Below are 254,946 nucleotides of genomic sequence, written 5' to 3'. Positions count from 1 at the left end.
TTTACATTATCAGAATATAATGAGAAAGTACAGTGGATGCATGTGTGTCAGTGTTATGATATACTAGATATTCCAATGTGGTCCAAAACTATTGGAAGGAGTGATTAAGTTAAGATATGAGGAATAATAGGTGCTAAGTATCATGCCAGACAAAGTTGAAACTGTATGATAAAATAAGTTAAATACATGGTACTGTGAATGGCTGCACATCGAAGGGCCGTGCAAGAAGGCCCTATCTGCAATAGCTGCCTTATAGACATTTGACCATTTCTGTATTCTATATTGTGTAGATCTCGGTGGTCTATACATCATTAAAATTGCAGATGTGGCCTTCTTGCACTAACTCCTCAGCATGTTATGGTAGTGAAATCTTTGAACACTAATGCTGGTTTCATTTCGCTTTGCCGCTCAGACAATGATTTTGCTTCACTGCGCAGTCGCACCAGAAACGCTAATGGTGACCAGCAGCAAGCCGGTATATCGATCACTCCACCATTTTGCCTAAGCGGCAGCATCGCTAGAAGTTAAATTCAAGTCAACTCGGAATGGTGCCGCTCTAACAAAATACGATTTTGGAGCGGTGCAGAGTGGCAACATTGGCTTTCAGAGTCATGCCGCTACCACTCCAGTGTGCCGCTCCACTTGCAGAAAAGTACAAGCAGCAGAAAGTATGAAACCAGCATTAGGCTAAATTAGCATCAAGTGAATTTGGTACTGTGAGGCAACTTAGAAAACACATTATGTCAGATTCGGTACAAAATGTTTATTTACAATCAATTTATTGTAACATACATTCCATTTATTCAAGAAAATCGGGGAACAAAATCACCTGATGTGTTGACTAAGCACATTGGTACTACTCAAGAAAGTATTGTGAGCCTTGCATGACATTCCCATTAGAGAAAGTAGTAAGTGGATAATAGGCTTCGTTAAGCTTATAATTTTTGCAACATTATTTGTTATATTTATATGTTTTTGGGTTTATGTTTTAACTACATTTAGTTATTATAATATTTTGTAGTAAACCTTTGAAAATAGCATATTTTAAGCGTACATTGCATATTTACTGTGTTGAAACGCACTTGTCTCCGATTGGCTGCTAAGGCGATCTGCTGTTGCCAAGTGGAAATTTATGAATGAACTTTGCGCAGTATGTGTTGTTAGCTCAGTAGTAGTACAGTAATACGCGCTTATCAAAGGTTTACTGCAAAATATGTTAGTGGAGTGGTACAATACTAACAGGCAGTAACTAGTAGTAACACAAGACAAATGCCAAGATGAACATTTGGTACTTTCGTCTTAGGACAAATATGTAAATAAAGTTTGAATCTGATCAACTACATATGAGCTGTTTTTTTATTCCAAATTGTTCGAAATGAATTCCTGACCATTGACAGCCCAAATTGATTATTACCCCATTGTAGATACAAAAACATTCCACCATAGCAATAACACTCAGGCCAATTTGATGTCTTCCAACATAGTAAACAGCCAACTTGAATCTTCCATTTGTGGTATTGTTATCATGTGTTCTTGATCTGAGTGCAAGATTCTTAAGTTCAACACAAAGCTTACAGTTAACTCTTGCTTGCAGAAATCTTCATGTGTCTTTCAAATCTAAAATGTCCTGAAATCTAAAGGTCTTTCAAAGTGTTCCAGAAAATTATAAGGCTATGTAAAGCTTGGTGTAACAGCATAATGGATACCGCTGAACTCTATGTATGAAAGTAGGAACTGCTTGTGCTTGCTGTAAAGTGAATTGTATCTGGGATTTACCATTGAACTTTGATTTTGAAATATCTTCCACAGGGGAGTATGAATTTATTTCTAATGGAATTAGCACATAAGCTAATTCTGTTTGAAACTCACCCTTGTATGAAATTCAAATTGAGCTGCGTAATGTGTTCATTTCAGTTGAAATTCATACTCGGTGGAAAATGATTCCAAAATTTTCACAGGGGTAGTGTGGATTTTAAATGGAATAGCCTAATTCAGTTTCATCATAAATCTGTTTACTTGAATGAAATACATTTTTTGCTCTGAAAGGGTTGTAAGTTTGATCTTCATTTTGGCTTTGTATTTATACTCGGAATCTTTTCATCATGGACCAACCAAAAGGTTTACTAATACTCCTGGTCAAAAAAAATCCCCACCCTGCCACTCAATGCATAGTGACTTGAAGGCAATTGTGGTTCCCTTTAATGTATTTATACTCGGAATCTTTTCATCATGCACCGACCAAAAGGTTTACTTATACTTCTGGTCAAAAAAAATCCCCACCCTGCCACTCAATGCATAGTGACTTGAAGGCAATTGTGGTTCCCTTTATCAGGTAAGGTTGATAATCAATGTCAATAATTTTTAGTGGATTTTACAATGTCTTGTTTTCTTGGTACACATAAGCACGGATGCTCAAACGGATGCTCAACCATCTGCGGTGCGAGTTGCAAAGATGAACTGGATTCCGTAACACAAAACAGTGTTGACTTTTCTAATAACAAGACAAGAAGGGGAATTTTTTTTTACCATGAGTATAATTATTATTGTCATGGTATATGAAAATGATTTGCCAATCCTATGTATCTTAAACAACATCTAACAACATATCTCAAATTATACCTAGGAGGAGTGAACAGTGGCGGCACCATGGGGGGGCATGAGGGCCCCCAGTCAGAAATCTCCCCCCCGTTTCCCCCCAGTAAAAACCGAAATTACAAAAATTTCCACTTTTTATGGCTATTTTAGCATAAAATTTGTTGATTTTGCCCCCTGAAATTCACTTTGCCCCTCAATGCCCCCCCAAAAAAAATTTCCTGGCGCCGCCACTAGGAGTGAACAAGGCAATATCCTTTAAGATTTATTACAAAGTTTCTGAAAATCTTTGTCTGACTATTTGTATGTACGTACATTGCATAGCTTATTTAATATAGCATTATAAATATAACCCTGATGTCTTTTGTAAATAGTCCATATTTTGTGTGCAAAACGTTTAGGTAAAATAATATTTTATAATTTCAACTAATACCGGTAATATTAGTTATTATTTTGTAGAAATCTGTTTTTGCTTGAGTCATTGAATTGATTATTCCATGATTAATAAATAAACATACAAAATGTAAGTTTACCTTTTATTTGTGATTGAGGTTGTTGATTTTACATTGTGTGGGTATAAGGTTAAGACTGCTGCTGATGATGATAACAATGGTGATGATGTTGATGAAGATGGTTATGATTTAAAGAAGTATTTTGTGATTCTAGCATCCTCCTTTTATGACGTCTGTCAGTAGATATCCACAAAAAAAAGCTTATTCCCAACATTTCAGTTGATTCCAAATTTGTGTTTGTGAGTTAAGCACGATATTAGACTACTCCATTGACCACTGTGTTGTAATTCCGTTCTTATAAATACAAATTTGATGGTATTTTTGCCCAGCTAATGAATTTGCAAGAATTTTTTGGACATAAACCTTATGTAGCCAGAGCTTTCCTGTGGTATAAAAATCTCAACTTTTTTGAGAAAAGTGGGAAAAAGACGAAAAAAAAAACTTTTTCTCACTGATGAGTAAAAAAAAAAAAATTTCCGCCACCCAACTTTGTATACAAATTTACATTAAAATTGGAAAAAAAATAACTTCGCCGACGAAGGCGGCGAAAAAAAAAAATTTGGTACTCTTGGAGGCGAAAAAAATGCCCCCCTGAGAATCTAATGGTGCGTCCCTTAATATCTCGTATATCGCATACCAGATCGAGAAAACATTAGACCAGGCGGCATAGGACACGCAACACGGACGTACGAGGCTGGCGAAGATACAGGGCTGACAGCCCCATTCACAATACACGGTTAGCGATTATAAATGGACAATTAACATACTTGCAGTGGGGTACTTTGCAGAACCCCAACGGTTTTAGAGTAAGATAATTTTGCTTTGACACCACATAACAAATTTAGAATTGTTTGTGAAGATTTCATGATTATGTGTTAATCCAATGGCGACGTCAAAAATAGCGATATCGCATCCACCATCATCTGCATTAGACAATATGTACAATACCGCCATCATCGATGGAAAGGAATAAAGCAAAACTTGGGGGCACTATGCAGTGTTACTGCATTGGTGGCTTTGATATTTTTTAAAAGATAAGTAGATCAAGGCATAGGCTACTTACTTTATACAAGAAATTCCACACAATTTTATTGAACTGAAAATAATTTTGTATTTAAAAACCTCCGACGTAGGTGAAATTTTCGGTGTATGCCCCTATGCTCGATGACACAAAACCCATTCAATTCCCTATTCCATCCAGCCCGGGCTTGAGTTTATAAAGACAGGCATAGGATATTCTTCAGACTGTCCAAGGCCCAAGCCTTCCGAGTAAAGATGTACCGATATTGAACAGATTTCAGTTCGTGATGAACTGACGCTGTATCGAATTTAAGTAGGCCTAGGCTGTTTGCCGCAAAACTATTTCTAAAGTGAAGGACTGAAGTCGTGTTCTTATGAGCACTTCAGTCATAATTTCCTCATATTCGTCACCTACTACAGCATGGGTGTCATGTCGATCCAAAACAAACTCTTAGATGGTTGCCTTTCTCAAGTTCGTAGATTGTGATCAGCCGCTTCTAAGTTAAAACCAAAATGTAGACATTTCAACAATGGGCAATTTTCTTATTGTAAATATTCCCTAAATATAGAAAGTTACTAAATATGACAGGCTTTATACTAGCGCATTTGTGAAATATGTCTTATCTTATTTAATATAGCAGCATAAATATAACCCCATTGTCTGTTGTCAATAATCCATATTTTGTGTGCAAAACTTATCTGTAAAATCATGGGTTTTTTTAATTCAACTAATAAAATCTGTTTTTTGTTGATTAATTCCATGATTAATAAATAATGAAAAGTGTAAGTCTGCCTTTTATTTTTGATTGAAGTCATGGATTTTACATTGTGTGTAGGCCTATGGTTGATGCGTCAGCTGCTGATGAAGATGAAAGTGGTGATGATAGTGGTGATAACAATGTTGATATGATGATGGTGGCGGCGGTGATGGTGGTGGTGATGATGATGGCGGTGATGATGATGGTGGTAGAGATGATGGTGGTAGTGGTGGTGGGGAATGGGGATGATGGTGGTGGTTGAGATATTGGGGGTGATGGTGGATGATGATGGTGGTTGAGACGATAGTGGTGGTGATGATGGTAATGGTGGTGATGGCGCCGGGGGTGATGGTAATGTTGATGAAGATGATAATGATTATAATCTCACATATCGTATCCAGATTGATAAAAATATATACAATACTGCCATCATCGATAGAAAGGAAATGAAGTAAAACTTGGGGACACTTTGATAAAAGATGTGTCGATGTCGAACCATAGGCATAGGATAGGGCCCTATTCCTTTTACTTTTAGACAAGCAATTTCACAAAAAGCTGCATGCGGGAATTTGATCGAAATTAAAATGATTTTGTATTTAAGGAATGTAGGCCTCCGACGTAGGCGAAATGTTTGGTGTATGGCGTGCCCCTATGCTCAATGACACAAAACCCACGCAATTCCCTTACCGTCCGGGCTTGAGTATAAAAACAGAGGCATGGCATATTTAAGTTCTTCAGAATTGTGAGCTTCCAAGTAAAACTGTACCGATATCCCCATTTCGGCTCATAATCAACTGATGAACTGACGCTGTGTCGAATTTAAGTAGGCCTGGTTGTGCATTTTAACATATGGCTTCAGCTGTATAGAAATAAGTTTCGCCGCAAATCTTAAACTATTTGTAAAGTGAAGGGCCAAAGTCGTGTTCAGGGTGTCCACGTCATGATTTCCTCATATTCTTCACCTACAGTTATGCCTAGTACTGTCGTTCCATTTGTGGACAAAACAAATTCTTAGTTGCCTGTCAAAAGTTCGTAAATTTTGACCGGCAACTTTTAAGTTAAAACTGCTACAAAATGTAAAATTTTAACAATTTTCTTAGTGTAAACATTTCCTAATTATTGAAGTGTTCAAAAAGTTACTAAATATGACAGTACGTGCATTTGTGAAATATGGGAGTGTATTAAAAACTGTCAAATTCACAACATTTTGACAGACAACTTTTGATAATTACAAGTTGAAGCAGACGGTCAGCGGAGAACGAAATTAATCTGTGAAAACAGCAATTGATATTACAGATAATATTTTATTTATTTGTCTTTCACGGTCTAATCTTTTATTATAATGGTAACAATAGATTGCATTAAAAGTTCATTAACTATGCAATGATTCGATACACTCAATGAAAACATACTTTGGCGACACCCTTTCCATGTATAATACAAATCTTATACAAATCTATCAGTGCAGCAACATTATCTGAATGTTCATCATGGTCCATGTGTGAGAATGATAAAACCTGCTAGTCGTGATGGATCCACAGGGCAGTTGTACTTTTTAGTGAACTTTAAGTGTTTGAATTGACTTTGGAGTTTCATATAGGCCTACTTCGTCGTCTTTAAATATATGTTTAGGCCAAGTTTGACACAAAGCAAAGACACATCCAAAATATCGGGATTTTATTTGGCAAAGCATCCCAGAGAGGATATTCCATAGGAAGATTGACAGTTGGCTAGTAGGCTCCCACGTATATATACCCTCATGACATGAATTCGAAAAAGCATCATTTAAACAATGCCATACATTCGGCACTGCCATAATTTCGTCGAAACAGGCCATAAATTCAGTAAACAATTTTGAGTCTAATCATGCTAATAATTCGGTAAACCATTATTCGGCAGTGCCATCAATTCGACAGTCCCGTCATTTTGTCAGACCATGCCATAAATTCGGCAAACATCGTGAGGCCATTTATTATTCGGCAAACCATCAAAATGGAAATGGACATGGAACTGCTAAACCTGGTAAAAGGGGCATTGACATAATCACCAAAGTACATCATTCAAGTACGGTCGTGCCATCAATTCGATAAACCATTATTTTGGCTATGCTATAAATTTGTGAGTCCAACCATGCTATTCATTCGGCAAACCATCATTCGGCAAACCATCATTCGGCAAACCATCATTCGGCAAACCATCATTCGGCAGTGCCGGTGACAAACCACAATCTCGGCCAAGCCATCAATTCGGCAAACCCGATCGTCAGCAGTGACATCAATTCAACTAACCATCATTTCGTCGGACCACGAATTCAACAAAAATCATTTAAACCATCCATCAATTTGGCAGAGCCGTAATTTCGTCGAACTATATGCTATATAAGTTCGGTAAACCATCGTAAATCCAACCATGTCATTGATTTGGCGAACCATCACAGTGCCTGGGACCAACCATGATTTTGAATGAGCGTTTATGGCGTTTCGACAGTATTTTTTGTGGGACATGGGAGCACCTCAGACGTATCGAATGGCATTCTGAATACGAAGCATGTCTTTCTGATATCAAATAATTTTCATTTTTTGAAATTCACGATATAATACATATTTTATGACAAATTATTAAAATTTGATATTTTTCAAATTTTTGATATAACAGTCCTCGAAATCAATTTTATAAATCTAATGATATATTCTTAAAGTGTATGTAGCTGGGAGGAAAAGCCGACGATCAATTGAAAATTTTGACCTTTTATATTGAAGATATGGATTTTTTCCCCAAAAGACCTATTTTTTTTGGTGTTTTGGGAAAAAAATCCATATCTTCAATACAAAAGGTCAAAATTTTCAATTGATCGTCGGCTTTTCATCCCATCTACATACACTTTAAGTATAAATCATCAGATTTATAAAGTTTACTTCAAGTACTGTTAAATATCAAAATATCAATTTTAATGATTTGCCATAAAATGTGTATTACATTGCGAATTTCAAAAATCAAAATTATTTGATATCAGAAGGACATTCTTCGTATTCAGAATGCAATTCGATATGTCTGATGCTCTAATGTCCCACAATAAATACTGTCCAAACGTTCATACCCCTTCCTTAATTCGGCAAACCCGATCGTTTAAAAAAATACCTTGAATTTGGCAGCGCCATCAGTTCGTCGGACGTCATCATCACGTCATAAATTCGACAAACCATCACTTCGATTGTGCCATCAATTCGGCAAACCATCATTTCAGCAGTGGCACTCGAATTCAACAAAAATCATTTAAACCATGCCATCACTATGATTTGGCAGACCCGTATAAATTTCGTCGAACTATATGCTGTATAAATTCGGTAAACCACTGTGAGTCCAATCATGCCATTAATTCGGCAAACCATCATTCGGCAATGCCATGTGCCGTCATTTTGTCGGACCATGCCATAAATTCGGCAAACAACGTGAGTCCAACCGTCATGTGCCATTAATTCGGCAAACCATTATTCGACAGTACCTGTGACAAACCATGATTTAGGCCATGCCATAAATTCGGCAAATCCGATAGTTTCAAAAAATGCCATCATTTCGGCAGCGCCATCAGCTCGTCAGACTTGCCATCGACAAATCATCACTTCGATCGTGCCATGAATTCGGCAAACCACCATTTCAGCAGTATCAATTGAACCAACCATGATTTCGCCGGATCATGTCATGAATTCGACAAACCATCATTAAACAACTTAAACAACGCCATATACACATTCGGCAGTGTCGTAATTTCGTCGAAACAGGCCATAAATTCAGTAACCCCTTGTGAGTCCAACCATGCCATTAATTCGGCAAACTATCATTCGGCAGTGCCATGAATTCGGCAGTACCGTCATTTTGTCAGACCATGCCATAAATTCGGCAAATCAGCTCGTCAGACTTGCCATCGACAAACCATCACTTCGATCGTGCCATGAATTCGGCAAACCATCATTTCAACAGTGGCATCAATTCAACCAACCATGATTTCGCCGGATCATGTCATGAATTCTACAAACCATCATTAAACAACTTAAACATGTTAAACAACGCCATATACATTCGGCAGTGTCGTAATTTCGTCGAAACATGCCATATTTAAACTATGATTTACTTGTTGAACAAGTCTGTCAAATGAAAGGTCCAGTGGTGGTGGTGGGGAAATGAGGCAGTGCCCCCACCCCATGACAAAAAATCCAAGAAAAAGAGCCATTCAGACAAAAATAAAAATGAAAATCAGGAGGGCAACGGAAAGAAAAGAAGAGAGGAGCCCGTTTCCTAACAAAATTCACCCGATCGTGGACAAAAAAACTAATGCACAATATCAATTTTTGCGCGCACATTGTTCTAATAAAGCCCTTTTTTGGAAACTCGAATACTTTATGTATACACGTCTCTCTAAAAAACGGTATGTATATCTCACCGACAATACCGGGTCGTTTTTTTTACTCCCCCCCCCAAAAAAAAAGCTGACTTTATATATACCATGTATACGCGCGCTTCAAATTACCAACAAATATGTATTTAGAGAACGGCAAGAATAATTAAAAAAAGTAAAGCGATAAACGAACATGACGAAAGATAAAAAAGTGCAAATTGAGGTAAATCATATAAATAATACATGAAAAAAAGTTCTGCCTTTGATGAGAAACGAACTTATTTTGAACTCTTTTAAAGAATGTAAAATGCAAGCTGAAATTTGTTTGTTTATGGACAAAAAATATGGAATGTCGTTTACATCTTAATTAACTTAACTTGGACTTTGTAACTTTTTCTGAATGAACCGGAATAAAGCGAGGCATCAATGATAAGTGTGATTATATACCATAACGATATCTTATTTCACAATTCTATTCATTGCTTTAATATCACTAAACTATTGTGGCTCTTCTCCAAGATTGACAAACATCAAGGTCCAGTGACGACAAAAGTACAGTGCCCTGTCGTTGTACTTTATGGTGCACCGGGTGAAGACTATAGGGACCAACATGTGGAAGCGTCACAGAGGGCCATCGATTTTTAACATGTTAAACCATTTTATTTTTATTTTTATTATAATTATATTAATTTATAATAATAATTAATATTATTGCTATCATTATGTTTGTTATTATTACTTTATTATTATTGTTATTGTTATTGTTCACATGATCACATCAAAGTATTAATTACTTTGGTTTTCAACATTGCAAAGCTTATACTTGCTCATTTAATTTTAAATAATTACATTACAGTAGCAATCTCATCTTCAAATTGCCGACATTTGCCATATTTTTGTTTTCAATGTAAAATTAGCATTTTAATTTTTTTCAAATGTAAGATTTTGTAAAGAATTGAGGCGAGATAGGGAGGCCGGGGGGCACTCAACACAAATGACCATACGGGTATGTTCCCCGGCCCTCTATATTTGGCCAAAATAGAGCTCCGAAAGACCCTTGATTTTGATAATTTCAGCTCTAAAAGACCCAAAAATGCTCATTCCTCATATTTCTGTTTTTTTCAGGTGATTTTCAACCAAAAAGCCAAGAAAACTTGATTTTGGCTGTTCGTAGCTCCAAAAGTCCATTTTACTTGTTCGCAGCCCGGTTCGCAGCTCCCCTTTTATCGGTACGCAGTCAGCTCCCAAAGACCCACCACCTCAAAATTCCGAGGGAACATACCCACCAAATGTTTTGATGTGCCCCCCCCCCCCTCCCGGGTAGGGAGGGGACGAGAATCAAAGATCATTTTGTACATGTACGGTCATAAATTCACATTTTTATTCTTCGGGTGAATCCTAACTATTCTTTTCACTCATAATTCCGCCGTGTGATTGTACTATTTGTAGCGGTTCTGAAAACTGTTTTGACACTCAAGAACTCATTACATTTCAGCATTTATTAATTTCGACATTAAATTATTATAATATTCTTATAATTATCAGTAGCTATCAGTCAAACCTACCCGGATTATGCCCATATCTCACTGCAAGGGATCAAATCGATGGCCAGCTTTTTGTCCGGCCGCAGATTTGAATTGAAATATATGCGATTGTTATAACAAAAGAAAAGATAAAACATATAAAAGAAGTATGGTTATTATGATTTCCTATAAGTCTCTTCTTTTAAGTGAGAACAGATCAATGACCTCTCTCTCCCCTTAATGATAAAATGAGACATATCTTCAAGACGGTAAATGTACTTTTTTTACTATTTTGTGGGTCATCACACTATTTAAAACATTGGAAAGAAAATGTTTGGTAAATAAAATTATTGAAGAGCTCAGAATACGCGCGAAATATAGGGTAGCTGCAGGTAATATGGGACAGCAGGTAATATGGGACACCTGTTTTCATTTTAACAAAAAGTAGCTTAGAGAAGGTACACACTTTAAGTTGATTTGTTAAGTGTTTAGAGACATCAATTGTGCTTCTAGAAATGCAGTTTTGGAGTCTGTGTATCAAACTCTTGGAAACCACTACCAAAAAGAGTGAAATTGCCCAAAAATTTACGTCGTTTTTTTGGCCTGATATAAAATCAATGACGCCACATTTTATGATTGTGTATCCAAATACTCTGGTACTGAGGGTGCATTTGTCACTTTTTATGATCTTTTTGTGATGGGTTAAGCTTATCAGCAGGTAAAATTCCACTGAAAAGTGGCACTTTCCTTTTATAAATGATTATTTTCTCTGCTTTTCAACTGAATGGGTGCAGGTAATATGGGACACATAGGAAATTGTGTGCATTGTCAATGCGAAAAGCAAAACTATTTAGAAAATTGAATTTTCTTGTTGAAATTTGCATTTAACATTCAAAATCATGTAACAAAAATGTTTTTAGAACAAAAGAGTGATTTTCTGAACATTTTGATTTTCACCATAGAGATAACACAGTGTCCCATATTACCTGCACATGCAGGTAATATGGGACATTTGACGATGACGTCATTTTGACGTCATAGCGTCAAACAAACATAAAAACAAGATAACATTGCCTGTTTTATTAATCTTAAAGGACAGGTTGTTCATCATAACAATCTCTTTTGGGCATATCTTCTATAGTTTTTATGCACATAAGCTAAACGTCCTTAATGGTCCCATATTACCTGCAGGTACCCTATGTGATTTTTTTTTCTGTTTCTTTTCTTTTCTTTTTATTTTATTTTGCTTTTATCATCCACATCGAAATGAAAATTGATGTTTAAAAAAGTAGAAAATAACCTTAGTTATTATTAATCTGCAGGTCATGAAAAATCATCAAATGAAAATGTACAAATTCGTGAAAGAGTGAAAACGAATAAAATGGAAACATTAGAAAGTAGCAGCATTTCACGGGCGGAAAATTTGAAAATAACCCGCGGGCTGCTAATAATTTTTCCAGCTTCACGCAATGAGTTGCATAAATGTTGATGAAATGTTGTTGGTTTTTGCTGTTGCTGTTAAATAGCCTAAATGTTAACATTTATATAGCGCCTTTCACATGTATCAAAGCGCTTTACATTTATTCCGCCGTCGTTAGAATATGTCAGCTGCCATACAATGCCCAAGGCATGCTCATACCTTTGGGCGGCGCTCAATGGACAATATCCCTAACAGCTCCCTATTTCACCCCTGGGTAGAGAGAGGCAAGTGAGGTAAAGTGCCTTGCCCAAGTGCACAACACGATGGCACCGCCGGGGCTCGAACTCGCAACCCTCCGATTGCGAGGTAGAGCCCGTACCGCTGCGCCACCGTGCCCCCTCAAAGCCCCCTGTTGCTTTTTTTGTTGTTTTTTTTTGTTGTTTTTTTGGGTTGTTGTTGTTTTTGTTTTTGTTTTTGTTTTTGGTTTTTTTCTTCACTTTTTCACCAGCATGGTTTGGAGTGACGTTTTCTTGGTCTGTGGTTGTTGTCGGAAAAAGTCATCGGAAACACGCGTCATCTTGCCCCACCACCCAGACAATTTTCGTCAAATCTTTGAAAGTTGCTTCCGCCCGCCCCTCCCTCTCTGATAAAGTCCTGGCTACGCCACATGATCTTCCCTGTTAACAATTTAGTTAACGCCGGGTCGCAGCAGATCATTTTTGATTGGGGATCCCGTTACCGGAAAGACAACGCTACTATCGCCGCTATGGATTCAACAAATCAAAACCAAGCTCGTTCTTATCATTTTAGATGTTTTTCTTACATTCAGCTCTTACGTTCATTCACGGTAAATATGACAAGATCAAAAATCCCTTTCCGTTTTCTTATAATTTACCTTGAACCTCTCTTGCATTTTTCATTTAGGCCTATAATGTTGATGCGGATTGTAGGCCTACCTAGAAGATACCAAATGAGCATCTGGGTCGAAAGTTAATGTTCTTGTATAATTAAATATTGTTACCTAATGTTTCATATCATTTGCTATGTTCAACAGCATATCTAATGCATGAAATTGACTGGAAACCTACATCGGGTCGGTTCCACACGAGCACCGTGTGAAACCGAGTCTATAATCAGACATATAGCATGAAGTGACACACGGAACATTATCCGAACATCGACATTTAGGCCTTGGCCTATTATGTTCCTTGTAGTTATAACATATAAATATAGCAATCATTTTTCTACCTGTCACTCAGGATGATACGCAATGGTTACCATCAAATTGCCAGAAAACTATACAATAGAATTTATTTTATTGTTGGTTTTTCTGCCTGTCCAGAACTTAAGAAAATACATAAAGATTTACAATCGATATATCTATATTTTATAAGTGGATTATATTATTGTATTTAATATCATACACATCGAATTTTTAAGTCACTACAGAACATGTACTCAATGATTCAAATTTAAATATAGGCCCTATTATTGATGGGGGATATGCATGAGGGTGCAAAGTGCGATGACAGGTGAGTTCATTCCATTGCCCCCCAAAAAAGTTCAGGGGATGGCTGACTGTTGCATGGAGTAGGCCTTTCACCTAAGCTACAGGTGGTATCACCGTTTGAGATACTCATACGTGTATCTCGGAAGTTCAACGAGCAACGTGAGCTGATCAACCCCTTGTAACATAGTCGAAAGAATTCCCGATAAAAATTTGATGTGCCACCGGGGCACGGTGGCGCAGCGGTACGGGCTCTACCTTGCAATCGGAGGGTTGCGAGTTCGAGCCCCGGCGGTGCCATCGTGTTGTGCACTTGGGCAAGGCACTTTACCTCACTTGCCTCTCTCTACCCAGGGGTGAAATGGGGAGCTGTTAGGGATATTGTCCATTGAGCGCCGCCCAAAGGTATGAGCATGCCTTGGGCATTGTATGGCAGCTGACATATTCTAACGACGGCGGAATAAATGAAATGTAAAGCGCTTTGATACATGTGAAAGGTGCTATATAAATGTCAACATTTATTTTATTTTTATTTATAAGTAAACATTTTCGGGAATGTTGTAGAATAAATTGCTTTAAGATATATATATATATATAATTTTTCAATAATTATAAACTTTTCTGATAATATTCATTGGCCGCAGTCGCATTGGTTTTCTCAGAGGTCATTATATTTTGCGCACGGAATACATTTTCAATCTTTTTTTCAACTGGAAAGGACTTGTCCCTAATTTGGGACGGCAAAAGATTGAAAAACAATGAAAATCAATCCTTTCTACTGCTAATTCAATCGAAAAAGATTTGCCCCTAACTTTAATCACTAAAAGATTGTAAAAGATTGAGAATCACTCATTTAGATTTTTTTTTTAATTGAAAAATTCAAATCACCCGACTGAATATACAGTCGAAAACGATTTGTCCTTAATTCGGGACGGCGAGCTTGAAAATTCAATCTTTTTGATTGAATATTCAATCGGGCGAAGAGAGTGGAACTTGAAAAAATAATGTTCTTTCGGAGCTCTGTTTTGGTCACATTTAGGGGATATTTCGGAGCTGCGAAATCCAAAAAGGCTGGTCTTTCAGCATGATGGGGAACACACCCGTATGGCCATTTGTGTTAAGTGTCACTCCCCCGGAGTAGTCTTATACATCTGTACATTGTTTAAACCGATAGAAAACATCAAATCAAAATTGGGGACCAAATCAAGGTGTAACTGTAAAGCGGGAAATTCTCTAGTAAAACTATGCGAAGAATTATTGTCTAGCCTATATTAAGGGGGTACTACACCCCTGTGGTAAATTTGTGACTATTTTTGCATTTTTCTCCAAAAATAATAACACACTGGTAATCAAAATTATGTATATTATTGGGGCAAGGAATCCAATTACTACACTGAAATTTCAGTGACTCAAGACAAGCGGTTTAGTATATATGATAGGAAACGAGGTACATGCTAGCTGTAACTTATTTCTTATCATAAATAACAAACCACTTGTCTTGGGTCACTGAAATTTCAGTGTAGTAATAGAATTCCTTGCCCCTATAATATACATATTTTTTGTTACCACTGTGTTATTAGTTTTGAAAAACGCAAAAATAAACACAAATTTATCAAGGATGTAATACCCCCTTAAAGGATGGGGAATGAACGTTTGGACAGTATTTATTGTGGGACATTACATTAGCACATCATACATATCGAATTGCATTCTGAATACGAAGAATGTCCTTCTGATATCAAAGAATTTGGCTAATTAGATTTTTTGAAATTCGTAATGTAATATACATTTTATAGCAAATGATTAAAAATTGATATTTTTGATATTTAACAGTAGGCCCTACTCGAAGTAAACTTTACAAATCTGATGATTTATACTTAAAGTGTAATGTAGGTGGGATGAAAAGCCGACGATCAATTGAAAATTTTGACCTTTCGTATTGAAGATATGGATTTTTCCCCAAAAACTCCAAACAAAAAATAGGTCTTTTGGGGGAAAGAATCCATATCTTCAATATGAAAGGTCAAAATTTTCAATCGATCGTCGGCTTTTCCTCCCAGCTACATACACTTTAAGAATATATCATTAGATTTATAAAATGTGAAAAATATCAAATTTTAATAATTTGTCATAAAATTTGTATTTATATCGTGAATTTCAAAAAATTCTTCGTATTCAGAATGCAATTCGATATGTCCGATGTGCTCTCATGTTCCACAACAAATACTGTCGAAACGCTCAAAACGCTCATTCCAGATCCCTTAAATGTGTAAAACAAATATATATTTGGACATTTCCCTTTGATGAAAAATGTACAAAATACCGATTTTTCACTAACTTGCCCAGCTCTCAGATCTTACCATATAATTATAAAAATCAATCTGATTTCGCACTTCTCATTCATGTCACTTAATTCAAGTGATCCCTGTATTTTGAAGTTGATTCGAATTTGACTCTTTTGCAATTGAAAATAATCTTGTCTCAGAATGGATATAAAAGAAAATCAATGGGTAATAGGTTGTAGCGATCAAAATGAACTTAAGTTATTAGTATTTTTCTGTGCATTATGGAAATGATGAGGAAGACAATACATTGTATAATCAAAGAATATCCCCAGAGGATGAGGAATTCAGCATCGAAGTGGTTACGTAATTCTCTTGGTTACCGGATCACGCTACTTTGGTATGCCTTCGAGTGCCATATACTTTATGTGGTGATCATTTCGATCGTGGTTCATTACTCTAGCGCGTGATCCCGTTGACATAGTAACATTACGTAACTTCGATACTGAATTGGACCAAAACCGCCGATCGGATTCGGATTGATTCTCGATCTATTTTTCATTGAATCGGAAGTGATGAAGTAACGGTTGGCTGGAGTTATGATTATGAGGTGGGTGGGGACAGTAGCAGAGCAGTCAATCTTCAGTTTCGGAAATCGTTGAGAGAAGTCGATCTTTTGACTTGACAATGCTTGTACATTTTATTTGAATGTCATACTTGTTAAAAAGACTTTATCATGACCTTTTCAATTTCTCACTTTCTCTTTACTTCATCAATTTCTCTTCACTTTTCTCCCCCGGGGAGGGGGGTACTCAAGTTTGGTTTTGGTAGGGACGTGCCGCTGAGAATTTGAAAGTGGACCCATAAATATACCAATTTTTCAAGAAATTTGGACCCATTGATATACCAAAAGTCAAAATTTTCGGCCGAATTTTGAAAATTTTGGCTAGATTAAGGGAAAATTGGGCTATTTTCCGAAAAAATTGAGAAAATTTTGAAAAAGGACCCATTCATATACCAAAATAGGCTTTGAAAAAGGGGTCATTGATATACCAAAAGGCTGAAAATGCTACCGGTAGGCCTATACCCATATTTGCGGCACGTCCCCGTATAGTCATTTGTATACTGAGTACCCCCCCCTCTAGATTTTCTCGATCTTCCTTATCTTCCTTCTTGTATAGTCTCCTTGCGTTTGAACTCGGTATACCATGTCTATTTTGCTATAGCTTTTTACTCGTCCATCACTTGTTTTCCCCTCCCCCTTGCTGTATCTACTTTCTGTTATTTGCTTTATTTGAATTGTTTGTTATCATTTGTACATGATATAGTTCCATGTTTTCATGAAGCTGTCATGCGCGTATTTGGGGGGCGGCTTTGGGGGCGCCAGCCCACCGGGGTAAAAGTAGGGGGCGGCCAAAACGAAGAGCGGCGGAAGAAGAAGGGGCGGCAAAAAAAAGGGCGGTGGAAGTAGGGGCGGCAAAAAGAATTAGTAAAGAAAAAAGGGCGGAAAAATTTGAAAAGTATAAAAAATTTTGGGGAAAAATTGTACTCATTTTTTTTTTTTTTTTTTTTGCTCTTCACTTTTTCAAACCACCAACAAATTTTTGGGTCAACCATGGAAATAAGAGAATAATTATTCTCTTATTTCCATGGGTCAACCTTTTCGGGTTGTTGAGGAAGGGGCGGCAACATTGAATTTTCTTAAGCCCCCCGTGGTAGGGGCGGCCACGGTACGCCACTGGCTGTAGCCTAGGAGACGTTGTATCCATTTGTTTTGGTGAATTGTATGTTGTTTCCCGGGGTTGTTTCAGTACTTAATATCTTTGAGCACTTTAATTTGAAGTTTTATGGCCGGCATGACGTCTCCCTCCCACTCGAGTGTCTTTACAAGAAGTGATGTCCATACTCTAATTCAATTACCAAAGAAAAGAAGGACAGCAAGCTTACCACAACTTAAATTATCTTCAGAGGCTTTCCATTCAAAACGCATCAATAAGAAAATTGACCGGTCACTTTAATGCCTAATTTCGCGTTTAGTTAGGCGGTATATTTCAAAGGAAAATATAATTGAACTGAGTCAATCACATTAAGATAAGCCAATCGGTCGCCAAGAAACCGATTATTGAGATGTATCATGTCCTCTCTTCTTCCTTCACGTCTTCAAATGTTTAAATAGGCCTAGGAGGAAGATAATAGGCCTATGTCATGTATATTATAGCCGGCCTCTATGCGCCTCTTCAGGATATGGCGCTGATAGTGCCGCAGCTAATCGAACGCGTCTGGTCGCAAAGAGGATTGGTCATTCTTAGTTATTCTAATATTTCTTAAGATGCAATAACAATCAAAGATATCTATAGAAAAAGGAAATTCGGCTAACTTCACTGAAATTTTTCAAAACAATATGCGACATTATTCTCATATAGTTTTTATATATCAATCGGAGCCTCTCTTCCGTTTGCCGGGGTGTCCGCCGGTTATTTTGTAGGATGTAGACGTAGACATGACTTCGAAATCTTCCAAGGCTTCGTCAATTAAATTTGTGAAAATTATTAAAATCAGTTTAAAAATTGTTTAAATACTTAAAATATTTGTTTAAATATTTTTGCCCCTATTGGCATGCGTTTGAAATATCAAATATGCATACGCTGGCAGTTAAGTACGGAAGCATATTACTTATTAGTGCCAAAAAGTAACAAAAATATATATATATATATAAATAGAAATATTATTGCAAATATTCGCAATGTTATTGCGAATATTCACAATAATTATTGAGTATAAAACTATCGACAGTAGATAGCTGGTGCAAAGTGTGAACATAAAATTACAGTATATAGCAGTGTGTAAGTATAAACCTTTCTAAAGTAGATAGCAAAGTGTGAATAAAACTATCAACAGTAGATATCAGGTTATGAGTATGACAGTATAGGCCTATATGTAGCAGATATCAGTGTGTGGGAATACAAGTATCTTCAGTATATAGATAGGAGGGTGTGATTCATAAAACTATCTGGAGTAGATACTCGAATGTAAGTTCATACGTGCTGGTGATAAACAATTTCTAAAAAGTTTAAACTGACATTCAACACAAAAATCCAACTAACCTTGAATTTTCGATGTGTGACACACATCTTCATCAGAAGATAGCAAAGTGTGAGTATAAAAGTATATTCAGAAGATAGCAGGGTATGAGTGTAAAATATCTATGAAAATTATTTTTTAAACAATCCTATCGTTATATTTTGAGCTCAAGTAGTGACTTTATAAACTATTTTCATGTCTCAAACTGCAAAATCGTTTTCATTTCTCATTTTTGTGAAGATATCTTCTCAACTTTAATATATTCATTTACTTTTATCGCTTGTTTTTTTAAATTGATCAGGAGGACAGTTTAGGACATGTATGCTCATCCGTATTATCGTTTCTATTGTTGTATAATTATCTTATACTACTCTCGGTGGGGTGAAAAATGTTTTGTACTAAAGTTCTCCTGGAACCAGAAAGTCTCAAATTACATATACAATAGGAGATAACGATTGACCAAAATTCCTCCCAAATTATCCACTTGTGATATCAATGGAGCCGAAATTTTCATAATAAAAGGATGAAATTGAACAGCAACCTCAAGCTCTTTATGATAATACAATAAGTACATGTAGATGTTCATTTTGTGGTCTGTAAAATCTTTTTATGATAATGAGGTTATTTTTGTGGTTATGAAAAGGAAGATAGCATGGTCAACCGTCTTCATATCATATCAAATAAAGAAAGAACAGTCTAACAACCCAATGGGATCGACTCCCATGCCGGCACATTCCCTTAGACTACTCTTTTTTCAAGTTGGATTGAAAATCTAGTCGTATAAATGGTTTCAAATGGCTCAAAATAAGTAAAACCAGTCATAAAATAAAAGTTGCTGTTCAATTTTCAAAGGTGGAATGGAAAAGTAAGGGGTCTTTGGGTGACAGAGCATGTTTTCGATTTAGAAAAAAAATGGTGTCTTTGGGTGACAGCGATGCTAAAAGGGGGGGTCTTAACAAGTTAACAGCCCTCCAAAGTGGTAGTGCCACCCAATCCCAGAATTTTCCCGGTATTTTGAGCTAGGGGAACGGGCTTTTTTGGGTTTTTTTGCATTTTGTGAAGAAATGAGAAAAACATTGGACAAAGTGGTATGCAAAATGAAGGGGAAAATCTTCTCGTTCTGTTGGTGGCATCGGTATCAATGTAGCTTACATCAGGCATGTACCACTTTTTGGTTTCTACCTTTAAAAGCATGTAAGCTACATTGATACCAATGCCACCAATAGAACGAGAAGATTTGCCCCTTCATTTTGCATACCAATTTGTCCATTTTTTCTCTTATCTTCACAAAATGAAAAAAAAAAATGCAACTAAAATTTTCGGGGGAGGAACGAAAAAATTCGCAGTTGCATCATTTTGACCCGGCTGTAGGATTATTCTTTTTGAGAGAGAGAAGGAATGTACATGTAAAGTCACGGTGCTCGAATTCGCTACTTGCACGGTTCCGCCATTATGCACTATGTGCGGGAGAGCCTCGAACTGGCAGCATACATGAATGGGAATTGAACTAGTCATAACGTTCTGTGTAAGGTTACATAATTCTTCCTTTCATGTATGCTGCCAGTTCACGGCTCTCCCCGCACATGGTGCATAATGGCGGAACCGTGCAAGTAGCGAATAGCGCGCAAAAAATTGTATATTTTACACTAGTTGGCTCATGATCTGGGCGAAAAGGGCCTAATTAGGACAATGTGCGCGCGTATGAATGTTCAAAGTTAATGACCTGTTCGAGTAATGAACCCTGTTATGACAGATCGGTAGGCCTCTTTAAGTTCTTTAGCTTTGGGGATTGATCACTGATTGGGATAATTTGGAACATGAACTTCGGGTTACAAAACTAACTGAACTGAAGAATCTTACTCTGTGGCTTGACTGAACAACACGATCTAGATCGGAAGATCCTGTCGCACGTCAAACATTTGTATTGAATAGATAATTTGGGTGTATCTTTGCTGTCAAACTGCTGTAATATATCCTTTACGGCTGGTTAATTTTCTATAGGAGCGCGTGGGATTATTACAACGTAAAGAATAGCCAACGAGACGCTTGGTCGCCGATAATCACTATTCTATTTATGTTATATTTGTACTGATTTTTTTATGATCTCCAATAACACAGCTGAATTTCATTACACGAGTATATCGAAATTGAAAAATATATATCACCTGTTGTATATACAAGCTTTCTTTACATGCATAATAGTAAACACATAATATACACCACATAAACGTTCGACCAATTGAGCTGATATCAACTGCAGATTTTCATAACTTAAAATTTCAACTTTGCTGCAGAGCCCCCCGCTGAGCCCGCGAGTCAGGCCTACATGGATCAGCAACAGCACCAGGTGCTACAGCAGCAGCAACCTTCAGGTGCTGTAAACTACTCACTAACAGGTAAGTTATCTTACAAGTGTTATACCAGTTTTGTTGGTCCCTGTCGGGTTGAAGTTGTCTTGTAAGGGCTTACCCCGTGTCCGGCATTACCCCCATCATTTTCTACCATTTTGTTTTTTAATTATAACTTATTAGCTAGATGTTGAGTTATTAAAAACTGGTTACTAGTTAGAACATTACTCCTACTTTGCATTGATATGATTTTCACTGATGAACTTTATTTAATCTTGTTCCTATGTATCCTTAACGAAAGGTGCCTGGGATTACCCCACTTTCCCCTACATGTTTTCAGCACCTTGAGCTTGGCCATGCACCCTCCAACTGCAACTCTAGCAAATAGACTAGCATTTGGCGCATAAACTTCAAGTTCGAGCCCGCAGTATCATATTTCATCACTGAGTCAACTTGAAATTTCCCTGTGGGTTGTCTCGGTCTACCCATACGAAACTCGGGCAGCTGATCCTGGCTGCGATATAGGCCTATAAAAAGCTAATTAGGGTTCTGCGCGTAGAACTGCGTCCCTGAATGATACTAAATCGTTTATAAGATGTGTCTTGTCGTTTACGAATTCAGAAATTTTTCTTATTCTATTGACATGTATGTTTTTGCAGATAGTGCTAACTATATTTCCTGGAACTTGTTAAGCTGAAGAAATAACTCACCTAAACTGTTATGAAATTCATTATGTTATTATTAATTATTTTTATGTGAGGGTCTAGTTAGACACAAAATAATAATAAGTTTTAACTTTTTAGTTATATCTGAGCTTGCCGTCGTATGTAATTATTTACGAGGAGAACCATTTCCTCGTTTGACATCATGTGAACCTTCAGTGCTACTTTCAAGTTGAACTATTAGGCCTATATCTTCTAAGATAACGTTGTCATGCTTGTGACCAAACCGAACTATTATTGACATCAGTAAGAAAGCGTGCATGACCAATATACCAATTTTAACAAAAGATTTTGTTCCGCTTAAATATAAGTAGACCGAATCTTTCACTCCCATAATGAAGACTAATTCTATCGCAATTTATCGCTTCTTAACTTTGCATGAATTCCAAGCATGTCAAGTTGATGTTTAAACAGACAAATCTGTTCGTTTTTACCCGTACAATGAAATTAACATGCGTTTTTCTAAAAATTATCTTTCTAATAATTTTGTTTTAATGACAATAAATTCGTGTTTTATCCTTGTCACGTGTAAATTTATTGACTCCAGTTGGTGTTGCGTTTTGGTGATACCTTAAGTCATGCATGCTTTGTTTTTATATTTATGATGCAAACAAAATGCGTAGACCCGTAAATGAATATATAATAAACTGCAACTCGACCTATAAACTCTTTTTTATCCGGTGATTGACCGTCACCTGATGATTTATTTTTTCAATATTTCCAATTATTATACATATTTTAATGATTATTATTTTAGATAGAAACGGTTGTTATTGGCATTATATTCTCAACAATAATATAAAATAGACATAATAATATAAAAGACGCGTCGCAGTCTTGATGCTTTAAAAATTATGATCATATTTTATGATGAGGGTTCAGATTTATTCAAGCATAATATGGAATAGGCTTATATCTACCATTTGTTTTTGCGTGTTTTTCATTATATTGTTTAAACTTCTTACTGAATTTATGAGATTATACGTCTTTCTTTGTTTATTCTATTATATCCAGTCTTTTTCTGTTGTAAAAATAAGGATACGTCATCTAATCAGTGCCAAAAGTGGGTAGTTTATCGTGCTATCAGCAGTAGATAGCTTATCATGCTATCAGCAGTAGATAACTTACCATGCTATCAGCAGTAGATAGCTTACCATGCCATCAGCAGTAGATAGCTTACCATGCTATCAGCAGTAGATAGCTTACCATGCTATCAGCAGTAGATAGCTTACCATGCTATCAGCAGTAGATAACTTACCATGCTATCAGCAGTAGATAGCTTACCATGCTATCAGCAGTATAACTTACCATACTATCAGCAGTAGATATCTTATCATGCTATCAGCAATAGATAGCTTACCATGCTATCAGCAGTAGATAACTTACCATGCTATCAGCAGTAGATAACTTACCATGCTATCAGCAGTAGATAGCTTATCATGCCATCAGCAGTAGATAGCTTACCATGCTATCAGCAGTAGATAGCTTACCATGCTATCAGCAGTAGATAACTTACCATGCTATCAGCAGTAGATAGCTTACCATGCCATCAGCAGTAGATAGCTTACCATGCTATCAGCAGTATATAGCTTACCATGCTATCAGCAGTAGATAGCTTACCATGCTATCAGCAGTAGATAACTTACCATGCTATTAGCAGTAGATAGCTTACCATGCCATCAGCAGTAGATAGCTTACCATGGTATCAGCAGTAGATAGCTTACCATGCTATCAGCAGTAGATAGCTTACCATGCTATCAGCAGTAGATAGCTTACCATGCTATCAGCAGTTGATAGCTTACCATGCTATCAGCAGTAGATAGCTTACCATGCCATCAGCAGTAGATAGTTTATCATGCTATCAGCAGTAGATAACTTACCATGCTATCAGCAGTAGATAGCTTACCATGCTATCAGCAATAGATAGCTTACCATGCTATCAGCAGCAGATAGCTTACCATGCTATCAGCAGTAGATAGCTTACCATGCCATCAGCAGTAGATAGTTTATCATGCTATCAGCAGTAGATAACTTACCATGCTATCAGCAGTAGATAGCTTACCATGCTATCAGCAATAGATAGCTTACCGTGCTATCAGCAGTAGATAGCTTACCATGCTATCAGCAGTAGATAGCTTACCATGCTATCAGCAGTAGATAACCCACCATGCCATCAGCAGTAGATAATTTACCATGCTATCAGCAGTAGATAACTTATCATGCTATCAGCAGTAGATAACCTACCATGCTATCAGCAGTAGATAACTTACCATGCTATCAGCAGTAGATAGCTTACCATGCTATCAGCAGTAGATAGTTTACCATGCCATCAGCAGTAGATAGCTTACCATGGTATCAGCAGTAGATAGCGTACCATGCTATCATCAGTAGATAGCTTACCATGCTATCAGCAGTAGATAGCTTATCATGCTATCAGCAGTAAATAGCTTACCATGTTATCAGCAGTAGATAGCTTACCATGCCATCAGCAGTAGATAGCTTACCATGGTATCAGCAGTAGATAGCTTACCATGCTATCAGCAGTAGATAGCTTACCATGCTATCAGCAGTAGATAGCTTATCATGCTATCAGCAGTAAATAACTTACCATGTTATCAGCAGTAGATAGCTTACCATGCTATCAGTAGTATATAGTTTATCATGCTATTAGCTGTATAGCTTACCATGCTATCGGTAGTAGATAGTTTATCATGCTATCAGCAGTAGATAACATGCCATTCTATCAGCAGTAGATAACTTTTAGCAAAATATAGTTTACCATTCTATCAGCAATAGTTTACCATGCTATCAGCAGTAGATAGCTTACATCAGCAGTAGATAGCTCATCATGCTATCAGCAGTAGATAGCTTACCATGCTATCAGCAGTAGATAGCTTACCATGCCATCAGCAGTAGATAGTTTATCATGCTATCAGCAGTAGATAGCTTACCATGCTATCAGCAGTAGATAGCTTATCATGCTATCAGCAGTAGATAGCTTACTATGCTATCAGCAGTAGGTAGCTTACTATGCTATCAGCAGTAGATAGCTTACCATGCTATCAGCAGTAGATAGCTTACCATGCTATCAGCAGTAGATAGCTTATCATGCTATCAGCAGTAGATAGCTTACCATGTTATCAGCAGTAGATAGCTTACCATGCTATCAGTAGTATATATAGTTTACCATTCTATCAGCAATAGTTTACCATGCTATCAGCAGTAGATAGCTTACTATGCTATCAGTAGTGGATAGTTTACATGCTATTAGCAGTAGATAGCTGTTCACAGTAGATAGTGTACCATGCTACCAGCAATAGATTACCATGCTATCAGCAGTAGATAACCCACCATGCCATCAGCAGTAGATAACTCACCATGCTATCAGCAGTAGATAACTTACCATGCTATCAGCAGTAGATAACCTACCATGCTATCAGCAGTAGATAACTTACCATGCTATCAGCAGTAGATAGCTTACCATGGTATCAGCAGTAGATAGCTTACCATGGTATCAGCAGTAGATAGCTTACCATGGTATCAGCAGTAGATAGCTTACCATGCTATCAGCAGTAGATAACTTACCATGCTATCAGCAGTAGATAGCTTACTATGCTTTCAGTAGTGGATAGCTTACCATGCTATTAGCAGTAGATAGCTTACCATGCTATCAGCAGTAGATAGCTTACCATGCTATCAGCAGTAGATAACCTACCATGCTATCAGCAGTAGATAGCTTACCATGCTATCAGCAGTAGATAACATACCATGCTATCAGCAGTAGATAACTTACCATGCTATCAGCAATAGATAACTTACCATGCTATCAGCAGTAGATAACCTACCATGCCATCAGCAGTAGATAACTTACCATGCTATCAGCAGTAGATAACTTACCATGCTATCAGCAGTAGATAACCTACCATGCTATCAGCAGTAGATAACTTACCATGCTATCAGCAATAGATAGCTTACCATGCTATCAGCAGTAGATAGCTTATCATGCTATCAGCAGTAGATAGCTTACCATGCCACCAGCAGTAGATAGTTTATCATGCTATCAGCAGTAGATAGCTTACCATGCTATCAGCAGTAGATAGCTTACCATGAGCAATAGATAGCTTACCATGCTATCAGCAGTAGATAACTTACCATGCTATCAGCAGTAGATAGCTTACCATGCTATCAGCAGTAGATAGCTTACCATGCTATCAGCAGTAGATAGCTTACTATGATATCAGCAGTAGATAGCTTACCATGCTATCAGCAGTAGATAGCTTACCATGCTATCAGCAGTAGATAGCTTACCATGAGCAATAGATAGCTTACCATGCTATCAGCAGTAGATAGGTTACCATGCTATCAGCAGTAGATAGGTTACCATGCTATCAGCAGTAGATAGCTTACCATGCTATCAGCAGTAGATAGCTTACCATGCTATCAGCAGTAGATAGCTTACCATGCTATCACAGTAGATAACTTACCATGCTATCAGCAGTAGATAGCTTACCATGCCATCAGCAGTAGATGGTTTATCATGCTATCAGCAGTAGATAACTTACCATGCTATCAGCAGTAGATAGCTTACCATGAGCAATAGATAGCTTACCATGCTATCAGCAGTAGATAGCTTACCATGCTATCCGCAGTAGATAGCTTACCATGCTATCAGCAATAGATAGCTTACCATGCTATCAGCAGTAGATAGCTTACCATGCCATCAGCAGTAGATAGTTTATCATGCTATCAGCAGTAGATAGCTTACCATGCTATCAGCAGTAGATAGCTTATCATGCTATCAGCAGTAGATAGCTTACTATGCTATCAGCAGTAGGTAGCTTACTATGCTATCAGCAGTAGATAGCTTACCATGCTATCAGCAGTAGATAGCTTACCATGCTATCAGCAGTAGATAGCTTATCATGCTATCAGCAGTAGATAGCTTACCATGTTATCAGCAGTAGATAGCTTACCATGCTATCAGTAGTATATATAGTTTACCATTCTATCAGCAATAGTTTACCATGCTATCAGCAGTAGATAGCTTACTATGCTATCAGTAGTGGATAGTTTACATGCTATTAGCAGTAGATAGCTGTTCACAGTAGATAGTGTACCATGCTACCAGCAATAGATTACCATGCTATCAGCAGTAGATAACCCACCATGCCATCAGCAGTAGATAACTCACCATGCTATCAGCAGTAGATAACTTACCATGCTATCAGCAGTAGATAACCTACCATGCTATCAGCAGTAGATAACTTACCATGCTATCAGCAGTAGATAGCTTACCATGGTATCAGCAGTAGATAGCTTACCATGGTATCAGCAGTAGATAGCTTACCATGGTATCAGCAGTAGATAGCTTACCATGCTATCAGCAGTAGATAACTTACCATGCTATCAGCAGTAGATAGCTTACTATGCTTTCAGTAGTGGATAGCTTACCATGCTATTAGCAGTAGATAGCTTACCATGCTATCAGCAGTAGATAGCTTACCATGCTATCAGCAGTAGATAACCTACCATGCTATCAGCAGTAGATAGCTTACCATGCTATCAGCAGTAGATAACATACCATGCTATCAGCAGTAGATAACTTACCATGCTATCAGCAGTAGATAACTTACCATGCTATCAGCAGTAGATAACCTACCATGCCATCAGCAGTAGATAACTTACCATGCTATCAGCAGTAGATAACTTACCATGCTATCAGCAGTAGATAACCTACCATGCTATCAGCAGTAGATAACTTACCATGCTATCAGCAATAGATAGCTTACCATGCTATCAGCAGTAGATAGCTTATCATGCTATCAGCAGTAGATAGCTTACCATGCCACCAGCAGTAGATAGTTTATCATGCTATCAGCAGTAGATAGCTTACCATGCTATCAGCAGTAGATACATACCATGAGCAATAGATAGCTTACCATGCTATCAGCAGTAGATAACTTACCATGCTATCAGCAGTAGATAGCTTACCATGCTATCAGCAGTAGATAGCTTACCATGCTATCAGCAGTAGATAGCTTACTATGATATCAGCAGTAGATAGCTTACCATGCTATCAGCAGTAGATAGCTTACCATGCTATCAGCAGTAGATAGCTTACCATGAGCAATAGATAGCTTACCATGCTATCAGCAGTAGATAGGTTACCATGCTATCAGCAGTAGATAGCTTACCATGCTATCAGCAGTAGATAGCTTACCATGCTATCAGCAGTAGATAGCTTACCATGCTATCAGCAGTAGATAGCTTACCATGCTATCACAGTAGATAACTTACCATGCTATCAGCAGTAGATAGCTTACCATGCCATCAGCAGTAGATGGTTTATCATGCTATCAGCAGTAGATAACTTACCATGCTATCAGCAGTAGATAGCTTACCATGAGCAATAGATAGCTTACCATGCTATCAGCAGTAGATAGCTTACCATGCTATCCGCAGTAGATAGCTTACCATGCTATCAGCAATAGATAGCTTACCATGCTATCAGCAGTAGATAGCTTACCATGAGCACTAGATAGCTACCATGCTATCAGCAATAGATAGCTTACCGGGCTATCAGCAGTAGATAGCAGAGACACATGTGAGTAAAGCTGAAATATGAAACGGAATCAAAAATAATATTAATCATGTTAATGGGAAGTTCTGACATGGTTGATTCAAGTTGATTTATACTTATAGTACCCATAACATTGACTATTTATCATAATAAATACTATTTATCATAATAAATACTATTTTGCTAGTTTGTTCCGATATTTGTAAATGTAGAAATGTTTGCTGCTACCTTGAAAGTCCTAATCTGAACCCTAACACTAAGACGTTATTCTCAAATTGTTTTCTACTGTAACCCAATCATATGCCTTGTGTAAAAATTGTGTGATATTTAACGAGAATATCTGGCAGCAAAGTTGTTGGACTGTACTGAGTCAAATTATTGCAGTCACATATAGGATAGTGCAAGAGGTCCCGAGCTCAAGCCCCGATAAGGTTGAAACAGGGTAATCGTGGAGAGGAGTCACACCTTTTGGTGACAGTGTCTTGATGCTTCTGACTCTTCCTGGCTAGCCCATTGGGTCTATTTTTACTTTTGTTTCCTTTTGTATGTATTGCGAAATTTTACTTTGCTTTTTGATGTATTTTTAGCCGAATTTGTAAAATAAAAAATAAAAATAAAGATAATTGCGCTACCTTGAAAAGAACTAGCTGCCTAATTGTCTCGTTTTTCTGATTTTCTGGTTGTGATGGTTGTTTGTAGGTAGAATAGGAGGCTGCGCCCATGTGTCCCTGACGTTTGGAAATTGTTTGTGTATTGGGCCACAGAGGACAATGAAAATCATTATAAGGTGCCCCGTGGCATCATTCCTTATTTTATTTATTTATTTATTTATTATTACTGACTGTTCCGTAAAACAATCTTCAGCATTACTGTAATAACACTGAATAATGCGAAAAAATCCGCATATTAATTTTAGAAATTTAGCATTTTAGTTTTCAGAAATTTCTCACAGCATCCCACCTGAAATTGGATTATTGCCATTCCATGTTTGTATTGAAGTTACTGTAAAATGAAGGTCAAAAATAGGCCTATGATACATCCACGTCTGCTCGATAAGCCCACGTCGTTAGTATCATGTCAGAAACGTCAAAGAAAAAAGTTTAGCAAATTATTTTGATTACAGATCATAATAGGGCCTATACTTATTCTGTTCATACCGTTTGCACAACCACTTTTCATAGCACTCTGCATTTGATATATCGATCCATCTTTCATGACAAATTTATTGTGAAATTACATGATATATAAATGTATCCCTTTTGTCTTCAAATTACTAACTACATGTTTTGCGCTATAAATGTATAGTTGTTACATCTGCGCATCAACTTTTAAGATCAAGGGCACCGACGCATTTATGTGATAACAGACCAACAAAGGTTTAAGTGAATTTTAATGGATTCGTGTCAATTAAGCATTAGATATAGCGAATAACACTTAGAGAAAAAGAATTGTGGGGCGATCATTTACACGTTGGGAGATTCAATGGCAGAAAATATTGTTATCAAGTCCATGAAGTCACTGTAAACAATTTGATGTCTTAATTTATATTTCAAGTATTCCATATATGTATAGATAAATCCACAATTAGCTCTATTGTCATGATTGTGTCAAACCGTACCAGTGGCACGCGAAAAAGCGATTTTTCTCTTTGCAAAAGTAGAACCAAATGAACATAATGAATATTGATAATATTTAGTTTTTGATCTATTACATTATATCTTATATTACATGTCTATAATTCTTACCCATAAAAGTATCGAGTATAAGATAAAGATATGGGCAACATTCTCCCAACAAACTATATATATATCAAAAAATGATAGCAAATGGGCATATATAAATGGACTTAGGCCTATATATACATTAGTATGTTACTTCTGCAAATCCAGATATTGAAGATCCCTATTAGATATAGTCTGTATACCTTTCTCGAGTCAGTAATTTAGATATTGTTTCTCATTGTATCTCTAAATGTAATAATGAGAAGTATATAAAAGTATTTTCAGAAAGGAAATGATGCAAGAATCCAACCAGCATAACAGATTTGTGTCAAAATTAACAGTGTTTGAGGAAAGCTTAAAATTTGAGCTTACTTTACTGACTCAGGAAGGTATACTGACTATAGCCATACTAGTACTATTATTTGAGTCGCCAAAACAAGGTTGGTCCCTTTGTCAATTTTTCTTCCAAGGTACAAGCAAAATTACTGTTGATTCTGGTAGTAGGCCAATATACGGCATGCTACTTCATTCAATCTTACTAATGTGAGGCCAGATTGAGCGTCACTTTTTTAAGTTAAAAAAAATAGGGTAATCATTGATAATTGATTAATAAATTATCAAAATGGCGGACAACACCTTTGCTTTTGAAAGTAGTGTAGACGACCGTGGCCTGTTCTTTGTAGAGATCCGAACTCTTTATAATGTATGAAGGTTTTTTTAAACTTATTGAAGCAATTATATGTAATTGCCCACGAAAGATGGTGGACATTTTTCTCAATAGATAATTGGAATAATTATTATGATTACGGAGAAAGACAAAGAGATGATTTTCTTTTAATCAAAGGTAATTTAGCACATGATTTCCGGGATTGATTCTTCATGTATAATACAGATATATTTATTTATTAAAACCATATTTATACGGGGCTACCCTTCAGATAAATCCGCTATTACAGGGGCCATGTGTCATAAAATACAAAGTACATAATAATTGGTAGAATTATACATATTAGAATAATAGTGCTAACATCCAAATAGAAGCATACATCAAAATACATCAAATATCAAAAGTCATGAAGTAATATATATCGGCCCCGGGGATATCGGCCCGGGATATCGGCAAACTCGAAATCGCTTATATTAAATACAGTCAGACAGTCGGTCAGTCAGTCGGTCTTCGTGTCTGCCTGTCTGTCTGTCTGTCCTCTTCTGTCTCTCTTCTCCTTCGCTCGCTCTCTTTCTTTCTCTCCATGTTGTGCACATCGACCCTGTTAATCAACATAATACTAATTCTAGGCTAATATTATACAGCACGCAGATTCAGGTGTCAGGTTTTAACGATATTCATGGGGTCAACCATATTCCAAATGATTCGTTACCATGGCTATCAAACTTAACAGGAGAGAAAAATGCTGAAAATAGTCAAAAGGGACAGGTCTGAAAGGGAAGATAAATGAGTGGTAAACTGCAGACGACAGGGTGTGCTGAGCGGGAAAATTGCTGGCTATTCAATCACAAAAGTTACAATACAAACAATATCATTGCCAGAGAATTAATATATGCAACCCATCATATCAATGCTCTCATTTTTATGCCAAAAGGATGCAGCTTCTAATAATACAGTTTCACAATCATATACCAAAGTGATTGGGTCATATATAGGCCATACATGTAGGAAAAGAAAATAATCCCGAAAATAATCTATTAAATTAACAGATTTACAGATTTTACAATTGGTTTTACGCAGTCTTCGCAATTGGTTTTTGCACACTTTTCATAATTGTTTTTGCAGTTTCCACGTATGGTTTTTGCACACTTTTCGCAATTTTTTGGCAATTGTTTTTGCACGGTTTTCGCAATTGTTTTTTGCAGTTGGTTTTTGCACAGTTTTTCCCAACTGGTTTTTGAACAGGTTTCGCAATTTGTTTTTGTACTGTTTTCACAATTGGTTTTTGCACAGTTTTCGAAATTAGTTTTCCACAGGTTTCGCAATTGATTATTGCAAAGTTTCCACAATAGTTTTTGCACAGTTTTTGCAATTGGTTAAAAGTTTCACAGTTTTCGCAATTGCATTTATTTTTCAGTTTTCGCATGTTAATCCAAGAATGATCACAATCATAAACCTTTATTTTCTAATGACTATTAGAAATTGTTCTTATTGCCCATTTTTGGAGTTTGGTCAATTTATCCAAGTAAATTTTACATGTATCCCCCAGATTAGAATTCCATATTGAAGTACGGCAAAATAAAAGTACAATAAAGAGTATGTAATATATACGATCCGGAAATGTTTCAATTTGTTTATGATACTAATGTTTCTCGACGAAGTTTTGGAAACGCAGTCAATGTCACATTTCCAGGTAGGGTCCAAAAGTGTGTTGTCTAGGACGACGTTTATATCATGCTGCACTTTGACTGAAGTCATTATGAGGTGTACCTATATAGCATGTAATTTACTCTAAACTTATTTGCTCTAAACCAATTGCTTACTTATTACAATTCAGCATTCACGACATTTACTTGACTTACAATGTTTTTATGCGAGTATAAAGGATAGTGGTATCATCAGCACAGCAAATAGTATAAAATCCAGAATGTTAGAGGTACTAGTTATAACATTAACATTATAGTATAAAAATAGTGGACCTAATATCGATCCTTGAGGGACACCATATACAATATCTTTAAGCTGTGAGTCACGCGAGTTATAGGATACATATTGCTTTCTATTAATTAGATAATTTTGAACCATTCTAATACCACACCACGAAATCCATAATGCTCTAATTTATGGTCAAGTGTATCAAACGCTTTTGATAAGTCTAAGAAAATTCCAACAGTTGTTATTTTTTCCACTGCTGTAATTTTATCCACCAGCTGTAATATAGCCATACAAGTAGAGTGAGGAGTGACGGCTATACGCCGTAGAAGTGACGTCATAATCGGTTTAACTACCATAGCAATAGATGAATACAATTTTTTAATATACCGCGCTGCACTGCAGCAGGTTGCACTCATCACCTGTCTTCAATCATATAATAGATTGAATACAATACCGCTCTTTTCAAAGAGACTAATCTTACAGGTACTAGGTGCAAGTGATTAGCATTTCTTTGATATCTATGTTTCAATGCATGGGTACCGCATGAACGTTGTAGTGCGGGGCGATATAGCCAAAATTGTATTCATCTATTGCTATGGTATAGTTAATCCGATTAACTACGTCACTTCTACGGCGTATATGCAAATCAAGAAATGGATGTTTATATCATTCTGTGATCCGGGTGAGCTTATGGCAACACCTGGTATTACCAGGATGATAATAGTTGACAAATTATGGCCTACTATTTAGTCAGAATTTTTTTATATAGTATTATGCGTTTTTATAATAATGGGTGCACCCTGCCATGTCCTTCCCTACATAAGCATGTTCTATTATGATATTGAACTAATACTTGTTACGCATCTTGTTACTGCGAACTATTTTCTGCGAACTATATGATGATTATTTTTTGGTATGGACCCTTCAACAGAGCATCAGTCATCGAAGGGGTGCGCCTGAAACAAGAGGCGGGAAGTCCTACCTACTACTACTACTACTACTACTACTACTACTACTACTACTACTATGGCACATTTCTATTATGCTACTTTAGAACAAGGCAGTAAAGCTAGTGGCCCGTGTCATTACCACTCCGGTTTTATATCGCCAAACCACACGAACCTTCGCGGCCGGCCGGTGGCAAGAATTTTCGCACCACGTACGTCGAAGTTCATTTTTCAAAGGGCGAACTGTAGTTAGGTTAACAAAAACGACTGGTAAGAAAGTCTGATAGATGACCTCCAAAGGTCACGTCGTCTGTGAAAATAACAAATGACAAATTGTTACAAGAATGGTCACCATTTCAAACGAAAATATAGCTTATTTAGCCAATGTCATCATATGGTCACCAGCAAAAATGTTTTCCTAGCATATAAGCACACATGATAGAATCAACACTCATGCGCAGATCACATGAATCCTGCACAGTGTCATCGCCCCGATATCTTCATGGCAGAAATCGCCATGGTAGGTTGAATCCACAGCCACGCATGGCCATTTTGTTCCGACCTGTTTAATAGTTTTGAGACGCATAATGAGCCGAGGGACATCCGACTAAGGCTACTGACAATAGCCTGGTAATTGACCTCTCTGTGTGTGAGTGAGCATATATACGCCATGAGTTCAGGTTGCTTCCACTGGCCTCCACGAGTGAGTGCAGCTAGCCTACGCTGCGCTATAGTTCGGCACATATAAAATCAGAATTTTTGTAAGTTTTTGAGTTCAAGACGCACGGTTCTTTCTCAAGACGCAAGCTAACGACTATCATATCCGTTCAGCACACATATTCAAGTGCAAGGATCTAAATATGTCTTCTTTAGAATAAAAAAATTACGGGAGATATTCATCATTTTCTACCCCGGTATCCAAAGATTTATCGTCTGAATATCAAATCGTACATAGCACATTCATGTGTATCGATCCCGGGTATTCATTTTAGTATCTCTGCTGTACCAAGTAATTATTAGCCAGGCGATGTCAGTGTGTCCTCACTGTCCTGTGACCTAATATTATTTCTTGTGATGACTCTTGAACCAATATTTTGGACTGATGGTGAATCTTTGCCTAAAATAATGATTGAAGAGTGAACCAAGGTAAAAGAGTAAAGAAGAAGTGTATAGGTTCAAGACTCCATTTGACTCTTGCATTAGTACAAGTGAAAGCCGTTTCTAGCACTGAAACTATTATTATATTAAAAAAAACACACACACGCCAAAATGGCGGACTTAGCCCACAAAAACGTATAGTCAAGTTGTTTTTAACCTCCATATCTTCTTCATCAGTATTCTTGGCCAGAATCTGACCCTTACCAATGTGATAATTAATCAAGTAAAAAACATGGCAATGGAAACAAAATGGCGACACATAGAACCATTCATCCAACCACGGAAAATCTATTAAAGTATGAACAAGAAATCACTTCGGAAGTTTCCCATTCCCATTCCGTAATCACTGGAACCTGAAGACAGTTCAATGCATGAGGACACAGTTCGGTAACCCTAATAGACTTTTGCACTCATATAATTACATGTGAGTACACTGGGTACAAAAACTCATTCTTCCCAACTTGAAGTCAACATTTGAACTATTGTTAAATAGAAGTTATCGAACTCTGCAATTGGATATGAGAATGTTTTGGGTCATGTGAATCTGATACCAGAAAACCTCAATTGTTACAAACCGTTAATTTGTTTCTAATCACAGTTACCTAACAATTAATCAATTGACTCTTTAACAGGTAGAAACTTGACAGATATTGATGAGTTTTCAAGATGTAATTAAAGTCTTATAGTTTTACTATTGACCTTTATTTGGTTCAACAGGAAATCACTAATAAAATGAACTTGACATTAATCGAGATAATATTTTTAATGAATCTTCTGTATATAATATATCCGCTGTAGCTTTATAATCTAAATCATGTTGTAAACCAAGATATTCAAAAGTGCGACGATGATGCTTATCTTAAAATATGCATGGACAAAGTTTTCTCACTTAGGGACTCTTTAATATTTACACTGTTCGGGGATGACAAAAATTAAACACCATAATTGATACAACATTTCGCATCCTTCTCCCTCGTGTCCGCTCCAAAAGTTTCGGATCGTTCCCACATTGTTTTCCTGATTCTCTCCATTTCAAACTTATTATTTTCCCCTCGGGGTTCAAAAAACTTGAAAAATGGAGATGCCATGACCCCAAAGATATTTGGAATTCCCCTCAAATCCACTGGACGTAAATATTGAACGGTCCCTTAGCCCCACGTTTGCTAGGTGGATGCCATGTTAATGCATGGGTTCGGTTTCGCCGTGATCACATATTCATTTGTCAATGTCTACAGGAAAGTAAACTTTCCAGTCGCTGGATCGTCTTGTCATAATAATCGTCTTCGCTGAGTCTTCCATGCAGATGTCAACAACATATTAACATTCTTCATGTTGGGAAGATACTCTGACATAACAGTGTTATTATTATTAATGTAATAGAAATATAGTGGCTTAGAGAAACCAATCAAGATTCTTCCGATATGTTGGTTTAGCGCCGGCAATCTAGATGAAGAATATAGCGTAACTTTTGATGGCTCAACAGCTTTGATCTGTTTGCTTCTACTTTGTGGTGTCAATTCATCTTGAAAAGGAGGGGCGGTCGGCATTTGGCCTGGATTTTCAAAAAGTGGCTGAAAAGAACAAACAAACGGGTAATTTTGCAAAAAGTTTAGGGGGAGGGACACATCCCCGTGCCCCGTCCAAGGATTGACGCCCATGCTTCTACCATGCATAGAAATATCATGGGATAAAACATATTAAGACTTATAATAGAAACATGTTAAATCAAGGCAGTATACCTCCAACCCCTAAAAAAGAAAGAGGCCTTTCAGTGTCGGGGAACCAATCAAGAATTTCATTTTCACTTTTGAATTGAACTCGATATCCCATAATGCCCTGGTAACTGGATCAACTCACAAGAAAGAACTTAGAGAAGCGAAAACTACACTGATAAATCCATGAAAAGAGCTTCTTGAAATATACCAAAATGACACAATTACAAATTACACAATTACATAGGTTCAACTTTGTGGTCTCCACTTTATAGCAATATTGAGATGACAAAAAGCTTCCACAATACATACGGGAAATAACTAGGAAGTTGTATCAATTTACTTCCAAATCGGAAACTAAAATGATCATTATTCTGGCACAACACAGAAATCTTGGCGAAGTCCTTTCATTATGTCCTTTGTTCTAAAGACAACGCCAAGGTTCTTTCAAGAATGACTGATATGACGGGTTTTTCATTAAATCTGTACCTGACACATATTAACCCCTTACCTGCTAATGTTTTCAACAGGTGAAAGAACATCATGAATAAAAATGTATTTTGAAATATAAACTTCTAATTTTTATTTTTATTTTTGGACTTTTGTAATGATAAGAATGTGAAATAAATACCAACAATTATTATAGTTTTAACTTATCTACTTGGTTCTAACCATCCTTTCTTTATTACTAAAAATAACACAAATCCATCGTCGTGTGTCATCAGTACCTGCATATTATGATCATGTCTACGTGGAATTGCAACAGGTATAAGGGGTATTGCCAAAGGCCTGTGTGGTTCTGAGCGCCCGAGGGGTGGTAATAATCATGGGAAAATCTTTTAAATGACCTAATAGGGAAATCGGGAAAATCAGGTCAAAAGGACACATATTCATTTGAATCATTAAGAGTTATTAATCTTCTTTATGGTTGTAGGTGTTCTTTTCTGTGGTGAAATAAGATGGGTTTCTGATGCAAACCGGACAGATTTAGTGTGTGGGGGATTCATTATACATGTTATAAATATAGATATTACCGGATTTCGGTCAGTTACTCCTTCATGTAATTTTACACGAGGTTGGGGTTAGATTAGGATTAGGGTTATGGTTAGGTTAGGATTAGCAGCGTTTGGATTAGGATTAGGGTTAGGATTAGGATTAGCTTGTACAAACTTTACACAAAGGATCGACCCGGATTTCGGTGATATAATAGCCCGTATAATAGTAATGGTAAAACCAAGTTCCAACAAAATAAGTTGACTCGTTATCAACGTAAACATGGTTATTTGGCTGCCATCCACCCCACCTCTCCACCCTCTCCTCCTGTCTACCTCTCCGGGGGCACTCACCCCTTTTGGCGACTTTCTCACTGAAAGACCCCCCCCCCCCACTTTTTTCGGTGTCTAGGCTCTCACCGAAAGACATAGTTTCGAACTGCTGTTCGCACATCCCCGTCACCTCCAAAGTCGAGTGCCCCCTTGTTCTTCCTCTTCGCCTGCTTCTTCTGCTGCAACGCTTTAGATTATTTTCATGGCAAAAATAAGAACAATGTATCACAAATAAATGTCAAGTATAGGCCTAATTGGTCTGAGGTTTCAATAATTGCATCCTACAATCATGGGAAAATACGGTTTTGGTAAGTCAATTTGACTTATCATAGAGGATTAATTACTCTGTTTTTTGCACCCACGGAAGTCAATTGGAAGTCAATGTTTTCAAGGTATAGAACTACTCAACCGTTTCAAATATAAAACTGGTATTGACTAAAATATTTACGTCCATGTTCAAAGTCAAAGAGCGCCATCTCTGCGATCCACTCCAAAGGGCTTTTTTCTGCATTTATAGCTTGGAATATAACCATGACCATATTTATATACAGTCATCTTGACATTGATAATTATACCAAAGAAAAAGAAACACTATGCACGTTGTATAAAATAATTACGCAACACCGCGGTGTTGCATAATTAACAAAAAATTAACAACAAAAATTAACAACAACAAAAAACACCTAAAAAAACACGATTTCTCACGGTGCACCGTGAGAAATCTGCCCTTTCGCATCCTTTTTAGGGGCGCACCATTAGATTTCCAGGGGGGCATGGGAGTTTTTGAAAAAAAAAACTTTGCCCACTAGTGAGAAAAAAAAAAAACTTTGCCCACTAGTGAGAAAAAAAAAAAAATTTTGCCTCACTGATAAGTAAAAAAAAAAAATTTTCCCCACCCAACTTTGTATAAAAATGTACATTAAAATTGAAAAAAAGTAACTTCGCCGCCGAAGGCGGCTAAAAAAAAAAAAATTTGGTGCTCTTGGAGGCGAAAAAAAAAAATTCGCCGCCTTCGGCGGCGAAAAAAAAAATTCTGCCTGACCCAAACTCCCATGCCCCCCCCCCCCTGAGAATCTAATGGTGCGTCCCTTATGTTCAAATAAAGTCTCTAGCATCTCTCACAACCTTCATACGTACCCACACAAATCCAAGTTCAGGTTCTCTACCAAGCCGGGACCCAAGCCAAACTAACAGGTGTTACGAGCCGTACTTGACTCAAGGCCAAAATCACCTTTTACCCGAACTCACACGAATGCACAACACAAATACACTGTTTGATTAAGCTAACATAATCTAAGTCTTTAATTGAAAACAAAGTATGCTCGGTACATAACAACAATTACAATAAAATCACACAATCAGTTTTATTCTATAGGTACTTAACCAGCGGTCTTCTTGTTGGTGATTCTAGAGTTCTTGCAATATTCTGGACGACTGATGTAATATATCCTTATTCACTTGTTCTGCGAAAATCAGCGAAGTCCATCGTACTCTTGCATTTATAAATCCTTACACATAAAATCCTCATACGAAAATGATGATGCTTCCTCCAATCTCCTTTGCGCTGCTATCTCCACAATATCTCCTTGCGCTGCTTTCTCCACAAATATATCTCCTTGCGCTGCTTTCTCCAAAAATGGTGTTTCTTTCACCAACCACTCTTTTTCCAGGGAACAGGTTTCTTTAACACAGCTCCACTGTTTTTTGACAGATGCGTTGCCTTCACAAACCCAGCAAACTCCAGCAATTTGACAGAAGAACTTTTAATCCTTTGATGAGGAAGAGCACTTTTGTGTGCTCGCTGTCTTCTTCGTTGCTGTATTAAAATTAGCTCAATTATTGGCTATATAAACTGGTTAAAATGTACTTCTTTTTTGAAGCACGAAGACCATCACACACATGTGGAGTTTTCAATCTCACATGACATTCTGTAAAGTCCCAACAAAAGCCTTCAGCTTTTTATATCAGTACTCATGCAAAAAACCCATCATCTATTATTAAACCATTACTTCAATCACATTTTCACAACATTGCTGCAATCTTGGGATTTCCCAAGATTAATTATACACATTCACCTTTCACATTACATCACTTCCTGGGGGGTTTTCCTGACTATGGTGCAATATACTGAACAGGGGCTTTCCAAGTTCTAAACATAGCTCTGACTTTGTTTACAATAATTTGGGGAATTCCAAAATACAAGGGGTTTCCCATCTCATGAAATACTTTCAGCTTGTAAACAAAGTTAAATAATTAAATTAAATCAAATTACTCAGGGCACATCACACCCTCCCCCTTAAAAGAAGAAAGTTCGAATGCAATGAAAACTTTCTTAAATGTTTTCTTCTTTTACATCAACTTCAACATTTATCAACTTTGAGTATTTAACTCATCATACACAGTGACTACTTGTCACATACAACTTCCCTTTTAAAGGAAATTTTTGTTTGTCAGGTTTTATGCAATTCTGGACAGGGCATCAGCCATTACATTGTCTTTTCCCTTAATATGTTTGATGTCCAGATTGTACTCTTGCAAGGTCAAACTCCACCTCACCAGTCTTTGGTTTTTGTTCTTCATCCTGTTGATGAAGGTGAGGGGATTGTGATCTGTGAAAACAAGCACAGGGTATACTGTGGTACCCAAATACACATCAAAATGTAGCAATGCTAATAGCAATGCTAGACACTCCTTCTCAATTGTGGAGTAATTTCTCTGGTGCTTGTTGAACTTCCTTGAAAAGTAACAAATGGGATGATCTATTTGATCTTCACCCTCTTGCATCACAACACCTCCACAGCCTATGTCACTGGCATCAACAGTCAACTTGAACTGCTTCTGAAAATCAGGTGCAGTAAGTACTTGTGAACTCATGAGTATTGATTTGACTTTGTGAAAAGCATTTTCACACTGTTCTGACCAAATGAATTTTGCATCTTTCTTCAACAAATCAGTCAAAGGACTTGCTATCTCTGAAAAGTTTGGACAGAACTTTCTATAATAGCCAACCATTCCTAGAAATCTCATGAGTGCCTTCTTGTTTACAGGTGTGGGGTATTGCTCAATTGCTTCAACTTTGGCTTTGATAGGTTTCACCTGACCTTGACCTACAACATATCCTAAGTATGTGACTGTGGCATGGCAAAACTCACTTTTTTACCAGATTGACTGTCAACTGTACTTCAGACAGCTTCTCAAACAATTGATGGAGTTGTTCCATGTGTTGTTCCCAAGTTTGACTATACACAATCAAATCATCTACATACGCTTCACATCCCTCTATGTCTGCCACAATTTGATTCACCATTCTCTGAAATGTTGCTGGGGCGTTTTTCAAACCGAATGGCATGACTTTGTATTGGTAAAGACCAAATGGTGTACAAAAAGCAGAAATCTCTTTGGCACGGTCTGTGAGTGGAACCTGCCAGTACCCTTTCAAAAGATCAAATTTGCTAACAAATTTTGCATTCCCAATTTTGTCTATGCAATCATCAATTCTTGGAATTGGGTACGAGTCTGTCTTTGAATGAACATTTGCAGCTCTCATGTCTGCGACTAATCGGTATGAACCATCAGGCTTGGGAACAAGAATGCATGGTGAACTCCATTCACTACTACTTGGTTCTATGATATCATTGTCTAGCATATAATTGATCTCATTTTTGAGATGTTCCATTTTCAATGGATTGACTCTGTAAGGATGCTGCTTAATTGGTTTAGTATCACCAACATCTACATCATGAAATGCAGCATTTGTTCTACTTGGCGTATCAGGAAATATATTGTCAAATTTGTGAATCAAATTTGCAATTTGACTTTGTTGATCTTGAGAAAGATGACCTAACTTTGAGTCCAAATTAGTGAGCACATCAGAATTGTTCAATTTTACATTATACTCTTTGTGCTCCAGCTCTCTATCCTGGTCAAATGTGACATCAGAATTGTCATCTTTACTCTTGTCTACATTGGCGATTTTGTCTACATCGGCATGTTTGTCTACATTAATATCAGCATGTTTTACTGTACACACAGGTTTTGGAATGCCACTGTCACTTCTTTCAACATACTCTTTGAGCATATTTATGTGGCATAACTGCCTGCTCTTGCGTCTACCAGGAGTCTTGATAATATAATCTACTTCACCCACTTTTGACTCTACTTCACATGGGCCATGATATCTGGCTTGTAATGGGTGTCCTGGAATTGGAAACAGCACTAGAACTTTGTCACCTGGTTTGAACACTCTCTCTTTGGCATGTTTATCATACCATTGTTTCATTTTGGCCTGACCCTGTTTCAAGTTTTCTTTGGCAATATCAGTTACTCTGTTAAGCCTATGCTTAAAATTGGAGACATAATCCAACAAATTGATATCTGATTTCTCATTGAGCCACTTTTCTTTCAACAACTTTAAGGGTCCGCGTACTGTGTGTCCAAACACTAACTCAAAAGGACTAAATCCCAAAGTTTCCTGAACAGCTTCCCTAGCAGCAAACAACAACAAGTGTACTCCCTCATCCCAGTCCCTCTGAAATTCCAAACAGTATGTCCTGATCATGTTTTTCAATGTTTGGTGGAACCTTTCTAGTGCACCTTGTGATTCTGGATGGTAAGCACTTGAGGTATACTGTTCTATACCTAATTGATACATGACCTGCTGAAATACTCCAGAAGTAAAGTTTGATCCTTGGTCTGACTGTATGGACTTGGGAAGCCCCACAAATGTGAAGAACTTGGTTAAAGCTTTCACTATTGTCACTGCTTTAATATTTCTCAAAGGTATGGCTTCAGGAAAACGTGTTGACGCGCACATAATTGTCAGAAGGTATTGATTACCTGACTTAGTCTTTGGTAGGGGGCCTACACAATCAATAATAACCCTACTAAATGGTTCATCAAAGGCTGGAATTGGCTTTAATGGAGCAGGAGGTATTTTCTGATTTGGCTTCCCTACTACTTGGCATATGTGACATGTTTTGCAATATTCAGAAACATCTTTTCTGAGAGTGGGCCACCAGAAATGTCTCAGAATTCTTTCATGAGTTTTCTTAACACCCAAATGCCCTGCCATGGGACTATCATGTGCTATGTTAATAACTTCAGTGTGGTAGACTTTTGGTACAACAATTTGGTGCACTACCTTCCACTCTTCATCGGCAGGCACATCAGGTGGGCGCCATTTTCTCATTAGCACTCCATCTTGTTTGTAAAAACAGACAGAATTTTGTTCTGCTTCCTCTAGGGTCAATGCCCTTTGATTGATTTCTTTGAGTTCCGGGTCATTTTGTTGCTCCAGAATTAGCTTGTCATGACTTAATGGGTCTTTCATGGTTTCCCCAATTTGTTCATGCTCAGAGGCTGTGTCATCTTTAGGGTATTTTTATCCCCAGGAGAAGGAAGTTTATCTTCTTTCTCATTCAACTGTGACACAATGTGCCTTCCAAATTGTAGCCTAAGTCATCAATTTGGTTGTCCTCAATTGTTTCTAATGAGGCCTTCTTACTCATTGCCCGTGTCACTGCACATGCAGGAAATATCTCCTCTTCCTCACTATTATCATCCTGTAAACAGGGCTTATCTGTAACTATTGGGTCAGGAAAAACCTTCCCCCCTGCCAAATCATTTCCTAGCAACATGGACACTCCTTTGACTGGCAATTCATGTCTAACTCCTATGGTTACAGGACCAGAAACCAAGTCAGATGTCAAGTTAATTTTATGGAGAGGTACACTAATTATTTCCATCCCAATACCCTGGATCAAAGCATTACCTGCTGAACTATCCTCATTAAAGGGCAAAGTTCCTTCCAGAATCATAGACCGTGCACAACATGTATCTCGCACAATCTTAATGGGCTTTGGACTACCATTCTCACCAAGTGATACTACTCCCTCTAACACAAATGGTTCAAATTCTTCACACACCTTGTCTGTCTCACCTCCCTTTTGTGGGAATTCTTGTTTCTTGATTTGACTGACTTTTTTCTTTGACTCAAGTGACACTGCACATCCTACAGTATTACCAGCAGTTTGCTGCTGTTTTTGTGCATCTTGTCTGCCTTTTAAGAAATAACACTGGGTCATCGTATGCCCTGGTCTCTTACAATGAGTACAAGTTACTTTGGCTTTAAATTCAGTCCCAAATTTTGCTCTGTTACCTGAACTCCCTGGGGTCCCTCTACCACCAGCACTATGCTGTGAATTAGACTGAGGTTTCACTTCTTGTGTACCACCCTGATTTGCTCTAGGTTGATTATGGCTGAACCTGTTTGAATAACTTCTGTTATGACCAAATCTACTCCCATTCAATTTGTGAGTTAAGCCATAGTCGTCCGCCATTGTCGCCGCCTCATTTAGCGTCTTAATTTTGCTAGCGCTTTCATCCAAATGGGTTTTAATGTCAACATGGACACATTTCTTGAACTCTTCTATAAGAACTAATTGTTTAAGTTGGCCGAAATCATCTTTGACTTCTTTTGACCCAAGCCACCTGTCAAACATTTGTTCTTTCACTCTAGCAAATTCTACATGGGTTTGATCTGCTTGCTTTCTTGAATCTCTGAACTTTTGTCTGTATGCTTCAGGCACCAGCTCATAGGCCTTAAGGACTGCCTGTTTGACTTCTTCATAATTATTACACTTCTCTATTGGTAGAGCTGAGTAAAATTCCCTAACCTTACCCACAAAACTACTTTGTAACAGTAGGGTCCAATGCTCTGGAGGCCATTTCAAATTTGTAGCTACCTTTTCAAAATGTTGAAAGTACTCGTCAACTTCTTTTCTTTGAATTTAGGCACAAGCTTTACATACTTTGTAACATCAAAGCCTGACTTTGACTTTGAGGAGAAACTTGATGAGTATTTGTCACCTAGCTTAGCCAACTTCTCTTGTTCAAACTCAATTTCTTTTTCTTTCAAATGTGCTTCCAGCGCCATCTTTTCATGGCGCGCTTTGTCTTCCATTGCCATTTTCTGTTTCTCAAGTTCCAATTTTGCCACCTTTTCCTTTTCTTCTATAAACATTTTCTGTTTTTCCATATCTAGCCTTTCTTGTTTTTCTTTATTTTCATTCTCTAACTTGATCATTTCCAGTTTTTCTTTTTGGTCCATTTCTATTTTCCTCAGTTCTAATTGAATTTCCAACTCTTTCAATTTAACTGCAGAGTCCCCACCGATTTCAGTTTCGACCTCTTTTCTCTTGCCCAAAATGGATTCATCAAAATACTCTTCATCAACTAAAACCTCAATCAAGACATTTTTGATTATTTGTCTTCTTGTAGTTTGCTTTACTTTCAAGTCATAATGTTTGGCAAGTGCTAATAAATCAGGCTTCTTCAACTTATCAAATTTCTCCCAATCTATAGTTTCAAGAAACTCTTCAGCTTTGAACTCTGCCATACTGTACTTTCACTTTCAAGACTCAGTAAATTAATGTTAACTTTTTTACAGTGTATTTTCCCGGACGCGAGCCCCCAATTTTGTTACGAGTCGTACTTGACTCAAGGCCAAAATCACCTTTTACCCGAACTCACACGAATGCACAACACAAATACACTGTTTGATTAAGCTAACATAATCTAAGTCTTTAATTGAAAACAAAGTATGCTCGGTACATAACAACAATTACAATAAAATCACACAATCAGTTTTATTCTATAGGTACTTAACCAGCGGTCTTCTTGTTGGTGATTCTAGAGTTCTTGCAATATTCTGGACGACTGATGTAATATATCCTTATTCACTTGTTCTGCGAAAATCAGCGAAGTCCATCGTACTCTTGCATTTATAAATCCTTACACATAAAATCCTCATACGAAAATGATGATGCTTCCTCCAATCTCCTTTGCGCTGCTATCTCCACAATATCTCCTTGCGCTGCTTTCTCCACAAATATATCTCCTTGCGCTGCTTTCTCCAAAAATGGTGTTTCTTTCACCAACCACTCTTTTCCAGGGAACAGGTTTCTTTAACACAGCTCCACTGTTTTTGACAGATGCGTTGCCTTCACAAACCCAGCAAACTCCAGCAATTTGACAGAAGAACTTTTAATCCTTTGATGAGGAAGAGCACTTTTGTGTGCTCGCTGTCTTCTTCGTTGCTGTATTAAAATTAGCTCAATTATTGGCTATATAAACTGGTTAAAATGTACTTCTTTTTGAAGCACGAAGACCATCACACACATGTGGAGTTTTCAATCTCACATGACATTCTGTAAAGTCCCAACAAAAGCCTTCAGCTTTTTATATCAGTACTCATGCAAAAAACCCATCATCTATTATTAAACCATTACTTCAATCACATTTTCACAACATTGCTGCAATCTTGGGATTTCCCAAGATTAATTATACACATTCACCTTTCACATTACATCACTTCCTGGGGGGTTTTCCTGACTATGGTGCAATATACTGAACAGGGCTTTCCAAGTTCTAAACATAGCTCTGACTTTGTTTACAATAATTTGGGGAATTCAAAATACAAGGGGTTTCCCATCTCATGAAATACTTTCAGCTTGTAAACAAAGTTAAATAATTAAATTAAATCAAATTACTCAGGGCACATCACACAGGGCACTGCGATGTTCTGTATTTTGAATGAAGGAGTACTTATTTTAGGTCTTTTGTGGAAAAAATGTATATCTTCAATACGGAATCAAGGTCAAATTTTTCAAATGATGGAAGATGTTTCCTCCCAGCTAGCTGCATACACTTTAAGTACATATCATTACATTTGTAAATATTACTTCGAGGACTGATAAATATCAAAATATATAAAATATCAGGCAATCTTTAATAATTTGCCATAACATTTGTATTATATCGCGAATTTCAAAAAGTCAAAATTATTTGATATATATCAGAAGGACATTTCCCCCAAAACACCAAAAAATGTAGATATTTAAAAAAATATTTGATATCAGAAAGACATTTCTCGTATTCAAGATACAATTCGATATACAAAAATACGTGATAACGATGCTATCCGAGCCCTTAAGACGTCAATTATTTGTTTCAGACTTGTAATAGTCGCATTCATTGTATGAATTATATATGATTTGCATTCTTTCTTCCATGTAGCTTATTATTTCAATGAATAGAGTCTTTAGAGAGGATTTGAAATAAAGCATACATCTGAACAAAAAATAATGAGGCATCTAAATTATTCCCAGAGTTAGGAGCGACAGTCAAATATGTTCCCACAAGTGAAGTAAGTTTGTTGTTTAGATGAAACTTGGGAAAAAGTTTGTGCATCTCATCTCATGAATTGGCTCTATAAGATTATCAGATGGACGGTTAAAATTACATTTCAGTTGAAATACAGTGAAATACTTATTTGCAAGAATGTTGACAGAGCAGTGCTGATTGCGTCATAATGAAAGGAAACAAATATTATATGGACTTTCAGTGTCTCGTCTTCAGTTAAATGATAAGGAACACTGTGTACCAGTGCCTCGTCTTCAGTTAAAATGATAAGGAACACGGTGTACCAGTGTCTCGTCTTCAGTTAAATGATAAGGAACACTGTGTACCAGTGCCTCGTCTTCAGTTAAAATGATAATGAACACTGTGTACCAGTGTCTCGTCTTCGGTTAAAATAATAAGGAACACGGTGTACCAATGTCTTGTCTTCAGTTAAAATGATAATGAACACTGTGTACCAGTGTCTCGTCTTCGGTTAAAATAATAAGGAACACGGTGTACCAATGTCTCGTCTTCAGTTAAATGATAAGGAACACTGTGTACCAGTGTCTCGTCTTCAGTTAAATGATAAGGAACACTGTGTACCAGTGTCTCGTCTTCGGTTAAAATAATAAGGAACACGGTGTACCAATGCCTCGTCTTCAGTTAAATGATAAGGAACACTGTGTACCAGTGTCTCGTCTTCAGTTAAATGATAAGGAACACTGTGTACCAGTGTCTCGTCTTCGGTTAACGTTAGATGGAACACTGTGTAAATGCAGTAACCAATTTGAAAAAGTATACAAAAAGTCCCAAAATTTCAGAATTTGCGAGCGTAGGTTTTTTACGCTTTTTTGGACAAAAAAGGTCACAATTTTGGGAAGAAAGTCCACTTTTCACAAAATCGACCCCCCCCTTGGAAAAAAATCCACTTTTTCAAAATCAGCACCCCCCAAATGAAATCCTGCGTACGGGCCTGAACCATCCACTCAATTATTCACTCTACATTGTTGACTCAGTAGAATTTTACTCGTCAATCTGCGAGCACCACAATATTTACTCAATATTGACACAACCATTATTGTTCATTATACAGTTGAGTCACATTCGTGAATTGATTTACTCATTTAAGTTGAGTTATGAGTTACTCGTGTGTGACGAGCACCGTTAAAAGTAATAAGGTTTTGCTCTGAGTTGATCAACCATTTACTCAATTTTTTACTCAACCTGTTTGACTCGGTACATTTTACTTTTTAAAATTAAGAGTGCACCTGGTGTGCTACCAGTGGTGTTGGTATTCATTCAATGAACAAAATTCAGAATACCAGTTCCACTGCAAAAATATAAAAAATTACTCAACACTGAGTAAAAAGGTCACAGCTCAACAGTTGAGTAAAAAAAACCTCAACATTGAGAACATTTAGGTCGCAACTCAACAAATGAGTAAAAAATTACTCAATGTTGAGTAATTTTTTACTCATTTGTTGAGTTGTGACCTAATATGAGCTCAATGTTGAGTAATATTTTACTCATCTGTTGAGCTGTGACCTTTTTACTCAGTGTTGAGTAAAATATTTTTAGAGTGTCGATACATGTTCATGAACTGATGAAAGTATATACCATTGCGCATTATCTTATCTAAAATCAGATCAGACCTACTGCAATTGGTAACGTCCCATTGCTTTCACATTGAGCCACTTGTAAATTTCAATACCTGTTTCCTCTTGTTAAATAACCACTTTTTAATCATTTTTCACTTTTTTCCCGGACTGTAAAAAAGTCGAAACATTATAGACATAATAAGCATGATTATGCCAAACAATAAATGCCTATAGAGAGACTTACGGTTCGTTCATACTACCACCGCATTTGCGATGCGTTGCTTTGCGATGCGGTGCGTTGTCGCACTGCAAAATACTGCATTGCGATATCGCAATGAAGTTAAATACATTTTAACTTGGAAATGCGACGAGTTGCGTTGAGTTGCGGCAAAAAGTAATCGATATATCGGCATCGCAAAGCAACGCATCGCAAATGCGGTGGTAGTATGAACGAACCTTTATTTTGGTAAATTTTGGTCACGTGGTCACAAGACAGACAAGCTTAGACTCGACTATACAAAAAGTACTTTGACTCGTCTTTCTGTCTTATTCATTCTGTTACTATAATTTGGATGCCAATTGTACTGCCGGCCGGTTATTCATAGTATTACTATTTCAACAATTAAAGGATATAATATTTGATAGGATTTGCAGACTATAGGCACTAGAATAGTGAACATATCTTTCTTTCCTTTCTTCTTTCGTTCTTCTAGAAAATGCATAATTATTTACTATATAATACCATGATTACATATCTTGCCAAATATTTTCTGTTAAGAGTATGATCTCCAATGACCATGATGACTAAAAGGTCAAACTATCATAATCAAAAACTCATCAGTCAAATGCTCAGAAAACTGAAAAAACTGAACTGCAGACGAGACACAGGTACACAGTGTTCCTTGTAACGTTAGCTGAAGACGAGACACTGGTATACAGCGTTCCTTCAACGTTAACTGAAGAGAGACGCTGGTATAATGTTCCTTCTGATGTTAACTGAAGACGAGACACTGGTATACAGTGTTCCTTCTAACGGTAACCGAAGATGAGACACCGGTACACACAACGATCCTTCTAACGTTAAATGAAGACAAGATACTATAGTTAGTGCGCAGTGTTCCTTTTAATGTTAACTAAAGACGCCTTCTGACGTTAACTGGGGACGAGACACTGGAACACCGTGTTCCTTCTAAAGTTAACTGAAGACGAGACACCGTATTGCTTCTAACGTTAACCGAAGACGAGACTGTGGTACACAGTGTTCCTTCTGATTTTAACTGTAGACGAGACACTGGTACACAGTGTTCCTTCTACCTTTAACTGAAAACGAGACACTGGTATACAGTGTTCCTTCTACCTTTAACTGAAAACGAGACACTGGTATACAGTGTTCCTTCTACCTTTAACTGAAAACGAGACACTGGTATACAGTGTTCATCTAACGTTAACTGAATGTACACCAGGGAGCCCAGTGGCACTTCCCTGTTCTAACGTTTATAACTGAACGAGATACTGCATTTACACAGTGTTCCATCTAACGTTAACTAAAGACGAGACACTGGTACACGGTGTTCCTTATCATTGTAACTGAAGACGAGACACTGGTACACAGTGTTCCTTATCATTTAACTGAAGACGAAACACTGGTACACTGTGTTCCTTATCATTTTAACTGAAGACGAGACAATGGTACACAGTGTTTCTTCTTATTTTAACTGAAGACGAGACACTGGTACACAGTGTTCCTTATCACTTTAACTGAAGACGAGACAATGGTACACAGTGTTCCTTCTAACGTTAACCGAAGACAAGACATTGGTATCAGTGTTCCATCTCATTGTAACTGAAGACGAGACACTGGTACAAAATGTTCCTTCTTATTTCAACTGAAGACGAGACACTGGTGCACAGTGTTCCTTTTTTATGAACTAATGACGAGACACTGGTACACAGTGTACCTTCTAACGTTAACTGAAGACGAGATAGTGGTACACAGTGTTCCTTCTGATGTTAAGACATTGGTACACAGTGTTCCTTCTCATCTTAACTGAAGCAGAGACACTGGTACATAGTGTTCCCTCTTATGAACTGAAGACGAGACACTGGTACACAGTGTTCCTTCTTATGAACTTAAGACGAGACATTGGTACACAGTGTTCCTTCTTATGAACTGAAGACGAGACACTGGTACACAGTGTTCCTTCTTATGAACTGAAGACGAGACACTGGTACACAGTGTTCCTTCTAACGTTAACCGAAGACGATATAGTGGTACACAGTGTTCCTTCTAATTTTAACTTAAGACGAGACACTGGTGCACTGTGTTCCTATTAACTTTAACTAAAAACGAGACACTGATACACAGTGTTCCTTCTAACGTTAACCGAAGACGAGATAGTGGTACACAGTGTTCCTTATAATATTAAATGAAGATGAGACACTGGTACACAGTGTTCCTTTTAACGTTAACCGAAGACGAGATACTGGTACGCAGTGTTCCTTCTAACGTTAACTAAAGATGAGACACTGGTACACAGTGTCCCTTTAACGTTAATCGAAGACGAGACACTGGTACACAGTGTTTCTTCTAATTTTAACTGTAGACGACGAGACACTGGTACACAGTGATCCTTCTAATTTTAAATGAAGACGAGACACTGGTACACAGTGTTCTATCTAACGTTAATTGAAGATGAGACACTAGTACACAGTGTTTCTTCTCATTTTAACTGTAGACGAGACACTGGTACACAGTGATCCATCTAACGTTAACTGCATGAAGATGAGACACTAGTACGCAGTGTTCCTTCTAACGTAACCGTAGACGAGATAGTGGTACACGGTGTTCCTTCTGACGTTAACTGAAAATGAGACCTTCTATATAGTACCAGGGTGGAGCCTAGTGGCATTTGCATGTTCTAACGTTTACTCAACGGGATACTGCATTACACACACATGTTCTTTATAACGTTAACTGAAGACAAGACACACACAAAAACTGAAGAAATGACACTGGTACATAGTGTTCCTTCAAAGGATATAGCCCAAAATTGGCCTAGCAAGATAGGAAATTGACCGAATTGTTAAATACGCTATAAGATTAGGGTTATCAAGGGCTAGGGGTAGGGTTAGGATCACTGGATCAGGGTTAGATTCGACTTAATGTTGAACCTTATGTTGAACCAAATTCGGCGTATTGTGCTATAGCAGACCTTATTTTCGACATACATTGACATATAGCGAACCTTGTAACCCACAAATTAGTTTCGCCTGTATTATATAAATATGAAGGGCTATTAATTCTTTAAGTGTTGAACATCAGTCACGAAAGGAATAGCTATACATGTAGTCTTGTAGGCGATGTTTCAAAATTTTCTTGCCAGATTTGAATCAAAGGCGCTGTATAATTTTTGTAGTAACTTTAATACTATGTAATACATAATTTTTCGTAGTATTTGGAAATAAATGTCGTAATTCTGGAAATAGTTAACATTTTTGTCATTTTAAAACTCTTACATTGTACAAAATGAGAATTAACGATATGAGTAGAAATCAGTGTTGTATGTCTAAATTATAACACGCGTATATGCGTCACTCACTGACTTGGTTAACCAGCCTTTTAATTTTATACAAATAAACGCATGTTTTTCTATTATTCACCGTGTGTAATATGCGAAAATAATCTTGAATAATCGGATATAAATAAACCACAATAATTTGGTCAATTGATTCTGGAAATAAAACAACTAACTGGTCGTGGCTAATTTGGGGAAACTCACGTTCAAACTCCGCTAGGTATTCCCATACCGCCTCCTAAGCTGACTGATCTATTGTCCGCATCTCACGCAAAAATATCGTTACAATTTGGCTATAATATCTAATTTCACTTTTTACGTGAGTTGGAATAACAAGGCTGAAAAACAAATAGCAAAAATTGTACCTTTATTTTTGGGAAGAAACTTGAAGTTATAAAAACAAGTTGGGCTCTCTCCGTAATGGTTCTGGCCGGGGGTACTCCATCAGGCGTGGGTCAAAAGATGCTAATAATGAAGTTATGAAAAATGCATGACTCCGATGTATCTGGCGTAACACATGAGGAGGTAGGCATGGTATACTGTATACACCGAGGATTTCTGTCATGACCCTTTCCCCTTCATGTTCCCACTCAGGTCCGGATTTTATACATTATTATGTTTTTAATCCAAGTGTGTAAATATAATGGATCCAACACATAATAATGATCAAAATTGGATGCTTTACGCCCGGGGGGTGGGGGTACTTGACTTTGGAAGTGACGGGGACGTGCGGACAGCAGTTCGAAACTATATTAAGAAAACCCGATTGGTACCCTAAATGTATATAGGAAACTGTGTTCTTGCAAAGGTTAAGGTATATGCATGTAATCTTTCGAAGCCATTTGGACCTGGCCAGATAAGTCTCCTCAGTTCTTGCATGGATTTCAGATGTATATGTTTGTAAGAGCAGCACTTATGAAACCTGTTGATTGTTTTGAAGAGTTTACAACTTGAATAATGTTTGTATATTTGATTTCTAACCGTTTTGAGAGGCATATGTCGGTTTAAAATACAAATACAATAACAATTAATGTATCCCAATAAATGTATATCCGTCTTTTGTTTTTAATTGCCCTAGATGTATAGATGAGTTGACTTCTGACGTCAATGCCTGACAGTATGCGCACGCATCATCACAATTTCCATTGTTGTTTGCCTGGCAATATGCGCACGCATCATATTTTGTTCAGGGCTCGTGTTTTTAAAACTCCCGCCACATCACAATAAGGCTATTGAACAGTGTAGTGCTTGCATGGGGTTCACTCAAGCATATCGATATACCAGTCCCTTGCCTTTGTTGATAAACATGGAGGTCAACTCATCTATATATTACATACTGTACTTTTTCATTCATAAAATATTCTATAGTAGGCCTATATCACCTGCAGAGCTCTGAACCATCAGTACTTTGTGGTTGTTTTCTATAGTTCTATACGTGAAATACAAAAAGAAATATCTAATTCTAAAATGAAGTCAAGAATAATTTGATTCAAAGAAGCTTCGAAGTATACAGCATTTATGATTGATTGTATATAATTGATGAACACAAATTTAATGATCAAGGATTGAATAGAGAGAATTCAATTAAACAGATTACATATCGGACTACTTGTAGTTAATTAAATCGAACACAAAAAAAAACTATATAAGGGCTCATTGCCATTTTTCAAATTTGTAATTTGCCATTTTCCAAATGATTAATTTATAATTATAATCAGTTAATGTAGGCCTTACTTCTAGGGTTTTTTTTAAATTAAAACATTCAATACATTAGACGTGTAGCACTATTTACGCGTATTTGGGTTTTGTTTTTTTGACATCATGATAAATACACACGAGAAATTAGCTTTGCCCAACGTTGGGTCAATTGTCAACAGACTAAATTAGACTTGGGGTAAATTTGACCAATTTTGGTAAATATTTGCCCAACATTGGGTAAAGTTACACCAAATAATTTTCCAACGTTTTTGTAGTGAATAATGGGCTATTCCAGTTGAAATCCGTACTCCCAATGATAAACATGAGTGCCCACCCTGTCAAAAATGAAAGAAAAAGTGCCCCTCTGACAAAAAATGAAATAGAAAATGTGAAGGGCAAAGGAAAGGAAAAGGGACAAGGAGCCCCTTTCCATCAAAATTCACCCCGATCATGGGCAAAAATAGTGTAAAATACAAAACCCTTTTCATCCTGATCATGGGCGATAATAGTGTAAAATACAAAATTTAGTACACATAGTCCCAATTTAGTCTTTTTGGAAGCTCGTACAGTCTCTCTAAAAAAAAAACTGGTATTTTTAATATGATGCAATTACTGCATTTTTTTTTAGTATGTGCCCCCGAAATTTTATTCCCCCCCCCCCCCCCCGACCAAGAAAGCTGGCTACGCCCTTGCAGGTGTATGGATTTCAACTGGAATATCCCAATGGTTTGATTTGCTGTGTCACAAAGAAGACGTGAGTCAGTCTTATCCACTGACGATGAAATGGTTCTTCCAAATGCATGGGAAAAGGGTGCGGATTCCTTTCTCATGAAATTATTTCATTCTTCTTTGCCGTCATGATGATTCCATCCTTTCCCAAATTTGCCTCAATGATGAAGACGACGAAAGTTGTCAATCTAATTATTTCCTTCTTCATTTTCGTGAAAATTGCAAGAACACAAAAATGGTGTTCTGGCCTTAATAGAACCCTTTTCGTGTGTTTCTTTTCAGAATCATTTTGAGTTCATTGTAGAACCAGTTAAGGTTCTACATACAAAACAACTCAAGAACCTTTTTAGGAACAACTCAAGAACTGTTCTACTTAGAACTTTTTGTCTATACGAGTGAATGTTTATAAGTTTTGCCCCCTCCTTGGACGCATGCTCCCTCGGTTGCAGAAGACTCGTTATTTCCCATCCTTCATAATCCAAGGAATCTTTAATTATGATTCCCGTATATTGTATCATGACCTACATGTGAAATGATATGCATTGAGAATCTTAACTAACCAACCGCGTCCGGCAAAGATGACCTATAATACTCGTCTGAGCTAACGAGAGATGATCCAAGCCAAGCGAATCCGTCAAAAGCTAACCTTAACTGTTGATAATAAGGTCATATCATTATTAAAAGGCATTAATTCAGCTTATTTAACAGTACATTGACTTAATAAGTATAAGCTTAATTTTTGCCAATAGTATTAATTGATCAGAAAAAATCGCCAATAATATTTGTTTATTGACAAAAGAAGCTTTTCATAATACTAAATTTAGCGGCAAAAATTTGAGCAATGATATTTATTGATATAATTACCTAACGTGTTTATGAATGCAAATCGACCACGTCTGATATCGAATTGACTTTATGAATCAATTATTAAATATGTATCTGTCATGATGATATTTGTATAATGATATACAAGTGTTGAAGCAGAGGATAGGCCTATATACGCAGATCAATTTGGCCTTCAAGTTACATACATTTTGTAAAAGGGTCAGCAACCCAAGGTGTTCACGCAATGACTTTCTCGAAAATTCGTCTGGAGATGAAATCACATGTAGCTGTACGCTGTTAATGATTTTATTTGTTTGTTGGGTTCCTTTTACACATGTTGCACTAAAATGTTGAATTTCGAATATCAAAAGGAAATTGTAAGCATTTTGGTATATGTTAAGGGTATACGAGGTATTGTTGGTCGAAGCAGCCAAAAAAAAAATCGATTTTCATTATCTGAATCAATATATTCATTGAAAAATAACGCTTTGGTGTTTTGCAAAAGTTCATTCTACAATCATATACTTTGAAAACTTGCTTAATTTATTGTTGTTAATGAGTTATGTACGTTTTACAAAAGTGTTGTTGTTTCAGCACTCTTTACAACGTAACTCGAGAACCACCGTAACTCGAGAACCACCGGACCTACAAAAGTATATCTGTGATATTTGAATTCTTCTACACGCTCGCTATGAATTGAGCAATGCATTTTTTGCTAAAGCTCACTACCATTCGCAAGATGCTGTGAACTACTTTTTTTCTGCTGCTTCGACCAACAATACATCGTATACCACAGTATTAAACTGAAGTAGAAGACACTTCTTCCATGCCTAGACACATGAACTTCATTGAGTATCCGCAAAGATATCCGTTATAGGTCATCCGATTCTATAACGTAGCCACACAGCCCGCTACCTTACATACTACCAGACTTGTAATGTGTCATGGCTTTTCACAAATGAAATATCTTGAAATGACTCTACTCAGATCGAGTCATTTGACTCGACTCGACTCAAGCCATTGCTAGAAATGACTCGACTCAAGCCATTGCTAGAAATGATTCGACTCGACCATGAAATGACTCAACTCGACTCGTTAGCCATTCAAACGAATTGTCTCTGTTTGTTAAAACTTATTCAGAAAGTCAAATTATACCCAAGAATTGTGAACAGAGTCAACACACCACAAACAATATGAAATATATTTAAGGCCTGAGCCAGAGGTTACCTGTACTCTTGCTCTATTGTTCTTCACCTTCTGACGGCTCAAACAAACCCCATTAGAGTCAATAACACAGACAGGTTGAAATAAAGGCACATAATAAATGAGGATGAATCCTACATACTTAAGGCTTCTTCCATTGTTAAGTTTGAAAAGAAGTATAAATTATTGTTGTTGTTTAATATTTCAATAATGTCTATAAAATGTTGTCTCATGATAAAGATATGTGTCACATGTTTGATAGATATCGTGTCGATTGTAATCATTGACTTCAGACTGAGTCGCTAAGTTGCGACAAAGCAGTGACTAGATAAAAGAATATATTGCAGATATGCTTATATAAATACACCTGTTGCGAGATTCAAACGTTAAATCCTACGAACACATTTTTCTTTATAAAAAAAACCCTATATTGCTATAATTATAACTTGCTTATTCGTTCTTTATAAAGCTTCTTTAACTTTAAAACCCTAACTCTATTTTTCTTAATGATAAGTCAAAATAAACTTAAAAGTCAATGAAGATTATAAAGAAAAACACCTGTTGTCGTAAGATTTGATTTTTGACGTGCAATATATTTTTTCTTTTAAGTCTTAGAAAGTCGGGAAATTATGCAAAATTAGGTCTTAAACATCCATTCTTGATGTTAATACATTTGTATGTCTATTTCTTTGTCAGATAGCTTGTTTATTATCAATCGCGTTTGTATATTTATTCATTTATTTATTTATTTACTCTCTTGAATGGAAAGATTGGGTTGAGGGAAAAGTCCAAATTAAGATTGAGTAATCAGTCTTAAAGATTGAAAATTCAAACTAAATTCCATTGCATTTTCAATCTAATTTTAGACTTTTCCCTCAACACAATCTTTAAGATTGATTTTTCAATCGTTGGTTTTAAGAGAGGTATTTCTTTCTTTCTTTCTTTCTTTCTTTCTTTCTTTCTTTCTTTCTTTCTTTCTTTCTTTCTTTCTTTCTTTCTTTTTTCTTTCTTTCTTTCTTTCTTTCTTTCTTTCTTTCTTTCTTTCTTTCTTTCTTTCTTTCTTTCTTTCTTTCTTTCTTTCTTTCTTTCTTTCTTTATTTAATTTACATTTATTTTGTTTATTTACATTTATTTATTTGTTTATATTTATTCTTTTATTTATTTGTTTATTTACATTTATTTATTTGTTTATATTTATTCATTTATTTATTTGTTTATTTATCTGTTTACTTCAATTGATTAAATGCTTATTATCGATCGCGTTTTGTATAATTTATTTATTTTCTATCAATTTAATAACTATTTTTGCATTTATTTATTTACATATTTATTTGTTCTATGCCTATATATTCTACTTCAAGTCAATTGTATACTCACAGTATTTCTTTAATTTATTTTTCACGAATTCAATCAATTATAAATGCTATTTTTACCAGTTCGTATTTTAATTCCATTAAACATGTTAAAATGCGACCTTATTGTCGTCAAGGTTATTAAGGCGTACCTGTTTTCATTTTCTTAATTATTCCGGTTCAGTTTCTTAACAATGTTCTTATAAGTGCAATGTGCACGCTTTTAGCAGCATCGATGATATATTCTTTTTTAAATGTTAATTGTTAAAGAGTGAAACGATTGGAATGGGGTGATGTTGAGGGAGGGGGAGTACTTGATCAAAAACTTGGAATAAGTGTGCGCCATGTGACCCATTATTTATAGTAGCAAAGTGTACAAAACATATGACCCATTCTAATAGTAACTTCAAAAAAGTCCTTGCCAACAAAAAAAAAGCACATAGGGATATCATGGATATAGTAACGACAACGACCCACTTTCAAATCAAATATACTTCTTTTCAGGCTTTTGCCTATATCATATATGTATATTATTTTGATTTGTTAGTAAATAAAACAGAAACTGAAACTGAGACAACAAGCCAAACACGACCCAAAGATATTTGAATAGTCAACTAACTACACAAGCATTGAAACCCCATCATGACAAAATCATGAAAATGAAAATAATTATAACTAATCATGAACTCATGTTATTATTATTATTTTTTTGGTCTTTTAAACTTTACATAATTTATTACCTCGTTGTGAAATTGTGATCTCAATAAGCTGTTCATCTATTAAGTCGTTGGTGTTTAACTTCTGCTGTTGTGTCGTTCTGCGTGTTTTAATGTAAAGTTATCTTGTTTAATAATTTCATAAGGACCCCTTTGGAAAAAAGCTTTGAAAAAAAAGAAGAAAAAAAGGATGAGACTTTCCTTAAAGCATCATTTCTCTGTGTTAACTTTTGATATTTTCAGGTTGCTTTTCATGTGCTTATATTCTTAATTATTATATTTATAGAAGATTATTGCATTTTGCAATTAAGGTTTTAAAAAAATTGAGTTGGCATATACCTCGATGATTCTCCTGTGTTCTCTGCGATGAAAGTTATGCTTCTATATACATCTTGAAAGCTACCCGCACAACAATGACACAGGTTCAGGTAAAAGTTTGAAATGAAACGTCTGAAGGCCAAAATAGTTGTCTTATAATAAATAAGGCGTTCATGACTTGAAAATTAAATACCACCTTTGCTAAGTAACTAGAACACCGAAAAGGGTAATTTATTACATGTCAGTTCTTACAAAGAAGACTATTTTATAATCAATAAAAAAATCACATGAAAGAATGACCTAAATTATTTACTACAATTGAAAAAGACTAAATCAAACCTTCAATACATACTTTTTTTTTAATCTATAGGCCGTTGGCTTTCATACAGGTGACTGCTCTTATAAGCAACAATAAAACATGTATGAGATATAATAATTAAAACAAAGACAATTCATATACGTTTGATGTTCCTGGCACCACCGCACGAGAGTTTTACAAAGCCGACCTGCACTACTGCCTTCCGGGCTTAAAAATTTGTTCTTTTAAATATAATAAAACTAATGAATTCAAAATAAATACAAGAAGTAATGAATTTTTCTTTATAAAATGTTAATCTGCTATGATTTATTGTCTCGATTTCGGTTTGAACTATATTATGAACATGTATGAAATATTCGGGACTATTGAGAATTGGTCAAAAAGAGAAATTCGAAACAATGCGTGGATTAACATAGTTTTGATTTTGTCTTTTATCATGTTTATTGTTTTATGCTATTCCGATTGAAATCCATACACCCCCTGTGGAAGATATGACCCACAAAGGGGGTGTGGAGTTCAAATGGAGTCACCCATTCAGATCACCCTATTTGAAATTTATACTCCGTGTGTGGAAGATTTAAGTCGTGTCTTTCATTGGGGTGTATGGATTTTAACTAGAACAGCTTATTGAAGTAAAATGTGACAAAAAGTTGGACAGGTAAAGAAATTACACGCTTCGTATCACGAGTTGTTTCAATGAAAAAGGGCGTACAGTTTCTATACTTCAGAATATTCATACGTCTTTTTAACATGACTCATATTCTTTGATATTCCTTTGTCTATAAAATACAAGAAGGTCGTATCAAGTAGATATAGAATAGAGTCAAATACTTTCTTTGTATCTTGTATAATGCATATTATGGTATTTTCAATTAATAAAAGCTGCGTCGTTCTTTATCTCTGCCGGTCACACTTTCTTCCAGGTTCAGACTTCATAATCGTAGATCTTAACCAAACAGCCAATACATCACAAACGGTATTGTTATTAGCTACCTTTCTGAAAATGAATCTAAGATACGCCTTTCTGGTATATAAAGATAATTATATTAATCGGGCTCCCAGATGTCTCCGAACTGATTTTGACACTTTCTAATATCATGCTCGTATCTTTAATTAAACTACGGTAGGTTAAAAGAACATTGTCTTTGGAACTTTAATTAACAGAGAGTGTTTGTGATGAGCAAGTGTGGGGAGAGAAAAAAACAACGTTTTTGTGATACTAACAATAAGGCCTATTTGTATTAGCCTATACAGACCCTGCAAATATGTAATAAAATGCAGTTTAGTGTATAGTTGGGAGAGACTTTAGTCAAATGTGTTTTAAGTGGAAAAGCTAGACCTGTTAAAATACTAGTCGGGTGGGGCATCAGGTGTGGCCTGAATCCTTTCCTATTGGAAAAAATATAATTGGTCCTTCTCAAATAAAACTATCGGCAACATTTAAGTGCAAGTATAAAATTTGCCTATTATGTAAAATTATTGCTTCATGAATCTGTATTTAAAATGTATCCGCCATCGCCATCGTGATAATATTCGGCAGCTTCCAAACAACCCGCCTGCAGCCATCTAGCTAGCCACCCAGCCACCCAGCCGAACGGTCAGCCAGACCGTGTCCATATTCCGCCTTCTATTCCGCCCAGTTCCTTTTCATGCTTATTAAAACATACCTACCTATACCTACCATATACCAGCTGTCACCCAGCTCCTGAACCATTATCTCTCGTAATACACTGTGATGTTATCACCCGTAAAATATTTGTTTGATCGAAATTTCTTTAATATATCCAAATTTTCTAATAAAATGCCCATCAGACCCTTTGGCAGTGAAAGTGTTTTCTTTTCTTTTATATTAATCATGTTTAATCCCTACATAATACGTGTACGCGAGTAAAAGTCAGCGGTAGATAGTTATCGGTACGTTATGAACCTGTGTTCTGATTACAAAGTAACCGCAGCATTACAAGGTGGATTAAACTAATATACCATAGATTAATTTAAACAAAAAGCTTTAAAACGAAAAGAATTTGAATTTCTTCTGTTTTTCTGCGCTCGCCAATTTTTGTTTTCTTTTAAGCAACAAATATGGCAACATGTTTTTACACAAAGGAATTGATTCCTTTCTTAGAAAAATGCAAACCTGTAAAAATACCCACAAAACATGTAGATTCTATGATCGTAACCTGCTTCTAAAGGCCTATTAAGATAGCATATACTTTGCAAAATATCATGGTTCTACAACTTTCTCGTTGATATTTAGCTCAATTGACTTCATGTAACAAATGTTAGAAGAAAATCAACAATTAAATTAACAAACAAATATAAGATGTCTTGTTTATATAGAGCAGTGTATTGAGTAGTTTATCTGGAGTAGAATTTTTTTTTTTATAGTTGTATTAATTGGTGGGATTTTTTAGCGGGCTCGCCGTCGGACAGATTTCTAAACTTGTCCGACGGCGAACCCGCTAAAAAACCCTCTAATTGTGATGAACTCCCGTCGTAAAAGCCTATCCCACAACTTATAGTTTTAAAAAAACACCTTACCTATAATCTTAACAAAGCGGGCAACAAAGATCTATACATATTTATAATCATGACAAACATTTAAAAACGTTACAATTTTAAATGTAGCTTCTTAAACATCCATGTTATCTTCATTAGATAGCAGGATAATATTTAACTCAATGCATACTATCGTCTGTAGATAGCAGCATGCATTGAACTCAAATTATACATGCTATCTTCAGTAGATACATTGAACTCAATGCACGTGCACGGTATCTTCAGTAGATAACACGATACATGGAACTCAATGCATGCCATGATAACAGGATATATTGAAATCCATGCATATTATCTTCAGTAGATAGCATGATACGTTGGATTCAATGCATGCTATCTTCAGTAGATAGCAGGATATATTTAACTCTATGTTATCTTCAGTAGATAGCAGGATAAGTTACACTCAATGCATGTCATCTTCAGTAGATAGCAGGATACATTGAACTCAATGCATGCCATCTTCGGCAGATAGCAGGATATATTTAACTCAATGCATGCCATCTTCATTAGATAGCAGGATACATCGAACTAGTGCGTGCTATCTTCAGTAGATAGCAGGATCAGTGCATGTTATCCTCAGTCGATAGCAGCACTGTAAATTGGCCAGAACATGTGGAACGCGTTCATTAATGTAACGGTTTTTAACACATGACACGTGTTCAACTTATTTAGAGAACACTAGTGTGAACACCTGAGACGTGTTCATAAGATACAGTTGAACACATGACACATATGTAATAATTGTTCTCAAATATTTCAGAACATCAGTGTTCAAACTACAAGAACAGCAGAGTTCAAATGAAACAAAGAAAGACATAAGGAAACAAGAACACGTGTCAAGTATTCAAAAGGTGATACATAAGTTTTGAAAATGTTGTCTTATTTTTCAAAATCAAATATTAATGTAACAATGTTTCCTTTTTGTGATAGTGCTAGGTAAGGAGACACTATTTAAGGCAAATTTTAGCATGGATATGTAGACATCTTTTCATAACTAATCTTGGAAACAGAGACAGAACACTAGTGTCAAGTGATCTATGACTTTTACAGTGAGGGTATATTGAAATCCATGCATGTCATCTTCAGTAGATAGCGGGATATATTGAACTCAATGCGTTATCTTCAGTAGATAGCAGGATACGTTTAACTTTGTTTTTATGTGTGTCATCAACTTCAAATGCAATATTATAATTTTGATTGTTGTATGTCATAAAATGTTTGATATGTTTTATTTTTCATGTAATTCAGCCTTAGGGCTGCGATTTGAAATAAATATACATTACTACTACAACTCAATGCACATTATCTTCAGCAGATATCAGGATATTTTGGTTTCAATGCATGCTATCTTCAGTAGATAGCAGGATATATTTAACTCAATATATGCATGCTATCTTCAGTATATAGCAGAATATATTGAACTCAATGCATGCTATCTTCAGTAGATATCAGGATACATTGAACTCAATTCATGCTATCTTCAGTAGATACATTGAATTCAATGCATGCTATAATTGCTATATTCAATAGATAGCAGGATATATTTAAATCAATATGCCATCTTCAGAAGATAACATTAAACTTAATGCATGCTATCTTCATAATTCAGTAGATAGCAGGATACATTGAACCCAATTCATGCTATCTTCAGTAGATAGCATGATATGTTTAACTCTGGCAGTGCATATTATCTTCAATTCAGTAGATATCAAGATACGTTGAATTCAATGCATGCTATCTTCAGTAGATACATTTAACTTTTGCATGCTATCTTCAGTAGATAGCAAGATACATTGAACTCAATGCATGCCATCTTCAGTAGATACTTAAATTAAACGCTTGCTATAGTCAGTAGATATCAGGATACATTGAACTCAATGCATGCTATCTTCAGTAGATACATTGAATTCAATTCATGCTATCTTCAGTAGATAAGAGGATGCATTGAACTCAATGCACGGTATCTTCAGTAGATAGAGGGATATATTGAACTTAATGCATGCTATCTTCAGTAGATCCATTTAAATTAATGCATGCTATCTTCAGTAGATGGCAGGATACATTGAACTCAATGCATGCCATCTTCAGTAGATGGCAGGATACCTTGAACTCAATGCATGCTATCTTCAGTAGATGGCAGGATACCTTGAACTCAATGCATGCTATATTCAGCAGATAGCAAAATACATTGAATCAAATTGATGCTATCTTCAGTAGATAGCGGGATATATTTAACACAGTGTATGCTATCTTCAGTAGATAACAGGATATATTCATATCCATGCGTATTATTATCTTCAGTAGATATCAGGATATGTTGGATTCAATACATGCAGGATATATTTAACTAACATACTAATATGTTATAATCTTACGTATATTACAAATATTAAGACCAGGATTGTTGTTTTAACATGATTAATAATTCAAACTGCGTCATGCATGAATTGTTTTCATTGCTATCACATAATGTTTTGTTTATTTTTTTGTTTGTTGCTTGGTTTTTTTTACGAATACTGAGGCCGACCCCCCCCCCCCCTAACGACAAGAAAAATCATCAAAACATTTTTTTTTAAAGGAATATATATGCGTTAAAATGCGAACCTAAAAACCTATGCGCGGGAAGTTGATGCCAACCTTTTTTCTTTTTTTTTTTTTTCTTTTTTGATCGATCATCATGAATTTGACACTTTATGTTTATGTTTAAGATCTAGATTCAAAAATATTCAAATATAAATAAATTCGTGTCATTATTATCGTAAATCAAAATCAAAAGCAGTTAAGAACCAAAAAAGCAAAATGTTACGGTACAATGAAATAACTAGAAGTACCCCAGATAAATGATCATCACGATCATGAAACCATTAAAGAGGGTATTTAACATTATTTCAAATCCCACTTCCGAAAGCGATTTGAAAGCTTATCTCCTTATTATTTTATATTTAAAAATAGTACGTATTATCTTTAAGACGTTTTCGGTCGCATAAATGTGTCCATAAAATATCTTATACCTTGGACAATGTTGCTAATCTTAAGAAGTTGGTCAATATATCCGGTAATTATATGACATGCACCAGGACACGAACTATAAATGATTTTAACTGGAAAATTAGACGAGTGTTCTTTCTGCTTCAAATCGCTACACAGATAATGATTTCAGATTTCATGATTACTTGAGTTTATAAGAGGTACATTTTCCACAGTCTGTGATTTTTCCTGTAGAGTTTCGACCGTTGTAGTTGCAAGTGTAGAAATCGTGTACATTTTGCATACTACACTGTAAAAGTCATAGACCACTTGACACTAGTGTTCTGTCTCTGTTTCCAAGATTAGTTATGAAAAGATGTCTGCATATCCATACTAAAATTTGCCTTAAATAGTGTCTCCTTACCTAGCACTATCACAAAAAGGAAACATTGTTACATTAATATTTGATTTTGAAAAATAAGACAACATTTTCAAAACTTAGAACACATTTGTAACACCTTTTAAACACTTGACACGTGTTCTTATTTCCTTATGTCTTTCTTTGTTCATTTGAACACTGGTGTTCTTGTAGTTTGAACACTGATGTTCTGAAATATTTTAGAACTCTTATTACACATGTGTCATGTGTTCAACTGTATCTTATGAACACGTCTCAGGTGTTCACACTAGTGTTCTCTAAATAAGTTGAACACGTGTCATGTGTTAAAAAACCGTTACATTAATGAACGCGTTCCATGTGTTCTGGACAATTTACAGTGTACATTTTTGATTTGATTTGTTTGGGTTAGACAATCCTGCCTGGCTAAACCAAAGAAAGTCTCTTGTGAAGCTTCCGTTAGTGGCCATAAGAACACCAGGACGGTTTAGGACGGTCAGGATTAACACCCTACTCTTCTCGAAACTGACTGCGAGTATGTATAGCTCTTCTTTCCATATACGGGATCGACGGCTAACGTTCTATCCGAAGGACGGAACTCTTTCATGGTTCTGTACCCAAATCAAAATACTCCGTGGGGAGAATGGGAGTCTGAATTTAAGCCACAGATGTTGCCAATTGAATTCAGACTTTATTTTTCCAAGTCAATAACCCCAAACCTGTAAAAAAGATTTCCACCGCCGCGCTCTCCCCTTAAAAGTATAGGTAATGAAATATGTCTATACAACACAAAATAATTTTAAAAAAATACAAAACCAAACCAAAATACGACAAATTAATTTATTCTTAAATCAAAGCAATTCTCCAAAAATGTCGAGACCTTTACTGTCTTCAATCTAAAATTGCCAAATAGTCAGTGTATTACCATATCCTGATAAAGTGACATGTCCATAAACCAAGGCTCGTGAAAGGCCTTTAGTTTTGTTTTTTCTTTCGTTTTTGTTTTTCGCTCCTTTGACAAGTATGGTTGCCAGTGGTTTCAACAGAAAAAGTAAATTTGAGCTAGACTCATAGAAAAACTGCCGCCTCCCAATTCCAAGAGATTAGGATTAAGTTTAGGTTTTATAGGGTTAGGATTAGTCTCAGTATTCGGGTAAGGATTAAGAGATCAGAGTTAGGATTATGGTTGGGGCGGTTTCTAAGTTGCTCCAACAATGTGTGCTATCTTCAGTATAGACAGCAATACCAGCTAACCGCATACGACCAAGGAGTTCTCTATAATAAGGCCATCTTAATGAGACAATTTCCAGTCAATTTTCCAGTGGTTACTAGAGAAAGAGTAAAATTTCAGCTGTAGGCTTCTCTTGCCTCCACACCAAAAGATTATGGTTAGGTTTCAGGGTTATGATTAAAATTAGTTTCGATATTCGAGTAATTATTCAGATTATGTATGATTGCAGGTGACGACCAATACTGCTGCAATAATTTGTGCTATCTTCAGTAGACAACAATATTTTGTGTTATCTTCGGTAGACAGCAATATATTCACATCTTCGGTAGAAAGCACTGGACTTGTTCATGTATTACTGTACAATGTAATGCATGTAACGTGCTCGAGCGAGGACTTCGTGAGCACAATATATTATATGAACTTGTGTTATGGTGTGCCTTGAAGTAATAGATTGGATTAACAACTTCTTTGTTTTTTGATAAATGTATTGGACCCACTGGAGCTCACCCCGTAATGCCCACAGCATTTGCTCGTGACTTTTGATCTTAATATTCTCTTAAGCCACTTAAGACATGTTAAGACGCAATCAGACCAGCAAAACAGATTAACAATCTAAATTGAGAACAAAAAGCAAAAGCAACTGTAACACAATTTTACGTGAATATTAACACAATGACGACTTGTGTACGTAACTGTAAATCGGAAACAGCGATTATAATCAAGCCCGCGGGACGTAACGCATAATTGATTATATGTCGTGTTTGCCCCAACCACGCAAAAGAAAAGATTTCAATTCTGCGGTATTTTCCAACTTTCCTACCAAGTATAAGGGTTGTAGCATAAATGAAGAAATAGATTCTTTGTGGTTTGAATTTAATGAAAATATGGATGTTTTAAAAGTTTGATGAAAGGCTGTGAAGTCATTTAGGATGTCCTAATACAAACCTAAATGATTGTAGAAAAGTAAAATGAACTAATTACCAGAATTAATAATATTTTGGATTGGAAATATATACCTCATTTTAAAAATAAATGAAAGGATATTATAGCTTCGTTTAAGCTTCTGTCATTAAATTCTGTCTTATTTAATAATGAAAGTTGGTCTACATACAGGAAATGTCTTGTTTTTTCTTTCTTACAGAGTGCATAAAAAGTTCATTAATTTATAATCGATTTTTGTAACTGATTGGATATATGAATGCTTTTTTCGTCGTCTTGTTTTTCTGTAATTAAGGTTCAACTTCAAAAGTACAAATCTACAACGATGTTTAAAAAAATGTCCCTTTTCATTGATGTAGAATTTTTACTTGCAGGCGTGAACCCGTTACAAATAAGGGGAACCCCTGTTTTAGTACACGAGTACATGCCATAGATATAGATACAATACTAATGCCATGCAGATGTGTTGCTTATTGCCAAAGTATTACCGATTTAAAAATGCATGTAAGTTTTGAAAGTTCTGAGCATCTTAAGATTATTTTGGATGAGTTTGACACGGGGGCCGCATTCCGCATTGGATTCTAAAATCTTCGCCACTGAGACACATGATTTTGCCTTATAACAGGGGGAATCTGAATTATCTATGGTTACATTTAAAATGAATAATATTTGCATCACTGCACTTAAGGGCTCTTAGCGTTTGGGCAGTATTTTTGTGGGACATAAGAGCACATACATATCGAATTGCATTCTGAATACGAAAAATGTCCTTCTGATATCAAATAATTTTGATTTTTTTTTTATTCGCGATACACATTTTATGGCAAATGATTAAAAATTGATATTTTTGATATTTGATATTTAGTCCTCGATCGAAGTAAACTTTATAAATCTAATGATATGTACTAAAAGTGTAAGTATCTGGGATGAAAAGCCGACGATCAATTGAATATTTTCATATTGAAGATATGATAGATTTTCCCCAAAAAAACACGAAACAAAATTGGGTCTTTTTTGGGGGGAAAATAAAGTTTACTTCGAGAATCGCTATATTATCAAAAATATAAAAGATATCAAATTTTAATAATTTGACATAAAAGTTGTATTATCTTGAATTTAAAAAAAATCAAAATTATTTGATATCAGAAGGACATTCTTCGTATTCAGAATGTAATTCGATATGTCTGATGTGCTCTCATGTCCCCCAAAAGTACTGTCCAAATGCTCATACCAGAGCCCTTAACATAACCTGAGTAGGTCACCGAAATCAAATAATTTGTAGAGTGCGTACCTCACTTTCTCCTCTGCGACATGCAGAAGCGTATTCACTCTTCGCCAGGGTACATCTTATTTTTAATCACGTTTGTTCCAAATAATTATGTATATTTATGAAATATGGAAATGGAAAACCAAACCTGTAACTTTTCTGCTTATTTATTTACGGCTCTTGTCCTGACTGACTGAGCAACCCCTCTAAAGGAGCAGGCGGCGGATGACATGATCGAGCCGGCAACTTGTGAAACCGCCCGGCCGTATGGCATTTTCCAATATAGTCGGTTAGTTTTGTGGGGTTCATTATCGAACCCCAACGGTTTTAGCTTGTATTTATATTATTTATCAACATAGGCCTATTTGTTTGTGATATTTGAAGCGTTTTAAAATTTCAAAATAATCCCATTCAATTACACGGTTGACGATAAAAAATTTACTGAATTTAGAGAATGCAATGCGGCCACCACCTGGTAGAAACCCTCGAAAGGAGTCTGAACTCTGACAATTATTATTCTTCTTGCAAAATGATTATATACAGTTGCAAAATTTGCCGGAAATGAAATATTTCAGTGACAATAAGTTTGTATTTAACTTTGAAGTACTTGTGGGTTGAAATGAGAATAGTTCAAATTGCAAAAACAGAATAATTAGTCGGCATAATACATGTTTTTCGTCTCATAGGTCAAGGGCAAAAAAGTGTAAACCTGAATTCTATTTTTAATCATCGGTGCTGTATCAATAACGTTGGTGATAATGACGGTAGTGGTATATGGCGTCGTCGTGGATGATGACGATGATCATGATGTTGATGATGACAATGACGATGATCATGATCATGATGCTGACGATGATGATGATGACGAGTGGCTTATGATGGCTCCGTCGTGAGTAGATGATGATGATGATGATAGTGATAATAATAATGATAATAATGATAATATGGCGATGGTAGTGACGGCGCGGCGTCGCGGAAAGATTATGATGATGATGATGATGATGATGATGATGATGATTATGATGATGATGATGATGATGATGATGATGATGATGATGATGATGATGATGATGATGATGATGATGATGATGATGATGATGATGATGATGATGATGATGATGATGATGATGATGATGATAAGTTTGTCTACACTCACATTTGATATGTTTCGTAATATTTCAAATTTAAGATGAAAAAAAAGCGCGTTTCCTTTTGGGCTAAAGACGTATCCATAATGACTATAAATTATAGTAGTGATCTGTTCTTTTACTGACCTTTTATGCTTTCATATTTCCCACACGTGCATATATGATGGTGCATAATAAATATATATATCTTAGGTTGGAAATTTTCTATAATATGATTTCTCAGTAATACCTACCAATCATAGGGCGTCACCGTAAAATCCTGAAAGCAATTACATTTGATACGGAGTCATTTTCTAAATCCGACAAGTTGTGCCTCTGTAATAGTTTCACTAATCCGTTCCCTTGATTCACGCCGGTGTACTTCCCTGCCCCGAGACCCCTCTGTCGCTGTCACTTGCAGAAGTCACCGTAATTTATCATCTAATTACTTGCATTATATTTTATTTGACAGCAGTTTTGCTCCTTTAAAATGGCCCTATTCTCTTGCCGCAAAGGTTTTGTCCAAGCGCTTTTTGAACATCGTCTTACGGGACGCCTTAGGGGAACCATTACAAATCCGCGGGGTAAAAAGCCCACGGAGATGTGTTTCAAAATGCAAATTGCTTTCTCCACACACTTATAACCAAGTAGAATACATATCTAAACTGTTACTACGAAAAAAGGGTCTTTTTGAATAGCAAAATTCTTTTCGCGGCTTTCTTGAACCTTACAAGCCCGCAGTCTGCTGGGTTGATTTGACATCAAGTCTGCGCCGGTCAGAATGATGCATTGTGCGGCATATTGTTGCGCGCCTCCATCAAGTCCACTGAACAGATGTGCCGGCATTATACTTTCAAGCTGGCCTTGGGAAGAACTGACGGAAAATTGACATTTTTTTTTAATACAATGTAGACTTCAGATGAAAGAAAAAAGTTCATCTGACCTTGGCCATCAAATCATAATACAGTTAATGATATCCTTTTGAGTGTTTGGTGTTCAACAACTGAAATTGAAATGGAGTTGTTTACTTTTTGAATGGGACCAAAAGTTGTGTGTACTTTAAGGTACAGCAAAATAGGCCATTTTATAGTTCCTACCACGTGTACAGGAAATGAACAAAAAATCGGTAACATTTCGTTACTAATAACAAAATTGAATAGTTTGGTTGCAAAGGTTTAATTAATTTCCTTCTTCAAATTTCACAATCAGCTGACTTACTCGAACAGAATTATTGCACATAGAGCTATCTTCAGTAGATAGTCAAAACAATATCTCTTCTCTGTTGGTTGACGATTCACAACAACGCCGTTGTTAATATCCATTTCGACACATGCTTTGAAAAACATGATCAATTACATGATAAATCATTTTGTTTACCTAACAACATACCCGAGGCAAATAAATAAGTGAATAAGTAGAACACCTATTATTTCAATATATACACTCTAAAATATTTGGACGCCTGATGCTAAAAGAATGAACACCATTTACACACATTTAAACATTTTTTGTAACAGTTCTTGAACAACATATGTTTCACTATTGAACACCGGTGTTCCATCCAAATATGAACGGCAGTGTTCAAGGTGGTGTTCTAGGTTTATTCCACTATTAAACTGGATGTTTTGACTATCTACCAAAAACTTTAGAGTGCATTTTTCAATCTATTTAGATTGATTCTATCATCAATCGTTAAAAGATTGAAACATTTCAATCGGTCATTTTAAGAGAGTAGTTGTCATCACCATCGTGGTTCTCATGCCTGTCGTCATTGTCGTCATCGTTGTCGTGTGCTTCGTCATCGTCATCCACATCATCATCATCGTCATCGTCATCGTCGTCGTCACCATTGTCATATTGTTATCACCATAATGTCTTCATCATCGATGTTACCATTATCATCATCGTCATCGTCTGCTTCGTACACTGCAAAAAATATTGAGTAAAAAGGTCACAACTCAACAGTTGAGTAAATCATTTGAGTAAAAAAATACTCAACATTGAGTTCATATAGGTCGCAACTCAACAAATGAGTAAAAAATTACTCAACATTGAGCTCATATAGGTCGCAACTCAACAAATGAGTAAAAAATTACTCAACATGAGTTCAATGTTGAGTAATTTTTTACTCATTTGCTGAGTTGTGACCTATATGAGCTCAATGTTGAGTAATTTTTTACTCAACTGTTGAGCTGTGACCTTTTTACTCAGTGTTGAGTAAACTATTTTTTACAGTGTAATCATCATAATCACCACCACTAACTATCAACATGCAGGAAAGGAAATAATATGTTCATAAGCCTGGCAGGAAAGGGGAAAAAACAAAACCCAAAAGAATGTAATTTGCGTTTCTTGTCATATACTATAGATTTACCCATCTGTGCACTTTTTCCACAGTTTTATTTCATGTTTCATCGACACTATATCAATTTGTAAAAACAAAACATGAAAATGGTTTGTGCGCTCTTTAGATTTATAGATCAAGCTATGGAACATTTCATTCACATAATAGCACATATTAAATGTTTGATCAGTGTTGCGCTCTATTTATGTTTTTACATGTGCTATAGACTAATTGTATTTTATAATTGATATGACAAAACAAATTCATTTTGATCAAAATATGAGACTCGCAAATTCCTCATTATCACCAAGCACACTGTAAAAGTCATAGAACACTTGACACTAGTGTTCTGTCTCTGTTTCCAAGATTTAGTTATGAAAAGATTTAGTTATGAAAAGATGTCTGCATCATACTTAAATAGTGTCTCCTTACCTAGCACTATCACAAAAAGGTTACATTAATATTTGATTTTGAAAAATAAGACAACATTTTCAAAACTTAGAACACATATGTAACACCTTTTGAACACTTGACACGTGTTCTTATTTCCTTATGTCTTTCTTTGTTTCATTTGAACACTTATGTTCTGAAATATTTTAGAACACCTATTACAAATGTGTCACGTGTTCAACTCTATCTTATGAACACGTCTCAGGTATTCAAACTAGTGTTCTCTAAATAAGTTGAACACGTGTCATGTGTTAAAAAACCGTCACATTAATGAACGCGTTCCATGTGTTCTGGCCAATTAATTTACAGTGCAGAGAAGCAATCCTGGCATCCAGGGCGTATGAATCTGGGCAGCTCGAAATCAACACTTTTGTGACATTTCTCTCATCTTTTGGTCGAAGGTCTCACACTTGAATACACAATGGTATCATTAAATGAACTTCTCTTTTGCTTTCTTTACTTTTTTGTAGTCATGAGCATTATTTTTTCTCTCTGTGCAAGAATGTACCAAATGTTATTCAAGAATACTCAGCCACAGCCAATATTCTGTTTGCCACAAGTCCCATTCAATTCTATAGCCCCAGGGCCTTCGCACCGGAGGGAAGGTCCTATTTATTACGGTGTTTTGTTGTGGGCAAATGACAGTTGAACTTTTGATGATTTTCTCGCACTGTTAAAAAATAGCTTCTTTTCTGTGGGCTAATATTTCGGTGACTGGCAATACCATGGCTCATTAAATTCACAAACACCGTTTGTCGTTAACTTGAAACACTAACTGATCGAGTTGTGCTAAATCAATCGCACGGAGAGATTCTTTTTCTGTATATGTAGCTATAGAGTTTTACACAAGATTTAAACATGGTGAACTTGTATTTATATGTGTTAATGAGGTTTATGGTCTCCTTAAGGTATCCCATTCCAGTTAATTATTGAAACATTGAAAGAACATTAAGGTAACAATAATAAACGAGTTGTGTCAAATTACATGACTAAAGGAACATGTGAGGTAGATTGAAAATACATGAGAGAGAGAGAGAGAGAGAGAGAGAGAGAGAGAGAGAGAGAGAGAGAGAGAGAGAGAGAGAGAGAGAGAGCAATATGTAGATATTGCAGGAGGGAGAAAGAGAGCGACAGACAAACAAACAAACAGACACACCTACATACATGGGAATCAATCCATGGGTGGGCATGGGGACGTGTCCTCCTCCCTCTTGGGGGATGGGATGAGCCTTTCGTTAGCTTTTGTTGTTCTTTTCAGTCGCTTTTTAACAATTTGGGTCAAATACCCCCCACACACTTTTCGAGACGGATTGACGCCGCTACACCAATCCACCCCCACATATGCACCCCGACAGGCAGACAGACACCCAGACAGACATAGGAGGGATGCAATGTGGACACTAATATAGAGACATGATAAGACAGACAGAGAGAGAGATGGCTGAGAGATGGTGTTATACATGCAAGTGATGTGGCGACTTAAATCCAGTGTGCTTTCATGTACATGCTGAATACGTCGCGGGGATGATTATGTGAGGAGGTCCAGGGACGGGAAAGTTGACTTATTTCTTATTTTGCAATTTTATGGCACTCATCATGATTGTGTGTTAATACTTGATATTGTTTTTTCCATGTTTGTTTCGTTTATCGGAGGAAAGACAATAAAGTGAAAACAAACTCAGATAATATGATAATGAGATAAAGTTTCAAATTATGAGCAATTATACCCTATAATATACACTCCAAACGTACCTATTATTTACCAATGTAATAGTCACTGATTAACATGATTAATTGGTACAATACATTTGCATGATTTCTAGCTACTCTCATGCATCGATCCGGAAGAACGCCTAATTTTACTATATTGCAGCAAATAGCCTCGTTCGCTTCAGAACCGTCAACGTTGGTCAATTGCTTTAACCCTCTCCCGCGGGAGTCGTCGAGTGAGGTTATCAAACGGATGACCGGTCCAAATTTGAACAAATCGTCAAAAAATTTTAATGTCCAAGCATTAAACAAGTATATGTTAAGTGCGTCTTTATTAATGTTTTCGAATAATACGAACAGTTTAGAACTATATATAGATGATTTTGAATAATAAAACATAGATATGTATTCTAGTCGCGCAGTCTTACATGAAAGTAGTTCTCAGATCACTGAGTTTTATACACAGTATTAGCGAAAAGGAAAGTGACAGTTCAATTGTGGGAATTTGTTGAGTCGTGGTAACACGCACCCATGATCTTATCGAGTAATCATCAATCTCAACTTCACGCAACATCTGTGAGGTAAAGCTACGAGTATGTCTGTAACTCTGTATGCAAAATATATATTGAAAATATTTCATTCCAAATATGGCATGTTTTTCAAATCATACTGCGACAAAATATTGTGAAATAGGGACTTTATTTTGCAAACGCCGATTTTATTGCGTCTCACGCGCGGCTCTCGATCTTACTTATATCCCTATTCGCAAAATTTCGTATAGATTTGTAGATAAATTTCTCAAATGAATAGCAGAACGGTTTTATCTCACCGAACAATACCGTAGTCACTTATCTGTTTAGAAACCTGTTCCGAAAGAAAATCGGGTTGGAAAAGTCTCTGGTTTAAACCGGCCTGGCAAAAGAGGCCACTTACAAACAGCAGGCAAGGAGCGTTATACAGGTTCGTTTACAAGTATGAGACAATCAGAAAAAGCAACATTAATTTTGTTTATACCTGAACCGGGCGAAATGCCGAAATGTTTGAAAATGTTGCCGCCATGACATCCGCTTTTCAATTGAATTGCAAAATGCAAACTTAATTTTTATTCAAGTATAGGGCCAATCAAATTTAAAGTGATTCAATTCGCATAATTGTTCCAATATCTGTGTCTTGGCGTCCCCACCAACTTAAATTGATACAATTTCTCAGTATAATACAGGCAATTGAGTGGGTGAAATGTTGAGGTTGACACCACTTTGAGACAAGACATTCGATTCCCTGTCTATCATTCAATGTAGTCTGCAGCCGTCCTTGGGTGGCGAGGAAAAAAGCCTACATGTACTTACCTGAAGTGACGAGGACATAAGAATGTTTGAAGACATTATGCACTGCCGACGAGTCATTGTTGACTGCGATTATGCATTTAAATCTAAAATAGTCCAACAATCATGTTGAAAGAAAATCTCAGACGATTCGGAGGATTTTTCAAGACTTTAATTGTTTTTACCAGATAGTTAAAGTAATTTAACATGAGAAATTAAAGAGATAATGGCGGATTTAAACGTCCCTATGTAAGATGTGGTTATTATAGGAACACGTTTTGGCATTGTATCGGATGCGATAGAGCCGGTTAAGGTAAAAACAATTTCATGATTATTGATTATGATGTCTGAATATCTTGCCTTGCATGGAAACAGGTCTATAATCAGCGCGACAAGTCGAGCTTTTGTGACGGAGGGTTGTGACTGTTATGAGGGGGGATGTACACCCCTAAGAAGTTGAATTTCTTTTTCAAGAGTAAGCCTCAGTTGAAGCCATTTTATGCACATATTTATCTAATGTAGACGGTATAATTTTGATATGTGCTTGTTTTAAATATGTTAATTCAAACATGTTCTTGTGACTTTATGATTAAAAATGCCAAAATGGGAGGAGGGCATGGCATTTAATTCTCTTTGATAAAGGGGAGGAGACATGTCTCATGTACCTCAGGATTGACGCCCATGGGTAATATGGTATACTTAGTAGTGAAATCTATGGAAGTATTATAGACTGACACACATGCCTGTGACCTGTTTGAAGTACAGGAAGGAAATAAACATAATAGTTGACGGCGTCAACAACATGTATATTTTATTCATATTCATAACATTATCACATAAATGGAAGGAAGATATATAGGCCTACGAACAGATTTAATTTTTGAGTTTTGTGGCGTTTCTTGGACAGCATCAAAAACACATATCATCGCAATGATTGAATATAGCATAGTCAACTTTAGAACAAGCTCACAGATCCATCAATGGCATAGCAGTGGTCTTTTTTCCTAACCGTACCCGTCACTGACTGGCTGTCAGCTTTCTGGGGTGACAATAATTACCCAAACCATCAATTCATCAAGTCACTTTAACGTATAGAAATTTCAATAAAAAACTATCAACTTACGGGTCATTCACACTGTTACAGAAACAAAGCCACAAACCTCCCTAAAGATGACAGAAAAGTTCATCAATAAAACACATTGCCCTCTTAACAATACATAGAATCACACGTGAACTCATGTGTTATCATGGTCAAAATGACAAATCACGTGAAAAAATTGTATTATTAGGATTCTTTACAAAAAGTTTAAATGTGGACTGGTTTAGGTTTAAATCGATCAATTCCCATCAATTTGACTCAGTATGTACAATTGTTTCAATTGCAGTGAAAAAATATGCATGTTGGAGATAGTTTTATTGTGATTAAAAATAATAGAATGAATCATTTCAATCATTTCGTATCGCGCCATGAACTATCATTGGCATTGCATATTGGAATAATTAGATTGATTATCATGGATCTGTATGTCAGCAAAAACAGATTTATTTGATATCAAAAGGCATGGCATAAGAAATGGTTAGGCTGCTTTCTTTTATTTAGAGGACCGGTATATATGAAATGAAAATACTTTTTTTTCAGAGTTGATCAATAAATTGTGCCCCAAAATGCGTGGTCAAAATGACCCTTTTAATACCGTAAACACTCGATAGTTACCGTAAAATGGGGTAACTTTGGGCACTTTTCAGAGTTTTTAAACCACTGCTTCCAAACAAAACCAATCATATTTCTATTTATCTCTTTTTTATGACATTAGGACAACTTTGGTCAGAGTCAGGGTCCGCTGACCGAAGTTACCCCATTTTACGGTAGCATATGTGCTTACTATCGAGCGCTTTTAAAACATTCAAACATAAAGTGTTCCATCCACATAATTGTTAAGGGTTTTGAGCACATCATCGATAAACATAGTTATATACGAACAAGTTAACCTACAAATTTGTGTCTCAACCCCATTGGCTCAGTTGGTAAAGCGCCGGACTTAGGTACAATTTCATGTTTTCAAAAGCTCTCGATATGCTTACTATCGAGTTTTTACGGTAGTTGCATACTTTTAGTATTAGCTTGTTCTTGTGGTCAAAACATAAACCGTTAAAGTTTTTTATTTTAATTTTAACTCTTCACACCACCACACATTGAAGACAGTCTCGGAAAGACGGAATATTATAGGTTCCTATATCAAGGAAAACCCATCATTTTTATGCAGTATTGGCCTGTCATAGTCATTTCTCATATACACGTGGTCAATAATGTTAATCTTGAAAATCCGTTTCTGAGAGGTACACGATGGAGGCAGACGTTAAATTGTGTTTTGCTAAAAAGAAAATCAAATGATGTAAAATTAATAGAGAATTGCCCATTATATTCAAACGCATATGTATTCCAAAATGTGATTGTTTTCGTCATTGTCGTCGTTGTTTTCGTTTAAGTTCTAACGGCTGCTACTGTTGTTATGTATTTATCCCTTTGAATACCATTTCATATAATTAAACAAAGAAAACATGAAAATATTTATGTTTACAAAGCACATTTTCTAAACTATGGCAGCACAACCCGGAGCACGACCAAGTCTTAGCGGTAGAGTCCCGCAAAAGGTAATAATGTAAGGTGGTAGTATCTGTCAAAACACTAAGAACCGCGCAATCAATACTGGACACATTAAACTCATTTCAGTGTATCTATGTGCGTTTCAAAAATATATTTACAATTTTGCAATTTAGGACAATTTTAAAAACATATCGTACACAGCTATATAGAGCACTATAAATTCGGCAGATCGGGCCCCTTACTTTGTTAAGTGATGGTCATTCGTCTGCGAGTCATATACTGTCATTAACAGCATGACTTGACTGATTGGCTCAGTATGTCTGATAGACGCATACGAGTCTTTGGACAATTACAAACATTCAAATTCAATCCATATTCTACATTACCCAATTGGCTATAGTAGTATTTTATTAATTCAGTTTAAAGCCTGGACCGTAGTCTAATTTCCTTGATGTTTTTCAGTCCCTTCAAATTATAAAAAAACGCACGGCAGAAACAAAAAACAATAAATATGATTATCTTAAGTGCAGCTAGCAATTTACGCGCCAAAATAATAATGTTTATAGTCTGCGAGTACACAATGTGTAATTTTGTCTTGGACATTAAGGCGAGCGAACGCGGGTAGTTATTAGTGTTTTTTTCTAGACAAGATTTCTCTCTTATTGCACGCGATGGCAACAGTTTACAGACGAGGGTGGTTTCCACGGCTTTTATTTGTAATCATTGTATTAGTGATTAAATTAATCATTTTGTGTTCTCCCGCGAGAACACCTATTTTCACCCCGAGGATAGTAACATTTTCTTCACCAAAACACCTCGCTTCCGTATATCATGCTAATATATAGGTTAATACAATCATTGGCTATTAAGCTTTATCAATATGACTTGTGATTAGAAAGATTGAATATGAGATTGAAGTTCGTTTAGAGTTTTATTGTAACTGATTTTGCTTAAGACTGCCAGCTACTGATCTTAGCACTATACTCGATGTATTGTAACCAATTGCTAGGATTTTGAATAGATAAATTCATTCATTTTCATCAATTTGGACCAAATCTGTCTAATCACGCTAATGGTGTATTCAAGAGAATCTTGTCAACAACACTGAGGATACTTTGTCTATATAGTTTCTTAATGTAATCAGTTACCACTCCAAATCTCTTGAGTCGTTATAAAATTCTATGATATTTGACATTAAGATAAATACTTCAACATATGTAAGTTCTAACACCAACGTAAGTTGATTTACACGTAAAAATTGATTTTGGAGACCATTGCTGTCACTGCATGTAGGCCTATACAGAACATATTTGTTAAATATCTGCAGTAGGCATTAGTCTAAAATAGAAATTAACATGGGGGTATTCTACCAACTATAATAGTTAAACAACAATCAAATCAAACTTTGCAAATATTTCAGAGGTGATTTTGTTAAGATTCAATACAAAAGTGAAGAAAGTTTTATACTATGAATAATATGCCTTGCAGCCAGTTGTATACCAGAGACGCAACACTGTTATTTTCCGTTGTCGGGATTTCCTATAATGATAATAACATTAAAACTTCTTATTTGACTATAGTTGCGAATCTATTATACAACTATTGTTACCGAAGATGCAACACACGCAACTAATGTTATCTTTCCGTTACGCGGAATCTCCTTCCCACGATGCAACACACGCAACTAATGTTATCTTTCCGTTACCGGGATCTCCTTCCCAAGATGCAACATACGCAACTATATCTTTCCGTTACCGGGATATCCTTCCCAAGATGCAACACACGTAACTAATGTTATCTTTCCGTTACCGGGATCTCCTTACCAAGGTGCAACACACGCAACTAATGTCATCTTTCCGTTACCGGGATCTCCTTACCAAGATGCAACACACGCAACTAATGTTATCTTTCCGTTACCGGGATCTCCTTCCCAAGATGCAACACACGCAACTAATGTTATCTTTTCGTTACCGGGATCCCCTTCCCAAGATGCAACACACGCAACTAATGTTATCTTTCCTTTACCGGGATCTCATTCCCAATATGCAACACACGCAACTAATGTTATCTTTTCGTTACCGGGATCCCCTTCCCAAGATGCAACATACGAATCTAATGTTTAACTTTTTTTATTTCTCACAAACTTGAAATTGCTTACCGAGAGGAAGCTTTCATCCAATATTCTCTTGGACGTCTTCAGCCTCAGTATTTGGCACGTGCAACACACGCAACTAATGTTATCTTTCCATTACCGGGATCTCCTTCCCAAGATGCAACACACGCAACTAATGTTATCTTTCCGTTACCGGGATCTCCTTACCAAGGTTCAACACACGCAACTAATGTTATCTTTCCGTTATCGGGATTTCCTTACCAAGGTGCAACACACGCAACTAATGGTATCTTTCCGTTACCGGGATCTCCCTCCCAAGATGCAACACACGCAACTAATGTTATCTTTCCGTTACCGGGGTCTCCTTCCCAAGATGCAACACACGCAACTAATGTTATTTTTTCGTTACTTTACGTTACCGGGATCTTCTTACCAATATGCAACATACGCAACTAATGTTATCTTTCCGTTACCGAGATTTCCTTACCAAAATGCAACACACGCAACTAATGTTATTTTTCCGTTCCCGGGGTCTCCTTCCCAAGATGCAACACACGCAACTAATGGTATCTTTCCGTTACTGGGATTTCCTTCCCAAGATGCAATACACGCAACTAATGGTATCTTTCCGTTACTGGGATTTCCTTCCCAAAATGCAACACACGCAACTAATGGTATCTTTCCGTTACTGGGATTTCCTTCCCAATATGCAACACACGCAACTAATGTTATCTTTCCGTTACCGGGATCTACTTACCAATATGCAACACACGCAACTAATGTTATCTTTCCGTTACTGGGATTTCCTTCCCAATATGCAACACACGCAACTAATGTTATCTTTCCGTTACCGGGATCTCCTTCCCAAGATGCAACACACGCAACTAATGTTATCTTTCCGTTACCGGGGTCTCTTTCCCAAGATGCAACATACGCAACTAATGTTATCTTTTTGTAACCGGGATCTCCTTCCCAAGATGCAACACACGCAACTAATGTAATCTTTCCGTTACCGGGATTTCCTTCCCAATATGCAACACACGCAACTAATGTAATCTTTCCGTTACCGGGATTTCCTTCCCAAGATGCAACACACGCAACTAATGTTATCTTTCCGTTACCGGGATCTCCTTCCCAAGATGCAACACACGCAAGTAATGTTATCTTTCCGTTATCGGGATCTCCTTACCAATATGCAAGTACGCAACTAATACATCCGTTACCGGGATTTCCTTCCCAAGATGCAACACACGCAACTAATGTTACCTTACCAAGGTGCAACACACGCAACTAATGGTATCTTTCCGTTACCGGGATCTCCCTCCCAAGATGCAACACACGCAACTAATGTTATCTTTCCGTTACCGGGGTCTCCTTCCCAAGATGCAGCACACGCAACTAATGTTATCTTTTCGTTACTTTACGTTACCGGGATCTCCTTACCAATATGCTACCTTTCCGTTACCGGAACCTCCTTTCCAAGATGCAACACACGCAACTAATGTTATCTTTCCGTTACCGGGATCTACTTACCAAGGTGCAATACACGCAACTAATGTTATCTTTCCGTTACCGGGATCTCCTATCCAATATGCAACACACGTAACTAATGCCATCTTTCCGTTATAGGGATCTCCTTCCCAAGATGCAACACACGCAACTAATGTCATGTTTCTGTTACCGGGATCTCCTTCCCAAGATGCAACAGACGCAACTAATGCTATCTTTCCGTTACCGGGATCTCCTTCCCAAGATGCAACACACGCAACTAATGTTAGCTTTCCGTTACCGGGATCTCCTTACCAAGATGCAACACACGCAACTAATGTTATCTTTCCGTTACCGGGATCTCTTTCCCAAGATGCAACATATACGCAACTAATGTTGTCTTTCCGTTACCGGGATCTCCTTACCAAGATGCAACACACGCAACTAATGTTATCTTTCCGTTACCGGGATCTCTTTCCCAAGATGCAACATATACGCAACTAATGTTGTCTTTCCGTTACCGGGATCTCATTCCCAAGATGCAACACACGCAACTAATGTTATCTTTCCGTTATCGGGGTCTCTTTCCCAAGATGCAACACACGCAACTAATGTTATCTTTCCGTTACCGGGATCTCATTCCCAAGATGCAACACACGCAACTAATGTTATCTTTCCGTTATCGGGGCCTCTTTCCCAAGATGCAACACACGCAACTAATGTTATCTTTCCGTTACCGGGGTCTCTTTCCCAAGATGCAACATACGCAACTAATGTTATCTTTCCGTTACCGGGATCTCCTGCAACACACGCAACTAATGTTAGCTTTCCGTTACCGGGATCTCCTTCCCAATATGCAACACACGCAACTAATGTTATCTTTCCGTTACCGGGATCTCCATACCAATATGCAACACACGCAACTAATGTTATTTTTCCGTTCCCGGGGTCTCCTTCCCAAGATGCAATACACGCAACTAATGCTAGCTTCCCGTTACTGGGGGTCTCTTTCCCAAGATGCAACACACGCAACTAATGTTATCTTTCCGTTATCGGGATCCCTTCCCAAGATGCAACACACGCAACTAATGTTATCTTTCCGTTACCGGGATCTCCTTCCTAAGATGCAACACACGCAACTAATGTTAGCTTCCCGTTACCGGGATCTACTTACCAAGACACGGTCCCAGACCAACCCCAATTTTAAAACCTTTGACCTTGGCTATACATCAGCATGTGGTGATCTAACAGTAAACTTTATAGTTCTTTGAATCCTTCAAGATCTAGAAAAAGGCGCTATAATTATAATGCCGAAATTTATGCAATACCCATGTTATTTATTTGGAACTCACCTGGACTGATACAAATAAAAATCCCTTTAAAAGGGACGTACTGGGACACGTTGCTCACAATGAGTAAGTAATATCATATTTCTTCAATAAAATTGTCAAACTTATTTTGAAGTGCATAGATTGGGGTAATTTAAAACAAATTGGTTGAAAGTTAATTCAGAATTCCTTACGTCAGTTCCAATCCAATTCTTATACTTATGTACCGGTACTCTTTACAGATCATTTAGATCCATACATCGACGTTCAGGCCCCCATTTACATTTCGAGTATCACACGAGTACTTTGTAGTTTTCAAATCTTAATAGAATACTATAGGCTTAATAGAAAATAGGCCAGTGATTTACAAATAATAAAACAAATGACATTAATTTTGGAGATAAAAAACGCGTCTCCTATATAAAAAGGTCGTCTGCTTATACGACTTGCTCGGTCACGCATGTCCTTTATACAATCGATATATCATCCAATAAATGCATCAGATGTAGTTATAGTATGATACTATAAAACAATGTAGCAATCAACAAATCTTTTTGTCAATAAGAATCGTGTACTCACATGTCTCTGGCTGCAATTGTATATACAATCCTATAGACAAAAGGAAAATTTGAAACTTGGTATCTAATACTAGATGGACACGTGTCTATAGGAATTAAGAAAGCCATGGATAATAGCGGGGTTTCATTTGAACAAAAGATACCGGTAACATAGTTACTTTCACTGATTAACATGATTAAGAACTTGTAGCTTCACGTAACAGCTGAGGAATAGCACACCATTACAGTTCATTGCCTCATGTTAGCTCACTACTTGCTCAATTTGAAAAGAGAGAAAGAAAAGAATCAACATCTATTGTCTTCGCATTTAATGGTTATTATTAAGTACTACGATAATTATGAACAGGACTTTCATGTGTGTCCCTTTTGTTTATGAATGTTAATAGCAAAAACCACAAATTTAAAATATAGCTTTGTGATAAAGACAACTTATGATTAAGCAAATTGGGACGTTTCTAGACATTCTGGAGAAGTCCATGATTGAAGTGCTAAGAATATTCGGATAGGGTTCTGATGTTCTATTGAAGACAGGTGAATAAATGCAACGTACGCAACTAATGTTATCTTTCCGTTACCGGGGTCTCCTTCCCAAGATGCAACACACGCAACTAATGTTATATTTTGGTTATGTTGGTAATGCGATTTTGTCGTTGGAAGGGTAGAGAAGACCCACATCAAAATGAGTTTGATGTGGGTCTTCTCTACCATTCCAATCACAACATTAGTTGAAATGATGTGGGAAAAGAAGGGACAAGAGGAAGGGTTGTGCCCAATATTGCAGAAATTATGGGTCAAATATCAAATATCAACTTATTGGGCAAACAAGAACCTTTTGAGTGGGACGTCAGTTGGATTTCTGAAAGGTCAAGTACAATTTTTTTTCATGATTGTTCCACCCGGTTGTTCCATTGTAGTTAATACGTGCAGGTGTTATTTTGGAGCAAATTTTGACATCAGTCTCTCTTGCAAAGAGTGTCAGTCAAGGTTGTCCATTATTACCTCAACTTAAAATATATACTGCGATTTATACACTAATTGGATTAAAATGATAAAGGTTGAACATGGTGAAATACGTTAAATAACTTGGTACATTGAAGTTACTTATTAAAGTTGCTTCCCTTTTTCAAGTTTTCATAACTATTCGATATATGGATTGAACGCAAAATAGGGCTATTGTATTTTCGCTCTTACTAAGGAATAAATAAAAAAAAAGGTCGATGAACGAAATATTAACTTTATCATTTTTGGGCTTCATCAATCTTTTTCAGCTGTTTTCCATAATATTATCGTAGTGTAACCATGGACGGATCATTCTAGGCTAAATTGACTGCTTTTACTCCCCCTCCCTCCCCCATTCCCATCACCAAGTGGCTCCGCCGGCAACCGAATCGCGCTCGTGTCAGAGACTATAGCACTCTTCTACCTTTGCGCTACACTTGCAAAATAGAACATGTACGATGTGCTTCAGAAGTCAAAAAACCAACTTGTTCACCGAAATGTTGCAATAAATTGGTTAAATATGTAATATCAGATTCAAATACAGACGCAAAACACGCATTAGTCACATATTGGTGGTGTCAGCGAAATCGGAACTTCATTAGTAATGCTACTTGATTATTGAATCAGTGCGAAGTGTTTTACCTTGAAACAATGTCATGCATAATCATTGCAATAGGTGATATAAACTGTGTCATCAGCAATTTGAGAAAATTTCAATTTTCTTTTATTGAATATTTTGTAGAAGTATTTTAATTCAAAAATGTGCTATTAAAAGTGAAGAAAATAAACTATACGATGGCAATTTGAGACAATTGCATTTCGTTTTATGGAAATTCGCTCAGTATTTTGATTTCATATTTTTTTATTAAATTATGAAAGATGAAACGATAAATGGTATGCATTTCATTTTATATTTAGAAATGTACTTAGGAATTTAACATTGATGTTGAATGTTATTATTTTAAATGGCATAGTTTAATGCTAGTATAATATCTCGTTGAGAATGTTCCGAGGTACATTTAATTAAGACTAAATGGGGTATACAGCTCATTTCACATCTTTTAATGTTATATATGGGAGTTAAGGTGGCACTGAAACGGCATTGTCTTTACTATATAATTTTATCATAGTATATCATTGAAATATGATACACCCATCTTTAGCAAATATGTAGATGATATATAATAACATCTATAAAAAATAATGCAAAACAAAACATAAAAAGTACATTTTCTTTAACTAAAACTAACAATGATTTTTTTCTGGGATAGGCTATTTCAAAAAAGATACTACAAGCGTCATTTTCAGACCTTGTATTATGATAGAAACATTCTAAAGTTTGAAAACTTCACCATCACACTGAAATTTTTCATTTGTACCGGTATTTTACCAAACATTTTTTTCTTATTCATTTCTTTATCATTCTTCAATCTGCATTCTGTAGGCCTATGTGGTGGTATCAAAAAGTGCAACAGTCGTGTGCACTTTTGCTAAGATTTTGATAATAATTGTAGGCTCATTAGTATTATCATAATTATTGTCGAACTTTTAAAAAAAATCGTAAATGATGGGAAAATATCAATTCTGAGTGAAGTCGAGCAAATCATCCTACATCTTCATACTTGACTTGCTTACCATACCATAGTTATTTCTATCAAATTCCTTGTTTGTCCTGGGCAATCATTTCGGTTTGCATGCCGTAGGCAGAAGTGATACCTATTTTGTCACATATATTTGTACTGTACCACCCTTATTTATCTAGACTTGAACTAAAACTTACACAATATTGTTGCTATATGTTACCATTTACTATGGAGTACTTTGTTTATGTAATTCTTTATGGAAATCTTGACTAAAGCCTATGAAGCTGACCTTGGCTTTGAGATAAACAAGTTCATAATAGGTATTATTAAGTTGAACTAAAGCAAAGTCACTCGATATGTAGATCGGATCGTTATATTTAGAACCAGTGAATCAGTGACGGCAATAGTTTTTTTCTACCACCATATCAGTTTCAATTTTGCAGGAAATCATGACTTTCTGCAATGACCACCACCTTATTTTAACGACATTTCTATCGATCTTACTAGCTTTGTACCCAAATTATTATACTAGTTTACCCCGTCTAATAGGACGTACCTATTACTGATGAAACCAATGTAGCAGAAAATATACAATTTCTGCCATTTTTGCAAGAAGGACATGTTGACGAATTCTGCATTTGTGCATTACAATCACACATAATAGTGAGCAAATTTTGCATGCATTTTTAATTCGAACGCAAAATATAGAATGTAAAAATACCCCCCAACATGGTATCGGCATGAGATAGCCTCCATATCTGTATGTTGTCGGCAGAATTTCCGAAACTCTAACGGGATATCCAACAAACCCCACAATATCATTCCGTATGTGTTACTGTGTGTTTAGACTGTTTACGTCCATAAAAATCCCGCTTTTGTGTATCAGCAGACGACTTTTGAAAAAGTGGCTTTATTCTTGTGGCATGGTTGCGTGACTAGCAACACTTACCGAATACTTTACGAGAACAAAAGGCAAAAAATGACGAGTCAAGATCAGACCCGCCACCGATTCAGGCAAACCAAGGTTACTGTACTTTGCTTGCTTTAGTGCTCTAACAAAAATGACTGAAAATAGTTTGTCACAAAAAATATAACACAAGACCTGGCAAATAAACAGGTAATACTTATATACCACGCATATTTTTCTATTCAATTTGGTAAACTTGACATTGACCATATTCGGGAGTTTTTCTTTTGAATTATAAAATGAGGGTGGTACTAATACGAAGAAAAGGCAAAGATTTCTTATCGAATCAGGTAACAAATGGAGCTTTATAAGATTACATAATTGATAATAAATTCAAGCGATAAAATGAACAATTCATAGCACAGGTGTTGATAAAAGGTTTTGTACGTAAGAGAACGCGTATAGTTATCACATCCTACCAATTTCAACATTGTTCATTTTGTTCACAGTAACTTTGCCTAAGGCATAAATTTATGCTGATTGATGCTCGGATTGCATCACTTGAACGACTTGTACAATAATCTACGGAAATTACCAATTAACAATACAGAGCTTTTTAGCTCATTTTACAGGTTTTTTGTGCATAAAACGAGTCATTTGTAAGTATTTTGTAGTAGGGTATTTTGTATGCATGTGTTTATATGACACACAGATTGGCAAATGCAATTCTTGAATATTTGCTACGCTATGTCATATAGACACCATGATATAGGAGTTTGTGGTGTAACCCTGTTGAATAAAGGGATGAACGAGATATTCTCCGTGGTGTACCACAACCCACAACCTTTTATTTACTGTCAATACTCGAAAAAAAGATCATCAAATATCTACTAAGTATCAATACTTTCAATTGTATCTTTTTAAAATATAACATACTTCAATCACTTAATTAATCAATAAGGCGGCATAACTCTTTACAATGTGTTTGCCATCAACTGGAATATCTACGGCATGCTAGGTAAGATGCATGTGTCATTTTGGGCACATATTACATATTTTGTATAAAAGAAAAGTAACACAACTATTCACAAGTTCTGTTGCTACTTCGTCAACAGGAATATCTACGGTAGATAAGATACACGTATCATCTCACAAACATATTACATTTATACAATAAGCAACACAGCTCTTTGCAAGTTTGTTTGCTACTTCATCAACTAGAATATCTACGGTAGATGAGATACATTTATACAATAAGCAACATAGCTCTTTGCAAGTTTGTTTGCTACTTCAACAACTGGCATATCTACCGTAGATAAGATACATGAATCAATTTGCACACATGTTACATTTGAAAATATTCAATTTCAAATATATGCTAACTTCAACAACAGGAATATCTACGGTAGATAAGATACACGTATTATTTTGCACACATTACATTTGTATACAAGAATGCATCATAACTCTTTACAAGTTTTTTGCCATTTCATCAATTGAATATCTACGGTAGATCAGATATAAGCATCATTTTACAAACATATTACATACAAGAAAGCAACATAACTCTAGTTTTTTGGCTATTTCATCAATTGGAATATCTACGGTAGATAAGATAATTATACGTATCATTTTACAAACATATTACATTTGTATAAAAGAAAGCAACATAACTCTTTACAAGTTTTTGGCTATTTCGTCAATAGGAATATATAAGATATATCATCTAACGCATCACATTAAGACTTTTATTCAAGGAAGCAACATAACTCTTTGCTAATTCAACAACTGGAATATCTACGGTAGATAAGATACACGTATTATTTTACACACATTACATTAGTATACTTACATAATGTTTTGTAAATATTTCTCTGTGTGAAGAAAGCAACGCAACTCTTTACAAATTTGTTTGCTACTTCATCAACTGTCATATCTACGGTAGATAAGATAACGTATCATTTTACACACATTTGTACCCAATAGAAACAACATTTCTCTTTTTATACAAGTTTATTTGCTATATAACTGGAATATCTACGGTATAAAATGTCCTTTTGACTATTATATACTAAAGCTGCTGGTGCCCGGATATCATCACAAGCAATGTCATTGCAGTGCATATTCAAATTACAGGTAAAAGGTAATTTGTATTATAAAAGAACCCTATATGCTAACATTGTTTTAGCAAACAAACAAGTGGTGACACGAACAAAATAACAAACTGGACTTCAGGCAATAGGTTTAGAAGATATAGACGAATGTCCATCGATCACTTACAGCTCATAGTATGTTTAAGAGCGGAATAATGGCTATTCATGAATCATTTTGCACATGTATTTACAGGCAGGTTTAGAACGAGTTGGTAATTGTGTAGGTTTGGAATTTCAGATACACCACCATCAAGAGTTTTTCAAAGCTATTTGAATGTGGTACATTTCCACCAAAGTAAGGTTATATTTTGTCAAAAATTAGAAATCCCGAATTTTACTTAAAATTTTCAAAAAGAACGACGTGTTGTTTGATTTTCAAGTTTGAGCGCTGGTGATTAGAATCCAGCTGTTTGCAGAAAGTAAGTTTAGAATTCCCATGGGAAGGGAATTCCAAGGGGAATTCCGTTTATTTCTTTCCATGATAAAGGGGTGTACACATATTTACTAGTTGTCGTGACCTATATATCAACAAAAAAATTAAAGTCGTCCTTGGCACACTTAATATTAAATTTGTCATTTTTTGAAATCATGATCGATGCCTTGGATTTTATGGTTTATGTATTCAACTATTTCCTACACATATCGAACTCGTACAGTTTGTGATATGTGTCCTACACCCATGGTTTGTATACACCCACACGCCATCCATTAAATGCGAAGCAAATAAAACTAGTGGCAAATGGTGGTCATAGACCACAAACCTAGCTGGGGCGTGTTGGTGTTGTGGAGGTATCTGACCCCTGCAAAATGTTTCAAAAATGTTCCTAGCTGGTCATGAGGTTTGTTGTCACCGAGTTTGAGTCCTGTATTCCTTACAGATGTCCAGAAAATGCAATTTTGATATTTGACCCCAGATGACCTTTGACCTGACCCCTGCAAAATGTTCCAAATATGTTCCCCTGGTCATCAAGTTTGTTGTCACCAAGTTTGAGCCCTGTACCCCTTACAGATGTCCAGAAAATACATTTATAAGATTTGACTTCTGCATGACCTTTGACCTGACCCCTGCAAAATGTTCCCCTGATCATGAGATATGTTGTCACAGAGTTTGGGCCCCATAACCCTTACAGATATCCAGAAAATGAAATTATAAAATTTGACCCCAGATAACCTTTGACCTGACTCCTGCAAAGTGTTCCAAAATGTCCCCTGATCATTAAGTTTGTTGTCACCAAGTCTGAGCCCCATACCCCTTACAGATGTCCAGGAAATGCATTTCTAAAATTTGACCCCTGCATGACCTTTGACCTGACCCATGCAAATTGTTCCCCTGGTCATGAGATTTGTTGTCACCGAGTTTGAACCCCATACCCCTTACAGATGTCCAGATAATGCAATTGTAAGATTTTGCCCCTTTAATGACCTTTGACCCCAATTCTGTATGCAAGTTCTAGGCGTGGGGTATAGTCGATTCATATATGCAAATGACATCATTGTACTTTATAATATGTGGCAGAAGAAGCATTTTGAAGATATTTGGTTAAATACCGGAAATGCCCCTTTAATGACCTTTGCCCCCAATTCTGTTTAGACACTATGGGCACTGGATATAGCCAATACATATGTGCAAGTTACGTAATTGTAGGGTGTAACATGTAGGAGTAGAAGCATTTTGAAATTTATTGCCAGAAAGAAGAAGAAAGAAAGAACGGATAGCAAAACAGTACCTAGCTCGGGGGGTTGAAAACCCCCAGCTAGGTAAGTACCATAAAATGAGCACAAAAGGTTGTCAGAAGTTCATAAACCATGCTTGATATGATCGAGGTATCTCCAATAGTCGGATGTATTTTATTAACTCCATTAACATGTTATGTGTTTTTGCAACATTCTGATTTGCATGATCTGTGCTCATTCGTTCATAATGTTTTTGACCATGATAATGACATTTGAACTTAAAATAACCTGTCTAGAGCAGTGCACTTTAGAATCAAAATAACGTTGTATCACATAGTGCAAAAATTCCCGGGGAAATTGTCTCAATTCTTCATGATGATAGCAATTAGGAAGCCACTTTTCGTCCTCGGTAATATAACGGGAGATCCAACCGTCACTGCCTGCCAAATCACACTTTCCACCACTCTTGCATGTTTACAATGATAATTACCCATGCAATGGAGTGGCGTAGCGTCATAGGGGCACGGGGGGCACATGCCCCCAATCGATCTGAAAATTTAGAAACCTTTTAGGAAAACTGAAAATTTTAGGAAAACTGCCGAAAATGGCTTGTGCTCCCCCCCTCAGCCCCGGTGCTGCCCCCCCCCGGTCGGTCCCCCCCCCCCCCCCATCGGATGACCCACGCTACGCCACTGATGCAATGAATGAGATTGAAACTATCCGAGCAACGCCAAGTACGGAAGTTTTGACCTTGGCAGTACATCAGCATTTGGCGATCTAATGGGAAACTGTACACAAACAAGAAATCACATCAGAATTGTAACGGTCAAGATATAAATTTAGATCCTTATAAATTACTATAGAATTGGTTCTCCTCTAGGATTTGGTCAAAGCTTTAAAATTCTGACCGTATCCATTTGAAATTAAATCAACCAGAAAGTTACCTGCCGCAGTAAAGGATATGGCGCATGTACTGGATACATGTACTAGTCCAGCCAAACTGACCACAAGAGGAGAAGATTAATGCAGTGTAACAATTGGCCTGTTAATATCCTACACACATATTCCAAATTTGGCACCCTCATACTCATGAGCTGCCAAGAAAGACATATCTCAGAACATGAAATTTCGTATGGGTGTGCCGATGGAATGTTATCCATGTGCAATGGGTGCAACATCAGTGTGGTAGCTACACATTTCGAACGTTTGAGGACTTAGTCGTAGCTCTGGCGTTTCAATTAGTGGAACTGTGGGTGCAACAGGTGAAAATATTGTATTTCTGATAATGTATTAGTTGTATACAAGATGTGCTGTAAAAATATATACTGTAATTTTACGGTAGCTAAGTTTTTTGAACTATTTTCTAAAATTGTTCTGCAGAAACACTTAACTTGCAAAGAAAATATGAAAATTCTTCATATTCTGACGGTAATTTACGCAGATTTGCAGAAGAATTTTACGAATCAGTTGCTTTTCATCGTGATCGTCCTGTGACAGTACGCTGGCAACTTCAGTTATATATTCCTGGTATATTAGGCCTTGATCATAAGTCAAATCATTTTATGCTAAATACTATCGAACCTTTGTCTATAGGTCTGTGTTTTGATGTACCGTTTTAACCATCACTTTTCCTTTGTATCAAGTATACGGCTACGCTGCAATAATACCTCCCATATACCATATCTATACCAGTGTATTTTTGATTAATCCCAAAACAAAAGTAGTAATAAAATATGAAAGAGTCATATAAAAGATTAAAGATTCCAAGATTCAAAAACAAAGGAACATTAAAACAAATCTCATACACCACCATCTATGTCTGCTTTTATACAAAAAGAACCATGCAAATAAAAAAAGCATTAAAATTTACAAGTGTATATAGCTTTCATTGATTAATTGATACTTATGCTATTCAACGGGTTAAATATAGCAAATGAATTACGATTGGTATACCGTATGTTTGATTTGTCTTAATTGCCGTTCTAATCAGAAAAAGATCTCTTTTATCAAGTACATTAATCATGGAAAACATACACTCATAAAAATGGCTTCTGTCACCTAGATCAAGCTTGCTTGATGCTTTGTATGTTTATTTTATTTTGTTTGTTTGTTTATTCTGAGCCTTCCAAATGGGAAATTCGGCAGGTTAAGCATGTCAAAGTCTTACATTGGGCTAATGCACTTAAAATCCCATATATGTAAGACATAGCCTTAACCCTACAACGCCCAATTGCTTTTTGGCGACCGGAAGGGAAAGAATGAAGGAATAAAGAGAGAAAAGAAACATAGAAGTTGTTTGTTTCGGGACTCGAACCCGAGACCCCTCGCGTGCCAAGCACTAGGTCGGCGACCGGTATAGCGACGGATGTTTTGCTGGCCCGGCCAACGAAACCGTGCGAAGGCCTATCAATTGTACGAAATGCAATGTTTAAGACCAGTGTCTTGACAAAGCTCGGGAAATAAGAAATTTGAAATTCTTATTCCATCTCCCGATACAAAGGCTTATATATAGCATACGAGTGGTGAACGATTGTTCGTTTTGGTTTCTGGCCTGGGTTGACTCAAAATAACATTACATCACAATCGAAGTTAAGATAATCTGTAAACTTTCTAAATTTCGTAAAATAAAAGGTCGTTCTGCTGTATATTGATTCACCGTGTCTTGTTGTTGCTTGTTCAATGAGATCCCGGCGACGGAAAGATAACATTAATTGCGCTTGTTGCCTCTTGTGTTACAAAACCCATATAGGGTAAAACTTTCTTTCTTCACTTTTGTATTACATCATTATCATCATCGTCGTCATCGTCATCGCCGTCATCATCATCATCACCATCATCATCATCATCATCATCGTCGTCGTCGTCAGTGAACAAGAATGATATTACATGTCAAATAGTGCCTAGGAGATGTCAAACGTTGAGTGCAATACTATTTACTATACCTTAAGTGTGCTGTAAATCAATCAAGCTTAAATGTTTCCTCGATATCCTATACTCATTAAAAATCATTTTTTTTATAAAAAGGCGGAAAGCCAACGAATTATATGTTTCATTAAAGTTGTATAGTCAAAGTCAAGGTCTGGCCACAATATTGTTATCGCCTGCTGCTTGATGGCTTTTTCTGCTAAGCCAATTTGGCACGTGCAATTATCTTGCTCTGTTTTTTTTCCTTCCAAGTTTGTTGATACGTACATGACTATAGTTAGAGTAGGCATAGTGCTAAAGAGGTGACTATGTGATGAAAGGATTCAGTGGAGCGATGCAGACCTTGGTCACAGCCAGCTGATTACCAATAAGTGAGCAGGACCCAGAACCTGTCTGATAGCTCTCCCCTATAGATTCGATTGCCAAGTTGGATCTAATCCTGCTCGTTTGATAGAGTAAACAACTCCATCGGGGCGTTGCACACGAGCTAGCAAACTGAATACACCCAATGAAATATCATATTTGGAAGAAAAGACTTTCTTTTTGAAAAGATCACGTCAAAACAGTGATATACAAATAATAGAGAAAAACAAAGATCGAAGTAAGTACAAGTTCATTCTGTTTGTGGTTTTCAATTGAACGAGATATCTCGTTAAAGACCGAGATTTGACATATTGATTTGCACTTTTTTGAAGTCATCGAAGTATCATCTGTAATTTTTAAAGTGTTGCTATCCCCAATTTCGCAGTCTGTTACTTTTACGACGGTTGTCTATGGACACGCGCCTGCGACCTTCTCTCAGACGTGACTAGCAAAACGGTTTCAGCCTCGCCGCAGCTGAATTGCCTGCTAACATTGCGATAAATTCTCGCATTACTACTATATACTATATACCTGACTACTTCAAGATACACTTGGTTATTGTTATCATTATTATATACTGTGTGTGGCTATTACCGGACTATTGAAATGATGATGATGGCTGATTTCCGAGGTCCATTTCTCCAACCTCATCCTGGCATGCCTGGGATACCCACAAAAATGCGGAGAGGTAAGCTAATTGATAAGAATAATTCATCATAATGATAATACTTCATCGCCGCAACTTCATTACCACATAGTTTTATGCAGCCTTTTACACATTGACGTTTGTGATTTCATCGGTACATTCATGACTCGTGCGCGTATTGCACCTGTGAAATTGTTTGAGGTCAACGCGTAAAAGTTTCGAAAGTTTTAGGAAACTTTAGTTCCCTTCAGATCCGGGATTATGCCATACCGAAACCGGAATTGCAGGGATGGGTATATCAGTGCTTTGGACATTTTAGAAGGCACATATTATATTTTTACCAACTGAAATTAGTTATTCCTTAAACAACCTGGGCATTATTTCTAGTTATTAAGCTCTGGGCGATATAGGCTGGGTGCTCTTACATGATCATTGTCATTGTTATATGTACAGGCGCGCAACTATATGAGCAGCTGCGTAAGATCATAGATCTTCTAAAAAGCCAACAACGTGGCCTTGGTCAAGTTGGTTTGAATCTGGGAACTTGCCTAATTCTCTAGCACGCCTTCATCCTCTTATGCATCTCTTTATAAATTGTCTATAGATCTTCAGTTTTGATCCGATATTTGACATAATCTTAAGAGCATCCTGGTATGTCATTTTATGCCAAATATTAGTTTATATCCTAACTACGGGTTTGTCGTTAATCAGATAGAAATGATTGACACTTCTTATTGCTATTCTACTAAAATTAGATTAATTTTGTATAAATATACTGCTCATATCCCGCTTAATTAAGGATGTGTGACCAATAAATACTTCGTTACATTTTAGTAAATAGGCCTATATTGTATATTATGTAGGATTTTGAATCTGAAGGAAATAGTTATAAACATGTCTTTGGTATATTCGTACTTGTTTCAAAAGCAAAATTGTACGACGAGCGTTCCACAAATAACAATTCCAACACTTCACGTAACATTGCTACTTTTAAATGATATTTAATTGATTTTCCTGCCAAAGGGTATATATACCGCTTCATGCCACCATACAACCCTTTATATTTAGTGAATAATTAAGCAAGCTGCCTATGGATTAGACAACGATGTGTGCCAGTTTGGAACATACTGAATAGAGTTTAACGTGTCAGAACCTCATGCATTACTCACTATGTCTCACACTTATTACATACTAACATCCACGCATGGACACCTAGGCTAAGAGGAACCGTACTTTATATCTACCATATGTTACAAATGGAATCACTTGAAGTCTTATACCACTATAATGACAGCTTCTTTAAATTTAACGCGGGATTTTAAAGTAAATTTCATGTTGTAATGAAATCCGTACGGTACTTTCATCTTTCAAGTTACCGAAACAAAAGTGCTCCTAATTTTTTGGAGGAATATCATAAGTATAATAACGAATATTATTTTGTAAGGAAGAAGATGCATTTTTATGATAATATTTGGTTCAATTTCGTTGTATTACTTAAATTAATCATGTTGGAGCACCACACCAGCGAGTTGACATCTTTCAACATAGCTCAGAGTATATTTTTAAAAATGTTATCAGTTTTTGTCACTTGGGTCCTCAAAATTAAGATGCACAGCCGTGCGAAATATTAACATAAGAAGACGAATGAGAACCAGCAGTAAAAATGAGCAATGTACACAGCAGAGTTAATGAAAGACGAAAAGCAATACATCAACGAAGCACAAATGCTGTCACTTAAAGCTTACCTTAACTATTAGTTAGATCTACTGGAGTGTATCTTAATACAATCAATAGATTGCATATATGACATTATGTATATGCCATGCAACCACGACTTAAGGTACAAATATCATAGAGTGACATATTGGTATTGGCAATAAGTTATCATGTGGGGAACCTATCCAAAAACGTATGGTAGGTACGTATCCTCTCCTTGCAATGTCCATGATCCCGAAATATAGTTATGAACCTGTCCTTAAAAACATTTCAGAATTCAGGATAGTACAACTTGAGACAAATGGATTCTACATGTATATTGTAAATAGCATTGTGTAGAAACAGGCATAAGATTTATTCAGTGGTTGTTAGAATTGATATTGTAAGACAATGTGTAGTTATCATGATTGTGTGCATAATTTACAGGCATTTGAATGAAATACTATACCTTAAAGACTTATTCAGAGATTGGTTGCATTGTGATTATAACAGCTTCTGATTTGCCCCTGGTTCGATACAGCGAACCACAAAATAAATATATGCTAAAAATTCCAGTTGATTCTGACATAGTCATGCATCTTCGAGTGTCGTCAACAGAAAATAATAATAATAAATAAATACATTTCGGATTTATATAGCGCCTTTTTCCAGCTAGATCTTGAAGGATTCAAAGCGCTGTAATTTCGCTGCCATTAAAAATGTGACGTTAAGCTGTTAAGTGTCACTTTGCGCGCAAATTAAACAGTTAGTAAAATAGACAAAAGGAAATTGCTATAAAAAAAGAGAAGGTAAAAATTTAACTTTGAACATGTACTCCGTCTTTCTCATGCAATTAACAAGATGATCCAATAAAAATATTGTATTTTCTTATTTTATAACTATAATGTATTTCTAAAACAATCAGCACTCTATACTTAGTAACTTTTCGTTTTCTCACGGTGCTAGAATCGCGGCCAAGGTTATCAAATATACCTGCCAAATTATTTTAAAACTAATTTCGCGTCTATTATATGCAAGAAACTGGCCTTTTTCAGAGCAGGCATTGAAGCATCACCTTCAATTTCCTTTAAATTTAAATATGTAATTAGATATTAAAAAATAGCCAATCATTTAAAATTACTATAGACTTTTAATAAGTACCCTACAAGTTGAAATAAAAAAAATATTTCCAAAACTTTTAAACGAGCAAACTTGTCATAACCAATAAGGGTTATAGCCTATACTCGTACAAATTTCCCCTGATCAGTTATATAATGGTGTTTCGACAAATAATTTCACGCGTCATTTTCTGAAGTAGACAAAGCTACTGTTCCATGCATGGTTCCGTATATTTTGCTAATTCATCCATATAAATGGTTATTTTGATGTTTATATTTATCTATTTACATATTCACTTAAGTTTGCAAACAAGTTCCCAACTGATGACATTGTTATCAAAATTGTGCGACCAGTTAGAAATACGCAGAAATGTCACACTTGTTCTCAAAAGTTATGAAGATTATTATAGCGAGCAGGAAATCGATTTGTTGTGTCTGGTGCGGATAACCACGCTGTGAATTGGTCCGAAGTTACCTGTGCAAAGAAACTGTGCATGCAATTTTTCATGCAATGTAGACTTTCCATATTACGGTACCCCGAGCAAAATAAATTTGGTTGTTTCTTACGGCGCTATACGGCTCAGTTGCAATCACTCATCCCTTCATAAAGAATCATTATAACACCAGATTCATTACATTTAATATAATAATTTCAAATCAGTGTTAGTGTAGAAATCAACTCATATTACAACCCGCTATGAAAGGCAACTTGGAATCAGTTCCTAACCATAAAATAATTGAATTACAGAGAAAGAAAAACGAGCTGTAACGTTACTATTATAGGCGAAAAATGAGATGTAATTCATTTCAATGCCTTGTAATTTGGAGCTAATTCGTCACAATATGATGCTCCTTTGGGGTGCTTCACGGTGTCACACTCCGTGTATTATATCCATATCGATATGCTGTGTTTCATTTGCCGGTTCTTGGTCTTCACGCTCAGTTAAAGATGTACTTTTGCCTTTCCTCGCGTAACTTGTTAGTTTAACTCTTGATAGAACTACATTTCTTATAACATTTAAATTTGCCAAAATTGTGCAAAATAAATCTTAAAAAAAGGTAATTGGTGAAATTAATTTACTAAAAGTAGTATTTATAATAAAGGGGAACAAGGGATTCTTAAAAATTTCAACGCTAAATATACCGTTCATTTTATGGTATACTTACTTCAATATTCATCCAGCAATAGCATATTCCACAGTTAACCATATTCTGTGTGCTTATTTCACATAAAAATATGTGAGCAGGAAGCTTCTTAAGATTTGTTGATACTTTTTTTAAATGTTGAAACTGTTGTTGTTACGATTTGAAATTTCTTTGTACTCTAGGTCGGTAAATAGATAGATCTTTCCCTAGAGAAGTCCTTTTCAGAGGGCTGGGCTGAGCTTTCGGAACTCTAGCGAGTGCCATCTTCAGACGTACCTCTGAAAAGGACTTCTCTAGGGAAAGATTAAATCTTACTGTTGTTGTTGTTGTTCTACACGGGGTGATTGAGATATACCTAAACTTTCCTATCTATTCTGCTGCAATCTACTGGGTGATCAATGGCATTGTATCATATATTGAAGTAGGACGTCGAAGTTTATTGTCATATCACGATTCTCGAAACGCCAAGGATAGACAGTGACACAAAATTTGTATTCACTTTCGTTAACTATGTCAAAGTTGCGTTTTTTTGTTTGTTTTTATTTTTTGGCTAACAAGTCAAACTGTCTTGATTGGCAGACAGGTTGAAAAATATAAATTTAGTTGACATAAACATCCTAGAAACACAAAAATGATTTAAAACGTTATCAACATGCTATAAATGCGTTTTGGTCAAAACGTTTTAAATGTCGGGTTTATATAAGGTAATATTTAAAACGTTGTGTTTGAAAACACACTACAGCAACATTTAGAACAAATGTTATTGCAAAATATTTTTGGCAAATATTTTGCACTTTGTACTTAATAACATTATGTTGGAATGTTTTGTATCAAGTTTTTAAAAATGTATTCTAAATTATATTAAAATGTTATATACCCGTCATAACCCGACATTTATACGTTTTCTGTAAAACGTTTTGAGATGAGTTTGCTGGGATGTAGGATTTTCATGTAGAGTGTAAAAAATATGTGTAAATTACCGTATATGCAAAGGTTTGATTGTGCCATCATTCTATGTATCGTATTTTCTATTGAAATTGTTGAAAGAGCTAATGTTATTTGAAAATATAAAGTATTAATAAAATATACAGCAATTAGGCTTTTAGACACCCGAGCGATCGGTAGATTGAAGTATCATGCACTCAATATTTGTCACCCATTGTTTTGAAAACGCTATTAGCAGATGGGCATCGGAAATGTACGATTAATTGGCGCCAAAATTGGTTTTATTATAGTGTTGATTTCGTACAATAGCATGATTTTTTGTAACTAACACATTCGAACAATCTCGAAGATCATATATGACGTGTGTGCATGGGAGATGCTTATAATGTGGTTAGATATCATGTCAAATTGTTGAGAAATCCTTCTACATTTTCATGATTTTGGAGACACTTTTTTCCATTTCTTCCGCCTACATTTTATATTCTTACGATTAGATCTTCTTATTTGTTCATTTTTGACAAATTTACTCGAACAGATAATTGTTGTATAATCTAGATGTATCGATAATGTTTGTAACGACTTTTGGTAAGCCTTTAAGTAGACAGACATGCGATCCAAGTTATAAGGTGATCAATTATGTAGACATTTATAGAATAAATACTAATCCAATTGACTCAAAAATGACTAAAACTTAATTATAGAAATTCACATTCGCCATGACATCTCCAAAACTTGACAAATGCTGTTCAAAATCCAAAGTACTATGCACCCTCGTTGATCGGGCAATAGTACTTCAAGAAACTCGTCACATTGTTTCTCTGGTAGCGATTCTCAGGAAGATTGATTTGTTTTGCTCTAATATTTTGTATAGTTTTGGTGTTGTTAGACACTAAACCGTAAATCAAATCTGGTACCCATTGAACTTGTATATCCCATCTGTCTGCTGAAACGGAAACGAATACAAAGGTAGTGTCACACTCAATTTTATTTATGGGTTTGATTCCACATTAATACTAGCTGCTTAGGCCTATATATACGGTGGGACTAAACTTCAGTTGACTTAAGGTATAGTTGGTCGAAGCAGCCAAAAAAAAATCAATTTTCATTATCTAAATCAATATATTATTGAAAAATAACACTTTGATGTTTGCAAAATTCATTCTACAATTCATATATTTTGAAAACTTGCTTAATATATTGTTGTTAATAAGTTATGTACGTTTTACATAAGTGTTGTGGTTTCAGCCCTCTTTACAACATAACTCAAGAACCAAAGGACCTACAAAAGTACGTCTGTGATATTTGAATTTTTCTACACATTCGCTATGAAATGATCAATGTAATTTTTGCCAAAGCTCACTACCATTCGCAAGATGCTGGGAACTACCAAATCGCAACAGTTTAAAATAGTTGTAGTATTGTAGTCGGGAATGAAAGAACCAACGACCTTTCATCGTTTACCTAATTCCCTTAAAATCTTACAGTCATGTATAATTAGAAATTCCTTTACGGGTATTACTGTTTCAAAGCTTCTACTAAAGATGTGTTTTGGTTGTTTTTGTACATAATCTAAAATACAAATTATGTTTTAATGACATAGAACTTAGATTGATATCAGAAGCCATTTGGTTTAATGGTCTGGTTGTTCCTTTCTGTGCCAAGATGGTTACAGTAACATTTTCTTTTCATGTTTGTACCTATTATGAGTGTAATGTGTACTTTCACATATCTATACACAAGCCAATACAACCCTCCTGTACTATGTGTACTTTTTAGTCTTCTGCATGTCCCAGGAAAGCCCGCGTCCAATGTGGCCAAAGTATCTTATTTTCTTAAACATAGCCCGTGTGTTCCTTTAGATTGGCTAGTACCGATCACGTTTTTGGAGGTTGATAATATTATTTTGAACGTGGTGCAAAAATAACATAGCAGTATATTTATTATCTGACAAATTCAGTCTGAAAGTCTTGAAAGTTGCATCACTATTTTATTCTTTTATAACCTGTTACAGTTATAGTTGCTCATTATTCATTTTAGAATATTTCAGAACATGATTTGCTTTAATGATGTATTTTAAGCAAGTAACACAATACACATCTTAAAACATAATTGTAAAATCCTGTTTTGGGATAGTTGGTTTATATACCTCAACATGTTCCATCCTGCACCACCTTTAGGTCTTTTTAGGAACCTTTGGGATCTTTGCATAAGATAAAAGTAGTTATAGTTATGTCATGCGCACAGACTGAAGTGTCCATCTGGCATTTTGGCGAAAATGTTAATTTTCTATGGGCTCCTCACTATTTCTGCATACGGTATCATGATAACACATGTAATTGTTATGGCCCAGGTGGAGAGAAGCAATGTTTAGAGTCTTAATGTACACAACACGAAGGTACCATCGGAACAACTTGAACAACTTGGTCATAATTCATAACCCGTATACCTCTCATATGCCAAATTGTATCGAATGTATTTATGCTTTCGTTAGAAATACAAAATCTTCTAATACGTTATCTTATTTAGGTTGTCCAGTAAGTATACACATATCCTGTAAAATTATTGATATTGAATGCTTATGGCCATAGCACCTGCGCGCCCTTGAAACAATCAGACGAAGTTGGCACCATAGCGCACAGACCGGCGTATAGCGTGGAGTTCTTTATGGTAACAACATTATGTAACAACTCTTGCGGTATTCTTACACTACAGCCATATGCATTCTGTATCAAACTGTCGATGCAATATGAAGTAGAAGCTCTGTTGCATTTTCTTGTTGTTGGCCATTTTTGAAACGAGAGAAAAAAAAGTGCTTTAAATCTGACATACATGTTTCCTGATGTGCTCGTGTCCTTGAGTTGAATAAAAACTTTCAAAATTAATAGTTCTGCCCATTAAAATGATTTAGGCAGATTTTGAAATTGATGTCATTATGTTCGTTTTTCTGGATGTATGTGGCAAAGAACTGTAAACTACATAATATAGCACCTTTAAACTTTGTTAAATATTCCAGATACGTTGGGCGCCGGGGTTGGGCGTTGTTATGTTTGTTATGGACTTAGCATAAGCACATTGCACCTATATCAAGAATTGTCACAACAACCTAGCCATAACCTTGTAAAATAACCAAAAAATTTAAACGAGGACTCTAAGGATTCACTACTCTTTTGTGTAGATGTCATTGCATTATGATATTTAGCGGTAAACAACTTTATCATCCTTAAATAGCGCGTAGGTTTTTCTATTGTCGTGTCAGACCCCGGCTGAAGGCGAACTTGTACAGCCAATCCATAGTCACGCGATGAGCTGATAAATCAGTCACTTTTGTCTTTCTTGTCTAGTTTGCTTCATTCATGGAATAGATAATAGGTTACCCATCAATTTCTAAATTTTGACAGCGTACAATGAATTCCAAAAAAGTATAATGCCCCTATGTTGATCCACTAGAGTAAACAACTGCTGGGAGTTCAACTTACCTACCTAGACCTATTGCATGGCAGCGATATACTTTTTTTAGTAACTTTTGGTTTTTCATCCAAACTCATTGTAAATTCTAATTATTTCACATCAACATTGAAAATAAGGATATAATTTGATTTTGATTGACATTTGTTAACCGGGTATAAAGATTGATAAAGGTACTAATATATCAAATAAACGGAAATTGTCAAAATAATTTTAAAATGTGACCAGACCTGCAGACAATGCAAGGTGGTTAAACCGTAAATGAACAAACAAACGAACAAACAAACAAACAAATATGATTATGCCATTATAGTGTTTTGCTTCCCCCAGGCTGTTACGTAAGAGCGTTCTCAAGTGGTCGCATAAGCGAATTATGTCGACTCAGTTAACTTGAAGCGCGGGTTAAGCGCTCACAGAGCACATTCCTGGATCCAGGAGAGTGCCAGATATGGAATATGAGTATTACACAATACCATAGGACAATAGCTGCACTGAGTTAACCTCATTACCACCATTTTTGTTTTGTGGTCCGCTTAATGGCTGGACCAGGAAATCCACAAGGTCAGCCAAAGTATGCACATATATCCACCAATGTGCCATATCCTTTATTGTGGGAGATAATTCTCTGGGCCAGAATGCTAAAGTTTGGTCCAAATCCAAGAGGAGAACCACGACACTAATTATAAATTATTGGCCCTTGCAATTCTGATAGAAATGTAATATCTTGATGTGCATACAGTTTCCCAATAGATCTCCACATGCGCGATGCTGCATGGGAAATAAATATTTCGTTCATCCGATTGTTGGTCAACAAATGCAATGACAAAATGACCTCCGTGACCTGGCCCGCAGAAAGGACCGCTCTCATTGGCCGAAAACCGATGCCAATCGCGCTGCCCTGGAAACTCCCGGGAAAATACGATCTGACAAAGCATAGCCCGGGGGTGTCTCTGCTTGAGGTTAGGGTTGTCTAACTGCTTCACGCTAGAAAACTTTATTTATTCCCTTGTCCAGACGGGGCAGAATCCTCGAGCATCAGGGTACTCGAGAATTGTGCGGATTCCTAAGTCAATCCCAAAGTACATGTCCACATTACTAGAAATCCTCAAATTTCGCCCAAGTCAGTTTTGGGATTGCAACCGGAAGCTGTAACAGTGACCTCTTTAGTGGCACACTGAATTAAACTCTTTTAATATAATGTTTACACCCCATCATACCAAGGTCATAGGTTATACTCAGTGCTCGAGAATTGCAAAATGACTTGTTCACACGGGCAGTAGCACTCATATCAAGTCATTATCTGTCCTACCTTGGGCTTCACATGAGCACCAGCGAAATCCCCTAAATTTCTTGGGAATAAATTTGGAGATAATATTTGGGACAAACTTTTGGATCAGGATCTAAAGGGAACAAACCAAAAGATCGATGACGTCCTGTAAACGAAACTAGTTTTCGTTTTATAAGGGGAGGGGGTAAAAATACTCGATTACGTTTGTACAAAAACATCGGTCTGAAGAATGTGTCATTATTATTATTATGTCAAAATTGTCAACATTTCATTATTACGTTTCTGGCAGGGAGGGAGAAACTAGTTACAATCCTGATGAATCTCTTCAATAACGAAGCTAGTTACGTTTATAGGACGTCATCGATTTTTTGGTTTGTTCCCTTATAAGTGGTAGACACTTATATAATGGTATTAAAACGTTAGAAAAATACTTTAAAATGGCAAGGAGATTATCAAACAACTTTTTATCTTGATATATAAAGAATAAGTCATATTATTTGGCTAATTTGAATTTAAAATATATATAAATAGCGCCCTCAGTTTCCACACAAAATTACAGTTTATAGAATAAAAATTATTACAAAAAGGCAGAAAAATGGGATATTGAAACAAGCATCTTAAAAATAGCTTAAAATATATGTGTATACAGGTGTGTACCTCAAAAGCGTTGACGTGAATGAATTGATGTAGCAAAAGCATACCAATAGCTTTAGAATGATCAAATAGAAATTTAAATGCAACAAGTTTAAATGACGAAATAATATAAGACTGCAGTGATATGGTTAGTGTAGTACTTAGTACATTTATTTATTTATTTATTTATTTATTTATTTATTTATTTATTTATTTATTTATTTATTTATTTATTTATTTATTTATTTATTTATTTATTTATTTATTTACTTATTAACTTATTTATTTATTTATTTACTTACTTTGCAAATTTGCAGTTTTAAATCAACGGCAAACAACTTTAAAAACATTTATTTGAACCGGTTAATTTCTTTGCCAAGTGTATCTGAGACGATATAGGCCATACAATCAATCTGTATCAAGTACAGATAAAATAAACTATACTGTTTTGAAAGCTAAACATTAGGTTAGATGTGAAAATTGATAGACAATTAATAGAAATAATTAAACTTGTTCATACATGAATTTGAAAAAATCGGAATCTACAAAATTAAAACAAAATCATCTAAATCTATACATTGGTGTAGTGCATGGAAAACACTTTAAGGCGGTACTACACCCCTTGATAAATTTGTGACTATTTTTGCATTTTTCTCAAAATCTAATAACACACTGGTAACAAAAGTTATGTATATTATAGGGGCAAGGAATCCAGTTACTACACTGGAATTTCATTGACTCAAGACAAGTAGTTATTGATTTATTGATCAAATATTGGTTTCCCTCATTTTTGAGTGTAACTCCACAACTGTTGTCTGTGCTGAAATAACATTTCCAGTGCAGTACATTGTAGTCCTTGCCCCTATAAATATGATATCCTACTTGTCACCAATGCGCTATAATTTTTGAGTAAAATGCAAAAATAGGCACAAAATTGGCCAGGGGTGTAGTACCACCTTAAGCTGGTAAAAGGAATTCGGATCATTAGGTTATAATTATGCTTTTGTTATTGTTTGTTTATTGCTTTCTTCTTTGTTGTTTGCTTCTTTATTTTCTTGCATAAAGAGCATAAAAAGAAATATAGGTTGTTGCATTATCTAAAGAGCAACAAAGAACAAATAATAAGTAAAATACATTTGAGTTGAATTTAAAAATGAAGGGTATCACCATCTCCCCAAAATATATCCTATGATATTATTTGTTTTTTCGAAGATGACAGGTGTTGGGTACCATGGAGCGATTAAACTTGTCAATTTTTGCCTCAAATTAACTATTATTTTGTAAGGACACAGTCAAGGTCAAGTCCCCTTATTGCCCTTATTGGGCCATGTCTAGCCCTTTTTCCTACCAATCCATGGCACCTGCTCTGTCCCGGGCTGGTACAAAATGAAGAGCCAAAATGGGATGTTCTTAATTAAAGCTAATTATCATTTTTACATCTATAGTACTGGACTGGCGTAAAACAGTAGACAGAATTAAGGGTATTGTCGTATGTCTACTGCTCCACTGACTTGTAACAGATGCCTGATTATTACTATTATTATAATCATAATTGTCAATATTAATATGATTATTGTGTTATTATAATCATCGTATAAACCATTGTTATGATATGAAGTTAATTAATATTACAGATGTAGAATTGTTACATTTGGTCTCGGTATGATTATGTTGCACTTTAATTTTATGTTATTTTATTTGATAACCACACCAGTATCTCCCTTTGTCATTAATTTGCCGATTTTAATGATATGCGGGATATACCCCTCATTATCACCACCACCTTAAGACTTTAAGAGCATCATCTTATCCATTATAATCAATTTTATTGTTTACTTTAATTTAAATTCTTCATTACAAATTTTTAATTAATAATCCGATGCATTTTAAATAAAGTAAAAAAAAGGATAAGAGACAAACGAGCAAATAAGCAATTTCTTACTTCTATTCCTAACATGCCTAATGGTTATTTACGCTGCGCTTCAATGCTTACATATTTTGCAACTGTATTCTTCACATAAAGAATATGACGATGAGAATTTGAGAAGGTCAGCTGTACTTTTTCTGCTGCATAAAAGTGTAGTTATTTTCTTGTATAGGGCTGGCGGAAGCAATTATCTAAAGGTGCACATTATCGGAGAACAAACGCACCCACCTTTACCTCGGAGCACAGGTCAACAAGTCTTCTTTTATATTCTCTGTGGTTCCAATTGTGTTACTTATCATTATAGTTATAACTATCTAATTCTTTCAATAAAGTTTTTTTTTCACACGGGTTTACTAATAGTTCGTAGTTTCAAGGTCTAGTACGAATTTACCTAATAATAACTGTACTTTTTTTCTTAATAACAACCATGACAATAGGATGTTTTTGTCGATTTTGACTTTGACTTTGCACTTTTTACTTTTGAGACTCTTTATCTGTTTTGAAAACAAGTCACGTGATGAGTCACCTGATGAATAGATATGCCTAAGGTATTTAAATAGTCCATCTTATGTGAACTTTTTGTGGCTGAATTAAATGATGATACTTAATTCTAAACAACAATAGCATATTTTGGTCGATTTTGACTCCAACTTGTACTTTTTTCTTTTCGATTTTGAGAACAAGCTGATACCATTTCTGCCTGAAATTGAATCACGTGACGAATCTATACTTGATGTAAGACATGGTTTTGATATCCTGTATATCATCTTTTTTGGCTGAGTTAAATGATGATGTTAACACGAATCGACAATATTATTGCGCGCTGCATTTCTGCTACTTTTGGCGCCATCACTTGTTATTGGCAGCTTGTCATCAACATCTGTCCAATGCAGCTATATAATTATGTAGCACAGGTCACTTCTTGACTCATATTTGACCAATACCGCCACGCGACATCAATGGTCAAACGACAAAATCATTTAGTCGTGATCTAATTCATCATGATATAAAATTTATTTGAAAAACGTCATACAAATTTGTCAAAAACGTGTGACATGAACTATTTAATAATGACGATGGTGATGTGATCTTTAAGAATAAAATAAAGATTAAACTGCTAAAAAGAAGATCTTCGGTGGCAATCAAAACATAAATATTTAAAGGACCAGTATATATAGCATAAATTAAAACATAAAAATTAAAAAGCTATCACGATACAAAATTTGATAAGATCAGTTAAATCCTTCTTCATCTTGCACGTATATACCGCAGATAGCAACTTCTTTGTTTCTGATCTCCTTCTTGACAGCCGGCTAGTAACACAAGACAATAGAAAGGCGTTAATTAACTTCGCACATGGCTCTGTTTTATTGCGATATATTGCAATATAAGTTCTAATTCCACGCTAAACAAGAAATATTCCGCCTATTGCTTTAACATTTCACACAAAAATACCGCGGTGTTTACGGAGCAATATCAAGTCCTGATGTGTCACTAAAGAATGGGACATCATTTCAGACGGTTAAGGGGGTACATTCTAGCGGTATATACCTATTTTCTTATCATAAATAACGTACCGCTTGTCTTGAGTCATTGAACTTACAGTGAAGTAACTGGATTGCTTGCCCTATAATATACATAACTTTTGTTACCAGTGTGTTATTATTTTTGAGAAAAATGCAAAAATAGTCACAAATTTATCAAGGGTGTAGTACCCCTTAATATGATAGAATCATATTCTCAGAATTGATTCTTAAAGATTTAGTGGTATTGAACCAGTATACCTGATATACTTTAACACATTTGAATCCACGTTGGCGTAGATTTCAAAATTTCTTGTAGAAATGGTAAACTTCTAACAATTTATTGAACTATTGAAAATGATTTGGTCTGATTGATTCCGTGTGAACATGGTGAAGGGGATAAGATACCGCGGGTTAAAGATAGAAGCTTCTACAGCTTTGTATCTGACATCATCTTCCGACCGACCCACTTTCTCTCTTCAAAGCCATCTGGCTTTCTCACTGCGTTGATAGATATTGGTTTGTACCTGTAAGGCAGTATACGCCGCGTATAATAATCAATTAGCTCGATTCGTTCCTCGTAAATGACCAATTAGTTCAAAGGGTTTGTTTAAAAATGTTTGGGGTTAAATATATTTGTTGTTTGTTCTAAATTTAGATGTTTTGTAAAGTGAATGGACAGTACTATAAAGAAAAACAAGACACACATGTTTAACATTAAATGCAAACGAGTAAGTTTTACCCTGTATAGAAGAGATTTATCACAAGAAAACTTAATAATAATTACTATTGCTCTCTCATACCAAAGAATCCACGATTTACATGAGTTCAACAATATCCCTTAATTGTGACTTAGTTTCTGGGAGTTGGCCCAGTCGAATGGCTTTAAGGCTTGGTTTATATAATGTTCAAGCGAATTGCTCATTTGAATATAATTATGTTTGTTTGTTTAGTTGTTTTTGTTACCAAAGGCAAATTAAAACCCACTAGTAATATAGAAGCAAATGAATCAAAATATAATAACTTTGAATTTATGAAGACAAAATGCGATCTAAAACAGTATCTTATATAGAAATTTTGGATGTGATTTTGCCGAATCTGTTATCTTTTGGTTCACGTTGTCTCCACTGATTTGTCGCTCATCTGCAAAATCAAAACAAAGAGGATTAAATTATTATTGAATGTTAGCTATATATATAAGCTGCCGAGCTCCGCCAAATGTATCTGAGAGCTGAAATCGGGACAAACCCATGCAGGTGTCATCACATATAAAATAATAAAGTAGAAGCCATAGTATAAAAGTTAATTCTCGGTCAGTTTAGTTTTATTATACTCGTGTTCAAAATAAATTAATTTGACCTTAATCATGTAAAATATTACACTCATTGGATTTGATTTGGTTTTCCAATTCGAGCAATTTAGTATTCTTCTTCTATAAATATAATTGTTTATTAATATCATAATCTTCATCATCATCATCAACAACACCAGCATCATCATCAGCATCAGCATCATCATCCGCATCAGCCCTTTACTTTATCCACACGATGATGAAAATAGTTTTTGAATATAGACCGTCGACTAATACCAATAATGACCAATTCATAACATAAATATTGGCACTATATTTTTAGCAGTTACAATATAAAGTACCATCATTCTTCCCTTTAAAGCAACCAATAAGACAATCATCTTCTTCTCCAAGCCACTAACATTATTAACGATAGTTTCATATAATTATCATCCAAAAAAGGCTCAATTCGTCCCAGATGTTTTAGTCATTAAAATCGCTCTTGATCTCTGCCGGGGTAATATTAAAGACAAGTAGATGACGAAAAAAAGGAGCATGCAGCTATAGCTCGTTTAAATTGAACCTGTACCCGTTGATCACGCTACATCAAGGCATGCTTGGCCTCAGCATTTTATCGTGGTGATAGAATCACAAAAGGGGTTCTTTTTTTCTTTATACGTTCATCATCTTTCGGGGTGTTCTCAAACATGTGTTAGACATTTATTCTCTTTTTTTGCCAGTCGTTGAAAAGGTTTTAATTTTTGAAACGCAAACTGGTATTAATAAAAAGCAAAATATGTGTAGATTTTCTTGTATGCTTATGAATGGCACATTGTTAAAGTAATAATATAAAATTTATTATGACCAATTTTGATTGTTACCTTTTTTTTTTTGTTGAAAAAAACTATAAAATGTCTTTGTGATTTGGTGTTACGCAGGCTATGTACAACGACTGCAAAGAATATCTTAAAATTGCAACAAAAAAGGGGGGACGAAAGAAACGAATCATATAGATAGAGACAATATACTAAATGATATACCGTCTTAATCAGGTTTATAAAGGTTATAATCAGCAATATTTGACAATAACGGTAACTATTGAATCATGGTAAAGTAATCAGGAAATATTTTTATTTAGAAATCTTTATGCCTACGTAAAGTGATGATTTTACTTCAAAAGATGTTTCGAGTTTTATTAAATCGTGTCAGTTTGTATTAACATTCAGCTTGACACCATTCAAAGAAACATATTCTTGATTTGTAATTTTTAAATATTAAAAGTAATATAGGTATAGGCCTATAATCGCATAAAATCATTTTTTTGAAATGTGCATAAGAATTGGAAATATAAGACCAGCAACTTTACAATAATACTTTTCCATCTGGGATCGCGTCGGAACTTCGACTTCCTGCCGAATGAAATAAATCCATCTGTTCTCATTAAAACAACTCTAAAATATCGCGTATTTCTTTCATTTTATGACATAAAATCCTTCTTTTTTCGTCTTTTTTTAAAAGATCAAATTATGTTGTTTCATCTCTTCTCACGCGTATATGCTATGTACTTTTATAGGATAAATGTTCACACCATTTCACGTCTTCACCACTTGGGCCTGTAACCTCTCCTTCGCTGAAGAACTTGAAAACAACTGAGCTATGTCAGTCCCATGTCAGTAAAGTTTGGTCATTTTGTTACTGATATAGAATTTATAATATCGTTTATATATATTTTTACATAGTGTATTTAAATGAACATACTAACTTCGATGTATTTGTTTCTTGGGTATGTGTTACTATTATTTGAAAAGGAATCTATATAATACGATCATCGAGATATAAAATCAAGTGGTTTTTAGCCGTTTGGAAAATCCTAAATCTAGACATCATCACGATAGTTTGACGCCGCACGTGGTTCAGGCGTTGTCTCTTTTTATCCGGCTCTTAAAGATTAAATATCTTTGTAACGAGCTACGTATGAAGTCTCAAAAAATCAACAATTTAAGTTGGCTAAGTGTTACTTGAGGGGTCTTGATAAGATTACATCCAACTTTCAACGCCAATAACCCTCACTTTGCTGACGTCAACAATAGAAAATTTAACACAAAATTGTCAAAAAAATGTCAAAATTGATTGAACATATTTGAAATCTATATACATGTTTTATATACTCAAGTGAGTACAAACATGCCTAAGTATTGGTTCAGTAGTTCTCGATGTGGGTTATGAAGGATCTGACATAATTTTGGCATCTTTGTGTGGCAGTAACCCATCGGGGAAACCATGAGAGAGTGTGGAAGGCATTAAGTAGCAGTCCACGTGCGCCTCAACTTATATGTCATCACTTGTGATTGGGGATAGATTTTAAAACAATTACGAATTCTGTAGATAAAAGGCAACACCATCAAACAAACGTTCACCCTCTGGCAAAACTTGGTGGTAACAAAGACACTATATCTAAAGGCTATGTACAAAATTACAGATTTGTTGTTTTCATCGTACATCATAAGAAACAGTTTCCGATTTGTGGAAAAGAACTATAGCTAAGTCGATTCAAATTTTAAGATTTTGACATAAATGGCTATTGTAAATCTACGCTTACTGATGAAGTACTGTGAACCGTAAAATGTGGATCGTTTCACATAGTGATTTTTTTGGTCAGTAGACCTACCATATGGTTTTCACAAGCATTTCGCATACTAATTCATGATTAGACTACTATATAGTTTGGACCAATACAATACAAAACATATGTTTCATATTCATGAACATATCAAGCTGCAATTGGCGTTTCCGCTGTTTCTATGCTGGCATATCAGTTTGTTTCTTAATTTCGTCTAAATTATAAGGCGTTTCGCGTTTACTATATAGCCATGTAATGTTAGTGACCGTGTAGGTAATGGCGGACAGGTGGGCGCTTTTATATTTGCATGTCACGTGAATATCTCAAAACATGGGTCGTAAAAAATAGACACTGGAAGATAATAATATCCATCGTTGTGGAAAGGAGTCCCCCACATGACCTGTTCCACGATTTACCCACACTGATCACAACGAGAACAAGTGCAGCCTGCGTTATGCTTTGGGTGTTTTCAAAAGGTGCTCTTTATTTGGTCTCTTGTTTGTTGTTAATTAATCCCTCTTGTATCGTGTGCAGCTTTGAATACGACCATTACACGCCAATATATAGGGGTGGAGTAGTGCTTGACTTCTGAGTTCAAAGTACTTTTGAACTTGTTCACCAATAGTAATTGTTGCAAAAATTACGTTTTTCTTAATATTTTGCATCAAACTGTAAACAGTGTCACTTCGATGCAACATACGCAACTAATGTTATCTTTCCAGAGTCTGGATCTCCTTTCCAAGATGCAACACATGCAACTAATGTTATCTTTCCGTTACCGGGGTCTCCTTTCCAAGATGCAACACACGCAATCAATGTTATCTTTCCGCGGCCTGGATCTCCTTGAACGACAAAATAATAACAATAATCATAATACTCGTAATATTGAAAATCAGAAAGAATTCATTTCTGTAGGAACTATTCAAATTGTCCATAATATCAAATTTGAACCTTACATTTTATTATGATGTACATACGTGTATATGCATACCGCCTAGATGCCGTGGCCGGAATAGCGGTAAATTTTTCTACTAAATACGAGATGAACTTTAGAAAGATACCTCTGTAATTAGCTGACCATTGTTATGAGCAATGTTAATCAGTAAAAAGTTAATTATTATAATGTCATAGGCCTGTGTCTAAAAACTTTTAAAATATCGGTAGATAAAGCTCTTTATTATAGTAATTGCGATGATTGCCTTTTTTGGAATGAAAATGAGTAATATCATAGTTAGCTATTCAAATAGAAATGCCTACACCCCCGGCTATACACCCCTTATGAAGATATAATCTCCCACACAGGGGGTGTAAATTTCAAATGGGGTCACTCATTTAGGCAACCCTTTTTGAAATTCACACTCCCTGTGTGGAAAAAAATAAGGTCGTGTCTTCCATCCAGGGGGTGTATGGATTTCGATTGGAATAGCTTAATCGACTTGCTCATCAAAGTATACATATGTCATTATTCGCATGATGGATAGCCTTTTTTCATGCACCGTAAAAAATGGCCTATAGACAACCTGAATACGAGTGTGTATAATTAACAAGATATGCGACAAAAAACATTCACCCAGTGACGGACAAGATATACTATTATTGGTTCTAAAATTTAATTATTTGATTGAAATATCCATTCATTCGGTCCACTGTACCTCGAAATGTCTTAATTGTTTTTTGGAGGAATGTGAAGCGAATAACTCAGTCCATCTTATGAGGTCAATCACCTTCGCTATAATATACTTTGAATACAAATTAGAGACCTGGAAATATAATTATGTTTATGTTTCACCATGTAATTTGTTTGATCACCTACTTTTTCCTGACTCGTCTTTTTTCTTGACATTTTCTCTAAATACACATATTACCATGATTACGTATACACGTATGTTGTATAGCAATTTTGAAACGCATGGCGATTTACCAGGCCCGGGAGGTCCATTGTTGATAACTTGCTTCAATGTATACGGGTATTGTATAGGCTATTAAGAAAAGATGTGATAAATAACTGATGATGACACGGAGACAGTGCATATAAGCTGAACAAACAGACAATAGGACGGACACCCCGACAGACAGACAGACAGACAGACAACATCAGACAGTATATTATTCAACATATTCAAATATATATCTGCAGCTGAGTTGAGTCACGCAGTGATTTAAATTCAAAACATGAATTATGCAATTTGTTTCCTTTCCTTTTGAATATCATGCATTTACCACATTATTAGTTTTAAATTGTTAAATTATACAGCGATACAAACATAACCGCTTGATTTATTTACCTGTACAATAATATGGAAAGCATGATCTTTGTAAATATTTGATACAACCACGAGGAAGAAACAGTGCATAGACTGTAATGATGAAAACTCAATGGGCCGAAACCTGAAGACATTTCGCCATGGCTAGTTTACGACGATGAGGAAAGACCCTGTGCGGTCGGTGTGTATACATTATACAATAAATATAAAGATGTATTTCAAACATGCTACACCTTTTCCCCTATCATGCGTATTATTTGCTACCCCCTGACAGTGTCTCGTTAATTTGAAATGTGAATGCATGCTTGGTAATAATTCACGAAGCTTTCTTTGCAACGCCACAGTCTCCCACGCATCATGCAAAATGGTAAACCAAGGTGTGTGCAAAGGATAGCATACGTTTCATGGCTCGTCGACTGAATATTGTTAGATCGCCTCCCCCATTTTATTTAAAGAGGAAAAAATGTGTTTACTCTTGTTTTGAACCATAGCAAAAAAGACATCCTGATACACAGTTCTATAGTTTGATCAGAAAAAGAATGGCAGGTATCATATACTGCTACAACATGTACGAGGGATCAACCAGGCGCAAACATGGCAAAAAGAGAGACACAAAACTTGTGTTTGTGATGTGACTTTAGATGAGCAAATAAGGCATGAAAGATTCGGATTTAACCGGCCATGGGATATCATTTGAAATAATTTGATTTGAGCAGGGAAGACATTATCATTTGACAAATTGGAACAAGTGTTAAAATCAAGAAGCTTACTTCAACTCTGATATGTATAATATCGAATACTTTCGTTTATTGATTTGCTTCAATATCGTGAATACCTGCTATCTACCGAAGACGAAACTATCAGTTCAAATGAATAAAAGCATACCACTATGCCCTAATTCTAAACCTAACCCTTTACTTGAAGCCGAACTAAGCCCTAGTCCTACCCCTTATATAAATTAAAGGATAAAAAAAAATTATGATAACATGAATGATTGATGGCCATCAGTCATTTGTGAACTATACAAGGCCAAAGATAAGGGTTGTCTCTGCTTCCATTGGCCAAAAACCTAAGGTTGTTTAGTCGAAATATGTTATGCGACGCGCGATTTCTTTCCTTTTTTATTGTATTTTTGTCCTAACCTTTTTAGGTCGCTTAAGGTGGTACTACACCCCTTATAAATTTGTGACTATTTTTTGCATTTTTCTCAAAAAATAACAACACAATGGTAACAAAAGTTATGTATATTATAGGGGCAAGGAATCCAGTTACTACACTGGAATTTAAGTGACTCAAGACAATCGGTACGTTATTTATGATAAGAAAAGAGGTACCGCTAGAATGTACCTCATTTCTTAACATATGAACCACTTGTCTTGAATCACTGACATTTCAGTGAAGTAATTGGATTATTTGCCCCTATAATATACATAACTTTTGTTACCAGTGTGTAGTTATTTTTTGAGAAAAATGCAAATTAGTCACCAAAGTTATCAGGGGGTGTAGTACAACCTTAAGCTTCATCCAAACTCTTTGAGCCTGATAAAATGATAACAGTTTAGCATGTCAATCACATCATCAAATGCTTTAAATTATATGCCCTACATTCTAGATGAATAGTTTTGTTCAGGTTTGTTTACGACTAATCAAATATAAGAAACAACGCTTATAAACGCGGTTAAGAGTATGCAAAATGTTAATTCAGTGTGCTATCTACGGTAGATAGCGTGTCAACAAGATTTATAGAAAGGGTATTATTCTTACGCAAATTGGTTTTTATTTGTTATTATAGCCTACGTGATGGGAGTGTATACATTTTTATTGTAAACATGAGTATTTGGCTGGAAGATGGTGAAATTATCGTTCTCTTATTAAAAACACAGCAAATTTTATAAGTCATAAACTATCAGCTGACATGTAGTATATTGAACATGTTGAATAGTCCAAAGCACATGGGAACAAAGACACATAAAATAAACGAGTTGAGACTTATTTTTCATTTTCATTCTTAAAACAGACCTACAATTTATACAATTTATTGATTCATTGTATGGCCGTGAATATGATAAAATAAAATATACTTCATTACAACCTGTTTTTGGCATTTCTTCCTGAGTCTGATCCTACCGGGACCCAAAGGTATTTCCATGTGAAGTGACGTTCAAACAAACAAACACCCCCCCCCCCACACACACAATAACAAACAACAAATAAACAAACAAACAAATAAATAAACAAACAAACAAACAAGCAAGCAAACACACAAACAACTGATCAGTAACATTTCACATCGTTTGTAAATATTTATTACATATCAGCTACCTGTTGATTGATCTCAGAAATATAGTTGAACTCATCAATGCCAATCTAACGTCATCAGATCCCGGAAGAGAAACGGTAAATACTGTATTAGATGGAAATTACATTATCTATGCCTCTGTTCATACACGAATATTAGTGTGGATATGATTATAATTCTATTGTGTGTATAATTAACTTGTTAAGATATGTTATTAAGCAAATGGATTGGTGAATTGGACCTCAACTTTCATTGTCTCCCGGAAATTTGATGCACTCACGGTAATTTGTGTTCTGTATACATGTATCCTCCATATTTTAAAAATGGATGTTTATTGCGGTAAGTCGAGTCAAAGCGAGAAAGAAGGCATCATCAAGTCTCATCATCGACTCGCATAGTCTGCGCGGTGGACCCAGCTGGGTAAAAATAAAATAAGAAAAAAATACCGACGATAGCGACGTATATTCAAATATCTGGAGCTTATTCGAAGTACACACATGAAATTTTAATTCGCCTCGGGCTCGCGTAGTTTCAAATAGCGGACAAGATCTTCATATTACATTACCTACCCTCTTAGGGATTCGTGAAACAATAACATGATCCGAGTTAATTATATTTTCTAAATTGATATTTTTGTAGAAGGGAGAATGATCAAAATGGTTGTTTTCTGTTTTGAGTATGATGATAGTAATTCCCGTTGCAATGTGTAATGTATATATTTCATGGGATGCTGCCTTAGATTGTATTACAAAAATGTTATTTTTATTGTGGGTTGTAAAATAGTACTATTACTGCGCCTGGTTTAGCATTGCAGTTTAATGTTCCGTTGTGGGGGATGGGGGATGAAATTTGATGAAGCATAAAACTCAAAGCTTTTTTCTGAAAGTGTTTTCAAATTATTTTCCAAAAACTTTACAACGTTGGACATTTCGTACATTTCTTCTTCACGCGTGTCTTGAATGAAAATAATTCACATTTGAAAAGAAAAATATAATTAGGCTATGATCAATACATAACGTGTCCATCTCTGACTCCCTATGAGATAGATCTGCAAATCGGTGTTAGAGCATCCGACCAGAAACCCAAAGGCTGGGAGTTCAAATTCTTGATGGTTAAGATATATTTTAAAATATTAATATTGTCATCTTAAACTTAAGGATAATATAGTTTAAGTTGGTTATAATTCCAAAAAGTTAGGGTAATTCTGGACTACTTTGTACAAGTTTCTCGGTAAATTTAATATATGCACGACCTTTGCATCTCAAATCAATGTTGTCATCTCTATCATCTGTTTTAAACATCATTCTCCATCTTTTATCACCGACGCCACGACAACCACTTCCCAATATAATACAACCAATAATATTCCAATAATAATCAACCTATTACAACGTTGTCACACGTCTTTCCAAAAGCTGAAATATAAAAGCTATAGTGATTTACCACGACCACAAAAAAATCTAAGAAATTCGAATCATATTTACAGCATGTTATAGTTGATAATTTGACATGTCTTGTAAACTGAGATGATCTTGATTAGGTTTTTGATATGAAAAAGATGACACTTTGATATGTATGGCGTGTTAGATACATCCGCTATAAGCTAACACAGGTGATAAATCACTTAGACCCAATTCTAACTTGGTTTATTCCTCACTTTATTTTGATGAGGAACCCGGATCGCAAGTCATAAATTCACTCTACTCCAGGCTTTATTATAACCTGGCTTCTCATCATATTTCGCTTTGTCGTGTCTCCCACTACCTCTAATTTTGTTTGTGTTTCTCTACGCCTCACATAATTTTTGATTACTTGCAATGGCTTTTGCATACAGAATATATGCTGTATCAGCTTACACGTTCCACCTCAAATCCACTTGATTATATACTAGGACATTTTTTAGTCTCTAAAAGTGGTTTATTAGGGCATCATTAACAGGCTCACGCATCATTCAGCACGTCATAAACCTTACCACTTTTTTCTCTCTATCTTGCTATGCAAACGGGATGATGATAGCTCTCGGAGGGGGAAGTAAAGATGTGATCCATGCGCGCGAGTTCTTCTCTTACTCTCTGTCGTCTTGTACTCCTGAGATGAAGAGCCCATACGGACAAGCGATGAAATATATCATAAGAAATTCGGTTCGGTCCCGGAGGTTATTTATGACCAAACCTCCGAAGCGTGGCCGGGCCTTGGCTCCGATATATTCCAATGCGAGAATTTTGCAGCCACAAGGGGATAATGAACAACATATTAGTGATATAATTTTCCGTATCTTGTCTTTGCGTGGAACGATTTCCCCAGCGAATTGGTGCGCTTTCTATATAAGTATTCTCTGTCATCAATTCATGAGTTTGATCTTTGACTAAAACTGACAGGTTTCAGTTATGAAAAAAATATATAATCGTAAGCCTTTGGATCTTCGCAAGGTGGCCGTATAAGCATATTTTATATACTAAAACAACTTCAAGATAAATATAAGGTACTACATAAAAACCTGCAAAATCAACAAGGTCAAATGACAAAATCAATAAGATGTATGTAATTTGACAGAATTTTGAGTATAAGGATGAGCATACTTTCTATTTAAATTCTAGAAATGTCTTGTCAGAAGATATTTTGGAATTGAAAGCAGACGACGACATATTTCTGCAAAGTTTTCCCGCCATTATGAGACTACGCGTCTCCAACAACTTGTGGAAATCACACCAATGTGTATGTTTGGTGGAAGGAATCAACTCTGACCTCAATTCATGAATGTATCATATTTAGTAAAGGAAAATATCAAATAATATTTTAAATAGAAAAATATAAGCCAATGAGAGCGTCATTGTTTATCTATATACCGTCTGCTTAGGTTAAAATGTTGAGGGAAATGAACAAACATCTAATTTACCTTTGGCTTGTTTGGTATATAGCAACATGCTTCATCTGATAGCATATATACGAGTATAATTCACACTTTCACATGAATGTTACAAGTTATCATTGAGTGCCTTATTAGCAATGTGTCATCTTCAGTAGATGAGAAATATATTTATTTTCTGCTATCGTCAGTAGATAGCAACTATCTTAAATGCAATCGTCTGCAGTAATTGTCTCTGATTCGTACGTTTTTCCAGTAAGTACATGTATATTTTCCTAATTCTTGCTATCTTTAGTAGATGAGAAATGTTTATTTTTGCTATCTTCAGTAGATAGCAAATATCTTTAATAATATCTTTTGCAGCAGTTTGAGTCAATTCGTACGTTTATCCATCAAGTAGCAGTTACCTATAAATCTTGCTATCAGTAGATTTATTTTTTGTTATCTTCAGTAGATAGCAAATATCTTCAATGTTTATCATCTGCTATTGTCTCTGATTCGTACTTTTTCCCAGTGAGTAGCAATTACATAATTCTTGCTATCTTTAGTAGATGAGAAATGTTTATATTTTTGCTATCTTCAGTAGATAGCAAATATCTTGAATATTTATCATCTGCAATAACCGTCTCTGATTCGTACGTTTTCTCAGTGAGTAGCAATTACCTAATTCTTGCTATCTTCAGTAGATGAGAAATGTTTATATTTTTGCTATCGTCAGTAGATAGCAAATATCTTGAATGTTTATCATCTGCTACAATTGTCTCTGATTCCTACTTTTCCCAGTGAGTAGCAATTACCTAATTCTTGCTATCTTCAGTAGATGAGAAATGTTTATATTTTTGCTATCTTCAGTAGATAGCAAATATCTTGAATATTTATCATCTGCAATAACCGTCTCTGATTCGTACGTTTTCCCAGTGAGTAGCAATTACCTAATTCTTGCTATCTTCAGTAGATGAGAAATGTATATAATTTTGCTATCATCAGTAGATAGCAAATATCTTGAATATTTATCATCTGCAATAACCGTCTCTGATTCGTACGTTTTCCCAGTGAGTAGCAATTACCTAATTCTTGCTATCTTCAGTAGATGAGAAATGTTTATATTTTTGCCATCGTCAGTAGATAGCAAATATCTTGAATATTTATCATCTGCAATAACCGTCTCTGATTCGTACGTTTTCCCAGTGAGTAGCAATTACCTAATTCTTGCTATCTTCAGTAGATGAGAAATGTTTATATTTTTGCTATCTTCAGTAGATAGCAAATGTCTCATGCTATCTTCTGCAGATTACGCTGATTTTATTCTATATATCTTTAGTAGAAAGCATATAATTTTAATCTTCGGTACACGGCAAATATCTGATTTTAATATACCGTACACAACTAGTATTTTTGAATTGCAATTAATAATTTTTTGCAAGAAATATAGCGTCTATTAGGCGGGTTCTTATTGTCTTTGTTCAGAATTAATTTGCATTGTTTAGTAATTGCAGCATTTTTATTGTATTTTTTTCATAATGCCATATAGTCACAACGGCATTTGTTTCTATTGCTATTGTTGTGTTTATTCCGTTTAATTTTGACCGCCTTCTCATTTATTGTTTTAGTTTTCGAATCGCATTATTTTGTTAATAAATGGTGTATGGGGGCGAATGGATAAGTATTGCAACTGATGTTTATCCTAAAATTTTATGTTTAGCCCAAGTTTGAACAAATAATCAAACTGAGCTTCCTTGGTGATATTTTAGTTTATATATATTTGTTATTTTACAATGTTTTGCTTTGATGACTATTCATCGTGATAAGGAATGTTGTAATTAAACTTGATTTGATCTACACTCGCAAGCGACAGGTGGTTCAAATAGCCAATGAAGTGCATCGTTACATTTTAGTTTTAAAAGAACGGTCCGTTCATTGGTCAAACATGAAATCTCTGGAAAAGTCATTTCATATGAGTTATATAGATGGAGTTCATACTGTCGGGATGTTGCGTTAGGTGTTGTATATTCATGGTATTTTGTTGTGTTTAATTTGATTTTCTATGTATGCAGTGATAATGTAAATTGCGACTTGGAAGTGACATATAATGAGAGGTCAATAAAAGATTAACTGCTACTAATAGGAATAACACTTAATAACCATGTCTGCTTAAAACAAAAGCGGATGGAGCGGAAACAATAGGCATCAGTGCATTAAACCATTAGCAAGAGAAGAAAATCAACTTTCGCAGTTCATCTGATGTCTTCAACAAGCGACAGGCGTCAATTTCGCTAAGCCTGATATGGCTCAGCTCGGCAGAACCCGGCAAAACATTTTGCGCTTACCAGCGTGTATCGTGAGCAACATTTTCTGCTTCTCCGAGTATGTAGTGTTACCCAAAGGCGTGGTGAAAAAATAAGTCTATCTTATAAAATCTCAACTAGTCAAGTAGAGGTAGAACCAAAAGCATGACAAGTGTATAGGCCTATGTGTGTGTTTTCCTGCTGATTGCACAACGTTCAGGTCTGTCTGCTGCTACTGCTTTAACTGTGTTGTTGAGTTAGCGATATAATATCAAAAGGTGTATATATTAGTGTTTGAATTTTTCTGATCCATATCCTCTTTATGAAATAGTCATGTCATCTACCTTACTCTTACTTAGCTTTAGGGGAAAATGAAGTCTTTGCTAAACCTTAGGAATCATCACTTAGTGTTTTCTCGCTCTAGTATGTCTCAAGCGTCTGTATTAAAGATCACATTTTTTGTCAGTATCTTGAGGTCTGGAGAGCAACGATGCGTGTACGCTATGCTTGGATACGTCCGAGTCTGTAAGTTGCCTCACAGTCGTGGTGCAGTCACGAACAGCAATCCCCAACAGATGTCAAGTCGCGGTGAAAAAGAGGAAGAAAATGAGATGATTGTAGCAGAAGAGGATAAGAGAGAGGGAGAGGGAGAGGCAGAGAGAGATGGGAAATGAAGAGAGAGAGAGAGAAAGACCCCGATCAAGAAGGGGTCAAGAAGAGGGAGTGCAGGGGAAAGCGGGAGAGGGAAGAGAGCTAGCTAGCAGGAGAGAGGAGGCGAGTGAGATAATTTGAAACATTAAATTGATTTGCCTCCGTTTCTATCTTTTATTTGTCTTTTCTCAAAGTTTTAATTTTGTTAAAGAGTGTACTGAATTTGAACGCGTTTCATACCGGCAGACCATGATATAGGGTACAACATACTTTAAGAACGGAGACGAGGGTGTTTATAAACTGGACGCATCAGTGCGTAAAGGTTACATTTACACATTCAGAGCAAATATTAAAACAGCAGAGAAGATGTCGAGAGAATTATGTGTATATAGTAACATACGCATAATATAGGTTATAATAATGAAGTTCATATAGGTCTAAAACAAAAATGGTAATTTATTTTCCAATATTGAAATAAGATAACCCTAATGCTAACCCTTATTTTCATATTGAGGAATATTGAACTAAGCATCTCTACCCAAATACGGGACTGATAAGAATAATTTTGGATTGGTAGAAAGATCGGTGGAGTGTGTCACGGAAAATATTGTCTACGGTTGACTGGTTTTCTTTAATATTTGATGTCATGACATGTAGTGAAGATGCCTTATTACTCTTGCTCCCCGGTGTACTATATGACGACCTATCTCTATACCAGGCGAGAAAAATATTCACCGCAAAAAAAATGTAGAAAAATCATCTCAATATCTATCCTCACGTCTGCTTTGCATACACGCTATTTTGTCATAGGTCTACTTTACTTGACTGTGTTTTATGTTCTCTATCTTTGAAAGCGCATGATGGATGATAGCCAGAATATGGCAATTCAATTTAATCGAGTCGCAAATGACCGAACGGAGGGACCAATATGAATGAAATATATATGGTAAGACTCCCTTGGCGGCAAATATGCTAAAGATCCACGGTAGTTTTCGGCTATGAGTTGGGTCGTGTGATGATGCACTTTGTCAAATTGAAAAATTCTGTGTCAAAGGGTTAGTTTAATTTTGCAAATGTTCAAAATTTGACAAAAATGCTAGTTTAACTTGAAGTATTTTGTGGGATGAAGAAATAAAGGTTTCAAAAGCATGTGTGTGATTTCATTGAAAAAGGAGAGAGAGATTTCGGCAAACATAATCTAACTTAAATAAGAAAAACACCGAAAACGGCCAAGTAAACTTACAAAAAGAAATCAATTTTGTTATTTGCTAGTAAATGATTTTTAAAAAAACTTTAAAGGTTTGAAGAATTAGAAGTTGAAAGACAAAGGGGAAATCATAAGGAAATAACTTGTTTAATATCATGAATCCGATGTGAAATTTCAGACATTTTGCAAAACAATATTTTCTTCTGGATTAGATTTCAGTAAGTTGTTAGAATGGACCGATGCGCATGTCACTTAATGTGGTTTCCATTTCTTCATCATGTTCATGGTAGGCCGATAACTCGAGTCTAATGCAGTTTTGCATTTTGCTATCTACTGAAGATAGCAAAGTGTTATTGTGACATATTACGGTTGATATGGTTGCCCCTGTAGATGGCAACTCCTAGAAATTGCTCTGCAAAGTTTTGATGTTGCATACAGATGTGAATTTAAGTTACTTTTTATTACATTACAGGATTTGTAATATTATTGGGTTATCACATGTAATTCAAGTTTATTGCTGGGCTGAATTCATTTTGAGGATTAATACATTACGTTCCTGTTTTTCCGCTTATATTATGATATTGTATCTTATAATGTTTCTTTAGGTTTTTTATTGTTCTCATGATGTTATTTTACTTGTAGTTTTCTGGTTTTTAAACAAAATTCTTGTTGTACTTTTTTTTTATCTCGATGTGTTTTTTAAAACTTGATGCTAGCATATTGTATATTTTTGTTTGTGCCTTTTATCTGCGGTATACTATTGCTTCAGTCTCTATACGCTTTATAAAATACAATATATGTTATTATAAATGATTTTTGTAATGTAATAGTTTGTAAAAACAGAAACTATAATACATGATTTTAAAGATTCATTGTCTGTATATTTACGACTCACGGTGTTAACAGTAATTGTTATATGAAAATCAGATTTTATTAAAACACATACACGCATCCATCTGATATTTATACCATCTGCCGAACCACTTCGCCTAAGACACAGCAAATCTTAAACGTTCCCGGCATAATGAGAATTAGATGAAATTCGGCTAATAGCTAAACTCGTACAAAATTCAATGTTTTGGAAAATGGTAATAGTGAATCATTCAAATGTTGCGTACATAATAATAACATTTTAATTTTGATATCGGCTTCGAGACCAGTGTGAAAGTATCTGGATATTATTCACATAAAATAAAACCACAGAGTGAAGAATAAGCAATAGTTCTTAGAAGTGTGTTTTATATAAGAGCTCGGAAGTATTTATAGTTTACAGTGAACTATAACCGACACCCAATTAGTTGTTTGCCAGCCATGTTTGCTCCGGCCTCAGGCGGCAACATTTAAAATGCATGAATATGTCGGAGAAGATTGATATGAATACCGCTTCAATGTTTTAGACTCCAACTCGGTTCAATAAGGAATAAGGTTGTAATTGCAAATTTACCTGTACCTTAGGATTGGGGTTTGCGAGTTGACTATAACGTATTTGTACCTTCATCATGTATAAAGAGTATGACCAGATTTGTAACAAGACGGTGGCGTAGACATGATTTTACGGAAGGGGGGGGGCAAATTTTTGTCCCCGTTTGTCATTTTTTGTTCCATTTTTAGTTATTTTAATGACTAGTTTACTCTTTTCCGTCCCCATTTTAAGCCCTGAAACATTGCTGTGGGCGCAATTCCCCCGCCGGCTCCACCTGGCCACGCCACTGGCCAATTACATTTACATTCTTTTGTACTAGTTTTAAAATAAATTTAAGGCAAAACCTGAGATAAAAGGGAGTATCTGACAACTATTCATTTGAAAGATAAATCCTTCTTATGTGGTGGATATATGAAGTGGAGGAAGCCCAGTGCAGAAGAAAAGACACTTGTTTAAAATACGGTACATCACTTACACCCTTTTTGTGTGTTAGAACCGTATACACTTATTGGATAGCCGTGTATATCTGGTTCAATGCAATACTGAGAGGGTAGTTAGGGTGATGCAGTGACGACTCGCCGTGTAAATTGGCAAGATAAACTGCTACTATCCCGACAATGCATCAGCTAAATGACACACCTCGACTTTGCCAAATTTGACTCCATCAGCTAGTCAGTCAGAGCTACGATAGATAGTTGCTCATAATTTTGCCGCCTTCTGGTGGAAGATAAATGAAGTTATTGTTAATGACTTGATGTGTGTGGCGCATACAATGACCAGTTGATTTATGAAATTATACTAACACAATAAATTGGTAGTAACTTCATTCTGCACTATAATATTGTCAGCTTTTGTGAATATTTCATTTGGTTCTATAGGGTCCATGTTTAAAGGCAAAGCATAGGCCATGTCGTTGTTATTTTATATGATCTAGGGGCATATAATAGTATAGGTGTATTTTAAAGGGGTCCCAAAAAACTTAAGTCATGCTGTAAATATTCAAATTCTTGACGTACGCTTGACGGGGAAAATTTTAAATTTCAGACTATTTTAGCCAGCGCAAAATTTTGCAATTTTATATCCCAAAATATTGGACCCAAAATACGATGTTTTTCGTGCACATGACAATTATTGCTTGATTGTTTCTTCCATCATGATTTTTAGGGAGCACTTCCGGGCCCCTCTTGCAAAAATTAAAGGAGGGGTCATCCCCTTTCCACCGTTATACACTGCAAAAAATACATTACTCAACATTGAGTAAAAAAGTCACAACTCAACAGTTGAGTAAAAAATTACTCAACATTGAGCTCATAGGTCACAAACTCACAACTCAACATTGAGCTCATATAGGTCACAACTCAACAAATGAGTAAACAATTACTCAACATTGAGCTCATATTGAGTAATTTTTTGCAGTGTATGAGTGGTATATTGATATTTGACATTAGCTTGAGATCCGGGAATTGTAGAAAATAATTCAAAAAGAAGACGAAAGGTATCGATTTCTATAAATATGTATAGACGTGTATAGTACTATATCACATCAATTCAAAAGTTTGTACTTTTAGACTTTGTATCTACATGAACACTTGAGGTACTAAATTTCCCCTTTTGTCTTTATTTCTTTCTTTCTTTTTTTTTTTTTTTTTTTTTTTGCGTGTTTTAAGATATGTAATATGTTACCATGTTTGGAACCAGTACCATCATTCACATTTCATAGGGCTGTTCAGAATATCCGCCCAATTTTCCCTACCCCAATCTGGCCCTATCCACTGCACATGATATCTTCAGTAGATAGCAGGTCCAGTAGTGCGTAACCATATATAACTGGCACAGTGGTGGCGCGTGTACACTGTTCTGACGGCTCGTTCGAGCTGACTCGACTCTACAACAATAACAAGCCAAGTAGCAACTATGAATTATTTCAAAATCTTTGAATTTTCTCTGGTAAAAAAGTGCAAAGAAATGTACAAATAAATTATGTGCGTCAACATATAAAAGCGTAGGCATTAAAAAAATAAAAATAATAAAAACTCACTTGGTCAGAAAAAGGAAAGAAAACCCATATTGTTTTTATATTTCAGATGATTTCCTTCTTAATTATTTTCTCGTGTTAATTTTTCTGTATATGAATTAATCTCAACTATTATCCAACTTTTCAAGCTATATGATTTGACCGATTTTTGCAACCCGTGTCTAATCATCTACAATAACTCGATGGTCTATAACTAACCATTTCAAGGCCTATTTATTTGCTAATTTGTGATTTTAGAATAACCCACGAAAAGGACATCTTTAGTGCTCTGACATTATTTGCAGAAGCCACGCCTAATGACCAATAAAGTTACGGCGCGACCACTTACTCGGCCTAAGAAGTGACCCATCCTCTTTGTTATTTAAATTACGGTATAATTGATTGGTCGACCTACAACAATCCCCAGTTAGACTCCCATCACTTTTGGAAGCTTGATCGACCAATCACAAAGCGCGTTGGTTCTTCCATTCATCTACCAACACAAACCACCTTATGGGTATAGAATAATAGTAAATGGCGTTTTGTATGTTGAAGTGCGTTTATCAAAAGAGTCACTGAAAAGTCACTTGATGTTTAGTGAATCGCCAGTGGCGTGCTGACTGTATGTTGGATGTGGTATATACGCCCGAGTAGGTTGGCCATCACAGTTTCTGATCAACCACTTGCAATACATAACACCGGAGGGTCGATTGTCGTATCGTAACGTGACGACCCAGCGCATCGAGCAGGCGACTATTGCCATTACTGTGTTGTCTATTTTGTAGTTTTGACGTTTTGATTGCAACGCTCGCTTGATCGAAGCGTTAGAGCGAAGCAAGCATCAACTCAATTGTAACAGAACTGCACTAACTTGAGAGAGACGGTGCAAAGAGGCAAATTCCGAGATTTTTTTGTCAACTAAACCGTGTCTACTTCGGAAAAAAACATGGAAAATTTACAGTGAATAGAGGAAAATCATCTTGTGACTGCTACTTGCATCTTTTATTTGGAAACTTCTACCATTTCTGCGAAGCTCAACTTTGAAGTATCAATTTTTTTTCAGCGGAGCGGAACTCGATATATTTCCCATAAAGAGCCCGTCAAGCTCCATCGGTGCGACACGCTATCGTGACTTAGGAAGTTCTGCCGGTATTATTCTATCGGAACTGAACCCTGGTTTTCCATTTTGTGAACTTCACCTTAATCCTGGTTCAAGCAACTAAAACAATCATGTCTATAGTTATGGATCTACATCATCGGAGGCAACCGATGATACCACATGGAGCGTGTAAGAGTGAGTCCTGGACTCTAAATTTTATATTTTCTTTCTCTCCCTATGTATATTTTTACATTATTTATTATATTGTGTCTTACTTTCCATGACTTACTTTTCATGACTAATCTATGAATAAGGTGAGACAACTAAATATTACATTCACTGAACTGTGCGCATTTAGTGCACTGAGGGATAGGCCTATGCACACATATTTTTGCCATTTTCCTTATTATTCAAATGTTAATTTAAAGTGGGGTAAATTGCCAAAAGACTAACAAGTATTTTGATCGTGTGATTGTGTCTTGCATATGTGGATAACCTACAATTTACTACTCAATCATAAAAAGGAACCATATAGTATTTGCCTTACACCTTTGTGTTTTTTAATTTTCCACCTGCGAGAAGTGATCATGGTGAAATAAGCGGGAACTATATAATAATACATGTACCTCACACGATATTATTATTAGTAGATTTTCATTATTATGATTATGAATGCATTTTTATATCACAGATCAAAAAACCCATGAAGCTTTTGAAGATCTATATGAGTTTTACTATGTCGTACATGACACATATATGTCTGTTAGTTCATTGCTTACTGACTACTGCCCCAAATCAGAGCAAAGGTGGGCCTACATACTTACAAAATGATTGGTGCATCGAGATATAGGTCATTAATGTTCTTTCAGATGAATAGATATGCATGACCATAACTTCATGTCCAACATTTTGAACGTATTGCAATGTATAGAAGAAACCGCTATAAATCATACTGTAAATAGAAATTGCCATTGCGTGACGACAACATAGTCTGTTATTTTGTGTTCAAAGCCCAAACAACAGACAATCAAACTTTATGATTGATGGTGGATTGACGAGGCCCCACATGGCCGGGGTATATACTATATTTTCTTTGAAAACTTGATTCACTTTTATTATGAACCCGGGCTCACCTCAGCTAAAGTCAGCTTTATGGGCTAAGCGTAATTTACCAATCGCATATTCAACATTGATCTCTGGTTGATTCTAAATACATGTAAATGCCCATGTCTTTAACTTGTCATAATAATATATTATATAGCGAAATATTATTGGCTCGACATAATTATCAAGTAGTATAACTATTAGAATAGAACCCAACAATTGTCTGTCACCAAATAAATAATTCACCACGTATAGACTAAGAATTCATTGTAAAAACAAAGAGTTATTGAAAATTAAAAACTATATATTGTTGCCATCTATTGAGCGAGGCACCACCTGTAGCTTAGCGAGGAGTCACCGGCTCTCCATGACTATAATCACCGGGTTCGCAGTATACCGACTATATAGTATTAATAATATTTTCTAGTCTATGCATATTCTCCATTTTTATGATTTATGTATCTGCCATAGACCTATTGTTCATATTTGCCTGGTGGCACTATTTGTACTGAACCCTTATATTAAAATAAAATGAATTTTCCGCTAATTCTCAGACTTGTTAAAAACTGCGCGCGATATCAATCATTTGTTCAATAAATATTTTGGCCATGGAATTCGACAGTTCGCTCTTCATTTTAGTAATGATACCAATTAAACCACAAATATAAAGGCTTACTAACAAATTAAAATGCATGTGGAGTCAGTTTTGAACACCTACGATCCGTAGGTAATATCTCCGGCCATGGAAGGTTTCAAAACGTGGTCTACTTATTTCACCCGCATTTTTTTCTATTAAAATATACGAATAACAAACATAAGAATTGCACCAAAATTATTATTTTTCAACATGCAACAAATAATATCAATATCTTTAAAATGCACGCACTTGAACACAATTATCCAATATAGGTATACATACTTCTTAAGTTGTTTTTAATCCTCTTTGGTCATATACTTTGCTATCATGCTGTGAAAAATACTATAAGATGCACTTCAACTTCAAACAGAAAGGTTTTATACAAGCATATCGAAAGAGCAGTGAACAAGATAATGACAGTATTATAGGTCTATCAAATCTCCTGGTATTTAGCATTATAATCATGTGAATGTGGTCAATTGAGTGCAAGTCATCCAGCAATGTGTTAACAAAGAAGGCTTTCATTACACCTATTGTTATTGGTATGGACTTTATTGTATCATAGTTAGAGGATATGTAAATCATATTGTAAGCATATTAAATCAACTTATATGTGGGGGATTAGTCATATTAACTTTATTCAGCTTATTTTCAACAATACCATGATACAAGTACATTCCTTTAGCCTTTCTTTATTTCCTTATTTGCTAAGTTAATTCCGTGAATAATTCGATGGTGAAACCAAGTTAAGTGCTCCCGAGTATCTTTGGCTGTAAAAACATTGGGAAGATCATGGAAATAGTCACCATCAATATTGATAAAATGTATATATATTCAATATAATTTTGTTACATTTACTATACTAACTTGTTGATCCGGCTGAGCCGGCTCTACTACGAGATGTCACTGGCTTATCCTCCAGTAGACATAGTAGTTAAGATAGCCATGCATTTATAAATAGATGATAATAATTAAATTCTGTCAACTGGAGGATAAGCCAGTGACATCTCGTAGTAGTGCCGGATCAACAAGTATAGTAAATGTAAAAAATTATATTGAATATATATACATTTTATCAATATTGATGGTGACTATTTCCATGATCTTCCATGTAAAAATAGATGGATTAAATTATAGTTTATTGCTTGCAATCATTGGCTTAATGAAATTGACTTGATCATACTAATTGAACAGTCAAGCATACTTGTTGCTTCCAGAGTAGTTCCCAATATTTGTCACGAATTGTCTGTTTAATAAAGTACAACAGTAATTACAAGAAGTGCATCGCATGTGTCCATTAAGTTAATTAAGATTTACAAATAGTATATAGAAGGATTAATGAATAAAAATGTAATAACTGGCCTCATGATTATAGGGCTAACTCTACGTTTTTAAATTCAGAGTGAGTTTAAGAATTAATATAAATATGGTTTATTCTGATATTCCAAACTCTTCTTTTTTTATTTAGGCCTATATACTTTTTTTTCTTTCGTTGAGAATAAATATGCAGCTGCGTTTAATTGCATTCCAGTTATAATTATAATAATCATGAATAAATGTTTCGGTCTGAAAATGCTGCATGAAAACAATTACCCACGTGTTGTTCTTAAACATAAAATATTACCTCAGAATAAAGATGAAACAATGAAAAGTGCAACAGTCAATGACAGTAGAATTCGTTTTAGTTTACATAAATGTTTTGTGGCTCAGATAATTATTTCGATATTAAATAATTATGGATTTTAGAATTATGCCTAATGAATACTGAAACTGAAAAATGACACAATGTTCATATTTTGAAGGAGAAGAAACTGAAAAGAAAGGAATAGTGAGAAAATTAAAAACGTTGGTCCTAACTCCTGAGGAAGTAATCGCTTTCTGCATCTCTGATAATAATAATAATAATAATATACCTATATATTATGTTAATAATAATAAACAATTAAATTTTTTACCGTGAGAAAAGTCGTCTGATTGTTGTATTATATACTATTTATAGAAAATTGACTAAAGGATTGGTAGAAATTAAGTCAATTGCATTATCAAATTCATGAATAAAATCTAATATTTGCTATAGGCCTATACGTTAATTGTTAAGAGAGCAAACCAACTTGTAGAATAAATTGAATATTTCTGCCATAATATAAGTGAAAATTCACTGTCTTGACGAACTAGCATCAATACGGCAGCTGGTAGACCTGGACCATGCTCGCCGTATGCCACAGCTGTGGTTTTGCATGATGCACATTTTTTTTTAATTCAAGACAGTTTTTGACAAAAATACAAATGAGAAGTCATTATTGTGTTTATTTTCTCCAATTGAGTTTCCTTGGTGATTTAAAAAGCCTTAATCATAATTGAAAAATAAAACAAAAAGCGTCAGCTGTAAGGCGTAAGCCAATTATTTGAAGCCGTGCAAAAAGATATGTGTACAGCTACTTCTTACTTGCATGACATTCATAACGTGAGGTTACAATTTATATTAGTAGTAAATTTAAGCACATATGGAATTTGTGATAAATATATATTCATACTTATTAAGTCACAATAAAAAGGTCAGAAAATTAAGCTATATGACTTTTATAGCATGCGATTAACTTGTTTTTATAGTTTTATTGTAGGCCTATAACTTCCAAATTGTTTCAAGTTATAAATAATTATAAGTATAATCTACATATGAAGAAGGTATAGGTATTATAAGTCTACCAAAATTATAGCCCGGAATTATAGAACGGGACTGTTCTCAATAAGAATTTCGCAATTAATGTGTAGGAAAACAGCCCGCGAAAAGAGCTACGTGTAAAGGGGGACAAGTGCATGAAATACGAATAGAATAAATGATGCTCACCGTATTATTGAAGACCCCCCCCCCCAAAAAAAAATATCGCATAATTTTAAATCCTGGAACCGAAGCAAAACCAAAACATACAATCAGAATTTGTAAACACCCATGCGTACCCTACAGCCTTTAACTGTAGAAGTAAAAGGTCTATACCATATATCCATTTCTACCAGAAAGTTCAAGGTTAAATTAAATCGATTTCTACAATAAAAGGATTCGGATTATTGCAAAATATAATAATATTAATTATGATGAGTACTTTAGAAAAACAGCATTTAGGCCTAGAATGTTAACATTTGCATGTAGTTCATGCCTTGGGGCCATATTGTTAAATCTAGTGTAATTTCCAATAACCATGATAACACAATTGCAATTCAACAATTATGCCTTTGGCACCGGTAAAAGGGAATTCCTTTTCTCGCATCATCAACCATGTCATCATCTCTGGCCGGCCTCTTCCTCATGTCATCACTGCATGCATATAGTAAACACGGGAGTCCCCCATTCTATATTATTACCATAAAAAAACCCTATTGGGGAAATCCCCGTGCATTAAGTGTGCCAATAGTTGCGGGTGTGTACCACGGTCTGTGCTTAGCCTGTGAACCTGAACTATAAAGGGTGCACTACACTAAATCCTTCCGCATTTGGTGTAACCTTCAAAGTTCCGGTAAAAAATAGCACCTATGCGAAATATATCGGCGTCCCGAGGGAACCAAATTTGAGTGACTCTTGGTTGTTTTGATAAAAAAGATAGAATAGGAGCTCAACATTACATATCTGTTCAGAAAATTTTCTGAATCGAATGTGCATGGGTAATAGGCCCTCGGAACAATATCATGCCCGGAACTGGTAAGGAGGCGAGCGTGTCGGCTGAAATTCGGGATGGCGCTGTTCAGGAGTTCGTATCTCTCAAGTTTGTCTTAACTTGTCCCAAAAAATTAAATTAAAATAAAAGTTTAATCTTTATTTAAGACATTGGTTTGATCAAAATATTAAAAATGTTGTTACATGGGGTAGAAAAACAAACTTACTTTCTTGTATTTTCCCGTGTATTTCAATGGGACGATTATTTAGTGGTGTGTGCCCTTCGAAGACTCATTTTTAAATGCTATGGACATGATTAATACCTGATTTTAAGTGCCAAAAAGTTGAGATTTTTGACTGAAACTGATGTCTTTGCAAAGAAAAAAGTCTGTTTTTCTATTTCCGTCTACAAACACGCGATTTCATTCTTAAACGCACGAGAAATTAGCTTCAAAACGCAAGTTCCCGTCGAATTGACAATTTGAGACCGTGCTTGAAATATAGCTATTTTGGCTCCAATATCATAGAAGTGGTCACTTTTGGTTATCTCGGTGCTGAAAAAATGAAACATCTTTGGAATTATTTTGATGCAAAATGTAATTATAAGATCAAAACTCAATTATAACCGTTTTGAAAATAATCACTGAACCTTTAATTGGGTCTCAATAGATATTTAAAGTCAAAGCATACTATATTATGGCCTAATGATGACAAAATAACGGCATTTTTATCTCATGACCAAATGTTCAATTCCCAAGAGAGAAATTTATCAATTAATTCTAATGATGGGGTTTCTTAATTTTAGATCTTGCAAAATAATACACGCAACTTGGAAATTTAACATTTTAGAGTGTCAAATTACCGTTCTATCTACCCATAACACCCCCCAACTTAAGGCATATGCCTATTGACACGTCCTTATATTATGCATGGTCTAAGAGTGGGGGGGGGGGGTGAAATGATCACATGTCGCTTTTCGGTCATGTTAAATGTGTGATTGTACATATATTTTTGTAAACAAAGTCACTTTCCTGATGTTAATGGGATTATAAATACAGTTTAACATGGTCAAAATGTTGCTCTGGCCCTTGAATGCTGAAAATTGCGAAAAGTATCATATTTTCACTCAGTCCGAGCTTGTTTGGAGCCCTGTTTTATAACTTTGGAGTGACTAGCGATAAAAAGCAATTACACTTTTTAGGATGTTGACCAATGATTCCAAAAATAAAGAATATCAAAAATATTTTTTCTTATAAGGGTGCACTACACTAAATCCTTCCGCATTTGGTGTAACCTTCAAAGTTCCGGTAAAAATAGCACCTATGCGAAATATATCGGCGTCCCGAGGGAAACAAATTTGAGTGACTCTTGGAAAAAAAAAAAAAAAAGATAGAATAGGAGCTCAACATTACATATCTGTTCAGAAAATTTTCTGAATCGAATGTGCATGGGTAATAGGCCCTCGGAACAATATCATGCCCGGAACTGGTAAGGAGGCGAGCGTGTCGGCTGAAATTCGGGATGGCGCTGTTCAGGAGTTCGTATCTCTCAAGTTTGTCTTAACTTGTCCCAAAAAATTAAATTAAAATAAAAGTTTAATCTTTATTTAAGACATTGGTTTGATCAAAATATTAAAAATGTTGTTACATGGGGTAGAAAAACAAACTTACTTTCTTGTATTTTCCGTGTATTTCAATGGGACGATTATTTAGTGGTGTGTGCCCTTCGAAGACTCATTTTTAAATGCTATGGACATGATTAATACCTGATTTTAAGTGCCAAAAAGTTGAGATTTTTGACTGAAACTGATGTCTTTGCAAAGAAAAAAAGTCTGTTTTTCTATTTCCGTCTACAAACACGCGATTTCATTCTTAAACGCACGAGAAATTAGCTTCAAAACGCAAGTTCCCGTCGAATTGACAATTTGAGACCGTGCTTGAAATATAGCTATTTTGGCTCCAATATCATAGAAGTGGTCACTTTTGGTTATCTCGGTGCTGAAAAAATGAAACATCTTTGGAATTATTTTGATGCAAAATGTAATTATAAGATCAAAACTCAATTATAACCGTTTTGAAAATAATCACTGAACCTTTAATTGGGTCTCAATAGATATTTAAAGTCAAAGCATACTATATTATGGCCTAATGATGACAAAATAACGGCATTTTTATCTCATGACCAAATGTTCAATTCCCAAGAGAGAAATTTATCAATTAATTCTAATGATGGGGTTTCTTAATTTTAGATCTTGCAAAATAATACACGCAACTTGGAAATTTAACATTTTAGAGTGTCAAATTACCGTTCTATCTACCCATAACCCCCCCCCCCCCCAACTTAAGGCATATGCCTATTGACACGTCCTTATATTATGCATGGTCTAAGAGTGGGGGGTGAAATGATCACATGTCGCTTTTCGGTCATGTTAAATGTGTGATTGTACATATATTTTTGTAAACAAAGTCACTTTCCTGATGTTAATGGGATTATAAATACAGTTTAACATGGTCAAAATGTTGCTCTGGCCCTTGAATGCTGAAAATTGCGAAAAGTATCATATTTTCACTCAGTCCGAGCTTGTTTGGAGCCCTGTTTTATAACTTTGGAGTGACTAGCGATAAAAAGCAATTACACTTTTTTAGGATGTTGACCAATGATTCCAAAAATAAAGAATATCAAAAATATTTTTTCTTATAAGGGTGCACTACACTAAATCCTTCCGCATTTGGTGTAACCTTCAAAGTTCCGGTAAAAAATAGCACCTATGCGAAATATATCGGCGTCCCGAGGGAACCAAATTTGAGTGACTCTTGGTTGTTTTGATAAAAAAGATAGAATAGGAGCTCAACATTACATATCTGTTCAGAAAATTTTCTGAATCGAATGTGCATGGGTAATAGGCCCTCGGAACAATATCATGCCCGGAACTGGTAAGGAGGCGAGCGTGTCGGCTGAAATTCGGGATGGCGCTGTTCAGGAGTTCGTATCTCTCAAGTTTGTCTTAACTTGTCCCAAAAATTAAATTAAAATAAAAGTTTAATCTTTATTTAAGACATTGGTTTGATCAAAATATTAAAAATGTTGTTACATGGGGTAGAAAAACAAACTTACTTTCTTGTATTTTCCCGTGTATTTCAATGGGACGATTATTTAGTGGTGTGTGCCCTTCGAAGACTCATTTTTAAATGCTATGGACATGATTAATACCTGATTTTAAGTGCCAAAAAGTTGAGATTTTGACTGAAACTGATGTCTTTGCAAAGAAAAAAAGTCTGTTTTTCTATTTCCGTCTACAAACACGCGATTTCATTCTTAAACGCACGAGAAATTAGCTTCAAAACGCAAGTTCCCGTCGAATTGACAATTTGAGACCGTGCTTGAAATATAGCTATTTTGGCTCCAATATCATAGAAGTGGTCACTTTTGGTTATCAAAAAGCAAAAAAAATGAAACATCTTTGGAATTATTTTGATGCAAAATGTAATTATAAGATCAAAACTCAATTATAACCGTTTTGAAAATAATCACTGAACCTTTAATTGGGTCTCAATAGATATTTAAAGTCAAAGCATACTATATTATGGCCTAATGATGACAAAATAACGGCATTTTTATCTCATGACCAAATGTTCAATTCCCAAGAGAGAAATTTATCAATTAATTCTAATGATGGGGTTTCTTAATTTTAGATCTTGCAAAAATAATACACGCAACTTGGAAATTTAACATTTTAGAGTGTCAAATTACCGTTCTATCTACCCATAACACCCCCCACCCCAACTTAAGGCATATGCCTATTGACACGTCCTTATATTATGCATGGTCTAAGAGGGGGGGGGGGTGAAATGATCACATGTCGCTTTTCGGTCATGTTAAATTTGTGATTGTACATATATTTTTGTAAACAAAGTCACTTTCCTGATGTTAATGGGATTATAAATACAGTTTAACATGGTCAAAATGTTGCTCTGGCCCTTGAATGCTGAAAATTGCGAAAAGTATCATATTTTCACTCAGTCCGAGCTTGTTTGGAGCCCTGTTTTATAACTTTGGAGTGACTAGCGATAAAAAGCAATTACACTTTTTTAGGATGTTGACCAATGATTCCAAAAATAAAGAATATCAAAAATATTTTTTCTTATAAGGGTGCACTACACTAAATCCTTCCGCATTTGGTGTAACCTTCAAAGTTCCGGTAAAAAATAGCACCTATGCGAAATATATCGGCGTCCCGAGGGAACCAAATTTGAGTGACTCTTGGTAAAAAAAAAAAAAAAGATAGAATAGGAGCTCAACATTACATATCTGTTCAGAAAATTTTCTGAATCGAATGTGCATGGGTAATAGGCCCTCGGAACAATATCATGCCCGGAACTGGTAAGGAGGCGAGCGTGTCGGCTGAAATTCGGGATGGCGCTGTTCAGGAGTTCGTATCTCTCTCAAGTTTGTCTTAACTTGTCCCAAAAATTAAATTAAAATAAAAGTTTAATCTTTATTTAAGACATTGGTTTGATCAAAATATTAAAAATGTTGTTACATGGGGTAGAAAAACAAACTTACTTTCTTGTATTTTCCCGTGTATTTCAATGGGACGATTATTTAGTGGTGTGTGCCCTTCGAAGACTCATTTTTAAATGCTATGGACATGATTAATACCTGATTTTAAGTGCCAAAAAGTTGAGATTTTTGACTGAAACTGATGTCTTTGCAAAGAAAAAAAGTCTGTTTTTCTATTTCCGTCTACAAACACGCGATTTCATTCTTAAACGCACGAGAAATTAGCTTCAAAACGCAAGTTCCCGTCGAATTGACAATTTGAGACCGTGCTTGAAATATAGCTATTTTGGCTCCAATATCATAGAAGTGGTCACTTTTGGTTATCTCGGTGCTGAAAAAATGAAACATCTTTGGAATTATTTTGATGCAAAATGTAATTATAAGATCAAAACTCAATTATAACCGTTTTGAAAATAATCACTGAACCTTTAATTGGGTCTCAATAGATATTTAAAGTCAAAGCATACTATATTATGGCCTAATGATGACAAAATAACGGCATTTTTATCTCATGACCAAATGTTCAATTCCCAAGAGAGAAATTTATCAATTAATTCTAATGATGGGGTTTCTTAATTTTAGATCTTGCAAAAATAATACACGCAACTTGGAAATTTAACATTTTAGAGTGTCAAATTACCGTTCTATCTACCCATAACCCCCCCCCCCCCCAACTTAAGGCATATGCCTATTGACACGTCCTTATATTATGCATGGTCTAAGAGTGGGGGGGGGGGGGGTGAAATGATCACATGTCGCTTTTCGGTCATGTTAAATGTGTGATTGTACATATATTTTTGTAAACAAAGTCACTTTCCTGATGTTAATGGGATTATAAATACAGTTTAACATGGTCAAAATGTTGCTCTGGCCCTTGAATGCTGAAAATTGCGAAAAGTATCATATTTTCACTCAGTCCGAGCTTGTTTGGAGCCCTGTTTTATAACTTTGGAGTGACTAGCGATAAAAAGCAATTACAATTTTTTAGGATGTTGACCAATGATTCCAAAAATAAAGAATATCAAAAATATTTTTTTCTTATAAGGGTGCACTACACTAAATCCTTCCGCATTTGGTGTAACCTTCAAAGTTCCGGTAAAAAATAGCACCTATGCGAAATATATCGGCGTCCCGAGGGAACCAAATTTGAGTGACTCTTGGTTGTTTTGATAAAAAAGATAGAATAGGAGCTCAACATTACATATCTGTTCAGAAAATTTTCTGAATCGAATGTGCATGGGTAATAGGCCCTCGGAACAATATCATGCCCGGAACTGGTAAGGAGGCGAGCGTGTCGGCTGAAATTCGGGATGGCGCTGTTCAGGAGTTCGTATCTCTCAAGTTTGTCTTAACTTGTCCCAAAAATTAAATTAAAATAAAAGTTTAATCTTTATTTAAGACATTGGTTTGATCAAAATATTAAAAATGTTGTTACATGGGGTAGAAAAACAAACTTACTTTCTTGTATTTTCCCGTGTATTTCAATGGGACGATTATTTAGTGGTGTGTGCCCTTCGAAGACTCATTTTTAAATGCTATGGACATGATTAATACCTGATTTTAAGTGCCAAAAAGTTGAGATTTTGACTGAAACTGATGTCTTTGCAAAGAAAAAAAAGTCTGTTTTTCTATTTCCGTCTACAAACACGCGATTTCATTCTTAAACGCACGAGAAATTAGCTTCAAAACGCAAGTTCCCGTCGAATTGACAATTTGAGACCGTGCTTGAAATATAGCTATTTTGGCTCCAATATCATAGAAGTGGTCACTTTTGGTTATCTCGGTGCTGAAAAAATGAAACATCTTTGGAATTATTTTGATGCAAAATGTAATTATAAGATCAAAACTCAATTATAACCGTTTTGAAAATAATCACTGAACCTTTAATTGGGTCTCAATAGATATTTAAAGTCAAAGCATACTATATTATGGCCTAATGATGACAAAATAACGGCATTTTTATCTCATGACCAAATGTTCAATTCCCAAGAGAGAAATTTATCAATTAATTCTAATGATGGGGTTTCTTAATTTTAGATCTTGCAAAAATAATACACGCAACTTGGAAATTTAACATTTTAGAGTGTCAAATTACCGTTCTATCTACCCATAACACCCCCCAACTTAAGGCATATGCCTATTGACACGTCCTTATATTATGCATGGTCTAAGAGGGGGGGGGGGGGTGAAATGATCACATGTCGCTTTTCGGTCATGTTAAATGTGTGATTGTACATATATTTTTGTAAACAAAGTCACTTTCCTGATGTTAATGGGATTATAAATACAGTTTAACATGGTCAAAATGTTGCTCTGGCCCTTGAATGCTGAAAATTGCGAAAAGTATCATATTTTCACTCAGTCCGAGCTTGTTTGGAGCCCTGTTTTATAACTTTGGAGTGACTAGCGATAAAAAGCAATTACACTTTTTAGGATGTTGACCAATGATTCCAAAAATAAAGAATATCAAAAATATTTTTTCTTATAAGGGTGCACTACACTAAATCCTTCCGCATTTGGTGTAACCTTCAAAGTTCCGGTAAAAAATAGCACCTATGCGAAATATATCGGCGTCCCGAGGGAACCAAATTTGAGTGACTCTTGGTTGTTTTGATAAAAAGATAGAATAGGAGCTCAACATTACATATCTGTTCAGAAAATTTTCTGAATCGAATGTGCATGGGTAATAGGCCCTCGGAACAATATCATGCCCGGAACTGGTAAGGAGGCGAGCGTGTCGGCTGAAATTCGGGATGGCGCTGTTCAGGAGTTCGTATCTCTCAAGTTTGTCTTAACTTGTCCCAAAAAATTAAATTAAAATAAAAGTTTAATCTTTATTTAAGACATTGGTTTGATCAAAATATTAAAAATGTTGTTACATGGGGTAGAAAAACAAACTTACTTTCTTGTATTTTCCCGTGTATTTCAATGGGACGATTATTTAGTGGTGTGTGCCCTAAATACAATATTGAAGTGAATGAGCGTTCTCTTCATCCAATACTCAGAGCGAAGGGGTGGCGTAAGTCGCGCGAGTAATTTGTATACCATAGATAACATGTTGTGTATGAATGGAATAAATGAAACACAGGTAAATAAACATGAGAAGGTATATTATTAATTATTAAACACGTGTGAATAGCAAATGTATATCAAATTATTTAGCAAGCATATATGCTATGGTTAAAATAGGATTTGGAATTACATTAAGATTAGGGTTAGTATAAAGCGCAGTTTAAAATATGTTGGTGTTTGAAGTTACAGCGTGTTTAAGATATGACGGCGGTCGGCCCGGCGCTCTTTATTCAATCAAAAATTACACCCAAAGAAATGCTCCTCATCTTACTTAAATCTACAAACATTCTCATCATTATAATTTTATTTATATACACATATGACAAACAAGTTTTTGATAGGACACAAAATTGACATATAAAGAGTCGGCCTAATCCTGTGACAATATACAATTTTGTTTTCATTCATACAAATCCTACGTGGTCTAGTCAATATTGTATTTATAAGAATTGGCTCAATCAGCTCATCCTCGGATATTGGTAATCGAATGCTGACCATTTTTAATTGCTCTCCTCATGACCCAAATTGACTTGTTTGAAAGTGAAAATACCGATGAAATCAAAATAAACACTTTACTAAGAGTCAAAACACTTTGAATGAAAAATGCTACATACATCGGTAACACATTACACACCATTGATGCCAATTGAGGCGAAAGGTAAATGATAGACCCTGTGGTGTTTAAATTAGAGTGCGACTGATTAAACCTGAAAAGAAATCGACATTGTATTACAATCAATATTTCTAAAGATATTCGTGCTCAAACCTATGTAAACTGGGTTAACAACAGTACAAGTGTATTAAACAAATATGACTTTGTGGAGTAAAATTAGATTGAACAAAAAACTAGGCACCTATATTTTAACACAACGCTTGTTACTATATTTTCCCGCGCAGTAAGATTTTTTGACCTAACATAACAAATCCCGTAAGTATAAATTTCGTTTGGAAGTGTGTTTAATGCTCGTGTTTTAAAGGTAGCAGATGTGAGCTGTGTTTGCACTCGATTTAGCTTTGAGTGTACTTTAATTTGCGTGTAAGTGACAAGCTCTTCACTAACCACTTAAATTCAATGTTTGCTCACACGAGTTCAATTTCAAATTTCAATCAAAAAAAGGAAATACAATTTTCACTTTCATTCTCCTTTTGTCAGTTGGTCTTTTATCATTTTCTTGAAATTAGAGAACATTGATTAATTGTATTTTGTATGTTTGTTCGAGAGGCTTTTTAATGTTTGACATTACTGCAAAGGATAGATGGTGCGAATGCATGATCTTGATGGAAACGTAATGTCTTATGTTTATGGATTTGATAATTTGAACTTTGTGGGCAGATGTTGATATGAGTTATTTGGTGAAATTTAAATATTCTTTCATCGAAACCATTCTTTAAGTCACTCCTTTGAATCACAGGCCTGCAATAAAATAGCAGTTCATGATATATGGTTATTGACGGAAGTGCAAATTTATAAATAAATTTCATGAAGGAAAATAAAACAGACCAACTTCAGCATCTGCTTCGCTGTCGCAAGTTGTGCAATACTCGACAATAGCTGCCTTTACATTGAAAAACACGTCAACCAGAACTTACTTGCATATAATGATCCCAATCAAAGTGAAATCATAATCAATCACCAAAACATTGAAAAAAAAGGAGAATGCCCATACTGTCAATAATCATATCAAGATAAGATCTATGATCTCTATTAAAGACTGAAAAAGTGTCATTATAATACAAAGTTTCCTTTATGGAAGGTGTTATTTACTTCATTAAACGAGTTTAAAGATAAAGTTTCACGGATCAAAGACATTGACTAAAATGTACCATTCAAATAAAGTAACGGTACATATATAGATTATATAGAATTGCCAGTCCGAATTCATCCTATCAAATTCATTGTATATTTGTCAAAACGAGGTTTGTATTTGGCAAATGGGGCGAGCTTCAAATGAATTGACTTCAAAATTTCTTTATATTGTATGGGAGTTGTGTGAAAAGTTAATTATATTGTCAAAAAATATAGTAAGGAATTGATGAAAGTCAGCCGGTCTTTACTATGGTGTCAGAGGGCATATGGCATGGTTTTTCATTTTTTCTTTCAATTGGATGGAAAATAGGTTGGCTTTGGAGCAAAGCTAGATCTCTTATAGACTTTGTATTTAAATACATATATATCTGAAGATATACTTTACCTATAATTAATGCATTGTAAATATTTTTTTAAACAAAATTTTAACCATTTTATCAATGAATAAAAGTAGTATATGTTTCTTGTATGATACATATAGAGGGAAAAAAAGACGAAATATAATACTCCCCCGAGTAGTTGGCTGAAACGAAGCTAATTCCAAGTGATAATTTCGTTTTGTTGTTGTAACGTGCGCTAGGCTGTATCTTCATATTCGCCAGTTCTGCGGCAGCCGTGACAGACGGCCTGACATTGTTTGCTTCTCGCGTACTCTGGAGGGATGATGAATCGTCCGCAGAAATGACTCTTGTCGTGATCTGCTCAAAGCTATATCCCATATAGCCTTTATAATAATGCACCTCCCTTTAACTGTCTGTTTTAAGCTATCTTTGAGCTGAGACTTGTCCCAACTCAATCCCACTTCCTAAACGCATCCTGGGTGGAAAACGATACGTACAGGCGTTATAAGTTATCGATGGCATAGTTTTAGAATTTTGTTCACTGCCTGACTCCCCTAGAGAATTTTGCTAGGCTGTTTGAGCTGTTTTGAGATAATTTTCTGATTTATATTTACAATCTCTAGTGAATATTAGCCTTTCCATTGATGCGCACGTGTCGAGGAGTTTGCGAAATCCCTCTCAAACATGCCCAAATCCAATGGCATTTGTTCGAAGATCCATGCAGATATACTGTATATACACTGCTGTAAGAGTGCTTCACCGGCCTCTGATGTTATTTCATATTTCGCGTCTAATTGAAAAGTCAACACGTGTATGGTTAGTTAAAGACAACACTGCAACGCATTAAGTGCACGACCTAATGCGATTATAATGGGACGATGCACTTAATGTGTTGTGCACTTGTAATTGTTTCACGATGGCCTGGTTGGCCGCTAATTTGCAAACGAAATATGTAGAGCACACGAAAGGCCAGCGTAGCCCTTTATTTAACGCTTAATGCAAGTTCAACACCGATGTAATACTATGGCATTTGCAGTATATTGCCGTACTGCTAATTGATATTTATAGATGAATAAAATGTATGTTACACTAATCTTACTGGTTAATTTGGACGGGTAAATGGATAAATTGATAAATGCTCCCTGCACTGGCGTGGTACTTCCTATCTAATAAAAGCTCTAGTTGATTTTGATTGAGACTAATAAGGATTTATTTCCTTTGCTTAAAGCCAAATGTAATTTGTCGCAGTAAATTTCCCCTGATTAGACTATAATAAGCAAGAGCCATTACCAAAGTGCTATCAAGACAAACCTCGAGGCCGAGTTAACTATACATTCATCGGAGGTTTTCATAAAGAAACCGATGATACTGAATTTCGTAAACACGATTTATTTGACGGAGGCGGCAGAGACGGAGGCCGGCAAGGCAACCGACGAAGCAAACTCCCTGACGGATTGAATATAGAATGCTTTTTGCCAAATATGTCATTCTGTATGCATTCCCCGTGCACTGCATATCTTGAAAAGCTGTGAGAAACTACCTGGAGCAAGATTTATCCAAAAATTATGCCCGAGCTTCTTGGAGACGATATTAAAAACCCGTTTGCATCGGTGACAAGATAAGGTTAAATAGCTAAGTTATTCGGCTGGGACTAAGAAGGAACTTAGTTGAGATGGATATAATGTCTTTTTTCCTCTTTTTTTTTTGGAGAAAGATTCGTTATTAATGAGTTTAAATTGTTCTTTGACTCACTTTTGATAGGGTTTTATTTTCGAATATGGCGAAATGAGACATATTAGGCTGCACCAAAAATATTTAAATACCAGATGAAGTAACATGTATTAATTGAAAATTCGTATACAAAAAATTAAAGAACATACAGCAGGTGCAATAACACTATACCCCTCAATTTCAATTTGTCCACTAATGTGCAATGTGCGCTTTCCATATCTGGGTTCTTCGCTTTTGAATTAACATTGCATGGTTGGAGGCCAAAATATCTATATTTGACCATGTTGACCACTGATTCACTCCCTCTTTCACGTACAGTTTGTTTAATGTCGACTCTTCTAAGTCTTCTATCATCTGAAGGCTTTCAGTTGCTTTTAACCAAATTTTCACATGATACATTAGTTTAGATTTACAAATCACGTTTTGGGTGTTTTGAAAGTACTATCTATTTGTCAAGTTACCCTTTTGTATTTCTCAATCGGTGTTCTCCTTTGATAGGAATATGTACATGTATGAACTTAAAAAGCAATGTTCATGATGCATGTAGTCATAATATAAATATCACCCCCTTGGTAACTCGCTCCTAGCAATGCAGAATACTTGGCATGCTCGGTGCAAAAAATACACTTAAAAATTCGGCGTGATTTTCACGGGTTTATATATCGCGAATACGGATTGGGTTGTAGTATTTATAGTGAGGCAAAGCGTTTCTCTTCCGGAACACTGGACCTACAAACATAGGTTATGCTTCATTGCTAGTCCCAATATACTGAAACACTAGTGAGGAGGATAATCGAATAACACGGGTTTAATTTAATGTTTTCCCAAGCTTTCTTTTGTATACACGAGTGTGTTTACCAAATTCAAATGTCAAAATCATCACTTGTGTCATCCCGGAGGACACTTGTGCATAAATGGGAATAAAAAATGGTACTTCACTTCAATATGGAAAAATATCAATGTTAAAAAATTGCACACATTATGGCTTGTTGTTTTGAGAACAATAAAATATTTCGAGATGCGACTGAAATATAATTTATTCTGTACAGATCTACAGCGCTTACGATCATTTGGAATATGGTAGATGCTTGTAAATTATTAATGTCTCGCGAGAAAAAACGTGGAAAACTTGAACGACACAAGAGAATCATGAAACACATAAGATACATTCGATAATACCAGAGCGGAAAATATTTTCATGTCGTCATTGTTTCCCAGTAAATCATTCTTTAAAGATTACACCATGGAACGAGCTCCGAGCAAAGTGGATCTTTGGAGAAGATGTTATCTTAGATTTGATGTCATAAGTTTGGTTAGAATAGCTTGGGGAACGTTTAAATTCGTCTTGCATCGTTTGCTTGCATCGATTTTGTCGATGATCCCGTTTGGCAAAACTCCTTGCGGGTTTTCATTTTTATGGGAACCATCGATCATGAGTTCATACATGCTTTTTTATTCAATAAAGAATACAAAAAATGATTTGTTGGTTTTCGACTTTCCTTTTATTGTTATGTTTAATGCTTCCTTTTTAATTTTTAATAGTATTCATGCCTGGCGGTGTCGAAATAAAGTTGTGTTTGTCGTACTGCTATAACAGAAATTATATCATGAAATTGTTTACAAAATGTAGCTGGCTGGAACGAGTTTGGATTTCTTTTAGAATACCCTAGGAGACGAATGTTGGAAAATTAATATTTTCGAAAATGCAATATGATTTTTGTCTCAATATTTCTCTAAAATCATTTATTTCTTATATTCACCAACAGGTCATGGTGGTGTAAACCAATTGGGTGGTGTGTTTGTGAATGGCCGACCATTACCAGACGTAATTAGACAGCGTATCGTCGACTTGGCACATAGCGGCGTTCGGCCCTGCGATATTTCACGACAACTACGAGTCTCACACGGATGCGTTAGCAAGATCTTGGGCAGGTAAGGTGTCTAAATTCGCTGCGGCGATACATTGGCGGTGTCGCTTTCAAGATAACCCCTCCAAGTACTAGTTTTATCGCCAAGTTTTTGTTGGCTTCATATCAGCTCTCTCTAGAGAGCTCTTGCATCTGTAATCTTGCGTGAGAAAAATCTCGGCTTTGCAAGTTGTACGACACGAATGAAATACATTTTAGTGAGAAATGGGGATGCTCAAAGTAGCAGTGACAGGCTGACTAATGTTAAAAGAATAATGTCTAGACCTGACCCTTTTTAAGGGTCCAGCTCCAGAGTTGCCCAAGCTGTATTGGGGGTGCCCAAGCTTGGACACGGGGCTTGGACTTAACGCGAGTGGGATGGCAGGGGTCATAATTTCCCAGTTTTAGCCATTTAACGAAAACACTGCAGTGTATTTCTTAATATGGATACATCAATTGATTTGATAGGAAATGGGTCAAGGAAGCCAAAATTGTATTCATATTTTCATATAGGTCACGAGTGCGATTCATAAGTTAAGGTCAATGAATAATATATAAAAACGTAAGTTTTGGGTATTGGCCCACTCCTGAGAAAAAAATCATACATGGGGCGGGAATGACACTCTTGCTTTGGTCACAGAACCCATTTCTCTTGTATGTCAGCTTTATTTATCTCAATCTTTGAGTGCAAACACCACCGGGTCATGCTCCACTTCGACTTAAGTATTGAAAAAGAACGCTCTGAAATTAACTGATATATCTGTGCTCGATCGCTGAGAAATACTTATCAAAATGATTATCAAATTTAGGAGAGAAAAATGAAGGAAAATAAAAATCATCTAGCATCGCCCAGCTATTGACAACTGTTATGGCGTTTATAAGTTTTATTACAACGTTAAAATCATAATTTCTGGCACTGAGGCCACCGCTGCTATATTACGCATATTTAACGTTATGTTTAAATACTAATATCATATCATAATCCTAAATATTAGCCCTAAATAAATAATTTCAATTCAATTTAACTTGGCATTAAAACATATGTGAGTCTATATTAGATCATAATAATTGTTTTTCATTGCTCACTATAGAGTCATACGAACCTTTACGCTATCCTGCACATAAACCATAACAACGTTACTCAAAAGTACATAATATTGCGCCATTCCTAACCATCAATGAATGGGAGACACACAGACATCGGGCAAATATTTACAGCACGAAAATATGAATATTTTTCATGAATATCTATTTTTTGATTGTACTGGGTCATAAAATATTGCCGTTTGAGGATATTCGCCCTGTTTGTAAATGATCATGATGATATATCCTTTCCAATTTCCAATAGCTTTGAACAAAATGCCATGTGTGTATGTATGGGATGTGTTGGGACTGGAGAGGGGAGGGGTGAATTGGTGGGATTGCGAAATCAGTTTTTGATATGTGCAAGGATGTTGTTTGTTTGTTAGTATGCATATTTTTGTGCCAGTTCTTGCGTCAATAAATATACACGAATGTTTTATCAATTCCTGCAGACTTGTTGCCGACGACCTTTGATAAACGGTTCAGTTTTTGGATCATCACGATTCCAAAATCAATCATGACTAATAAGGCCTAATATATGAGAGCAAATTGGTTGTCATATTTTGACATAATTGTTAGAACTATCCATCTGTCGAATTGCGATCGACTGAGTTCAGGAATAATACCGTCTATAATGTCGACTGCTTGTGGTTCTGCAGGTATATATGTATAGGCCCTGGCTCTGTTGGATCAGAACAATGACATTATGATACAAGTAATAAATCATTATCATGACAGTAAGCTTACTAACCATGGTTTTTAAAGTAATGCATATAATTATTTAATAAAAATGTTGCGCTTCAACATACATGAACGTAAAATTCTAGACTACTACAAACCGATTGAATAAGATCATTATTAAAAAGTATCATTTTCGTAGCAAAACGAGTCTTACTAATGCTTTCATCAGTTGCATGTGGTCATATGTGGTCCGATAAAAAACATGGGGAATAATCTCTAATATTAAAAATACCACCTCATACCGTATATAAATCACAATAATTGACAATATCAATATGCACCTCTGCCGGATTTGCTTTTGCTACCAGCAACTTTGTTTTTATTCCTTGCAATATTTCAACAAACTTATAATTGAACGAAAATGGGCGGTTTATATCAAATCGGTTGTGACATCATTTGCAAACTACATTATATTGTTTTATTCCAGACCCACTTAAGCAAACAAAATGACAAAGAGATAAAAACTAGTGGATAAGGATTTTGGAACTATAATTTATTCTATTGTAACGATACTATTTTACAATCCAAATTAAGAAATTGTCACCATCTAACGATAACACTTGATGATGATGATAATGATTATAACGTATAGTTATGGTGATGATGAACAATGTAATGCTAACGACGAAGATGATGATGATGTTCACATCGATGCTCTAAATAGCAGCTTGAATTTGAATAAAAATGACGGTATATAACAAGGATAAACAACCTAAATGAGATGAACTAATAACAACAAAGCCTTGGTGAAGTTTTCGCCACCATATATACCATTATGTCCAGATGGTATGGCGATAAGTAAACGCGTGCCGAATGGTAGATAGCTTTTGCTGGTGGAACATGTTAAATATATATAATACAAATAAAACGATTAATACAAGTTACTTTCCATGTTTTTTATCATTTGTTCTATTTGCTTTGCAAAAAACTGTGCTATCATTGTGAGCAAATGATCCATCTGTTGTTTATTTGCTCATTATACATAATTTGATGCTAGCAAGATGATGATTGCTCTGTCATGTACATTGTCACATTTTATTGTTTACTTGACAACATATTTTTGTATGAAAATACGTCTTAGAAAATGTAGGCCTATATATAATTAAAAGACACAAATTATTCCATGTTCACTGCAGTCAATAGATAAGAAAATATATTCATTTATAGGTTCATATACCATTAATTTGGAAAGCAAAATCGAAAGAAAACAGTAATACCAAAAAAGATCCTGGTATTGTGGTAATCATGTGGTATCCCCCGGACTAAATTTCAACGTCACAGCCAGGACAAGGACTATTATCTTCTCAATTTCAATATTATCATGATACAATAAACTAATAGTTTTAAATACTGATCTTTTAATTATTGTTGTGGGTACGACCACCAGTAACATAGTCATATCAAAACAAACTTTGTCTAATATTCGGAGACATGGCTTGAAGGCATGCATCTCATATGCCGAACATGAAAACAAGACTGACGCAAATACGGGTCACGATGTTTATCCATACAGAGTCTAATCTAACATATTAAACCAAATTATTTTGACTTGTGCAGAATTAGTCCAAATGAAATTTTCATTCTGTGAAACGCTATATTTTTTTACCTAACGTTGGGCCAACTGTGAAGCATTTGGTAAAAATCAGTTGTTCATTGGTAAACCAACATTGGGCAAAATTCCACAACGTTATAAAAGTGTGTTTTAGCCACTAGAAATCATGTAATGTGGCACATCATTTGATTCTCCATCATTCACTCCGTTAATTCATGTCCACAGAAGTTTCATCACCACCACTGATGATTACCCGGGTGATGATAAATAATTAATGTACATTTTCCTCCTTGTTGAACACAGGTACTATGAGACTGGCTCCATCAAACCCGGAGTTATCGGAGGAAGCAAGCCTAAAGTGGCCACACCCAAAGTTGTGGGCAAGATAGCAGAATATAAGCGACAGAATCCTACCATGTTTGCCTGGGAAATCAGAGATAGACTACTAGCTGAAGGAGTGTGTGAAAAGGATAATGTGCCCAGTGTTAGCTCCATCAACAGGTATGGACTCTTTGTCACTTCATGCAGTAGAATAGTCTACGTTTTCGTTACTTTTTTTAACTCGTATTGTACGATGATCTGATAAATAGTGTTTATAATTCTCCTATGCTCGTTCAAGTTTCGTTTTTACATGTTTTTAGGAATTGGGCTTCAAAAGGACTCAGAAACACCCTGCCCAATTGTTTCTTATAATTATACTGTTGGATTTGTACCGAATGTTATTTATCAGTCCCAAATGAAGCCAAATGTTTTGGCGAATCAATACGACTTAACCTTATAATCATATCAAACACCTGTGTTAATCCGTAGGAAAATGATATTGTAATAAGGCATACGTGTTCCGTGTTGACAAAGATAATGGCTTCAATGAATGAATACAAGTAACATTTCTTTCATGAGACAGCAGTAGTTTTGACAAAATCGTTAACATATTTATTTATTAATTTTATTTACTTATTAGAATCGTAAGGAACAAATTAAGTGACAAAAAGGAGGGAGATACCAGCATGACGTCGTTATCCTCACCTACCATGTCAAACACACCCGGGCTAGAAGGCGATCGCACAGCAACATCTTACTCAATCAATGGCATCCTTGGTATTCCCAAACACATAGAGAAGAGACCAAAGAGAGAGGTGTACGCCGGTAAGTTTCTAGTCGACATCTTTTCCCCCCACCAGTCCCAAGCACAGGGAATAAAAAAATAAATAAAAGTTTCTAGTCGACATGCAGATGTTTTTTGCAATGTGTATATGAAATGTAATTAAAGATGGGAGGAAAACAAACATGAACTGTAAAAAATAATGACTACTTTTTATGGTTAAATGTCCTTCACATTGTTTTTTGTTTTGCATCAACAAAGCTATCATAATTCAAATGACACAGAAGAGACAAATTTCTTACAACAAATATCAGATAATTTGCTCCTAAACTCAGTTCGAGTTGCACTTTATATGAATGTTTTTTCGTGACCAACTTTAATTAGCTTCTCTTGTCTCAGTCTCAGAGTATCACAAAAACAATTACATCTACATGAATTAGGGATAAGTTGATTAATGACTGAATTACTTGACAATGTCGGCAATTATAACGGCTTTAGTCGGGGATACGATATGACTTTGATATTGTTGTCGCTAGAATACCGGTAAATGATATCCCGGATCAAATCAACTGGTAACAAAATACAGTGAACCAGATAAGACCGGTATATAATTAGTGGAATAACTGATCATGATACAATTCAGCTCGTCATGCTTGTATATTGATGTTTTGTCTTTCTCATCAATCAAATTGTCATCATGTCATCATTTGGAGGAACAGTGCCATGTGCTTTGTGGTAATATTCTTGCGACCTGTTGTGAATTGAGATCAATTCAATTTGAACTGAATTTTGGGTTTTTTTTAGATCCAGGCTTAACTGACCTCATGCGTATGCCGTAATATGCTTAAAAACCACTAAATTTTACAAATTGTTGATATGTCTAAACCTAACTTTATTTGAAAAGAATTAAAGGATGACTTTTAAAACGTAATTCAAAACCATGAGATGTAACAATAGTATCGATTTGCTCAATTGAGGAAATAATGCCAAGAAAGGTTTTATAAATGAAAGATTTCCTTTTTTTTCATACTTTACAGCTTAAGATGCTCAATGTCTTAATGCAATCATTCGTCAAGTTATGTTGATATGTCTAAACCTCAGCATGTTAATTCTTTTTAAAAGAATAAATTGGCTTTAAAAATAATAAAGTCCATGAGGTATAACATCAGTATATCCGATTTGCTCAATTGAGGAAATAATATGTGAAGAAAGATGAATAAATGTTAATTCAACCTTGCATTAATCCATTGAATCAAACTTCAAAATTGCTCATTTTGCAAAAGTATTATCCACCACAGACAATTTTTCATCTGAAAATACACCAATGTAGGCCTAATGCAAGAAATATACTGTCAAATATAGGTCGTTATCATATTGATGTTCACGTACTTCGCCAATGAAGTGTGAAGTTCATTGCAGGAATGAAAATGGAATTTTAAATCCAATGATTATATAAGTATCAGTGATGTTGTTGTTGATTTTGGTGCAATAATGTGTGGGATATGGTCCGTGGAGGAATTAACCCATAACATCACGTCCAATTAATCTTCTACGATTTTTCTCTAGGTTTTGGATAATTTCCTCTATTCGCTTAGCTAATAGAGTGAATCTAATATATTACGCACAATTTGTTCACTTCGTGTATCGTAGTATAGGTTTGATTATGATCATTTATTCTGTCCATGATTGTATACATGGAGATGTACGTGTAACGCCACGGCTGCGAATCTCTACTATAGCGAGTTTAGTACAAATTGTGATGGATGCTTAGGAAAGCTTTTGCAAATTATAATTTCCGGTATTTATTTGCTGCAAATGTTTAATGCCCAATTCAATTGCTGTAAATAGCGATATCGATGTCAGATATATAAACGATCCGCATTGTATGCTTGGTAATGTCGATTTATATTTTTTTTAATGCATGGCAAAAACAAATCTAAAATAACGATCAAGATTATTGTCAAATACCACAAGGACATCTAACATGCCTAATCTTACAAATACACACTTCAATAGCAAGCATGCTTCAAAAATAAGAGTTTGTTTTCATCAATTTTTTCCTCTTTGGAATGAAACTATATATCGGCACTATAAAATATCCATATCATCATTTGTATATCTGCGGCAATCATTTTGTCATTTAAGCAGGACTTGCGAAGTTCAGGGAATCATAATACGAGTTTGCTGCGGCTCATTCTCCACCTAATAAGGCGGAACGTTTTCAGCCATCTGTATAGATAGTAGTATACGTACTTGTTGTTTAAAATTCAACTTGAGCTATAGCTGCTATAGGGAGATCCCGATACGCACCATAGCACTCGATTGCTATTTGCTCCCAGTCGTTGTTTCAGCTCCTTCAATCAAGAAATAAACCTATAAATACACATCTTACGGACATGTGCGCGTGCTTGGTCGAAGCTATCTACTGAAGATAGCACAAAACGTAAAATTATTCAACTGTTATTGGTATTAACGAAACGAATCCACACGCGTGGCTGAAACAGTGCATTTGACTGGCGATGCATACATTTGTTACAAATTATCGACAACATATTATATTGATTTAATCAAGTTCAGTTCACTACAAAACAAAACGACGTCCTCTTTGTCATTTGGTCTAAAACCATCCAATTATTAATTTGCTCCATGTGTGTACTTTTTATACGAGCATAATCATGATAATGATACTCGACTTTAAACATTTACGATATTCGAATCGACAGTATATAAACAGCTGATAACGGTTGCCGGGGAAATGTTACTCGTATGCCAGTGTAAGCGCAGCAGCCATTTTGAAAATAAAGCACCAAATGCCCTCATATATACTAGCATTTTATGCATGCATATGCACGCTATGGTGCTCATTTTTCATGCAGTATTATTTTGTTGGCATAGAAAAAATGAGGTACAGATGCAAAAAATAACCAGACTGTCATGACTAGAAAAAAAATGGAGAACGTCTCGAGCTCACTCTTTCCCTTCTTTCTTATTCCGCCCGGAATTCTCATCTGGCAGAATGCAGCCAATATGACAAGGCAATTTGGCTAGTTGGAACATGATCGGTGTACTTATTAAAGTCATTTCGTCTCCGTGACACGATCTGGCATGACACGAGTAAAACTTGATCCGGTCGTCATCAGGTGTCTTGAGTCTGCCGTGTTGTAGCTAGCTGATGATGCTTTATACAGTACTAGCTTGCATTGCTTGATGCTGGATTAGAACGTTGCACCCATACTCTAGTTTATTTTGTCAGTTGATAATGATAACTGAATTTATGGAATAATTGATAATGAAAATGTGCGAAGGTCTACAACATAATTATAGATAAAGAGACCCATGTTCTTGGAGGAATCGGCAGCTCACATTCAACGGAGATAGCATTGAATTAAACCAAATTTGTCCGTATTATACTATACCCGCATGTGCCATGTCATCATCAGATTTCAAACGAATTCTAAATCGATTCTTTCCATCAGCGCAGCATGTAAAAGATTAATTGTTTTTCATCCTCAATCTTGATTTTACATGTATTTTTTTATCAGTTTCTTTTTGCGCACAAATTAGGCTAAGGATCAGCATGGCAATTACCATGCATGAGCTCTAAACATCTAAACATCACCCACTGTTAATACTGAACATTAAATCACAATGTTAAAATATCTTGCACAATGACACTACTTGAATTGTGTACCATGCCACTTCAAGTCCAATCCAATTTATTTTACCCGAAGCAGTAGGATGTACAAATATTGACATTCATTCATTAAATTGACTTACTTTATCCGCTGCATTTGCAACATTGATCATCAATGAAAAAAATATTACAAAAAAAGAATCATTTGTCTAAAAGGTAGAAATGTTTCAAATCTTATCCGGATAACAAGCAGTTAACCCATCTCATAAATCATGATTTCAATTTGATATACCCCTTTAACTGTGACTCAAGATAGCTTAAGGCGAACGGAGGATATGGTGCCACACTTAAATGGAAGATGCATTAGATCCAGTGTTGAAGAATCTTAAACGTGCGAGAGGTTTAGCCGCAGTGGGCCGATCTTCTCCGCATTAACTTCCCGGCTCTGCATGCCTGCGAGGAACGATTCAAGGCTTTAACGGTGTCTCATTGCATCATTACCATGTACACAAGAGCCGAATAAGATGGAAATGTGTAGCTTTAGTTTATACTTGGGAGTTAAAATATCAAATTGGGATCGTCGAAACAAGAGAGTCACGTTTCTGCACTGGCATGTGTTAAAATAACACGACGTTTAACATATTATCGCTTAAGTGAAATTTTAAGCTAAACAATTATGCACATGCTTTAAATGTCCAAGTTTGTATTCCAATTTTTTTTTCTTAAATAAGATAGCCTTATGTATGAGCATGACACGACTTGTTGGATCACAACAGATGAGCTCATCTATATATACTTCTTTATATTATACTGAGCCGTGGTAGCCGCGTCAAAAATTTGTTCGGATTTGTATAAATGGGTGCATTTTAAAATTGGTATTCGTTTTTCTTCAATATATAATACAAGATTCGCGTTTATTACAGAATCATGGCGGTTGGTAATCATATTCTTATCTAAAAATTATTGAACTTCTGAATTCAAATAAATGAATTTTCTATTACTGGCAGTCGCGATTTATCTTTAGGGAATCAGATTTTAACGCTCTGGCTTAAGGTTTTGCACCTAAAAAACACCACTGACTTTGTAACCCATGAGTTAGCGATTGCGTATACTCTCGCCTCAAGATGATGGCATCAGAGCGTTGAGGTGAAAATACACAGGTTCAATCGTCTCGTGCGAACGGGCAGGCAAATTTAAACGTTTGCGGTTCGTTTCGCATTGTCGAACATGTACAAATTCGACAGAGTCTTTATCAATAAATAAAACGTTTTAGGTAAGGGTTCTTACGCAAATTGATTTCTGACATGGTTCATGGTGTATTCCTATCGGGTTATGATTTTATTATGATGTTATATAGACAATCCTATAAAAAGTCCAAACAGTCAGACTTTTTTCTATCTGATTATGATTATTTTCTATCTATATTGAAGCACTATTTCCATGATTGAAGATAGCCGTTGTTTACACTATCATTTCTACATTATTGTGCTATCTACTGAAGATATCTGTTTTTCGCAACAGTTGTTCGCGTTATCTCACACTGTTGAAGATAGCCGTTGTTTACAGTATCATTTCTACATTATTCTGCTATCTACTGAAGATAGCTGTTTTTTGCAACAGTTGTTCGCCTTATCTCACACTGTATCTAAGAACGTTTGTACAGGAAGAAGTGTCTACAATGTGCACGTGGCGTTTAATTGAATCTCAAAATGTCGACATTAAGAGCAAACTAATGGTGGATGCTGGGAGTACTCCTCAATTGACTTCGACAGGGAATCGGAAATGACATGCGAGTGGGCGACAGCCCCTGCTGTCGGGAAAACCAAATCCTGTCGGGACGCGAGGTAACCGTGCGTCACTAATTCTCCTGTACTATAATCCTACGGTATGTGAACGGACGCAGCGATTTAGACAAAATAGGGATTATGAGATAATCGGGACGGGACTATTATTAGGTAACTGTTGGGGTTAAGTGTGGTGAACGATTGCAAATCGGTTGTTACTGTCTAATTGCCGGGTGTTAATGAGAATACAATGCGTAAAATGTGTTTATTGAGGCCCTTATACTGTACTTGTAGGCTACATGACTGCGCCGGAAAATTGGTTTCCTATAGGGAATTTGAATTTGATTTATCCAAGAACATTTTTATTTGTGATGATAAGGAATATCGATTTATTGCGCAGTAGCATAATTTAGATGTGATATAGCGGCTCATTTATAGGTATACACCTGATTGAGAAAATCCCTGCATGTAATACTAATTGGGTATATATGAACCATGAGCGTACTTCGTACTTTGGAGCTGATTTAGCGGATGCTAAGACAACGAAATGGTACATGATCCTGAAAAATGGCTAATACAAACAGCTGTAAGCTAATTGTAAAATTAGAACACATTTATTTTACTCGTGCATTTAACGCTCATTTTACTACCAAATACATACGTTGCGCGATTCCTTTGTGCGCCATGGATCACAATGTAATTTGTCAATTATGGGTTGTATATAAACACTGGTTTGACTCGGATTGACTATGAAATCGCAGGTTTTACGCTCTTATTCGGGAATTCCCCTTGGGATATCACTAGGGTTGCTCACGCCCGGGTTAACGGGAATGCCGCGGGCGTAATTCAAGTTCGCTTTTTTTTTTGCGAGTCCTCTCTCCTCGCGGCTCAATTTCGTCTTGATTATATTTAATATTTGCTACAAGAGATGACGGGTGATCAAATTTCAAGGTATAAAAAAGAGTTAAGAGGTGATCAATTGTACAAGTGGGAATTTAACAAATTTCAAAGTGTGCTCCCTTGAGGAGTTAGAATTACCATTTATAAGGGGGTTTTGCCGTGGTATGTATATGGTCGAATCCAACCAAAAGTGTCCACGGGCCCAAAATAAAAGTCCGAAATAAAAATGACTCCACAATTTTTTCCTTTTGCCCATTGATTGATGACATATTGGCCTTATAGGAACCAAAAGTGCCATTACTAATCTTGAAAAATAAATCCAGGACGTGTGATAGTAAATGTGATATCAAAACCCAATGTTACCTACGAATACCACTAGGATGCTTTCACTATCGCAATACTAATCAACCTAAAACAAATGGAATATTCCCATTAACGCTTTTTTCGTGTAATATAGACCACAGGGTGTCAGGAAAATGCTAACTCAACCAGAAAATATTTGTTTTTATTTTTATAACGCGATCAATATGATCTTAGTCAATTTATGCTAGTTTATTTTTGAAAATGAAGTTTAGGTCAGTTTCTGTATTTTATTTATCAAATGAGTATGAATCAATTTACACATTGTATAAGAACGAGTATGATATATGTTTTCAAGAATATTAGGAATTATACGCATACACCTAACGCTTTATACAATGAAAAGGTGAAGAAACCCGGGTATTCGTAGGTAACATGAGCGATTTAACAATATCTATATTGAGTTTATAGGTTTAAATTTTGCTATTATTTTTTTTTTTTTTTTTTTTTTATTATTTTTTTTTTTCTCCGGTAAATCAAATTTTCATTCCTTAAACATATTACATATCTTACTCTACCGGGTTTTTAATACAACACAAAACAACAACAATACAAAACAAATAGACAGAACAATTTATCACAGCACAATTCTCAAATATAATAGTGTAGACAAAAATCATCGCATGCATTAATTAAATAAGCCCCTCCAAACCTGCCATTTACGTTGATATATTTGGTAATTTAAGTCTTTTAAATAAATAAATCTTTCCAGAATGTGATAATTTTCAATTTCTTTTTGAAGAGGTAAAAAGGAGAGTGACGAATTTTGACATCTTCTTCTATAAATATAAAATTTGGTTAAGATAATAATCAAATTTACAGCATGATTACTCTTTTTAATGTCTGTTCCAAAAAGAATATGGTTTTGATTTAAGGTAACAGGAATACCAACTTTTTGTAAAAACCAGGTTTGTAGTTGAACCCAAATTGGTTTCACCTTTTTACATTCTGTGAAGATATGCTTAATTGTTTCAGATTCCTCATTACAAAATGTGCACAAATTGTTATTTCTTTGGTTGATTTTATACATGAAGGTATTGGTGGTTAAGATTCTATTTAGAATTCTATACTGAAACCACCGCAATTTTACGTCTATTGTGCATTTAAAAGGTATCAAACAGTGCATCTTCCATTCATCATCTTGAAAAGGGAAGCCCAATTTTTCTCTCCAATTTTGTTTTGCTTTTGGAACCTTTATATTCATTAGTTGATTACAAAGTGATTTGCAACCTTTTTTATCCTGAAGGATCAGACTCAAATGAAAAGGAATAAAAGGTTTTGGGATCGGGTACATTTGAATATTTGCCTGGAATATATGCTTAAAATTGCTTTTAATTGCACGAAGTACACCATTATATTCTAAAGGATTCATTTTCAAATCATATTTAGCTTCAATTTCATTCAAGAAAAGAAAACGACTACTATCGGCATGAACCAGATCCGAAATGAAACAAATTCCCGATGTGCGCCATTTCTTGTAATTAATTTCTTTTCCACCAATTTTGAATAGCTCGTTGTCCCACAAACATGATTTTAAAACGTCATCAAGTTTTTGAGGAGTATGATTCTTTTTATATGGGACCACGATAAAAGAACCTCTTTCCAGAAAATATTTTGTATCCTTTTCGCAACTGTTAAAGTATGATTTGCTCCTTTTTCCAGATCATCAATGTTCATGCCGGTAAGCTTATTAAAAACATCAATCCTTTTTCATCAATATTACCATTTGCAATTCGTCTGATCCAAGTACTTTTAAGTGCTTCAAAAAACAAATCTACTTTTACCAATCTTAAACCACCATCAGAGTAATCATTTGACAATTGATCTCTACTTATTTTATCTCTCTTTCCCCTCCAAATAAAATCATAAAATTGCTTTTGCAGGGCCTTGGTAAATTCTTTAGATGGATTTGGAATAGAAAGAACAAGGTGGTTAAACTTTGGCATCAAAATAGATTTAACAACAGTTATTCTTCCCAATACAGTTATATTTCTTTTAGACCAGTGTTTGATTAAACCTGTCACCGACTCCATAATTTTTCGTAGTTAATCTCTGGCATGTCCATTAAATTTGTTGAAAAATCAACACCCAGAACAGAAAATTTACCATTTTTCACCCAATTCAATTTTTGTTTGTTAGTTCGGGGTTTGATTTTTTACCTCGAAGTGAACCGATGTAAACAACATTGGTTTTGTCTTCATTTATTTTCAAACCGGATAATCTCTCAAACAAATCCAAAGTATTCAATGTTTGTACCAAACTCTCATCGCTTCCATTTAAAATAACTGTGGAATCATCAGCATATTGAGAAATTTTACAATGAACATTTTCGACTTCAATACCAGTAATATAATTATTTTTTCTAATAAGGCAGCCCAAAATCTCCGCACAGATTAAAAAGATGTACGGGGATAACGGGTCACCCTGTCTACAGCCTCGACCCAAATTAAATTGTTTTGAAGCGTTGCCATTTACCAGAACTGAAGATTGACTATTGTTGTAGAAGAGTTTAATCCATTTTTTAAAAGAAGTTCCAAAATTGAGAAAATCTAATGTTTTAAATATAAATTTGTGAGAAACGGAATCGAAAGCCTTTTCAAAATCTATTAAGAGTAACATACCTGGCTTGTCGTGTAACTCGGTATACATAATTAAATCATAAAGTAACCTTATATTTTCCCCAATATACCGCCCCTTCATAAAGCCTTTTTGGTCATCATTTATTAAATTCGGTAGGATATGTTTCAATCTTTCAGCAATACATGAAGAAGCTAATTTATAAGTTATATTTAAGAGACTAATTGGGCGCCAATTTTTTAAAAACTGTTTTGCTTTATTTCCTTTTGGAAGGAGTGTAATAATTCCCAATCTCTGTGTCACTGACAGCTCCCTGATTCATAAGCGTAATTAAGAGAACGTAATAGAAACTCACCTAGATCTTGAAAAAAGAACTTCCAAAATTCAGAAGTGAATCCATCGGAACCAGGACTTTTGTTATTTGGCAATTTTTTAATAGCAAATAATAGCTCTTGATAAGTCAGACGCCCCTCAAGTTTTTGGAGCTGATCATCAGTTAACAGCGGAAAATCTGATCTAGATAAATGTTGCTCAAATTCCTCCAAATTTAAATCATTATCTTTAGATGCATATAATGTTGAATAAAACTTCAGAATTTCTTCCATTATTTGTTCTTGATTATTTATATTATCACCGTTTGGGTTTTGTAAGTGGGCAATTGCCTTATTAACATGATTTCTTTTTTCTAAGTTCAGAAAATATTTTGACGGTTTTTCTCCGTGTTCTACCCATCTTGCTTTTGATCTCATCATAACTCCCTCCATTTTTTCCCTTCTTATTTCTTCTAACTCCAACTTTTTGGTATCAATATTTTCAAGAACAACAGGATCATTTGACCTAGCGAGCTCTTCTTCTAACTTATTTATATCATTTTCTAGTGACTTTTCCTTGCTTTTTTTCCTTTTATTCCTTTCTGAAGCATATTTAATTGTTTCCCCCCTAATTTCCATAAGTAATACTTCCATAAATAATTGATCATTTATAGTCAGCTCAAGTTCACTTGGGGGAATTTGACTTATACTATTTAAGTTATACGGTGAAGCAGCATATTGAATTTTAACTTCCTTAATTTTTTCTTTTACCCTAACCGAAAACTCGAGATCTCTTAACAGTAAATTGTTAAATTTCCAAAATCCTTTTCCATATTTAATAGATGACATGTCAAGCGAAAGACTAGTAAGAGAGTGATCTGTTCGATATCCAGGTTCAATCTCTGAATTTAAATAATAAGTTGTAAGCTCTTCTGATATAAGAAAAAAGTCCAGTCTGGATTGTTTTAAAGGGGTTGGCTGACGCCAGGTGTATCTACGAATATTTTGATTGTGAAGTCTCCATGGATCTATCAGTCCAAAATGATCTTTCATATCCAAAACTACTTTTCTCGCTTTTGGGTTATTTATTCGAATATAATTTGAGGTATCCAGTTTTGGATCCTGAACCAAATTCAATCTCCACACAAAATGCAGTGTGCATTATTTATTTCTTCTACATGTCTTTTAATTTCATTATAAAAATCCGGTTTATCTTCATTTGGACCATAAATCGAAAAGAGTGTCACACGAATATCATTAATAGATATATCTACAGCTAACCAATTTCCTTCTTCGTCTGCACGAGTGTTGTGGACTTTATAATCTAATTTATTGCTAAGAAAAATGGCTACTCCTCTTGCATTGGAGGTAAAAGAGCTAAAAAAGCTTCACCACCCCATTCTGCTTTTACCATACATTCAATATTTTTATCAAAGTGAACGTCTTGCAAACAAACAATTGAAGCGGATTTACTACGTATATAATGTAAAACATCCTCCTTTTTTGTTTACCATTTAAACCCCGACAATTCATTGATATAATCTTAACATCATTAACCGTACCCATACTTACTAATTATCAATGGTATTAATATTGTTTGCAGACTACGAATATAATGTAAAACATCCTTCCTCTTTTGTTTACCATTTAAACCCCGACAGTTCATTGACAAAATCTTAACATCATTAACCGTATACCCATAATTACAAATTATCATATTCAAACTCGTATTTAATACTATTTGTACAGTCTTATCTCTAATCATGCAAAGATATATCATGAAAAGTTGACACCTATCAAAACAGAATATGCAAAAATATACACTGTGATAAATAAAACAAAACACACATACACACAAAAACCTGCACTCAATGCACGAGTGCATGAAAGGAAATAAAATAATAATCTGAAATAATTTTTTCATCCACGACCAGCACAAAATAGTTAAAACCAAAATGTTTAACCGAAAATGATATTTATCTCCAAAAACAGTTGTCCAGTTTCACTTTAGATAATTTTAAATTTCAATTTATTGTATAGTCTTCAACTTGAAGGTTGCATATTTCGTTTACTTTTTGAATCAATATAATTTGTGAACAGAATCATAATAAGCAAGTATATTTCTCAATATTTTCTAGACGGGGAAAAACTTTTTTCCATATCATTCAAAAACATTTCATCAGGGAAAATCAGTCTGTGAATTCTTGAAATGAAAGATATGTGTAGCACAGATACAGAAATATCAGTATTTTTTCCAAAAATGCATGTTACGTTTATAGGCCTACTCAGAAAGTGGCTTAAATCTGATACTGATCGATTTCCAATATAAGGCACACTGCTATCAAAAGTGAAGACAAACCAAAAAGCTATACATGTCCACTCGGCACATCTAAATAACATTGATCAAAGATTGTTATCAATTTGTCGCTTTTGTTTGTTTGCCGTTACTTTTTGTTTACATAGAGCACTTAAATTACACTCACCAAAAACCTTCAACTTTCACTTTTCACTTCCAATCCCATAAATTTTAAACCTAACATGAAAAGTCTTTAAAAAGTCTGATTTCTCATTTTATATAACATAAAATATAAGGTCCTTTGGTTTAAATCAAAAGGCACTCTGGGTCCATTTGCCTGGTGCATCTCCCTTGTTTGTCGGTTTTGCTCGAAATTCCAAAACTATGCTTGTCCCAACACATCGGATTCTTGTTTGCCTCTGTCCACCTTTTCTTATGTCTTTAGCCGCCTGCGCCGCTTTCCCCTCTGCCTTTTCAGATGTTGCGGTAGATCTGTGTATACCATTACTGGCTTTTTCTCCTTGTTGAAGGGACGTTTCTTAGCTTGAGTCAAGAACCAGTCTCTGTCCATCATATGGACAAAGCGAACGATAACTGGGTCTGGTCCTTGGTTTTGTCCTGCATATTGTCGAGGTAACCGATGTGCATTTACGACTGCAATATCACCCACTTCCTCTGGAGGAATGTTAAAATCTGTCACCCAACACTTTCTCATCACTTCGAACAAATCTTCATTTGGTTTTTGTTCTACGCCATAGAATAACAGGTTTTGCTTCCTGTTATGAATTTCCATCATTGTTATTCTGTCATTTGCACGTATGAAGTTATGCTCCGTATCCCCTTTAATAGACGGAATGACGCTATCGTCCAGAACCTTCATTCTATCTTTTATATTTGAAACATCATGTTCCATACCTTCAATCTTCTCTTCATTTTTCTTCTGCCCACTTTTCATTGCTTTTAGTTCGTTCTCCATCCTATCCAACCTTGTTGTTAGGCCTTGCTCCATACGGAGTATCAATTTCTTCAGTTCAGCTGTGCTTACCGGCTCATCGATTTGTTTTGTTATCACACTCGCTGTAGCATTGTTCGTATTGCCCGCGGTATCTGGTGATGCTGACGTGGACAGGTTTTGCGATACAACGCTCTGTAGGCTAATATTTTGTCCGTTTCCCGACATTTTCTGCCCTTGCTTTGAAGTATTTCTCTGTGTATTGTCTCTCAAAAAGTATCCCGTAATCTGTCCTCGGTTTTGATTACTCATTACAAAATAATACTCGGTAAAATGATGAATATTAGGCTGGTCGTGAGAGAAAACACTTTAGGCACGTCTAATCATGGCGACGGCGTTTCTATTCTAAATTTTGCTATTATGGTAATGAATTAATGAAATGGTAGTTTTTAGATCTCTTTCAGATGGTACCTCCAAATGAATAAATGCTATTACCTTAGATCAAAATTTTTGATGCTTTTAGCAAGATTTTGACCACTTCATTTTGATATACAAGTAGTTAATCAGCAATTTTACATAATAAATAATTGTTGAATGGATCCGTATATGGGTAATAATAGTGTCCTGGGGTACCGCTTAAAGTTTTTGACAATTAATTTCCATTGGTAGGGACACTTCATTACACATGTCATGTATTATGCTGTATTCGTAAGTAACATTTCAGTATTTGTAGGTAAGAATTAGACTTTTGGTGGATATCGCAATCAAAACTTCATTTTATAAAGCACTTTGAATGTATTATTTTCTTTATGTGCGTTTATTGATACTTTAGACCCTATCATGTAATAATAATGTCGATTCACAGCGGTTGAAAGAGGATTAAAGTAAGAAACAAAGGCACTAAAGTGACTTTAATATGCTTAATTGCACACAAATCGCTTAAAACCGTTATTGCAGACTTGTGAAGTCCATCTTGGAGTCAGTTACGTCTTGTGGCCTTTCGTTTGAGGGCAACTACAATTAGCTTTATACCAGGGTCCATCAATGTGTTGTCTAGATCATGAGACAAAGAGAACAGTCATAATTTCCATGGTATTCGTAGGTAACCTTAGCGAAAACGTCAAAAGTTACCTTCGAATAAATCAATTTGGACACAAATTACTCAGAAACCAGAAGGTCGGTAAACATTTAAAATGAAGCACACATGACAGTTGACAAATCCAAGTATTTATCCCTTCTAATCTTCTTTGAGTCTGATTTTTCTTTCAAATGAGCAGACCGTCGTCTATTTCAGTACATATTTTTCACCAATTAAGCCGTATTCAGTTTTGCATGGTGGGCATGTATGTGAATTCGCAACTTTCATTGACATATGATTTGATAGCAAACATACAGGCCTTCGTTATGTACCAATATGGGCATTGGCATGAATGGCGGTGTTTCACAATACTGTCATGATGTCAAAGTGTATTCGTAGGTAACATTCGGTTACCGAAATTTACCTACGAATACTTGCTTTTATTGTTGACATCTCAGAAATATTTAAACGCAGGTTATTGAAACTTGGTAGAAATAAAGAGTGTATTATTCTGCACCTATTGCTTAACTATTGTTTACTATTTTCTCACTTTGTGGAAATGGCACAGCTTTTAACATGTATTCGGAGGTAATGCATATTTTTTACCAAACCTACCTTTGTGCCATTTAGAATTTCGGCAGCTAAACACAATAATAAAGATGTCCGAATGCAATGCATTTCAGTATTGGACATATCGAAGCTTGTATCAATTGCGCATTTATTAGTGATTTCCATTTTTTAAAGATATATCTAGTGCTATGAAAAATTGTATTCGTAGGTAATGTAAAAAAGTACCACTCAAAAAATTATCACAAAAAATTCATAATTATGTACAAATATGTGAACAATTGAACAGGCAATCTTTGAATACACACCTTTCAGGAAATCAATTTAGATTCAATCCAATGACTTCTTTTCATAACTGATTTAGATGTTTTTAAAAATACATTAAGAAATATTTTGAAAAAAATGGGTAAAAATAGCAGGTTTTGGGGTCTCTGTGTCTAAGTTTTTCACAGAAGGGGTCTTATTATATATGGCGCGAAGCGTATGATCAAGGCGAATAAACACAATACAAAAACGAATGCCAATTGATTAATACTTTTAAGTTATGGCCCTGAACATGCCGTGTACACTTTTCGTTGGATTCGACCATATACGTACGACATGATGTAGACGCATGGCGTGCCGTGCTTGTAGTCCCGCGCTGATGACAGCGGATAGATCGTGACGCGTGTTATCCTATGTCCATTTATTTTACCAGTGTCAGTATAGTACGGGGTGGTCCATTTAGCCAATTTAACCTGCTCCCAAAGGGATAAGATTTTGTGTGCATGATATACAGGCTGTCCCCATCTTAGCCAATACATACATGTATAGGGTCCTGACAGGAACTATATCAGTGTCTACATCTATAGTGGGGTTTTCTCTAATTTTATGCGACATACATCAAGTCAAACACACCATTGTGCCGGTTTTTAGTTTAAAAAAAATACTACCATGGCTGTCAGACGTGAGATAGTGCCTAAGTTTGAACATCATTTTAAATGTCCTCAGGCACTGCTGATGTTTAACGACCTCTGTCACGTCAGATCATCACGATGTCGTGAAAACAGTGCCCATGTTTCTATAGTCTATGGTTTCCTCTAAAATGTGTAAAGGAAAAAAGGTTTCAGGCATAAAAGTCAGTAATGGCCAAAAGCCCCGGCAGCCGGCGAAACCGTCGGCTATACTCGACCCTATAGGCCTACATTATATAAGCGCCGACTACTTTTTAGGGCAAATAAAAAAATGCACTGAAAAACAGCAAATTTTTTGTGCAATAGCAATTTGTTAACCAAGCAGAATTAGTTAAAACAAAATTTGTTCCTAACCCCCAAATTGGGGGCACATCCCGACTGGGGAGCTAATCCCGTTTTATCTTACAGAACGGTACATTTAACTGGTCCATGCGCTGCGCCGCCGTCCATACGTGGTACATACATTTGGACATAAAGTTGATTTTCCATATTCGGGATCTCCTTTTATTAGCGTAAGCGCGGGCGTATAGAAACTTATCTAGAGAGGAGTTTTATTTTTTGATTTGAAACTTAAACAATAGACTTGAATTATACTTAAAGTTTATCACATTTGAATTTTAATCAGTATTTGGGGAAATATACTACTGTTTTATGGTTAATTTTCATAGTATATGCAATCAAGTCATAACATGGTGAAAAGAACAAATGATCGAAACATGGCACGCAAGATTACCCCCTGAGTGACTTCTAACTAGCAATACTTTCGTGTGTCATTTTGGGTTCATCATTACAACAACGCATGATACCCATAGCATAAATTCTAAGTTAATCATCATCATCATCATCTCCTTCATCTGCATAGACAAATCGACAAAATTTACCACAGAGGAAAGTCATTATTCGGCAAAGATCATTTGAGGGTGCGCTCCCAAAGGTAGTATTACAGCGAGTTAGAAATATAGAAATTCTCTTTAGTGGATTTCGTTTCTCCCGGCGCAGAGACGCCAGAGAGTGCATTAATAGTACTGAAGGTGTTTCAGCATGACTGACTCTTGGTATATCGTCATTTTTATAAAGCAATCTTTGAAAATTGCTTCTGGGATTCATAAACACCATTATTGTCAAAAAAATGTTGGAAGAAATAATTATTTAACTTGCTATAGTGTTTAGACTGTCAGTCTGGTATCGAGGATGCGATGCTGAAACTGTTTGTTTTTTTGTTGGCTAGAAACTGGCGACTTAACGAGGCGTGCATTAATATGAAGAAGTAAAAATGTATCAATGCAACAATGTAAATCTCCACGCCAAAGGTGAAAGTACTATTTTTATGTCGATTGTGCGGCGATTCTTGTATTTGGCGACCTTTTTTTCAAGCTACCTTGAAGTAATTGTTATAAATTGAATATGGTTTAAATAGAAAGTCTTATCGGATTTGCGAGTCGTAAAAAAATAATATAATAAAGCATAACATAATGAATGTTTGGTGTTCAACATTATATACATGTATATAGTATAAGAAAAATATCTTGTTTGCTGGATAATAATTCAGTATAATATCAATTGAGAAGAAAAGAAATAGCCTACTATCATACTGACAATTGTTAGAAGCAAACAAACAAACACTAAAACAAACAAACAAACAAACAAGAAATACTCGCAGCTTGTGTCATTAACACAATTAATGCACAATATGAATGCAATCACATTCGGTATAAATACAGCACGATACAAGATGCTATTGTGAATTTATACTAGCACATTTATGTCAATTTAATCTCACTTTTTGTTCTTTAAAAAAAGGTGTCAAATTATTTGGGAAAATCAATGTAGTGTTTTCTTTAATTATTTCTGAATTTGTTTATGCACATAATACCTCGAAAAGAGTTGATGGAAGGTAGCAAGCCAATCAAGAAACCGTCGTTTGACGTTTATGCGAAGTCGTGTCGATTCCGTCTCACGGGGGTAGGAGACGGATGCAATTTCGTAGTAAATTTTGCTTCAGGTATATCGTTTCACAGCGAAATCATCCCTAGTGAGGTGAAGGCAAAGTCTTTTGTAGTCACACAACTGGTGGATCAGGAAAGCTTGCATTGCAGACTTGACAAAAAAAGGGGAAATCTAGAACGTTACAAGTTCGACATTATTACTTAATGCAAATATATATTACCGGAAAAGGAAGCTTATAATTTAATGTTGAATGTTTTACCGCGTGAAATATCTGAGGCATCTGTTTTACGCTGTGTGATAAACATTCACAAGCAAGTAGGGGCTGGGTCCATTTATCGATCTCAAAATCAGGAGATCTGGAATATATGAGATGGAAATCCGGTTAGGATATTTCATCAAAATATCATTTTCATTCATGAAATATAACTTTCTCACGAGTCATTATATTCTTTCTTTTCAACAAATCTGCGACCAAATCAGGACGTCTTCAAGGGTTTTAGAAGCCCAATACAATGAAAACATAATGAAATACAAAAGAGTGAATTAAATCTTTACATGTATGTTAAGTAGAATTTCCGTATCATCTTATACTATAGACGTATGGATCATGCGGATTAGTCTAATCTTAGTTTAATCATCGTCATGAATTCTTATGTCTATTTTAACGAACCATAATACCATTGACTGCGAGGGATGAGACTGAAATCTTGAACTGTGATTTACTCAAGAAATCGATTTAACCCACCAAATCCTCGGCGTTTAAATTCTTCCGCAGAATTAAGCCTTGTGTGTTTTTGGTCAGAAAGATAATCAGGTTCATCCTTGTTAAGTACACTCCCTGCGATTTGGTTGGAAATAGAGGATTTGCAAGCTATACGTAATTCTATGATTTTGACATCATTTTTGGTCAAACATACGTGTCAAACATAATTATGTAGAATGACCCAAATTTAGAATGGCTCGGAATTTTAGAATGTATTGTTCAAGGTCTCTATATTATCTATAGGAACTTCGTTCATCTCGTTCAAACGCACAGACACAATATAAATGTTAACATCTTATTTTGACGTCAAATTGGCGATATGAAAACAAAAGCTTCACTATATAGAAAATAAAACAAGACTACAGAGCCCTGTAGCACATAAATGGTCTCCTATGATGGTGTAATTTTCCTTGTAAATAAAATATCAAATTTGTGTTGGAACTATAATAGCTCATTCTGTCTTCTTGGAGATGTTATCGAATCTAGCTGATAAGAGATACCTTAGATGCTTGATAGCAAGTGCGCAACCGCGCTGGGTGATCTGAAGTTGATGTTTTTACCTGGGGTCTTGCATACGATACAGTCATACTCGATTTGTTTGGATTTGAACATTACATTGGTGGATCATATTCAACGGTTCTCACGATGATTTGATGTCCCGTTTAGAATGTTTCAATGTCATTTTGACATCAATAGCATATTAATTTAAATTTTACCAAAATGTCCAGATGAATTGTTTCATATAGAAAGATACACACGGAACGGACTGGTTATGTTTACGCCAAAGGTCTTTTTGAACGAATAGGTCAAGAAGTCGGCCTAGTTTAATTGTTGACGCGAGCCAAGCGAAACATGGCTGACAATTTGATGGGCCTTAGCAAGATGTGTTTTAAATTACGTATCAGTATCATTGAATTCATCTATCGGGGCTGTATTAAAGGCATAAGTGTGGTCAGATTTTTGACGATTGGTTAAAATAACGAGTAGATTTTCAGCTAAGATTTTGTTTTGTTTCGTATTGATAGTATCAGATGGAATACAGAAATCCTTGGGTGGTGGCACGAATTATCGGTTACAAATTGTTCTGAAAATGTCTTGACAAAAATGGCGCAGATTTTGGCATGTTATGACTGCCTGAAATTCAATAGTTTTATTACGTTTCTCAACTGCATGTCTAGGCTCGGGTATAAATTGTTGAACAGACCGGCGCCAAAACGTTAATGAACATTCCCTCCTCACTGGCAACGAAAACAAACCCTAATTTTGGTTTACTGGTTCTCGTTTCATTGTATTCAGTCATAACAAGGTTTGGGCAATTTTCACATTCTAGCTGAGATGGAATGGAAATTTTAGACTTAAGATTTGAGTGATTGCTCTTTTGCATACGACCAGAATAATTAGATCTATTCCATAATTATAATAGAATGTGAAGGTGGAAGATTGTTGTTTTGTTTATTTATCTTGTTCAGTAATATCTTAAGTAATTTACAATGGCTTATAAAACCAGAAGCAAAATAATTGTTTTCACTATTTATAGCTTTTCGCAACTGTCATTAGATGATAGATCATTACCCTATAAAGTTTAAGTGGTATGTGTCTAGAAATACGCGACTCCCAAGTTTACTGAATATTTAGGTTGTCTTGATTGGTCTGCGTACGGATTTTAATTTTGGTCTTTATATTTTGATTTTTGACAGTGTTTGATGAAAATACTTGTTGTGGGGATGCTCAAAATGCGTTACGTATCACAACCCCTCCTTTAAGTTGGTCACGATAGCCTTAATTTGGATCAATATGTTTGTATGTTCGACTTCTGGGTGATGTGCCTGTTTGGCCCAGGCTTTTTGGTGTCTGGCTTCACTTTCGTGCAAACTTAACTTTCTCATCAGAATCCTGTATTGAATTATCTCGTTTCAGATGGTGATGGTAGACTAGACCAGATCAAAACCATGGGAGAGGATGAGGCACGGAAGATGATGCGCACAAACCGAACCGCCTTCTCACCGCATCAAATAGAAGCTATGGAAAAGGCGTTTGATAGGTCACATTACCCCGATGTATTCATACGAGATGATATGACAGGCAAAACGGCGATGGAGAACCACGACGGCAGACACCATCAGGTATGAAGAGATTCAAAGGTTCTTTATACCGAATGGTTGATGCAAGAAGTCTTCTTCTGCAATAGCTGCCATGTGTTAGATGTGCACAGAAATTGTCAAATGTCCATAGGGCAGCTATTGCAGATGGGACCTTGTTGCATGAACCCCTCGTTATATCACTGCCATAAAAATTGTTCTTGTCCGAGCAACTCGTTATTAAATAGGGATATGCTTATTAACGAAGTTTTACGGTAGGCCTATATCAAACAACTTCAGTGCCAACTTGAATTCGTTACCGTAATTGGTAAAATTTGGTAAAGTTTGAAAATTACACAAAATAAAGATGACTAATAACCATGCCAATCTCCTGTCCATCATATTTATGAATTATGTATAGAGAACAATAAAACCAATCTGCAGAAAATAAGTAAAATCCCACATGAAGATCACATTGAAAACTGCCTATTTTAAAGGTTATCCTGTGGCCTAATCATAAGATGTTAAGCCAATATTAAGCCCACGTGTCATCGACGTTATTAAACTATTGTCCAAGATGTGATCTTCCTCATGTATATTTTTTTTTTCATTAAGCAGTCTAAGTGGGATGGATGAACTTTTGAAATAGTGCAATGTACCATAATCAAATCTGTTTTGATGCCAAAACTAAACTCTCTTTTGATACTCTCTGCGTGATGCAATCCGAATCCATGGACACGATGGTTTAAGTGCTTGGGTTTATATTCAAATATGAAATAGTTTACATGTTCTTTGGGATAATAATGATGATTATAATAATAACAAAAGATATATTATTACCATTGTGGAATTTGACACTTTTGATGTCCCACTTGTCAAAATATATTAATGATGATGTTGCTGCTCTGGACAAAAAAAAACCCCAATTCTCGGTAAAATATGTGATTTAGAACTTAAAACATGGCTTGAACAGGAGCATTGTTTATTCCCAATGTCCCTTTGTTTGTGGTATATTTAGCCTCGCATTCGGGAAACTGGGGAGGGGGTGTAAAGTAAACAATATTATAATTTGACAAAGTGAGGAAATTTTGTGTCTATAAATTTTAATATTGTTTTCTTTTTGATTGATTTCAGATTACGGATTATCATGCACTGAGCCACATAGGGAACGGTACGCACGGTACACCAGCACTGCACTCAGACGTCAAACCTCCACAGTTTAATGAAGGGCATAATCAAACAGTTTCCTCAGCTTATCAAACAGGTACGTCTAAGGACGAGGTATTTTCATGGCAAAATGTACAGCTATATTGATTACGATAACTGTTGGTAACCATTAATCAAAAGAAACAAACAAATAAACAATACTATATAGTCAGCCCAATCGTTCAAAATCCGGAAAACACTTATGTTTCTTTGAAAACAGCATTTTGCACTATAAATTTTGCAATGCACCACTTGACATAACTTTGCAATGATTAGGATTATTTTGGGATAAATTCCAAACTTTGGCCTTTTTTAATAGACCTATAGTACGGTTAGACGATTAAAACTGACATACTAGTTACTGGGTGGAGTCTTAATAGCTCATAAATTCTAAGAATTTATATCAATATGATCAATATTGAAGATGTTGCAATCTCATCACACCATACCTGCATAATCTATACAACCATCTTATGTGGGTGTGATACCTATCACTTATGATTAATAATGATTATACCCATTTTTACATTTTAGGTACACATTCAAGTCTCGTAAATAGTGGCACAAGTTTAAAGACCCAAACAGGAGTCGCACCAGCATCTAGCAGCGCTAGTCTCACTGTCCTTCAACCAGCGGGTTACAACTCTATACCAACGCAGCTAGCAACAACAGCAACTGGTTTCCCGCAATATTCAAGTGAGTAGTCATAGTTAACATACCACTAATTAGCAGTAATTAAACATTCTACCTGTGAAACTTAGCATTCAAAATAGCGTAAAAGTTCATAAAGTGTGTTACTAGAATTAATATATTGCTAATTTAATGGAACATGAATTTATATTACCATGCCTCATTGGTTAATATTAATTTACTATTGATGGTATTAACATCTTTGAAATGTGCACATAGTCTACATGATGTAAGTCTGGGTTAATATACTATGGCTCATAAAGTACAGGGGTTAAAGACACATGTATAATTTGATATTAATGATTGATCAATTTCTTACGGTTGATTGCATTTTTATTAATGTATGGTAATATAGCTATAGATGGATTATATTGACAAACCAAATGATTCAAACTTTTACCAAATGAAAGTCTACTTTTCAAACTAGTTCAGCTATGTGCATGTTGTATAATTTACATTAATGCTGTAATATTCTCTTTGCTTTACACAGCAGGTCAGAATAGGGAGTTGAACTCACTACCACCAGGTTACCCAGCATCAAGTCAGGCTACAAGTTATTCTTCAGGTTCGATGACCAGTCTAGTACCTCCCCTTGTATTACCACATGGAACCAGTGGGTCATATACACATGCACACACACCCAGAGAAGGTAAGCTTTCAATTTAGTATTAGATTTAAGCTTTGAAATTTGAAAAAGAGCAAACATTACTTTTACGCCACCAACATATTTAACTCATCTGGAGTGCTTTTGCCTGAGCTACAGTCGAATTGGTTGCTCAAGTTGCTCTAGGAAGTCACAAGGTATACTTCCTATGCGTGCGTGTCTAGCCTTATAGATGCAACAGGAACAACGCAAATGACTGCAACTTTAGTGGAAGTACTCCTGATGGGTAAAATATTTTGGGAGCATAAAAGTAACATCTGCTCGACTTCACATTTATGGTAATACGAAATTGGGCTCATAATCTACTGGTACATAAACAATTCTTTTAAAATACTGTATTATCTTTATAAGCTTGATTGAAAGAAAAATCAAGCTCACATAATGAATGTGTTTTCATTCATGAAATATTGCTTTATTTATTTTCTCTTTAGGCGAATACACATCACAGTTTTCATCAATGCAGTACAACCAATTTTCCTCAGTTCCCAGTGCACATTATAACGACTGGCAACGCTTCACGTCCGCACAGCCTCAAGGTATATTGAGTAAGTATTTTTTTAAATTTAAAAACGCTGATGCTGTGCTGTTTAGAAATAACCTTAACAAGAATAGTTTGCTGCTATGCAATTAAATATAAAAATGCTTTTCTAAATTTTTAATTATGGGATTTTTTAACTACTTTGGCTAGATTGACATAGAAAGTGAACAAATAATTAACATTAGTCATACATAAACTTTGGAATTTAACTTGATAATAAAAGCCCTACTGCCATTATTGTTAGGAAGTTGGAACCAATCAAAAGATAAATTTAACAAGTCATGGAGAAGTCATGATTTATAGAATCATAGATTATCTATGATAGAATACATTGCATGGACTAACTTTATTTTTTAAATACACTCACACAATTTTCTCGAAGTCAACTTTACAAGCCTAAATGTGTAGTCTAAAAGCATGAGTAGATGACGAAGCTTGAGATACATTTTGAATTGCTCGTTTTTCACCCTCTGAAGGGATTTTTTTTGCATCCAAATTAAATTTAATATATCAAAGGTGTTAGATAAACGGTAAAATTCAAACTCATCGAGTTTCTTTCAACATAAAAATAAGTAATTCATTGGCATTTCAATTGGTTCTTTCTGTTTCATTATTTCCATAAGCTAGCTGTTATAATATGTCTCACTGCTGTATAGTATAGAGTAAATAGCTGTGAAGTAGTATATAGCATTCATCTGCTTGCTGTGCAATCTTTATTAACTCATTTAGTTCTACTAACACTCTCAAACAGACAAGTACTAATATATTCAATTTTAAACTGCATGCATGTTTATTGTTGGTGTCTTCCCAGTTATCCTATGTTCCTTAACCAATTATTGGAAGTATACGTAGTTTGGAATGCAATTATGTAGCGTTATGTTGATGATACATTCGTAATTGATGAAATCGGTCTTATACAACCCTTGCGGGATGTTGCCACGATCAGACTATATCATATTTTCCAGAATTAGGGGAACTGCGTGATGCATTTATATTTTGTGATGTACAAGTACAGGAAGGGATTTACTAGTATTTAATCAATAACCTAACCTGTTTTAGTGGACCAATACATTTCTTTATTTGAACTTAATCCTTACTTGGACATCCATTCAAATACGTGACGTCCCCTCATGTTGAATTGATGGAAAGTGTTTGATAGAATCTTTTGCATGTATTATTCTTCACGGTTCACTGTGTTTTTTTATTTTATCTTTGTACACCATGGCCATGTGCGTGTGCATCAGCCCTTCCCCGCCCATTAGGTGACGCTATTTTGTCCACATCTCTCTGATTGTGGGTTCTATTCACCATTCAACCATGCATGCAGTTTGTTTTTGCGCCAACATTTCTACTTTTTAGTTTCATTCTTCTCCATATTCCTTCCTTGTGTGCCACAGATAGAGCATGCCCATAAAGGCTTAAATAGTAACATCCGGGCTCCTCCTATTCTCTTCGAACTCCCAGCCAAACCAGAACCCAACGTACCACACCAGAGTGTCACACCGATTGCAATCCATACCGCCCATGCAAGAAACCTCATCTCAGTGTCGCCTTCAGGACACCAACAAACGCATCAGCCACAACAACATCAACAGCAACAGTCGTGTAGTGCGACATCGATAGGACATGTTGGAGGGATGAATCATCCAATGGCAGTTACACAAGATACTATGCAGCAACATCTACATCAACAGCAGCAGCAGCAGCAGCACGGTCAAAGTTCAAATGTCAGGTCGCCCAATGCACTCGATTTGAGAACATCTTCCGGTGGAGAAAATATGGAAAGCAACAAATCTGCTGAACAAAAACTTGGATGGGGTCCATTAGTACCTAATTAACCCCATTAGCACTACCGGTCTAATTATCGGCCTCTAAAACTATTTTGATTGGTTACAAAGATGGCTATATCATGTATTGAGCCAATCAGAGATATGTTAAGAATGGTCAGTAGAGCTGAAGAGATTAAGCTTTAAATTGCTATAAGAGATCTAAAAGCTCCATTTTGATTGGTTGTTTGGACGATTATATCATGATTAACCAATAGGGGCACTGTAAGGCTGTAGAGCCAATGGGGTTAATAAAGAGTTCAAAAACAGTCACTACCTCTGCATTAAGTATTTCATGAGAACAATTCTTTTAAAAAGAGGGCAAAAGTTGCCTTTGTCATTATGTAAATATTATTTAAATGTACATTAATGAGAGCCATCCCAAATTCACATTTTTTCATTTTGTTATTTTCCACCAAAACCGTATGAAATACATAAATGTTCAGATTTGCCCCTTCATTTTGCCCATGAACAAATGACCACAAACTAGTATAGCCATAATTGTAACAAGATGTTAAAGAGAATTTGTGATGAAACAAGCCACTATATTTACCATGGTATACGTTGTGTAGTGTTCCTTCATGTATTATAAAATGTAGATAATTTATATGTACAAAAACTGTTGCTTATAAATGTGAATTTTTGTTCTTGTTTTATACATCGACCATGTTTTCATTATAAAGTGATATTGATGAGTCCTATATGGTAACAAATGTTATGTAAACCACAAACAACACAATGAATAGGTGATTTATTTGTATAAAATTAAAAATACTTATGTCAAACCATCAAGATATTGTCACGTACTGATCATCTACTGAACTAAGAAATAAAAAATGTTCAAAAAGATTCAATGCAGAGAGTATTAGATATTGCAGTGTCACGCACAGACATTCGTTTTCCACTCATCCGCGTGACACGGTTGTTTCTTGTACTGCAATTTACGCATCCTTCAGAAAAATGTTTAATTCTTTCTACCGTTTGAAACCAGTACGATAATAATAAATTCTTCCTCGGTTTGATCTCTGACTCTGTATTCATTTTATAGTTTAGTTTGCTGAAAAATAGCAAAAGATGTTTTATTTCACACATATTAATGGAGAAAGGAACAACTGACTAGCCTATTAAACAAATTTTCCGAATTGATTAATTTAAAAATGATGGCAATGTTTTGTCACTTACATATGCAACTACTCTACTAAACCGTGCTGCAGACAAACAGTGCAAGATGTATATATTTTGTACAGATGATACCATCCTTCCAACCAAATGGTTATAAAGGAATGTATTGATGAAAATGTACTAACGAAAAGTTATAAAAATGTTAAGCTTACAGCCATAAAGCTGCTGTAATCTAAGACATAAATTCTTATAATTTACTTCAATTAATATGCAATTTCGTTCACTAAGGAATAACAACCATGCACTTAACCATGCTTAGGCTCATTATACTGTTATGCATCTATTGTCATGGTATTGTTAGTCGTTTTAGTTTCGCATTTCTGGGTGTTGGTGCAATATACTGTCAAGAAACAAGTGTTTTAGAAAGCCTGGGTAGAAACTAGCACTTCTCATTCAAACTCAAGTATTTTTGTTAATAATTGTTTAGTTTTAGTTATAACAACCATTTGTGGCATTAACACAAAAGTAAGTGAAATTTATGCTTATGTTATGGTATACTCAATATGCAATTAGTATTGATGGGGTGGTTACTAAACAAGATTCGGTACAAGGTAATGGAATACCGAATGTCGCATCTATAATTACAATATTTTCCTTTTATTGGCTGAAATGTTTTGATGACGACACACGTCAAGGATTTTGTTTTCAATACGACATGATAAATTTAATAAAAGAAACCATCGTGTCCAATTTGAGGATAATTTGGATGTGAAAATGCTGAAAACATCCAGACTTAAGACTGTGCACTACTAAACCACGCAATAATTATTAGTAGGTATTACAATTTGTATTTATTTTTTTATTTTAGCATTTTATGTTGGAAAAGTAATTGATGCTTCTGAAATATTTTCTTGGTACTTCTATAATCTACGCAGTAGGGCCTAAGGCTTATTTTCTTACGGCGTCTTCTAAGGCGTCTTCTAATACGAGTGATCTTTATATCACTATTATGGTCAGCAAAATGGATACTGACAATACACTTGGTTGCACTTATAGTATTATGGCTACAGTTATTAGTATTTTTGTTTTCATTTGAATAACGTGGTCCATTTTGAAACAATATTTTCATATTTTAAGAAGTTTGAAAATGGCTTTAGCCGGCCGCTTTACTGTCCTTATAAATGAAGACATTAGCCTATAATTAGCCTTTTTATAGGTATGGCGGACACAATAGGATGGCGCTGCACGAAATGGGTAAAGGCGTTTGAATTTGGCGGGTTTACCCATATTGAATACTGCCCTCCTATATTGTGTACGTCATGCTTCGAAATAGGTATGGCGTACACAATAGGTTGGCGGTGCACGAAATGGGTAAAGGCTTTTGAATTTTTGCGGGTTTTACCCATATTGAATACTGCCCTCCTATCGTGTACGCCATGCTTCGAAAAGGCTAATGTTAGCGCTATTTTTGTTAATGTATAGTGTTGGCCTATACAACACTAAGGAAAACAAGACAAATAATACTTGTAAGTGTAATTAAAGTTGCATAAAAGTTAATTTATATTGGCTATGATTTAGTATGTTACTTTGCTATAAATAATGGTATAGCATTCATGCTATTATGTTATAACACCATTAAGGGCTGGGGTATGAACGTTTGGACAGTATTTATTTTGGGACATTAGAGCACATCAGACATATCGAATTGCATTCTGAATACGAAGAATGTCATTCTGATATCAAATAATTTTGATTTTTGAAATTCGCAATTTAATACACATTTTATGGCAAATCATTAAAATTGATATTTTTGATATTTAACAGTACTTGAAGTAAACTTTATAAATCTGATGATTTATACTTAAAGTGTATGTAGGTGGGATGAAAAGCCGACGATCAATTGAAAATTTTGACCTTTCGTATTGAAGAGATGGATTTTTTCCCCAAAACACCAAAAAAAAAATTAGGTCTTTTTGGGAAAAATCCATATCTTCAATATGAAAGGTCAAAATTTTCAATTGACCGTCTATTTTTCCTTCCTGCTACATACACTTTAAGAATATATCATTAGATTTATATAATTTACTTCGAGGACTGTTATATATCAAAAATTTGAAAAATATCAAATTTTTATAATTTGTCATAAAATTTGTATTATATTGTAATTTTCAAAAATGAAAATTATTTGATATCAGAAAGACATGCTTCGTATTCAGAATGCAATTCGATAGGTCTGAGGTGCTCTCATGTCCCACAAAAAATACTGTCGAAACGCAATAAACGCTCATTTTAGATCCCTTAATGGTATTTCTCACATGCTTTGATGTAGATTTGCTATAGCAAGCAACATAATACAACGGTGATAGCAGTCTTGGTGAACTTTTCTATTCTCCCCCCTTTTTTCAATGCTTTTCATAACTTGACAGCGAGCCGGGTTTGAACTAAACCTATCTAAGGCTCTGTCTCATTTTCCTTCTAAGTATAGCCTCTTGATAGTTATATCTTTTAGTGTGCTTTTTGTTCATGTAATTTGTAAAAAACACTACGAGCTGGAACCGTATTCAAGGCGAAGTTACTTGCAGACTTTATGTTGTTGATTTGCTACAGATATTTTGTGAATAAAAGGTTCCCCTAATAGTGAAAGTTTTCAGCAAATATGATCAAATATAAATGTCTGCATTTCTTTTGCATTTAGGATATTCCAGTTGAAATCCATACCGCCATGAAAGACATACAGGTAGTGTGAATTTAAAATAGAGTTAACTGAATGGGTGACTCCATTTGAAATCTACACCCCCTTTGTTGGATATTATAAGGTCATGTTTTTCTTTGGGGTGTATGGATTTCAACTGGAATATCCCGTTGATTTCAGTAGTAGATACCAATTGTTCTATGTAAGAAGAGCAAAATGGCGACCCTAATATAGAGCTTGGTGTCTCTGTGTATGTGTTTACTGTTTACAAGTCACTAATTATATACCCTTAATTTGGGTAGCTTATTTTTGCTCCACTTATACCCTAAAAGTGCATAACTATGACCTACGTTAAAGTTAGGTCATGTAGATATTTAAGTATATAATGTAAAACGACACATAAAAGCTGTGTTGTTGTTATTGTTGTTATGTTTTTACATATTTTCATACAAATGAAACTAATTGATCAACCGTTGTAAATTAAAAGAAAAGAGGGATGCAATTTAAAATTTGAGTCTTGATGTCTTATTTTTGTTAGTGTTTTTGTTTATTTGTCTTGTGTACTGCAAATCAAAATGTCTGGAGAGTGGGGCCTACTTGTAATACACAATACGTAAAACATCAACATTTGTGTAAAATTATATGTTAAATGCGTGTCAAATATTTAAATTTACATCACATGTTGAATATAAACTGGCCTCAAAAAGAAACTTAAAATCCTCTCCATAAAAATGAACAAAAATTGTACACAGGATTACTTCAATACTCTACTCTTAACACTGGCCAGTAACCAAACAGTTGTCCAACTGACACAACAGCAAAATGCACTGACATGGAACACCTTCCTGGACCACATTCACAGCCCAACAGATTTCTTTTGCTGGGTTCCAATTATTCGCCTGTACATGAACAAAAATTGCACACAGGATTACTGCAAAACTCTACTCTAAACACATGTCAGTAACCAAGCAGTTGTCCAACTGACACAACAGTAAAATGCACTGCGGATGCACTGACATGGAACACCTTCCGGGACCACATTCACAGGCGAATAATTGGAACCCAGCAAAAGAAATCTGTTGGGCTGTGAATGTGGTCCAGGAAGGCGTTCCATGTCAGTGCATTTTGCTGTTGTGTCAGTTGGACAACTGCTTGGTTACTGGCATGTGTTTAGAGTAGAGTATTGAAGTAACCCTGTGTGTAATTTGTGTTCATTTTTATAGACAGAGTTTTAAGATATGACCTTGTGAAAAATTATAAGTTTCTTTTTGAGGCCAGTTTAGTAACATAGACAATCAAAACTCTCAGTCTGTAAAGTTGGTTACAAAAATGATTACAAATCGATTATGGGCTATTCTACAAAATTTAATTCCAATCCAATGGCGAAAATGAAACAACTAAGTTGCTTCAAATTGTATATTTATGATCAATGAAGGTAATGAACGCTTTTGATTCTTTAATTATAGGTTTTGACCATTTTACAAATTTTGATACTGGTATATACCTCCTCCCTCGTGTGACCACCAGGGGACCCCTTTGGGTACATTTAGGATATATTTTGATAAATCAAAATCGAATATAATAGACTGGTTCTATTTTGGAAATATGTGCTTATTTAAGCATCTAGCGGCAAGTTCGCGTAAAAGTTGAGGCTCAGCAGGTCCAAGGTCAACAAAGTGGTGAAAATTAAAGTTGCTCCAATTTTCGTAAAAATGGATGCAAACTGTTCCTCAAGTTCAAGGGATTCGGGAAAAGAATAGGGTTTACTATATCTGCGATGTCAAGTTCAGAAGATAGATGATAAATAAATACAAATTCTATTGAATCCTATGGAATTCTACATATTGTTTTGACTCTTTGCTGTGTAACATGCTAACTAGACATCGCAGGTAGTGCAAACTATTCTTTTTCTGAAACCTTTTAACTAGGCGAATAATTTGCCACAACTTCTACGAAAATTTGAGCAACTTTGTCTTTTGACCCATGCACAATCAGCAAATCGACCTGTGACCTTTTGTGCCCCATAACTTCTTAACGATATGTCGTACACGCACAAACATTACATTTCTGGGAGCCATGGGGCCAGATGCGTAATTTGACATGTTTGAAAGTGTTATTGGAATAAAATTAATTTTAACCATCTATGCGATCCTATGGGGTCTTTTGAGGGTCATGGTCTCAAAATATTGCTTGGCAGACAACCGATTCGAGTTCACCATACCCAAATTAACAAAAATAAGTTGGTTGCCAACTTTTACGAAAACTTGCCGATAGGAACGCGATTTTTCCAAAATAGAACCAGTTTATAAAGTGAACACCATTTCCCATTTGAGCGAAGGTCTGAGACTAGTTTACTTTAGTTTACTTTAGCAGTGTTTAGTAGACCCTTTTAATTTATCATCCCATGTAATCTGGTCTTCCTCCTCTGACCATGGAAACGTCACCTATCCTGTTAAATCTTCAACGTTGGTGGTTCACCCCCCCCCTCAGAACCCGGTCGAGAGCGGTCATTGGGGGTGTGGGGTGTTTTATGGAATGGCATAGCTGGTGTAAATCGGCGGGGGAGGGAGGTGTCACTCAAATATACTGATACGTATGCTCGTTAAGAAAAAGAGCGTAAAAGGGCCGGATTTTAGGAGTCCTTTTTTGGCCACATTATTTTTTATGGGCCCATTTTTGGCTATCACTTGGGTATCCTCTTCGAACCTCATAAATCGCGATTTGGGCGTAAGGTTTCAAAGCATTTTCCCCAAGAATTGTGTGAAATAGGCTAACACTTTAAATTAGGGCCAATAATTTCAAAATCTTCGAGTCTGAGACATAATTAAGATAAAGGTGATTACGCCAATTCAGGAGTGGTGGTTACGTCATAGGGTATATTCAATATTGGCAGGTGCGCCCGGCAAATTTGCTACAATCATTTACGCCTTAAGGGATCTAGAACGAGCGTTTACTGCGTTTCGACAGTATTTTTTGTGGGACATGAGAGCACCTCAGACCTATCGAATTGCGTTCTGAATACGAAGCATGTCTTTCTGATATCAAATAATTTTCATTTTTTGAAAATCACAATAGGCCTATCATACAAATTTTATGACAAATTATAAAAATTTGATATTTTTCAAATGTTTGATATATAACAGTCCTCGAAGTAAATTATATAAATCTGATGATATATTCTTAAAGTGTATGTAGCTGGGAAGAAAAGCCGACGGTCAATTGAAAATTTTGACCTTTCATATTGAAGATATGGATTTTTTCCCCAAAAAGACCTAATTTTTGTTGGTGTTTTGGAAAAAAATCCATATCTCTAATACGAAATGTCAAAATTTTCAATTGATCGTCGGCTTTTCATCCCACCTACATACACTTTAAGTATAAATCATCAGATTTATAAAGTTTACTTCGAGTACTGTTAAATATCAAAAATGTAAATTTTAATGATTTGCCATAAAATGTGTATTAAATTGCGAATTTCAAAAATCAAAATTATTTGATATCAGAAGGACATTCTTCGTATTCAAAATGCAATTCGATATTTCTGATGTGCTCTAATGTCCCAAAATAAATACTGTCCAAACGTTCATACCCCAGCCCTTAAGGGTTCTGTTCTTTCATCGGTATATTCGAGTGCCCCCCCCCCGCCCTGGATGACATTGACAGTGCCCATAACAGGTATATTTCAGCACTCAAAACCTTTGCTACCAAGTTTATCATTTTCAGGCAAAAAAGGGCAAATGTTGTATGAAAGAAGTGATCATTTGAGTGAGATGATTCGGCCGCCGCAATCCCGGGACCGCAACAAAGGAGTGTCAGTGAGACCGCATCGTCCTGAAAACATAGCATTTTGTTCCCGCCATTTTTGAGGGCGGTATTCATAAATTCTTGACACTGTGATATTCCAGGTCCAGAGAATGTCGACAACATCATTCTCTTCGACCAGAACCTCTTATGACGTTGCCAGCCGCAATGAAAAGACGACTGATTCACTTGCCAAGTGTAATGCACAAGATGGCACAAGAAACTGGAATATTAGAACCACGTATGAAATAATATTTCATTAAGGGTCTGTCAGCAAAGAAGGTTCAAGAGTGAAGCCAGGACTTTTTCAGAGGGGGGGGGGTCACTAGTTTCAAATGATTAGGCCTACAAATCGATTATTGGCTATTCTACAAAATTTAAGTCCAATCCAATGGCGAAAAAGAAACAAATAAGTTGCCTCAAATCGTATATTTATGATCAATGAAGGTTATGAACACTTTTGATACTTTGAATAGGTTTTTACTATTTTACAAATTATGATACCGTTATGATACCGTTTCCTCCCTCGTGTGACTACCAGGAGACCCTTTTGGGTACATTTAGGCTATTTTGATAAATCTATATCGAATATAAAGTGAGCACCATTTTCCATTTGAGCGCAGATCTGAGACTAGTCTACTTTAGTAGACCCTTTTAATTATGTAATCTGGTCTTCCTCTGACCATGGAAACGCCCCTATATCCTGTTCTGATTCAATAGCTATAAATCTTCAACGTTTGGTGGCTCACTCTGTGCCACCCACAGAACCACGCCGCCGTCGGGGGGTCTTTTTTTGGCTACATCATATGGACACATTTTTGGCTATAGGGCTATAGGTATCCTCTTCGAACTCCATAAATCGCGATTTGGGCATAGGGTTACATTACGGTATGTGATTTCAAAGCATTTTCCCCAAGAATTGTGTGAAATAGCCTTAACACTTTAAATTAGGGAAAATAATTTCAAAACCTTCCAGCCAGTGAGACATACTTAAAATATATAGTATTTTTTTTACCAACATGATATAAAAAAGTGATTTCGCCAAATTATTCAGGGGTAAAATGTGGTGGTTAGGCCTACGTCATAGAGTATTCAATATTGGCAGGTGCGCTATTTAGGGTGGCAAATTTGCTACAATCATTTAGGCCTACGCCATTTGTAGCCCGGATTTGTAGGTCTTGTTTTAAGGGTTCTGTTCTTTCATCAGTAGCACTTTTATATTCGAGCCTGTGCCTCCGCCCGGGCCCTGAATGACATTGACAGTGCCCATAACAGGTATTTTAGCACTCAAATATTGCTACTAAGATTTAGGCAAAAAAGGGGGCAAATGTTGTATGAAAGAAGTGATCATTGGAGCCTGATTGGGCCCCCGCAATCCCGGGGACGCAACAAAGTAGTGTGAGCATGGTGAGACCGCATCGTCCCGAAAACACAGCATTTTGATCCCGCCATTTTTGAGGGCGGTATTCATAAATTATTGACACTGTCATATTCCAGGTCCAGAGGATGACAACATCATTATCTTCGACCAGAACCTCTCTATGACCATGATCGGACGTTGACGGCCGCAATAATAATGAGCCTATACGACTGAGTCACTTGTCAAGTGTAATGCTTATAAATGACCCAAGAAACTGGTAGGCTATGTTAGAACCACATGATGTAGGCCTATATGCAATAATATTGCGAAAACAGGCTGGGGAACTTTGCAAAGGAGCCAATCCATGTCTATTCCAGGGAATGTGCATCGCATGCAGCACCTCTTCAATCTTTTTCTTTTTATGTGTGGGAACATTGGATAAAAAAATGGATGGGCAGAAAACAGTTGGCTAAAAAACGCCCATCATATCAATGGTTAAGGTTAAGATTCTTGAAGTTGGGCAAAATACAGTTTAGGCCTAGTACCTGTCAATATGGTATTTATATACATATAGGTTTGATGAATTCAGAGTTCAAAATTACCAAGTTTACCAACCTTGGTAAAAAACATTCTTTTCCCGCCAATAAAGTTGGGCAAAGTATGGTTTTGCCCAACCATGGTCACATGGTGTTCCTTTGTGAACTGTGATTGGTCATTTGTGTTGGGCAGAAATGCATTGCAGACAACAAGATGGCCGATGAGTGGCTTGCTGCAAAGCTTGTGGATTGGGGTCTTCAAGATCTATTGAAGACGTTTGAAGGTAGGAAAATATATTATATTATCAGTTTATCGGGTATAACACTTAGTTTAAGTGTGTGCGAGGCCGAGACTGCGATGGCAAAACTTACGATGATTTATCACCCCCTCCCAATTTACTCCCCCCGAACGCCCCTAACAAAAAAATTCTGCCGTCGTCACTGGCAGCCACCCCTTCCACGTACCCACTAGTAAACGGCGGATAGGGTGCTCAAATGAGGAGTCGAAATGGTCAAGTGTGTGTGTGTGTGTGGGGGGGGCAATGCACAGCAAGGATCCGGCTCCGCCACTGGCCACATCAGTAGCGTAGCCTACACTGCAAAAACACTGTAGAGATTGAACACTTTTTTGTCCTCGATTTTGTAAATACGTTTAAAACCTAAGTTCACCAATGTCACATTTCAAAACTACATCATTTGTTTCGAATACAACGTGGTGTCTAGAAAAGTGTTTAATCTGTTTTTGCAGTGTAGGCGCCATTGGTGCACTTGGAGGGAGGCCCGGGAGACTTTTAGTGTCCCAATCCAAATTGCCAGAAGAGTAGCATACTGCAGTTACTGTCCGTTTTCCTATACACAATACACAGTGCTCTTTCCCATTGACGCGTGACCTCTACAAATAGCCCTACGTTAAAAGTATGGGGATATGACTAGTTAACGTCGCTGTGTGAAAAATAACCGACCAATATTAAAAGTACTCTTCTAAAGTTCTAGAAAATATAGTTTTTAACATGTCCTAAATTTTAGCTAATTTAGATGTTTGGAAATATTCGTACTTTGGTGTTTTAGTTAATGTTATAGGTAATAGTACATTGCCTAGTTAACGTCGCTGTGTGAAAAATAACCGGACAATATTAAAAGTACTCTTCTAAAATTCTAGACAATATAGTTTTGTAACATGTCCTAAATTTTTAGCTAATTTAGATGTTTGGAAATATTCGTACTTTGGTGTTTTAGGAAGGATATGTAAACGACAGATAACACCAAAAATATGAAGAAATTATTTCCAAACCGTGTTAAGTCAACAATCATTATGTTGCTCATTTTCAAGAATGCTGGTTTACAAAAAGCAGGCAATTGTCTCATTTCGTGAACAAAGCTACACACATACCATTGTTTCCTTTCGTTTCCTTTATAATCGGTTACCCAACTGAAGCTATAATACCAGCTTTATTGCGATATCGCACATGAAAACAGACACTTGTGCACAACCAGAGAAGATCCGATTTAATCAGTTGAGCTGTTTCAATGAGTGTTATCTTGGTTTAATAGCTTTTAATGGGGTTAAGTCCTGCAAAGGTCGAGATGAATTCTACTGTAGACATGACTGCATCATGGTGCACCTGCACAAAAATAGGTCCGCCGATTTCTGGAGACTGTTTTGGTGAACTCCAGTGTGGTGGCAGCGGAGGGATTCTACCACTATTGGAGGTGTGGTGGCATTGTGTGTGTGGGGGGGACTCGCCGCTACTGACTGAGTTCCATTAGTAAGCCCTCCGGAGACACCCCTAGTCTAACAGGCCTGTTCCAGCCGGGTGTTCCGGTACCAGTCAACGAGAATAGCCCCATCTATCTTATACAATAACTTTTGAGATTTATACAAGAACATTATAGAGGGCGGACTACATACTCATCTGTTATTCACAGCTCGCTGCTCTTTATGTTACGCCCAATGCCAAGGACAACACGAACTTCGTACCCGGTAGAAGAGAATCCACCTTATTCTGCTTTATTTCTACACGTGTTTTGCAAATCAAAATGTAAACATAATACGCTCTAATGCGTTTCATGTAAACATATTATACATATTTGTATGTTTCCGGTGTCTACGCGAGATTATCGAGTGTTACAGAGACCGGCAATGAACCACAATGAAGCGTAAGCAACGGCTGTATAGCCCGCTGTATAGCCAGTTACCATAGCCGTACACAGGCTCTTGCTTGTTGTTGTTGTACATGTTGTTGTATGGTTTAGCTTTTTACAACACTCTATACTCTTCGGCCGTGTCTTCGGGTTAACGTTGATTGTGTTTTATACGTAACATCCGGCAGACCAGCCGGTCTTATTTTACATATCAGCCTGAATCATTGACGGTAAGTCAAGTGGAAGTTCTTTATTTACTGTGTGTATAGGTTCGATGTCAATTTCATCCATTTTCTGGATGTATTTCATTCTTTTTGAATATATATTTGATTGTTTATTGTCTCTATATATCGTGTAATCATATAAGGTAAAATAATATCTCATATTTTGCCTTTATTTCCCACAATTTAGCATGCAGAATCGTTGTATATGTTACAGCACAACGATTGCCCTATACAAATCACACAGTTTCATGCATGCGTGACACAGCCGACATTATGGAGCTTATTATGATAATGCGGCGTTTGACGTGTGTCACCAGCTGCCACAGTGAAATAGCGCCATCTTAGTGAAAGACTGTCCGACTCAGAAGGAGAGAGACAGGATTTTGTCATTGATTCTTTGAACTCAATAAACAAAATATTGAACAGTGGGAGACATAAATGTTGTCTTAGAGCTTACTATATACGGGAAGGGGTGGGTGGTGGGGGGGGGCAACCCCCACTAATAAGACTGACCCCTTCAAATGAAGCTCCAAACCCCTCAAATGCGAGGATATTTGCCCATTAATTGTTGTTTACAAGTTGTCGACCCTCCTAATTAATCAGTAATTGTACCCCCTTAAAATTAATTAGCGATCACACTGATATTGAGTGGGTGGGCTTGCTCTCTAAATTTTTAAGATTAAGAATGGGGGACAAATCTGACTTAAGATTGAACTATTTAATCCCCGGGATTTAATCTTATAGATTAGAATTTAGTCTAATTCAATTTTTAATGTTTTAACCCAGATTTGTGACTGATCGCAATCGCTGAGATTGATTCTTAACCAGTAAGGAGACATAGAGACTGTGTGTAGATTTGGGGAGGGTTGTTTCACAGGATACTGGGACATTAGCCCATTGTTATTGTTTAGAAAAGTGATATTTCAAGGTTTAAAAATTCATTATATAATTAAATATACGCATTCATGCCGGCTCACACACACCACGGCACTACGGTCACATCCACACCCACCCACAATCCTGCCGGGTTTTCATGCCGTCCCTGAACATGTTTGATTAGAGCATCAATGGTTATATTCACTATCATTCAGCATTGGGCATGCCACATGGGCCATGTTAAATTCACAGGAAGTTTAGTGAAGCTCTATTTTAATCGAAATTTGTGTAGTAGTAGTAGTAGTAGTAGTAGTAGTATTAGTAGTAGTAGTAGTAGTAGTAGTAGTAGTAGTAGTAGTAGTAGTAGTAATAGTAGTGGTAGTAGTGGTAGTAGTGGTGGTAGTGGTGGTAGTAATGGTAGTAATGGTAGTGGTAGTGGTAGTAGTAGTAGAACTGTAGGAGTACTAGTAGTATAATAGAGGTAGTAGTAAGTCTTGTGGTTATACCCTTGGAGTGATAGTTTTTGTATATATTGAAGTAATAATGTCACCGAGATAGGCATGGTAGGTATAAGCATGTATAATGATAAGTGCGTTAGTGTCATAAACTAGACGGGGACGTCCTCTGTTTGTCCATGCACTCGCGCTCGCCTTTTCAGCAGGTTGTCAATAGTAAATCGTGGGTTCGAGTCTCGGCAGGACCGAGTGACTGGGAGGTAGCACATAATAATTTGATGAATTTACCTATGGTGGCTGGGCTAGTCCGTCGCAAAATGGTGGCAGCGGTGGGATCCTGGTGTATTCTTAATACTAGGCGGACCCACCGAGTGGAAGGGGTTAGGAATTAATAATAACGAGTATGCCTTGTATCTGGACTTATGGGACGAGGACGTGAAGGGGAAATTTCACCGAGGTATAAGCGGGGCTGCGGTGGTATAAGTATGTTAGTGTCATAAACCAGACAAGGACGTTCTCTTTTAGCGCATTTGAGGTTGTCAATGATCGTGGGTTCGAGTCTCGGCAGGAGTGACTGGAAGATAGTGCAGGATACTTCGATGAATTTACGGATGATGGCTGGGCGGTCCGTGACAATAATACAGTTTGATTTGAATTTTCCTGTGTTCAACAATGGCTTGTTGTAACGGATATTATGTCCCAGATTAACTAGACAAATTGAGGGAGCCGCGGCAATGACAAATTGTCAGATGTCAATTCACCAATTTCCCTTGTGAAGTATTTGTCGGATATAATCAGGTGGTGGCCGCATTGCATTCTCTAAATTCAGTAAATTTTCATCGTCAACCGTGTAATTGAATGGGATTATTTTGAAATTTTAAAACGCTTGAAATATCACAAACAAATAGGCCTATGTTGATAAATAATATAAATACAAACTAAAACCTTTGGGGTTCGATAATGAACCCCACAAAACTAACCGACTATATTGGAAAATGCCATACGGCCGGGCGGTTTCTCAAGTTGCCGGCTCGATCATGTCATCCGCCGCCTGGATATAATAGTATGGTGATCTGGTCATCCTGTAGTGTTAACATTTACTTTGGTAGATTACATTATGGTGGTTTGCCATGTTTTTGGAGATGTGTTTAGCATATTGCTTTTATCTGTAAAAGTTTGAAATTAAACTTAAACGTTCTGAAAACTCTAATTGTCCGTGTCTGTTTTCAGTAACCGTCAAGAGTAACAAATCTGCGATAAGACAAGTCGTGTGTCCATTTTTGTCTCAACTTGTTGTGTGTCCATTTGTCTGTACGTCCGTATGTGCCTTAACCGAATCATCAGCCTGTAGATCAGAAATGCTCCCGATCCTTTGTGGCAAAGAAACTAGAGAGAAATGAATTTTCACAGTTTTAGGTGAAAATCATGTTAATTTATGAGGTGACGACGATGATGATGAACTGATGACGATGATCATGATGATATAATTGTTATCTTGTGTACGAGTAGCCAATTTCTGATTATCAGATCCAGAGTTTTTCGGAACTAGAGATAGATGCCGTTGATGGCGTCTGGCCAGATGAAGGGGGCTATACCGGCTACCTGTACATGTATCATGAGACCCGTGATGTCACGCAGACGTCACGGGTCTATTAAATCTGTCGATTAAATGCACTTTTTTGGCCCAGATCTATGCTGTTTCGTATATTTATCAGCGTTTCCAACCCTTTTGAAACCATGCATTCTAAGGCATTCCATGCGCTACAATGTCAAAATTGTGGCTACATCAGATCATGGAAATCTCGGACCCCGGGGGCACTCAACACAAATGACCATACGGATATGCTCCCCCGGAAAGACCCACCTTTTTGGGTTTCGCAGCTCCGAAAGACCCACTATATTTGACAAAAATACAGCTCCGAAAGACCCTTGATTTTGAAAATCAGCTCTAAAAGACCCAAAAATTGCTCATTCCTCATATTTCTTGTTTTTTTCAGGCGATTTTCAACCAAAAAGCCAAGAAAGACCCTTGATTTTGACTTTTCGCAGCTCCAAAAGACCCCATTTTACTTGTTCACAACCCGGTTCGCAGCTCCGAAAGACCCCTTTTACCGGTACACCATCAGCTCCCAAAGACCCACCACCTCAAAATTCCGGGGGAGCATACCCACCAAAATTTTTGATGTGCCCCCCCCCCCCCGGGTCTCGGACATCTCAGAGCATTACCTGGTTTTTCCATATGAAAGTAAGTAAGGTGTTCCATCAAAGCTTTCGCCGTGTGCTGCCACCTAGCGGTGGTTCCGGGAACGTTGCGTCCAGAGTTGTAGAACATCGCTAAGTAATATGTCAATTGAAGATGGGACTAGACTGCAGAATTTTTAAGTCATGGAAGGTGATAAGCGGACGAATCGGTGGAGAAAAGCCAGTGGTTAGATTAACTCCTGTGGTGCATTATAGAGGTCCCGGTTCAATCCCAATGAGCATGCGTAATCAGTTTTGGAAAGAGTAGGGTAAAGTACACCTGACGGTTCCGTGCGTCCCGGATTCATGGTTGCACCACACGGGCACCGTTCAACGGTCTTCAAATTGAGATGCACGTTGGGCATTTTCCGTTTTATCTTTCATTCAGTTCTTAAATTTACATTTCAGAAAGGTTTTGTCTTTGTGTACCTCAATCTCTCCATCCCTCTCTAGTCAGCTTTCCCCTCTTATCTTCCCCTCTTTCTCGCAGTCCGTCCCTTCCCCTCTTTCTCTGTCGCTCACTTCTAACTCCCATCCCGTCTCTTACTCTCGGTCTCACACAACATACTCTCCCTCTACCCTCTCTCTCCGTCTCTCTTTCTAAAAAAAGGCGCTTTCCAAAGTAAATTCCACATGAGCAAAGCGCATGTTAATAACGGAAGAATACACGTGTTCTTTGGCATGGAATTGAGTGAACGTGATGTACGAGAAGGGTTTTTATGCCATGGCTGCCGAGTGCCATCTCGATATAAACAGTGCTTCTATATCTTGATTGGATCATATCAAAATGTGTTTGACATCCATCCTTTAATTTAGTCCATTTTCTGTAATATGGACGGTATATAGGTGATTTTTTAGTTCGAAACCCGTAGTACAATGTAAACTTGAGTCGCGAACTGGACAGCGACTTAAGGCAGCGTGTACACTTGATGCGGTTTGTTTCAATTCTTTATGATTCATATGAGTGTGTAATTGAAATATAATCGCTGAAAACTCCTCAATCACATCAATGATGACAAAAGAGTTTCAATTAGTGGAGTCATAATTTTTATAATAATAAAGGTTCCTGTTTGATTCGAATAATTCTAGCCCTAAGCGAGACATAATGAAAGATATTTTTGACGGAAATTGGGATGCAAACCTGACTTGTGTTCTACAATGAGACATACGTCGATTGATTCAAAAGAAGATGCTTATTCGTTCTGGAGCAAGAAATTTTACACTTTACTCTCTTTTATTGTGCTGAAGTCGACGAGGATAAAAGGGGAAAAAAGCAGTTTTAATGAAATTCTGAAGCTGCAATTTCGTGGCAATATAAAATTATGACTATTCTTACGATATTAAAAGTCGATGATGAAAAAAATGTGAACAAAGGAGCGGAATCTTACAGTGCTTTCGGCGTAATTTAAAATGTGATTGAGATTATTGTTATCTGAGAAGAATAGATTTTAGTAGGAATTATTAGTAGCAAATACAGCACTTGGATTTTGTCTTCTCTTTGGATTGTACTATGCCTTCACCTGCTCAGTTTGCTCACGTTGTCTTATATCGTTTGCTGCATCTTGTAGAAATACAGACTTTACGGTGTAACTGCGCTGTTAACAGTTTTCGATTAATTACTCATGTGATTTTATTCGCCATGATGGGTAGAACATCATCAAAAGTTAGGACATCGCTATTTATCTTGACAATTATTCAGCTTTGTGCATCGTCTGTATCTGAAGCTGTCACCAAAGTGGAAATATTAAAACCGTCAAGTACGGCTCGAGAAGGAGAAATGCTGACTATTTATTGCCGAGTTTGGGGACTTGAGAAAGGGAACGTCGTGCAGCATTCCCGTCGACTATTCGAAACCGACGGGATTACGGAGCATTTATCATGGAATGATGGACTTTTAGACAATGTCGGAGAGCGTTTTTTCTTGGCAGTCCGACATCTATCCGACGGTTCGTCGGTTTACTTTTTATCAATACTACATGTAACTAGAAAAGACGCAGGGAATTACAAATGCCAGTTGTTAATACCGACGGATACTGGATTTGCTGAAGTCGACCAAGATGTCGTCGCTACCGACATTTTCTATTTTCCTTCGTCGGATCCAACGTGTACCAGTTCCTTGACACGTATGACGGTATCAGCTGGTGAAGAAGTAACGTTAAATTGCTCATCAGAAGTTGGAAATCCGTTTGTTGAGTTAACATGGAGTCGAACCGGAGACTTATCGGTACCAAAATCCATTTCTTACAGAGATAGTGCAGACGGTAAACTAAAAACAGAACTGCAATTTATTGCGTCAATCAAAGACACTGAAACAGTATTTTTATGCCAAACTAAAAGTCCTGCATTTCCTGGACAAAATAAAGGTTGCCATGTCGGACCCATATCAGTTTTTCCTTCACCGAGCACTGAACCTATATCTCTCGCATCACTGGAAAACCGCACACCTTTACCTTCGAATCCACCTTTACAAACGCCGACATGTGAAACATTGTGCCCATATTTTGACACACAGACCTTGCCTTGGATGGTGGCTTCAGTTGGGGCAACCATATTATCGTTGGTCTTCATAGTTGTGGATATTAACTTATGCTTTAAGCTGCGGCACGTGGAGAATATTCGCGAAGCAGCCTCAAAACCGTACTCTTATCCTCCATTGATGAGGGGCCATGCACATGACATTTATGTTGAACTTGGACCGCAGAAATCGCGTCACGGTGTGGAGAGTTTAGCTGAAAGCAGTAACTACATGGCATTGCAAATACCGAGGCTTGAACTCCCAACCGATGAGAATATGAACGATGGTGATCATTACGCTGTGCAATTACCCAATTTGCCACCTCGGTTTTCTGTACAAAATGAAGCAAATTAAACTTGGAAACAACGATTGGATTATCAAGTGGAAGCATTGACATGACTTGCATATTAAAACTCGCGGACGTGGCGACCAGACAAACCAGTGGCGTAGGGATAGTGTCCTTAGCTTCCAGTTGTTATGAACATAATTATTGTAGGCCCTATTCGAATTCGTTTTTCAAAATTGAAATACGATGTGATATGTTTGACTGGGTTCGATAAAGGTCTGAAATATACCTTCGCTTCGTTGAATGTTGGATTAATTTAATTTCCATAGGCTCCGTAGATCATGTAGGCCTATATGGATTATGGATCTTAACTCCAAAATAAGCCAATGGACCAAAACACTGGTTATACGCCCTCTGTCAGTGCATCACATGGCAAACGGATACCTGGTCGACACGTAGGATGCTTCATATTGTACAATCGATTGTGAATCGAAAGAGTGGAGACATGTCGTGGTCGCCTGCTCCGCAGCCAAATGAAATTAAAAATGAAATATTATACAGCAGCACCACATTTCATTTTGTATCTTTCTGATGTGTCGTCCAGCTTGAGAAGTTGAGCCACTGACGACCTGAAAAATAGGCCTCGTAACACTTCTCTTCCTAGTAATACTGCTATTTGTATTGTTGCTAAGTAATTACCAAGTATACAACTTCCGTCTAGGTCTCAATCTAATTAGTTTTGTCAGATCAGTATTTCTACGTTGTGAAGGGGAATCGGTGACTTACCATTATGTCTCAAAATAAATAGCAGTTTTGGCATTTTTGGAACAAGTATAAATATGGAAACCGTGCAAAAATTAGCAAACGTGAAAGAAAGCTATAATAAAGTTTATGAAATGGGCCAAATGGGCATAGTAGCTACAGATCAAATTGACTGTTATGTATGGCGTATGCATATTGTTATTGATCATTGATCATTTGTGATGCGATCAAGCAAAATCAGTCGGAAATCGGAAATCGGAAATATTAAATTCTTATAGGATAGTAAAAAACATTTACAAAGCTGCATTTTGCAGAAAATCCCATTGAAATAAGAACAACCAATTCCAATGATATGGCAATTAAAAACTTTGCAAAACAAAAGGAATCAAAAGGAAATATTTCCTTTCTTTGGCTATATCTCAAAAAAAATATTTCCGAGTTCCGACTGATTTTGCTTGATCGCATCACATTTATTTTGATGGAACAGTCCCGGACTGAAAGCTAGTTTTGAGAAAAAAATGCAGTGAACACTCCGGGTGAACAATAATCCACAACACGGAAAATGTCCGATCCGAATCAGTGCAAAATGCCAGAACTAATCCGGATCTGTACTTGGTGCAGGGCATGCGTATTAGGCCTATGTGTTTTGGATATACCGGCGCGGTATCTTATAGGGTGGGGCGTGCAGAACATTCCATTTTCAGTTTTGTGATATCGGGGCTGCGGCTTAATGTTTGCAAAGTACGTTCTCCTTACCGGCCCTCTAAACCCGTCTATCTGTTATAATCATGATTAATAATTATTTATAATGATCATGATGTTAAGCTTGTTGCTGCTGTCTTGCTGAACTATAGCATAAAATATCTTCTGATATTATAAGATTCAAACATGTTTTTATAAAGCGAAATAAACTTGTGTAAAACTTAAGCGATAGTCATCCGGTACAAGGAATTCTATTTTTGTGTGTAGTACCGTAATAAAGTAATGAAAAAGCAATCTAACAGTTACGAAGCGTCTTCCTTCTGCAAGTTCTCTCTTTTTCACTTTCACGCTGGCCTGTTCGTCCTTTCTCCTATGCATAGGCCTACCGTAAAACCTCGTCTACAAGCAAATAGAGTGCTTTTGATGAAAGCTAAATTAATCCAGGCACCATATCGTCAAAATTAGAACATTATGGAGTTTTAGCAAATAAATTACCGATACAAGCATAATACAAACAAGTGCTATTGTAAGACCAATCTATTGCATTGGGATATTTATGGCTGCTTCGTTTTAATATAACCTTCATCAAAATCACTGTATATGCTTGTAGACGAGGTTTTACGGTATGTGGATAGATCTCCATTTCATCTCTTCAGCATATTTGATAAACAGCCATATGGTAAATTACACTATAGCTCGGTGTGTGTGATATAAACATATCATCTTCGGAAGATAGCATCTATGGACATGACCGTTTATATAGGTGTGATATAGTTATCTTCAGAAGATAGCATCTATGGACATGACCGTTTATATAGGTGTGATATAGTTATCTTCAGAAGATAGCATCTATGGACATGACCGTTATTTATATAGGTGTGATATAGTTATCTTCAGAAGATAGCATCTATGGACATTAGCCGTTTATATAGATGTGATAGTTATCTTCAGAAGATAGCATCTATGGACATGACCGTTATATAGGTGTGATAGTTATCTTCAGAAGATAGCATCTATGGACATGGCCGTTTATATAGGTGTGATAGTTATCTTCAGAAGATAGCATCTATGGACATGGCCGTTTATATAGGTGTGATAGTTATCTTCAGAAGATAGCATCTATATGGACATGGTCATTTATAGGTGTGATATAGTTATCTTCAGAAGATAGCATCTATGTACAATTGTACATGGCCGTTATCTACATAGGTGTGGTAGTTATCTTCAGAAGATAGCATCTATGGACATGGCTGTTTATAATAGGTGTGATAGTTATATTCAGAAGATAGCATCAACAATGACCGTTATCTATATAGGTGTGATAGTTATATTCAGAAGATAGCTGTGTGATATTATCTTCATTAGATATAGCATCTATGATATAGCAATCTTCAGTGGACATCAGTAGACAACATGATAGTTATTGATACCTCATGATAGAAAGTGCCCAGCAAACACAAAACGTTTTCGACATCATTCACAAAAGGTTATAAAAGGTTGTCAGAAAACGTTTAAATGTCGGGTTATATAAAGGGTGCATTAATGGTATAAAACGTTTTCATAACATTAAATAACATTCGTTGGTAATTTACTGCACAGCAAACACAAATGTTTTACAGAAAACATTTCAATGTCGGGTTATATAAAGGGTATAAAAACGTTTTAATAACATTCCAAAAACATTTTTGAAAACTTGGTACAAATCATTCTAAATGTTATTTGGGGTTGAAAAAATATTTTACAAAAAATGTTTACCCAAAATATTTACAATAACGTGTTTAAAATGTTTTCACGACCTTTATATAACCCGACATTTAAATGTTATTAAAACGTTTTGTAAAAAGCATTTTAAGAACATTTATGTGTTTGCTGGGTGCAAATATTTTAACATAATGTTATTTAAGGGGGTACTACACCCCTGCCCAATTTTGTGCCTATTCTTGCATTTTTCTCAAAAATTATAGCGCATTGGTGACAAGTAAGATAGGCCTATGTATATTATAGGGGCAAGGACTACAACTACTGCACTGGAAAATTTATTTCAGCACACACAACAGTTGTGGAGTTACAGTCAAAAATGAGGAAAAACGAATAGTTGATCAATAAATCAATAACTACTTGCCTTGAGTTGCTGAATTTTCAGGGCAGTAGTTGTAGTCTTTGCCCCTATAATATACATATCTTACCTGTCACCAATGCGCTATAATTTTTGAAAAAATGCAAAAATAGGCACAAAATTGGCCAGGGTGTAGTACCCCTTAAGTGTTGACAAAATATTTGGCCAAAAATGTTTGCAAAAATAGTTTACAATGACATTTCGAAAACATTTTAAAAATATTTAAAACGATTTCATGACCTTTATATAACCCGACATTTTAATGTTATTAAAACGTTTTTACCTAAACCAAAACCCAAAATATAACTTATTTAAAACGTTTTTGTGTTTGCTGGGTGGGTGATAGCTGTCTTCAGTGGATAGCATTTATATAATATTGCTAGCTATTTCCACATTATACATATGAAGACTAATATACATGTACGCTATAGATCTATCAGATCACACGAGTTATCTACTGAAGATATCAACCACATATTTCTGAATTATGTATAATATGCAATGTTATACATGCATATGGATATACACGATATATAGGCAATGATATACTGTAGACCCTATCTACTGATGATAGCTACTATACCATACATGATCTCAACACTATACTGAATATGCCACAAGGATGACATCTATTGAATATAGCTAGATATCACAAAACAGGTGCTATCCACTGAAGATAATTATTACACAGATGCTATCTACGATGGTCATTCAAAAATTATACCTCAACAGCTGTTGTAACTTCAGTAGTTTCTTCAAACATCGTATTAACACACGCTATCTACTGGACTAGTAGCTATCACACATCAACAAATCTACAGATGAATATGATCGCACAAATACTGTCTATTACAGACAAAGATAACAATCACACATGCAATCTACTGACCAAGTATCTATTGAAAATAACTATCAAACATGCGTTATCTACTGAAGATAACTATCACACAGATACAATCTAATAAAAGTCGCTATCGTACAGGTGTAATCTAATGAAGATCGCTATCATACATCAGAAAATATCTACTGAATATAGCTATCACACATGCTATCTAATGAAGATAGCTATCAGTAGTCACATGGTTGCTACATACAGATTATTACAGAGCCTGCTATCTGCAGAAGATATCTACCACGCAGATGTTATCTAATGAAGATAGCTATCATGCATGCTATCTACTGGATATAGTTATAAAAATCTACTGAAGATATCTAGTACATGTGCTATCTACTGAAGATCAGCTGGCTACCACACAGATTGTATGTACTGAAAACAGTTATTATTTACTGAAGATATTTATCACACAGATAATAATTATCTACTACAGAAAGCTATCACATGGCTGTCGTTTGATAGCTATCATAAAGCCATCTGCTGTTGAAAAATGGCAATATCGCATATGCTATCTACTGAAGATAACGAGTACGCATCAATTGTGTAAATTTCCTTACCCCCCCCTTTATGGTTTTTTTTGCACCCTCATTTTCATGGATGTTCTAGTTCATCATATCAAAAGAATTCTTGTCAAATATATTCATGTGGTATATGCATGTATCTAATATGTCATCCATTTACTGTTTTTCTTTTCTTTGCAAAAATGTTATTTTTATATTTAATAAATTATTAAATTCTATGTCTTCCATTGTAATATTTTCATGTAACCTTGGGTGCCATCAGCCACACGCTCAGCGTTCTTGAAGGCATCCACATCTCATATAATTTATAATGTATTTGATTATCTGTATTTAATAATAATTTGTATATATGTGAGAAGAAACCAAATAAACTTGAATTGAATTGAATTGAAAAAGATAGCTAACACACATGATCTACTGAAGATATTTGTCATACATGCTATCTACTGAAGATAGCTATCACATGTTATCTACTGAAGATAGCTATATGATGGCTATCACACATGCTATCTTCTTAAGATAGCTATCATGCAGATGCTCAGTGCTGAAGAAACACATAGATGTGCTATCTACCGAAGATCATATTACACATGCTATCTATTGCCTATAGCTAGGATACACAGAAAAAGACAGCTATCACATGAGATGTCATCTCGAAGATTGCTATGAGATGCTATCTTATAGCTATCACATGAAATGCTATCTACTGAAGATAGCTATCACATGAGATGCTATCTACTGAAGATAGCTATCACATGAGATGCTATCTACTGAAGATAGCTATCACATGAGATGTCATCTACTGAAGATAGCTATCACATGAGATGTCATCTACTGAAGATAGCTATCACATGAAATGATATCTACTGAAGATAGCTATCACATGAGATGCTATCTACTGAATATAGCTATCACATATATGATAGCTATCACATGAGATGCTATCTACTGAAGATAGCTATCACATGAGATACTATCTACTGAAGATAGCTATCACATGAGATGTCATCTACTGAAGATAGCTATCACATGAAATGATATCTACTGAAGATAGCTATCACATGAGATGCTATCTACTGAATATAGCTATCACATATATGATAGCTATCACATGAGATGCTATCTACTGAAGATAGCTATCACAAGAGATACTATCTACTGAAGATAGCTATCACATGAGATGCTATCTACTGAAGATAGCTATCACATGAGATGTCATCTACTGAATATAGCTATCACATATATGATAGCTATCACATGAGATGCTATCTACTGAAGATAGCTATCACATGAAATGATATCTACTGAAGATAGCTATCCCATATGTGATAGCTATCACATGAGATGCTATCTACTGAAGATAGCTATCACAAGAGATGTCATCTACTGAAGATAGCTATCACATGAAATGATATCTACTGAAGATAGCTATCACATGAGATGTCATCTACTGAAGATAGCTATCACATGAAATGATATCTACTGAAGATAGCTATCACATGAGATGTCATCTACTGAATATAGCTATCACATATATGATAGCTATCACATGAGATGCTATCTACTGAAGATAGCTATCACATGAAATGATATCTACTGAAGATAGCTATCACATGAGATGTCATCTACTGAATATAGCTATCCCATATATGATAGCTATCACATGAGATGCTATCTACTGAAGATAGCTATCACAAGAGATGCTATCTACTGAAGATAGCTATCACTGAGATGTCATCTACTGAATATAGCTATCACATATATGATAGCTATCACATGAGATGCTATCTACTGAAGATAGCTATCACATGAAATGATATCTACTGAAGATAGCTATCCCATATGTGATAGCTATCACATGAGATGCTATCTACTGAAGATAGCTATCACAAGAGATGTCATCTACTGAAGATAGCTATCACATGAAATGATATCTACTGAAGATAGCTATCACATGAGATGTCATCTACTGAAGATAGCTATCACATGAAATGATATCTACTGAAGATAGCTATCACATGAGATGTCATCTACTGAATATAGCTATCACATATATGATAGCTATCACATGAGATGCTATCTACTGAAGATAGCTATCACATGAAATGATATCTACTGAAGATAGCTATCACATGAGATGTCATCTACTGAATATAGCTATCCCATATATGATAGCTATCACATGAGATGCTATCTACTGAAGATAGCTATCACAAGAGATGCTATCTACTGAAGATAGCTATCACTGAGATGTCATCTACTGAATATAGCTATCACATATATGATAGCTATCACATGAGATGCTATCTACTGAAGATAGCTATCACTGAGATGTCATCTACTGAAGATAGCTATCACATGAGATGTCATCTACTGAATATAGCTATCACATGAGATGCTATCTACTGAAGATAGCTATCACATGAAATGATATCTACTGAAGATAGCTATCACATGAGATGTCATCTACTGAATATAGCTATCACATATATGATAGCTATCACATGAGATGCTATCTACTGAAGATAGCTATCACAAGAGATGCTATCTACTGAAGATAGCTATCACATGAGATGCTATCTACTGAAGATAGCTATCACATGAGATGTCATCTACTGAAGATAGCTATCACATGAGATGCTATCTACTGAAGATAGCTATCACATGAGATGCTATCTACTGAATATAGCTATCACATATATGATAGCTATCACATGAGATGGCCCCAGGGTTTTCTTTAACGCACAAAACACGCGTATTTACGCGTTCAGGCACTTTTCTGACTCCTTCAAATCCCTAGTTCCAAAGTCCAATGCGTACAAAATCTTGCAAACGTACGCGTTCAGATATTGCAAGAATTGAATAGAGAAACACCTGATATTGTGTATTTATTCTCGGCTTTTGGCATTTAGGACCTATACTCCCGATATGTAGGACAACGAAAGGCTTTATGGACCGAATTTTCCAAGTTCTAAGGGGGGGGGGACATCACCCTGCGTAGTTGATAAACAAATGGTCACTTTCACTTCTGCTTTCGACATTTGCCAATTTATGTTTAACACAATTTATAGACCTATATACCATAATAGGGAAAACTTGCCGTCCACGAAAGACTCCATGGACTGCTCATTTCACAAATGTTCGGCTTTTTTTAAACTAAAATTTTACACATTAATATTGCCAAAATGATCCACCAAATTGCTTCAATTAGGTCTTCATTTTGCAAAAGTTTCTTACTTCTCAGGGGGCATCTTTAAATATTATTATTTTCTTCTAAAATTGCCCCACCCCATTCTGACAGCTCTAGATCCGCCACTGCTCCAAACAGTGGCGTAGATTTCTTTTTGACTCGGGGGGGGGGGTGTCTTGAAGTAGAGTGAATCCAGCACCTTTTGGAGAAAGAATATTAAGTTTATGGTACAACAAATTTTGCCATTTTGCAGCTGAACTGTTGAAATATGGTGCAAAAGTGGAATAAATTCGCGAGAAGCGCGCAAAAATTTGCACTTTTGGGGCTAAAATGGCTAAATATGAGGTTAATTTGGTCAGAAACCCACATATAGACGTCAACATTGGGGGATGATTGTATGGACCATCCCCCTGGCAAAAATATTGGGGGAGATCCCCCCCCCCCCACCACCTCAATCCGGATCTACGCCTATGGCTCATTGTTGAAAATGTCTTCAAAAATAAAATTATAAAAATACCCCTTGGGCAATGTTTTTGACTCCTTCAGAGGAAAAATTCATAATTGGAAGGGTAAAAAAAATTTGAAAATACCCCTTCAGCAAAATGCTTAAAGAAAACCCTGTGAGATGCTATCTACTGAAGATAGCTATCACATGAGATGTCATCTACTGAATATAGCTATCACATATATGATAGCTATCACATGAGATGCTATCTACTGAAGATAGCTATCACATGAGATGTCATCTACTGAATATAGCTATCACATATATGATAGCTATCACATGAGATGCTATCTACTGAAGATAGCTATCACAAGAGATACTATCTACTGAAGATAGCTATCACATGAGATGCTATCTACTGAAGATAGCTATCACAAGAGATACTATCTACTGAAGATAGATATCACATGAGATGCTATCTACTGAAGATAGCTATCACATGAGATGTCATCTACTAAAGATAGCTATCACAAGAGATGCTATCTACTGAAGATAGCTATCACATGAGATGCTATCTACTGAAGATAACTACGGTATCACATGAGATGCTATCTACTGAAGATAGCTATCACATGAGATGCTATCTACTGAAGATAGCTATCACATGAGATGCTATCTACTGAAGATAGCTATCACACATGCTAGCTACTGAAGATAGCTATCACATGAGATGCTATCTACTGAAGATAGCTATCACATGAGATGCTATCTACTGAAGATAGCTATCACAAGAGATGCTATCTACTGAAGATAGCTATCACATGAGATGCTATATACTGAAGATAGCTATCACAAAGATGCTATCTACTGAAGATAGCTATCACATGAGATGATATATACTGAAGATAGCTATCACACAGATCATAGCTATCTATTGAAGATAGATATCACACAAATGTTAGCTACTGAAGATAGCTATCACACAGATGCTATCTACTGAAGATAGCTATCACTTGAGATGCTATATACTGAAGATAGCTATCATAAAGATGCTATCTACTGAAGATAGATATCACAAGAGATGCTATCTACTGAAGATAGATATCACATGAGATGCTATCTACTGAAGATAGATATCACATGAGATGCTATCTACTGAAGATAGCTATCACATGAGATGTCATCTACTAAAGATAGCTATCACAAGAGATGCTATCTACTGAAGATAGCTATCACATGAGATGCTATCTACTGTAGATAACTACGGTATCACATGATATGCTATCTACTGAAGATAGCTATCACATGAGATGCTATCTACTGAAGATAGCTATCACATGAGATGCTATCTACTGAAGATAGCTATCACACATGCTAGCTACTGAAGATAGCTATCACATGAGATGCTATCTACTGAAGATAGCTATCACATGAGATGCTATCTACTGAAGATAGCTATCACAAGAGATGCTATCTACTGAAGATAGCTATCACATGAGATGCTATATACTGAAGATAGCTATCACAAAGATGCTATCTACTGAAGATAGCTATCACATGAGATGATATATACTGAAGATAGCTATCACACAGATCATAGCTATCTATTGAAGATAGATATCACACAAATGTTAGCTACTGAAGATAGCTATCACACAGATGCTATCTACTGAAGATAGCTATCACTTGAGATGCTATATACTGAAGATAGCTATCATAAAGATGCTATCTACTGAAGATAGCTATCACATGAGATGATATATACTGAAGATAGCTATCACACAGATCATAGCTATCTATTGAAGATAGATATCACACAAATGTTAGCTACTGAAGATAGCTATCACACAGATGCTATCTACTGAAGGTAGCTATCACACAGATGCTATCTACTGAAGATATTTGTTACACTTGTCATATATATATATATTCAAGGAGAGTCTTATGGCTTGATGACAATTTAAAATACAATTTGATGTACGGCAAGCCATAAAGTGAAGAAGGTTGGTGGCAGGAGTGGGACTGTTCTCGAATGTGGCCCTATCTTGTTCTCACGGTCCTTCAAGCTGCCATAACTCAAGCAATTATCTTGTGGTCCAGGCATGGCCTCCAATTAAGAAATTTTAGAATGTTAAAGTCCTTTCTTCGTAATACCAGGTTTGCTGATGAGCCATGATGAGCCAAGAGTCATGAGCAATCGAAGACTTCCATTTTGTTGACATAGAAGCCTGGTTCAAGAAAAATTGAGACAGTGACAATGTTGAAAAGTGAGATAGGAAGAATTTTTCGTTAAATTTATTATGCCCCTCTTACTGGCTTAGGTCCTAATTCATGTACATGTACATGCCTAGTTTTCACACAGATGCTATCTACTGAAGATAGCTATTACACACGCTGTCTAAGGCATAGTCTATCAGTGCACAACCAAGAAAGATCATACAAGTCATCTAGGTCAGTCCGTCTGCAGCTTTTTATCGATGCGAAGTGTGTCAATAACATATTAAATCATATGTCAATAAAATATTCAATCTTCTTAGATATAAGTGGAAGAAAATCGAAGAATCGGAAGAGATTTCTCAAGTGCCACGACTACCGACTAGACGTCATTGCGCTAGGGGCGTGGTCAGCAAGTTTTGAACCAGTAATAATAATCATATTCTGAAGTGCAATGATATCACTGTTGCTCAGTATTTTTTAAACTATTTATCAATGATAAAAATAAATATTAATCTTAATTTATTTTTCCACATGTATAGTATCGGACATGTCTAATTAATGCCCTAGTTTCATACGTAGGCGTAGGCCCTATGCATTTTAATTTTAATATTAATTATAGCATGGTAGGTATATAGCCTAATACTTTTGGGAAGCCCGGTTGTACTTGGCCTAAAGTAAAACGCAGAAAGCATAAAACCTGCGTGTTTTTAGCACCTTGAATGTAAAAATTGACCATGAGCACTACCAAATCTAGTTTATAACTTTGTGATGCGTGAGCTTCATAATATTTCGCTTGCATGGTTTAGTAAAATGTCGAGGGTTTTCCTCTCGGCATCAGTGCATTTTAACTTGACGCTCCAACAATTTTCCTCAATGAAAAACCATGTGGATTGAGCGGCATGTGCAAACTTTAAGAACTGAGTCGGGAATTTCCCACTGTTGTGAGGAACTTGTTTTCAACAACTTTTCGGATAGACAAGATTTTGGCACAATTTTGAACCAAAAAGATCGCGTGTTTTATTTCAATAGGGAAACTGAATTTGCGTGTCACCGAAGAAGTCAATTTGTGTAAAGGAATGTCGATTATGAAAAACCTTTTCAGGGCCCCATTTAGGTGTGCTTATATGACATGCTATTCAGATATAGAACTATTCAACTTTGCCAACAGGGGTTGAGGCCACCACAACAAAAGAAGATTGTTAATACCAAAGCAGTCTATTGTCCCGACTCGTTTGACTGCGCCCATCTATTGTACACCTTAGCCTTTATGAATATTCAGTAGATTTAGGTATAGGTAATTTCTGGCACAAATCAAAACTGGCTGGCGATATGTATTTGCTTAGTTTAGTTGTTTGTCAGTCAGGTGCAGTGAGCAGAAGTATTTAGCCAGTCAGGTGGATTTCCCCGACGTAAGATTTTTGTTGGCATTCCTTTGGACCTGGGCGCTGGTCCGTGCAAAATAAGTGAAACTTGAGTGATCACAGATTTAGTCACATGTGCGTGTACTGACGACTTTCGCTAAAGGTAAACTCTATTCTATGCATTGATTTACATTTTTCATATATTTTTGTCTGGTTTTTACTGATATTTTCTTGTAGGCCAAATGTTACATACACTAATTATTTTTTTCCTTCCATCAGCTTAATTTACTTTCAATCCTGTTCAGACAGCGTGGCCCGACGGAAGACCTGTCTATTCAATTCGGAATAATTCTTCCCACGCTCGGCTGCATTCCCATTTTGGCTTCCCATTCTTTTAAATCACAATAGCGTATCTTACGTTTTTACAGATTTGTTTTCGACTACGTTTCGCTCTGACGATTTTTTGCAAATCTTGTTATTCCATTGCAGTGCACATAAGGACACACAACTATAGAAAGAACGGGGCAATTTTAGTTCAGATTTGCTGATTGCGTTTGCCGGATCTACCACACATTTATTCGACTGGTTGAAGAGTTTGGTACGGCCTGGTACTTTCCAATTTGATCTTCGCAGCTAATCTACTTCGACTACGAATTTCGTACAAAATCGCAAAAATGAAGACACCGAAGCAACCAAAAACTGAGTGTGAGTATGAATAGCCTTTTAATTTCTTGCGCGTTTATGAGACCATTTTCTAAGCTTTTGTAAAGTGTATGTTCAACGGTGTTGTGTAAATTTACTTAGGTTTTGAATAGACCAAGCAGGTAAGCACATGTCGGGGGTTATTCAGGCCCGAAGGAGATGGGCGGATGATGTTTGCGTCCTGGCTCACTGTGGCGTGACCCAGTAAATGGAGATCGGTGGTGCAACATTAATAATTTATGAATTATTATTTTAGTTTGTGGTACATAGGTATGTATGACTGTATGTAGTATATTACATGCATGGCACATATTATGTTGCTAGTAATAAACTGTACTTGGGGGTAGTTTCGGTTTAGATAAATTTACAGTTATTTTAATTTTTTAATTCAAGAAGCTGAAGTGATGGTCATAATCAAATTATTGTTGTAAACACCTGTAGTAATTTTTTTGAATGCATCAAATAAAGTTTTTGTCATAGAACTGATGGAACATTATAAACATATTATTAAGAAAATTATCATCTTCAATGGTTACAACTTAAATTAAAGAAAGATGACATCCAATTTACACTTCTGATACACAGTTTTAAAAAAGCCATGCAAATGAATTGTAATTTGCTATTTGAAAATGTAAACTTATTTGGTAGAATATGCATTTCTTTTATTATAAACTTCAACTTTGGCCCCCAAACATAGTTAGTAAATTCCAATACACAATGAATATTTTTTTTTGTCTCTTACAATCATGGCGTAATGTGTACAAAAAAACAACCAAACTGCAAAAAAAGACAAAATTGAATCGTGATACAATATTGAAAATGTAAAAAAGAAATTGAACATATCAGGGAAAATCTTTTTACGGCCAATGCATAGCACTAAATTCACGTCTCAAACGGACTCTTTTTTTTATTTTGCCTACAAGCATTTGTTACAAGAACATTTTTGGACTTGTCAACATTTTTTTTAACCTGGAATTTTGAATTATAGAAGAGTCTGCATTTTTAATAGTGAGTGACAGAATTGCAAAGCTTTTGAATTGAATGGAGGGACTAACTAAATAATACAGAGTTGAATGGCTAGTCTGATACAATGATAGGATTAGTATCCTTTATTGAATTGCAAGATTTAAAGATTGGGGTGTAACATGATTGCCAATTTGATAACACCATGATGGGATTAAAAAAATGGATTTCTCTACATAGTTGCCAGTTTATTGATGGTAAAAGATTTCATTGTTGTGGGGAAATTATTGGGAGTTGATTTCTGACATTGATGTTGTAGATAATATAATGACTAAAAATGACTTGCTGTTTTTTATTAGAAATGGTAAATTAGAAGTACGGTACAATTAATAATTTTAGGGGTCAAGAAATTGAGGTTTAAAGAGATTTTGATCATAAAAGGAGCTATCAGTAGCACTTGGATTTAACATCGCTTTACAATAACGCCACTGCTAGTAAAGTAGTATACCAATAGTAATGGCCAGGTTGTATTAATTACCATGGTTACAGGGACTTCAATGGATTTTCTATAAAAATACCAAATACTTTGCTTCAATCTTCCACAAACTGAGCATTTAATTTATTTCTAGTTCTATAGTATTCATTGCAGTTGATCTGTAATCATAAAAGTTCCAAATAAAAAAAAAAGTTAACAATTTTTTCATAAAACTGATCTAGAACCCTTTTTAGCACCAATTCTGGTGTCCAAATTCTTCTGCCTTGGCCACCACCATATTTGTTTTCAAATTATTTTATGGATTATTTTTCTTGCTCATTTCATTCTATGGAAAAATTTGCAATGTATACACTGCCTGTGGAAAAAATAGCTTTTCAAGATCTATTTTTTCATATTTTAAATATTCCAAGGGTATTTTGTATCAAGGACTTGTCTGAATAAGCATAATTAAGAGTGTAATTAGCAACTATAAATTACCTGCACTAAGGCCAATTATGTCGGCCTATAAAGATACAGTCAATATAATAGTTGAGTTCTTGGAAGAAAGATAATCCGATAGATGGGCTCCAGTGGCAAACTGACAATAGTTGTAGTTGTATTAATTATATTAGCCCAAGTTCTCTAAGATCTGGGAGTGAATTTATATGCATTAGTAAAACAACTATTGACATGTGTGCCAATATTTTATGCCTTTATGTACTGTCTTAATTTGAGTAGCTAGTTACGAGAGGTGGAAATTTATTTAAAAAGGCTGACAAAAAAGTTCATTTTTACCATCCCCATTTTCTCTAGAAATGTTTTTCAGAGAGTACAGTCTGTCCACTTCTGGTTACTCCCCAATCAAAAGCCGAATCGAAACACAGAAAGCAGATTGATACATTTCGTAAAATTTGAATTCATACCAATCAAGTCATATTATCTGGGTCAAGTGCACATGTTTGTTGATCTAAATCTGAGTGAAAAAAAGTTCAAAACCAACACTTTTACCAACAGATAGGATGCCATTAGGTTTTTTCTTACTCGTTCAAACCATTGACGGTAGTAAAGTTGTGTGCTGAAGCATGTTATATTATATTTACCGTACTCGTTCAACACGAGGTGAAGGTGGTGTTTTCCCGAATCCCACCGCTGACACCAGCCAGGTAGGAAGCCTGCCCTGAGCAGAAAACTGCTCAGGTGTACCGTGTAAGGTGCATGTTTGGTCAACCAGTACTGTATTTCCGGATCTTTAATGGAAATATTGGATGCAAGTTAGGTCCTATTGGGTTCAATACAGTTCATATTGTCTTTGAATAAGGCATAGGGGAACCCCCCCAATATTTTGCCAGGGGGATGGTCCATACAATCATCCCCCCAATGTTGACGCTTGTATGTGGGTTTCTGACCAAATTAACCATTTTAGCCCCAAAAGGTCAAATTTTTGTGCACTTCGGGCAAATTTATTCCACTATTGCACCATATTTCATCAGTTTAGCTTCAAAATGGCAAAAAATTGTGTGCGCTTCTCGCGCATTTGACCAATAAACTTATTCTGTCGCCAAAAGGGGCTGGATTCACTTTACTTCAAGAAATTTTTCCAACCCCATCCCCCCCATGTCAAAAAGAAATCTACGCCACTGGAATAAGGCAACCAAGACATTTATGTCGGCCCTCCCCTTTAAATGCTGGGAGTGTCATAATAATGTAAATGTAACCTGCTCTTGTTGTTCAAGTTGTTGTTGAAAATGGTAAAGCTTGGGCCTAATGCAAATTATGCATGTTAAAATTGTTGTCGAATCTACCTGCATACTTCATTTCAACCAGACAAAAAAATTGTAGGCCTCCAATGTAATTTTGAAAACACCTGCTATTCAAATAAAAGTCAAAGGACCAGGAAAAATGAAGCAAAGTTACATGTACTGCAGGAAGTTATTAGGCTTAAAATATTTTTTCCCAAACAGGATTTCACTTCTAGAAAAAAAACCTTGTAATTCTTGTTTGCTCTGTTGTTAAAAAAAAAATAACGACGTCCGTCCGTGACCATGTGGGCAAATAAGAAACTAGCTGTGATTGTTGAAAATACATAAAAAGGTACCTTATGAATCAAATTATCAAAATGAATAGGTGACCTAGAGACTTTTTCTGCTTTGGCACGGTGGTTAAAAACAGTATGATTAATGGTGTCAACAGGAATATGTAGATACTGAATAGTGATACCTGTATAGTCGTTATTTAGCGAGCATTAAATGGAGGGAGTTAACCCGTTGGTGCCGAAAGTAATGAGTGGTGTTATTAACTTTTTTTGTCTGTATCACAAAGGAGTTTACAAGAGGGACAACATCCATCATGTCTAATATGGGGATAAGTTTGGAGTTTGCAGTGGTTAGGACATGGAGCCTTAAAATTGGTAGTTTAACATTTTGTTATTGTGAAGGCAAATGGAAAAGAAAATAAGATGCGGTTCACATTCGGCTGGTTTTAGAATTGAGAAAGTATTTACAATTCATACTTATGTAAAGAGAAAGTGGCTTGCAGCAAATTCTTGTGGCTGAATTTGATTAAAGCAATAATAAGTGATTTGCATAAAGAATAGATTCCTATTTAAATGTTTGTTTGCACTGATCACATTGTTCCTTTTAATTTTGAGCCAAACACACAAGGTAAAACAAAGACAATTGCTATTTCATTCCAGCACTTATAATGTGTGTATTAGCTTGCTGATCGTATTTGTTATTGAGCGCAAGTATCCCACGTGATGTGATTGCATCATCATGCGAGGACATATGTGCAATAAAAGCTTGGTCGGCCAAGTACATCTCCATGCACAGGGCTCGAAACAATGTTAACTTCCCGGGAAGCAAGCCAAATTTCCCACAATTTATAGCATGTTTATATACAAACTTCCCTCCAAAAGACCAAATACCAGAATTTCCCTCCAAACACCAACATTTCCTGGCAATGAGCTTCCCAAATTCCCTACTTTTTCGAGCCATGTCCGTGCACATCATCTGAAAGGTCTGTGGTTCAAAACTGTGCCAAAATCTTCTCTTCTTTTTTCTTCTTTCCTTCCTTCTTTCCTTCCCCTCGCCAAAAAGCATGTCTAGGGTATGATTCATTGATTGTCAAATTAAACAGCAGAAATCGCATTTTTCTTGGGCTATATCATTTGCTCTTTACAATTTGAACATTAGTAGCCTGTTTCAACATGAATTTTACAGACATGCACATATTATTCTATCTCACCTATTGTGGGCGGTTTATAGTTTGATAGCTCCTTCTCCACCCACTTTTAATGATTTTAGAGAAATCAGCCTCAACCTGTAAACCCCCTTCACAATCTCAACCTCAAAAATTTAACACTGCATTAATTCATGCTTATCATGCAAACTACAGATTTGAGAGTTTCCAATAGAATGGAGAAGCTTTGAGAGATTTACATGTCACATAATTCTGCACCATTCCACACCAGAATAGTATGCCTTCCCATGATGCTTTACAAAAACTTGGCTACTAGATCACACAGTCACATGGGCTTAAAATCTTTCTATAGGATACAAGGGGAAGCCAACAAGATAGCTGCTTTATAGGGTAAAGCATTTTCCACTCTGATGTGGCAGTGACGTCAAAGCGTTGAGGCAGATGTTTCGCGCATGCATCTATGCGACGCCTTTAATCGCGCGTGTGTATATGCCAGCGCTTTGAGCAAACACCATGCATTGATTTGTAGCTGCGCCCAATGAAATGCGCACTGATGTCATTGCCACATCAGGGTGGAAAATGCTTTAGACAGTGTTCAACAAACATCAACAGGGTCAGTAATGTTCAAACTTTGATCTCAAACCAGATATACCAGATTCAATGATAATTATAAAAACTAATGCATGATGGGAAGGTTTTCTTCTGTGACGTGATTAAACACTCTCTATGCATATCAATCTTTTAAACCCATTCAAGGGGAGACAGTGCCTCAATCATTCTCTTTGATTCTTTTCACTAGACCAAAAAAAGCAGATTTAGCCACTCAAATGAATCAAATCTTTGCAAGAAAAGACCTTGAAGTGGTTAAAGAGGATTGGTTGAGATAATAAATACTATTTGATTTCTATTCATATGCATGGGAAACTAGTCATTTCTGGGATAATATATTCAGTAGATTGGGGTATGAATGGGGGTTAGCCTGGGAATTAGTGGAATATCAAATCTTTATGTATGGATAATAATGTTTGTTTTAATTCCAAACTGAAATGAATCGGATTAAATCATGATCAGTTTGATTCGAGCCTGGTACCTATAGATTTGTGTCTTCTGCTCTTCTCCGGCATGCCTCTTTAGCTCAGTTGGTTAGAGCATCGTTCTAGAATTACGAAGGTCGCCAGTTCGAATCTGGCCGGATGCACTAGGTTTTTTTCTCGACGTTCATGTGCACTGGCTGCTCTGGGGAAAGATTAAAATTTGTTCATCCTGTTAACCCAGAGAACTAAGTATAATAACTTTCAAGTGGTTTATTTACACCCTCTGTGCAAGTTTCATAGTGAAATAATGTGGTTGAGCATTAAAACTTCATGGGCAAAACCACCTCCTAGCATTGAAACTACATGGATAACATTTCTTCCATGGAACAACCGTCTCTGCAACATATCTCAAATGTGACTTAACCCCATTATAGAAGTAGCATGATCCTCAATTGCTAACCCAAGACATTGCTTTGTAGATTTATCAAACGTTTGCCCATAATGATCAGATTGGTGTAAATTTGAAAAATGAAACTATCGTGCATATCGACTGCTCAGTGCCAGAAGTGGGTAAGTGCAATAGCTGCCCTGTGAACATTTGTCAATTTACACACAGTATATTGTACTCATCTACACATGGCAGCTATTGCACTTACCCACTTCTGGCACTGAGCAGTGGATATGTGTTAAAGGTTATGACCGGGATTATGACAACTGATATGATATAGCAATGTCAGGGTCTTTGTCTGGTGAATACAGAAGTAAACAAAATGGGAAATTCCTGTTTGATGGAAATACCGCAAGTGAACAAATAACAATTAAAAAAAAATAAAAAAAGCTGATCAGTTACTGGTTTCAAATCTATTGACAGTACTGTGATGAATTTCAGTTTCACAATTATTTTGAATTTTGGCAATGAAGCACACTTGTCACGTCCGATGTGTCATCATTAAATATGATGTGTAGACCTGTAATATCTTTAGTCAACCTGTTTAGAATTGCATTAGTATCAGCAACATATCAATAGAATATCTTTTTTTTAAAGCTCATGTTCCGCCTGGCAGATTATGTGTGCATTCAAAGGTGGTTTTTGGCAAAAAGAAGCAAGAAACCTACATTTTTAGTTTTAAAAAAGGGGTACTACACCCTTGGCCAATTTTGTGCCTATTTTTGCATTTTTCTCAAAAATTATAGCACATTGGTATTAAACAAGTAAGATATGTATATTATAGGGGCAAGGACTACAACTACTACACTGAAAATTCAAAACTCAACGCAAGTAGTTATTGATTTATTGATCAAATATTGGTTTTCCCTCATTTTTGACTGTAACTCCACAACTGTTGTCTGTGCTGAAATAAAATTTCCAGTGCACTAGTTGTAGTCCTTGCCCCTATCTTACTTGTCCCCAATGCGCTATAATTAGGCACAAAATTGGGCAGGGGTGTAGTACCCCCTTAAGCAAACATTTGTCTAGAGTCTGAATTCTTCATTGTATTTCCACTATGGTTCAATTTTACTTGTAACTGTTTGCTAAAAAACTGATATTTGATGCATATTACATGTATTGAAAATAATTTTAATAGTATTTATTGCCAAAAAAGGCCAACTTCAGTTCAACCTTTGGCTCCAATCAACAAGAAATGTAGGAATATATTTGATAAACTGTCCTATTCTAAAGACCATAATTTAAATGCACATTATACTTGAAGGCACACCAATTATTACAACAAGTGCTACACAAACTTCTTTAAAGAGCAAAGAAGCCGCCGTAACTCCTTATTAATAACCTTCGGTGATGTGCCAGTGATCAACGTCCATGTAGCCCGCTAGCTATAATAAGCGTGTCGTTAACATCCTTTTCACTTCTAAGATCCGGTGTCCCATTCTATTTCACCCATTTATATGGGACAATTCTTGTTTCCCACAGGTGATATTAACTCACAGGCATATAAAATCACATATCCTGGAAAAATTGTGCTCCTGTAGCACCCAACTTGGGCTAGTCTGAAGGTCATGTGATACCCTTCAGCCAATGAAAACTTTGCTTTTGCAAAAAAGGTGTTAAGATTGTGATCTTTCCCACTTACTTGTTAGTGAGTGACCTGCAGAGGACAGCTTAATCTCCTCACCTTGCGAATGAACGAGTTGTTTTATTGTTAAAGAACCAAAGAAGCGTTTCAGTTTTTCTTTTCAAAGCTCACACTCCCCTGCCCTAGCCTTGGGGCAAGCCATGACCCGTGCTTGTAATGTTATTGTCGGAGTCGCTCGGCTGATTGTTCCCGGTGAGAAAAATAAATCCATTTTCAAATCATTTTTGGCTCATTGAAATTGGCTCATGAAATGACAATATCTAGGAGATCAGGGTAGTTACTTCTTTTACTAGACCTTGAGGGCTGGGCTAAAAGTCAACGTTTTAATACGGTTTATCGCAAATGTACAAAATAGTTGAACAGAGGCTGTAAAAAGCAACATAAAAGGGAGGTGATTAGTGAGAAATTGCTTGGGCTATTTGCTGTGACTTCTGTAAAATCCTAGAGTAAAAGGATTTCATTGTAAGCAACTGTAGAAAAGTGCAAAATCACATCTTTAAAAAAAGTGATCCTTTATTACAGTGATCATGGCATCAAATTTGTCACACTTGTGCAGATTTTCACATGCAAATCATAACAAGAATCAATTGGTAGAATTTTTTTTTTGTTTAAATGGAAGACAAAGCTTTCACTGATTGAGGTCTATGTGAGAATTGGTTGCTGTCTTGTATGTATGCTGCCCTTTTTATAGTGTATTATCTTTTTTCTTCCTTTAGTAAATACAGTCCTGCATGCTTTATTTTTAGCATTAGTATGCAGGACTGTATTTAAAAAAAGAACATGACTGGTTTTTAAAGCCATACATATGTAATATACGTACAATATCTGTCAAATTTGAATTTTGTTACCATGCATGGTCCATAAATATGAGCCATGGTCATAGACCTGGGACATTGCAACCAATATAAATAAAAAAATAATGTATGGTGAGAATCTTGGTTTTTCAATGGACAGTCAAAAAAGCATGTACTGTATTGGACCCTAAGCACCCTAGGTGCATAAGTCAGTCATTGGGGGTGGTGAATACTGGTGATTTTAAAAATGATAATGAGAGCAAACTTTTAAAACTTGAAATACAGGTGCATTGAAAAGGAGTCGCTTAGGCTGCGATCACATAGAATAATGTATACGGTATTCACTATACGATATTCGATCAGGCTGAGTTCACATAGGAGTATACTATGTGAACTCAGCCTAATCGAATGAGCATATAGCGAATACCGTATACAGTATACTGTGATCGCAGCCTTAGACAGTTTTTTTAACGGAGGGGGTGCCTTGTGGCCCCACATCACAACTTTTACACTATATATAGCAAGTTAATGTGGTTATCAAAACACTCTACCTGTTTTTCAATTTTTGTATAATGATAGACAGGCTTGTTTCACGCTGTAGGATTCCAACAGACAAATGCAATAACAGGATAATAGGTATACATCCAAAAAAAAATTGTGTGTGTGTGATTGATTTAGGAATTCCATGATCGCCATGCCTCGTTTGTCACGCAAAGTGCAAATCACTGCCGCCCACGTAATGCATGATTGGGCATGTTAATAGGTACCAAATTCAACCATCAAGAGGTTGTTTGTACTATTAACACAGTCATCATCATAACTAATTTGACGTACAGGGCAAGTTTGTGTAGTCACAAGTTGCTTAATTCACAATTTAATGCATCATCATCATGTGCATTTTTTCGTCAACATTTTGTGAATAGAATTTAGAAAGACAGAACTTTCACCTAAAAGTTGGGTCATTCAGAAAATATTTAACTAAGGCCAAAATAATTTCTAGAACTGATACAAGTAACTCTTTTCAAGGATTTCTCTTTTCCTGACACTACTTGAAAGCCCTTGGAGCATACAAGACATGTCGTCCCATTATATTATGTTCTACCCAGATCAGATCAAAAAGTTCTAGTATTCAAATAAATAATAAAGGAAAAGAAACTTATCACAGGTGTACAATAATAGTTTAAATTTTAAATATTTTTTTTTTCATACTGGAAGAAAAATAATATCGCAAAATATTTTTAATTGGTGGTGTTATTTTTTCCTGCTTCATGGTCAATTTCTAATTTGCTTCCTGTTGACTAAAAAAAGTCAAAAACGCTGGCAAAAACCCTCCAAAACCTGGGATTAAAATAAATGTGCTTTGATCAATGTGAATTTTAAAAGCTATGTGCGTTGTCTTCTGAGATGGACCTTTTTTCATCTAATAATCCAGAGTCCAGACTATGTGTAGGTGAAATGTTAATAATAGCAAGTTTTGAACCACATCCCAATCTGGGCCAATGGTTACAGGTTGACAAGAAAGTGCAGTGTGAGCCCTGTGTTGGCGTGTACTTGTATGTGCGTAATAGAGGTAGCAATTATCATGGCTAAGTACAAATGACAAAGGTTGGCTATCCCTGGATTAGTTTGTCCTTGGTTACAAACAATTTATTCTCCATGACAAACAACAACCTAATGAAGCAGCAAGCATAGTTGACACCTGTGTACCTGGGCCTGTGTATTCTTCTTGGAAGCACAAAAAATACAGTGTGGAATTTTGTTTACTTCCTTGTTTGGGGTGCTGAAACTGTGTCCTTTTCTACTTTAACCTTGATTTTGTCAAAGGTAGCTGTTATGGGATCTGATACAGTGGCGTATCGTGGGTCATCCGATTGGGGGGGCACCGACCATGATGGGGGGCGGGCACCAGGTCTGATTGGGGGGGCACAGGCCATTTTGGCAATTTTCCTATGGGATTTTCTAAATTTTGCAATCCATTGGGGGGGCATGTGCCCCCCCCCCGGGCCCCTATGACGCTACGCCACTGATCTGATACCCCTGGGTGCGCAATAATAAATTACGCCCTCTTTGGGTCTGTTGAGTCTCCATTATAGTAGCATCCATTTTGTGTGATGTAACGCTGCATAAAACCACAATAAATCAGGAGGCAATGACGACATGGCTATTCCACCATGATGGAGACTCCAAAGAGGGCATGATTTATTATAATGTACCCAGATGGTATCAGATCCCATAACAATAGCGTGCCCTGTACCACCTTTCCATGGATTGAAATGCAATAGAAGTTACTGGGTGACATAGGAGTTTAGCTAAGGCCCCCAAGAAGTGTCTCAGAGCTGCTGCGGACATCCGTTTTGCAGAAGGCATTTGACTGGCTGGGAAATTAATTGACAGATTGTTTTATTTTCCCCAATTTGTTTTTGAATTAACGGATTCCACATTTAAATGTTCGCAAGCTCTTAGGATCCGAGATTCCATGTTCTGTTTGGCCTAAGAATACATAGAATTGTGATACCCTTTGGGGCTGTGCAATAATTATGAGCCAAATTATAGGGGGTAAAATTTCCAAACGTCATGCCCAATCTTGGCTTGCCCAACCCCCCTTAAAAAATTTAAGAGTTTATGTACTGTTTTTCTTCTAAGCCTTTGAGTGCATTTTTTTTAAGTGCAAAAACATTGCTTGTCCCCCCCCTCTTTTGGCTGGCCAAAAATTCTTGACCCTGCCAATTTTACCCTTCCCCAAGGCTCATAATTAATTATTGCACAGCCCCTTAGAAGCAAATGACATGAATTATGATACAGCCAAGTAATTACCACAAATAAAATGTTTACATATTTTATGATCTTTTATCCAAATTTTACGCTTCGTATATCAACCCAAATTTCAACCTTGAGACGTGAATGTATTTAAAAATGTGTCGGTGATTGCGTGTGGAACATTGATTTCACATAGACAATGAATGCACTGAAGTTGAACAATTCTTCTGTATGTGGTATATTTAGGAAATCCCTGTCATTAATCACAGCAAGATATTATCATGAATCTGTTCACAAAAAATATACTTTGACAGTTTGCTATCATGTGTCTCTTAAATTAAAGAAAAATAGAATTATTCAAAATGACAAATAGCATATAATTGAAAAAATTGCCCCATAATTTAAATTTTTGGGGCTACTTAATTTCAGGATTCTGGGGGTTAAATACCAAATCCCCATTTACTTTGAGCACAAGCCTCAAAATAGTTCCTTTCGGGCTACTTTAAAAATTGGCCCCGTAAGTTAATTTTTGAGGGCTATTTTGGCATTTCCGTGGGGAAATCACCCTCGGCCTCTGTCTATTTTGAGCACTGAATAGCACCTTAGTCACTTTCAGGGAGTGCTTATTAAAACAAAAAAATTTACAGTCAAAATTAGGAATTTATTTACACGCCAGTATAAACAATAAAAATACTAGTGTATCTGAGCAGGATCAAAATCAACGAAACCAGAATATTTTAGATATTAATTTTATGGAGACATTTGACGGCATCTGTAACAGGTGCATTGAAAATGGGGACTTTACATTCTGCAGGGGGCACTAATTAGGAGAAATAGCCTGTGGTAAAAAGTGTAAAAAAAATGTGTTAATCAATTTTGCTAACATGTTCCCATTATCTCCTGTTTGTTGTCTACAGCCCAGGCAGATAGGGAAAGTGCACTGAATCAACTAGGAGGCCAGTTTGCCAATGGAAGACCTCTACCACAAGCCATCCGCCAACAGATTGTAGACATGGCGCAGCAAGGTGTGCGACCATGTGACATCTCCAGGCAGCTCAAAGTCTCACATGGCTGTGTCAGCAAAATTCTTGTCAGGTAACATACGTCAGATTGTGTGAGTGTCCTTGATTGCTAAGCCCTGATGTGGTACTCGCATGTAAACCTGGTACGGGGATGTGCAGCAGTCAAGGGGCCGATTTTCAGGCTCTCCCTGGCAGTTACTTGAAACCTATACAGTTGATCATGATCTAGGATCTCAAACCCTGACAACTGCAGCTCTTATTCTAAAGCTAGGAAAAAAAATGGAATTTGTACCTACACAGCCTATAATTTGGCCTAATTTTAACTAGACCCCTTGAAATTTCAGTTCATCAAGCTTTTATTTGGCCCGAAAATCAGTTCTTAGTTCCCAATGTTCAATGAGTGCCCCCGAGCTGTAAAGTGTGATACTACAATTTGGTTTTCTGCAATGCATGGGTATACATGCTTGGTCTGACAGAGAGATACTTGAATACCTAACTACCTGGTGATAGGTAATTTACTGACAAACATGTATAATTTTTCAGGAACAATCCAGCCATTCTTGAAGCACTACAGTGAACATTTAAGACTAGGGGTCTGTTACCGTCAAGCAAAATTTTAAATATGTGGACAAACTCAAAAAAATAGAAATCCTTGATTCTTTTAGCATGGAAAGGGTTTAGGGGGGACATTTTAAAAATGACATTTAAAAAGTTGCATTTGGCCTGTTGGCATGGTAACGGACAAAACAAATATTAGTCGAAAATGACCAAAATTTACATTTTTCATTTTTGAAAAAGGGCAAAGTTTGGTCGAATGCCACAAATATATAAGATGTGATATAATTTTTAATTTTTTTCTTCAGATATGGGCATGCTTTGGTAGTCCTTGCAAATGAAGAAAGAGCTTGTCACTCTTTTAAAAGATCCTTTAATTTTAAGTAGAAAAAAACACATTTTTGGGCAAAAATTGTAAATGTCATTTTACCCCAACATTGAAGGGGTGTAACTGTAAAGAAGAAGTTGATATTTTGTAATTGTATGGTGGCATAGCTAGAGTGAACCCTTGCTGACAGATATATAGTTTCAAAAAATTGGGGTCTCAACTTCTAAAGAAGTTCTGGCTTTTTAAAAGTACCAAGTTTTTGAAAAAAATGTGTATTTTTAAGGGAATTTATGGCAAAAAAGACAAGTTTAAGCTTAAAAGGATTGTGTTTAAATAACCGTAATGAAATAATCATTGAATATATTTCTATTGATGAAAAGATTAAGTGACTTCTTAAATTTGAGTCTCAGTTTTAAATGGTACAAACAAGCTATATTATACATACAGGCCTTTTAAGCATGTTAAGCAGATTAGACAGAGCGCAGCGCTATTCAAATACAGATAGCTAGCTACCCAGTACAAACAACTAGAGTTCACCAACTTTACGAGAACACCAATCAGGGGCTGTGCAATAATGATAAGCCCCGTAGGAAGGGTAAATGGGGGGGTGTCCAAGAATTTTGGCAACCCACAAAAAGGGGGGAGCAATTTTGGCAGGTCAAACTCAAAGGGGTCAGGGGTCTAGTACATGAACCTATACCATGGTTCCTAGCCTGATTTGCCCAGGTTTTTGTAAGTTTGCCACTGCTTTTAGCATGAGACAGCTAGATACCCGGTACAAACAACAGAGTTCACCAACTCTACGAGAACACCAATCAGGGGCTGTGCAATAATGATTTGCCCAGGTTTTTGTTTGCCACTGCAAGCTAGGTGGTGGCAATGGACATTGGAGCACATTTACGCGGCAGACTATACTACAGACACACTCTGATAAGGGCTTAGAAAAACAGTGCAGAAATGTTCAAATATGCCAAATTCTTTGCTCACTACGCTTGCATTTATGTACATCTAAACCATTATTATAAGGTTTGCAAATTGGGAACTCAAACATATGGCATGTGCGGGGGGGGGGGAAAGATTTGGTGGGAGGCTGAAAGGGGCAAGAAATTCTTTTTGGCACGCAGTTTGGAAGTTTTAAGCCTAGCCCTCAACATCATGTAAAGTTTCATCTCCAGCAGATGGATCTTCCGGGAATTCAACATCAGAAAATGTAACCAAGAAACATTTGAAAATCATCAACATCATGAACTATGTGCTGCTTTTAACATCAGGCAGCTACTAGTACTAACCCAGTACAATCAACAGTGTTCACCAATTCTACGAGAACACGAATCAGCAATAGGGAGTATGTGAAGCTTTATCTTCAGTAGATGAATCTACTAGCTATGGTGGATTCAAGAGGTAGGCCTATTGCAAACGTTATTCAGTTACCAAAGGAAACATGTACATCGATCGACATACATAAAGCATTGAAGCATTGACGCTAGTACATGTAGCTCACATTCAGTCAGGAAAATATGACAAAATTACAAACATCAAAATTAAAAAGCCTTCTAGCCAAGATAAGAGGACGGACAGCAATGCATTCTTTCTGAATCAGAGATATGATTAGGTCATGAATTGGCCCTAAAGGTTATATACCACTAATAGGCCTGGGCGATACATGGAAATAAGACGAGTAACTATTTGTTTGCATGCCATCTGAAAAGACTGCTTTAAAATCGCTGAAATTGACCAAGTAATATAGCCAAAAAAGTACTTTTTAGGGTTTGATGCTTCAAAATGGTATATTTTCTCTCATTATATGACATTTTTGTTGCAATAGTACCAAAATTCATACGCACAGCCACGGTTTTTAGTAAATATTAGCCCTACCATATTGTAACTTTCAGCTTCGAAAGTGCGCACTGCCATTTTGAGGTGTTTACGGTTCAGTGCGTTAAAACAAGAAAAGTCTCAGGTCAACCAATGTTGAGTTTTTGATCATTTGGCATCTAAATCATATAGTTTCACCTGATATTAGTGGCATTTAACTGTGAGAGTTCTGAATATGAGAAACGTCCACCCGAAATTAGCCATTTTGCCATTGAAACCCGTGTAATACATAATTATGTGGTATTTAACCTATAGTCATTAAGAAACAAACAAACCCAATTTCCAAGAAGCAGAAAGAATTTAGTATTGATGGGTATGAGCATGAAGAGGTCACTGGGAATCCAGGCTGGGAATAGAGAGACCCTTCTGCTGTTGCTAAGCAAATGCGTTTTTTGGCGGATGTAAAATAGCAACAAGAGGGCATTTAGCATGTTTAGCAGGCCTACATCTGAGACGAGTATCTGACCCCACAACACACAAGTAGTTTTTTTTCCGAGAGATCAATGATGAACTTGCAGATACAATGGTATATCAAGAGTGCCTAAAGGAAGCGGTGCAGAAACCAGAACTTTATCATCCCATTACTCCTATTACTTTGGGGACAAATAGATTATTTAGAGTACAAGATGACAAACTTAGCAGTGTCAGCATCAAAACTCTCACAGACATTTGTCAGGCACTGTTCATGATCTCATTAGAAAATCCCACATGAGCGACTCCGTTTATAATTCTAACAATCTACACAAAGTAAAGACTTGAGCATCACTTTATAATGGGTTCGCAATGGCTTCACCATGTCCACATTTAACTTTTAAAAAAAACTGTGACATTGCATTTTAAAAACAATAATTCAAGTGCATTGTCCAGTCCCCCATGTTTTTATAAACATTTTTCTATTGTTTTGTACAATGTTTGATCTTTCTTACATTTGAGATTTGTTTTCAGTATCATGCAGTCTTAAACTAAATGTATAGATAACATTGTATAAAACAAAGAAAAATGTTACTTGGTATGTCAGTTGCTGTTGTTGCTATAAACCCAGATAAGGTAGAAACTACTGGTAAAAGGACTTTAATATTATAAATCCACGAAATTATCACATTCTCATTATGTTTAAACCATATTTAGATTATTGGTGAGGTATGTCAGATAAAGTCAATCAATGAGTCCAGTAGTGAATATAGGCCTAAATAAGAAGTAGAAATGATTATTATACATGGAAACCCCTAGCCTACTCCAGAGTAGTGACCAACTGAAATATAATGTGTTTTATTTGGTTTCAATAGTTATAATCGATTTAGCCATTGTTTAGGAAGAGTAGAGATTGTACAAGACAGATAACCACCACCAAGAAATTAATGTCCATGGTAACCATTTTGCGCCCAACTTTGCACATTTTTCATACATTAAACCATATGGCTGGGGGAGGGGTCACTGGCAGTTTACTAAGTGAAAATTACTTAAATAAATGATAACCAATGGTTATGATGGGTCAATGAACTATTCTGGGTATGTTATTTGCAAATCAGAAGCCAATAAAGGATTTTTTATACTGTGAAAGTGCTATGTAATTAGCTCATTTTTATCGAAAATAGCGAACTTTCTTCAAAGTAAAACTTTGTTATGGGGTAAAGACCCCAATTTTTTTATTGGTTGGTTGATCATCCCCATTCATAGTCATTCTCATCCAACCCCTGACTTTAATCAGCAAACTTCTTCTTGAGAGTTATTGAATTTCAAAGTTATACCACTTTTACTAATGAAAAAAAATGGAAAAAAGAGGGATTTTGCATTGCATATTACACAATATTCTAGGTGGGTGAGAAAACTGGCAATACTATTTTTGTAACGTCTAATACATAGGTATTTATCAGCAGCAATTTAAATTGTTCCATACTTCTAGCAATTTCATTAGTGCTAGCTAGAAAAATGTGTCTTTTTCTAACTGTAAAATTGAAAAAATGAACTTTCCCTGTGGCAATCTTCAAAGAACCATTACCATGGCAACAAGGGATTTTCGAATTTTGATCAAGTTACAAAATCATTAGACCCAAATACCTTTCCTATCACAAGATTTAGGCAAATTCCATGAACCTTTATTTTTGGCTTTGTCTGCACATTGCTGAATTGATCCAGACCCCCAGTCTTAAATAAATATATGTGTGCACTGTGCAGGTAACTAGATCCATAACCTCGGTTTACGACTTTCACAGTTTTGAAGGTAATTCCGATTTTTTTTTTGAGTCCGGTACTTGAGACCATCAATTTGCAGAATGTACCAGTATATCTGAGGACTCTGAGCAAAGGATCCCAATATCCCAATTTTAGCCCAGCACTGATTTATGAAAGGATCAAGTAGAGGACCAATTATCATCCCCTAATCTGTGGCTAAGATTCATTGTCTGGTATTCCATTGTTACTCATTTTTGGTTCCACATATCTCACTTTGCAGGTAAAATGTTCACATTATTAGTTTTATGACAATCCTTTTTATTGCAACATCATAAAGGATCCACCCAATAAGAATCACCAAGTAAAATTTTATCACATACATTAGGGTTGGTTCCAGTATGTTAATTCACATCAATAAAACTGTATTTTGTCTGGTATATGGTTTACAGCAACACATTCCATCAAAGCTGAATTTATACTCCATCGCTGAGTGACAAGCGAATAGTATTTGGCTAATAAGGTAACACTCTTTTCTGAACGCAACAAAAAGCGCTCTACCTCACTGACTAAAAACCAATTGCTATCGCTCAGCAATGTAGTATAAATTCAGCTTAAAAAGTCAACATTCATTAAAATTGGATTGTGTCTGCTGAAGTTCTTGAAAATTTGTTCTACTGATCGGGTAAATTAGTACATGGGGATACATGTTTTAGGAAATATTCATGATATGAGAGCGATCTTTTCTACCTTTATATCGCAATATGAGCCCCATATGAGCATGCCCAAGATGATGATCATGCTGTACCGTACATAATTAGTATCAAAACATATGCATGAATTTGATCATTTTTGCTCACAGTGAATATACCCAACAGGGTGATAAATATTTGAATCTCTTCTTACATTTGTGCACCCTTACAGATACTATGAAACAGGATCAATCAGACCTGGAATAATCGGAGGAAGCAAACCCAAAGTGGCCACACCCGGCGTTGTTGAGAAGATAGCCGATTACAAGAGGAAAACCCCACAATATTTGCCTGGGAGATCCGGGAACAACTCATCTCAGACGGCATTTGCACAAAAGATACAGTACCTAGTGTTAGCTCTATAAATAGGTGAGTAATTAAGGCTGCAGAATTTGGCACTTTCAATCCAGACATCCCAGGAGTACGGTGAACATTGGTTCATATTTCAGTTTATGAGAACCACATCCCAGTTAGATATCTCCAGTTATAAGGTAATTTTTTAACCTGTACAGTGTTAAAAATGAATACCCGAGACCAACATTTTGAAGGAAGTCTTGATTTGATTACGATGCATACGCAGCCAAAATTTAAACAGTATCCCTATTCTTCCAATCTTATCCACCAAATTTAGGTAACCACTGGCCTGTTTTACTTGTGAGCGCACATACACTATCAAACACTATCAATTATAAATGTATACATTTACCAGAAGTACTGCGCCTCCCGCAGTGACCTTATGACCAGGGACAGGCGATTTGCGCTGAAAAAAATAGCAAATTGCGCGGAACTTTTTTTTTCAGTGCAAATCATGTATCCCTGCCCATAGGAAAAAAATTGCCAATTGCGCGGAATTCTGCACAAATCGCCTGTCCCTGCTTATGACAGGAAAATGAAAGAATCCTAGTTGCTGTCATGGAAGTGATCAACAGAAATGCATGCTCACCTTTGATATCGATTGCAAACTTGTCCTGTTGTCCACATAGTTGTTAGCTAATTACAGAGACACTTGCTACCTATTTACTTTCAAAGATAGCTGAATTCTAACTTAACTGCAAGTTACCTACGCTCGTCTGAACATGATCGTGTAGTATAATTTTGTTTCGCTTCCTCTCCTTCCCTGCTCTTACTATTTTTTGAATAGCCCAGTGGTTAGCTTTGAAACAGGGAGGATTGTGTGCTTTATGTTTATTGGGCAAATTAAGGAGACTTACAACAACCTGTATACTGAATGGCAATTAAAGGTTATACTTCAATTACCACAGTATTTACAACTTTACAATAGAGTATTAATGACCATGAAAGAGTTTTAGGCAACCTGAGAGTTTAACAGCTACCTGTTATTACACTGACCCTTGACAAGGGAGAATGTAATCGATCTTGTGCTTGCAGTCTAAGAGAAAATGGTAGTACAATACAAGAATGCCTGTCATGCTAATGGACGATACATACAAATCACAGGCACCACACCTTCCCCCTTTTTGATTCAAAGTGCAGCATGGCTTGGCCTGAATATATTATTGACAATCACGTATGGCTAATAGTGATCACAACGGCTCAAGTTGTTCTCTTGAGGCGACGGAAGAAATCTGGGGTTCATTATGGTGCCCCAATCCATTTGTTATGTTGTTAACCGCTGCAATGGATTGCGCAAACAATTGAGGCGTTAAATAGCAGGAGGGGCAATTTTAGGTCGCCAGGGTCAGGCCATTCTTTTGTTGTGCGAATTCAATGGGTGATCGGAAGCTAACACGCAAAGCCAAACAAGCCGTACGTGGCCTTGAATGAGCTACATGACCTTGTAACTGGTAGGGTGTTATAGTGGAGCAAAGCTTTTCAAATATTGTGAAAGTTATTTACCTTAATGAATGGGTGCTATTTATAGTAAATAGTATTAGTAGCTTGCTTGAAAGAAAATGGTGCTGCACCATGTAGGTTGCTAGGCCAGATTAGGACACTGATACACCTCGTATTCTTTGCCCAGTAAAAAACACTGAACATACATATATAGGATATGCAATACAACATAACTCATGACAGAGTCATCTTCATTTAAACAAAATTCTGTCCTCCAGGAGGAATTTCCAATACAATAAAACAGATGATAGGTACAAAATTCATTCTAATTGGAAATTTCCCCTAGTTGTAGAATCTAGGCCTGTATACCTATTGAAAAACTTCAGTTTTCCTGAAGTTGAAATAAATTGTTATCATTGCCAAATAATTATAATCCTTGCCTCATTATTCCCATCTTTCTAACTGTAAGTTAGTACCATCCCTTACTGAATACTATGCCTCTTCTTTTTGCAGAATTTTAAGAAATAAAATAGTCAACGGTCAAGTGATGCCAGAAGGATCACTGACAACAAGAGCCCGTCCAAATTCCCCCTTGAATAGCGATGATGGGGATTCACCGTTATCATCGCCTACAATGGTAGACCCACGTAAACTTTCACATCTTGCACCAGACTTCTCACAACAACAGGCAGCTCTTCAAGCAGGTATGTAATTTTTTCTGCCAAAGAACAATATATCGGTGACCCACACACAGTCGCATATAGCTTTCAAAATGTGCATTTTATAGCATGTTTTTTTATTATTAAAAATGTTTTCTAGGATTTTTCAAGAACAATTTTGTATAATCAGAAAAAATATGGAAGTTTGATTTAATAAGTGGGAAAAAATGCAAATAAAAAAAAAATCCTGCATTTATCGCATCCTTATGACTACGAAAAAAGAATTGCATAGCAGTGTCATCAGTCATCACTTAGGGCATGGGTTGCCGAGACAATTTATTTTGCCTTATATAAAAATTAATTTCAATTTCCTTATCCAGTTAAATAGCATAATTTTAATTGAGATTCAACTTTTGAATTTCAATATTTTGTAGTCCGAATTATATTTTCAACTAAACATCCTGCAAGTTAGATATATCATTGGCCAACAAAAAAAAGTACAGTGCAAAGAAACAGCTAGTGTACTTTTACACAGCGGTTCTTTGATACATTTATATTTTAATCCTATCATATATTGAAAAGAAAAGTCAAAAAGAGTTGATATACCCCATATCCATTCATGTGAAGAGAATATTATATTGACAGTAAAATTTTAATGAGATTATCAGTTTTCTGCACACAAAATGGAAACTATGTGGAATAACAATTGGGTGGAGAATAAAGCTGCCACATTAAATCATGATACGGTTGAGTGAGCACACACCTGATACACATGCAATCCAAAATAAAAAAAGGTCATAGTGCCAGAATGAAGAGTCTCTTGTCTCTCCAAGTTGAAACTGATTAGTTAACCCCCTGGACGCTACTGGTCATCTAACAGCATTTCTGACTGGTTGATAGCTTGAAATGCTGATTTCAATTGCCAATTATGACTAGGCTTTAAACCATTTATGGTCTAACTTGCATATGCAAATGATCTTATTAATACCCTCCTTGATTGGTTCAAAATTGAACACAATATTCATTTTGTATGGGTTAATGTAGCCATCACATGGTGAAGCTGCAGTGGTGTAGCCAGAAGGGGGCCACCAATATTTTGTTCTGTCGGTTTTGTTCTGTTCGGTTCAGACTGGTACTGTCGTTTCATTTTGAGCGGTCTGACTTTGACCTTATTTCACCAAGAAGAAGTACAAGTCGAAACATTTTACTTTCTTGTCATTAATAGCAGTTCAACACCTATAAGTTATTTATTATAAATAGTCACACTGAATATTCTTTGGTGTAGACCCAGATACCTCAGTTGAATAACATAATAGGTAGGTACACAAATTATAGTAGGCCTAGCATTTATATCATTTTGCTATTAGCTTTGCTAGTTGACAAATAATGTACAAAATGCTAAACAATTGCCAATCCTGAGTCATTGAAAAGGGACATAACAGCTCCTTGCACTCTGGATCCCTGAAACCTGTTAAACGCTCAGCTTGCTTCACTCAACCAACCGGCAACTTAATTTTGTCGGGTCACTGCAATTGCTTGCCAAATTCCTGGCTTGGCCACTGTGAAGCTGTACCATGCTAAAAGGGCATTAAAGGGGCATATGGGTGCTTAGTTGGTATTGATTGGCACCTATCTTTTATAGGGTTGGATTTAGGCTGTGGAGTTCAAAATTAGGTATTTCATAGTATATTATGTAGGTAAATAAAAATTAAAAAAACTAAGATAGAAACTTGATTTGTTCAAAAATGTCAGTTGAGGCTGTTTGCCACATCAGTTGATGCTTATAGGTTAATAAACGTGTATCACTTGTTGGGAGTGAAATTGTACAAAATAATGCACACATACTGGGGGAGTGCATTAGATGTATCAACATCTCAGTACATGTGCATTATTTTGTACAATTTCTCAAGCAACAAGTGATATGCATTTATATATTAACCTATTTCATACACGACTAAAAAAATCCTGTGATTTTTGCAATTTTTATAACAAAATTGTCACTAAAAATGTTGGAAAATGCAAACAAATATAAATGCATCCACCCGCAAGAAAAATGAAATTATACAATATTTATGCACATTTATGGTGTTAGAAGATTTTTATTACCTCAGTCACTTACCCTCCTCCATAAAAAAATATGTATAATATTCCTGTTGTTGAAGAACTACATTTTCTTACTAATCAGCAATCTTTTTTTCTTTTATTTTACTTTCCCCAGCTCTAAATATTAACCCATCTCTGGCCAGTCAATATCCCTCCGCCTTCCTACAAATGGCTGCCGTGAGTTCAAAGTGGATCACCCATGGCGTCGCCGTTGTCAGCCGGCCAGGCCACATCGCAGGCGTACTCGTTTGCATTGAATACCTCCGGGAGCTCAAACAGAATTCCACCCATGTACACTATCAAGAGCTTGTTGTCATCACCAAGTCAGGTTGATATCGAGAGAGCTAAATTGATGATTAAAAAAGAAGGTGAGAAAGTTAAGAGAAAGTAGTGCAGTAGCATCAAATCAACTGAAAAATTTCAAAAAGTTAAGTTAAAAATGGCAGGAAAATGGTCAATGCCCCTTTTGAATCATTCAATGATTGGCTTTAACTACCCCTCAAAGATACATATGGAAGAGTACAAATTTAGGTATCATATTTACAATGACCTGATTTGGTCCAAGTGTTAATTGCATTCCAATTTCAAAATACAAACTGTGAGCAGAAAGAAATACTTATCAAACCAAATCAAACCAATCAAAACACATTGTTCGTCACAAGGTGTATGCGGATGTTCGTCCAAATTCATACTTTGCTGATTTTCTATAGCCTTTGGGAGATTATTTACAGCAGATTATTTACTCTTGAGCAAAAGAGTGATTTGATGCCTTTGTAGGGGATTTCCCGAGATATACAGCTAATTGGAACTTTCAGTGACAGATTGTAATGTAATACTTAGTATATTCTAGTTTTGTGTTACTGCTACTTGTTTATTTGAAACATACCACGGAAGGTGGGCATGTTGCCTATGTGTGTCGATGATAAGTATAAAAGGGGTACATTTATAGCGAACTCAAAAATTGCACAAGTAGCACAAGAGTACACAGAAGAGACAAGTTGAGCACTACGTGTATGCTTAGAGGGCACAGGCATGGAATATTCCAATCTATGTATTAATTATTAATCTATTTCAGACATGTTACCACCCTCATTTTGAGAATCTCTGCCTGACATTAGGCAAAAAGTCATAACATGTCAGTTTAACAATTGCTTTGGTATTTCAATTGCCATATAACAATTTCTGTGGGTTTTTTTTTCACCAAACAGCTGAATCAGTAGGCATTTCGGGCAGCATGACAGCAGCCTCAGGACCACCACCATTATACACTTACTCTACCGCCACTCAACCCATACATGCCTCATCATCTACAACACCGGTCTCAAGCTTAAGTTATCCCATCAAACCTGTGCCTATCCAGTCATCAACAGTGTCAGAACAATTACAGTTGGTAAGATGGTCACAAAATGGTATACATGCAGCACAATTAAGCAAGAGATGATCTTGAATCACTCACTGTGCTAGCGTATATTCCGCCATATTAATATGTGAGGAGTTGCATGTGTATTTTCCAATCTATTTCAATACCTGGAAATGAAAGCTTAAGTGATCCGCGCATATATTTACTATTTTCGTTTGCATTGTCTTAGGCTCTGGTAGAGTAAAGCATTGAGGCTCCAGCCACGTTGCCAGCCGACCCCACCTCTTAATTCAATATTTTCAGTACATTTGACATCTATAGGCTACATAAATACATATTACGTTTGACATACAGGCTACATAAATAACAAATGGTGTTGTTCACCGTACACGTGTTGCAGACAACTGTACATTGGTAATCTATTGGTATAACATCTTTGGAAGTATGGTATTAATTTGCGATAAGTTATTTAAAATTTGGTTGCGTTCCATTCCAAAAAGAATACTATTTTGATTTGCTCAGTGTTGTACTGATATCGTAGCTTTTCAGTGAAGGCTGTCATCCTTTTGACATTGAAACTCAACAAATATTGCAGCAAGTCCTGTTTACACCTCATATTCTGTCAGTGTTTTGGTCTCAGACTGACTAATCCTAACACTGATTTCTTCACCTTATTATATATACAGCAGCATGCCAGTTTACTAGCAGCAGTAGCTGCAGAGAATAACGCATCTGGTTCCAACCTTCCTATCACACCAATCTCTACCTTATCAGAAGAAGCCAGAAGACACATGGCACAGTCCATTATGATAGTTCAACAACAAGAGGCCGGTGTGGTTGGACAACAGCAGCCTGCACAGCATCCAAGTCCAGGTATGTCGGGCCGGGAGACGATGTCATATTTGTCGGCTGCAGTTATCTTTTCAACTCATATGTCGGAGCTCTAAGCCTTTGAGTACAATGTGATGTCACTATTTTTAGTGCCACTGTGAATTGTAGTTGTCACTATAAAATAAGTGCATTTGCACGCGTATCAATATGTTGTCTTTGTGCAAACGGGCAGTTCCATTTCAAATCCACAATCCCACTGTCAAAGAGTTTGGAAATATCTGAATTTCAAATGATATGAACACATTAGGCAGCTCCATATGACGTTATACACCAATTACAAATAGAGTTGGATAATGTGCTAATTTCATTTGAAATTCATAATCCCACTGTGGAAGACTATGTCCAAATTCGTCCCCACAGGGAGTGCGAACTTTAAATGGATCAGCCCAATTTGAGAAAGGAAAGCATGTATGTAAACCTGCCTGATTTGAAAACAAGCTTGCATAAGTAAAACCCTGCATGCATATAAATTACCTACATTATATATTGTAAACCTGCATGTATACTGGGTATTCCAGTTGAAATCCATACACCCCCTGTGGAAGACAATGTCTGCAATCTAACACATAGTCAGTGTGAATTTCAACATTTGAAATCTACACTCCCTGTGTAGGAGATGAAGGTCATGTCTCCAGGGATTTTAACTGGAGTAGCCCATTCGTGGACTTACCACCTAAACCTATGTATCTTAAATGTTTTGTATGTGGCTCTCAAAGGCAAAAAGTGTAAACAAATTTAACCTAAAAAATGTCTACCTTGAACAGTTGAAATGATAACTGCTATATAGCCTGGCAAATATAACTATATATATATAACTGCATTGTCATGTAATATCACACATTCTCCCATGAACCATGCTTGCATATGGATGAAAGATTTCTTTCAAATGCATTTGGTATTTTGTTGAAAATATCCATATGCAGCAATAATTGTTGCAGACACTAGCAAGGATGCCCTTTGCTTTGTCCTACTTTGTTATTTCACATTTTTTGTTTTGGATTGTGCACATTTGTTTGATTTTGGTTGTGAACATTGCAAAATAATTTATTGAATGTACGATTTTGTAAAAATCACTTATACATATCCTTTTAATTTGTAATAAAGGGTTTACAAGTGCTCCCCTAAGACCTTTTAGGAAGTTTTTAACAAAATAAAAAAATTGGGAAAATTTTTGGTAGCACATTTTGTTTGACACAACTTGTCCAATTTACAATTTCACAGTTTGTTGCGTTGAGTCAGTGGCTCATTATGTAAACAAAATGCAGTTTTGAAAGTTGCACATTGGTCCATTCAAATAATGCAGTAGGTCTGACCAAATACTGTAAAAACTTGATAGTTAGCATATGTGCTTACTATCAAGCGCTTTTGTAAACATGAAATTCTACCAAAGTCCGGCACTTTACCAAAAGAGCTAATGAGGTTGAGACACACATTTGCAGGTTTACTTGTTCGTATATAACTATGTGTGTTGATGATTTGCTCAAAACCCTTTACACTTTTGAGGAATGGGACTCTTCATGTTTGCATGTTTTAAAAGGGCTCGATAGTAAGCACATATGCTAACTATTGAGTTTTTACGGTAATACAGTAGGCCTGATGTAGATTACATCCTGCATGCTTTGTAAGAATTGAATGGACCAAAGTGCAACTTTCAAAATTGCATATTTTCTTACGTAATGAGCCAATGTGATCGAATGCAATAATATGTGACATTGTAAATTGGATCAGATGTGTAAAACAAAATAGGTTACCAATAATTTTAATAATTTTAGAATTTTGTGATCAACTTTTGTGTTACGTTAAAAAGTCTTGGAGGACTGAGGACATGCGAACCCTTTATTACACATGGTGCATAGATGTGTGATATTTAGAAATGTGTAACAAATTACAGATATACCAAAATGCTAACCTACTTGTATGATATTTGGTAACGATTTTCTTTTGTACTCTAGTGTGCTTTTTGTTGTTGTATTCTGTGTGATAGTGTGCATATGATGTTTGATTTGTATTTATTGGTGCATGATTGCACGTTTTGAGTTCATTTGATGTGAAGAAAACTTTGCTCAGTCTAATAATAATCAATCACGGCACTATGCACAAGCACCATTGACCCAAATTTTAGTTAAGGTGCAAGTGAGTTCATGCAAAAACACCATGGCAGGTTAAAGCTCCAAAAAGATGGTTTCTTATTATTTTATACATTTTTTGTTATTATTTTAGACATTTTTTTGATATTTTAGCACTTTTGTTAATGAAATAATCACTGTTAGTTTCCTTACCTATTGTATGGGAACGTTTCTTATTGCACTAATATTTTTTGTATGAAAACAAATTATTTTTGAAATAATTTGATAGTAAACTGCATGCTCTTATGCACGTACGCATAGATATTATTAGTCCTTTGAGAACCAATTATTTGTTTGGATAAGCACAAAATTCTTCCAACAATATTTAATTTGGCAGATTAGTATCCGCGACAGTGGTGTTGTTGCTTTGGCTTGTGAAAGAGTTTGATTATGCTTTATTGTCATTATTCACAATGTATTGTAAAGTGCTTTCTTGCATGATTGTTTATTCTTGATATTTTATTTTTTCATATTCTTCTAACACTTCTTATAATACTCACAATATTTGTTTCTGTTTAACAGTCTTGATTTAGTTTTTTATGCATATTTATTATAGAACTTACTATGTAGTTGATTATTGAACTTTGACCTTTTCTGTCTAATGTTTTTAAAGTCATTATTGCTGTGTCTTAATTCTAAGCAGAGAATACTATAATTGTAACCTTTGATTATTTTGTAAGAGCCTTACCTTTGAATATACTTCAGTAAGCAAGTTCACAAAATGATGTATTTTTTTAGACAAATTCATGGTAGGAGGTTTATTGTGTTCTTGACAAAGCCAGTACATCATTAAGTGTTTAGGTAAATATTAAATTATGTGTTTTTGAGCAGAGTACAAAAAATTGTTTGTTTTTGAACTCGAACAAACCTGGCATGTGTGTCTCGGTATCCAGTGCCAAATTGCAATTACTTCAGTTTGGGTTGGTACCACAAAGAATACTTTTTATTTTATTCTGTATCCTAGAAGAATTGTATAATACTATAATTGATAGTGGTGTATCTTAAGTTTATTTTAGTATGTAAACACCAATAACTTAGAAATGTGACTTATCATCAGTGGTCTTTTTACTGTGTTTGTATGATGAATATGGTTACATCTTGTGGTTCTTAAAGTTTCATTATTATTACGAAGGTTTGCAATTTTCAATTACACATAGGTCAGAAGTTCATCATATTTTGTTGTAACAACACCTTGATGCCGTGCAGAATTATGAATGTTCAGAATCGAGACACCTAAATGTATTTTGATGAAATTATGGACCTTCTAAATAATTAAGACTTATGGAACAACTCCAATGAAATAGAACAACATCAGTAGGCCTAGCTGGTAGCATACAGCCTAATTGAATTTTCCCCAGCCTTATGAAGATATATTTGCAGTCACTATTATGAAGATTGCATCATTAGGTAGTTAGCTTTTGGCTATACCAGTTGAAATCCACACCCCTTATGGAAGAAATCACCTTATTCTCCCACACAGGGAGTGTGAATTTCAAACGGTTACCTGAATGGGTGACTCTATTTCAAATCTACACCCCCCTGTCATGCCTTCCACAGGGGGTGTAAGGATTTCAGCAGGAATAGCCAAATTTGTTGGTATGTTACTTACCCTAAAACTGCCTACCAAATCAAAATGTGTTGCTTTAGTTCAATTTGGTAGCAATATATTGTGGTTCTGAATTTCCTTGCTGTAGTTCAATACCACTTCCTGTTTCGATTTGCTTGAGCTACGCATCTACACACTAGAATAACAATTGTCTAGCTACTGCTAGTTTTGATTGTAGCCAAATTAGGCTGAATAAATGAATTCCCATTGCAAAGTTGCAGTTTTTATTGGAAATGTTTTGTTTAGTTATCTTTGAAATATCAAAACTTTTATAAATTATTTTTTATAATAATAATTATATATAACGGATATTTGTAATCATCAGAGTTGGTGTTGATTATGAAAACTCAGGGTATCAACTAACTGGCTCAGCTGGGAAAGGGGGAAACGATAAGTTATACCATCCAGTTATGAGACATGTAATACATTGAAAACATTTGAACGAACGTAACTTGTAGAAATTAAGCAATGTTGTCTGCCAGCTTCCTTTGATCAAATTAAGTTATGAAATTCATCAGGTCAGCAAGGTTTAATATTTGGAGACTTGTGTTTTAGTATGAAATTGAAATGATTATGAGCATTTGACCAATATAAGGAGGCATCAGTTTAGTTATAATGTTATTCATACAAATTACAAAGTAATATCAAATAATGAGTAGTGTAAACAAATAAAAGTGTGCAGATCTCACCAAGTTCTCATTTTGTACTCACAAGTATTTTATGAATATGTTTAGGGATCATTTTTCACCTCTGATCATATTATTTCAAACTTCAATTTGATTAAAACTTCAGTAATTTAGACTTCTACGCTATTGAATATATGTTATACTCCCCAGGAGTACTTTAACCTTAGTGAATTGTCAGCTGTTAGCAAAACATTGGGTCAGAGTAACAACAACAGCTGATGACGCCTGCTGAGAACAACAATATTCAGTAGCATGGAAGTCTAAATTTTACCATTTAACGCTCGTATGAATCTACATTATGTTTCAATTTTGTCGTTCTCCATTTGTCATAGCTATGATGACATTCACAGCAGCTGAAAGGAGTATCCCATCATGCATTGCAGTATATCTGCATGCTCCATAGCAAATTTATACAAAATATAAACAAGAGCCACTTAGATATTGAAAGCTATGGATAGTTTCACAATACTTCTGGGGTCATACTTTTTCAAACTTCATCAAGCGAGAAATTGAAAGTTGAAGCAAAGGATGTGTACATTTTCTATAACTTATTTAGTTCTGTTATGGTACCGCAAAGCATAATGGGATACCCCCTTTAGCTGCTGTGGATGGCATTGCCGTATAGTCTGGTATGAAGTAGAGTGTAAAATAATTGCTCTTGCTTAAGGAAAAGATGCATACTAGACTCTGAATCACACCAAATACATGTATCAATGCCTTTTAAGCTTAACAGCTGGTAGAGTACAAGCCAAAGTTGGCAAGAAGGCTTATAGTAATTATTGCTCACCATGCCTCTCCTTCAACTATACCATTTTTCACCCCTGATATGGCAGTGACATTAGTGCGCATTTGATTGGGCACAGCTTTAAATCGCTAGTATTCACTCAAAGCGCTAACGTGCAAAGACGCTGCATAGTTTCACACACGAAACAGCTGCTTCAACATGTTGTATCACTGCCACATCAGGGTGAAAAATGGTATATCATATATGTAGGAAAGAGTGATTTAAAACTGGTCTAACATTCAGGAGAGCGATGTTTAACTCTAAAACTCAGGGCATTTGAAGGAAAATTGTGTGCTTATTACTTCAAGCCAGACTATGCAGTTTGGAAATTTGCTATAGACTTGTCTCAGTCATTATCCCATCATGCACCATTCCAGAGGGTTCTCATGTTACAATTGAGTATACATCATGCATTGTGCACCTCATTGCATTGCCATACATGGGGGAAAACTGAAATAGTGCATTGTGGGATGTTTATAGAGAAGATCTCGATTCTGCTGATTCTCTTGACAAATAATTTTCTGTTCTACTGACTGGATTAATTTTCTTCTGTTTAATTTCTTCTCTAAAATTTGTTCCATTAAATGTTCTATTTAGATGTTTTTCCACAGAAATTAATTTTTCTTTCAAGGGAATGATTCACTTCTTACATTTTAGGGATTAATGCCCATATCGTACAGCATGCACAGCATGTAGTTTCAAAGTTGCTAGTGATATATTTGCCTATTTGATAAAAGTGTTCAGTCATGGCTAGCAATGTAGTGTCAATGTTGCCTTGAAGTCAATTGGTTGTGATTTGAAGTCAGGACATTGTTGCGACTTTTTGGATAAGTGATGGAACTAACATCACAACAAGATTCTACGCCCCTTTCCATAGTATGATATTATCATAAGGCAGTCTTAGCTAATCAAGCATCCAGAAGGGCATTTAAACAAACAAGTATGAAGTTATTTATGCCAGCTTGCAATTGATTTTTGAGTATTGAGAAAAGGGTAGACCATGTCAATTGTTTGAAATAGGTGAAAAAATTACATGATATCTCTTCTTATCATCACAATAGAATTGCTGAAGAATGTGGACTTCATGAGTCCTGAAAAAAGGTTAAGCTTACTCCAAAATTGAGTGAAATAAATTTAAAATAAATTTCTATTAATTCATTCCCTTGAAAGAGAATTGATGCCAGCTCACTGTTAGGTCAGATTTTACCTATCTAAACAATTTATTTCTGATTTTAATAACACACTTATTAATGTATTAGTAAAAATTCTGACTCATGAGGTGCTGTAAATTATGTGAAATGTTTTACCGCCAGTTTCATTGAGAATTTTATATAATTTTAGGCCGAAGATCACCAGAGGTGGGCCATCATGCCGGGAGAGCAGAGGAGCCAGACACGGAACCTCCCGTCAACGAGAATGTGGTATTGACCGAATTAAAACCAGCGACTGTACTCGGCTTGCAGATGCCGCTAACGTCCTCCGCCTCCAATGCTCCCCTTAGAACTGAGCAACACTTGCAATTTCCATGTAAGGATATAACAGCTATTGTTAAGCGCTTTTTCCTCTTATCTCCTCGTTCTTGAATTCCCAATTGCAAACTACTCTTTTTAACTGATTTAACTTCTACACATAGCATTTCCCTCTCACAAAATGTGTTCGGAAGGCAAGGGTTGGTAATAATTTTGAACACAAATGTTGCGTCATAGCAAACAACAAATGGAATTGATGGTAGTGATTTTGTTGTATTGGCAGTACCGGTTGGTTTTGCTGTATTTTTTATTTAGGAAATATTGTGAAAATAGCTTATTGTACATTGAAAAGAGCATTTAGTAGAGTTGATGTTTCATGGGTTTTATTTTATGTGACCAAAATTAACAATAAAAAAGTAGGATCAAACACAATGATGTGAAATTACTCAACAGAAACAGGATTAGAAGTTATCACAGCATTTGTTTTAAACAAGCAATTGTATCATGGTGTTGTATATTCAGCCGACTGCAACTGAGCACCAATTAGAGCTTAGCATACTTCATATGGTGCATTTCATAAACCCAAAATTAACTTGTTATGCTGTAATGCATCATAGATTTAGTTTATTATGATGGTTAGAAATCCCTTTGACTTCTGATATGCATCAGTCTTATACCTTTTTGTGAATCGCCTGAACGATGCATTGTAACCAAAGATTAGACTAGAGTCTGGAATCCGGTTACCCTTTGTGCATAACGCTATGGTAAAGCCACCATTTTGGTTTGTCATACCTGGAGACCAAATTAGTGTACCTCCGACATTAATCAGCAAAATCCTTGTGAAATGGAGCTCCCTTGTACCCCATTCTAGAGTCAAGTCCTCATGTACCTTAGAGTCAGACTTTGAGATAATTCTAAATAACTTTTATGAAATTAATGTTCAAGATGTGTAGTGTAATTTGGTGTATATTTTATGGTAGTGGTATGGTGGATAGTGGGGTTTACTGACCAAAAACGCACATGTGGAGGGACACAATGTACTGATACTAAACAATATTTATCATTTCATTTGTTTCCGTAGAGCACACTAATTAATTTTCTTGATTTTGCACAGAGAAGCACTTGTCAGCTGCAGCTACTTTTAACCACTCTTCCTGCACCTTTTTCACTCTAGTTTTTTGTAATTTTATCTTAATCTGATAGTGTTTCTATGTATACTCTTGCTTTCTCAAGATTCTGACATCTCTTTGAAACCTTCATTCCATCTCAATTCATTCTTAATTCTTTCAAAAGTAGATCGCTTCAAGACGTATTGTTAAAACCAAGGAAGATGTTTCGTTAATAGAACATTAAACCTTTGATCTTAATAGTTTAACTTAAGAGTCCGAAGTTTACCGTTTTCTAAAATCCATTTTCCGTGTTGTAATCCGTGTTGTAAAATTTGTAAATCCGTGTCATGAATAAAGCTTAAAATGATGATATTATTGTCACAATAAAGTGTTCAATATCGCGATCAATATGCTCTGATTGGAATATTCTCACGATAATAGGCCGACTATTACGATGTTTGGAGGTATATAGGGGGTTCATGCCTTGGTAATATACCCTTATTTTGGTATTATTAAACAGAAAAATTGACACACACAACTCATTATTGTTTTTAACATTTATTTCTCTTATCTTTTAACAATTTTTGTCACATCACACAAAAATGTCATTTTCCGTGTTGTACCTCCGATTCGGTGATTTTTTTCCGTAAAACGGAAAACTTCGGACTCTAGTTTAACTCCATTCCTAAATTTTTATTTGTTGCTACTGCAGCCACCTTCAATGGAGTGACACAATTTGACCTTTTTCATGTATGAAATAAGAATATCAGGTTATGATGCATCTGGAACATTAAATAAATTGGAATCCCCCAATTATCAAGATATAGAGGAAAGAAGGACATGGTTGGTGTCAAATTTGAAAGAAAAAAAGTGCTGTTGTCCCTGTCCTCTCCCATCACCATTTTTAGGGATGTAAGTTAAATACAATTTTTTTTTACATTTCCGTTATTAGATGATGAAATTTTGTAAGAACGCTAGGTATTTTTTAGCATAAAAAGAGCAAATAGCAATTTTAAAAATAGGGGTGATACCCCTTTATCCCCTGCCACAGCCTATTCCCAGGACAAACCCCAGGCCACAAGTGTTCCACGCTGTATGCAAGCACTCATTCATCTGTCCAAGGACTAGATTGATTTTCAGGAAATGGATTTGGTACCCACTTACATCGATCACTGCCTTTTCAAAGACTGGTCTTGGACTGCCTGGGGTAGTTTTCCAAAAAAAAAAGCAGCCCCTCAGTTAACCCTAGGCACATACTAGACAATTATTTACACTTGCATATTAGCATTATTTTTATTTGATGACATCCTACGTCACATTATCCTCATTCTTTAATAGAAACCAGCAAGATGCAGATTCTTGGTTTTACACATATCCCCGATTCAGTGTCTCTTAGCTTTCTGATTACTTCTGCTTCAACTGATTAGTCTATAGTTCCATCAACAATTATAGTTGACAACTATTGGTAGTCCTGGTATAGAGTCCTGGTAGTTGCTTTCATTGATACCTTTTTTCATTCTTTCTAGCGTGTACTGCTACTGGTGACACAGATGCAAAAAATCTTTTCTTATCTTGCTTATATATTGTTTTTCAATGTGCAACAAAACTATTACGCAGGAGTATGGAAAGTGTATACGTCTCTTGTTTTTCCAAAAAAACACCATTTTTGAGCAAATAGCCATTGACCATCACTGATTGCATGCTTGGAAAAAGTGAGATACATATTTTCCATAGATTTTGTTGTGGTTTGAAAAAAAACTAAGCCCATCTTCCAACCTAGCTTTCTATAGCATCAACACTTCTTTCAAAACTGCTTTTCCACCTCTTTAAAATCGAATCGCATCCTTTTCTAGTGGCCATCTGGGAATGAGTATTTTTGTCAAAGCTTCTCCTTCAAACTGTAATCTCCCTGTTATGTCTCTGTGTCTAGTTGATCAAGCCCAGCTAGCAGCGGTGAAGGCCCTGCAGGGGATTTCTGGCTTCCCTAGCCTTTGGGCTGCTCAGAATACCACGTTATCATCTCTAGCGGCGGCAGCATCGGCAGCTTCATCTATGCCAGTAATTACCACTCCACAATCCAGTACTACCGTCACTGCCGCTGGGGGACAGTACATGCCGCCCACTACATTGGGTTCGCTGGTTCCCCCTTTAATCCTGCCTACAAACAACAATGTTACGGCTAAATCAGGTATAATTTGCATTAATTGAGCTTTAAAGAAACACTAAACAAGAAAAATGAAGGAATATGCTGTAAATGATGTTGGTTACATCTGATGCTTGTTTTAACCCCATGAGAACTACCTGCCAATTGGCCAAAATGAATATTGTGTCCAATTTTGAACCAATCAAGGAGGGTATTAATAAGATCATCTGCAAATGCAAGTTTGACCATAAATAGTTAAAAGCCTAGTCATAATTGGCAATTGAAATGAGCATTTCAAGTTATCAACCAATCAGAAATGCAGTTAGATGAGAAGTAGTGAACCAGGGGGTTAAGTTTGTTGAAAAGCTCATGAAAGAAAGTTGTTCAGCAATTGAGTAGATCTTGTGTATGTGACTACTTCATGTACCGGTTTCACTTGCGCAGACTTTATGCTTTTTAAGTCATCAGTTATAACCAATATGCCCAGTGACGGCACAAACATCATCTCTTAATTTATACTCTTATAATTGACTGCTAGTGAATCGTGCTTCCTATTGGTGTAGTATAAAATCATTCATTATCGCTATTTATATATAGCTATCAAAAAAAAAGTTTTTAAGTGTTTTTAAATATCACCCACTAACCCCAAAATGTTCACATAAATGTTGTTTAAAATCAGTGTTATTTATCATCACTTGTATGTATTGTTAGCAACTTTCTTGTTAAGAGATAATACCAATGTACACTTGTGTTAACATTTCTTCAAACCATTCATATTACAAATCATTTTTAATTATGTAACAAAAATGTCAAGCAGTGGGAAAGCAGTGAACACTAACACATGTTATCAACATTCCAAGTGTTATCAATATCATTATAATCAGCCATCTGGCATTGTGCTTTATTTTGTATTGTCTTCATCACAGGGGAGCAGACGAACACTACACAGGTAAACCCTGCCACCTATCCAACCGGTCAGAACATATTAGATTGGGCGCGCATATCGGCAGGTATTCTCAGTCGGTGATTTTGTCCATATAAGGTATGCCCCTGTCCAAATAAGGCAGGTATATGATCACAGAAAGTACGGTTTTATCACACTCTGGATATAGGTGTGAGCACTGGCTATTGTATATATTTAATAATCATTGGTGACTGGTATAATTTATTCATCATCAGAACTGTATGAACAGAGATGATGGTGTGTACATACAAAGCATTTTTTCATTCATATAACAGGTGGTATAAGGTAATGGTTACAAAGCGTGTTGTGTGCAATTAGTATTCTCTGCTGATCATGTGATGTACTATTGTCGTCTTTCTTTTTTACCAGCATCTTTTGAATTCAAACATTGTGATACAAGAATTTTGTGTGAAAAGTCATAAACTGAAGAGGTGACTACAATTATTGTAAAACATAATGTAATCTTTGGTTTCTTGTTCACATTCAATAATTCAAAAGATGCACAAACCAGGTCATTTGTTTTTTTTTTCTTGGTGTATATTAACCCATGGGTAAAGTTCTTATCAGGTACAACTAACTCATAATAACTACACTAACACAACATACTAATTCACTAACATGATTATTTTATTAGTTTTCCATATTCATGTGAGTATTCATGCTATATAAGTAAGAATCATTTGCATATTTCATAGTGGTACTTTTAGTAGACGCATGTGAATGATAGTAGTATTAAGGACTGTCAGTGTTGCTGTGCCAATGTCTTGTGCTGCGCATGCTATTCGTGGAAATGCTGTTTCAAAATGTTGCATGTTGCCTTATTAATCATATGAATATTTTATTTTGTATTTTTTATTGATTTTTAAAATATATTATTTATTTTGTTTTAAGATTTGAGAGAAAATTGGAATAGACAAATCATTTATGGCTAACCAAGGTGTATCATGGGAATCTGTATATAGACAAATGTTACTTATTGCCGATGTGTGTAGGGGTGTGTGTGGGGGTGCGTATGTTGGAGTGAGAAAGAGTGTTTATGGCTAATACAGGTACATCATGGGAGTTTGCTAATATTATTTTAATGTGATGCATGATGAAAATTTACAATAAAATCAATCAGTGTAAAGTTAATTATGTTCAGATTCAGCGAGGTCAAAGGTCACTTGATTGGAAATCACTAGCTGGGTCCAGCAGTAGATGAAGAGGACTGCAAAAATTGTGATATTTTCTGTTCTTTTTAATTGTTAATGAAACTTTTCATGTGGAGAGGAAGCAAACATTTTTAAGCTGTAACCAAAATCGCCCCATGACTAGTATTTCTGGTGATGTGATATAAAGATATCCGAGTTGTTTATAACAAAAGTTGAAATTAAAGAAGAAAAAAAGTTTGCGTCTGACGATCCTGTCAATCAAATGCCAACACAGCCCATGATTGGTTAGTATCACAACTAGGACAGTGCTGCTCCTAGTAACACACAACTAACCAATCACGGGACATGGGGAGTTCGATTGGCAGGATCGGTGGACACAAACTAGGTTCTTTATTTCTGGCTCTCATTTTAGTTGTCGCTATAAAGATTGAAGCAATCAGCTAAAAGAGAATGAGTTCCTAGGGTCCCCCTGATAGAACCTTAAAATTCATTAATTAATGTGAAGTATGTTTATAAAATTAGGAAACGCATACTACAATGGTTTATATCTAAGTGTCCGGATGTGATAGGAGATTAGGGGTTAGTTTGGGATATTCCAGTTGAAATCCATACACTCACTATGGAAGACATGACTTTAATCTCCCACACAGGGGTGTAAATTTCAAATGGAGTCACCCATTCAAGTAACCCCATTTTGAAATGTACACTCCATGTATGGAAGATTAGTTATTTCTTACATTCAGGTGTTTAGATTTCAACTGGAATATCACATTATAGGAAGTATCTGGCAATGATAAATGAACTATTATACATAATGAAATCAACAGAGTTAGTAACGGATGCCCTATCAGGCTCGCTATGTTGAAAAATACAAGAAATGGTTTGCTATGTAGAATATGAAACATGTTTGTTAGGATTAGGGTAGGTGGTTAGGGTTATATTCGACATAGCAAACATCATTTCATATTCGACATAGCAAAATTTTGACATGGCAAATCTTCAACATAGTAGGCTGTATCCATGGAAATAATTTTTATCTCAAAGTTCTCAATTTTCATGTTATATATCTATTATCTCCTCAGAAACGGAAGATAACAATGTGGACAGTACTACTACTGCTGCTGCTAGAAAAAGGAAAAAAGCCAATTGTAAAGACATTGTTGCTGAGTCGCCTCTTCCTATTAAACTTATGTGTATAAATCCTGTGGTTCTTAAGATTCCGACTGTGACGGCTTCGGTGTCGGCTCCGGCATCTGAAGATTCTAACGACATTCCTGATGTCTCCATGGAGGTTAGATCGGTGGAAGATTCTCCGGTTTCTAAGGAAGTTTCAACTCCAGATAATGAAGCTGTTCCTCTAAAACTGACAGCTGCTGATAATGAACCTGTTCCACTAACTATTACAGCAGCTTGTGGGACACCATTGCCAATTAGAATTGTATCTGCTGATCATCATAATAACCATAGTGTGGTTCCCCTTAAAATAACAGCGGCTGCTGATGATGATGATGATGAAACTTCTGTTCAAGAATTAGCTTCTGAAGATGATAATTCTCAGCAGAGTATATCGTCTGCTGATGATAATTTACAAATTAGAACACCAAGTGACGATGATAATTACACTGCTCTACCCCATAGAATATCAGCAGCTGTTGCTGCTGCTGATGATGATGACAATGTCCCCCTTAATCTAACTAAAGCTAGAACTCGTGTGAATGGTGAGGATGGCATGAGCAATACATGATGAAAGTCTTTCTGCTTAGGTTGTATAAATATATCGCTGTTTTATTTAAATTACATACGGTGCCGTCTGTACGTATATGTATGGCAGAACTGCATGTATGTATGGAAAAATTGTTTTATATTATTATAAACATGAAAAGTATTTGGGTATATTGATTTTTAATATTGTGTATAATTTAAGATGGTTTTGGGTGATAATGTATGTAATAAGAGGTTGTGTACAGATATTATTTTAATTTACAGTGTGTTAAAGGGAACATGGAAAGGCAGGTTATCAAGTGTAGAATGTGAAGAAGTATACCTTCAACATTCTTGACAATGACTCATCAGTGCACATCTTGGCCATGTATGTTTTCCAGAACGTTGGCTGTCTTGATTTTACTCATTTTGCAGGAATGGTATTTGATCCAATTCTCACAAGCAAACATGGGCAAGTACAGTTGAATTCTTTGCACCCCCTCTGGGAGACATGACTTTAATCTCCCACACATGGGGTGTAGATTTCAAATGGAGTCGCCCATACAGGTAACCCCATTTGATATTCACACTCCCTGTGTGAAAGATTAAGGTCATGCCTTCAAAAGAGGTTATATGAATAGAACATTACAAAAAAGTTAATACTGGATTTATCAATTATTTCAGTCCATAAAGTATTCACGGGAGAATCGATAGCATCTAATTCCTATTCCTTCACTTCTATTTTCACAAGAATCATTGCAGATATTGGGTTCTCTGATTCTCAGTTTTCAAAATTATCGGGAAAATTATACACGACAGAGTGTGTTACAAATACTACAAGAGGTTGTCACTTTATGTATGACAGGATACGTCCAGTCCAGTTTGGTTTAAATACAGAATTGTCAATTTTGAGCATATTGCCATCTTAGTGCAATGTCATATAGGCTAGCTAGGAGACAGGTAGGTGATAACATGTTTCCTAATGTATGTTATTTTACGATCAAAATTCAAAACTAAGTGCAAATTTAACACCATAGAGCCTTTTGTTAATATCTAGAAACACTGTGAATCATTGTACTCATCCTTAGAGACCTAGTTCATCAACCGTAATAATTGTGTGTGCTGATAAAGAACTGACTTCTTAAAATTATACAGGGTCAACCCTTAAGCATTTTGCAGGAGTTTTACGTATTTTGCTTCGGTGTCCAGCTTTCCGCAAAGCCATCAAAATTTCAAGCTTTGCACATAGTCTCACTAAATCTCATACAATTTCTTAAACACCAAAACAATTTGCCTATAAATAGTCTATTAAACTCATATTTTGTAAAAATGGTGTGCCAAATGGCTTCAATAGATTATTTTATGGTGTAAAATTTCTGGAAGCCTTGACAAATTTAATCCTGATATACTACACAGTAAAGATGTGTACATCAATGGTAAGTCAGCAGGGTTTAATTTGCAGAGGCGGCCAGATATTTTGTAAATGTTTATAGGGTCTTCATTTTGAAGAATTGTCCAACTTCTGAGGAGGGCACCCCCCTCCTGATGTGCAGTGCATCATAGTTGCAACAAAAACATTGTTTTTAAATCAGAAGAAAAGCGTCCAGTTATATTTGCCTTGTGTGTAGAAGTTGACCATCCTGAAACATGGTCTCTCTCTCTCCTCGAAATGGTGGGGAAGGTTTCAGTGTGTTTGGAAGAAAAACAATGCACAGACGTACTAATTTGTCAATGTGTGCCAGTACATTATTTTTTTGTCAAACACTCAAAATGTATTCACTGTTATGAACCTTGTATTAATTTAAATGCTAAAGTTACAGGGTACTTAAGTGGACTATTTTGTGTTTATGTCATTGATTAGTAGAATTGTCATAATATTATGATTTAGATGTAATGAAATACAGCCAAAATAATTTGTATACATGGTAATCTTGCTACTTAAAACGAATTGACCACCATTATAAACAGTGTTGTTACTTGTGTATTTATGATGGTTTACAATTAGAGATTGAGTTTTTAGCAGGTCAAACATAAAAAACTACCGTAAAAACTTGATAGTTAGCATATGTGCTTACTATCGAGCACTTTTAAAACATGCAAACATGAAGTACCCCATCCACAAAAGTGTAGAGTTTTGAGCAAATCATCGTTAACCTGCATGAGTTAACCTGCAAATTTGTGTCTAAACCCCATTAGCTTAGTTTGTAAAGCGCCAGACTTTGGTACAATTTCATGCTTTCAAAATGCTAACTATCGAGTTTTTACGGTATTAAGCAAACTTAGGCAGTGACTTTGACATGAGTGTAGGACTTGGATGAAGTATGCAGCAGTATCACTTGTAAAAGGTACCTCGTTTGCTTTGGTCCTATAGTGCTATTGCCATCCCAGTAGGTACTGGTGGCTCTTTCAATTATATCCCGGAGATGTAATAAATTGTATCAAGCATAATAATGAACATCACAGGACTTCTTCTGACAAAGATGTGTGTCACACATCGAAAATTCAAGGTTAGTTGAATTTGTAGTGCTGAAAGTCAGTTTAAACTTTTAGAAATTGTTTATCACTAGCACGTATGAACCATAGACTGTTTTCTTATTGAAATAAAACAATCTTATGAAAGAAATGGCCATCGTAACCTATTGGGTCATCGGTAGCGCTATAGCACAAAAATGATTGTGGTGCCTAAAAGGAAGCTGGATCCTGATTGACATGTAGGCATACGTACAGCATGACCTTGCATACGTATGTCAAGAACATCAAGATTAGTATGAAGTATCTATATCTATAGAGACATACATACAAACAAATGTGTGTAGAAAATTGTGGAATTGTCAACAATGATTTCAGTTGTATCGTGTGTGTCAGTTACCTGGAAGAGTGTACGCATCAGGAGATCATACTATGGTAATGGAAAATGAATCTTTGTTCAAAAAATACCAAGGACTTCATTTCGTACTGTTGAGTGCCGGGTACCCAACTGTGGAGCTGCAACTTTCCTGCTGGTCATTACAAAGGATAGGATGGGAGCAATCATATGAAGACCTGCTGATTGGGTTGCAACTTCAAATCATTGTTTGTGATTGGACAATTCTGATAGATTGATGCTCATCTGTCTGATATACTGTATAAGTGGTAATTTCACAGGATTTTTGTACAATTTCTGTCAAAAGAGGACCTTCGTACATCTTGGTATGTTCACAAAATTCATACCTTAACAATGATATTATATGACAACATTTCATATTCACATGTTGTTAAATATGCAACCTATCCTCGATTCGCAAAATTTGTAAAAATAAAACCCTCGCGAAAATTACCACTTACACATGATAGCCTAGAGTGGCATACACATCGATTACCTTTGTTGAGATCTGCTTTGATTGCCTTTGGTCTGCTAAGATGCCCATTGTTATAAATCTGTATGTAGAGATATTTATTTAGTGTTTCAGAATTCTTACTATGATTAAGGCTAATGGAAGTTGGTTTCCAGCTTTTCGTCAAAATTTTTGTGCAAGGAACAATGCGCCTATTTCATTATTCATTTTGTGTTAACTTCATAATTGCCCAAATTGATATAAAGACCCTAGACTTGTCATATTCCTACATGAGTAATGGTGTTTAGCAAATAAATACATGAAGAAGCTGTTGGGGATACCAACAACGATTTACTATTGCCTTACTATAAAGTTGGATTGCAGACCTGCCAACTGTCCCTCATTTGGGGTTTTCCAAAGTGAAAAAGAGGGACAGACCTGCTTTCTGAAAATTTTAGTGATGGCAAATTTAAAATGTAAGAACAGTAGAAAATGATGAAAATTTCACTTTAAAATTTTGCTATAGCATTCTCTTCAGTTAATTGTCATAAATTTAGACCTGCAAAACCTTCCCTTGATTCTGAAAGTAATGCACACCTCAAAAGTCTTTGAATTTGTCTGTACCTGTTTTGTGAACATGTACAAGGATTTGGCTTCAATGCCTCTCTGACTTCGGTAGGTTGGCAGGTCTGGGATTGTGGTGCTTGGAGAAACTTTGTAGTTACCTGCTCCGTAGTCAAATGATATGAATAAATGTATGAGCACACTTCCGAAAACATGTGTATCTGTAGCCAATAGCCGAGCATAAATGTGCTTTGGTGTTCATTGTATGCACTATACTCATGACTAGGATATTGTCCCAATAAGTTACTGGGAAATCTTGCCAATATGGTACCAGCAAGACAATACTGTACTGGGATATTGTTACAGCAAATTACTTTCAGGATTATGCACAAACATGAGTTTGCTTTGATTTCAGACCATTTCCCAGTGATTTTAAGCGATTAATTTCCACAAAATTGTTGGAAAACCTTAAAGGAAAAACAAATTGTTAACAGTGACAAAAAGACTAGGAATGGAAAGGAATGCAAATCTTCTTTCAGTAGCCTAACCTAAAATATGATTCTGTTCAACCAACTTGGCATGTGTGAGTCTTTCAGGAAAGAAAAGTAACAGTCCAATTCTCGCTATTCGCAATAAGGGCGCCGCCAGCGTTTTGCGATGTAATCGTGATGTATCATGGGAAAAGGTCGACATCCAAGTCCGCTAATACTGAATATTACCATGCTATTACATAGGAACACGTGACAATATTTTTTAGTTTGTCAAAATAAAGGTGTTACACGCGAATCGATACTCAATAATACTTAATAATGTGATTTGAAATGTGCATAATTAATTTTTCTCTATCGATTTGCGTGTAATACCGTTATATTGACAAACTAAAAAATATTGTCACATGTTCCTATGTAATAGCATGGTAATATTCGTATTGCGCGGACTTGGATGTCGACCTTTTCCCATGATACATCATTATTTTCCCATGATACATCACGATTACATCGCAAACTGCTAATGGCGCCTTATTATGCGAATAGCGAGAATTAATTTTCAATAAGAAGGATATTATTATTAAGTATTCAGATAGAGCTGTGTCCATAATGTGCTGGATATAAATGACTAGTACACACTGTTATTGCATAGTGTGCACTCGATGCTTATAATATTTTCATGACAAACTGGTGTAACTTTTGCTCTCTCTTGATACTTTCTTGAGATCATTTGTTCCCATTTCCCACAATTTGCCAGTGAAGTGGTTACATAAGTCCTTGGTAACTGGATCACGCACCTTTTAGAATTGGTAGTACATGCCATAGAATATGTGTTGCGATCATTTCGATCGTGGTGCAGATCTCAAAAGCGTGATCCGGTTGACATAACGCTTCGCTGGCGAATACACTATTCAAGGGGAACATACTTCCATGATATTCTCACGTGGGCCATTCTAGTTGAAATCCATACACACCCTATGGAATACATGACCTTAACCTCCCACACATGAGTGTAGATTCAAATAGAGTTACCTATTCAGGCAACCCCATTTGAAATGACACTCCCTATGCGGAATATTAAGTTCATGTTTTCCATATGGGGTGTATGGTTGTAAAATGGGATAGCCGATTCTGAATTAAGAACTGGAAAGAAATTAAGCTTATCACTCGCACCTGTTTGCCATGAAGAGTTGTATTTTGTATTCTGTACATAACTTTGCGCTGACATGTCATTTAGTTACCCAAAAATATGGTGCTGGGAATATAGTTTCCGTATTGAATGCTAGACAACGGATGCGAAGCTGCTGGCTTGGTCTCGCTTCGCGCACGGTTTAAAACATGTCAGGCTTGTACATATCTATATATAGTATATCAATGTATGTATTAAAAACAACAAGAGATCACTTTAGTTTTGTATTAAGTTGGTGACTGTTTCAACTAATCAATGTTGTAACTGTGGAGGTATGTATTCAATTATTGCAATGAATTTATTTGTAGGGGTATGATGTAGACAATGGGTATACACATCAAGTTTTATTTGTATAATGAGTTATGTAGACGGAAAATATCTTTTTACAGACATGAAACATTTTTATGAGTCTCAGATTTGATTATGAATGTTAGTTTCATTTTCAAAACAAGTTGCACGTGTTGCATGTGTCAGGGCCCTCAGTCAAAGTGAAGATTTTGCCAAATTTGTTTTTATTGAAAAGTGGTGGGAAAATGGCTTCGCCTCCACCAATCGGATTACTTGTACTACGCCTCTGGAAAGATGACTAATCACTTAAGTTTACATCAAGTGTATGTGTATTCTAAGTTTGTCAAGCATATCATCACTGTTTTGTCAAAACCATGTTTATGATTTTTGCCTACCTAGCAAAAAACTGCCCCCCTTTTCTTCTTCCAATGATTAAGTAGTCAATTGTGATTGTACAATGTGTACAGCACAACCAGAACCTTATTGTGTGTGACTATTTAAAGCCATCATTTACAATCTTATAGAGTGCTTGCACGAAAGGTCATTAGTTCAAATCATCCTCCAGACATGCTCCATAAGATATGCAAATGCATGGAGTACACAGAATTACTTTGATCAATACCAGTTAAACAGGTGATTGGTATTGTACTCCATGCATTTGCATGTCGTCTGGAGGATGATTTGAAATTATGATCTTCCGTGCAAGCACCTTATAATTTGAAATTATTAATTTTTTTCAAACCTGATTATTTGGCATATTTGTAATGTTTACACCTGTCCCAACTTACACCTAAATTGAATTGGCCAAATTTGTTGTATTTGTAGGTCAGCAGTGCAATTTGGACATTATGTCCGCCATAGAACTCCATGTTAAACGACCAAAATATCCAATAGGGTTTATTTCATTTCCCTTGTTATTTGAGCTTAAAATGGACAGAAAGCCTTCCTGGTAGTTATTACTTATATAATGTCAGCATTTTAGGTAAAGAATAACAAAATTAAAATTTGGCAGAAATCATACATTATGTCTTTAATCATTGAATCAATGGGATGGGGTGGTTTTGACAGAACAGCAATTTTGACCTGTAAACAGTAAACATTGTGAGTAATAGTAATTCTTGGTTGTGTTTTGTATGGAAAAATATAATACATGAGACTGCTCATGGCTATAGATTTTACTCTGATTTGTAGAGAAATTTGGTTATTCCGGTTGAAATCCACACACTCCCTATGTAAGAAATTACCTGAATCTCCCATACAGGGGTGTGAATATCAAATTTGCTTACCTGAATGGGTGTCTCCATTTGAAATCTACACCCCCTGTGTGGGAGATTAAGGTCATGTCTTCCATAGGGGTGGATGGATTTCAACCTGAAGAGCCCATTGTGTGTATAATTTCATTCTGAACATGGAAGAAGAATGAAGAAGGAACCAAAGTACAAGGTGACCCGTGTGGTAAATCCTGATGGATAGGCCTACCCTACCCACTACAAATGTATTACATGTCCTGTGAATAGTGTGTGACAGAGTGATGCTAGGGATAATACTAATGCGATTTTACCATGCGAGTAAAAGTGCCCAAATGTTAGGATTGTAGGTAATTTTTCATTTGACTGGAAATTAGTCTAATTGAATGCAGTCCACCCACTGTGGTACTGCTCACTCACACTGTCCTCCCCTGCTTTAGTGTTTATGGTATAAAGTAAGTGGCAACTCTGGATTGTAAAGTTCACTGTTGATTGCCTTTCTATTTCTGCACTTGAACGTCATTGTCAACAAAGATCAAACTTGATCAAATGATAAGGTTGTGGTTCCTTCTCA

General features: G+C 35.9%; 3 protein-coding genes and 1 non-coding gene across 9 annotated transcripts; all 4 read left to right on the top strand.

Annotated features, from left to right (window-relative positions):
* The first annotated feature begins 21,399 nt into the window (after window positions 1-21,399).
* LOC140158941 (paired box protein Pax-5-like) lies at window positions 21,400-180,319 on the top strand. Of its 6 annotated transcripts, none has more exons than XM_072182229.1 (10): window positions 21,400-21,484; window positions 147,818-147,983; window positions 151,638-151,835; window positions 152,296-152,480; window positions 172,476-172,681; window positions 173,771-173,900; window positions 174,377-174,538; window positions 175,023-175,181; window positions 175,628-175,741; window positions 177,199-180,319. In XM_072182229.1, exons 1-10 carry the CDS (start codon window positions 21,415-21,417, stop codon window positions 177,570-177,572), a joined length of 1,764 nt encoding a protein of 587 aa, XP_072038330.1. In that variant the 5' UTR covers window positions 21,400-21,414; the 3' UTR covers window positions 177,573-180,319. The 6 variants fall into 6 exon arrangements, with proteins under 6 accessions (XP_072038330.1, XP_072038329.1, XP_072038327.1 ...); XM_072182228.1 differs by lacking the exon at window positions 21,400-21,484 and adding an exon at window positions 95,044-95,433 and having other exon boundaries at window positions 175,026-175,181; XM_072182226.1 differs by lacking the exon at window positions 21,400-21,484 and adding an exon at window positions 95,048-95,433.
* Window positions 180,320-189,043: 8,724 nt separating this feature from the next.
* On the top strand, window positions 189,044-232,635 carry LOC140158940 (paired box protein Pax-2-A-like). The gene is given in 8 exon segments (XM_072182225.1): window positions 189,044-189,443; window positions 208,509-208,724; window positions 220,953-221,130; window positions 226,909-227,006; window positions 227,009-227,105; window positions 229,044-229,234; window positions 231,408-231,660; window positions 232,501-232,635. Coding segments are annotated over 6 exon segments (813 nt in total). The 5' UTR covers window positions 189,044-189,443; window positions 208,509-208,693; the 3' UTR covers window positions 231,626-231,660; window positions 232,501-232,635.
* LOC140158939 (uncharacterized) lies at window positions 194,057-197,542 on the top strand. Its single transcript, XM_072182224.1, has one exon. It carries the CDS (start codon window positions 194,520-194,522, stop codon window positions 195,876-195,878), a length of 1,359 nt encoding a protein of 452 aa, XP_072038325.1. The 5' UTR covers window positions 194,057-194,519; the 3' UTR covers window positions 195,879-197,542.
* Window positions 214,482-214,555, top strand: Trnas-aga (transfer RNA serine (anticodon AGA)). The gene has a single exon. It is a non-coding gene; the product is annotated as a tRNA-Ser (tRNA).
* Window positions 232,636-254,946: the final 22,311 nt, after the last annotated feature.

Source organism: Amphiura filiformis, chromosome 8, assembly GCF_039555335.1.
Source record: "Amphiura filiformis chromosome 8, Afil_fr2py, whole genome shotgun sequence".
Lineage (NCBI taxonomy): Eukaryota > Metazoa > Echinodermata > Ophiuroidea > Amphilepidida > Amphiuridae > Amphiura > Amphiura filiformis.
This window is presented reverse-complemented; position numbering and strand designations above follow the sequence as displayed.

What these genes read in the sequence shown, in the direction of transcription:
- LOC140158941 (XM_072182226.1), top strand. Translation starts at nt 95,352, where the DNA reads ATGATGATGATGGCTGATTTCCGAGGTCCATTTCTCCAACCTCATCCT. An exon ending in AAAGAGAGAGGTGTACGCCG is followed by an intron (nt 152,481 to 172,475) that starts GTAAGTTTCTAG and finishes ATCTCGTTTCAG; the next exon opens with ATGGTGATGGTAGACTAGAC. An exon ending in TGGTTTCCCGCAATATTCAA is followed by an intron (nt 174,539 to 175,022) that starts GTGAGTAGTCAT and finishes TGCTTTACACAG; the next exon opens with CAGGTCAGAATAGGGAGTTG.
- LOC140158939 (XM_072182224.1), top strand. Translation starts at nt 194,520, where the DNA reads ATGCCTTCACCTGCTCAGTTTGCTCACGTTGTCTTATATCGTTTGCTG.